General features: G+C 41.0%; 2 protein-coding genes and 1 pseudogene across 11 annotated transcripts in view; 1 reads left to right on the top strand and 2 right to left on the bottom strand.

Annotated features, from left to right (window-relative positions):
- The window catches only part of CCKAR (cholecystokinin A receptor), a gene marked incomplete at both ends in the record, with an annotated part of 9,991 nt that extends 4,540 nt beyond the window's left edge, over window positions 1-5,451 (top strand). Inside the window, 3 exons of the mRNA XM_081304802.1 lie at window positions 1,211-1,472; window positions 3,793-3,920; window positions 4,916-5,451. Of these exons, the coding sequence (XP_081160928.1) occupies window positions 1,211-1,472; window positions 3,793-3,920; window positions 4,916-5,451 (926 nt within the window). The remainder of the gene's footprint in view (window positions 1-1,210; window positions 1,473-3,792; window positions 3,921-4,915) is intronic.
- Window positions 5,452-41,509: 36,058 nt separating this feature from the next.
- On the bottom strand, window positions 41,510-257,884 carry RBPJ (recombination signal binding protein for immunoglobulin kappa J region). 9 transcript variants are annotated; one of them, XM_081302937.1, is made up of 13 exons: window positions 138,602-138,824; window positions 84,004-84,042; window positions 80,952-81,121; window positions 79,539-79,675; window positions 69,957-70,052; window positions 62,988-63,153; window positions 60,260-60,434; window positions 55,874-56,011; window positions 55,628-55,740; window positions 47,783-47,923; window positions 46,523-46,678; window positions 45,885-45,988; window positions 41,510-45,741 (listed from the first exon to the last, which is right to left on the bottom strand). In XM_081302937.1, the coding sequence occupies exons 5-13, from the start codon at window positions 70,043-70,045 to the stop codon at window positions 45,426-45,428; spliced, it is 1,398 nt and encodes a 465-aa protein (XP_081159063.1). In that variant the 5' UTR covers window positions 70,046-70,052; window positions 79,539-79,675; window positions 80,952-81,121; window positions 84,004-84,042; window positions 138,602-138,824; the 3' UTR covers window positions 41,510-45,425. The 9 variants fall into 9 exon arrangements, with proteins under 9 accessions (XP_081159063.1, XP_081159059.1, XP_081159060.1 ...); XM_081302933.1 differs by lacking the exons at window positions 79,539-79,675; window positions 80,952-81,121; window positions 138,602-138,824 and adding exons at window positions 108,534-108,720; window positions 257,759-257,884; XM_081302934.1 differs by lacking the exon at window positions 79,539-79,675.
- LOC308654251 (ribosome biogenesis regulatory protein homolog) lies at window positions 50,106-51,566 on the bottom strand (annotated as a pseudogene). The gene is made up of 2 exons: window positions 51,453-51,566; window positions 50,106-51,342 (listed from the first exon to the last, which is right to left on the bottom strand). The product of its transcript is annotated as a ribosome biogenesis regulatory protein homolog (transcript).
- Window positions 257,885-277,890: the final 20,006 nt, after the last annotated feature.

Here is a 277,890-nt window from a genome sequence, read left to right as displayed (position 1 = left end):
TCCCAGGAATCTCCAAACTGCTTTCCAAATTGGCCGCACCAATTTGCAGTCCCACCAGCAATGTACAAGTGTACCCTTTTCTCCACATCCTCACCAGCACTTGTTGTTTGACTTCATAGTGGCTGCCAATCTTACTGGAGTGAGATGGTATCTTAGGGTGGTTTTGATTTGCATTTCTCTGACTGCTAGAGATGGTGAGCATTTTTTCATGTACTTGTTGATTGATTGTATATCCTCCTCTGAGAAGTGTCTGTTCAGGTCCTTGGCCCATTTGTTGATTGGGTTATTTGTTTTCTTATTGTCTAATTTTTTGAGTTCTTGGTATACTCTGGATATTAGGGCTCTATCTGAAGTGTGAGGAGTAAAAATTTGTTCCCAGGATGTAGGCTCCCTATTTACCTCTCTTATTGTTTCTCTTGCTGAGAAAAAAACTTTTTAGTTTAAGTAAGTCCCATTTGTTGATTCTTGTTATTAACTCTTGTGCTATGGGTGTCCTATTAAGGAATTTGGAGCCCGACCCCACAATCTGTAGATCGGAGCCAACTTTTTCTTCTATCAGACGCAGAGTCTCTGATTTGATATCAAGCTCCTTGATCCATTTTGAGTTAACTTTTGTGCATGGCGAGAGAAAGGGATTCAGTTTCATTTTGTTGCATATGGATTTTACTGGATATTCTTTTCAACAAACTACATTTTAAAATGTAGGATGTTTCAGTCTTAAAAATAACATGTACTAGAGCCTTCAAAAAATTAATGCTTCTAGCTCAAATCCCAGTGACCTTTTGGGTCAGAGCCCTGAGAGTCTTGGGTTTTTAAGGTCAATTTAACCAAACAGATCATGTGTAAAATCAGAGCTTTTCTTTAGGTTTCTGTGTAGGGCGCCATATTTTTATCCCCCTGTTATTAATTAATGAGCACCCTCAGCCTAGGCAAGAGTTCAATTGCAATCAAAGCTCAATAAACTTATCTCAACATTGGCAGGGAGATGTATTTGCAAATACATTTTGTTAACTGCCTTAAATCCTTTCAGAACAAAGCTGGGAATAGATCATCTTTCTGAAATATGCATGCACAGTATTTCTTTACCCCTGGAGCATTCTCCTTTGAGATTAGACCTGTGCAGATCAGATATGCTTTTATGCTTTAGCTAAAGTGCATATAAACTTTGGATTTCAGTGCCAACATAATCAGCTTCTTTCTTCCTTCCCAGGCACCTCTGTGAGTGTTTCCACCTTTAATCTGGTGGCCATATCTCTGGAGAGATATGGTGCAATTTGTAGGCCCTTACAGTCCCGCGTTTGGCAGACGAAATCCCACGCTCTGAAGGTGATTGCTGCTACCTGGTGCCTCTCCTTTACCATCATGACTCCGTACCCCATTTATAGCAACTTGGTGCCTTTTACCAAAAATAACAACCAGACCGCAAATATGTGCCGCTTCCTACTGCCAAATGATGTTATGCAGCAGTCCTGGTAAGGAGGCACTGTGTTTATTTTTTTTTTAAATATAACTTGATACATCTGCAGCATGAAAATCTGGAATGCCTTGGCCAGAATACTTGGGGGATCAGGGTCCTGGAGACTTTTTGAGTTGCTAACCCCTAATGAGGCATTCTAACCTCATCCTAGAGTAAGAGTAAGCAAACACACAGCTGGAAAGCTCTTTTTTAAATGCCATATGTAGATTGCTTCAATCTATACTATTGAAACCCTATAGGGTAGATAATATCACTGTGCCCATTTTACAGATGAGGGAACAGAGTCCTGGAAAGGTCAAGTGGCCTAAACTCATAAACCAAATTCACATGGAGCAGAGTCTCTGTGCTTAATGACTCTGCAGTATGCTTGCAGAAGGTCTAGTGGAGGTTTAAGCCAGGTGACTCAGAAAGCTACAATTTTCTAAAGAACTGAAGATAGAACTGAGAGTGACTCCCAGATCCCGCGTGACTATTAGAGCTGCACTGTGATGCTTGCCCAGAACACTTGACCAGAGAAAGGCGAGATTCTAATACCTGTTCCTTGGCTTACTAGCTGGGTAACTCTGGGAAAGTTCACACAGTGCCCTAGGCCTCAGGGTCTTCATTTCTGCAAGGGATTAATACAATAAATCTACCGTATTGGGTGGCTCTAAGGCTCCAGTAAGAACATGAGTAGAAAAAATGTCTTTATAAAGAGGTGATACAAATACAGAGCATCATGTTTACTAATTCCAAGAATGTTTTAGAAGCCAGAAGTAGGCATTCAGAAACAGAGGCTCAAGACGGAGATCTTCTCTGCTTTCTCTGCCTTCCTCCTTCATTTTAACCGGGTAGCACACGCACCCACAAAAAGAATTATGCTACATGGGCTGGGGTGGGGCTCAGAGGTAGAGTGCTCACCTAGCATGTGTGAGGCACTGGGCTCCATCCTCAGCACCACATAAAAATAAAAAAGATATTGTGTCCACCTGTAATTTTCAAAAAAGAATTGTTACAAAGGAGAGGGATATTTCTAAGACCTGAAAGGGAATCTTATCAACATGTCCAGTTGTGATGAGAAAGGGCCCAGCCGCCGTCAGCCTCTGACAATTTGATGGCCTAATGGTGCAGCCTTGCACTTGCCAGGCTGCAGAAGTGATTTAGGGGCCGGACTCATAGAGAGGAGGCTGCGGTGCCTCTGGAAACAAATGTGTTTAGAGGAAGCAGAGTTCTACCCAGCCAGGCACTCTACCAAGCATGCCACCATGGAGAATAAACACCCAAGGAAATCTTTGAGCTGCTGGGGTGTCAGAAAGAGACAGGATGCCATATTTCATAAAACAAAAAGGAGATTTTCTATCATCCCTGTGTAGGCATATGATTATTCTCTTGCTATAAAGTCAACAAACTGTGTATTGTGATGCGTATGAGTAGTGACTCCAGCGTCGTATTGCTTGGGTTCAGATTTCAACTCTGTCACTAGCTGCGTGACTTTAGACACGTTATTTAGGTCTCAATTTCCTTTTCTCTGAAATAGGAATTAGAATAATAGTGTCTACTTCAAAGGTTATTATGGGAGTTAAATGTACTATTTTATGTAAAATGCTTAATCTGGTGTGTAGCACATATTACAAATCCTCAATGAATGTAATCTCTATTATTATGATTATTAATTTTGGTAACATATAATATATAAATCACATATTCTCATTTTTAAGCTATTAATATTTTTAATGTATTTTTTATTTATTCTTTTTAGATATACATGCCTATAGGATGTATTTTGACATATCATACATACATGGAGTATAACTTCCCATTCTTGTGGTTGTACATGATGTGGAGTATATTCATGTATGAACATAGGAAAGTAATGTCCGATCCATTCTACTCTCTTTCCTATTCCCATCCCCTTACATGTTATTGTCTTTTTTTTTTTTTTTAAGACAGGGTCTCCCTAGGTCACTTAGGCCATCCTCAAGCTTCTCTACCCTCCTGTCCCAGACGCCTGACATCTGGGATCACATGCATACATCACCAAGCCCAGATTTTCATTATTTTCTAACACGTAAACTTGTTCCAGGCACAAAATCATGCCAACCTTTTTCAATTTGACCAGTCCTTCACAAGACGTTCCATCTAAAAAAAGAAAAGAAGAAAACAACTTCTAATGACGGAACCTCCAGACATGGAATTTTCAAGGGTATTAAAGACTAGTAATGAATGTGTCTGCTCAAATAAAGATGCTCAAATAAAGATGCCCCTAGATCATCCCTTCCCATTTGAGTCTGAAGGTCCAGAGTTGCTGGTAATTGGATTTCTTTCAATTTTATTAGGCACACGTTCCTGCTGCTCATCCTCTTTCTTATTCCTGGAATTGTGATGATGGTGGCGTACGGATTAATCTCTTTGGAACTCTATCAAGGAATAAAATTTGATGCTAGCCAGAAGAAATCTGCTAAAGGTAAATATCTTTTAACTGTCTGTTTACGTCAAAAGAGCATGAAAGCGTGTTGTCTTGACTTGAGAGGACACACCAGACCCTTCACAGAGTATACTGAAGTCTCTGAAGACAATTCTTATGAAACTCTGTGTCTTAGGGCCAGGATTGGTTCCCACCCTCTATTTATTCATCTATAAGATGGGGAAATAATTCCTTTCAAAAGGGCACCAAGAGGAATAAAAAGAGATAATACACATATCACCCAACTATCAGAGAGAGCCACACGTCCCAGACTTTCCGTCCCCCTGTATTCAAGTGGACACCCTGCAATAACCAATGCTAATTATAATCCTGGCCTGTGTTTGGGTCTCTCCAAAGGCCTCAGAAGAAATCTGACAGACACTCCACAAGCCCCATCCTCTCTCCCCCCTCTCATGCTCACTCTGCAGTGACCACAAAGCCTGACCCCTTCCCCGCTCACTAAAATTGCACCAACACCTGTGTTGACATAGCCTCTGCCTTCTCACTCCACCTCCTCACTTGGCTTTTTACTACGTAGATAACTTAGTCTCTCTGACTTCTGTAGGTTTCCTTGACTCTTTCTCACCATCTCACAATAAAAACTCTCTGAAACTTAGCAAGCAAGCAGGAGCTTCCCCTAGGGACCAGGAAAGACAGGAAAATTATCTAATAATTTCTATCCTTATACTATTTTGTCCCAGGTATTATTATACATTGTGTCATTCACATATATTATTAAAATTACATTACATTTTATTTGTGTACACACACACACACACACACACACACACACACACTAGTTTTAAGTGGCTTTTCATTCCAAGGAGAGAACTAATAGGGATCAATTCTTACCCAAGGTCAGTGTAGGTCAAGGTGACCTTGATTCTTCAGTTCAGGTTTGTCTGGGCCTCCCAGATGGAGGGAGGCTGAGGCTCCATGCCCTCTGTCTGGCATGACCCTTCCTGAGCAATAAGTGATGTCCCTTGCCCTCCCAGAGAGGAAACCGAGCACGGGCAGTGGCAGCCGATTCGAGGACAGCGACGGCTGCTACCTGCAGAAGTCGCGGTCCCCGAGGAGGCTGGAGCTCCAGCAGCTGTCCACCCGCAGCGGCAGCGGCAGGCTCCACCGCGTCCGGAGCAGCAGCTCGGCCGCCAACCTGATGGCCAAGAAGCGGGTCATCCGCATGCTCATGGTCATCGTGGTCCTCTTCTTCCTGTGCTGGATGCCCATCTTCAGCGCCAACGCCTGGCGGGCCTATGACACCACCTCTGCCGAGCGCCACCTCTCAGGGACCCCCATCTCCTTCATCCTCCTGCTCTCCTACACCTCCTCCTGTGTGAACCCCATCATCTACTGCTTCATGAACAAACGGTTCCGCCTCGGCTTCATGGCCACCTTTCCCTGCTGCCCCAACCCGGGGCCCCCGGGGGCGAGAGGAGAGGTGGGAGAGGAGGAGGAAGGCAGGACCTCGGGGGCGTCCCTGTCCAGGTACTCCTACAGCCACATGAGCGCCTCTGCTGCAGCCCCCTGAGCCGGCCTGCCCTCCACTGCGCTGGGAGGAGGGGGCCAGGGAGGGGGAGGAGGAGGGAAGCGCAGCAGGCAGGCCCCATGTCCTATGGAAGCCTTCCCTGGCTGCTTTTCATCCTTCCCCCAGTTCCAGAAGGAGATGCACTGGTGGGGGTGGGGGGGCGAGGGACCTGACTTGGTTTCCAGGTAGGTCAAGGCAAGACATTCCCAGTGACATTCACCATCAGAAAGCCTCAGCAAGCCCCTGGGAGTCCCCCAGGATCAGGCTGCAAATGTAATTACCAAGCACCTGTTCAAAGTGGAGATTCCGACCCTACTGAGCTTCAGAAGGTTCTGGAACACCCAAGGTGGGTTCTTGCTTCTGGTAGTGATACTGCTATTCTCTGTTTCTTCTGCTACTGAAGAGCGGGGAAAGCTCCTTGCCCCTGGGGAGTACCCTGGGCTTTCACTACATACAGTAACCTCCACCAAGAGAAGCGAAGCAGACCTCCTCTGACCATTTTTGTAGGAAGAGAACAATATGATTTTTTTTTTTCATCTTGAAGTTAGTTAGGACAGAGGCCCATGTTGTCATCAGACGAGCAAAAAGCATGTTTTCTGAAACACAGAATTTAGAGCTCATGTTTCCACAAAGAGAAGAGAGTACAAGGAAATAGCCAGATGGAATGGGATCTTACCATATGGAATGTTGAGCAGCAGAAGGTGCATAGGATGTTTTTTCTACTTTCGTGATATAGATTGCCTAACTTCTCCTTTATGTGGTATTTAACATCATAATTTCCTTGCCTTCACTAATTTTTCATATTCATCTATACTTCCTCTTCCAGAAGGACTTTCCAGGTACAGGAGAATTGTAAGGCCAAGGGTAAAAATGTCTATAGTCAAGCCCCCAAAGCAGACTCATCCTAATTGGACTTAGTCAGCAAACAGCTTTTGAATGCCAACACTGTCTATGCTTCTAAATGCAACTTGCTAATAACCAGTTAATTGTATGTGTGTGTATACATTGGACATATAATTATGTTCTTTACATATAAGGAAACTCTTTGGTGTGTTTAAAAATAGAATTAATAATGGATGTTGGAATTCAGCTAGTATTAATCATTTAATTATCCTTCCTAGACATACCAGTTCATGTGAACTTGTTGTTGGCAAGATTAATGTTGAAACCTCTCTCCTCTAAGAAATATCAATTTAAAACAAGATGTGCATTACACACTCAGATACCAAGAAGTGCATTTCTAGAATAGTATGTACCAGTCTAGTCTACCAGCACTGCTTTGTTTTTCTTTTAAGAGTAACCTTGTCCTATTTGTTTAGATAAATTAATATGGACATCTTTTTTAAAAATGCAGACAACTTTGACAGAAGCATGTTTGCATGCTAGCATGGGAAGTAAACAAGTACACGAATTTTAAAAAAGGAAGTTCCCAGCTTCATGCCTTCAAGTATCTGAGAAGAAGTGAGCTTGTCTTTTGCTTCTTATTTCAGGGGCCATAACCAAACACTGATCCAGGCCTGATGCTCTGGGTGGTATAGGGTGAGGGATTTCAATTGTCAAAAAATAATAATAAAAAAAAATTTAAAAAGGTGGAAGGGGAGTGAAGAGAGTGACAAGAAATGATGGGTTAAAATACACTGTAGAATTTGGCAAGATGTAAGCATTGCTTTTGCTTAATAGCAGGTAGTCTAAATGGGGGTTTTCAAGCTAGAGCATTCCTTCCTCTGACCACAATCATAAAGATTTCAAGGTAAAAGTTCAACCAACTAAAATGTGTCCTGCTAAAATTGTAATGATAAAAGGCCTAAAAAATAAAAGTATCTCCAATATTTGAGTATGTCCTACACTAGCTACAATTTTCCTGTGAGAAGAATAAGTCTTCTCCTCTGGCAGTAATTAGCATATAAATGAAGATAAATTAGTAATCCCCCACTATTGGAAACCTCTGGAAGTTCCAAAGATATGTTATCCTGAAAATAAAGTTCCCAGATTTAGCTAATAAAAATGCAGATGCACAGCTAAATTCTAATAGATAAGCAATCAGTAGTTCTTAGCATGAGTATGTTCCATGCACTAAAATACATCTTGTATTTTATATAGCAACGCTACCCTGAAAACTTTGAAAAAGCATGTAAAATATATATATATAAGATTCCCAACATAAATTAATTTATTGGTAGGTCTTTCGCTTAAGGGAAGCTTTTTTGTAAAAAGAGGGAAAAAAAGCTATTAACTTTCAGAATCTGATCTTTGGAAAGGTTTGTTTTGCTGATTAAAACTTTTTTAATATAATGCTCCTCTCATACTTTGCTTACTGCCTCTATTCCTAGCTAAAGCAGTTTACTAATTTGACTTTAAACTGAATCGACCAATAGAGTTAAGAAAACAAGTACATCAGTTTTCTGGCATTTTTCCAGTGTCTTTGTCTTTCCTTCATCACCGGAGTGGTGAGTTACAGCACTGGAATGGAGAGCTGTCTCTGCTGTTTAATTAAATCGTGTGTCTCAGTGACTTCTTGTGCTCCAGTCACCGTGGTAACCTCTCCTCACATACTTTTGGGGGTAAAAAGAGCAGTGCCTGGATTTCCAGAGCTTGGTTACACATGTCCCTGTATGCTTAATAGTTTCCCCTCCGTTCAAGCAAAATGTGATCCCATGAAAGGAGTGATGAGTTGAGCCTCCGCTGTACTTCCCTCCTGTGTTTTGCCAGTAAATGCATACAGTAAGTGTTCAATAAATGTAGTGACCACTGTCACTCCTCCTGTGCTTTGGGTGGCCTCCCTTTCTGTCTGCAGCTGTGGGGAAGACTCATTTGTAGGGGTGGGAGAAGCAGAATTTCTACTAGACTTTTCCCAGTCCATATGCATCTCACCCAAGGTCCTGAAGTGGGACAGTGGGTGGGAGTTTTCCCTCCCTCTTCCCATAGCCTTGGCTGTGACCTCTCTCTCCTCCGTGGTGTGTGTGTGTAGGTAAAGGGTGAATGTAATAATCCATGATGTTACTAAGGGAGGTGTCGTTGCTGTTGATGGGGTAACAAGGGCTGGGAGCTCCTGGTGGGTAGAGTCCTTAGCTCTGATATCCCTGATCTCATTGTAAACAGACAGATGGACATTTCTACTTCATGCTCAAGAACCCAGCTCCCCCCTAGGGCAGAGGAGGGCTGTCAATGCCCACAGGCCCTGCTGGCTGTTCCTCCCATCCACTTGCACCCCTGAAGGGGCCCTTTGGGAGCCTGGGCCACCCCACTCATGCCGTGTCCACTACTTCCCTGTGGCTGGCTCTCAGCTCCAGATTGGTACTTCCCTCCCTCTTGGACTGGAAGTTTCTGACCTCTCTGACGTCCTGGCCCCCCTCAAGCGGATAGCTTCCCAGATTCCCAGGCCTGCTCCTGCAGACCAGGGCCAGCCCGGCACATGGCACCCCACCCACCAGCTCTCTGAAGCACAGCTGGGTGCAACTGCAGCTCCCCTTCTCACCCAGGAAGAGAGTTGGACAAGCTCAGATCACCCAGCACTGGGCACTGCTCATGCCCACTACAGACTCTCAGCAAGTGCTTCAGGAATGGAGGGGGATGAGTGAGTGAATGAATGAAAGAAACTGAATAGATTGTCCCCTGTGCAGCCCTTCTCAGGCCGGGCACGTGGGCAGGGCACACCTTCCCAGCCAGGGACTCCCGGGCAGTGGCAGCGGAGCTTGATTGGGGTGAAGCTGAGCAGAAGTGGCGTTCTCTTTCCTCCCAACCACACAGTATGTGACATCCAGCACATCTTGCTTGCTAGATTGGTGACCCTAAAAACTACTTCTGTGGGTAAAGAGGTAAAGTCCAGAGATCTGTGTCCCAATCTCAGTGACTGTCACTAACTGGCTGTGTGGTGACAGGCTAAGTCACATCCCCTGCCTGGGGACCCGTCTCCTCCTGTGCATATTGGGGTAGGAGGGGTTGTGGCTTCACATCTGATGCTGTGTGACTGGGAGGGGCAGAGTTTGCTGTCCTTTATCATCCCCACCCACCCCTTTAATTTCGCTGGCTTTGTATCGACTTAGTGATTAGAGCAGGTCCTTGACACCCAAGCTTACAACCGCCTCTGAGGAAGACTGTTGGGGAGAGGGGCCAAGTCCCAGAAAGGAGTCTCCAAGCTCCCGGCTCTTCTAGGTCACAGCTTCCCAGAGCGACTGGTGGAGGCTGAACCCTGGAACACCAGCCCCATTGCAGCTGAAATATGGATCAAAAATCCACTCCCCTAATAAATTTGGCCGAGGAAGGACAGGGACACCAACATTTATTGAGCCCTGGTCCATATAGGCAAGTCTCTGACAGCAATGAATGAATGTTACATGTGGATTCTTATTTAATTATGCCAACAACACATACAGGGTACCATTTTCCACATCTCGCAGGTGAAGAAACTGAGGCTCACGTGTGTGGTAACAGGTCCAAGTCAGACAGCCAGGAAGGGAGGAGGGCAGGAGAAGCCCCATTTTAACTCACCAGGCTGCTGTTGAGAAGAGGGACATTCGTTATTCTAAGTGACCAACAGATGGCTGTGTAGTGTCCTGTAGTGATTTCCAGTTCCTGGTCCTTGTGTGGTCACAATCTTAGGGAAGGAAGTCCCTGTCTTGCCCCCTCTCCTGCCTTCCCTGTGGATAGTTAGCCCTCACTCCAGCCCCTGCCTGTGGATGACCTGAAAGGTGAGTTTTTGTGCCTGTGTCCTGGATGCTCTTTCTCTGTGTTTATTTTTAGGAGGAAGATAATACACTTGACCACCTCACAGGAAAGCCAAGAGATAGGATCGGTGAACAAGCTTCCACAGCTTGGCAAATTATCAACGTTATTAAGACAGATCTGTTTTCTCAGAATTATCAGAAAGGAGACAGCGCGGGCCAACTCAGCCTGCAGTGTAGATGGCTGTTTCCCCTTCACCTGTCACCTTTCCATAGAGTCCCCCTTCAACAGGGGATCATGTTTCCTTCCCAACCTTCCTTCCAAATCAGTCAGAACAGAATGATTGCTATTCTCCCACCCTTCCTTGTACTCAAGTCTCCCCTGGTTGGGAATATTCCCCCTTATCTTCAGCACATTCTCATAAAAACTTACCATTCTCCCTGGCTCAGATCACCTGTTCGCTTCCCCATAAGTCCTCTGTGTTCCTCTATCAGAAAGGATTCCCCTCCTCCGAGCTCTCAAGCATGCCTGTGTATACTTGAGATTTCTAACACCGGCTCGTCTCTCCATCCCACTCCTTACTGCTTTCTAATGAAACCCCACTACACACAGACATCGACCATATTATGTTCAAGGGAAGAAAAAAATCTAGTTTCAAGGAATGAATCATCATGGAGCTGTGCCAGACGTGATCAGAGCCTTCCCTCCTGCGGTTATTGGTTTAAGGATTGCTTTGTGTTCCAGTTCTAGCCATGATGGCTAAGAGTAGGCTCCCTGGTTTACAAGAGAAAGAAAGCCCTAACTTATGGCAAGTTCGCTGAATTCTGTGGTGTAAATATTTCCACCATGGCCAATCTAGAGTTATCAGTGTGACATCGTCCAAACAAGGAGCTGGGAAGAGATGGGAAGAGCACACTCTTGTATGAGTGCTACCACGCAAGTAGAGGAAGCATAAACCACCAGGCACATAAATGACCACTAAATGTAGTAATTAGGAAAGGATGCATTTTGAATATTTATAACCAGGTATCCTGAAAAATGAAACAACTGACTCTTAGAAACCAATATAAGCCCACATGGGCACACTCCTGGGTTTCGCCAGTGAAGGTGAGGAACAGTCCACGTGGGGCTCCTGGGTTACTGGTCAGCATTGGTTGCTTTGTGCTTCAGTACTGAGAAACCCCCAAATTTAGCATAGAACATGGAAAATGAAGGTATTAAAAACATGTTTTATGAACAGAACCTTCATCTATAAAACATTCAGGCTAGATCAGGGGTTTGCAAATTTTTTTTTTTTTTTAAAGAGAGAGAGAGAGAGAGAGAGAGAGAGAATTTCAATATTTATTTTTCAGTTTTCGGCGGACACAACATCTTTGTTGGTATGTTGTGCTGAGGATCGAACCCAGGCCGCACGCATGCCAGGCGAGCGCGCTACCACTTGAGCCACATCTCCAGCCCTGGGTTTGCAAATTTTAACACAGAAAACCCTTTCCCGTCCTCACCCCCAAAACAACTCTATGGAATTCCAAAATGGGAAAGAAAGGAATGGGGACTTTGAGACCTTTCCCAGTGGGACCTCCTGGGATCCATAGAACACAGTTTGAAAACCAGTAATGTGAATCCACTGAGAGACCAATAATCTGTGATGCTAAGATTGCAGTCTCAGCTTTTGTTGGGACCAGCCAATGACTTCAATCCACAAGGCATTTCCAGAAATGCCAAGCCGTTGGCTCTTGGGTAGAGCAGACTACCTTCCATTATACTCTCAATTACAAACCATCATACATCATTCAGGCCCTCCTGGCGTTGCTGCGAGGCTCTCTCTGTAGGGTTTCCTGCCAGAGATGCGCTGGGCCAGAGATGCTGGCTGGGGGCCTGGGTATTGTTCTCTCCAGCAGCAGCAGGACTGCCTGCTGCACACAGAAGCCCATTGTCCCTGCTCTGGCTTGTCCCTGCCATCACCACAGCCCTCCTCCAGCCAGCAGGGGGACTGGGTTTTCCGGTCTTCCTATCTGACAAATCAAGGCCCCAGCATGCGCTCCACCCCTGCATTACAGGACCACGTATTCTTAGTTCCCAAACCTCCTGTGGAAGGGTTAACTACCCCAGACCTGAGGTCTCTCCTACCTCCTGCCATTTTGACTCCCCATTCCTGCCTGACGGAAATTTCCAGAAAGTCTCACCCCTTGGAACTTGCATGATATCAGCTCAGAGGATCAGTAGCAACCAGCAAGCCTGTCCCCAGGCACCTTGGACAGCCTGGACCTCAGTTAGGAGTTCATACAATTCACCCCTCTGTACAAAGGGAAGGAGTCCAAGGGTCTGTGGTGAGAAATACGTGGACCCCCTTCCCTGCAGGCCACAGCATTTAGCTATGGGAAGACCTGGGGCCTCCTGCCATGGCCAAAATGTGTCCCCCTAAAATTCATATGTTGAGGCTATAACCCTAATACCTCAAATGTGGCTATATTTGGACACAGAAATGACCAAGTAAAAATGAGGCCACTGGGGTGGCCCTGACACAATCTGACTGGTGTTCTTAAAAGAAGAATAGGACAGCCAGGCTGGGACTAGGGCTGCTTAAGTGTTTGCCTGGCAAATGGGAGGCCCTGGGTCAGCTCCCCAACACTGGGAGAAAAATCAATTAAAGAGGGGGACTCACAGAGGAACCACCATGCGAAGAGGTAGCCAAGATGACAGCACTCCCCAGAAGTCGACCGCTGACCCCTTGACCTTGATGTATCCCCTCTAGACTACTGGGGTGGGGGGATAAATTTCTGTTGCTTCAGCCACCCAGACTGTGCTACTTTGTGATGGCAGCCCCAGCAAATCAAAACACCACCCCTCCTGAAGGATACAGGCTGGGGGTGGGGGGACACTCTCTTCCCGAGGCCCAGAACCAGCCCCAGCCGGTCAGGGAACATGGAGGCTCAGAAGGCCTCTTCCAGCCGACCCCTGAGGCGGGGCTAAGACCGCACACCTGTTCCTGATCCCTCCTCCCTCAGCTGCCTCTGGCTTTCCCGCCTGGTCCTTAAGGACAGAGCACAGCTGCAGCCAGAAGACAGCGAGAAGAGGCAAATAAACCAGAGAAGAGGCAAATAAACCAGACAGCGGGAGGAAAACTGCTAGTGGAGGGTTTCAGCCAAGCTGAGAAATTCTCTAGGGGGGAGCCAATAGATCCCGGATCCCAAGACCTGATGCAGCAGGTGTTTTCTTGAATGCCTCCCAGGGGTGGGGTTGCCAGATCACACACAAAATGCCACTTCCATTTGAAGCTCAGATTCACGGTGAATAAATTCTCAGTATGTGCATGTCCTGTGCAATGTATTTTTACTTGCTGAGTCTGGCAGCCCTGTCTGGGGGCCATCCCTAGTGCAGTCGTGGGGCCACAGGGAAGGAGGCCTGGGAGAGAAGTAATCAAATATGACAGGCGCTGTGCTGTGGCTACACACACAGAGGGCATGACCAGCAGTCACAAAATAGATGCTGAGCCAATTTAGAAAGAAGGATAGGAGTGATCGTTCTCCATCACCTCCCCAACCCTGTGGCCTCTCTCTTGGAGTCGAGTCAAAGATCTCAGATGTTTCTGTTTCCTGGCACGGCTGCAGAGAATCACCATGAAATTGGTGGCTTCAAACAACACGGATTCATTATCTTACAGTTCTTAAAGCCAGAAATCTGACAGAGTCTCATTGGGTCCGAAACCAAAGTGACAGTAGCACGGCATTCCTTCCGGAAACTTTAGGGGAGAATCCATTTCTTACCCATTCCAGTTTCTTGAGGCTGCCCGAATTCCTTGGCTCCTGGCCTCTCCCGCCATCCTCAAGGCCAGCGGTGTGGAATCTTCAAATCTTGCTCCTCTTCCTTCCTCTCCCTTTCCCCTCCCATCTCCTTCTCTGACTCTCCTCCTTCCCTTTTATAAGGACCCTTGTGATTATAGGGTCAGCTCACCTGGATGGTGGTACCGTATTCATAAGTCCTGAAGATTAGGACAGACACATCTTTGGGATTAGCCTATCTAAGTGTTTTTCCCAGGTGAAACACTTGTCGAGGCTACTGTAGGAAAAGACAAATTTTGACCTGGGTCCACAGCTAGATATATACAAGGAGTGCAAGAAAACCAAGGCTCTGAGTGCTGGGGGTTGAGACCTAGGTCGTCATACAGGAGGGCAAAGGGAAAGAGATGGGCCTAGCAGAAGGCGCACAGACTCAAGCTGAAATACAGAGATGTACTCAGACAACACAACCCTAACCCTTTGGGGTGTGTTGTCCCAGTACATCTCTGTATTTCATGTCTTCTGCATAGTGTGCCCCCCCACTACCCAGGGGGACATTTCTAGTGCTCTAAGACTGCCCTAAATATCCCTTTCCACCAGGTCTCACTGAATTTGGACCAAGAGCACAGAGGCTCTCTGGAGATCACAGCTCTGGGGTGGCTGGGAGCCTCAAACCATCACAGCCTCAGTCTACATGCAGACACCTGGGGAGGGAGATACAGACCCTAGAGTTGTCGTGACTGAGATCACCAGGGCTGCCAGAACTAAGGACCACAGTCTGGGTGGCTTAAAGAGCAGAATGTATTGCCTTACAGTCCTGTGGGTCCAAGGAGTCACCTGGGCTGGTTCTTTCCTAGGACAGGAGGGAGAACCGGCTCCAGGCTTTGCCCCACACTCATGGTTGCGGGCCATCTCTAGTGCCCTGGGCTAGGAGCACCGTCCAGCTGCTGCTTCCGATTTACAGGGTGTTCTTCCATATGCAAGTCCTCTTCTTATAGAACACCTTAGATGAAGGCCCACCTTAATGCATTCATTAACTAATCGCACGTGTAATGATTCCATTTCCAATTAAGGTCACATTCTAAGGTTCTGAGGGATTGCAACTTCCACGTAGAGATTTTGGAGAGACATGATTCAACCCAAACTAGTGTTCAGAGACTTTGTCTCTAAATTTCATAGTTTTCTGTGAAGAGGTACAATCATCGTACCCACGAAGCATTCACGTCTCCCTCAGTGTGTGAATGACATCTGACTGCATACAAGCCCCTGGCTACTCGGCTCAGGTCAAAAAGCAGTTTCAGATGCACAGTCTCCCTCCTCGCTCCTGATTGCACTAGCTCCTACAGGTGGGTACAAACCTCATTTTATGTTGAGACCTTAAGAGACGGAGTGCCCTGCCAGCGCCACCTCACCATGGAGAGCGGAGCAGGGAGCTTCACCCTCAGTACACACACACCCATTGGCCCCTCAGAGAAAGGACAGGCGGTCAAGACCAGGTCTAGATTCACCCAGGGACTTCCCTAGCTGGAAACAAAGTCCTCTGCAGGCCGCCAGCAGATGACTGGGTCTGGACTCTTTTGGTGAAATTGTTGAGGTGCAGCAAGTGCTGCCAGTCAGGCACAGTTTCCCGGGGAACGGGCACAAGGGAAACCTGAACCTATGAGGAGGCCAGACTCCAGAGACAGATGCAGCTCCCTTCTGTGCCAGAGAAGGAAAGCAGGACTCGGGTCACATGTGAACACTATGGCTTGGCAATTGCCAGCCGGAGCTCCCAGATGCCATGTGGCCCCGCCCTTTGGAAGTGTAGGTCCTTCTAACTATATAAATAGGACTCCTGCCCAGACCAGTGTGTTTTTGCAGGGATTTCCTGGTAAAAATAAAGGAAGAGAGTGCTCTCAAACATTATTTGTGGAGGAACACAGGAAGGGTTTAGTCAAATTCAGATTCCGGGGCTCCATCCCGAGGGCCTGGAATATACATTGTTTGCAAACTCCACAGGTGGTACTTATGCATTTTCCAAATCTCTGGAAATTTCTATTCTTTAGCAGGTTTGACTACCTCTTTTCCAAAACCAAGATTATGGAGCAACAGGTCTCTAACCACAGCTCCTTGCCTGTGAGCCACTGGAAGGGCGACTGAGTCACTGGTCAAGGAATAAAAAGGTCAAGGGCAGGGAAGGGGTGCCTGCCTTCTTGTTCCATACACATTGTGGATTAGGTAAGGAATTGTGGCACTGCCAGGGAGAAAGGTGACGTGTGTTGGGGGAGGGGACACAGGTATATGATGTCACCTCACCTTCACAGCATCAGCCTCAGATTCTCTCTCTGGGGCTGAACTGAGGAGGCCCATTGGCAAAACCACCAAGAACTGCTTGACAGTGGCAGGGCTGGCTGGTGAGACCCCACACAGGCTGACCCCCCATCCTAGCTCATTTGAAGAGCAATCCTGTGGAAACAGGAGAAAAGCTGCTTGTGTTAGCACAAATACACCAGGCACCAGAGCCAGCCTACCCGTGTTTGCTCTTGGGTCCTTCCCCCTGCTGGCCGTGAGCCCCTGGGCAAATTAACCACCTCCCCGTGTCTCAGTTTTAAAATTTTGTTTCTGTGTGTGTATGTCGATAAACCCTCGCCCTACAGCCTCTGCCCCCGAGCCTCAGTTTTATCATCCATCAAATGGGAGAAGAGAGCAGTGTTCATCTCCAAAGAAATCACAAAGAACATTTTTAAGCACTTATATCAAATTCTCAAAAGCACTAAAATTGTTAACTAAGGAGACGTGGTTGGAATTGCTGCTTTTCCTCCTGGCAAGCCAATATACAGGAAAGCGGCAGGGAGTAGATGCTCAAAAAAAACTATTTGCTGGATTCCGGACTCCTGCACCCACCACCTGACCCTCACTGGTGGTTTTGCAAGGCATTGCTATGCGCCTGCCACCCCTACAGTCACTCTGCCTTTGAAAACTTCCTAACAGGCTCTTTCTGTGTCTGCCCTCAGATTGCAAGCCTTGGGGGCACAGGCAGGTCTGGTGCCCTTTGATTTTCCCCATGGTTCTTGTCACACGGTTTGTCCAAAATGTGTACCAGCCCCAGGGTCGCCTGGACAGAAGCCCAATGGGGCTGGTTCCTGCAGGACAGTGGTATCCTTTCCCCTATCCGTCCTGTCCTTTCAAGCTTTGGAAATGGGCTCACCGGGCTTTCCTTCTCTGAAACGCTGGAAACCCACTCCTTACTGCCCTAATGGCTCTCCGAATACACGTGCAGACACGTGGCGAGGGAGATACTGACTGTTGTCACAGCCAACACCCAAACGGCCCCAGCCTGCGCCCCAGCAGCTGCACCGGCCCCTGCACGAAGCAGTAAGTGCGGGAGGCCAGGCCGTGCTCCCCACCAGGCGCAGGTCTCCATGCTGCCACCCGCCGGCTCCCTGGGGCCTGGGCTGGCTAGAGGCTCGCTGCCCTTGGCTATTGTGATCAGAAACCAGCACCACCCCAGCCAGCAAAATCCTGCCTACCAATTCCTTCTTTTTAGCCGGACAAGACTAAAATCACACTTATTGACCATGAAAATAACCTCTATTTTTGAATTTCCTCTGGGCAAAATAATCTCACTGAAGTGATTCTGAAACTCCAGTTCCCGCCCGACTCCTTGTTTCTGTGGGGATCTCTCAGGTGTTCCACATGCCCTGGGCAGCCCCGGGCCCCAGTACCCAATCCAAGAATATAAAGGTCTGGAAAGGAACGTGAAATCTGATCCCTGTCAGCACAAGGAGTTGAGTAAGCAGGGCTCATGGCCTGGAGTTTGGGGGGATAGAGTTTAAGAGAGGGGAGCCCTTTACAGAGTGAAGTTCTGGTGAGGTGGGGAAATTGGGGTACAGGACTTGAAGACCCTGAGCTCCAGTTGAGATTCATGGTCATAGCTCCGTCTGGACCCAAGAAAATGGAAAGATATTAATGTGATTCCAGGCAGGTGGCGAGGCTGGTACAAACTGCCTATGTAGGAATCAGTTATTGTTCATCAAATATGCTTTCTCCCCCAGCCTCTGGGGGGAATATCCTTCCTTGCCCCATAGATACTGGACTTGGCTGTGTGACTTGCTTTAGCTAAAAGAATGACACTGGAAGTGACAATGGGCAAGTTTTAAGCCCATTCAAAAAGATGTGAAATGTTTCCACTAATGCCTCATTTGCAACTGGCCCAGGCAGGATGAGAGACATGTGGAGCAGATCTGGAGTCAACTCCAACTTGGAGCTGAGCACAGCAGGGTTCTGCCCAGATCAGCTGAACCCAAGTTGATAAATACATAAGTGAGGGAGAAATCTGTGCTCAATATATGCCATTGAGTTTTGGATGGTTTGTTACACAGCATTACTGTAGCAATAGCTGACTGATGCAGAATATTTTCCTGTTTCCCACCATTTCTCTGTGTCCCTTATGCTTTCCCCTCTGTCTTCTCCCTATCAGAACTCTTCATCCTAAGGTCTTAGGTCAAATCCTTACCTTTTAAACTAATTTTCAGTTGTAGATTTGCCTTTCCCCAAACAAATGAGCTTTCCAAGCCACTGTGTCTGCGGAAAGAATGACTTTGCTATTAGGGACTCAGGAATCGGCAAGCAGATGAGCATGGCATTGACAGGCTGGGGACATCTTTATTGAATCTCTTTATTTTGCACTTCTAGCAGCCTAGAGTGAGGCAGATTTATCCCAGCACAAGCTGATTTTTCAGGAAGCCTCAAAATTCTGCAAGAAGATGTCAGCAAAAGCTACGTGTTGGATTTCTTCTCTCCTTGCTTGGAACAGGTTGGAAGCTGATGGCAGTTCTAGCTGGGTGTATAAGGACTTTCCTCCCTGCCCTTCCCTCAAGGCTTGGCCAGATCCCCAGTCCAAATGGCAGTATGTGTTCAGGAAGATGATTAATGTTAGCAGAAGGCTCCAGAGAATCTCTCAGGGCCCTTTTGTTTATTAAATAAAAAAGCCCATGTTTAAATATAATGTCAAAGATATGACACAGACCCACATGATGCAGGACAGACTGTCGGCTTTAACCTTGAATAACTACATGCTCTTCAAGTTCTGACTCCCCGGCTTACAGCCTCTAAAGATTTTCCAGGAAGGTCCAAACTGCCCAAAGAAGAGGTCAGCCCCGGCCGACGGTGCCCATCCATTTCTATCAACTGTTCTTAATGGCAGAGGCTGTGGCTCTCATGCTGGGGGCAGGACACGGTGAGGTCAGTATGGAGCACTGCAGAAGGCCACCCCTGGGCCCCCACAGCCCTAGACTCCTCCTGCTCCTGCATCGTCCTTCACACACAGTCACCAAGAAGCCACCACGTGCTGAGGGCGGCTCCAGCAACTGGAGACACCCGAGGACCTGACATTGCCCCACTCTCCTGGCTCAGCCATCAGGGGTCCAATGACAGACCACACACAGGTGAACACATCTACAGTCGGATCAAAAGGACGAGGAAGAAAAAAAAAAAAACAGGGTGACATGATTGACTTGGATGAAAGGGGGCAGGCGATTAGGTAAGGTAGCTGAGAAGCAGGAGCAGTTTATCCTGCGACAGGTGCTGCTCAGGGTACGCTGTGGATCTTGACTCTCAGTTAATCCCCACAGCAAACCCCACAGAGTAGGCACTCTTCCCTCCTCTTTCATATATGAGGAAACTGACACTCAGAGATGTTGTGTCACACAGCTAGTAAGAAGCGAGGACTGGAAGGCAGGCCCAGGGGTTTGGCCACCATCCACTCTCCTGCCCTCAGGGATGGGGTAGGAGCCTCTCCTAGGGCAACTTGGTTGGCGCTGACCCTGAGCAACAGGCAGGGGCCATGGAAAGGACTGAGAAAGAGTGTTCTGGGAACAGGAAGATCACTGTGTTCTGGAGACAGGAGATGAGGGACCCTGGACCAGCCAGCAGCAATGGTGGCAGCCAGGCGTGGCAGGCTCAGGGTCTGTCTCCACTGTGGTGTCAGGGCTTAAAGACCCACCTTTCCTACTGAACAGGAAGCTCCGTGAAGGCCAATGCAGCTTCTTTTCTACCTACCATATGTCCCCAGTGCTTAGTAAAATGTTATTTGATGTATAAATTTCTTTACTCTCTTTGGATTAATTAATTACTTAAATAATTAACTAATGCACACTGGGCCACTGAATCCAAAAGGTTTAACCTGTTAACTGTTCATCCTTGATGAAGTTACTTAACCTCTCTGATCCTCTCTTTGATTTTATGTACAGTGGGGACGATGAAGCAATTGCAGACTGGCTGTTGGGAGGATCAAATGAGATAATGCTTGTAAAGAATCAGGATGGGTCACCACAGGATGGGCCCGACAGAAGTATCAGCACCCCAATTTTCCCCCCTACTACAGGCAAAATGAGAATCATTTCAGTGACAGGATCCCAATGCAGAATCTCCAGCTGAAAGAGACGCTAAGCCCTTGGTATTCAAAATATAGTTCAAGGACCAGACCCCCTGGCTAATTAGAAGTCAGCTCAGTCTCCACCACAGACCCGCTGAAGCAGGACTGCTGAGACGCCTGGTCATCTGTGCATGGGACAGGCACTGCTCCGATCTCCAGGGTTCAGATCATAGAGCAGATGGCTGGGATAGGTGGAGCCTGCCCCAGCCCAGGGCCCCAGGGCCTCTGTACCATCTCAGCACTTGAACCCCATCCTCTGTCTCCCTGCTGCTCAGGGCCTGGGCCTCACACTGCTGCCAGTCCATCTGCCAGTGAGTGCTGCCTGGGCTTCCATGAAACCCCTGTCACGTGTCCACCCTCCACCAATCAGCGGGAGGGAGGGTCCAGCGGCATCCTGCTAGGAGAGCCCCAGCCTGCTGGCCCCCTGATCAGGTCCCTGCTCCCTGCACGAGGGGCTGTCTCTCCTCTGCAGGCCCTCGGTTGTGCCTGAGGAACACCAACAGGGGTCTGCCCTGCACAGCGCCTCCTGAAGGCAGAAGTGTGAGCCCAGCCCACTTCTAGGCCTGCCCATGCCCGTTAGTTTACCCCGAGCGCAGGATTCAGAGAATGTGTTTCTTCACGTCTGTGATCCAACCTTCGGGAAACTAATTTTTTTTTCCTCTTAGATGATACAAAAGTCGCTTCCGTGAGGCTGGAATTGACTCTCATTCCCGGTGACTGTCCTCCTTCGGGATGGTTAGAGAATCCTGCATTCCTTACAGGAACACCTTTGCTTTGCACCTCAATGCACCTGCTTAAAAACATCACTTAGAGGGCGCTTGTCCTGGGGAATGACGAAGCGATTACGCTTAGACAGCAGCCCTGTCTGCCGTGACTGCCCTCCCTGGCACGGAGCCTATGTTAGTCTTTTGTCACTGTGACAAAATGCCCGAGATAACCAACTTAGTAAGGGAAAAGGTTTGTTTTGGCTCATGGTTTCAGTCCATAGTTGCTTTTCCCTGATGCTTTGGGTCGGTGGCTGCACAGTGCATCATGGCAGGAGCCAGTGGCAAAGGAGGCCTGTCCACTCGCTGTGGCCAGGAAACAAAGAGAGGGAACGGGAATGAGTGGGAGTCCCAACCTCCCCTTCAAAGACACATCCAGTGACCGGACTTCCTCCAGCTAGGTCATACCTCTTGAAGGTTCCCCCACCTCCCACAGGTTTCACAGGCTGGGGACTGAGACTTCACTGGGGCCATTGTGGGACAGTCGGAAAAAAAAACAACATTGCAGTGGCCAGGCGTGGTGGCGCACACCTGCAATCTCAGGGACTTGGGGGCTGAAGCAGGAGGATGGCAAGTTTAAGGCCAGCCTCAGCAGTTTAGCAAGACCTAGTCTCAAAATGAAAAATAAAAGGAACTGGGCATGTAGCCCAGTGGGCATGTACCCTGGGTTCATCACCAGCTCCAAAACCAAAACACAGAACATAGCAGTAGGCATTCAGTACATAGTTCTTACTGAATGTCATCAACTGTAGAGGTGTGGATGGACTTTAAAAAGATATTCATTATGACGAGGGTCCGTGGCCACATTTCCTTTTGTGTTTTCATCCAAAGTAGTTTGATTTCTTTTTTTAATTTTCAATTTTTTTTTTTGGTGCTGAGGATCCACATCCCCAGCCTTTTTTATTTTTTATTTTGAGACAGGGCCTTGCTGAGTTGCTGAGTCTGGCCTCAAACTTTCCCTCTTCCTTACTTAGCCTCCAGGTTGCTGGGATCCCAGGGGAGTACCACCACCCCCAGCTCCCTTTCCTGTGCTAGTCTTTACTGTGTTAGGGCTGACTTGAGGGTTTTGTTGCATTAAACACTAGGAAACCTATTTCCCAGGCTAAGTTCAAACTTGCTGCCATCTACTGGTCAACATTAAAATTATCTTTACCTGTGTATAGTGGAATTTTAACTCAACACACACACACACACACACACACACTTGCAGAAAATCATGGAAACTTTTTTTAAAAAGGATAAACACAAACTACTTTTTGGACTACTAGTATTTAGAAAGTTTAGATTATAAAATAGAGTTCAGAGAATTTCCAATCAATAAACTATGTTATAGCTTCGCTGAAAGATGTGCTGCTGTGGCTGGGTTTTATGGCAACTTCTTCATAGCCCTTGAGCAAACAGGAAGAGAAGGTCTCCCAGTGATGCAGAGGCCCAGAAGGCAGAGATCAGACAAGCCTGGCAAGTGTGGCCGCCCAGTCAGTAGGGTGTGTGTGCGTGTGGGGGTGTGTGTGTGTGCGTGCCCCATGCATGTGCATGCTATGCTTCTAAAAATACCTGCAGCTGTCACTGAGGGGTGCTGCGGAGAACTCCAGCTCCGCCCTCACTGCCCCCCACCTGCATATCAGGGAAGGTCTGGCTCTGCCCCCAAAGCAAGCTGGCAGGCACAGGGATCGAACTCCAGATTCTCCCAGACTCCTTGTGGCTCCGGAAGGGCCATCAAGAAACCGATGGTCCTGGGGTGGACCCTGATTTTCATACACGAGTGGCCCCAAAGTCTGGTTGGGGATCAGAGCACTGCTTCACAGAACCGCAGAAGCCCGCCCTAGCCCGGGCAGGTGGCTGCGCTGGTGCCCAGGCAACGGTCCCCTCCTTAAAAATAGATGTGGAGTCTCCGAGTCTGGACGTCTGTCCTTGGGAACAGGTGCGTGCGTGTGTGAGAATTAATAGGTGCCTCCTGGACAACCTCTCCTTGGCAAGGATCCCCCCTCCTCCCTGCCCACCCTGCCCGGTGAGGTGTCAGGAAGTCCCCATGGGGGCCTTGGCCGTGTGGCCAAGACCCACCTGCTCTGTGTGGCCCCAGACCCGGTGACAGACATCCTGCCCTGCCCTGGGGCCTCGCCTTTCCCTGGGAGAGGAGGGCAGTGAAGCTGTGCAGGGTCGGGAGAAAGAACCCGCAGAAAACAAAGCAGGGGTGAGAGGGAGGTAGCTGTGCTGGGGGCCTGAGGAAAGAGTGCTTAGGGCTGTCACTGGGTCTGGGTAAGTGTCCCCCAGAGGCCCATGTGTTGAAGGTTTAGTTGCTAGTCCCTGCTGCTATTGGGAGGGGGTGGAAGTTTTAGTAGGAGGAAGTTACGTCACTGGGGGCGTATCCTTGAAGGGGATATTGGGATCCTGGTCCCTTCCTCTCTCTTTTCTCATTCTGGCCATGAGGGAAGTGAGTCTTCTCTGCTTCATGCTCCCACCATGATGTGCTACCTCATCACAGGCCCCAAATCAATGGGGCCAACCAACCATGAAACTTCCAAAGTTATGAGCCAAAGAAAACCTTTCCTCTTTTTAAGTCCATCAACTCAAGTAATTTGTTACAGTAATGGAAAACCGACTATCACAGTGGCCTCTTTGACAGATGATATCTGAGCAGATCCCTGAATGAAGCAAGGAAAACAACCATGCAAAGACCCGGGGAAAAGATTTCAGGGAGAAGGAACTATTCATACAAAGGCTCAGGGGTGTGAACCTCTTAGCCTGTTCAAGGAACCAGAGGAAAGCTCTTCCCACACATGACCTCATCTTATCTCCACAAAGATCCTAAGAAGTAAGTACAATTATTATTCCCATCTTACAAATGAAGAAGCCAAGACTCAGAAAAGTTCAGTCACTGGCCCAAGGTTATCCAACTGGCAAATGGTAGAGCCAGCGAGGGGACCCAGGCAGTTTGGCCACGGAGTCCAGGATCTTAAAGAACTTATATTGACTTGATGTGATAAGAGTTAAGCGTCATGTGTCCCCGAGAGGAGTCGGTGGGACTGGCTGCACAGAGAGCAGAAGGTGGATCCCAGGATCAAACCTCTCCTGTGGATAAGGGGTGACTTCTCCTTCTGATTGTGGACAGTTATAAAGGGAAGCTTTCAGAAGAGGGCACAGCAGCGGACCAGAAAGGAAAACGAGGATCCAGAGCATGTCTATGTGGATCCCAGCAAACTTGGACTATGGGGACAGTCACACTCAGCCTATCAGCTTAAATCCCCCACCCCATGCAGACCCAGGTGCCCCAATTGCCCAGGCCCTCTGAGGGCTTCATGCAGCTCAGTGGGCATCATTAGGAGAGATGGCACCTCCCCACATCCTTGCCTCGCTCGGCTGGGGGATGAGGTGGCAGCTCATCTAGGGGTGTGTTCCTGCGGCTCCAGAGAGTGGAGAGCTGACCAGAGCGGCAGACCCCGGCTCCACAGCGCATGGAGACAGAAGCGCTCCCTCCCTAGCGTCCTGAGGGAGGGGGACCTCTAGTGGAGAGGCTGGGGCAGAGGTACCACGGGGTCTCCTCATCACATCCTGGACCCAAGGCTCCTGACAACTGGGACAGCAGGGGTCGCAGGCTGCCCTCTGCAGCACCTCGCCTGCCTGCCGGCAGGTGGCCGTCACTCTCTAAGTGGGTGTCCAATGGTTAGTGATGTGTCTATTAGGACCTTCCCTGGGCGAGACAAACAAGTCCTGGTTTGAGCCAAAGAACAGATGGTGAGGTGACCTGGCAGCAGAAGGTCTGGAGTCTGGATTTGACTCTTTACCCAGATGGACCTGGTGCTGTGATGGGGACCCAGGACTCCTCGAGTCTCCTGTCTGAGCCAGGCTCTTCCTGCCTTGGACGCCTTCGCAGGTGACACACCAGCTGCTGCAGCCAAAGTCCTGGGAATCACCCAATTGGACCAACTCATTTCACGTGACCGGCCCTGAGCCAATCGTGGTGGGAGGAAAAATGCAGTGTTCTGATTGGCTTACACCTGGGTCATCAGCTCCACCACAAACCAAGAGGATGGGCAGAGAAGGGGCAGGTCATTCCCATTATGCGTTGGGTAGGGGGTGCCCCCCACCAAAAAAAAAAAAAAAAAAAAAAAAGAGCTCATGTGATAATGCAGGAATGTCCAGTGGCGAACTGACTAGTTTATGTAAGCTATAATCAGTGGATCAATTCATTTGGTGGATTAGTAATTTGAGTGGACTTCCCGGGTGGAAACGAAGCAGGTGGCTTGGCTGGACGAGGTGGGTCACTAAGGGCGAGACCGGGAAGGTGCATCTTCCTGCCCTTCCCACTCCTCGGCTTGCAGCCTGCAGCTCTCCTGTACCAGAAATCCTTCCACCATGATATTTCCCCCCTCACCTCAAGTCCAGAGCAATGGAGCCAGCCTCTGAAACTGTGCCAAAATAAACATTTCCTCCTCTAAGTTTTTCTTGTTGGATATTTCTATCACAGTGATGAAAGTAAACTAACTTAACTCCCAGTGAAAATCTGGCGTCAGGTAAAGAAAGAGGGAGAGAGGCCAGGGAGGAAGTACAAATGATATATGCCATCCAAGATATGGCAAGGGTAATAAAAATAATAATAAGCATTTGTAGAGAGCTGTTTATGCCAGGTCCAAGTCTCAGCACTTTGCAAATGTTAATGCAGTTCTTATTATAATCCTGTGGTAGATGGTACCATCCAGCCACAACTGAGAATGAAGAAGCACAGAGAGGTCCAGCAACTTGCCCAACTTTCAGTAAAGGAAAGAAGGAAAAATATGAGTCTGAATCATTAGTCAAACCCAAGAACCCAGCTACAAATCTATGCTGTCAACTACAACATATGTCAAAATGGCAGAGGAAGTCCAAAGGGAAACAAATTAGTGGGCAGCATCTTGGAGGTGACACCCAGTGCCGAGCAAAGCCCCAACACATAGTAGGTGCTTATTCAATATTTGTCAAACGAGAGATGGATACACTGGCTTCACCCATGTTCATTTAATATCCTCAGAGGCCAAGTGCCTTATTTCTAGGAAAATGCCCTATTTTGCTTCTATCATCTTCTAGGCTGGAGGCTCATCATGGATGCTGACATTTTTATTTTCAGAGGAAAAAGAACAAGTGATAGTAACGGGAAGAAATATCCATCCTCCCTGCCTCAGGGAGAATTCTTATACTGTCACCTTCCTTAAATATTTAAGTTTCTGGGCAGCAATTCCAGAAATTACTCTTTAGGGTGACCTCTGTGACATTTCCGTTTTCACCTCCCCAGGAAGTCTTGCTTCAGAGACTATGTCTGCATGTGTCAGACACCGGGCAGTGTTGTGGGTCCCACATGCCTCAGACACCTGGCACAACCAAGTGCGTGAGGCCTCTGGACCTAGAGAACTTTGGGGACAGAGAAAGCTCCTCGGTGGCTTCCTGGAGCCAGCCCTCCCCTGGCCTGGGTGTCAGCTGGGCACCTGACGGGCACTGCTCTGCTGGGTGGTGCTCTCCCTCTTGTCAGCCCCAGCCTGGTCCTGAGCAGCGCTGCCAGAGGGCGCAACACACATACAGCATCCGTTCATCCAGCTCCCTCCCTCCCTCATCCGTCTCCTCACTGACACTTACTTGAGCACTTGCTAAGTGCTTGTCACTCTTCCAGGTGCTGGGAAATTGAAAAGGTCCTTTCAGAAGGACCAAGATTCTCCCTGTCCCCCTGCTCTCCAAACACCAGCTCATTCTTACGTGAAGCTGAGCCCCTCCCTTGATTCTAGGGATCAGGCATTAACCAAGGGATGACATGACCCGGAGGAAAGGGAGCTGGGAGGACCTAGTGAGGGAGCAGGGGCAGGCAGGGTGGCAGCAGAATGGGAGTGGCCACTGGGGGCTTGCCTTGCACAGGAGTGAGCTTTGGGCCACCCTCAGTAGAATGAGCAGGAGCTTCAGGTGACAGGGAAGAGGGGAAGAGTGTTTCAGGCAGAGGGAAAGTCTCTGGGGCTGAGAGGGAGCACAGAGAACCTGACAGAGGACAGTGCAGAGAGAAGGAGGGAGCGGAGGGGCAGAGGAGGCCCAGCCTGGCAGGCAGGACTCGCTAGGACTGCTGGAAATGTGTGTCGTTTACACTGGGACACTGCAGCCCAGGAATGGGCAGTGGTGTCTCTAGAACATCTCACTGATTTGTGTGGAAAATCAGAGCGGATGGGGAAAGCGGTTAAAAGGCAGATGGGGAAATCCATGGACAGGTGACAGAGGCAGGACAAGGTGATGGCCTTGGAAAAGGATAGTGGCAGACGGAGGCAAGAGCCATTCAGGACAAAAGTCAAGAAGAGGGCTCCGTGACCAGAGCAGATGGAGGGACACGTGTTCTTCCTCAGTCCCCTCCTGCCCGGGACAGTGTGAGACTTTGATGGACCTTACACTTCCTGGAATGTAAGGTCTTTGCCTTTATCATTTAGCTGCATGTCTAGTGCGTATATTTCTTTTACAAATGGCCAGTTTCTTGGCAAACATCAGACATAGCCCCAACTCCTAGCCTGGGGAAAAAAAAAAAAACCTAACCTATAAGTTGTTTTAAATATGGTGACAATGTTTGAGTGCCACTGCACAATTCACATTGGGAAACATTTGCAGCAGGGTCTCTGTGTCAAGCTTGCCTCACCGTCTCTCTGCCCAGCCCTCTCCTCCAGCCGTTGCTGTCACTGCTGGTTGATACACTGTGACCCGGTGGCCCTGTACTGTTCATAGCTCACTCTCTCCTGGGACTTTGCTGTTGCCACTGTGTGGGAACCTGTGGGGACCCACTCTGCCATTCTGACTTTTTTTTTTTTTTTTGCAAAACCAGAAGTGTGAGGGAGTTAACAACCCCAGGGAGTCCCTCAGCTGGGGAGGGGGATCCTCTTCTGTCCCTTGAGCGGGCCATGCCAGAGAAATTCTACAGGACTGGAAGATGGTTCCCAGTGTCCGTGGCAGTGCTCAGCTTGGTAATGCACTCTACGCGGTCTTTCTCCTTTTCCCACCATTCTCCAGCTCCCATTACTGTTTCTTAGGATCACTTCCCCAAACAAACTTTCTGCCTGCAAGCCATCGCCCCAGGCTTTGGTGACGGAGGCACAGGGAGGCTGAAACTACTGGACCCAGAAGTGGTTCTTAAAAGCAGTTAGAAAGGGGGACCCTTGATGACAGGGGACTGTCCCCAGGTCTCCTTTACCCTGGAGACTGTTGTCCTTTCCAGACTTGATACTTAGACCAGGTGTAAGTCTACTTCTCCTGCCCAAAGCATCATGGCCAGCGCCACCCCCCAGGACGTGTGTATTCATCCAGGTTCTCTAGAGGAGCAGAATCAACAGGAAGTATAATTATAAAAAGGGGACTTATGAAGTTGGTTGACGTGACGAGAAGCTGGAAAGTCCACATGGCCATCTGCAGGCTAGAGAGCTGGAAGGACCAGTCGCCACACAGTCCAAGAGGCTGATGCCCCAGAACAAGAGGGATCAATGGTGCTACCCCAGTCTGAGACCAAAGGCTTCTGGGGAATCACTGGAAGAGTCCACTTTGGAAGGGTGAAGAAGCAAGAGTCTGATATCCTCAGAGGATCTCAGCAGCAATCAAAACCCGTTCAAGAAGAACTGAGCTTGCATCTGCTGCTGCTTCCCTGTTTTTCCACATTTTATTCCATCCAAGCCACCATCCAATTGGTCAGTGCTGCCCATGTTTAGGGAGGGTCTCCATTTCAGTTGGCTATCCCACATGCCAATCATTTCTTGACATGCCCATAATTCTCTTGGTCCTTGGCATCTCTTAATCCAATCAAGTTGACAATGTGGGATGTACACTGAATCAAAGGCCACAGTGTGCTGCTGTATTCCTAAGAGCTGGAATACTCACCTAGGAACCAAAAGATGGAAGTAGGATTTCCCCTCTCCCTGTCACTCCCCAGGGACCCACCTGCAGAATTTCCATTCCTATCTCCCCAACTTGAGGCTTTTGCTCAGATCCTGAGAAGTATCACTGAGTGGTGCATCAAGAGAACAAGAGACCTCACCACTTCAGACTTTTCAAATGACAGTAGATCCGAGGCTGGAGAGAGAGAGAGAGAGAGAGAGAGAGAGAGAGAGAGAGAGAGAGAGAGAGAGAGAGAGATTCTCTCATGGGTACCTACTACAGGTGGAGGCCAATATCCAGAGACTTGGGCCCTCCTGCCTCCCATCCTACTGTCCCCGTGTGTAGGTGGACTTCCAGGCGATCATGGTTGGACAGAAGGCAGGTGTCTCTAAGGAAGGAAAAATCCAATGGGAGGCCAAGACCATAACTGAGGTTTTCTGGTCAGGTCCTGTGCCAGGGCAATGGTCACAACGGCTGGTCATCTTAGACCTGACCTTCACACAGGCCACAACCACATCTTTGACACCACCTTCAAGAACATCTGCTGTCCTTGTTTCTATTCCAGGTGTTGCAAATGCTGATTTGTTAAATATAAATACCTAGAACATATTAGGATTTTGAGAGTCCTGTCTTGGCATTCCTTCATTTAAAAAATAAATCAAAAGCCAGGTGTGGTGGTGCATGCCTGTAATCCCAGAGGCTCGGGAGGCTGAGGCACAAAGATCATGGGTTCAAAGCCAGCCTCAGCAATGATGAGACACTAAGCAACTCAGTGAGACCCTCTAAGTAAAATACAAAATGGGGTTGGAGATGTGGCTCAGTGGTCAAGTGCCCCTTAGTTTAATCTCTGCTAAAAAAAAAAAAAAAGGAAAGAAAAAGAAATCAGGAAGCAAGAGGCTTGCACGTTCAAGGCCAACCTGGGCAATTGAACAAGAACCTTGCCTTGAAACTGAAATAAAAAGAGCTAAGTTTAGGTCAGCATTTGCCCAACGTGTGTGAGACCATGGGTTCAATTACCAGCACAGCAAAAAAAAAAAAGGAAGAAAGGGTGGAGGGGATGGAGGAAGGAGGGAGGGAGGGAGAGAAGGGAAGAAGAAGAAAAGGAAAGGGAATAAATACATAAATAAGGTTTATTGGTTGTACCCTTTACAACCAGTGAATCAAATCTTATTGGGTATATGTAATTCAATGAGTTTCACAGACAGAGCTGTGTAACCATGACCACAATCAAGATGCAGAGTATTCCCCTCACCCCAGACGCTCCCTGAAACCCCTTTGTTTCCCAGGCTCTTCCCTCTCTTTGGCCCTGGCAACCCTGGCTCAGGAGTCGGTCCTGAAGTTGTCCCTCTCCAGGTGCCATGATGGGGTCCCAGCATCCACAGCCTTCTTTCCCTTAGCACAGTGCACTTGAGGACAGTCCAGCTGTGGTATGTGTCAGTACTCTGTTCTTTTATCACTGAGCAGCATCAGGTGGCGTGATGTCCTACCACAATTTGGTAGCTTCAAAGCAGAGAAATTTATTCTCTTGATTCTGGAAGCCAGAAGTTCAAAATCCGAGTGTCAGCATGTGGTGCTCTCTGCAGAGGCTCCAGGGGAAGTTCTTAGCTGCTGGTGGGTCCGGGTGTCCCTCACTTCAGCCATCTTCACATAGCCTTCTCCTCTTGTCCTCTGTGTGTCTGTTTCAAGGACATTTGCCATTGGATTCAAGATCCACCCAGATAATCCAGGATAAGCTCAAGATCCTTAGGAATGGCTGAAGACCCTCTTCCCATCAAAGGGCTCATTCAGTTATTGGATATAAGTGCAGAGGGGGTTCAGCCCATGTCATATGGATAAACTGCAGCTTGTTTATTAATGGTTGGTGGCCATTAGGCTGGTTCCCAACCTGGGGACATTATAAATATAGTGGCTCTAAACACCACTGGACTTTGCATGGGCCCATGTTTTTATTTCTCTTGGAGTGGGATTAGGAGGTCAGTTTTTCACTTTGTAACCCATAAAGGAGATGCTTCCAAGCAGAGTCCCTCCCTGCCCACCTAAGTGGCCTGCCCTACTTTCAGGCAAGCTCAGGTCCAGTGCTCCTGCCCTGCTGTCCCTGCTCCCTGCCTTCTCACTACTCCTTGATCCAGAGTTGAACATATTTACATCAATGGGCTTTTAGAGCGGAAGGTCCTGAGATGGGGACAGGGACAGAATCTCATTTCCCAGGGCCCACTTCCTTGAGCCCTAGACTTAGATGTGGCAGTTTATTTTTTTTCTGTCACAGGCCTGACTTGTGAGTCCTTGGTGGCCTTGACAAGTAACAGATGGATGGATGTCATGGGCCATATCCTGTGTCCACCACTTTGCTGGTCCAGGCAGGCTGATGGGAGATTAAAAAAAAATAATAAGTAAAAATCAAGGCACACACTCATTGAGATGCAGCTTTATAATCAACCTGTGACTTGATTATCTTGAAAGTAAATGAACAATCAATATTGCCAATCTCTGCAATTCCCCAGCAGGGACATGGAACTGCAGCTCCGCCGGACTTGTGTTTGACTACGCCAGTCCCCTCCGCCCCCCCCCTGCCTTCCCTCCGTTGGTTCAAAGGAATCTTCTGGTTAATGTCAATGTTTGCTTTTGAACTTTTATTTATTTGTTCATTATTTGCTTCTACTTGTCCTTGCCCTGTGTGAGAACAACCAGATGCAGGGCTCTCCTACTTGGGCTCCTCTGGAATTGGTGAGACCCTGCACACCTGTGTGACCATGGAACGCTGACTTATCTCCCGCTGACTGGGACACCTTCAAGCCCCCGGAGATGAAGGAGCCGAAGCCATTGCTCAGAAAAATGGCTTCCGGTGACCTCACCTGTTCCCCAAGGAGGCTGCCTCTTAGCCAGCCAGCTCTTGCTGGGGCCAATGAACCCCATGCAGTCTTCTCTCCCTGGTCCCACTATTGACTCAGGGGCTCTTTACATTCTATACCCTTGACCTTCTGTCTCTATCGCCAGCAGTAATTCAGCTTGTCACCATACTGGGTATAGTTGGAGGCTCCACTATACCTTCCAAGTTCAACCCCTCCACTGAAGAGCCCCCACCTCCCACCACCGGGGTGAAATTCTTAGATGTTTTGCAAGAACTCAAAAAGCCCTAACTGGCTTCCCTTGAGCAGAGCATCTGTAAAGCAGAGACAGAACTTCCAGTTCAATATAATATTCTCTGCTCCTGGGGGGAAGCTTCCTGAATTCTGTGAGATAATTCACAATGTAGAAGATGTTTCTGGGGGAAAGCTGAAAACAGGGAGCATTTGCCTGCTTCCAGAGAATTCAGAAGGTTGTTGAGACAGAGTGGACTCCCCTCACCTTCTCCACCGAGTGGCCGATTTCAGAGGGGTGACATTTCAGGTGGAGTCCCAAGGACAGAGTATGACTGCTTCCCACCCAGCTGCAGAGTTGCCACATGTCCAGATCCAGCCTAGCAGTGAGTGCTCACTGGATGTGAGAACTTGACGATTCCCATTTCATCTTTGTTCATTAACAACCTCAGGGAGGCCCATCTCATTCATCGTCCTCCTTTTGCCAATGAGGACACTGATGTTTGGAGAAATAAAGCAAGCGCTCAAGCCCACAGAGCTAATGTGGAGAGATGAAGCCTGAATCCGACCCCCCCCCCCCCCCGTTGGTGGGAAGTCCTTCTCATTTCCTTTCATGTGTAACAGACGCTTCTTTCCAAAAACTATCAAAGTGATTTTTACAACTCCATATTCTTGACTGACAAGACTCGTTCACTATGTTTATAGGCTCTTCCCTCTGTGTTGTGGGCCTGGTCTTGGGTGATTGCCATTACTTCTAGATGCTTCTGCCACTGCAGCATTCCAGGGTAAGCTGTTCTTCAAAAGCTTCTGAATTCAATAAGACAGGAACCTGGGTTGTTAAGGTAGATTGACACACCACCCGGAAACAACTAGTCCTCCACTTGGCAAATACTTATTGAGCACCTACCATGTGCCAGACACTGTGCTAACGTCTGCAGATACAACAGGGAGCAAAGCAAAGTCCGCAGTCTCGAGGAACTTTCATGCTGGCGGGAGAAGAGAGGAGCATCATGGAACATCAGGTGGCAACAAATGCTATGGGGAAAAGCCAAGCATGCCGCAGACACAGGGCAGATGCCCAGGCCCTGTGCTGAGAGCTGGGCCAGTGCATCTGGGCCCAGTGACCCTGGGCAGAGGGTGGACGGTGAGCTGAGGAGTAGGAAGGCAGAGGGTTAGGGGCCTGGGGAGGGCTTTGTGAGTGCCAGGGAAGTCCCTGCGTTAAGCCACAGACTCCCTCTGGCTGCTGCAGGACCAAGTATAAGAGAGCGCTCAAGGCGGTTTGGCCCACTGCAGTGGAGGGGAGGGGAGAGGTGGTCAGAGTTTGATGTGCTTTGAAGGCACCATTGATTGGCTTCACTGGGGGTTGCTGTGGGCTGTGGGATAAGGAAATGCATCCGGGTGCCTTCAGAGCTGCCTGTTCAAGACCTGGCTGTCAAAGCCTCGGTCAGTCTCCCTCCCTCTCTCAGCTTCCCTACCCCCACCCCATGTGGTGGGTGGTTCTGCTCACCACAGGCCCCAGAGTGGCAGGGCCCACTGACTGTGCCCTGAAACCTCCGATCAGAACAAACCTCTCCTTTTTAGAAGTTGATCACCACAGGTAGCTTTTTAGGGTCAGAGAAAGCTGACCAAGGTGTTCCCCTGAGAAATGGGAGGCACCATTTACCCAACTGGCTAAGGTGAGCAGCTTGGGCCAGAGGACGGCGATGAGCATCTGCTGTAGGAGGAAGTGGGGGGCCTGTGACCCTCCAGCTGCCAGGTAGCACCCACATCTACAGTTGTGGAGTTCAGGCCAGGAGTCTGGGTGGTGAGCAGGAATGTGGGAGTCATGTCCATGTGGATGGTGCTTCCATAGATGACAACAGGGTGGTGGCCACTGGTGGTGGGAGAGAGGGGCGAGGGGACTTTGTTTTTAGAATATGATACTTAACATTTTCTGTTAAGTGACTGGAACACTGGCCAAGAGTGCGTGAAGAGCAAAGCGCAGGCATGTTGGCGTCACCATGGACAAGCAGGAGGACTGGTAGGTGCCACAGCTCTGGTGACCTAGTTTTTCTTTCTCAACATTTGAAATCAATGTAAGGATCTCTTAAGAGATTGAAAGCAGCATGTTAAGGCATATGAAGTACTTTCTATTTTCAGAGTATCTGTGAAGAAAAGAAATCCACAACCCCTGGTTTGGTTAGCTGGATGCAGGGCACTTTATTATAGCGTTGCCTTGAAGTCCTGCAAGTCCTGGGGTTTTCACCCACTTCTGGACAGCAGACTGCTCCCTCTTCTTTTATTTTTTTTTCAATTTTTATTTGTTCTTTTTAGTTATATATAACAGCATAATGTATTTGGACATATCATAATACATGGAGAATAACTTTCCAATTTTGTGCTTGTACATTAATCGTTAAACTGGCCGTGAATTCATACAAAAACATAGGAAAGATATACTGATTCATTCGCTTTTCCTGTTCCCATCCCTAATCCCTTCCCTTCATTCCCCTTTGTCTAATCCAATGAACTTCAGTTTTTCCCTCCCATTGCCCCCCCCCCCAATTGTGAATTAGCCTCTTCCATACATCAGGGAGAACATTCAGCCCTTAGTTTTGGGGGATTGGCTTATTTCACTTAGCATGATAGTCTCTACTTCCATCCATTTACCTATTGAAAATGCCATAACTTCAGTCTTCATTATAGCTGAGTAATATTCCATTGTGTGCATACCACATTTTCTTTATCCATTCATCTGTTGAAGGGCATCTAGGTTGGTTCCATATTTTGGCTATTGTGAACTGATCTGCTATAAACATTATGTGGCTGAGTCACTATAGTATGCCGATTTTAAGTTCTTTGGGCATAGGCAGAGGAGTGGGATAACTAGGTTGAATGGTTGTTCCATTCCAAGTTTTCTGAGGAACCTCCATACTGCTTTCCCAAGTGGTTGCACCAATTTTCAGTCCCACCAGCAATGTATGAGTGTACCTTTTTCTCCATATCCTCATCAAAATTTTGTTGTTGCCTGTATTCTTGATAATGACCATTCTGACTGGAGTGAGATGAAATCTCAGTGTAGTTGTTAATTTGCATTTCTCTAATTGCTAGAAGTGTTTAACATTGTTTTTATATTTCTTGACTGATTGTATTTCTTCCTCTGTGAAGTGCCCATTCAGTTCCTTACCCCATTTATTGATTTATGCCCTCATTTTTAATCTTTTCATTTGACTTCCTGGATGCTGCACCTTCTGGATACTGTTTCCCAGTCTGTTGTGCCAGCCCCTCTGGCCTCCTTAACATTGGACAGTCCCAAGACAAAGTATCATATTTTAGAAACAGACTCTTTGATGCTATTGGAACATTTTCTGAGGTTTGCAGTGTGCAGCTGTGTTGTGCTGTGTGTGGTGTGCATGTGTTTTCCAACTCTCTCCACCTTGGTAGGAGGAGTGAACACCTCAGTTCTTTTCTGGCCCTTCACGTTTCTGGATTTTGCTTCTGTCACCTTGCGGCTGCAACCTGACTTGAAGAGGGCGCTTGTGTATCTCTTGGTTCCCGTCACAGTGAGGGGTAGAAGATGTGGCCTTCCAGAAACCAAGCTGTGGGCAAGTTCCTCTGCAGAGCCAGCCAGGGTGTGGGTGGCCGCCTGTGAAATCTCAGTTCAGACGCAGTTCATTTAGGTTTTTGTGATGTTAGTCTTTGAATTTGGAGAATTGTCCTGTTAGTAAGGGAACCCAATTAAAACAAGGTTTTTTGTTTTTTAAAAATATTTTTAAAATTCAAGAATTGTTCAGAGCTGGTTAACTCTTGGGTACAAGTTGCGTTCTGGATGCTAAAAGGCTCTGGGGCTCATGACACAAGGCTGTGTCACGTAGACAGGCACCTTAACAGCCCTGCAAAGAGAATCTGACTGAATCCGAAACAGGGTGATCTGGTCTGAGGCCTTCCCCAGGTTAAAGAAAAACTCCATGCTGAACTAAGGGTCAGGCGAATTTCAAGATTGTTGTTTGTTAGGTGACTTGGAAAATAATAATGTTAATTAGAAACAACTACCTTAAGAGCACAAAGAAGCTCTGTACAGTCAATCACTCCTATCTCTGGCTGGGGATCACCGGCCCTTTGCTATTCTAAGTGGGGCTCTGGGCCAGCAGCAATGGTGTCACTGGGGAACTTGTTGGAAACCAGTCACACTGGCCACTCGCTTGAGCTGTGTCCTAACACCTTCCCCTGGGGGTTCCTCTGCACTAGAGTTGCTTTAAACAGACACTGGGGTCAGGAAGGGGACTCCTCCCTTTATGGTGTCATGACTGTGGCTTTTTATCATCCACAGGTGTTCCCAAGGGTCTGTCCCACTGACTTCACCCTGAGACCTATGCTGGTTTTAACTTGGAGTCTAGTGGGCATCTCAACATTAACATACCTAAATGAGCTCTTCATTTCCTCCCCCAGTTGTACTTATTGGCAGAGGTCATTCCTTCACCAGACCAACAGACGACAATAACACTGCTGTGTGGGCTTCCTCAGCTCATCTGTGAGTTCTTGCCTCCCCTCAGAGTTCTCTAAGGAGGGGTTCCCCAACAGGAGCAAGCCTTTGGGGGATATGGGTACACCAGTCACAGCCAGCTGGGTCAGTTTTGGTGGTCTTTCCCGGATGGGCCTGTCCACTCCCTTATCTCTCCATCTGTGTGGCTCACAGTGCTCACTCTGCCCCATGAATGTTGTCCCCAGGTGGTAGTTACCTCAAGGTGGCTGAAACAGATCCAAAGACAGAAAACTGGGACAAGTGTCAATTACTCAACCATCTTCCGATTGAGGTGTGCACAGCATTCCTGATGCAAAACAATGTACTCATAAAAGATGTTTTTATATGGAACATTACTCAATAGTTCTAGAACGTGGGTTCTCACACACATGTAGCCCTACATGCTGCTAAGGTCCTTTGATAATCAGGTTTCATCTCTGGGCCTTTCTTAACTGTACATTCATATAGTATTTTGTCTCTCTCCCCTAGACGGCCCGTGATGGCTATATCGGTAGTTGGATTGACTACCTCAGCAAAGAGTTATTAATAGGACACAGATGGCAAGGCCAGGAATACTCATGGGAGGTCCTTCCACAACGTACAACAGCAGAATCCAAAAGGGAAAGAAACTGAATTGGGACTGTTCCCTTCTTTCAGCTTCATTCTTCAGGGAAGTTTCTCCTGGAGTCCTCCTCACATGGCAAAACAAGGCCAGCTGGATCTGTTTGTTCCCTGCCCAGGCACTGGCAGAACCTGGCAGGAAGTTGCTCAGTGGCCCTGAGACTACCAGCAGTAGAGTGGGGGAAGAACACAGGCCTGGTTCTGAGAGGTGATCCTGCAGAAGGGACATTTCCAGGGAAGGCTGGAGAGGTGGGCAAGGTTTTGATCATGTGCCTCCGGACCCAGTATTCTTTTCAAAAGCTGCCCAGTATATACTGCCAAAGAAATTGAGGAGCAAGAACTATTTCATATAAAGCACTTAGCACATACAAAAGGATTTATCATCGTCTGTTCCATGTGGTTCTCCACAGCAGCTGCCGACATCTGTCCTCCATTCTGGCAACCTTGGCTTCCTGTTGGGGTAATCTCTTCCTCCACAGACTGAAAATCCAGGTCTCTTACAGCAGAATCCAGAGAGCCCTGAGGTTCCTTTTTAAGTAACTTCTGAATGTACAAAAGGGACAGGCAAGTGAGCCAGGCTCACATGACCAGCTGTTCTCACCCACAAACCTGAATTCTGAGGGTGACTTAAGAAGGAATGTATCCCAGCTCCCTGAACAGGCTGCACACCAGGACTGAGTGTCAGTAACAGCTATCATGCTGAAGGTGAACATTTAATAATCTCTGGGGTACTACATGCATAACAACTGCATTACTGTTTTCTTGAAAGAACAAGCAAAAATCAGCAAAAAATCCATCACTGAGCACTAAATCCATGCTGATTCTGAAGACCCAAACCAGAGGGACCTCTGAGCCTTAAGGCAGCTGAAGCAGAAATCTGGATTTTGTGGCTAAAGTAGACATGCAGGCCCAGGCCAGAACACAGCTAAGGGCTCTTCGTGTGTCCTTATCTAATAACCGGACTTTCTTTTTTTTTTTTTAATATTTATTTTTTAGTTGGACACAATATCTTTATTTATTTTTATGTGGTGCTGAGGATCGAACCCAGGGCCTCACACAAGCTAGGTAAGCGCTCTACCGCTGAGCCACAACTCCAGCCCTGGATTTCTTTTTTCTTTCTTTCTTTTTTTAATACAAAAGCTCTTTAGGGTCTTTAATCATTTCTCAGGATGAAAAGCAACCCTGAGGCCAATGAGTCTGATAACTGGATTTTCCCCACTTAAAAATGAGCCATTAGTGGAGAATGCAGCAGAAGCTATTCATATGATAAACCAATGGCAGACTGTATTTTTTCTACTTGAGGGCAAAGTTATTATTCCATACTCTGGTCCTCTGAGTTCTGTTCTGATCTTTCTAAAGCCAATATGAGTACCAGAAACAAGGTCTCACCTGAAGCTACAATTGGCTATTGATCAATTTATGGCTGAAGATTCAGTACCTTCACTTAGGAAAGGGACAGTGTTCTGAGGTGTCCAAGATCACTCTCCCTAGTGTTGTGCAATGTTTACCTACAGACATGGCCGAGAGACTAAGAACACTAGAAGAGGTTAGCACATTATAAACAAAAAACATGGCAACAGGGCAGCACTTCTGAGTTTACAAAACATGCTTTAATCCACAATCACAGGTTATTCAGCTTCTCTAAGCCTGATTTTCTCATCTGTGAAATCTGAAGGTTGAACTATACTGGCCTCTACTAAAGTGCCTTTGGAATACACAACTGTTCAGAGTCTCTTGATAACCCTAAGTCCTCAGCTCCTTAGAGTTCTGATGGGAGAAAACTTGTGTGGCACTCAAGAGGGCAACTCTGGACCATATGGGTCCAAATCTGAAGGCTCAGCACTAAATTTCACATATAACACTAAATGGGCTCTTTAAATGTCCCTAGCTTGTCTCATCTCTAAAATTAGGCACATTATCTCATAGAGCTGTAGTGATTGAAAATGGCTATTAAACACCATATACAAGGTCACCGATATGAGTTTGCCCTCAATCTTGCTTCTTCCCTGCCCCTCAGTCCAAGTTCACTTATCATCTTAGCTAACCATTGAGAAACGCTAGTAGAACCTAAAACGAAGGAAATCCAAATATCACCAAGTAACTAGCAGATTTTTAGAAATTGCTCCATTTCACTGTCTGGAGACAGAAAGTAATTTAGATTGGTTGGGCAATGTAGCTCAGTGACTGAGTGCTTGCCTAGCGCAAGGCCCTAGGTTCCATACACAGCGTGGCCAAAGAAAAGGGGTGGGAAGCCAGGTGTGGTGGTGGCAGGCCTGTAATCCATTACTTTGAAGGCTGAGGTAGGTGGGCTGCAGGCTGAAGGGCAACAAGGCGAGACCTTATTGCAAAATAAAACTTACAGAAGTTAAGGTTAAACAGGATCATCACGGTGGGCTTTTTAATAAACCACTTTGTCATGTGATGGTAGAGAAAGTGGCTACCTGCAAGTCAGGAAGAGGCCCCTCACCAGAACCTGACTGTGCTGGCAGCTGAACTAATATATGCCTTAGTAAGAAAGTTTTCAAGAAGTATCTAAACCCTAGCTGGGCTTACAGCCTGAAGCATTACCAAACATTTAAACATCCCTACTTGTCCTAACCAGTTCTCGTCTTCTGCACTAGATTAATGTTAGGCATGGATATCTGTGCTTCCAGGTGAACACTGCACATTCCACTATCCTGCAGCTGAAGTTCTTACCAAAGACCACAATTTGCACCTTAGAAATTTATTAGACACTAGTATATTCCTAGCTCCTAAGAGCTCTGCTTGCTAGGATTACCAGTAACAGAAGCCTGACATCAGTGATAACACTGATCAACAGTCTTCAAAGTCACAATTATTCTTTCCTCCTAAAACTTTTTATTATGTAATATAAGTATCTGAACTTAAGTTGGGAAAGATTAAGGAGAACACAGAGGAGGGCAGCTTTGCACAGAGAAGTTCTAGGGAAACAGAAAAGCCATCAGCCAGCTCCGTGCCACGGCCCCTGCAGGAATGAATGAACCATGTCTTAACTCTCATATGACACAGGTGGGCTGTTTCTACACTGGCACTTGGACTATGTAGATAGTAGCAACTCTTCTCTCTCCAGCACCAGCAGAAAGGATCCAACAGGCAAAGGAGCGAGAAACAAGTGACCTGCACACTGGCCTGAACAGAATGAGGGCAGTGGAGCAGAGGAGGTGAAGAGCAGGAACTGCGCTCACGTGCCAGCAGGAGCTCGAGTGATTAACTTTACAGCAGATGCTCGCACTATACCTTGTTAGAGGTCCACCTCCCAGATCAAAGTCTTCTGCAAACCCAACACTTATAAATAAGCTATTTGCATTTAGTATGATATTTCTTGCCATTAAACCCTTATTTCTCTACACCAGAGATACTTACCTCTACTTTCAATAAACCAAAAATTAGTCATGACTTCCACGTACACAAGGATTACAGCTCTGAACTCTTTATTTAACACTCATATAGGAAAATAGGCGACCTTATCCTTAATGTCACCTTAAGATCTGGACAGGGCTTTCTTAACTTCCCACTATCTGGGCCTTGTGCTTCAGGTTCTAGCCCTGGCCTGAGTCTGAACTCCTCATTTGTTTCTAACATGCAAATTTCATCTCTCCTTTGGCTGTTTCCTAGTACTAATTCTTTTAGGGTTTCTTTTTAGTGTACCTTTTTTTTTAAGGGGGAGACTTCCTTCTGTGAGCACTCACTTTACTAGATGTAGAAACCTTGCCTTCTGCATCCTCAAAGCCAGTGACCATATTAGTGGTTCAACGACAGACAATATATTTAATATAACTTTGAAAAGACTGCTCAAAAAGTGATCATATACTATTTAAAGCAAGAATTACAATATTGTTATTAATTATAAACCAAATGACCCACACTGTCAGTAGCAACTTTTAGAGGCCTCACAACTCAAGTTCAAACTAAATTATTATTCAAGTCATTATTTTAAAAGCAAGATGTGTTTAACAAAACTCCTTACAGTCTTTCTTTGGGAAGGGAGATAAGAACTGAACTTGTTATGACTTAAACATTATAAAATTTCTTTCTTCAAATTTCTGTCTCCATGTTAAACCAAGAATACTTTGTCGCTACTTCTCGGAGTCCCACCTGCAAAGACACAAACCACTGAGTGTTCTTTGGAATACCAAACCAAATGATAACCCCATGCTGGAAAAGCAAGTTGTTGCTACTTGTGATGCTTCAAATTCACTGATATCAGCTTTTAAATGATCCTGAATGGGAGGTACATCTTGTTTCTCCATAAAAATCACCTTTCTTTAAAGTACTAGTTAAAAACATTGAAAAAGGAATTGATTTGGCACAATTATCACTTTGATGTGATGCAGAGGACAAGGTAAGATTGTAAATACACAAACTAATAGAGAATTTAATTTTATCTTTATGAAGTTTTCTGAAATCAAAGACGATAATACATGCATCAGGCACATCCAACAGAAGACTTTTACAATGGTTTACATTTCCTTTTTATTTATTCCTTGAAACTGCCCGTATTGCAGGTTTTTCATGGATGAAATATGGAACTGAGCAGATTCTTTTTTTCTACAAAATTATGGTATAAACTTGCTCAATTTTCTATCTTATTGCTAATAAACCTTACAGGCGCACAGTTTGTAAAATAAACCCTTAAGGACTGAATGTGTAGAGCATGCTGCAAGGTACAAGAAATAAGCTAAAAATGAGCGTATAAACCTACATCTGGACCAACACAGTACTGAATGCTGGCAAACATTTACCACGACACAGGGAAAAATTAATGAAGGAAATACAGTTCAGTCCTGAAAGGGTTAAATAGAAACCCTAATATATTATTGTTTCTAACCATCCATCCCATATTACAGTGCTTGAAAACAAAGTCAAAAGTCTGGCACAGAAAATTACACACATTTGTTCAGTACTCATCAGAAACACAGCTGCTTTTGAAATCAAAGTTAACTTGGTTAATAATTGAATAGCATTGTTTCAAAAAGCACCCCCGCCCCAATAGATTTTCTGGTTTACATGACTAGTTAGGTTAGTTCCCAAAAATGGCACTGGGAATTTTCTGCGAGCACACAGATGGTACCGGTTTCATTAAAAATAAGAGCAAAAAACCTAACCAGTTATGATGGCCAGTAAGTCTATGTTGTAAGAGTGACAAATATTTCACTAATTAATTCTATGTGAGGTGCAGTTAGTTGCCATGGTTTCAGAAAAGTCAGCAGCAAGTTAAATATTGTACTAGTGTTTGATTCTGAATTCATTCAAAAATATAAAGGGCATTTTACATTTAAAGTCATTAGCTTGCCTTCCGAATCTATGTGATAAATTTGATGCAACTAATAAAAATGTGCGGGGTCACAGACTCAGTTTCTATGCATATTTTGAGAAACTGCATAGAAAAACAGGAGCATAAGATTCATTTCTAAACCCAAAATTCAAAAACATCAAAACACTACTCTAACTGAAGCATTCACCACTCGAGGAGAGTCTTTATGAGGGTAAATGACCAGCATCTCTTAACAATGCCACCATTAGGGAAGGGACATATTGTACTGTAACTGGAGGACAGGGCTGACATAAACTGTGTACTGAAAATGACTCACCAGTCCACGAGAAGGATTTTAAAAAGCAGCTGACAAAAGATACTGATGAACAACAAGCTATAACAGATGTATTGTTTTACTCCTTAGTCTGTGGTATGAAATGGCATAAAATAGGGGGGAAAAATGCCAATAATAAGTACATTCTTGGACTTTAAAAAAACAGTGAAAGGGTTTTCAGTCTAATATTTCCATTATCTTATTAAAAGACACAAAAGAACAGCAATAAGAGATAAACATTAAAATAAGCATAAGTTCATTTTAATAAAGCCATGAACTTGGAAAATTATTTTGAGCTGCAAAGCTGGGTAAGGGAGTTTGTTCTTCAAAAACCATCTCATTTGTTATTGGTTAATTTAGTTTGATTTCTTAACTAGAAACCAAATTTAGAAAGTGGAAGAAACTTGTGGCCCACTAAAAGTAAAGCAGCACTGAAAACACTTCCCACTCTGAACAAAAGCACTGTATAATGACCACATCTGTGACTAGACAGAGAGAATAAACTCTACCCAGAAACAAGCAACTCTGCAAGAAAAAGCTAGTGAGCAGTTACAACAAAGAAAGATAAGGCCACAATGAGTTCTGCCATTCATCACTGAAACAGACAGACAGTGTGAGGCAGGATTCGCTCAGGAGTGAGTGAGTGAGTTGAGCAGATCTGAAGAAGAAAGGCTATATATAAAATCATGCAGCCTGGGGTGATTAAGAAGGCTTGCAGTAAGAGAAAACCGCAGTAACTTTGATTTAACCACCTCAAATGTTTTACAAATGACTTTCCCCTTGAAAACTGAGGAAAAGGCAATTTAAAGATGTCGGGAATATTATTTACAGTGGCATAGTTGAAGCAAAGGAGTGATGAAGATAACAAAGCTGAAAGAAAATGCTAAGAAATGCTTTTTTAAAAGTCTATTAATGGAAACTTTGAAAACAGCCCAGGACACCAGAAAGACACTGGAAATGCTGTAGGAAGTTACAGTTTTGCATTCATAAGGTACTTGTGGCTCCTGTTTTACGGGACAGTAAAAGCTTACCACAATCTAGAGGTAGTTTTTACTCTAAGAAGGATGATTGTATAACTAGACGGTGTCCCAGGACATTATACATGTGGTTCCTCTACTAAATGTAACCCGATGAGTCTGCTGTAATTCCAAAGAAATGGAACAAAGGCAAACCAAGATGCAGGAATGGAAGCAATATAAACTGGCAAGGTTAGCATGCAAGGCTGACACAGCCCTGAATGCAAGCAAATCTTAACTGAAAGGAAAAGAAATCTTTTCTGAGTAAGAGACATTTGTGGAGACACTCGGTATGGAGTAAGAGAAAACAGAAAAAGGCAGACAGAAAAAAGAAAAACATAAGTTACATTTGCATTTTCATAAACTTACAACTATCTGTTTCTAAGGTATGTCTTCCAGCTATTTTAGTTGATCATCTAATAAAAGCATCTTATGTTTTGAGATTACAATGATGTTCTTGCCTAGGCTACAAAAAAAAAAAAAAAAAAAGGTAATAATAAAACATTTGCTGAGATTTTCCTCATTCTACCATAGGGCACCATCTACCACTTGGTAGCAAATACTTCTCATGATATTTTTTTTTGCCATTTGCCAACAAGGTAGCAAACACCCTGCTGAATTAAATCACTGGGAACATTCTGAGTTCAAAATAAAACGTTTAACTTACACATAATACAAGTTATGTACAAGATTAGGAGGGGGTAACCTGAACAAACCCTGGAACACAGATGTGTGGATGTACGGGAAAGGGGGAGAAAACACTTCAAATACCAACATGTTCTGCGCCATTAACTCAGTAATGACTAAATGGCCACACTGAATTCCATGTAAATGTTAGAACCTCTTCGATTACCACTATAAATACATTTTTTTTAAAAAAAGGAAAATACAGAAATAACTACCAACAGTGTCTGCGAATAGAGACTAAGTTAACATACATTGCATGTATTGCAGGCAAGGCGGAGGCATTTTCTTTAAAGCTTTTGCACAGACTTCATATAATCTTTAAAAAAAAAAAAAAAGCAGGCCTTTACAAGATTTGACTTGCTGAAATCAAAACATTTCCACCTCATGAAAAGTCATAAGATTTCAGCTTAAAAAAAAGAGTTCCAGCCTTAGACCAAAAGAACCTGGAAGAGTATGTTAATTAAACAAGTGGTCAGGCTTGGAACCTGAATGTACTTTAGAGCAAAAGCTCAAAGGGGGGTGGGGAAAACAACCTATTTGGTAACAAGGTATACTATATACTGTGATATAAAAAAAGGTATGGTGAAAATGTACCTTTTACTAAAGCTTATACAAGTTCCTTGGTCCATAAAAACTATGTTAGATTTGTGCCTTCTAGTTTGCTTAATGTTTATTCCAGCCACATTATCTATTTCTTGCCCATTTAAACAAAACCAACCAACCAAACAACAGCAACAAGAACAACAAAAAACAGCTGAAAAACTTGATTTCCAACAGTCTGTACATACTGATGTTTTTCTGTTTTACTGTGGCTTCTGCATTTCAACTCAGCACTTGCAGGTAATGGGTTTTTTGATGGTATCATCTGGTATGAAGTTTTCCCAAGAAACCACAAAAGATTGTTCATTTTTTTTTCTTTCCTTTTTTTTTTCTTTTTTTGTCAACTTTTTGCCACACTCAAGTCAGTTTAAGTCCTAGCAAAAAGACGGTAGTTAGGACACCACTGTTGCTGTAGATGATGTGACACTGGTTGAATTTGTGCTGGCATTTGTGTAACTCCCCTCGCTGTTTGTGTTTGATTCGTTCGGGGGCACTTGGCTTGAATTGGCTCGAAGGATTGCTCCAGCTGCACTGCAGTGTGGCCGTGGCCCTGGTTCCGGTGTGTAGGTAAAGGTAAGGCTGGTGGAATAAATTATTCCATCATTACGGACCAAAGTTACTGGAACCTGAACTGGCTGCCGGACCCATCTCCAACCTTCTCGGAATGCAGAAATGTCTGGAACAACACAGAGCATGCTCTCTCCACATCTGAGAAGGAAAAATAAATCACTTAAAAGCACTTTTAAAAGCAGTAAAACATTTTAGAAATGAAACAACGTTGTTTAATAAAATACAATGGATGTCAGAAAATAACTCGTGTATCCCACCCCTGACAACCTCTGATGATGTACCTGTACATAGTTTCAGCTTCTACATCCCCAAACCACACTCGTAAATTTGGAGTGAAATTCTGTCCTGTGAGTTCAAGCATTGCTACGTCCCCGCCGCCATTCAACTGCAATTTACAGAAAATCATTTTTCATTAAAGTACACAAATTAGGTTCTCATTCATCTTTCAACATCTATGTTTATTTTAAAAGGCTTGATCATAAAGCTAGCTAAAAATATCCCAAGATAACATATAAGTTGATTTAAATTTCTTTGCATGCATGTTGCTCCTATTTTTCTTTTCTTCCTTTCTCTCTTTTTTTTTTTTTGATAATGGGGATTGAACCCAGGGGCACTTTTCCATCAAGCTACGTCTCCAGCCCCTTTTATTTTTTGAAACAGGTTCTTGCTAGGTTGCTGAGGCCAGCCTCAAACTTCGTGTTCCTCCTGCCTCAGTTTCCCAAGTGGCTGGGATTTCAGAGGCATATGCCACCATGCCTGACCTTATTTTCACTTTTATTGCAACAAATAATGTGTAACAAAATCCCCAGATTGCAAAATTAAAAAAAAAAAATCAGAATTACTGTGAAATAAACGATGCCAAGCTATAGCTGAAAATAGCTGCAAAAAGTTAAGTTACATTGTGACTAAGTGGTCTCACCTGAAGACTTTCTACGACAGGCACAGGGGTGACTGGGGCAAGGACAGGGCCCATTCCCTCATAAAATGTATACTCTGCCTTATCTGTGCTAATGATTGTCCAGGAAGCTCCATCATTTATCATTTCTTTATTTGGTTCTTTCGGGCATGGAGTGGCCTTATGGAGAAAGAATGTTCAGAAACTGAGTTTTATATATAATACGGCATATTAAAAACTTCCAACAACATTTGCAGAGTGTTTATAGTTTTTACAGAGTGTCATTAAACAAGGAGAACTCAAGTATATTGCTTTGTCAGCATATTTTATATATTCACATATTCATATTCATATTTATATTATATGTTCAATGGATTATTAATATGAAAACCAAACAGCCATTTTTGTTATAAAATATTTCAGTGATATATTAAATAACTAATAATACGTTTCAGTACATCCCTTAATAGTACACATTACTGGTACAATTTCATTAATACAAGATCAGTTTCTGAGATGCAAAATAGATGCTTAAAATTCTTAAGGGCCCTATAAGACACAGACACCATGGGAGCCCCTTATGTTTAGAGGACAGCTGGAAGCTGATGCATTTTCAGCAGAAGAAACCAAGATCAGGACTGGCGACCTCCTACTCCTGCCATAATACACCTAGACAGGGGACCCAGGTCACTCATTAGTGTGTGTGACCATTTCTCTGGAATGGGAGTTTACAAAGGAGATGAAACTGTAACCGTACTATTAAATCACATGCCCTTCTCATAATGTTCTTGTGAAACCTGAGTTTGATACAGCTAAAAATTAGCTTTTGAATCATGTCGTCATTACTATCTTGGGAGATCCCAATGTAAATCTGATGAAAATTTGAATCCTCTTTCAGAAAAATGTTTTCCCTATACAATGTGTGTACATGATTTCAGAAGATTCTCTAAACACATGGAAATCTATTTCTAGATATTACAAGGGGGCTCTCTGTTCCCCTAAAGCCCCTGAAACATTTTACAGTTTCAAGTTTCTTCCTGAGGTAGAATCACAGGCATGTCTGAGGACCCTTGGATCTGAGATAAATATCTGAATACAGTTTCATGTATTTGGATACAATTAAAAACAAATTAGAATTTCATGTTTCTGTAAACTGCTAATCCATTTATACATTTCATTTATTTATTGTGCTGGGGATCTAATCCAGCGCCCTTAGGTATTACGGAGTTACACCCCCAGCCCTACTTGCATATTTTAGATTTCAGCAGTAATTTTAAGACATACCTGAAACTGGATTATTCTTTCTTGAGAAAGGCACAAGTACATTCTTTCTGTATCCTTCAGGTAAAATGCACATTTATGGAGTTGTGACACAGGATCATCTGCATCCAGTAATGCTGTCTGTTTATCAACTTTCCTAATTATCTATATTTCAACAATCAAAAAATAAAAGGTCATCCACACATGAAAAGAGTTATCATTTTGTAGAGTGTCAAGAACACACAGAACATTATGCTATAAAATAATATATCACAGTTAAATGTCCTTATCTACACAGAAAAACATAAGGCTAAGAATAAAAAAAAATCCATTAAGATGGCGGGCGTGTCAGAATGTGGAAATTGTTACTCTCTTCCATGAAAATCTAAAAAAAAAAAAAAAAAAAAAAACAGAGCAGACCACTTGTTTTCTAGATAAACATTAATATACATATAAATCATCTCATGTTCTTGTGAAAAATATAGGTTCTAATGAGGCATGGCTCATGTGGGGCCTGACACTTGACATTTCTAACAAATTCCCAGGTGATGTTAATGCTTCTGGTCTGTGGACCAGCTAGTTCTGATGATATTCCCAATAATATACAAATATTACAATGATGAAGGAGAAAATCCCTAGATGGCTACTGTGGGTGTGCTAGTCAGTGCAGACATTTTATATCCATTACCCAATTGTTTACATACTTAATAGAAAGTAAACTAAACTAGTTTTTGCAAAAAATGGGCTCAGAGAGGTAAGGTAAGCTGCTCAAAATTTTATAACCCAAATAGTCCACAAAACACATATGGTTAGCTGATACTAACAGACCTTAATGACACTTAACACATAGAAGGAAATCATTAAATAAATGAAGATGAGGATAGTAAAACTGCTTTTAATTTCTTTTCCCTTTTTATTGGTCAATCCCAACAGCTATAAACTATTTCTCATTTTAAAATCAAGAGTAAAAAAATCCCTCTCTGGAGTGCATATCCCTGTCCCTCCATCTTACTGTTATTTCTTTTTTCCCTTGAGAGCAAAGGCCTCTTCTCCACTGACCCATCTCTTGTAATCTCTCCCGTCTTGTCTCAAAGATTTCATTACAACTACTCATGAAGGCCACTGAGGATTTCCAGACAGATGACCTCATGGCATTTCTCCTTCATTGTCTTACTTCACTTTCTTGGAGGCATATGGCAGCCACAGTGCTCTCACCAACCTGTAGGGTGTGCAGTGCTGAGTCCTGACTTCTCCTTTAATAATCTATACTCTATGCAATGTAGAGTTTGACTACTCTCAACTCTAAATCTCTAGGCCTATTCTCTCTCCTACATTAACTTTTATATTTAACTACCTGATCAATATACTGTTTTTTAAACAAAGGAAATATATTCTCTCACAGTTCTTGAGGCCAGAAGTCCAAGATCACCTATTCAACATTTCTATCTTATGATGTCCAATATATGCAACTAAAGTTTAACATAGCAAAAGCAGGATTTTGAATTTCCTAAACTGATCCTTTCTCAACTCAACAATTCAATAAATGACTTCTACTGCCACATCCTTATCGCTTTCTCCACACAGTAATCAGAACTATCCTTCTGGACATAGATAGGCCATCATCCTGTTTAAAAACCCTCCAGTGGCCTTCTATCATAAGAAAGTAAGATAAAGTCCTTTACCTTAGACAGAGAGGGACCCTAAAGATCTTCCCAAGCTAACTTTGCAGCTTCATTTCCTGCCCTCGCACCTGCCTCTCTTTGCTCTGGCTACACTGGTCCTCACACATTCCTGTCTTAATTTCTGCTGGACTCATTCTGTCAGGCTCAAGTGCTCCTCACCAGTTCCTTGACTCCATTAGGTCTCTGATCAAACACTGTCACTTTAGAAAGACTTCCATGAACTCTCTAAGCCCTGTCCAATCCTCCACCTCTTTATCTCACTTTTTAAAAAATTACCTTCACAACCGTTTATTTTTTTCTTCTTATTTTTATGTGGTCCTGGGGATTGAACTCAGTGCCTCATATGTGCTAGGTGAGCGCTCTACCACTGAGCTACAGCCCCAGCCCCATAGTTTCTTTAAATCGACTTAGGAAAATGTCATCTTTCCTCACCCCTCCCAGATCTGATAAGCATAAAACTTATTACAAAAATAACAAATATTGAAATATATACATTAATCTACCGTAAGTCTCTGAAATGTCACCAACTCTCCTTCACCCCGTAAACCAAAGGTAAAATGGCCAAATTATTTTTCTAATCCTTGTGTCCTCAAATATACCCTTCACAACTAGCTAAAGTCTCGTTTGTGGGAAAGGCTTTAATCTGTACAGTAGAACACTTACATACTTTCTTGAGGGGAGGACAATTTTGTCCTTTCAACCTCAAACTCAAGGAAGACAGTGGTCCTGCCCTGCAACAGTACCAAAAACTTAACATTCAGCATACAGTTCTTTCTTTACAGAACAGGTCCAAGGGTGAATGAAGCGTTACTTCCTCCTCTTTCCTCCTTGGTGCTGTCCTCCTTTTCTCTTGCCACCCACGCCAGGTGGCCCGGCATGCATCTAGCTTCCCAAACTTCCTTTCCTCTTCCCTTTCTGGCTGGGCGGGAGCCTCCAAGACCCTGCGGGTTCCCTTTCCTCTTGCCCTTCTGGCTAATTTTTCTCCTTTTGGCGGCCTCCTCCTGGTCCTCTTCTCTCATCTGCTTGCTGCTGGCTCTCATTACATCCAGCTGAAGCTTTTTGCCATTCATGACTCGAAGTAGCTCCAACCGGTTCTTTCTCTCCACTCCAAAGTCCCCCAAAAGGGGCTGAAACTTCCTCTTTTTGCCTGAACTCCAGGAAGCCAACTCCTTGGGGAGGCCAGCGCCCCATAGAGGCGGTGGTGATCTTGGCCACGTGCATAGGTGCATAGCGCGGCCCAGCTCCTCCTTACTCTGGTGTCTGGTAGGGTGCGTACCAGCCGCGCTGGGCAGCTGCATCTTGTGTGCACGGGCCAGATTACGCAGCCGGTTCAGCTTGTTCTTGGCCAGGCATTCCTTCTTGGCCTGAATCCGCTTGGCGAACTGGTCTTCTAGGGGGTTGGCGCCATTGGGAACCTCAATCAGCCATTCCTTGTTGTCATCCTCGGCGCGCTTATAGTCCTAGCGCAGCCGCCGCCACTAGCAGCTCACCTAGTCCCACACCAGATTGTTTTTCTTCTCAGAATGGATGCCCTTAAGGTGCGTGAACTGCTGCCAGCGTGTGGCTTCTCACGCGGGTAGGCACATGGTAGGCTCCAGTATCCAGGCCACCAGCGCCTCTTCCACATGCTCTGTGGGCAGCTGCCACAGCTGGTTGATGAGCAGTTGCGTATTGTCCTGTGCCAAGGCCCACAGCTCGGCTTCTGGCGTGGGGCCCACCTGCTGCAGCACTGGGCGTGTGTGTGTGTGTGTGTGTGTGTGTGTTCCAGTTGAAAGCCAGCAGGTTACCCAGGTCAAATTCCAGCTCCAGATCCTTGTGCACTGTGGTGCGTTGCTGCCTCTCTACCTCTTCCTGCTCCGCCTTTGCCAGCAGCGCCTCCACTTCTGGCTCCAGGTCGGTCCCCTAGCTCTGAGGTTAATAGTTGAAGTCACTTCTCCTCTTTATCTCATTTTAATTGGCCTTTTTATCACTACATAAATCTTTTTTAAGATATTTTCTGTCTAGCTTCCTACCAGAATGTAAGCTCCACAAGGACAGGAATTCTCCTGTTTGCTGCTGTTATTTCCAGCCTCTGGGCAGTGCCAGGCACACTTCAGAAAGTGCTCAGGACTGTGTGGAAAATGCATGCGCATATGCACCTACCTTGTAATGCTCTGTGTCCTTATAGCAACTACTCCCCGACAATTGTGAGGACTGAATTAATCAATGTGGTGTTCACAGTGCTGCTACTAATATTGTGCAATGTTACTGATTTCACTACTTCATTCATGCCTCACTGACATTCAGAGATCATCCTACTTCAGCTAAGCCATAACTGTAGACAGCTCTAATCTTTAGTTAGGGTTCCTCATGTTTACACATTTTTAGCTCTGCATTATTTTTAGTCAAAATATTTGTCATCCTACCAAAAGTAATTTTTAAGTTAAAAGGGAAACTACATTTTCAGTGATTATAGCTTCTAAGATAGTTGGAGACTAATTAAACTCAAGCACAATGTTTTAATTCAATGTTCAAGGACTACATTTAAATTTAATGAGGTTTGGATTTTAGAGAAATAACTGATTTTAAAAATGATGTAAATCTCAAGCTTCCCAGAAGTCTTGGAATTACTTAACATCTTAACCAGTTAACTCTACAACTGTAATCTGTGTGCCTGTTATTTCAATACTGGCTAGTAATAGTACCCACACTGACCACACGTGGTATGTTTTCATTTCCCTCAACAGTACTTCAGACCTAGACACTGATGAATGACTTTGTTCTCACCAATAAAGAAGCCAAAGACGGCATTAAAAATTTACCCCGATAATGTTTTTAACTATTAAGAGAAAGAAATTTTGAGAAAAAAGGGATTACAAACTTATTACAACTCAGATATGTTGTGTGGTGAATTGTACATTCATTATACATTGGGGGCTGCTTGAGTAATACGCCCTTTCCTCTAAGCAAGCTGGTTTTGTACATTTTGTTGGTGCAATCACTATATTTCAGAGACTAAGAGAATACAGCCCTCAAACAGAAGCTTATTTTATTCATTTTCCTAACACTGTACTTGCCCAGTAAACACTGGCTGATTCTATGTTATTGGGCTGCTCATCCAAATGGAGTGATGTGCATTCTAAACCTCACAAAGAGCAAAGACTACTAGTGTGACTTCAACACATCAACACCTGCTGAGAGCCATTAGCCAAGTAGGTATGATAATTTCCTTGCCTGCGTACCCCATGTTGCTTAGAGGAAGGACTCGTGGAAATGGACTTGCCTTGGACATTTGCAGTGACATTGCATGTATGCTTGAGTAAGGTGACCTTGCTCAAGGACCAGGGCGGATCCGGGTTTAGGGCGGATCAGGTTTTAGGGAGTATCCCCCTCCTTGGGTTTAGGGCGGTTCCAGGTTTAAGGCGTATCCTGCTGATTAGAGCCTGGTGGAGTACGTGAATTTTTCCCCAGAACGTGTTTGTAGAGGGCCGGTGTGAGTTCGGGAATAAAGAATTGCTGTTTGAATCTACAAAGCTGTGAGTGGCTCGTGATTTTGTGCCCAGCCAGACTGCGGCAAACACCTAAGGAATAGAACAAATCTTATATGCTCCTAACCCTGGAGTATCTGACATACTGATGAGTTTGTACAATTAAGGGGTTAATAGTTAGTTTCTAGTTAGTTGACTTGACCTGCATACACAATCTGTTTTGAAAGCACTCTAAAATACCAGGATTTTCACTAGGACACTTATTCCACCAAAATTTGGTCAGGGAAGAACAGTGTTTCCAAGCAAGGCTCTCCAATGAGGCTAACATTTTAGGAAGTATCAAGAACAACTTTCAGGGCTGAGGTTGTGGCTCAATGGTAGAGCACTCACCTTGCATGTGTAAGGGTTCAATCCTCAGCACCATATAAAAATAAATAAAACAAAGGTACTGTGTCCAACTATAACTAAAAAATAAATATTAAAAAAAATTCAGATAATAAGGTAGGATTAACAACTTCCTTCTCTTTTGGGGGAGGTACTGGGGTTTGAATCCCCAGGGAAGCTACACCAGTGAGCTATACCCCCTGTCCTTTTTATTTGTTTTATTTGTTGAGACAGGGTCTCACTAATTTGCTGAGGCTGGCCTCTAACTTGTGATAGTCCTACTTTGATGTTCTGAATCACTGGGATTACAGGCATGCAACCCCACACCTGCTGAGGATAATTTTTTTAAGAGCATATAAGAGCTAAAGAATGTTTGTATCTGTTGAAAACTGCACATCAGTAGAGATCAAACTGCATATCAAGAGGTATAGGAAGTAGTGTACTAACTAACCCCTACCTATGATTCTGAGGAAAGCAGTCAGAATTTCTCAATTATAGAATTTCTAGAAGGGCATGTATCAGTGTGTTAATGATGGTGCTGCAACTTTTTTCTAATAAATCCCTTAATTTTTTATTATAACTTTGAATATAAAAATTCAATTAATGATGACTTTCAAGCAAGGAAGACTGCTTCTACTTTGCATGAAACCTTAAGTGAAAACACTTAAGATTTGGGTCTCTCTTCTAGATGGTCCACATGTAAGCTGTTGCAAATCAGAGGTATAAGCCTCTGAACTTGAGCTCCTCTAGTATAAGCAAATGAATGTCATCTCTGGAATAGGGTAACACCCAATAAACTAGAAGAGCTGAACAATTGTTGACTTTTTTTTTGTTTGCTTCTTTCTTTTCATTTTTTATACCTGTTCTTCCCTACCTTTACAATTTTTGTTATAATTTGTTGCAACTTCAATGCTTTATAGATTAACTGTATTATAATTCAATTAATCTGTAATAAGCTAATATTTTAGCTTATTATATTGAATGGGAAATAAGTCCTCTTGTATAGCCATGAAATAGAAAAATAAAACAAAAAATAGATAAATAAATGATACATTTATTCAGATATCTGCAGACCCCATCTGCTTCTGCTGAAATCAAGCCCCAGAAAACAGAAGTCAATGAAATATAAAGCATGATAAAGAACAGTATTACTGAATATTCTTCCACTTGCCCAACACCTTCAATGTGATCTGGTACAAACTTACCTATAAATCCCTGTCACCTTAGTGTAACTGAATCATATTCTTTGAGAAAAGGAAGAGAGTTGAAAGGGACTTTTGTTTTCATTTTACTAAGAAAAATAATCTTACAGTTTCAAGATGCTCTAGCAAACAAAAAGCCCCAATTCTTATGCTTTTTCCCCCAAATACCAAATTTTATTTATTTTTAACAAATCTATATTGTTAGACAGTAAGCTAATGAAAATAAGTTTATATTTTGAAAGGAATAAGAATTTCTATGCTTTTGAAAACTTTGATCCCATAGCAGAATAAAACAGGTGCCACACACACACACACACACACACACACACACACACACAAAAAAAAAAAAAAAAAGAGTAACAGTGTATATGCATTAGTAAGGAATAAAAAAAATACTGTAACTTACAGTGCCCTCTATCGACACATTCAGATACACAACCAAAAGGAAACTGCCACAAACTTTGTTAGGAGGAGCCTAACAGGAGGTCATTAAGAATGCACTTGTAGCTGGGCATGGTGGCACATACCTGTACTCCCACTGACCCCAGAAATCGAGGCAGGAGAAATCTTAAGTCTGAGGTTACACAAAGCAACTTAATGAGGCCCTAAGCAATTTAACAAGACCCTGTTTCAAAGTGAAAAAATAAAAAGGGCTAGGGATGAAGCTCAGTAGTAAAGTACTTCTGGGTTCAGTCCCCAGCATCAAAACAAAAAACAAAACAAAACACTTGTAGTATATAGGCTAGTCTTTAAACCATTTCAGAAATAAGGTAGGATGCTGGGCAAGGTGGCAGATACCTGTAATCCCAACAGCTTGGGAGGCTGAGGCAGGAGGATCATGAGTTCAAAGCCAGCCTCACAAAAGCAAGGTGCCTAGCAACTCAGTGAGACCCTGTCTCTAAATTAAATACAAACTAGGGCTGGGGATGTGGTTCAGTGGTTGAGTGCCCCTGAGTTCAAAAGAAAAGAAAAGGAAATGATTAGGAACTATAAGAAATAGGGATAACTGACATTACCTTTTAAAATTGAAAAGCATAAAATTGAGGTATATTTTTATATCTGAATGTTAGAACTTTCCTGTTTTAAGAATTAATTTTTACTTCACACATCACTAAAGCAGAAATAAGGCCTTACCAATCTTGGGAGTGCCATGCCAGTAACTGAACATACAAGTTTGACTGTTTGTCCATAATGGATGTAACCATCTCTGACTGTGAATTCTTCTCCTTCTGATTCATCATCATCCACTACAGAGGATAGAAAAAGAGATCAAATAATCATCTTTTAGAATTTATTATCTGCATGGGAAAATGACAAAAATTAACATACCCATATAACTCATTATCAAAAGTATTTAACAATGCACATTTTAATACTCACAGAGATGAATGTAAAATGCTCCCCACTGCTGTGAACTGGCATGGAAATTACCTCCTTCTACATGCAAGTATCTGGTACTAACTGTCTGGGATCGAAGTCGATTAAACAAAGCCACCTTTGTTCCTGAGGCAATGCATACTGCAAAGGAAAAAACAACTGCTGTTTATGTGACTGGGTGGTGGGAGTGAGAGAATAAGAAGGGACTTCTGCTTGGCAAGTTATGACTATTTATTATAAATTAATAAATATATAAAATTATATTATAAAAATATAAAATATAATCTGAATCAGAATGCAGATTCTGATAACAAATATTTTAGTCTGATAAAGTACAGATAACACTGAAAAAGGTCAAGTTAACCCCTATTAATAATGTTAAGCTAAATGATATAAAATATGTTCATAGAAGTCATTTTAAAATGAGACCTGCACAGTATGCTTAATGAAAAATTATAGGAAAAATCATTTTTAAAATAATAGATTATAATACCATTTACATATTTAAACCATGTGTACCTAAATTCACTGATGAAAAAAATATCATTGAAAGAAAAAAGGCCTGTGTTCTACCCTACAGAATATAGGCATAGAAAAGCATTTGCCTCTGTGTGTTGTGATTTTAGAAAACACTGCTGTCTTCTAAAATACCTTAAATGTTGTACTGCATGAAACCTATCATAAGTAAATTTTTACTTACTTCAGATGTGTAAAACAAGTAAGTTAGGAAAGTTACTTTCCGTGTAACTTAGGAAAACATTCTGAAAGTGAAATATGTTCTCTGCCTTCAAGAAATTAATATTCAATATAAATACAGAAATTAAAGATGTTAAATAAAACTATGTAATTTGAACTGAAAATAGCCTGAATACCAGACATTATATGCCTCCTGATACAAGAGACACATGATCATCCGTGAAGTAGTCTTGCCCTTCAGCAACAACAACAAAATAACAAACTTAAATCTTATCAAGATTCTAAGATTAACCACATGCAAAATTTCTCTTCTGAACAAACTTTACAGAGTCTGCTGTGTCTCAGCATCCCCCAAAGCCCTTGTGCCAATGCAAGTAAAATGATTAGATTATAAGAACCATAATTTAATCAGTGAATTAATTCACTTGATGGATTAATAATCTGAAAGGACTGCTATTCTGAATGGTAACTCTAGGCAAGTGGGGTGTTGTTGAAAGAGGTAGGTGACTGGGAACAGCCTTTGGAGACCATATCCTGTCCCCTTGGCTCTTCCCCTCCTCTTTGCTTCCCAACTGTCCTGAGGTAAGCAGCTTTCCTGCTGCCCTTCAGCCATGGTATTCTGCCATATTTTGAGCCCAAAGCAATGGAGTTCGTTGACAATGGACTGAATCTCTGAAACCATGATCCCAAAACTTCTACTCAAAAGTTGGTCTTATGGAGTATTTTAGTCACAGTGACACAAAGCTGACTAACACAAATGGTTTGCTTAGGAGGTTGTAGCAAATTCTAAATCATGCCCCAACTCTTGATATGTGATCACCTTTGCTTGCCTTTATAGCAGGACTCCTGCTAAGGCAGTTTAGCAAAGATTCCCCTACCTTTGATGTCTCTGCTCTTTGTATTTTTCCTACCCATTGACCACCTCACTTTATTCCATGGCTATACATCCCTACTTGACTATTGTATTTCAAAATTGAATTCAGTTCTATACTTAGGTCTTTTTTCCCCTATAGCATTAGTACTGAATGAAATCTGTCTTTCACTTTAACTACTGTCCAGCTGTTTTGGGCACCAATTCACAAAAACACATTAAACTATACCTAAGGGATGAAATTAGCAAAATCTGGGATGTGGAAATCATCAATGGTTAAAATCTTTGAACAAATATACTGCAAGGCAGGGTGTATGTTAAAGAATACACAAGGACATCTCCACACAATATATATTTTAATATCCTGAAAATTTCAATTTTGATTCAAGTCAATTGAAAACTGACATTTTGGAGACTATTTTAACTTTGAACACAGACTGTATATGATGACATTTTAAAAAAGTATTTTTTCTTAGAGTTGTCTTATATATTGTTTTTATGTAATCATGATACTGTAATTATAGGAGAACATCATCTTTTACAGCCACACAGGGATATTTACAGATGACATAATGTCTGGGATTTACATCAAACTAAAATTAGAAGAGAGGAAAGTGGGTCTAGGGTTGGGGTACAGCTGAAAATAAAGTGAGATTTGGTCTGAAGTAAGATTACTATTGAAGTTAGAGGAGAACACAGGGGTTTTATCCTATTATGAAACTCTGCCTACATTAGTGTGCCTGAAATTTTCCACAATATTAAGTAAATGATGATACTAATAAGAGCTGGGTAGAATAAAATATATCCACCATAAAAGCCCATGAGTGCATAATAAAACAAAATGAAATTCAGGCAAACAAAACCAAACCACTGAAACCTCACTGTTTCTAAGAATACTACTATACAAATTAGAAAACAAGCATTTATCCTGCCTTTTATTCTACTGACTGCATTCTGAAGCAAATACTTGATATGGCAAAGTTCTATGTAGAAAAAACTTGAACAAATGCAGGTTAGGAATAAACAATTGGGGGAAAAAAAATCACCATTTGAAGCCCTTGATGAAGTAATGGCTACGATAGCCATTCGGTTACAAATGAACTTACTATAACAACTGAACTTACTATAATCAATCTAACCTGACAAAAAAGGGATAACCAGATATTATATGCTTTCTGATCAGATGAAAATGACCAGCTTGCTTGCCTATTTATTATTTACTCACGGTTCCAGACTTTATTTATTTATTTATGGTCCTGGATATTGAACCCAGGGGAGCTTTACCATTGAGCCACATCCCTAGCCCTTTTAATTTTTTTATTTTGAGACAGGGTCTCCCTAAATTGCTAAGGGCCTTGGTAAGTTGCTGAGGTTGGCCTCGAACTTGAAATTCTTCTGTCTTAGCCTCCCAAGTTGTTGAGATTATAGGTGTGCACCACCATGCCTGGCATCAACTAATTTGAAAAACTCAACTACCAGTTTATAACATGAGAGACAGAATATAATCAGCGAAATTCAGAATATGGGAAATTCCACAGGAAAAATGACCCAGTTTATTCAGCAAATAAATGTCACAGAAAAAAAAAATGAGGGTAAGATAAGAAACCATCACAGATTAAAACTTGCTGAACTTTGTTTGGATCTAGGTTTGAACAAACCAAGTGTAAAATGAAACAGCAAAACAAAAAAACAACTGAAAAAAAGACACTGAGAAGACACTGATAAATCTGTACAGAGAATGGATATTAAATGGCTTGAAAGTACTGCAGTCAACTTTGTAAGATGTAATGATGTTTTAAAACAAAATTATGTGTTAAGAGTCATTACTGCAGAAAATTTGGTTGAAAGGACAATATGTCTGAAACTTACATGAAAACATTCTAGCAGCTGGAAAAAGAAGTTTCGGTGGTGATGAAGAAGATGAAATGAAATTGGTAAAACTACTGAGGTTGGGTGAATTATTAAATCATACTTTTTTCTCCCTTTTATATAAATTTGAAAATTTCCAAAATGAAGTTAAATTTTAAAAAATTGTGCACAGGTACTGACATGTACAATTCAAATACATAGCATGTATCTTTGGTAGTCTAGGAATTTGCTGATGAGACAGCAATCTCTGCTAGAGATGTTAAAATTTTGATTAGGTTCTCAGGATGGCATTCGAAAGTTCATTCAATGTTTTTTTAAAGAGGTACTTTTGACATTCTGGGTCTTTATCATAACCAGTTAATTTATCAGTTCTTTATGGAATGAGAACTATCTTGGACACTACAGGACATTTAGCATCACTGGCCCAAGACATCACATGGAAACATCATCTCTTTCCTAGTAACTAAGAATGAAAAGAAAATAAATGTCCCATTTTCTTTAATACGTCTAGGGAGCAATAAGAAACCATCTCTGGTTCAGAACTACTTCATTAGACCAGGCGCTACCAGGTACCATCAATAACAACAACAACAAAACACCCCAATATGACAGGCAGGCCCAAAAGTACTAGTAAGGAATGAATTGGCCAGGCACAGTGGTACAAACCTGTAATTCCAGTGGCTTGGGAGGCTGAGACAGGAGGACTACAAGTTCAAAGCCTGCCTCAGCAATTTAAGGAGGCCCTTTCTCAAAATAAAAATAAAAAATGGCTGCTGGGGATGTGGTTAAGTGGTAAAGCATCCCTGGCACCCCCTCACCCCGCGCGCGCAAAAAAAGAATAAATTGGCTACTGAAAAAGCAGTGTCTTCTCAATTCCTGGTGGATAAAAAAAGTGTGTCCTATCAATTCCTGGTGAAAGTTCAGGAAAAAGAAGAAAACTCAAGTGTACATACAGTCAGCATTCTTCAATGATTGCTTCTTTTTGGAAGGTTTGGAGATGACTTTTATCCGTTTGCTCAGAAACACGCCAATGTCATCACTGTTGCCGTAGAACATCTTTACAGACAGCATGAAGTGTTTTCTCTTATCTGAATCAGATATATACAATGTTTTTGCTGTGCAATAGTTCTGTGAAAGAAAAGTAAAGTATTAATAGCATCAAAATCTTACTGGTTATATATCTAAAACAGAGGCCATGACTAGGTTTGATCAGGTTTAAATGAAATCATTCCAATGGGCAGCCAGCCCACAGGTCAACTGTAAAAATTATCAAAATTGATCTCTGAACAGAAAATACAAAATCTTCCTTATGAAGTCAATAAAATACAAAAACCGTGGCGGCATATAACGAGCTCTAGCAAGAGGTGTGACTCTTCCTAAACCAGCACTCAACAAGGACAAGCCATGTTTAGCTCAAATACCAAGAATTCGGATCCCAACCATGAAAGTGGGACCAGTTCAAGTCAGATACCCATACCGTGCTTCTGGAGCTGGAGATGAACTTGGTCCCCCACAGTGATATGGAAACTGAACATTATACAGGAAGCTGTATAACAAAGTTTTCAGCACTTTCAAAAACAGCAAGGATACTTCAAAATAATGCTACTTCAATTATATTTAACAGCTCTAACACCTTTCCTATTCCCTTGAGCCCTAAGGAGGTACATAAATTACTGACATACTTTTCCTGATAGGGTAAAATGATACTCTAAAATATATATTTTTTAAAAAACCCAAGATTATGATTAAAAAGTGCCTCAACTACCTCTGCTGTGTGTTCCTTTGAAAAAACAGGGCAAATGCCACTCATTTAGGAAACAGCCTATGAGTTCCAGGCTTTTTTTTGTCTTCAGTTTTACTAATAGGCAGCATTAATAGTACTTAACAATACTGCAGTAATTTCTGTTTCTCAATAGTGAAAGCTACAAAAGAAAATTTAATACTCCATACTCAAGTTTTTATACATTCAAAAGTTGGGAAAAATTTTTGGGAAACTGCTCTGCAGGAGGCAAAATACGACAACACTATTAATAGTAAACAAAGAAAATAAAAACAGTACTTTTCAGTCACCTAGCTCTTTTCACGCAAGACTCTCAGAAGATGACACATGTAGCTACTATGTCCATGGGTTCACAGCACTTTTAAAAATGACAGCACTAAAGGTCAAATTAAGCCCAAACAATGAAATTCTACAACACAAGGTGAGGTTTATTAAAATGGGTACCAATGCACTAAAGCAAATGGTAACAAGAAGCATAAAAATGAAAATGTTTATCTAGATAAAGGGAATTGTATTCCAATGGGAAAGCTTAAAAATGTTAAAATCATTTAATTTTGAGTGTTAACCTTAATGGATATGATCTGTATCAGGAAAGAGAAAAATAATGAAATCTAGTATAAATAGATTGGGAAACATTTAAGGAAAAAGCAAAGCAGGCTGGGGCCTCAGACCTACAAATAAAGGACTTTGTTTAGAAAAAGTACACATATGTATCTCCTTGGAAAGAAAAAAAATATAGTCTTAATTACAGTAAATGAGTCAGCAAAAATCATACCTTTATAAACAAATAATTAAAACAAATAATCAAAACTTTATAAACAAATAATTAAAAAAATCAAAGGCCATTGACAACATACTATTCATATTCCATGAGAAAAAAGGAGAAAGTCACTGACTCGCAGCAATAGCACTGATGCTATTGGTTGGTTTGTTTGGTATTACCTCCATGAAAGATACTCTGATGTTCCCAAACTAACTGAAAATCCATAATAATGTTATGAAGAAACCTGATCAATAATAACTACAATGAAACAAACAAATAAAGTAGATTTGAAAGTGGCTTGCTTTAGTACTCACTTTCTGTAAAATGACTAAAACTAAATTTGAGAATACAAATTCCCTAGCTTATATCTTCCATATCATCCTCCAGCCTCAATCCCTAGTGCCAAATACGACACAGCAAAACCAAGATGTTCAAAAAAGATGTACTAAACAAGGAAATGGCCTCTGTGCACTGAAAAACATTCACATAATCATTGAGACCAAAACCATTTTCTGAATTTTAATATTAAGGGAAAATAATAATAAATTCTAAATGACTAAATAATTATTTATCAGTACTCAGGCACTAAGTAGTTCCTACTTTCTAAAAACACAAAATACAATTAGTAAAACTAGTGGATAAATTTATTTCCCTTGAAAACTGTTTGAAGAAAAACCTCTAAAAGTTTGACTAGTGCTAACGCTTGTCTTCTTGTCTATAGCACAGCTCTGCTCTGCATTGCTGTTAGATAAAGTATAATCTTTATGATCCAGATAAAAGTTCCCCACCAAGAATTTGCCTGTATCACTGCTAAGAAGTAGTATTTTAAAAAGATTAAGAGAGTAAAACATTACTGATGATGCATTTTCATTGATAACATTCCTGACAGAAGATAAATAATTCGCTTCCTAAATTCATCAGCCTCCTAAAACTGTAGCTAGTTGCAAAAATTTTCTGCCTATCACCTTTAGATGTCAACAGCTGAGACTACAGATATGTGAAAGGAATATTTCTGGTTCTGATTTATATATACAATAAATTAGCCACTAACAACCATTAAAAAATCACTTGCATAAAAATGAATATGGAAACTACATACTGGTGCCACTTTTACAGGGAACCAACTGCCTTGACTTACCTTTCCTTCCAAGTTCAGCTGCTGCATTTCTTGGTCACTATTGCCTATTCCAATAAATGCACATGGCTGAGACTCTTGCTCAGAACAACCATCGCGTTCCATTTGTTCTTTTTTTTTCTTCCATCCACTGCCCATAAGATATACACAAGGAGGAGGACAAAAAAACCTAAAAAATAATTGGGGAGGGGGGAAAAAAACCCTCAAAACACAAAGTAATTAGATTCAAGACATTTCCTTTTCCTGAACAAATAAAACAAAAACCACATTGAAATGGTGCTGAGTGAATCCCCTAATGAAAAATTTCAGTGAAGCCTTTTGTTATGCAAATAATCACGTCCACAGGATAGAAATAAAAACTTCCATATCTGTTCAGGTTAAAATACTGAAGTCATGCATTTGGTTAGTCTATATACTTCTTAGAGCAGAAAACTTTTCATATAGCTCAAAGTTTAAACTACTTGAGTTCAACAAATCAAATAAATATACAAAACCTGACATCCCATCATAGAATCTGTGATTACTAATTGAGGTCTACTCAAACTAATATAATTAGCCAGACGCAGTGGCACATACCTGTAATCCCAATGGCTCAGGAGGCTGAGGCACTAAGCAACTCAGTGAGACCCTGTCTCTAAATAAAATACAAAAAAGGGCTGGGGATGTGGCTAAGGGGTTGAGTGCCCCTGAGTTCAATCCACAGTACGTCCCCCCACAAAGAATTATTAATACTATTATTTCTATGTATATTACATTTAACTTTATTTGCTAATTCACCTGGGAAATAGCATTTAGAGCAACACTTCAAGTATAAATTTTTAAAATATTAATAAAACTAAATAATTAAAGATTGAAAGCAAAATGAATCATTGCATGAGAGCTCTGTGAAAGCAGTGTTGTTTGTGTTCTATGTATCTTACACCTGGAACATCTTGTGCACTGTACATAACTAAGAAATAATACATACAAGAGGAATAATATACTCCTTTCTTCCAACTCAGAGACTAGTAGCAAGTTTGCTTCTCTAGTAGCCCAAAACCACCCTCACAAATTCTTCCTACCTAGAACACCTTCCTTATAATATCTCTGGCAATTAAAAAAAAAATTGTTTCAAAGCCTAGTTCAAACCCCATATTTTATATAGCTCAGGCTATGAATCCAGTCCTTATGTAGGTGCAATTCACTTTTGCTCAATTATACTTGCTGACACGTATATACATTAAAACATTTGTGTCATGTTTTTCCCACAGGCCTGAAAACTCAGAAGGGGCCACGTAATATAACTGAATGAACCAAGTGTACAATACACCAGTAGAAACTATCCTTTAATTATCCAAATAAATAGGTTTCTTCTTCTTTCTAAAAAACAAACAAAAACAGTCCTCACAGTAATTCCTACTTTTTGGATAGTTATGAGTATAGGAGAAATGTTTCTTAACTCTGTTAATTCTACTGTAAGAAAATAAGAGCTTAAAATGCAATGATACTCAGCTACTGGTGTGTGGCTCTAATTGTAAGAAAACAATAGCGAGTGGCCAACTGTGTGAATATAAACTCATTCATTGATGAATTAAGAATATGTGGGCCTGGTATTTGTTACACCTTCTGTTTGATAGGCATCTGAAATCAAATTCTGTATGAAATTCCTATTTTAAAATTTGGCAAGCAATTTACACTTATTTACACTCCATGGACCAAAAGTGGGCAGACTAAACGTAAAAACTGTTATGCACCTGTATTCATGCATACAGATGCTGTGTGCACAGACAGTAGCAGGCTGGATGTGACTTTGGACTTCCTACAGGTAAGAAGTATAACTTCTGGTTTGCTTCCCCCTGAGAATCTTCTACAATATCCAAAGAACTGACTCAACATTCAGGATGGCCACTTTTTTCAACACTATCAAAACTACTTCAGAAGTAATTTATAAAAAGTAAGCTCAGTTTATTTAATATTCATTATTTCTTCAAATTATTTATAACATCTTCAATGTATACCAGACACTGGGAAATTAGTGGTAAAATCAAACAAGCAAAATAATCAGATAAAATTCCTGTCCTCGTGGAAAGTATACTCTAAGAGACACAATAAAAAGGATTAAAATAACATGTATACTCTGTTAGTTGGTTATAAGTATCAGAGTGGGGGAAGCAGGGATAGAGTACTGGAAATACGTGAAATGTGAATCACATTTAAGGACTTGACCTTACGTCACAATCTAAAATCATGGGGATGTTTGAGAACAGTGCATTTCCACAGAATGGGGAGCAAGTGCAAAAGGCTCTGAAGTAGGAACAAGGATTGACAGTGGGGAAACAGAAAAGCAGCTGGATGGAGAAAAGGGGGATCAATAGGAGATGAGGCCAGGGGTAATGATAGACCGAGTGGGCTCTAGAAATCAAATGGAGTTAAGGAGGGAAGCCTCTGTAGGCTTCTCATATTTATCTAAACCAAAAGAAGAGTACCTTTCTCTATACACACTGAAGGCATGAATATAAAGGTCACAGCTTTGGTAGTGTGTCCAGTTTCAGGTCACTCTAAGTTTGGAGGAATGCCTAGATTAACTGAGCTAGTTTTGGAGTAGGTTCAGATTAAGTCTACATCAGGGATTGTTCTGGCTTCTAATGCTGGGAGTCACCCAATGCTTACCATGGAACAAATCCAGATACTTAGGCTAGTATGCTCTGAGGAGGCTGACAAAGCATCAATTTTGGAAACTTTCAAGTATTTTATTAAACACTAATATTAAGACTCTTTAGTAAATTGGCACACCAGCTATAAAACTTGAAGAGCTGAACTTTAAGATAGTATAGCAAATGTAGCAATCAAATCTCAAAGAGTCATCTCAAAATATATTTTTATTTCATATCTGAAAAACAGAGGGCTAAAACAATAAAAGAAGGAGTAGTCTTGTTTTTCTCAGGAGTGCTATGTCAAAATGCATGAAAATAACAAGGTATGAATTAGGCAAATAGATAAAACAAACAACAACGACAAAAAAACCTCCTGCTAGGCACAGTGATGCAGGATTATGATCCCAGTGACTTGGGGGTGGGGTGGGCGGGCTGAGGCAAGAGGATTGCATGTTCAAGGCCAGTCCCAGCCACTGAGCAAGGGCCTAAGCAACTTAGTGAGCCCCTATCTCAAAATGAAAATAAAAAGGGCTTGGGGATGTGGCTTAGTGGTTAAGCACCCCTGGGTACAATGCTCAATACCCGGCTTTACAATCATCTAATAAATCTAAGAAAAAAATGAAGACTCTTTAATGGCCTATGAGATGACCTTGTTTATATATCAATCCCTTTTCAGAAAAGCTGTGATTAGAAAACAGCAAATTGAATATAATCTTAACATTGAGAAGATTTCTATCGAGAGCTGGTAAAAATCATTTCCTAAATATCCCAACATTGCCACTTCCCCTAAAAAACAAAAACAAACAAACAACAACAACAAAAATCAGTGAATAAATCAAATTCTCATTTCCATAAACTTCAATAGTAATACAGCAGTCAATTTAAAAACATAACTGGGCACGGTGGCACACACCTATAATTTCAGAGACTAGGAAAGCTGAGGCAGAATGATTGCTAGTTTGAGGTCAGCCTCATCAACTTATTGAGGCCCTAATAAGCAACTTGGTGAGACCCTGTCTCAAAAAATATAAAAAAGGTTGGGAATGTAGCTAGTGTTAAAGTGCCTCCTCTGGCTTCAATCTCCAGTACAAAAAAATAGAGTGTGTGTGTGTGTGTGTGGGGGGGGGTGTACACACATACACAAAAAAAGGAATATAGACAAATAAATTAAAGGGAATAGGGATGAAAACAAAAGGCCATACAATTGACAGGAGAAAAAATTAAATAAATCTCTATGATAATATATGAAATTAATGATTTTTTTAAAAAAATGAACAATTGGTCAACATGAACTAAACACTCAGTGAGGAGTTTAACCAGTAAGGAGTTAGCTTGAGTTTAATAGCTGCTATAAAGATTCAATGAAACAATGTTGCCTTTCTCTTCTCATCTTTCCTAATAATTCTAAACAACTATAACAATGCTTTTCTCTGCCACTTGGTGGCGATATACACATTTTATATTTTAATTTCATAATTCAAATAATCAGAGAATGATTCAACAAGTTTTTCCTCAAATCTCAAGAAGAGATCTGGGAAACACCTCACAGAATCAAAGGTGGTTTTTAAATTCAGTCCAATATGTACAAGAAGTTTGGGCAGACAAAAATCCAAACTCCTGTCATATCTTTTGACTACCTTTGCTGAATCATTAAACTTTGATGGTTATTCAGTTCCAAGGGCCACATTCAGAACCTTTTTACATATCAGTTACTCCAATTATTGCATTTCCTATTATTATTTCAGAATCACAGTCTGTCTAGAAAGCTTTATTGTTAATTGTCTCAAAAGCCTATTAACTATTGCTAATTACTTCAGAATAAAGTTGAACGTTAATATGTCAAATGGCATATTAATATTTCCTCTTGAGAAAACAATGTTTTGGGTTTTTTTTTTTTTTTTTGGGGGGGGGTACCAGGGATTGAACTCAAAGGCACTTAACAACTGAGCCATACCACCAGCCCTTAAAAGAATTTTTTAAATTTGCAGATAAGGTCTCACGAAGTGGCTTATTGCCTCCCTAAATTGCTGAGGCTGGCCTTGAACCTGCAATCCTCCTGCTTCAGCCTCTGGAACTGCTGGGATTACAGCACACACCACTATACCCAGCAAAACAATGTTTTAAAAAGTTTTATTTTTGTCTTGGTAAGACATTCTTTACTGAAAAATTAAAACCAACTACTAACACAAACAGGATAATGGATGTGCTATGTAAATAAGTATTAGTTATTAGGCATAAAAGCTAATATCAAGAATAATTTTTAAGAACATTTTATTAGAGCATTATAGTTATGAATAGTAGTTGGGTTCATTTTGATAAATCCGTACATACACAGAATTGGATTTCAGTTCATGTTCTCCACCTTTTACTCTTTCCTCCTTCCTCCCCATTCAATTTTAAAATTTCAAATAAAAATTCCTGTCCAAATATTTGTAGTATCACTCACTGGAGTTATTTTACATGCCAAAGAGCCATGGCCAAACAGACTGTGCTCATGCCTATGCCTCAGCAACTCCTCAAAAAGACCTGAACCTGAATGGGCTAGGCGCCAAGGCAAGAGGATTACAAAAGTTCAAGGCCAGCCTCAGCAACTTACCAAGGCCTTAAGCAACTTATTTGTAAGACCCTGTTTCAAAAGGGGGTGAGGGGAAGAGCTGGCCATGTAACTCAATTATACTACAAAGTGTCCCTGGGTTCAATCCCCAGTACCAAAACAAAACAAAATACAAAAATAAACACCAAAAACGAACCTGAACCTGGATGAGCAAGAGAGCAAGCAGTGAATTAAGGACCAGTCAGACCTAATCCTCAAAAGAAGCCTCCTCAACAGAGTTGCCAGTTACCTAGCATTAACAGTTCTTTACTAGAATACTTTTAAAACATCAGGTAAATTTAGTGGGTTTTCCCCCCTCTATTGCAAGGTAATGTATGCGGAGTGGGGTGGGGGTGGGGTGGTGTACCAAGGATTGAATCCAGGGGTTCTTAACCACTGAGCTACATCCCAGCCCTTTTTAATATTTTATTTAGAGACAGGGCCATGCTGAGTTGCTTAGGGCCTCACTAAATTGCTGAGGCTGGCTTTGAATTAGTGATCCTCTGCCTCAGCCTCCTGAGCTGCAGGGATTACAGGTGTGTGCCACTGTTCCAGACTCACTCATTCCTTTTAACCCAAGTCCCAAATCTGCATCTTCATTCTTTCTCCCATCTCACTTTGGTGCCTTGAAAGTAAATCCAAAAAAATCTTTAAGATTCAAGAGACTATTGAAAAAAAATTTAGGAATCAAGTGAAAAAAATAAAATGGGTATAGCTTGGTGCTGGGGCACATGCTTACAAGTCTGAGGGCCCTGGGTTCCCTCCCTCATACCTCTTACCCCGCAAAACAACTGCATCATAAATAATGATTATTTTGGACACGAGGACATAGCTCCTGGGTAGAGCACTTGCTTAGAGGATGGGACAAAATCTTAAAGTCCAAAATTAAACACAAAAATATTGAAATTCATAATATTGTGAAAATTCTGTTAAAGATAACTTTAATTTAATTTTGGCTAATCAACTTTATAGATAATTTCTGTAGTGACAACAGTCAAGTGGTATGAGAATGAAGTTTCTTTTTGATTTTACAGTACTGGAGATGGAACCCAGGGCCTTGGGCTTGCTAGGCAAGTTGTCCATCACTGACAATATCCCAGCCCCCCTCCCTGTTTCTTTTTTGAGACAGGAGTTTTGCTATTTTGCCCAGGCTACCTCTAAACTCTAGGGCACAAGTGATCCTCCTGCTTCAACCTCCTGAACAGCTGAGACTACAGGCATAACACCTCCATGGCATGCAAGGGCAGTTACTCAACAACAACTAGAACAACCATGGGAGAGGACCTGGAGCTCTTTACAATGGCTCCATTGCTCAACAAACTAAGCTCAGCCAGTTTTAGGATCAGGAGTTTGTTTAGCCTTCTTCGTTTAAAATGGTACTTTGGGAGTTACATTTGTTCATAAATAAACTACATTTTTTTCCACCAAAAAGAAAGCTTCTTTGTGAATCAGCTAATATATCATTGAAACACTTGGGAAACAGTCAAAAAGAAAACTTGTGGATTACTTCATTTTGTAAAATCAGAGACTTAGCCAGATGATCTTCACTAAATTCTCCTGGCTTCAGTATGCCACATGTTGCTTTGGTTTTCCCCTTCAAGAGATAAATCCTTTTCCCCTCTCTTGGTACTAAGCAAAAAACCCAATAATAGAAACCATCCTCAGACATGAATATTAACCATCATTTACAAATTTATGATAACTATAATTAACTACCTACCAGGGAGGAAAAAAGGTAAATCTTACCTTTTTTCATTTCCATATGACTTCTGTGCAACTTTTGCATGAAGAATAAGTACTGTTTGATCTCCTCTCTCTTTTAAATAATTTCGCATGGCTTCCCTAAAATCAAATTACAAGTTACTACTATTACATTTTTATTAAATTTTGATAAAATATTTTATTTTTCACTTTGCTTTGTAACAAGAGGGTTGCTTGTGATACTTTTTAAACAAGCAAACTTAAAGACAGAAACAATATAGAAAAATCTGTGAATGAAACTTGAAGAACAGTACATACTATTCCTATTCAACTCTAAACTTTGTTTTTTAAAGAACAGACTTCTCCATTCTTTGGTATTTATCATGTGGAACAAACCTCAGTTACAACTTTTAGAATAACTAAAATCAACATTTACACTGGTTAAGTGGATTTAAATAATTTATAATCTTGCTCCATCCCCACCTTTCCTCCTCCAACTGTTAAAATCAATGGTTTTCATTGAATATAAAAGCCATATAAAACATTAAGTCATTCACATTTATTATTATATGACCCTAAAAAGGCAATCCCATGTAAGGACTAAGAAAAGCTTATCATTTGCATACAAATATATATAATTATGAGAAGGATATTGCTAAATGTATAAAATTTAATGAAGCCTAATTCAAATGAAAAACTGGATTAATTCTGAAAAACTACAATATTAAGTCCTTCAAGTACAAGCTATTCTGACTACACATTTATTAAGCAAATGTTCTATTAAAAGTTCAATGTCTTACATACATTTACTCACCCAATTATCTTACCAAATATTATAAAGAATTAAGCTCTACAGAGATTAAATCATACCAATTATGAATCAACAAATCCCAATTCTTGAAGTGTTTTACACATCACCAAACAAAAGCCAAGATTATTTCAAAGATATCACCAAGAAATACTGTCACCAAATTTAAATGCTATTCTATTTAGATTGCAAGGGAGGACAAATGTAAAACACAAGAGAACGTCTACATAATGAGTTATTAAATGTGAGGAATTCTAGTTTTATAGCACTTACACAAAAAGTGGCCTGGGAAAAAATCATTTAATCTCACCCAGCCTGTTTCCTCTTTGAAAACTGGAGCTCTAACACCATCTACCTAACACAGCATGGCTGTTTGGATCAAATGATATATCCTATGATAGCATTTATATTTACTGACTGAAAACAAACAACTTGTTAGTTATAAGGCACAGCAAATAATACCAGAATATAAATAAATTAAGAACTATTCTGTACACTGAAAAGGAACTCAAGGTCAAAATGGTAATGGAATATAATGATTGAAACAGTTTTGTATAAAATGCGCCACAATAAACAGATGCGCATGTAAAGGAGAGGGTGCATGATAGAAAACTATGTGTCAGGTAAAATTTCCTAGAAGAGCAGAACTCTAAAGGAAAAGTAGACACAGGAAGTGGGAGGAGAAGAAAAGAAGGCATTCTATTCACAGACTTGGAGTAGTGTGGTCCAGGCACAAACAACCTTGCACACTGGGTCCAGTGGGATACCAACTGAGGAGTAATACAACCACAACAAGGAAATGCAGTAGCAAATGTTTCTTGAGTATTTATTATGTGCAGTCCCTTAACTAAGAACTTAGCAGTATTTCATGTAATTCTCATAATTTACCAAAATGTGTTGTTAATACCACCTGGACTGCTTTCCCAAAGTTTTGCAATGACTAAGTATAGTCAGGAACTGAAATAAATTCAGGATGATTATGATTTGAGCTATAGCAGTGAATAATGCTTATGAAAGGGATAGTCAAATTATGAAAGGCCCTCAAAACTGGACGTTTATAAACTTAAATACCAAGTATAAATATCATTCAAATATCATTTCTTATCAAATGATGACAAAAGTTGTAGAAGGTAATAAAATTGTAAGAAAACTAGAGAAAAACATAAAACATTAAAAAATCTACCCCTTTGTGAATTGGGACAAGATCATAACTCAATTTTATCTGAATCTATTATTAAAAAAAAAACTTGCTGTGGAATTTGGATTTTTAATCAAGTAAAGGCAATGAGAGATCCTGCAGATTTTTAGATACGTAATTAATTTCCTGTTAGTTAATACTAGAGAAAGGACTAGAAGACAGAGATGAGACAAACATGTAAAAAAGGCTGTCACACTAAGACGATAATAGGATGTAGTAGGGGAAAAGTCAGGAAAAATAGTTAAGAACTCTTTACAGCTTTTGTTATGGGAAAAGTAGATGTATATTAATAGGTTTTGTTGACAAAGGCCTCTGGTCTTCCAAGTTGGAAGTACTCAGTACGCTGTTATGAACATACTTCTATAGGTCAAAAGAAGGGTCCATGCTGCAAAAATGGGGTTGACTGGTATGTAACTGTCAAGCAAAGCCACAAAAATAAATGAAATCTCCAAAAAGGTACAATGCAGACAGAGAAGAGTCAAGAATAAATGTATAAAAGGAAATGGAGAAGAACCAGTAATGGACTGGGGTGGTCAGCTCAGTGTAGAACATTTGCCTAACATGTGCAAGGAAGGCCCTAAATTCAATCCCTAGCTTCTCAAAAAAATAAAATAAAAGGGAGAAAGAGGAGACAGAACTGGTAGGAGATAGAACTGAGACTGGTATCTGATGCTGTAGAAGGGCCCAACTTCAAGAGAGGGGAGCAATAAAAAGGTGAGGTATTAGTAACAAGAACCTAAGTGATGCCAGCTAGGAAAGGAAATAAGGTGTGTTGCTGGCTGCAAGTATTTTACTTGTAAAATGACAGGATATTATGATATCTAATGGGTAAGAAAAGAGGCATAAATATTTGGAAACACCCACTAGGGAATGGAAAAGGAAGCTGACAATGGACAGGTAAACCACTGACGATCAATATTAAAGGAGCAGCTAATGTTGGAATCCAAAAACAATGGTGCCAACTCCCACTAACACTCCAGTGAGCCTGCTGGGTATTAGACAGGATGACAATGAAAGCACAGTCTGGAGAAAGCCAATAACCTGATAAAATTGGCACAAAAGTTGCTGGCAATAAAACTTAAAAGAAGTTGTTATTTAGTTAAAAAGAAAAATCTTTAGGTGCAAATGAATTTCCCAAATTATATCTATTTGCATTTATACTATCTATTAATCATTTAACAATTACCTGATTATATGTTTATCAGTTTTCATGTTTACTTTTCTTGTCTTCCCAAATAGACTATAAAGTCTTTAAGGGCAAGACCCATATAATATTCGAGGCAGTCACAAATTCTTTCTATAAAGATATTAATTATAATCATCAAGAATTAAAACTTCTGTACTAACAGAAGCCAACAACCTCAAGGGTGACACACTATGCATACTTCAGAAATGGGGGACGTGTTAAATAACTCTCCTATAATAACACTGAAGATCCAGAATTCAAACCTAGGCATTTTGGCTCTTGAGAACAAAATTATATTAACAAAAAAGTTTTATTGGGTATGGGGGTGCATGCCTTGTAATGCCAGCTACTCTGAAGGCTGAGGCAGGAAAATCCCAACTTGGAGGCCAGTCTGGGAAACTTAGATCTATCTCAAACAAGTTTTTAAAAGGCCAGGGGAATGGGGGGTGGGAGTTAATTCCAAGTGTGCATGAAGTCCTGGGTTTGATCCCCAAACCCACTAACAAAATAAGGATAACAAAGAACAGGGCTGGGTATGGCTTGGTGGTACAGCACAATGCCTACCACAGTGAGGAAAAAAAAGTTTTGTAGTAGTTAAGAGCACAGATTTGTTATGAAACATGACATGTCTGAATCTTAACTGTCATTTACTACCCCAGCATTTTCTCCCTTGTGAAGTAAATCGAGTTACTGTGGGGGAAAAAACTTAAAGTTAGCTCCTACACAATGACATACAGAAGTGTCAGTGTATTCCAACTATTGCCATTATTTCCTTAGAAAAGGTGCTTCAACCTCTTGTTAAAAACTACACAAGGGTATGAGGGTACGTAGAGTGGGGACTTCCACTAAAGCTTGGAGAACATACCTGGAATTGGGATTAGGGTGATGATCAGGCATCTTATCCAACTTGAAAAACAAGTTCTGAAAGTACATCAGGAAAGCTGTGTACCTCTCCATCTTCCCACTGAAGATTTATTGAGAATCTACTATATTGTGCTAGTTTCCAGCACTGGAAGTGACTATTTGTGATTAATGGAATATTAAACATTAAGAATTATGTTCACTGTCAATTAAGAGCTTGGAATTTACTTTTTGTACTTTAAGAAGCCATTTAAAAGGATGGTATACTCCATAAAAACACAAACAGCAAGGCCCATGGAATGATGGCCCATATACTTTTCATCCAAGTTGAGTAGGGTTTCTAGCTCAGCACTGTTAACATGCTGTACAAAGTAATTCTTTGCATATTACAAAATGTTTAGCAGCATCTGTAGCTTCTATCCAGCAGTAGCACCCTGCCTTGTGTTGTGACATGCAAAAATGTCACCAGATATCGTCCAATGTTGGGGCAGAGGTAGAAAGGGGTGCTGTCATCCTTTTGAGGACTACTCAAAAATATTCCAACAATAAGAAGTCATATCATTCAATGTCTTTTTAAGAAAAAATGGGGGTAATTTTAGTATTAGAAAAAACACAATGCAGGACCTAAAGAATGTTTATTAGTAGAATTGCAGGGCTGGGGATGTGGCTCAAGTGGTAGCGCGCTCGCCTGGCATGCATGCAGCCCGGGTTCGATCCTCAGCAACACATACAAACAAAGATGTTGTGTCCGCCAAGAACTAAAAATAAATATTAAAAATTTCTCTCTCTCACTCACTCTAAAAAAAAAAAAAAAAAGAATTGCAGTAGCCTCCCTCTATGTACTGTTTTCTTTTTTTTAAATGTATTCTACTTTGTAATATATGTAGCAGAAAGCAATTAAATTCATATTATACATACAGAGCACAATTTTTCATGTCTCTGGTTGTACACAAAGTAGAGTCACATGACTTTCTGTGATTTCACCCATATACCATAAACTGACTTATCTGACTCTTTAAAGAGACAGACCAAATTTACATAACCTTTATTACAGTATATTATTATAATTGTTCTAGTGATGATTGTTAATCTCTTACTGTGCCCAATTTATAAATTGAACTTTATCACAGGTATATATATATAGGAAGAAATATATATAGGATTTGCATGGGCTGGGGATGTGGCTCAAGCGGTAGCGCGCTCCCCTCGCGTGCATGCGGCCCGGGTTCGATCCTCAGCATCACATACTAACAAAGATGTTGTGTCCGCCGAGAACTAAAAAATAAATATTAAAAATTTTCTCTCTCTCTCTCTCTCTCCCTCTCTCTTAAAAAAAAAAAAAAAATAGGATTTGCTACTATCCTCAGTTTGAGGCATCCACTGGGAGTTTTAGAACTTATACCCTAAAGACAAAAGAGGACTCCTGTACTTAGTTCTTTATAAAAAAAAACATTTTTGATCCCTGGAGAGAATAAAAAAGTGAAAGGAAAGTTGTAAAACAGAATGAATAATGGCATCCTAAATTTTAAAATCTATACATGGTTGACATTTTCAATACATTTTTACAAAACTCTTCTCAAAACTGGACTTGAGGGAAGTTGAGATCTCAGAAATATCAGCTGGCCTCTTTAATCTTGTACTTCAGAATGCTGCCAAAAGGAATTCAAATTTACACATGTGCACACCAACTCCTTCCTTCCTCCTGGCAAAATCCCATAAGGAACTACCCCATTTTGTCAGATTCTGGCAGTTTCATCTTTTACATCATCTCAGATGATGCTTCTTGAATTGAGCTTCACCATAGTTATGGTGGAGTGTGCCCACTGAAGTTTTACCAAAACTAGATAAAACAAAGTTAAACCAATTCTTTCACAGCAGGACTATTTGGAATCTCAGGTGAATTTTCAAGAAGGGGATATTTATATGCTATATTTTCTGAACTATTTGATCTGACCCAAACCTCCTTGTTTTTCCCCCAAGGAAGCTTACTGAGAATTATGGCTTCCTAAAAAGCTAGTTGTGAAATTGATAATTTAGGGATAGTACCAATAGTCAACAAAGTCCTGGGACCTTTGCAATATTAAGGAAACATTAGTGTGGCTTCATTAAGAGTTTGCATCTACTGGTGTCTAAAGCCAAACAGGAGGTCTTGTTCCTAGGATGCCTGCAAATTTCATTCCAATTCCATGATAGAAGTAAATATTTTGTTTATTTATTTTTATGTGGCACTGAGGATTGAACTGAGTGCCTCACATGTGCCAGGCAAGCATTCTACCACTGAGCCACAACCCCAGCCAAAGTATTTTTAAAGTATAAAAATTACTAAAATTTTAAACAGCTTTATTGAGATTTAACTGAAATAGAGTAAAATGTACTTAAAGTGTACAATGTGCTAAGTTTTCATATTTGTGTATACACCAATGCCTCAATGAACACAAGGATATTCACAATTTCCCAAAGTTGTTCTGCTTCTTTTTAATCTCTTCTCCTGCCTCTCTCCATTCCAGAAAACCAGTGACCTGTTTTCTGCCATTATAGAATAGTTTATACTTTCTAGAATTCTATGATAATGGAATCATACAGTTTATGTACTTTTTTCCTGACTTCTTTAGAAAACTTGAGTATGATTATTTTAACATTCATCTAAGTAGCTGTTTATATCAAGAGTTCATTCTTTTATCACTGCTGAATAGCAGTTCATTGTAGAATATATTACACTTTGTTGATCCATTCACCTGTTGCTGGATATTTGGATTATGCCCATAAGGCTATCACAACTAAAGCTAACATGAACATTTGTGCTTCAATATTTTTGTATTCACGTTTTCATTTTTCTTGACTAAATATGTAAGGATGGAATGGCTGGGCCATATGGTAGGGATATGTTAAACTTCAATTTTTTTTCCAAAAATTATTATAGCGTTTTATATATCCACTACCAGTATATAAAAATAGTAGTTCCACATATGATCAATCCCTTAAATCTAAGGCATTTTAATAGGTGTAAAGTGGTTATCTCACTGCTACAGACTGAATACATCTGTGTCAAATTCTCATGTTGAAACTTAATCAGCAATGCCATCGTGTCTGGAGGTGGGGCATTTGGGAGGTAATCAGGTCATAAAGTAATCCTCATGAACAGGATTAATGCCTTCATCAGAGAGAAGTTGGTCATCTATAAATTGGGAAGCAGCCCTCCACCACATATCAAATCTTTTCACACCTGATCTTGGGCTTCACAGACTCCAGAACTATGAGAAGTAGAATTTGTGATTTATAAGCTTACCAGTTTCTGACATAAGGTTACAAAAGCCCAAGGACTAAACACTAATTGATTTTAACTTGCATTTCTTTAGAGCTTATCTGCCACAAGGTATGTGTTGTTTATAGACAATTCTTCAAATCATTTATCCCTTTCAAAAATTAGTTGATTTTCTTTTTGTTGACTTCTGAAAGCTCTTTTCATTGTCTAAGCACAAAGTCTTTATTCTTAACTTTCATGAAGTAAATGATCAATTTCTTCATTCCACAGAACACTTTTTGGCATTAATACTAAAAATCTTTGCTTGGTCAAGATCAAAGATCAAGATACTTCCACCTGTTTTCTTTTACAAACTTTAATTGGAATTCTACATTTAAGTCTATATTGAGTTAATTTTTGTATATGGTGCTATGGATGAATGGTAGTTATTTTGTGTGAAGGGGCAGCATATGGATAACAGATTATTCTAGAAACATTTATTAAAAAGACTATCAAGGGGCAGCATATGGATAACAGATTATTCTAGAAACATTTATTAAAAAGACTATCATTTATCTAACTAAATTGCCTTTGCACCTTGATTGGAAAACAAATGAGCATATATTCAAAGAACAATTTCTGGCTACTATTCTGTTACAATGATCTACATAACCATCTTTCCCTAAGACTACATTTGATTTCTGTGGCTTCATAACAACTTTTGAAATCAGGCAATGTATAAGTTCTTGCTGCTCTTTTTCAAGAATGTTTGGTTGTTCTAGATTGTTTGCATTTTCACATGAATTTTATAAACAGCCTGTCCAATAGCTGCTGGAACTCTAACTGGGACTGTGTCGAATCCATTGATCAATTCATGAAGAAAACACTTCTAACAAATACAAAGTCTTCTGTCAGAAGAACATTTACTTAGTAATTCAAGTTTTCCCAGCAATATTTAGTAATTTTCATGGCAGAGTTTTTGTACATCTTTTGTCAAGCTTTTCTCTAAGAATTACATATTGTTTGATGATACCTGATCAATTTCCAATTATTCATTACTAATATGAGGAAATCTAATTGAGGTTTTTTTTTGAGAGAGAATTTTTTTAATATTTATTTTTTAGTTTTCGGTGGACACAACATCTTTATTTTATTTTTATGTGGTGCTAAGGATCGAACCCAGCACCCTGCGCATGTCAGGCGAGCATGTTACCACTTGAGCCACATCCCCAGCCCATAATTGAGTTTTCTATGTTGATCCTGTATTCCACCACCCTGCCAAACTTGATTAATTATAGTAGCTTTTAAAAAGATGATCATAACTTCTGAAAATGAAGTTTTATTTATTTCTTTACATCTTTTTTAAATTTTTCATTTCTTTTTCTGGCCTTGTAATGATTAGAACCTCGAGTACAATGTTGAATTAAAAGTTATAAGAGAGAACTTTATTGTGTGGTCCTAATGTTAGACGGAAATACTCAGTCTTCCATTAAAAATATGGTAATAAATGTAGTTTTTCAGAGGTATCCTTTATGATTGGTTAGTAAATTCCCTTTATTTCTACCATACTATAAATTTTTATCAAGAATGATAGTTAAAAGTATTTTCTAAATCCCTTAAGATAAACACGTGATTTTCCTTCTTTGTTCTATTAACATGTTGAACTGACTTTTTCCATTTTTAAGATAAATCTCACTAGGTCTAACCATATTGTTGGATTTCATTTAAAAATTTATTAAGACTTTTTTACACCTTTCTTCACATGGAATATTAGTGCATTCTCCTCTAATGTTTTTGCTTTTAGTAATAACGCAATACTGTTCTCACAGGATGAACTGGGAAATATGTCCTGCTCTCCAGTTTTCAGGAAGACTATGTGAAGAAATAGCATAATTACTTTTCTTAAACATTTCTGCAAATTTGTCAAAAAGTTTATAAAAACAAACTCAATCTCTTTAGATTTAAGGTTATTCAGATTACCCACCTCTTCTTGAGTAAGCTCAGGTAGTTTGCTAATTTTAAGGAATTTGTGTCTTTCTTCAAAAGTTGTTGAATATATTGGCATACAGTTATTTACAATATTTGCTTGCTATCCTTTAAGTGTCTGTAGAATCTGTAGTGATGTCACCTTTCTTGTTCTTGCTCAGGCCTGTCTGTGAAAAATTCTTTCCATTTTTAGTATGTCTTAAAAAGTTTTATTTTGCCTTCAGTGGGTAGAGAACTCTCAGTCGACAGGCATTTTTCCAAACCCTTTGAGCACCTGAAAGCTCTTGCTTCACTGTCTTATCCATAGCAAAGTTTCAGATGAAAAACTTGCTATCATCCTTCTTTACCTTTGCTCTTTTGTAAATAATTTGTCTTTTGTATCTGTTGCTTTTAAGATTTTTCTCTTTATCACTGGTTTTAATCAATTTGATTCTGATGTGCTTCTGTGTAGTTTCACACTTGGGATTTACTGAGTTTCTTGGATCTGTGGTTTAAAAGTTTCTAACAATGTTTAAAAAAAAATTCAGCCATTATTTCCTCATATATCACTTGAGTCACACCCTCTCCTTCAATGATTCCAATTACATGTAAATAAGGATGCTTGAAGACAGACCACAGCTCACTCACTAATGCTTGTCCTTTTTTCCAGACTTTTCCTGTTTGCTTCACTTTAGATAGTTTTTACTGCTATGTCTTCAAGTTCACTATTCTCTCCTTCATCTACTCTGAAATTAACACCAAGTGTATTTTTTGCATCTTATAGTTGTTTTCATCTCTGGAAAATTCATTTGTGTCTCTTTTTAAAAATGTGTATCTTCCATGTCTTTATTAAACTGTTCCATCTCTCCTCTTGTTCAGAGATACCAAATAATTATAAATTGTTATTTAGTTGTTTATTATTACCGCTGGTAGGTCAAATCCAACCCACTATGTCTGCTTTAGAAATAGATCTGTAATTCATTACACAGAAACACTAATTTGTTGACCCGTTATGGCTGTTTTTGTGCTCCAGCAGAGTTGAGTTATACCAGAAGTTGTATATGACACAAAACCAAAATATTTACCATCTGACCATTTTCCTAACTCTTAATCTTAGCTTCTTCAACATATTGATCACAAGCATATAATAACTGTTTTTATGTCATCTATGTCATTGCTGGGTTGGTTTTGACTGGTTTTTCTTCCCATTTTGGATATTTTCCTGCTTCTTTGTATGATTGATGTATATATATATTTTTTGTTTTTGTTTGTTAGTGCTGCATGTTTTTTTTCATTCTTATATTCTTGAGCTCTGTTCTGGTACATAGTTACTTGAAAAGAGTTTGATCATTTCAGTCTTACTTTAAGTTTGCCACTTAGTCTGGGCCTAATTTTACACCAAAGCCAAACTCTTCTGAGTTTAGCTGATGCTCTGTGAATTATGAGATTATTTTTCCTCTCTTCATTGAAAAGAGGTACAATTCATAGCCCTAATTGAGTTTTAGGGATTGTTTCCTTTAATTCTTCTGGATGGTTTTCCCCACCGGTGGGTGATTGCTCACATACGTGTGCTGATCAATACTTAGCTGACAACTAAAAGAGAAAGAACCCTTTGCCAATCTCTGGAACTCTCTGTACTGTTCTTTCCTCTTCAGGTCTCTGCGCTGTGAACGCTAGCCATCTCAGCCTCCATGAATTCCAGCTTCACATGGACTCCCCCTCCCTACAACATGGCCTGGAACTCTCTCCAGGCTTGAAGTTGGGGCAATCATAGGGCTCACCTCATTTGTCTCCTGTTTCTTGGGAATCAATGTCCTTCCTTGCCTGTTGGTCAATATCTTGAAAACCGTTGTTTCATATATTTTGTCCATGTTTTTTGTTGTTTCAGGCTGGAGAGTAATTCCAGTTCCTGTTACACCATCTTGGCAAGAAGTAGTAGTCCTAAAAACTACTAAAATTTTCCAAAGAGGGAAAACTGCTTAAAGGGTAAATGATGGAAAATCATTATCAAGTAGATGGGACCTAACTAGATTCCTGTATGTATTTAGGAAAAGGAAAGGAAAATTTCTTTATGAAGTGTATTATCATACTGTTATTTTTACAGATATATCCATTAAAGAAACTAACTTATTCATAAAAATATATTTTATTGTTAGAAATAACTCCAACTAATCACTGCTGGTAATAAAATAAAAATCTTTATCTATTAAATTTCAAAATGCCTAAATATGTGAACACAGTAATTCTGCTTAGAAGAACTTATTCAACAGATATATAAAAACAAATAATGGAAAATTTGTGAGACAAATTATATTTTCACAGTGTACTTTACCTAGAATACTTATATAATAATGTATTTTTAAAAATGTTTTTAAATTTTATAATAACTTAAGAAATACAGAAAAGTTATAAAACTAGTACTAAGAATTCCTAGTCACCCTTCACCTAGACTTCTCAAATTTTAATATTTTACCATGTTTGCATATTGCTTTTTAAACCTTTAAGAACCTTTATAGACATATCATTTTACCCAATATACGAAAGTGTTTATTTTTTGAAAAAAGACATTCTTATAATTACAATGCAATTATCAATTACACAATACTAATATCTATTCTACAGATTTTACTTGAATTTGTCACTTATCCAATAAACCTTATCCAGGTTTATTGTGGGAGTGGGGTGTTATCAAGATAAACTGCTTGATAAACTGCTGCTCTTTGCCCTATCAGGACAGCCACTGGGTTTTGCACACAAAAAAAAATGTGTTGGAACACAGAAATTCCATTCCTAAGAACAGAGTTGACAATTCACAACAGACTCAATCTGGCCCACAAAGGCAACATGTTTATTATCTGATCTATTACAGAAACCATTTGCCTACTCCAGCTTTATAGCACAGGAAAACTTTTTTCCTAGCTCAGGATTTACTTAAATGGGGTTATGTCTCTATGGTTTCCTTTAATCCAGAGTAGTTCTTCAATCTGTGGTTTTATTGATTGATTGATTTAGCTAGCTAGCTAGGGGGGAATTAAACCCAGTGAGGCTTAAACACTGAGCCATATCCACCCTTTTTATATTTTTATTTTGAGACAGGGACTTGCAGTGTTGCTTAAGCTGGCTTTGAACTTTCGAACATCCTGTCTCAGCCTCCCAAACTGCTGGGATTACAGGCATGCACCACTATGCCCTGGCCAATCTGTGGTTTTGACCTTGAGATTTTGAAGAATGAATATAATTTATTATAGAGAATGTCCCTCCTTTTGCATCTCTCTGATGCTTCCTTTCACCTAAAGTGATACGATGTCCTCCTTGGGATGCACAGTATATCTATTTGTCCATTACTAGTGATGCTAATTTAGATCACTTACGTAAGGTGGTATCTGCTAATTTTCTGCACTGCCATTTTACTGTCCCTTTAAACTTCAAGAGAATCCACTTTGGAATTAGACATTTTGCTTTTCTTTAAATTTTAATCCAGTAGTTTAAGCATCCACTTGATGATTTCTGTCTGAAATAAAAATCACTATTGTGTCTATCAAGTAGTGATTTCCTTAATTTAATATTCCTTCTACATTTATTAGATGGTATTCTTTTATAAGGAAAAGCTATCCCCTGTTCCCTATTTATTCATTTATATAAATAATTTAAAAATATTTACATAAGTAAATAATTCTAGAATTTTAGGGACTTTAGAATATGAATAGAATTCAAGGTTTGAGGTTACCAAAACTAAAAATCCGAAACCCATAATGTTTGAAAATCTGAAACTTTTTGAGCATTATGGTGACACTCAAAAAAGTTTGGATTTTCAAATTAGAAATGCTCAAGCTGCACAGACTACTAAACTGTCACTTGATTCTACAGATTTTAATCCATTACATTATTATTTATTTGATGATGAAAATGTTCTAGATTTGGCCAACAAAAACAGCTCCTTTAAATCGTCTCCTGTGTTCTTCTGGCAGGTCCTATTCTTTTAAGTGCAACCATTTTTTAAATAGTAGCATTAATTTGGAAATAACCTAAATGGTCACCAATATGGAATATTAAATAAAGAAAGGTATGAAGACAATGGAAAACCAGGAAGCCATTAAGGAGAACTATCCAAGTAGAAGATGTATTGTGGTTACAAAGTAGGGAACAACGGTAGGATATGTTTCCAGTTCAGTGGGAAAAGAAAAAGAAAAAAGACAGACATATCTATCTCTTTATATACAATTTTCTTGAAAGATTAAAAAAAGAAATTAGTAATAATGAACACTAGGACTATGACTAGGGTTGAGTTTCTTTATTTTATAACCTCCAACCTAAAATTTTTTAGTTGTTTTTAAAATAATATTTTTAAATTTAACATATATAATAAGATGTATAGTATAAAATCAATTTATGTAATTAGAACATAGTACCAGTTTATTCTCACTAAAAACAGGCAAAACCTCATATTTTCTTTAAAATGGTGAAAAATGTTTTCCTTAAAATTCTTTAAATCATTAAATCTGTAATCAGCAAACTGTGACTGGTTATTAAACACTTCTGGATACAAGAAGTTTTGTTTATATTGTTGCCCTTGTTACATTCACCATACAATACTGAAGATTAATTCTCAAAATGGTTTCATCTTTCCTCTTTGAACTATATCCTATTATTTCTGTTTTGTTTGTTTGTTTCTTTTTGAGGGAAGCAGAGGAGAAAGTTGGGGGGATGGGAATGTATTTATGCTCTAGATACCAATATTTGAATGATTTCTAAGAGCACCTAATTATAGTTTCTAAAATGACAGGATCTCCATGCATATAAAATGTTTGAGTAGATGATTAATATAATACTTACCTAGTGAGTCGTTTAGGTGGGGGCCTCTCACCAAATTTCCTAGAAAATAAAGTAAAAAAAAAAAAAATTAAACACACTGCATGAGATACTCCATAGTAAGTTATTTTAGGTACCATGAAATTTCCTTTATGACTTCAACCTCACTGAATAACAGTGGAAAGAGAAATCATCCAGCAATCAACTGCACCAGGAAATAACAAAATACACACTTTAAAACAGTTCTTAAAACAAAAGCAGCATACCCCAAGTAGGCCTTATACACCTACTCAAGCAAGGAGAACACTGATCAGATGAGGATAATAGGTTCTGTAATTTTAAAGACATCTCAAAAAAAATAAAAAATTAAAAAAATAACTAACCAAAGATCCCCCAGTCTCTCATAATTGGCAGCACTAAGAAAAATACTCTCAGCTCAAGAGGGGATACAGCATTCACAAGTGTTTGCCATGTTTCAGGCTCTACATACTTTTACACATTACCATATTTTATCATTATAAAACAATTCTATAAGGTATATATTGGCCTCATCTTAAAGATGGGAAAACAGTTTGTCCAAAGTCACAAAGTAAATTAAGTGGTAGGCCAACTTAAGAATGAAACCCAGATTTTGACAACTGTTTTACAGTCTAATTAATTAGGCCCTATAAGAGAAATGTGCTAAATGGGTTAGCATATAGGCATTCACTTAATTGGGAGCAGGCAAGGGGAAAATCATAAGAATTCAGGATGGAATGATAACACAACACTAGAGTGAGGCTCTGGAGTAGGACTGTTTGAGTTCAAATTCGTAATTTGGCATTTACTTGCTATGTAACTGAAATTAGTTGTGATTCTACAAAACTTAAGTTTTCCTATCAATAAAAAGGACATAGTAGTGTTGAGAGAATTAAAGGTGGAAATTGATGTTCTAATTAATATATAGAAAATATACAGAACAGTTCCTGAAAAACAGTATGTGCTCAAATAACAATTTTTAAGGTTATAAATGGTTAAGGCAAAAGAACTAAATAAAGCAACTACAAAACCAATAGACAAGTACAAGAAGAGTAAACTAGTTCCTAGGTGATAATCTCTTTATTTCTTCTGAAACAGGAAAATGGGATTCTCTTTTGAAAGACAGTGATGAAACTGCATTTGAAGAGAAAGGCCAATAGATGTTTTTATCTATAAGCAAGACTGCTGTTATAAGCAGTTACTTGTTCAGAAGCACAGTTACAGGCTGTGAAGGCTTATTGACTTATATCTGTGCTATATTTGTGAAGCTCCACAAGACTATTAACTTTGATAAGTCTTAGGATTCTATTTAGTTCATTTCCTGAAGTTAAATAAATGTCACAGTGACACTGACACTGTTTATGAATTCAATATCTATAAGTGATAGGTATCTATACCTAATATTTTCATATTTTAATTAATTCTAAAACATCAAAAAGTGGCTTTAACTGAAATAGCACAAAATGAGCAAATATACATTCTTACGAGCAGAATTCTCATTAGTTTTCTTTTGATTTTTTATACTACAAAATACTCAATTTTTAAAATCAAGAAACAAAACACAACGTTTTAATGGTAACACCAGCAAGGCAAGCTAAAAAGACCATTCAAAACACTCAACTGTTGGTTGATCCATGAATCACAGCTATGGAGTTAAAAGCAAAAATCAGCACTGAATCTTTTTCTACTGGAAAGTTTTTTGAAAATCCGTAAACTGATTAATTGTACCACTACAGCATATAGGTACAATAAAACTGTCTTAGCATTAGCAGACAGATACAGAATATCTTATAAAACCCACAAAGATTATTATACATGTAGAACCATATTTCTTAGAAGCACAGTGAAGTTTGGTTGGAATCTACCTAAGGATTCAAGCGGTAAAAATTTTAGACAGATAGTGAACAAAATAAAAATCTCAATATTGCCATCATCTTTTCTACTAGCTCTAATATTCTAGCTAGAACTACTAAGGACTACTAAGAGTCACTACACTCAAAATCCAAATGTTAAATTTTATTTCTACATACTTAAAATTCTGGAAAAGTTACATTCACAAGTAAATGAAGATTAAAATAGCCAAGACCGTTTTTTAAAAATACTAATTAAATCAAGCTAACAATTACATAGCATGCTTGCACAACATCACTCCTGCATCAACAGAAAATCGGAGCAACAGAGGTACTGCTGAGACTGGAAAACAACACACAAAACCATGAATCATCTTCTACCTAGGTGCCAGTCTAAGGCCAGGAATCATAAAAATTGAAATCAAATTGCTTCTTATGTACATAATAAAGTTATCTCCAATAATTTTGTGTGCAATCCTGACCCTCTGTTTAACACACGTGACATCACATTCCTGTTTATCTCATTTAACTAATGGTTACTGTATTTAATGGAGTGTGGGAAGAATTAGAAAATGGGATGTCAAGAAGATTTCACAAAGCATGTACTAGATTCACAATGTACAACTCTGATGGGCATGATGCAACTAAATTTTGATCATTTAATAAATCCTCTTTGGCATATATATGAAAAAAATGTCAAGTTAAACTAAGATATACAGTATCTTGTACTGACCAAGACCCATCTCCATTAACTAATCTGATATATGACTAACATAAAACTCTGAGAATTATTTACTGGGAAAAAGAAGGCCTTCCCTTTTAATCACTGGTGAGTCCATAAAATTCATGATGTAATATATAGAGTATGCAACCAAAATAATCACTTCTCAGCAGAAAAATAGTAATCAACTATCAATTACTGAGACTGATTATTAGGAGATGGGCAAGTACAGTTTGCAATCTACCTTGAAAAACATCTGTGTACCTACATAATCTAAATTAACAAGTGACTAGAAATAAGCTGGGCCAAGTTTACACCACTGTATGTAAACCATCATTTTATAATAGGTATAGGCTATGTTTCACAATACAAAGGAAAAAAATGTAAGCCTATAAGTGTCCAGGGAACCTTCTTAATTTCATAAAATAATGAGTTAAACTGCTATTCAATTTCTCTTTTGATGATTATAGATTGTCAACACTGCATTTGCATGAGGTTTCTCAAATTTTCTACATTCTGCATAAATGTACTTTTAATTAAATGTAATAATCCCGATAAATATGTAAAGTGAAAAGGTTCTGATTCTAGGCCTTTCTTTTTTAAAGTAAAAAGCGAAAATCAGCTAGAGTACTGTTGATTTGTACCATGCCCCTCCCTTCTTGTTCTATGTTCACATATTTCTTCCTCAGACTGGAGTGAAAGTGAATGAAACATGTGCTTGCTTTACCCAGTATGCTCATATAATAATTTGGCTCAATAAAATTTATATCTTCAGTGTATATATGTCATCAGTATAATTTTAAATTAGCAAATTCATTTTACTTTTAATGCACTGGCTTTCCCTTCTTAGACAATAATGATCTTATAGTCCCCCAAATGAGAAGAGCTAGGGAAAATGCTAATCACAGTAGCTAAATCTAATTTTATACATCAAAAAGTGTGAGACTGGGCTGGGGATGTGGCTCAAGCGGTAACGCGCTTGCCTGGCATGCGCGGGGGCATTGGGTTCGATCCTCAGCACCACATAAAAATAAAGATGATGTGTCCACCAAAAACTAAAAAATAAATATTAAAAAAATTCTCTCTCTCTTTCTCTCTCTCTCTTAAGAAAAAAAAATAGTGTGTGATAGATTGTTTTAAGTTGCAATTTCATTAAACACGACACTTCCTACCTGATGGGTTCCCATATATCCTCTAATCTCTTAGAATTTTCAAAATATGTGGAAAACTTACACACACATTAAACTTGTATACTCGTACTTCCTTCTGTTCATGGAGGAAGTACAGCAGTGTTTCCTCCCACACAAGATACACTTCCTTCTATATTCAGTCTGTGAAGTAAGTATATGACCACAAATGTGCTGAGGACAAATATGATAAAAAATTATTAAACCTTTTCTGGCTAAAAGATATTTCACATGAGAAAACCAAGTCAAAAATCAAGAAGGGAGGGGAAACAAATAAGAAAAAAAATGTTTTAAGATACAGAACAATTTGGTAATTACACCACTATTAAGATAAAGCAAAAACCCTCATGTATTTAGAATATTGTCTAGTAACAGTAGTAGAACTTTGGTTTTGAAAATAAACAGATGGCTTGAAAAATAAGCTCAAATCATTAGGGAAACTTCTGGATTGTAGAACTTAAAGTAATTCTTTCTAGTTTCCAAATTTTCTACTTAATGCAGAAATGAGATTAAAATAAATAAGGAAGGAAACAATGTACAAAAGAAAGCATTAACTACCTAAATTCATAATTAAACCGAACTTTACATTAAACCTGTAATAAACAGTTTTTAATTTTATACAATCAAAAGCATTGCGATTTTCTGAACCATGATTTAAGAGAGGGAAATGAAGAAGCACTAAATTAGGGAAAAATCAGGAAACCCAAAATTCACACCTTCAAGGCAGTTACCACCAGTAGGAGGAATAGAAACAAAAGCAAACAGAAACAAGGACAAAGCATATAGTGCTGGAAAACTACTTAGTAACTGACTCTTAAAAAATAAATAAAAAATGTATATACACACATTAGAAAAGGGTACATGTAATGTTCTTTCCAAATCTGTTCTTCAGCAAGTATTTATTGAACATGTAGCAAGGGCCAAGTACAGGTATTTGGTATGTGCATGTATGTGTGTGTGCATGCACTCACACTCACATGGATCAGTGAACAAGAGACACATGCTCCTATGAAACTTATGTGCAATTGGGACAAATGGACAATGATTTACTACAAAAGATTTACTCATTTTCCACCCATGGACAAATACAGAATAAAACAGCTTATATTAAGTCACACAATCTCTAAACAAGACACTATATCTGTGGCTGGGAATGCAGCTTAATGGTAAAATATATGCCCAGCATGTATATGTGTAAGGCCCTGAAATTGATCCCCAGCACTGCAAAAATAAATAAACTAGGTCAGCTTTTTTCACACTTCAACTTCTAGTTGTGAACCTGCTTATACTTTAAGAACCACATTTAACAGCAATGTTGCTCCAAACTCAGGTAGGTATAGCTAGTGATCCCTTATTACTATAACAAAGATGACCAAGGCATGATGATGTATTCTCCTGAACTAACCCATTTATTAAGCATGTTTTTATTGAAATAAACACTCCCTGGGATACATTTCAAAGACATGCATGTAACTACATGTGTGCTGGCCACTTCTGCGGAGAAACTCCCAACTCTTGTATACTTTGTAGAAACATTTGAAAAGGACTATTCATTTTTGAAGTATCTTCATCCTACCTTTCCTTTTAATCAAGAAACAAAAACAAAACAAAACCCCTTCTTTTTGTAAAAATCTCCCAGCAGTTTCTATAAAGAATAGCAAAAGTGGAAAGAAAAATGAGAGCTATCAATCATCATCTCCAACTATGCTTGGCATGAGGCTTTTTATCTAAAATCTCCAATAATAGTACAGGTTAAGGTTGTCTTTCCAAATATCCATATCTAAAGAAGACTTCCAGTGGAATAAATCTGTAATAGCAAAAAGCTCTACTTATGTAGATAGCATAAGTAAATTGTGAGAATAATGACCTCCATTAATATCTTATATAAAGATCTTATATAAAAAAAATATGGCTTAAAAAGAAAATCTGTAGCCTCAAAAAGAGGTGCAATCAGATTCTGGGCAAACTACTACAATTTCACATATCACCGAATGCGGCTACCACTAGCTAGCTTAGTGATAGAATCATATGTTTAGCATGTGTGAGGCCTTGGGTTCAATTCCCAGAACTACCCCTCCAAAAGAAATGAACAGGGAGACAGATACAAGAGACTGAGAATACTATACCAAATACCTCCTAATATGATACATTAAAACATAATATTACTTTTGTGATATTACTGCCAAAAATGCAGAACCTGATTCTAAACATAAGGAACAAATCCAAATTGCGAAACAGCTTATCCAAAATTAAGGAACTGGCCCAGATAAAAGAATACTTAAGACACATAACAATTGGACAATGCAACATATGGTGCCAAAACTACTTTTGCTATAAAAGACACTATTCAGACAACTGACGAAATCTGGATAAAACCTACAGATAAAGGACCAAATCAATTTCAATTTCCCAATTTTGTAACAGTACAATGGTAATGGAAGAGAAGGTCCTTACTTTTAGAAACATTTGATGTAGAATTTAGAGAGAAAAAGATATTATGTCTACTTCTTTCTTTCAAATGGTTCGGGAAAAATAGTTCACCTGGGCACATGTAGTGTGTGTGTGTGTGTGTGTGAACAGTGACAAGGTGAAAGTTGCAAATGTTAACATTTGAGATATCTAGATGAACTCTAATATTCTAATAACTTTTTATTAAAAGTTATTCTAATAACTTTTCTATAAAATGAAATTATATCAGGAAAACAAAACAGAAAAGCTGCACCCATAGAAACACGCATCTCTTAAATCAAGATGCTGGCCTGACTCTACTTGCTATAGAACCTGATGGTGAAAAATAAATCAAAAAACATTCACATGATGTTTTTTGAGGTGGCATGTAAGATGCTCTGTGGTCAGCTTCCTGGCACAGCTTTTATGTTGCTAAGATAATTATTAAAGAATTGCTTGCTGTAGATTTAAAGTTTGATAATATCCAGTGTTAGTGGTATATAAATGAAGAAACAGAACTATCATATACCCTCAGGAGTATAAATTTATTCAGTCTTTTTGGAAGACATTTAGGCAATGTCTATTATAATTCAACATTTGCAGTCATTTGACTCAGCCATTTCAATTATAGAAATATACATAGATAATTTGTGACTGCAAAGTATGCATGAAGATGTTCAATAAAATATCATTTGTACCAACAAAAAAATTTTAAATCCATATATACAATGAATATAGTCTGCTGATTACACAGCACTTCCCATTTATGCCCACATATACAAGCAAAAAACTATTCAGGTAGCAGCATTAATTTTGAATGAGATGCACATCTTTCTTCACTTCCATGTATATTCACAACACAGATACAACCTATATACAATTATTAATGATTATGGTGGACAGCTATGAAAATTCCATTTTGCTTTAGAATGTATTACATAATTTGACAGATTTTTCCTTTACTAATTAAATTTGGCATATGAAAATAGCAAAATGAAATTGTTATTCATCTGCCAATACCCACTCAGTATCAATTCTAGAATACAAGGGACTTGAAATAAAAACAGAGAAAATAAAAACAAAGATAAGAATTCATAAAAATTGTCTTAGAAAGCAAATTTCCTGAGAGCATTCTTAAAAACATATGCCAGACTCAAAGAACCACATTTGTATCTTTACGGAAAAGCTACACTTCCACAAAAGAAATGCAATTTAAAGAACATTGAGTTTCCAATCTTGACTTCTTAGTTTTTTAAAATTTTTATTTTGGGTTGTACTAGTGATTAAACCCAGAGTTTTGCACATGCAAGACACGTAGGTTCCAATCTTGACTTTTTAGTTTTTTAAAATTTTGGGGTTGTACTAGTGATTAAACCTAGAGTTTTGCACATGCAAGACAAGTACTTTACCACTACATCTCAAGTCCTTTTTATTTTGGATCTTGCTAAGTTGTATGGGCTGGTTTCAAATTTGTGATCTTCCTGCCTTGCCTCCAGAGTAGCTGGGATCACAGGCATGCATTAATACACTGGACCCAATCTTAACTTTTGCTACTATATTCTTCAAGCACCTTAATTTTATGAACTGCCTTTTCAAATGTCACATGGTTTTATGAATTTTAGTCATGATTCTCTGATCATCACAAGTCTGCCTGCCTTCTTGTTTTGTCTTCCATCCCCTCACCCAGTACAGAAAGTGAAGATGTAGGGGCTGGGGTTATAGCTCAGCAGTAGAGCACTTGCCTGGGTTTGATCCTCAGCACCACATAAAAAAATACAATAAAGAAAGAAAAGATATTGTGTCCATCTTTAAAAAAGAAAAAAGAAAGTAAAGATGTATGGTAGAGGTAAAGCAGACCAAAAGGTGCCATGTGATGAGGCACATACAAGTTGATCACATAGCAAGTCAGGGGAGAGAGTCAAATGCTGTGATAAGCACACAGACCCAGGGCTTGCTTCAATCCAAATCCTAGCAAAGTGCAAAATAAACCACGGTGAGACCTGGAACAGAAAAGTTAATTAAATTCTCTATGCCTCAGTTTCCTCATCTGAAAACACAGGTGAAATTATTTCTACATAGTTCTTGTGAGAATTTAAAAGGTTCATACATTTAAAGTTCTGACAAGAGTGCCTCTCACCAACTAAGCACTTGATAAAACACCATTATTCTTTTAAGGTTGGATTACTGAATGACATTTACATTAACAAATACAATGAAACTGAAATGGACCCTTCAAAATAATATATTTTTATTGTGGTGTATGGTGGCACATGCCTGTAATCCCAGTGGCTCAGGAGGCTGAGGCAGGAGGATTCTGAGTTCAAAGCCAGTCTCAGCAACTTAGTGAGACCCTAAGAGCACTCAGAGAGACCATGTCTCTGAATAAAACATAAAAAAAAAGCTGGGAATGTGGCTCAGGGTGAAGGACCCCTGGGTTCAACCCTTGGTACCAAATCAAACAAATAAATAAATAAAATACAAGTAGCTGAAATTATATATCTGATAAGGGACCAATATCCAGAATACATAAAATGTTATCTACAACTCAACAACAATTTAAAAAGACTTGAATGGACATTTCTCCAAGAGGCAATATGCTCATGAAAATGTTCAACATCACTAATAAGGCAAATGAAAATCAAAACCACAATGACACCACTTTATACCTATTAGTATGGCTGTTACTATCAAAAACAACAACAAAGTAAGCAAGGTTGGTAAGGATGTGGGGGAAATGGGACTCTGTACGTTTCTGGTGAGAATGTAAAAACAGTGCAGCTACTACAAAAAACAATATGGTTCTTCAAAAAATTAAACAGAGTTATCATATGATTCATCAATTCCACTTCAAGGCACATAAACAAAAGAAATAAAAGCAGGTGTTCAAAAAGATAGTTTTACATTTATGTTTAAAGCAACTACCTTTTACCTTAGGCAAAAAGTAGAAAGAACTCAAATGTTCACTAACAAAGAATAAACAAAATGAGGTGTATACAGACAAGTGTATATTATTTAGCCCAAAAAGGAACAAAATACTGTAGCACATGCTACATCATGGATGACCCTGGAAGACATTATGGTAAGTGAAACAAGATAGACACACAGAACAAACAGTGTATTAGAGGTACCTAGGGTAATCAAATTCACAGGGACAGAAAGCAGAATGATGGCTGTCAGGGGAAGGTGTGCCTGATATTCAAAAGGTGCTCAATAAATATTTACTGAATGAACAAATGTATGGGCACATATTTCTGAAATATAACAGCTTCTATAAAACATATGACAATTAAGACACTCAACACTCAATTCTTTCCAACTCTATTATCATTCCACAACTGCTAACTAGGCATGCAAAACCAGGAATAAGATGAAGAACAAGGAGCAAGCCATCTACACCACAGGCTCTGGGGTAACCACTAATTCATCAACACAAATGAACTGTAGAGGTGCCCATGTATTGGATACCTAGCAGGGTTCTGGGTGCTCTACATACAGTATGCCTCTCAGCCGTCACCAAAAAACAGAATTCCATTCTAAAGATAAGATAGGGGAAAAGAGGAGCAAAGCTGAGTCTGACCCAAACTCACACATTTAGGAAATAAGTGGCAGACAGGGGTGTAATTCATTTGTTAACTTCAAAGTAAACTGATTTTCTCTGTGTTAACAAATATGTAGCAATCCTACAAGAAGTTAAGAACTAAAGACATGCAGCAAAAAGGGAAATAGAGAATTATTACTATGGACATGGAGTTTCAGTTGGGAACGATGAAAAAGTTCTAGAGACTGATGCTGTTGACAGCTGTACAGCAATGTGAATGTACTTAATGCTACTGGACTGTACATTTAATTTTATATTGTGGATATCTTACAAGAATAATATATATTTAGGTTTGCCTTACACTGACTTAGCATGTTACTAGGCTTGTCTTGGAGGGCCCTATATTACTGTCACCAGCGGCTCGCCAGTAACTTAGAAAAAGCAAATTAAGTAGATGCCAAAACAAACAAAAAGAATCCAAGGAATATATGTGTATATAAATGATTTTTACTACTATCAAGGCAAAGATGTAAAGGAAACAGATGGCATGATGAAGTCTGTCTTAGAACTCAAACCTCCCTAGGAAAGGCAGGCAGCTCAGTCAACATACGACAACCCTTGTATGTGGCCTGTGTCTCTCTCCACAAAGACTGCTTAGGACAGACAGAACATCTTATATGCAAAATAGAGTAATCATGAAAAACTGGCTTATACCTACAAGATGAAATCACATAATTTTCTTCCTAATACTTTCCTTCATATTTCTCATTGTCACCTCAAATTATAAATAATTTTCATTGTTTATAAAGAAAATAAAATATTTTCTTTCCATAAAATTGTTGACAGCAATTTTTGAGGTTGTCAGTGGCATTATGTAATCCTGAATTTCTGAAGGCTAGGTAGTAACTCAAAAAATTGTTCTAGGAAGAAAAATACCAGACAATTGAGGATTATTATAGTCTTCTCGGCTTTTAAAATGCTCTTTCCAACATTAATGAGACTCTTAAAAAAAAATAAGAAAACAAGAAACAGCAAAAGTAAAAGAGATATTTTTTTCCCTTCCCATGAAATGTAAGGTTGTCCATTGAGTACAACTACATGTAAAACTTCTTAATCTGTTTTCCAAGGGTTCTATTCTTGAAAATAAATGCAACTTTTAGTGTGTAGTCCATCTGTGTGGGAATGGGGTCCAGTTATTTGGTAACCACTGGCCAGGACAGGTAAATAAGCATTTGGTAGGAAGACTAATCAGATCTCTAAGAAGAGACTTCAGCAGAAAGGGCCAAGGAGATTAATGGAGAAGCAAATGAGAGAAAAAAGTAAGCTGAGTATCAGAAGGCATCTCAGAATTAGTTCTTGTCTCTAAAGAATTAACAAACTATAGAAAAATGTAATTAGCAGTTTAAAAAAATAATAATAATTTAGCCAAAGAATCTGTTTTTAAACCTGGACTCTATATTGAGTCTCAATACCCTAGAAATAAAATATTACAAATATCCAGTGAAAATTCAAACTATAATATTGGTAGATAAAGGCCAAGTAAGTATACTCTTCAGCTATCATCACATAGATGGAAATATTGGTGACGGAAAAGAAATGTTTCGCTGTAATGGTTCTATTCATCTTGATTCAGCTTCTGGATTCAGACTCAGACACAGTATTGTACAATTAGGTGGAACATGAAGAACCCATTTTTTTTTTCCCTTCATTAAAGTATACTTGAGAAATTACTGGTACTCCTCGGCCAATAACAAATTTTAAAATATCTGCTGTTGACCTTAGATTTTTTTATTGCTGATTAAGTTCAAAAATAGTTCAAAAATAGTCGAAATAGCCTGTCCTTCAGGAGACTCTTCTGAATATTAAATGTGAGAATTTAGGTAAATGTGAACAAATGGATATCAAAAAAAATATGTAATAGAATGCTCACAACATCATTAGATATGATAATCCCAAATTAGAAACAAACCAAATGTCAATGTCTGGAAAAATTATACAATCGCACAACCCAGTACTATTAATGTAACAAAATCAAACAACTTATTACTCCATTTGCAATGTTGTAGTACCAAAAGAATGCAGACTTAAAAAGTATAATATTGCAAAATTCTATTTATATGAAAATCAAAAGCAGGCAAAAATAGTCTCCAGTGTCCATCAGATTCAGTTACCATGGAGAATACAGTTACATGGAGGATACAGACACCAGAGGGGCTACGAGAAGGGCCTCTGGGGAGCTAGCCAGCAATACTCCTTCCTTATGTCATGGCTATTATGTAGTAATTACTATACTATATACTTGGAGCACACAGCAATTAAGAAGGAAAATGGTCCCTCTCCAGGTGGAGGTACAACACAACAGCAGCTAAGGAAAACAGGCATTATGGTACATACTTTATATGAACATCATACTTTCTACCCACATGCATCTTATAAGGCAGGTGTGATTATCCCTCATTAGACATAGAAGAAACTTGGCTTAGCACCTGCCTTACCCAAATTCACATACTGGCAAATTTTGTTCAAAATGTAAATAGTTTAATATTCATGATTTTCCACATAATCTGCATTAAGATAGAATTTTAACTGTAGTTCAGTTCTGGATATGAAAATGTGAAAGGGGTGACAAGTTGTGTGTGGTTTTTTTTTTTTTTGTTGTTGTTGTTGTTTTTTGAGAGGGGTATTGGGCACTGATCTCAGGGGTACTTTACCACTGAGATACATACATCCCCAGTCCTTTTCTTCTTACTATTATTTTTATTTGAGACAGGGTCTTGCTAAATTGCTGAGGGTCTCCTTAAGTTGTTGACGCTGGGCTGGCCTTGAACTTGCGATCCTCTTGTCTTGGGCTCCAAAGTTGCTGGAATTACAGGTGTGTGTAACTGTGCTCAGCTAGGACATTAATGTTAATGCTAGGATTACAAAGTATACTAAAACTTTCTATGATATAGCTTAAATTGGTTTGCTTGAAATGAGGAGGGATGGAGGGAGGTCAACCAAAAAACAATTTTAAAGAAAACTTTCATTACCTTCCCAATTTTCACCTATTGATTAAAGTTATATGAGTAAAGAACAAATCTTTCTTTGATTACTGGAAAGTGAAGAAATGTTTCCTAAATACACAGAATTCAGGAAATCTCCTGTGAGAGCCAAACCTTGACTAATGCATACATACACAAACGTATGGATGTATGTGCGCTGCTTTACCTTTGGGTGGTCCTGCATGCAGTCTAATTCTTTTATAACCATCAAAGGAGTCTCTGCCTGGCACGAGCAAAGGAAAGGTTTAAAATGAGAGTGGTGAGATCATTAAGTAGTGATTAAAAGCACAGATCATCAGTAACTTATGGTGGCACTGCACTATTACAAGAGTGAAGGTTTTGAGGATCTAAGTGAAACCAAGAGGACACTTCAATAAACCTCCCCAGATTTGCTTCCTTTTACTTACTTGCTTATAGTTGACTTTAAAAATTACAGAGACCACTCAGCTGAGCACTAGCTCATTCTACCAGATAACATCTGGCTCACTCTTCATCTGGGCCTACACAGGTGTCTGTCTGACGGGTGAACTATTTGACCTCAGAATGCCAAAGTCGCCACTCTGAGACCACACTAATGGGGTAGTTTTCTCAATTTTTGTCCTATGAAGAGCTATGAAGATGGATTATGTGTGGGTGAGCCACTGACTACTTCATCTCCCTTCACCTTTCCCCAGCCCTGTTTCATACTCTGTTGCTGCTGCTGCTTTTTTTTTTTTTTTTTTTTTTTTGGTACCAAAGATTAACTCAGGGGCACTCAACCACTGAGCCACATCCTCAGCCCTATTGTGTACTTCATTTAGAGACTGGGTCTCACTGAGTTGCTTAGGGCCTCGCCATTGCTGAGGCTGGCTCTGAACTCAGAATTCTCCTATCTCAGCCTCCCAAGTGACTGGATTATACGTGTGAGTCACTGCATCTGGTACACTCTGCTTCTTTATCCCATAAATATTCCCAAACCTTATCCTAGGGGAGAGAGATTTGAGACTTATTGTCTTGTCTCCATGCTTGGCTGCCTTGAAAATAAACTTTCTCAAGGCTTGCTTCAGTGACTGGCATATTGTGTAGCAGGCAAAATGAATCTGGTTCAATAGCATAACTGGAGGTGGCACTGAGGAAGACAAGAATAAGGCCTACAGGAAGGAAGAGACTTAACTTTCAGAGTTTGTTTCATTCATGTTATGTACTTAGTTGGTACTTTGTTGTGTTATAAATTTAAACTATGTAAACTGCAAAGCTGTTATGTTACAGAATTAATTTACTATTTTACTGTCTTAGTCAACTGCTTTAATGAAATTACTGAATTAAAAAATAGAGTAGTTTTTCTTTGGAGATTAGCTCCACTGTAGCTACTTCATTCTGAATACTCCTTCTCTCCCTGCCTTCTGCACATGCATGTTCCTTAAAGACAGTGGAGTCTCTCTTGTCTGTTACTAGCGTGCCGGACCTCTTCCCTCCTTGTTGCCTTCCACAAGCACTTCACTAACAAATGCCATTATCTATAATCCAAATTCTCTTCTCTATCTCCATTCCCTCACTCCGTAAGAAGAAACTCTCTTTATCCCTTACACCCACACCTTCCTCAGTCTTCATACAGCAGAGCAAACAAAAGAGAATACACAGGAATAGATGGATCTCCTTGTATAATTTCTCATTTAAGCCTTGCTAACAATCCTGAGTCAGCATTTTAACCTACAAGGGAAAACTGAAGCTCAGAGAATTACAAGGTAGGGCTGACCACACATTGATCATATTATGGTTGAGGACAACAAGTCCCACAGATAAATACATACAGAAGCTATACTCTGGTGCACAAACCACTCATCTTTCTTGCCTTTCCCCCAAGAGGACTTTTCCCCTTAAAACTCACTGATGATGACCATTTGTTTTTCATATTTTTTTTAAAAAAGTGTCATATAAAAACTTATTTAATGTTTCACAAAATCATTTTATTTACCTATAAACTATTTTTCAGCAAACTAAAACTGACAAATCCGGAGGATTATACATTGTAGTAATCCAAACAGAGAATATAAAGAATGCTGTAAAGTTAAATAAATTAGAAAAATCTAATTGTGTTACCAGCTCTAGGGATTAATCAAATCCAAGCTTTTTAAAGAATTAAAGTAACCTAGCAATTAAAAAAAAAAAAAGCCAAGCTTTTTCCATAATAAACTGGACACGCACCATGGTTATTTTAAGCTGTATATTTTATGCTAGCCAATTTTGTTTGTTTAACTGCAGGCACACACATTGGAGACATATGGCCACAGTAATAAATTCGTATGATTCACATTTAGGTTGACTCAAATGCATGCAATAGTAAACATCAAGTTCTCAAATACAACTCTGTACACAGTGGCGCTTACTAAGTGAATGAACAATAATAATAGCAAATCATCTGTTAAAGAAAAAGCAACAAAAAATTATTATGGAACTGTAACTCTTAAACCACATTATTTAGACCAACCATTTCTGAATTAAATAAGGATTATAAACAAACTGATAAGAAATGCCTCTGAAGTTTGTTTCTATAATGGAGAAAAAAAATTATGAATGAGCTGATATTAACTTTACAAATCTTTCAATGAGAAGAGAACGTTTCACCAAGTTCAAATAGCTAAAAATAATGATTAATTTCTCATCTTAATAAAACTATTTTCCCTATGAGAATTCCCCCCAAATACAATGTTATAAGTTACTGTCACTTGCTCAATAAAGTCATTCTTTTTTTTTTTTTTTTTTTTGGTACCAGGAATTGAACTCAGGGGCACTCAACCACTGAGCCACGTCCCCAGCCCTATTTTATTTAGAGATAGGGTCTCACTGAGTTGCTTAGTACCTTGCTGTTGCTAAGGCTGGCTTTAAACTTGGGATCCCCTTGTCTCAGCCTCCCAAGCTGCTGGGATTACAGGTGTGTGTCACGGCGCCTGGCTCAACAAAGCCATTCTTTATGAAGCATGTTGACACTTCAAAATACCGAACTTTTGAAAGATTCTATGAAGTTCCATCCAGATCTAATTGGGGCTCTCAGTATACACCTTATTAGTTCCTTCATTTAGTTTTGTTGCTTAAAACCAACTGATAGAAAAACTTGCATATATAATGTGTAGGTCTCCAGCAATTTCACCAAAGGTAATTCTTTACTGTAATAATAATCTAATATCTAATATGCCACAATGTTTAAGCCAATAATAATTTGGTTGATTAATTAGCTTCCTGTTATTTAAAAATGTTAGTAGTTTTAGGTATGAAGAGAAATATCAGATTGAAAAGACATCCTTCATTCTAAGTATAAATTAGAACTTTGGGATGAAACTCAAAATTGAAAGGGAGAAAAAAAAGTTGAAAGGAAGTTATTTTTTAATGTTCACCTTTTATCTACTGCTATAGTCTAAATATGTCCTCCAAAGTTTATGTTGGAAATTCAATCCCTAATGCATCAGTGTTCGGAGACGGGTCCTTATGGGAGTTGTTTCGATCCCAAGGGCTCTGCCTTCATAAATGGATTATCATTGTGGCAGAGGATTTGTTATAAAGTTGGGTTTAGCCCCTTCTTGCCCTCCCTTTCCTGTGCATAACCTCTTGCCCACCTTATACCTTCTGCCATGTTACAGGCAAGGACCTCACCAGATGTGGCCCCTCAATGGTAATCTTCTCAACCTCCAGAACTGTAAGATATATACTATTTTCATTCACTACCCAGTCTGTGGTATTTTGTTACAGCAGTACAAAGTGGATTAAGACAGCTGCGAATATCTTGGTTTGATTCTAGTAGTCCTCAAGAACTAACCCTGGGTGTACTGGTCTGGTCACTGTGCTCAAGAAGCTCATTTCCCTCAACTCCATAGCCCCCATTCACAATACAGTCCAGACAGGAGGCCTGGGCTGGGGTGTCTATAGGATAGGTTTTCTCTGCCTCCCTTTTGTATATACTCAGCATAAAAACACAGCCTGTGGTAAGCATCAGGAGGTCAACAAGCTCTTTATTCTGAAAACAAAATACTACTTGTCCTGGGTCAGTTCTTTTAACTTTGGACAGCCTCCTAGGATCTAAGATTTATGCTATTTTTATAGCATCCTCCTAACTGACCTTTGTTGGCCAACTCACTTTCTCACTTGGCCTGCCTGGTTCTGTGACTCAAAAGTTGACTTTATTCAATGTTCACATTATTATTCTTTTATAGTCAGAATGCAGAGGAAATTCTTTTGTTTGCTCAAGTTGCAAGTAATGAGTTGGGAGGGAGGAAAGGAAGAGAGAAGGGAGCTGTGGAGTACAAAGAGCAGATAGAGAGCAAAGGAGACAGAGAACACTGGAGCCAAGAGAGCAGTAACAAAAGACAGAGGAGAACAAGACTGCTTGAGGGAGTGTCAGAGCCACCAAGTCAAAGAGAAACAAGACAGCAATGGAGGATCTGGGTGGCCATAAAAGGGCAATTGTCCACCTCCTAACAGACCAAATCTGGTCAGTCCCAAATATGGAAATGTTTTAGTTGGAATACAGAGCCTTTCTTCTGTGAAACATGAGCACAGATCACAATCTGGCTTTCCCTATAAATAATCTCACGCTTGCACATCTACCCATGGCAAGAAAGATCTGTTCAATTATTATGTACACTATTTCCAAGTTTTGCTTCCTCAAAGCCTGCCTTTTGACCAAAAACAAAAATGAAAACCAAAAACAACAACAAAACAACCCCCACTTCAATGCTTTCATAGGTATTGCAGAGCTTCAGTGTCCATGTCAGTGAAATGGGAATACTGGAGATCTGTTGTGAAGCATGAGCTAATAAATGCAAAATGCTTGGCGTGGAACACCTCAAGCACAACATTCGTTAAATGTCAGTGTAATAACACAATTGAGACTTTTCTGTCTTCAGACCCACCACCAAACTCACAAGAATTTAGTGATAAATATATACTGAAACTAAGATCATTTCAAAATAAAATTACTTCTTTAAATATCTGGTCATTCTCTCCGTTTGTAAATTTAGAGGTTCATCAATAAGATACCTGGTCTTCTCTCCACTTGTAAATTAAGAGATGATTAATAAGAGAAAGGCTTGTTATGCCATGACAGGATAGATGTAAATCTAAAAACTTAGTGTTGCCAGGTACAGTGGGCACACATCTGTAATTTCAGCAACTTGGGAAACTGAGGCAGAAAAATTACAAGTTCCAGTCCAGCCAAACCAACTTAGTGAAGCCCTCAGCAATTTAGCAAGACCCTGTCTCAAAATAAAAAGGGATAGGATATAACTCAATGATCAAGTACCCATGGGTTCAATTCCCAGCACCAAAACAAAGCAACAAGCACCCCCCCCCCCAACCTAGGGTTATCCAAATTGTATTCATTTGACAAATATTTACTGAGAACCTGCTGTGACTATTCACTGTCCCAGGGGCCAGGGATACAGTACCAACAAAATAAACAAAATCAGTTAATGGTGGTAAAGAATAGGTTTCGGAACTAGAGCAAAGATTGAAAATTGTTTCTCTGCAGAGGAAATGTCAGCGAGTACTTCAAAGGTGAATGCTCTCAGTGGATCCTACTTATTCCAAACCCTCCTTGCTTTATATATGCACCCATGTTCCATGCCTCTGCTAGAATTTTCACTGACAGGTTAGTTTTTCCACAGATATTTCAACAACAGACAGGTTAGTTTTTCCACAGATATTTCAACAACAAAGGAGTTCTGATAAAGCTAAATTTAATGCACATTTTATTAATCTAGTTGCTTAGCTGCTACCACTAACTCTTATATATGCGTGTATACACATACACACAGAGAAACACATACTCAATCACGCTCATCACTACTATCACAGTACTGGTATCAACAAAACACAAAGGCCCTCAAAGTAAGTACTTTTTCCAAAGTGTTCTATCTTACCTCTGCATCAACAGTTCTACCCCAGGATTCCTTATAACAATTAAGGGTAGGAGGACAAAAGGAGGCAGTTGTCCTTCCTCCAAAGTAGCACATTTACAGTCATTATTTCTAAATATAATATGCTGACATACAGTTGATAAAGCAAGGCCCAAAGACCAGTGGAGAAGGTCAGCTTGATCTTACTGTGGGTTCCTCCTGGAGGGAGGGACTCACTTGCTCACTCTCTCTCACCTATGTGAGCCTAACTACACCACTAATGAAAACTGTGCTCCATGTTTAAACAGTAAGTTTGGCATTTTGAAGAAAGAACACACACACACACACACACACATCTTCCTGTTCATCTACGTGCTTTCCTTATAATGCCCAGCAGTTCCACAGTTCAAGAAAAAGTAGCTTCATTGTATTTTTCAAACAGATGTTTTCCTGATTCCCTGATTTTTCTGACATGTACTAACACAGTATATTTCACTTTTTCAATAAGGTTCATACTTGAAATGAATTATAAAGTACTCTTTGAAGAGATACCCCAGATACCACAGACATCCAAAATAGTACTGTTTTTCAAAGTAATGAGAGATGGTATCAATTAGTTTTGAGAACATATTTAATGCTAACAATAATACCCCATTTACTCAAAACATTTTTAAGTTTTGTTATCTTCAGAAGCTAAAACATCATTTTAAATATAGACTTACAGCAGCTCATCTTAATCTTTGAAAGGTGATTCTAACTTATTTTTTATAACCAAAAATCAGCTGAAATAATATTTAGTAATGAATACAGAATTCATGATATGCTCTTTCTTCTAAATCTAGATATGGAGTTGGGGTGCATCTCTAGCTACTCATATCAGGTTGGAGACAACTAAACTAGAATATAGTGTAGTTTCCTTCTCAACTATTCCCTAGAAACAAACAAAAAAGTACCAAAGAAAAAGACTATAAGCTGGTATCATGCATTTATGATAACCAGAGAAAAGGGACACAGATCTGAAGAAACAAATGCCACAAGGACACAACATGAAAACTGATAGCTCCTGACAGATGACCAAGATAAGGTAAGATATGGTGAAGCTGGAAGTGAGTGGGAAACATGATTGAGAAAAAAAATCAATGATCTTAATGATGACAAGCCAAACAGGGCTACCTACCAAAAGAGAGTAGGAAGAACTGGGTAAGACCAGGGGAGCAGTTGGGAGATGGAGAGAATTTTGGGAAGCAAAGCAACAGAATAAAGGAATTTTAATTCTTCCATACTTCACATTCAGAATCTCTTAGTGAAAGAGGACTAAGCCGCTGACCTAACACTCCATACTGTCCCTTTCTGACTCCATCTGCCTGCCTGCCCCATCCCTCCCCCCTCTCTCATTCTTTTTCCCCCTTCATACTGAGTCACTTTCTCCTGCAGCTACCTTGGATTCCAGGAACTACAATCTTGATTGATAAGCAAGGGACTGAAACTACCCCCAAGCAATTGCAAGCAGAACAGATAACCCAAGGTGAGATCCCGCCCCCCCTCCCCCCCCCCAAGAAAAATGGCCCACAACAAAACCTGGGGCAATATCTCAGGTGAGGAACCAAATCATGCCCTCAGGTGATGAGGATGTCCCAAAGCTTCACAGAACCCATCCCCATCATAGTCTGACCAAAATGATTTACTCTCAGGAGCTATACAAGCTTCTCAGCCATACAACCCACCTTTGTGCCCTTTTCTATAAAACCTCAAAGTTTCTGTCAGTTCCTTGAGACATAGTTGATCACGGGCATGTGAAAAGCTCCTTTCCTGCCCTTCATCACTGCTGTCTCTTTAATTGGCATACTGGGACAGGTGACATAGCCTGGTCTGTTTGGACCAACAGAGCTGAAGCTTCATCCAAGGGCTCTGCCACTAACAGTGTATGCCTGCACACATCTGTACAAAGACTAGCAACTACCATCAGGCAGTAACCCATGACTAGGAGGCTTTACTTCCTATATTTCAAAACACAATTTCTAAGGAGTATGTCATATCCAGTTTGGAAAAGAAACTATGTACTTTAACAAGATTTCCAAGAACTTGAAGAGAAAGATAAAACAGGCTTTTATTTTTTGCCCTCCTCTTCTGGCAAGAATTATTCCGTTTTTTCAACTCCCAAGTGTAGAAAACTAATGTACAAATTCCATTGTAATGAAACAATTTACCATAAGTCTTCATCTTCTGTTTTCTGAAGACAAAAAAAAATTGTATTTCTGACATAATCTTAAAACACATGTGCATATGATGATACTGCCCTACCTTATTTATTAAAAAATATTCACCAGATACTGTGATTATCCTCAACAGATCTATAAATAACTGCTGTTACAAGGCCACTGTATAAGCAAATGCACTAATTCAAGAAAAATAAAAGTTTAAATATTATCAAAATCCTCACACACAGAAATTCTACATTTAAACATCTGACCACCTTAAATATTTGTAATATATATCTGATTTATGCTGAATTTCTATAGCTTTATATTTATCTTCTGAATTAAAGAGTTACCTGTTAAAGGAACAAATCCTAACACATAAATTTAGTGAATTTTAAGATGTATCATCAGGTTTTTTTTCTAACTACAGCAATCATTTACATCAATACAAAGTAAGAGTAAATCACAACTAAGGAAATACTATAAATTCTTTCTTTTTCATTTTTTCCCCTTTGGTATTGAACCCAGAGGCACATTACAACTGAGCCACATCCCCAGATCTTTTTTTATTTTGAGACAAGGTCTAAACTGCTTAAGACATTGCTAAATTGCTAAGGCTGGGCTTGAATTTGTGATTCTTCTGCCTCAGCCTCCAAATTGCTGGGATTATGGCATGTGCCTGGCTGGATTATTGTAAATTCTTAATTATAAACCTTTACATGTTTACCAGGGCAAACAAACAATACACACATACTCACAAAATAATAAAACAACAAAAACATAGGTTTCATAGCTAATTAACTATTCCCTACCATCAGAAATAAGACCACTGATTTGATAATACTTGTGATGGCTATCTACAGGCTTTTGTAGCTGACATCAGTTTGGCAACATGGATTTATAAGACCTGAGTTTCACACAGCTTTCCAGTTACTCATTACAAGAACATCTGTCCAATCCAGTACCAATGCCTACCCTTGAAACAGAAGTTTTAAAAAACTATATCAGGTGATACATTCATGAAACTTTCTGTTCTATTCTGTTTCTGTAAGGGGTGAGGGGCAGAAACTTAACGAATTAATTTCAGAACGTGTATGAAAAACACTGGTCTATGAATTGATAAACACCAAAATGTATGCCAAGAGGCAGAATACAATATCACTCTACTTGATAAAATAGCCTTGGTTAATACCACTCTAAAGCTAGTATTATTTTATTCTCATTTTTTCTTCTACTCCCTATTCTCCTGTTATAACCTTTACTTCAAACAAAAAAGATTAAAGAGTGACCTTTGAAGATGATGTACAGGAAGAATATGCACACCATATTCTCTTTCACCACAGACTAAAATGTATCCTGGTCATTTCTTTTCAACAAAGCAAAACAATATAAAGCTAATAGTATTTCTGAGGAACTCTGTGCCTATAGGAGGCATACACTTACTAGAACAAAAACGTAACTAATCAATGTACACTTACTAGATAACGCATAGATTTTGTTCATTTCAACTGCTTTAAAAATTGAAGAATAAGCATTAAAAAAAAAAAAAAAAGCAATGCACTCTTTTCTACATCCAGTGCATTCACCCATTCCTATTCTGAAACATGCTTTGATGCTGGTCACAAACCACTAAAATGTTTTCTTAATCCACTAATAAATGGGATGAAACCAACAATTTGAAAAACAAAGCTTCAGAGAACACAAAAATCATCCTAGCAGAGTAATAGAACCATAGATAAATTACCAGTCTCTAGTGGCTACCTTCTTTCACTGATAAAACAAACAAACAAAACCAACCACTGGGTGCAGTGGCACACACCTGTACTGTAATCCTAGCGGCTCAGGAGTTCGAACCCAGCCTCAGAAACTTAGCAAAGCCCTAAGCAACTCGGTAAGACCCTGTCTCTAAATAAAATATAAAAAAGGAGTGGAGATGTAGCTTAGTAGTTAAGCGCCCCTGGTTTCAATCCCTGGTACCAAAAAAACCCCAAATAATGATGATTGATTTACTCTAGAAAGAGTACAGGCCAAAGTAAAAAAGAATCAGGGCAGGAAAAAAAAAAGAAAATAATGTGCATGCACACACACACAAATCCTGATTTGGCATTTAAAAATCATCACTATCACAGCTGATCTGCCATTTTGTCCCATGTGCCCAACCCTGCATAAGTATATTGCAGATTTATATAATAATATGCTTGTCTCTATATTTTTTATACATAAATTCATATTTTTTCCAGATCATTCTCACAACCTATCAAGATAACAAAGTAAGCATTAGATGTGAAGCACAGGTCAGTTGATCCCTAAGCTCTTAAACAAAAACCTATAAACTTTTAGGGTAAGAAGAGAAGTTGCCAACTCTGGCTATGCATCAAAATCCCTCTGAAGTTCAAAGGAAACAAATGGAGGACCATGTGCTAACCCAGAAGAAATTTTACACTTTAAGTAGCAAGTATTATAGAGAAATATATTTTGTAAACAATACATTAAAAACCATTATGTTCCAAAATATCTTTCTATAGGATAGACACTATTGTATGCCATTACACATAAAATGCCAAGTTGAAATGAATGACTACTTTGGCTAATTAAGCACATGACTACCTTGGAATATGATTAGATCACTATCACTAGGGATATTTTATTATAAAAGTTTTGTGTAGTTTTAATAATTAAATTCCATTAAGAATTTAACTTTTGGCCAGGCATGGTGGTGGACGCTTATAATCCAGTGGCTCAGGAAGCTGAGGCAGAAGAATCCCGAGTTCAAAGCCACTCTCAGCAACTCAGGTAGGCCCTAAGCAACTCAGCAAGACTCTGTTTCTAAATAAAACATAAAAAAGGGCTGGGGATGTGGTTCGATGGTTAAGTGTCCCTAGGTTCAATCCCAAGTTAAAAAAAAAAAAAAAGAATTTAACTGTTGACATACCAAAAGGATCTTATAGCACAAGGTAACCTGGCAAAAGTCGTGGACTCTACCAATGTATTTCTGTTCATGTTTTCTATCTATGACTTATACCTCTCTTCCAAACATAGTTTCCTTTATTAACTAATAGGTTAAGAATGCTGAATCTGATATAATATTAATAAATTCAGCATTCTCGCTAAGTTGGTTCAATTGTACCACTCTTCAAAAAAAAAGCAAAATTAGTAGCAGCCATATAGTACAAAAAATTTTTTAATATCAGTTAAGAAATAGTTTAAAACTCATTCATTTGCCTCTAAATGAAAATTCTGTGCAAAAGACAAAACTCTACTATAAATGGCCTAAATAGAACAGTTTTGTTTGGCCAAATTAGTACTCTGTCTGAAGAATTTACCCTATTCAGGCTACCATGAAATGACGGCACTGAAGAGAACTATTCTATGATGTAAACTGAAAGATAATTACAGACTAACACATGAATAATCCCTAAACTATGTGGTAAAATAAATTATAGCTTATTTCTACACTATTACTATTAAAACTGAAGGAAAATATCTACCCTCATGTCTTCCATAACCTTATCTCAAAAAGGAAAAAAAATTCAATCATAAAACTTTCAATATTTTTAACAAAAATAGCACTATAAATCTATAACCACTTGCAATCTAAATATTAAAATATGCAATAATAAGATATAGAATCTGAGCATTCATTCTACCCATGATCCTGGGGTCACTGAGAGATTTCTAAAGCATACCTTTTAATCCACGCCATGGTACTTCAAGAACATGTTAAGGTAAGTCACAGACAGCTTGGAACACTTCGGTGCACCTCAAAACACCTCAGCCAGTGTATCTTTAGCATTCTCCTTTCCTTTTGAGATCATAATGGTTCCGAAGAACTATAATGCTTCCATTTGAATGATAGTCTCATAATTTCAATGACTTAAAAACAAAAACAAAAAATAAGGACTTAAGTGTTTGTATGTTAAGCCACTAGGGCGCTGTGTTAAGCTGCCATGACTACAAAAACAAAGGGTGCTGCTAGTACCATGTAACACTGTAATTTTTAATGTGAACCCTTGTATGAATGAGAAGCACCAGGTGTTAGCCATTGTTTTAGAGGTCTTTCTAGTGAGTCCCACAAATCCCTTTACCCCAATTACTTCTTCAGTTTCTTCTCAAGGAATGAAAATAACTAAAAAACATGTCTGAAGACTTGCTAGGAACCAGGTACACTTGCAAATAACTACTACTCTATTCTTCGTTGACTGAGAACTGGAAATCACCTACACAACTGTACTAAAGGGAACTGGTTAAGTGACAGGATTTCCTTCAAACAATGTCCTGATGTAAATATTACTGAATCACTTACTGCATAGTAGTCATTAAATGGAAAAGAACCAGTTTCTAAAGCTTATTTCTAACAGAATGCATATAAATGAACAGATAGTTGACTCTAATACCACGAAATACAATTTGGTTTTCATCCCTGTTTCCTGGCATATAACTCCTAAAATCCTTGGAATCTTCAAAGTGATAAGTGTGGTTCTGTATGCTAATGAGTTTACTGAAGGCAAGCAGCCCCCTTGTAGACTCTGGATGTGGGCTGGCCACCAGAAAGATAAGGGCAGGATTAGAGGCTTGGGACTTTACCCCTTACTTACAACTTCTAGGAAGGGGAGGGGCTGAAGGTTAAGTTGATTTAACCTTAAATGACCAATGTTTTAATTAATCAGGTCTATGTAATGAAGCCTCCCTAAAAACACAAAGGGACAGCGTTCAGAGTACTTCCAGATAGGTGAACACTCAGAGGTTCCTGGAGGGTGTAGTATGCCCCATGGAACCTCTTAGCCCCTTCTCCTATACCTTGCCCTAGTTACCTCGCCACCTTTTTATTATCCTTTATAATAAACCAGTAAACGTAACTGTTACTCAGAGTCCTGTGAGCTAGTCTGGCAAATTAATGGAACTCAAAGGTGGAGTTGAAGCAGTCCTGTTTAGAGCAGTCTATCAAAAAAGAATAGAAAAAAAAACACCTGGGACTTGTGCTAGGCAGGTGGGAGGGGCAGCCTCCAGGACAAAGCCCTAGACCTTTGGGATCTGATGTTATCTCCAGGTAGATAAGTGTCAGAACTGAACTGAACTGGAGGACAGACAGATGGTATCCACTGGAGTACTGTGTTTGTCTGTTGTACTGCGTTTATCTGTTCCATGTGTGGGGGAAAACCCTACACACATTTGATTTGATCTGATCACAAGAAGTCTTCTGTGTTAATTGCTATGGAATGACAGCAGAGGAAAAATTACTTTCTACAGAATGGCTATCCATCAAGTTTTACTGCCTGACTGCTCTGGCAGGTATCTGTGTCCCTCTTTCCTGTTCACCACAACCCGCCTCTCTTACATAAAAACATTAAAATTATTCCATTATTAAGGTACAGTAAGAAGTATGTGCATCACATTTTTTCTCCCAGTACTACATATCAAACTCAGGAGCACTCTACCACTAAGTAGCACTCTCAGCCCTTTCTTTTAATTTATTAGGGTCTCACTAAGTTGCCCAGGCTGGCCTTGAACTTGTAATCTCCCTGCCTTGGCCTCCTCAACTACTGGGATTACAGGCCTTCAGCACTACACCTGGCTTTATGCATCATTTTAAATCTACTAAGAATTCACTGTTTCTGCTGCAAGTTTAATACTATCCAGTTACCAAAAAGAATACTTGAGTTATGCAAAGAAAGTCGAACTAATTAATCTTATCAATAAATACATGCATTTACTGTCATAAAGCAATGAAAATTACTTTAGGATGATCCATCAGGAAATTTTTTAAAAAGCTAAGCCATAAAGATGGCTTTCCAGAAAAAAAAAAAAGAAGATGAGAAAGTTTCTGTTAATATTCTAGGCATATGGAACAACTGGTGTAAAGGTCAATACACAAAGATGACAAAGTTTCCCAGCTAGGGCAAAGAACACATGCTAAGCAGAAAGTGAAACTATTTCCTCCTTGAAAAGACAGAGTCAACTCATGAAAAACTTTCAAGCCCAGTGTCAGGGGGAAAAAAATGATATGTTTTTAAGATTTAGATTGATTACAGATTATGGGGAATGCAGATTACAAAATGTAGACCATGCTTCAGAAAGCTAACAATGGTGGCAGAATCACGTGTGGGAAAAAAGCTGACCAAAGTAGAAATAAACTAATGAAGAAAAAGAACAAAGGACCTGGTCCAAGGAAATTCCTGTCTGCAGTTTCAGCCATCTTTTTAAACTGATAATTTCACCACATTAGTGAAATCCTCTGGCTCCTCCCTGCTCCTACTTAAAATCAGTTAATGGTGCTGTGTATGTGTGTGTGCTGTAACCTACACACAACTACCAGGTTCATGCTCCTGAAACACAGTTCCTCCCCTGCACAGGGAAAAAAAAAAAAAAAATTAACCACTGGAAAGTAGGTCAGAAAGACTTACTCATTACCTCATTTAATTTTCAGAACCCTATTTTATAGGTAAAGCAGACTGTACTTAAAGTACAACCCAAAAAATGTCTGACCCAAGAAAACATATATAGTAAAATAAAAGAATTAAGACTTAAATCTGGATCTTCAAATGGAATTTCTGCATTTCTTTTTCCTACAGCTACACTGTTGTAGAATGTAGTTGGGGGAAGGGAATGGTACTGGTGTTAACATTTGTTAATAATGTACTACATACCATGCTAAAGACTTCATGGCATTTCACTTCATCCTGATCTACCTTCCTTTTACAGATAAAGAGATTAAGGATCAGAGAGATTTAAGTCAAGTGCTCAACATCACAGTTAAGAGATGAAAGTGAGGACAAGTATCTAATTTCACAATGTTTAAATGCAAAACCCATTCACACAGCTATATCAATCTTTCTTTCAGAAGCAACTAGAAAAAAAATCAAGTCAAATACATAAATTTATTTTTCAAGCATGGCTGAAATGGAAATAATCTAATTATGTAAATTCCTCACAAAAAACCTAGTCTGTTTTGTAATTTATAACTACATAAACACTTTGTTGTCTATGTTTTAGTAAGGAACTACATGCACATTTATTAAAAGCCACCATGGAAGATCAGAATAATATTTTGAAACTTCATTTTATTTCTACAAATTAAATCCATAAAGTTATGCACTTCTCAATCTTTTAAGGTTGACCTAAATTATGGTAGTTATCAATTAAAATTTCAGTTGACAAAAGAATATGACCATAAAAGATATTTTCCTTAAAAGGGTACAATGTCTATTTTCTCAGCTACATCTTGTTCCCTGGACTGCTACAAGTCTTATCCTCAAAGGAAGAGAAATCATTTATTAACTGAGGGAGGCTGAAGGCATGCAGTCAGATTAGCAGTGATAATACACAATAGCCAATGGATAGCTCTTAACAATGTTTCAAATAATGACTAAAAGAATAATAAAAGGCACTGACAAAAATCCCCCAAATTAAGGACAGGAAGCTCCTAAGCATCTTTAAGACTTGAATGGAAACCATTCAGTAACACTGCGTTCCAAAATTAATTGCAGAAGTGATAAACTGAACTAGAATGCCAATGTTTCCTAACAAGTTAGATGAATTGAACAAGAAACCATTTGACACCATTTTTTAAATTGCTGAAACAATCTTGCAGAATTACTATACTGAGGGCTCAAAATCTGTTACCTTAAGAAACTCAAATGATCAGCATAAGTCTTTTGCATAATTCACTGTGAAAGCATAATATTCAAATAGTGGACTATAACAAAAAAAATCCATCAAAAATTGTGACACCCAACTACATCTTTTAGTTGCAAAATTAATTATTAAAAATCTTACACAAATGTGTATAAAACATTTCATCTTGTTCTTTTTATAGAAGAAACAAATACATTTCCATTCCAGATATTACAGCCTCCTTCACTATACTGTGAAGTCTAAAGAGCATAACTTGTCTTTTGTAAACCTAGTATTTCACCACCAAAGTCTGGAATACAGAAGGAATAATGACTACTAAATAAGTGAAAATGTTACCACACACTCTCAATACACAAGTGACAGCTACACATAAAGAACTGATGGCAGGCATGGATGATGTGCTCTAAAAAACAGTAGGCACATCAGTATTGGTTGAACATAACTGAAAGTAAATATTTCATATGACTCTTTCAGGAGAAATAGGAAAAAAAACACTATGAAAAGATATTAACCTACCCTTCATCCCAGAGGCAGAAAACCTATAAAAACCTAAATATAATGTATTATGTAATTATAGATAATATAATAAAAATTAACTATAAATATAACAATGAATATTTATATAAAAGCTATAGATTATGATTTCCAACATATTTGAATGCACCTGTGTCAATTTCTTTGAAACAGTCACAGAAATAAAAACTCTGGATTTTAATAGGTTAAGAATCTAAAAATAATATTTGCTAAACCCAACTTTCCATTCTTAAAGTTAATCTATTTGAGGAATTATATTGATATTGTACTAAAACTTACATGTGCAATTAACAACTTAATACTCTAAAAATGCATCATGATGATCGTACGAAGGATTGCAAAACTTTTGAAGGAAGATGATTTTAAATTAACAACTAAGACACCATTTTTTAATTATTATATTTTGATTACAGTTGGTCAGTCTGTCAGCTCCAAATCTACAGATTAGAACTAACTGTTTAGGTTTTAAAATATTTGGAAAACAAATTATGGCTGTACTTAATATATAGACAGACTTTTTCCTTTCCCTCCTCGCTCCCCCATCGTTATTTCCTAAAGAATATAGTATAATAACTATTTACATAGCATTTCTATTGTATTAGAAATTATCCAAGTAACCTAGAAATTTAAAGTATACAGTGTGTACAGATTACACAAAAACATCACACCTGAATATACAAGGGACTTGAGCATCCATAAATTTTGATATCCTAGGTAGGTCCTGAAACCTACCCCATAGGGACACTAAGGGACAACTATATTTTGTTTGGTTTGATTACTGAAATTATTATGCACAGTATTTATGAAGATGTAAGAAAAGCCCTACTGCAAACTACACCTAAAGCATTATTAGCTTTAGGAATATAATTAGAAACATGTTAACAACTTTATACTTTTATGCATTTATCCAGTGTCACATAGTAATCTGAAATGACAGTAATAAATGTATTATAATGTTCACAAGGAATGCCTACATATTTCTTTCCAATATCAGGACAATAATTAAATTATGGCACATCCATATGATGGAAGCAGTCATCAAATAATATTGAAATCAAGAATATGACGATATGCTGATTACATGTGTTTAGTTAGTTGTATAGTGTTTTTCCACATTACATATTTCTGTGCACATATATTTACATATTTTAACCAAGACAAAAAACTATAAATACATTTGTTAAGTATAAATGCATTAAGTTCCAGGCAATCAAGAACTATTTAAGATGTATATACTTCTGTACCTCTAGCCCTTATCACAGTGCCTTGACACAGGTGGCAGAATGGCAGTCAAGCTTGGTGGTTATAAGAATGAACTCTAAAAGAGAAGACTTCCTGAATCTGATTCCCTGATCTACCCCTTAAGAGTTCTGTGACTTCAGACAAGACAATTAACCTCCAGGTATTTAGTTAACTTCTGGGTACTTTATCTTCTCCTTTTGAAAAACTGGGACAAAAATAACATTCACATGATGGTAGGAAAAAATATATCAATAAATACAAAACAGAACAGTCTCTGGCATAGTGATGACCCAAAGAATTGGACAGGAAAAGAGGGGACAGGGCAGTGGCTCTTCAAATACCAAGAATAAATGACTAGACTATCTAAAATATATACAGAAATGTCAATAAGCATACAGAAATATGAAACAGGGTTTTTCAAAAACTTTGCTTACAACAACACATAACAGGTTTTGTGTATATGTGTGTATACATTATAACCCAGTACATATTTATGCAGACATAAGCTATTCAATATATGTAAATACAAGCTTTTCTATGTCATGACTTTACCTAAATACAGATCATAACCTGCTAACATGATTTTACAATTATCACTTTCTAAGTGATAAATAACTTCTTAATTTTTTTTTCTTCAATCATATTATTCTTAGCAAGGGGCAAGAAAGTTTAGCAATTAAAAAACATAAAAATCAGAAAACACTAAACAAGGCTTTAATCTGTCACACATTTCTAATTTTATTTTATTCTTTTCTGAATCTTATTCTTTAATCTTAAACCACCAGAAATTTCAGTATAAAACAGATGGTTTAAAGATATAACAGAAAATCTGGCAATTTTAAATATATACCTAGGATGACTTCCTCTTAAAGAAATTAATTTTTTGACAAGAGCAAAGACATAAAAGAGTACAAGGGCTGGGGATGTGGCTCAAGTGGTAGCGCGCTCGCCTGGCATGCGTGCGGCCCGGGTTCGATGCTCAGCACCACATACAAAAACAAAGATGTTGTGTCCGCCGAAAACTAAAAAAAAAATAAATATTAAAAAATTATTTAAAAAAAAAAAAAAACAAGGGCTGGGGATGTGGCTCAAGCGGTAGCGCGCTTGCTTGGCATGCGTGTGGCCCGGGTTCGAGCCTCAGCACCACATACAAAGATGTTGTGTCTGCCAAAAACTAAAAAATAAATATTAAAAATTCTCTCTCTCTCTCTCTCTCTTTCTCTCTCTCTCTCTCTCTCTCTCTTTCTCTCTCTCTCTCTCTCTCTCTCTAAAATAAAAGAGTACAAGTTGGGGGTTTGGTGTAATTTCAACTTAATTCTCATAAGATTTTTTCTGATCCAGCTATCTTCTACACTAATACAGTGTATGCTTCAATCACATAAGAACTATGTCTCTCTCTCAGAGTAAACCACAGTGTTTCAGACCTCTGGGCCTCTGCATATACTATTTTCCCTCCACCCCATTTCTAAACTGTAGGAGCAGTGGGTAAAGTACAGTTAACGTAACATGATAATAATTAAAAGTATAATACAAGAATAAAGGATAAAAATGAAATAGATGAATACACATGAAAAACAAAATAGGACATATTAAATGCCCATAAAACATTATTTATGCTAAGTAGGCATTTAACATGAATTTTTATATGCATAAGATATACAAAAAACTCAAAATACTGAATATTGAATTAATGAATTACACCAGATACTATCATTTATATACAGACATCTGAAATTTACCTATTTATTTATTTAGACAAGGTCTCACTACTAAGTTGCCCAGGCTGGCCTTAAAACTTTCCATTCTCCTGCCTCAGCCTTTTGAGTAGCTGGAATTATAGGCATGCACCTCTGCATCCTGCAAATACTTGAATTTTACATAAACTTTGTCCATCAATTACTTGGAAGCAAGCTGATAAGGTTTAGCTTTTTATCCTCAATTCCTGAAGCAGCTTCGGAGACATAAAGGTGAAAAATCAAGTCTTTTGTTATAATGTTGGGGTGCTTTAGGCCTAAGAAGTAGGTCTCAGAAAACAAACTCTCTCTAACCTCAGCCACCCTTCCACCTGCTCCTTCACCAAGACAAGTCATAGATGCTAGAATTTCTCTTCCCCAATGTGGTCATAGGCTGATCTTCTCCCACATTTGTCTCAGAGTTGGCTATAAAGAAGTTCTCTGACCTACTTTGGCTAATAGATCATAAGTCTTCCATTTCAGAGAGAGTGCATACCCAGGAGGAAGAAATGCTGCAAAGAGGGACCAAGAAGAATCTGAACAGTTGGGGGCATCCTTGGAGACTGACACTTCAAACCATGGGATCTGATGCTATCTTCAGAACTGAACTGGAAGATGCCAGATGGGGTCTGCTATAGAATCAATTGCTTATTTGCTTGTGGGAAGAAATCCCACAAGCTTTGGGATCGCAAAAGTAACCTATATAGTAAGTGCATAATAAGAGAAACTGAGTTTGATTTTCTACTAACTCCTACAGAGTAATTTAATATTATCATCCTATAGTCAAACACTGTAGAGGTAAAACAAAAAGGCAACTTCAGCTAAAAACATAATCAAATGTCTCTACATTTCAAACATACAGATCAGAAATAATAAATTAAATGTAACAAATAACACTTATATAGTGCTTTTCACAGGCTAAGCATCTCATTTAAATTACCAGGTACCTTCTATTAGTTCTTCTTTTAAGGTAAGATGGAGAAAAAGAAATAAATAAAGGTAAAGAGCTGTCCTAGAAAGAACAAGTCACCAAGGGTCTTCTTATGATCTGTTTTGATTTTATATTAACCTTCATAATTTTGTATTAATGCTTTTCCATTTTCCAATGCACCAACTGCTGTAAAAGTTTAAAGTGCCGCTTTTTATGTGTATATTCTAATAAGAAAGGAATACCAAGGAAAATCTTATGTTGATGTGTTCCAAACCAAAACACACTCTGCTGAGATGAAATTGTGTCAAAATATACTAATAGAAATCACAATTTCAGGCTTTAGGACTACAATTACAACTCTGCTAGATAATCACTGACTATAGAGAACTTAGAAAGTCAATGTTTTCTAGGTAACAAGAAATTTCAAAAAGAGAAACTTCCTTGTATGCTTATTCTCACGTTATTGGTCTCATTTGAACTGAAATTAGAAATGTTCTGCCATGAAGTTATCAGAATTTGAGACAGTTTCACAAGTGGTAAATAATACTACCTCAATAACAAACTCACTAATCCCTATTTTATCACTTAAGGTAAATCACTTAAGGTAAATCATCAGATGCACGGACTGTTTTATTTAATTAATTCAACAACTCAATTATTTTCAATCAGTTCTTCAACCAGATAATGTATTATACTTTGTTTCAGACACTTAATTTTGAATATATTACTTAATTTTCATAATAAATCCAACAATCATATATTCAAAATCTTAGGCTTTCTAAGTCCAATTACTTAATACTATGCTTTTGGCCATTACGGTGCCTACCACTACTAATAAGATACCCTTTTAGGCCATTTTTCCTATAGTCCAAATTCATTTAAGTTGAGTAATATAAGTGTTTCTACAGTTATTCTGGTGGCAACAAACACTATTATCCAACAACAGACCTATATAAGAATTCTATTAAACTTAATTTCATCTATTTACTCTTCATTAAACAATTAACTCTATAATCTTTAAAAATGATTAAGACTCCCCCTCACAAACAAAAAACTGAGCATAAGCAATGCAAATCTCCACAAGAGATAAATGGACTTTAAAAATGGGTCACACAGGGACTGGGGATGTGGCTCAAGCGGTAACGCGCTCGCCTGGCGTGCGTGCGGCCCGGGTTCGATCCTCAGCACCACATACAAACAAAGATGTTGTGTCCGCCGATAACTAAAAAATAAATATCAATCTCTCTCTCTCTCTCTTTAAAAAAAAAATGGGGCACACATACACAATGGAGTACAATTCTGACTTTAAAGGGAAGGAAATACCTACAAATGCTACACATGGATGAACCCTGTGAAATAAGCCAATCACAAAAAGACAAATATTGTATGATTCTACTTATATAAGGTACCTGGTATAGTGAAGTCTACAGCAAAAGAAAGAATGATGGCTACCAATATGACTCAGGAAAGAAAGCAATGGAGAGTTATTCAAAACCATGTTTCTTATTAAGAGTTGACTTGCCAAAGATTTTTTTATTTTTCATTTTTTTGTGGTACTGGGGATTGAACCCAGTACCTTGGGCATGCTAGGCAAGCATCTGACCCATGAGCTACATCCCCGCCACCAGCCTAAAATTTTTTAATCTGTCAGCTCCCCCAAATCCAGAGTCCATAAAAGCATATTGTTCATTTGCATACATGTTCATCTCACAATCATATCCCAAACCTGTTTCCTTTATCAAATGATGGCGACCCTGTAATTAACATTATCCAGGCCAACAACTATGGCAACATCTCTGACTCTTGTCTTTATTTCACAGGCCATCTAATCCAGGAACCCTGTGCCTGCGGGTCTTTATATCTGCTGTTTCTTCCAGCTGGCATGTTCTTTCCCTTTACTTACCCATACTTCCCCAAATCACTCTTTAAGATTCCTTGCTCAATAGTCACCATCTCAATGCAAACTTCCATAAATACTTTAAAGGCACAACTTTACTGATATTCCCTGTAGTAGTTCAAACTTTTTCTCTGAAAGCCCTTATCTCAATTACTATTTTATTTGTTTTTAGTCTATGTCACCCACTAAAATGTAACTTCCAAGGTGTTTTGTTCTAAGTAGTGGTTGACTTAGTGGCTTTAGAAATTGCAACACTTTCCACTGGGTTAGACTAAAAGTAATTTTCACAAGAAAATAACTACACATTTTTGGGGGGAAGGGTATGGGTTGATCTGCTTTTTCGTAATTGTATCCTAATGGCTAGAACAGAGTTGGTGCTCAAAAATATATGAATCTATGGTGAGGGCTCATTCAATCCTGCTAGATGATCATTACCTGAAGTGAAGAGGAAATGTTCCACAATGTGAAGAGTTAATAATGGTGCTCTTATGGATTTGTTTCAGCAAGTCTCATAAAATATGTGCCTAATTAGTTTTATAGATATAAACTAGTTTAGTGTCCTGAACCCTCAAAAGCAAGTGAAGGCTTTCTGCATAAAGAAAACAGGTGATGAGAGATAATATTAATAATTTAAGCGCTCTAGATAAATAGCATAAGTGTGCCTCCACTTCCTCCAAGTATTTATTCCCTCTTTACCAAGCAAAAGCAATGTTTAATCAGATAAAGCAAAACAATCAAGATGACAGAAGTAACAAAATGTCTGTTTAAAAACACAGATTCACAACTATTAAGGACCTCTTTTTACATACAAATTAGGCCCTAAAAGATTAGCATATGACAATATTAGGTCATCATACTAGCAAGATACTTAAAAACTAAGTACCTAAAACGTGTATCACTATCTCTAAAAGTTTTATGGGTTTTTTCCACCAGCAAGGTTTAAAGTCCTGATTTTCAATTCAGTACTTTGGAAAATTTCACTGAATTTAACTACATTTGTTTATATGCCTCTTTTGAGGTTTCTTATATTAATAGTGTATGATAAGAAGCCAAATACCATGAGAAAAGACTTGTTCTTTCTATCACTCTGTGTGTGTGTGTGTGTGTGTGTGTGTGTGTGTGTGTAAAGTATGACTTGGAAAAAAAAATATGGACATAAACTAAGATGAATTTCTCTTTCAGTAAATTATTATATAAATATGCATAGAAAATACTGTTGAAGATCACCAGCATGGGAAGACTCCTATTAGAAAACTTACCTAGTGTGGGAAATTTTCCATAAAGTTGATAGATAGTACAGTTGGTTTTTCTAATATACTCTACCTTTATATAGCCTTTGTTGGCTTCATAATAAAATGCAAATTTTTCTAAGAAAACATTTTTAACAGTAAATTTATTCTGCAGTTAAATATTTATTATTTTGGGGTTTTTTTGGTATTGGATATTGAACCCAGGGCACTTTACCACTGAGCTATATCTCTAGTACCCTCTCTCCTTTTTATTTGAGACAGGATCTCACTCACTGTTGCTTAGGATCTTGATAAACTGCTGAAGCTGTTATTGAACTCATGATCCTCCTGTCTCAGCCTCCCAAGCTGCTGGGATTATAGGCATGCGCTACCTTACCTGGTTTGAGTGTCTTTTATCAAACAGGCACTCTTCTAGGTGAGAGGGACAAAACACTGAATAAAAAGATAAAGCCACCAGATGTGGTGGTCCATGGCTGTATTCCCATTATTTGGGAGGCTGAGGCAGGAGGAACCCAAGTCGGTCCTGGCAACTTAGTGAGGCCTAAGCAACTTTAGTAAGACCCTGTTTCTAAATAAATACAAAAAAGGGCCAAGGATGTGGCTCAGTGGTTAAGCGCCCCTGGGTTCAATCCCTGGTACCAAAAACCAAACAAAACCCCCAAAAGACAAGTTCTCAATCTTCATGGAGGGATGTCTTTTATTTTTGTAATAAAAACATTTTATGAAAAAACAGTAAGCATTATCTACCACAAAGCATGGCTGCTTCAGCAGAAATAAGATGAGATTTCTGAGGAAAGCTTGTGAGATTCCAACCACACAAGACCTTCATTTATTCTTTCATTAGCAACCTAAGAAACTCAAGACAGAAGGCACAAAGTACTACCAGATATCACAGATAAGGTCAGTGTTATGAAACAACCCATCTTCACCAGACAGGAAAAAATAAAATCTGTCACACCTCATAAAGGTTTGCTGTTTATCAAGTGGCAAAGTACTTGAAGGTTGTGAACATTGACAAGTTACTTATTTTCTCTATAAAAAGAGCTCCCCTAAATTGATTACTTTTCATACAAAGAAGACAAGCAGATTCTTATACTATGCAGGTAATTTTTGTGTTTTGGGTGGTGCTAGGGATCAAAACCAAAGATTTTTGGATATGCTAAGAACACACTACCAGTGAGCTAAACTCCCAGCCCTATTTTTGTAAATCAAAACATTTAGAGTAAATATTAAACAGTAAATTTTCAGCTATAAAAATTATTTGATTTATATTTTAATAATGAACTTGGAACCAGTCTTTGGATGACTCCATCACAAATTATTCACCAAAATTTTAAAAATAAAAGTGTATTATACTACAATTTACCACAATTTTCTTTTTTAAAATGAAGTGGGGATATTGCTGAGAGGTAGAGCCCTTGCCTAGCATGCACAAAGCCCTGGGTTCAATTCTCCGCATAACCAAAAAAAGAAAAAGAGAGAAAGCAATTGATATTCAAACACATTGCTCTCACTGAAAATTACTTGTGAACAGAAACTGGGTTTCTACCAATGACTATTAAAAGTATCTTTATTTGCTTTATCTTTACCACAATATCTTTCAAAATTTCAAATTTACATCTATATGTATATACACAAATATACATATATATATAATTCACATACATATGTATATATACATATACACACACATATACATTTCAGTGCATTAGTACAATATTTAACTGTAATTAACACAGTCATATGTATTAGGATACATGTTAACCTTCTGCTAATAAGAGTATGCAATCAAAAATCTAGGACAGGAAGGAAGGAAAGGAGAAAAGGGAGGAGGGAAAAACAAACTGCTCTATGTGTCACAAAGCTCTTGCAGTATATGGACAGAGGCAAATCAAAAAAAGAAAGAAAGAAAGAGAAAGCAACTGATACTCAAAAACATTGCTCTTACTAAAAATTACTTGCGAAGATAAACTGGGTTTCTACCAATGACTATTAAAAGTATCTTTATTTGCATTATTTGGGGGTGGGGGAGAACCACAGGAATTAACTAGAGGCAGGGTATGTAGCTCAGTAGCAGCATTAATGAGGCCCTGTATTCTATCCCTAGCGCGCGCGCGTGCACACACACACACACACAAAACAATCTTGAGTTTCTTTCTTTTTTTTTTTTTTTTGGTACCAGGGATTGAACCCAGAGGTGTTTTACCATTGAGCTACATACAACTCCAGACTTTTTGTTTTGTTTTGTTCTGAATTTTGAGACAGGATCTCGCCAAGTTGCGTAGGGTCTTGCCAAGTTGCTAAAGCTGGCTTTGAACTTGCCTCAGAGCATACAGAGTTGTTGGGATTACAGGCATGCGCCACCTCACCCTCTTGATGTATTCTTTTCAATAAGCATCTAATAAACAAGCCAAGCCTATTCATCCTTTAAAGCTCTACTGCACCAACCACATCCTCCCACAATAAGTTCAGAGCCACTACTCTTCAAAGATGTTTCTATTTCCTTACTTCTAACTCTTCAACTTGTGCCAAACCATTTTACAACTCCAACCAGTCCATGAAAATTGCTCTTGCCAGATCTTTGATGTCTTAAATCTAATCAACATTTGGTTTTATCTAACCTGCTCTCTTTGCAGTGTCTGACACAACTGACAAGCTTCCTCCCTTCTAGAATTATGTTTCCATTTTTGTGGCACTAGACTCATTCCTTAAATGTTGATGCTTTCCAGAGGTCTGTCTCTGCTCAGGAGATCTTACTTTTATACCCAAGGTTCCAGTTACCACCCAATAGTCTTCAAGTATATTTTATAACAGGCCACATATATCTACCTCTCTCACAAGGGCCTCAAACTCAACTAAAGTTTTTGGCTAACACAAAATTCCCAACACTAACCTAACTTCAGTGCATTAGTATACTAACCTAACTCCTCTCCCATCCATTTATCTCTGTGCCATCTCAACAAATGAACTACTGTCCTGCGGGTAATATGTGTAAAGCATCCGAATTCTTTCCTTCATGGCAAAATTCTATGACTTCTATTCACTCTTGGGGTTTGCCCAAATAGCTGTATTAGAGAAATAATGCTATACCCTCTCTTCCCAATGGTAACCTGCCTTCACATATTTCAAAATGTCACTGTGTCATTTTAGGTATTATTATAATTTTAAAAACAGACTAAACATTTCTTACTACTTAAACTACAGAGTAATACAACCTACAAAATTTTTAGAATCTTAATAGATGACTCTTTTGTAAATTTCAGGAGCATAAATACATATGTAGATATCCAATTGTTTTTTTTTTTTAATTTCTAATGGAAGCAGGAAAACAGACACATTTAAAAAGGGAAAGTAGCCCATTAACAAAGTCACCACCATAGCTTCAATTAAAAAAAAAAAAAAAAGATACAATGTTGTAATTGTAAGCTTTTCAATGATTCAAAGTACTGGATGGAGGTAGTCATGTGACTATGCAGGACAAAAATGGCACATTAATGGCAGTTATTGAAAGTCAAAAAGTTGAAAAGGTAGCTAAGGAATTCCTGAGGGGACAGCTGAACAAAAGAATATCCAGGGATCAGTGAAACGAAGTATCCAACAATAAGTGATTTCCTCTCATTGGAGCAGACTGTTCCCTTGAGGCATGGTTAACTAAAGCATTTCCCAAAGTTGGAAATATGTATAGTTCACTAAGTCATTTTAATATCTACAATGTCATCTGTTACCAGGTGCAATCTTTCAAAAGTACATTGAGTTGGTGTGATTGGGAAATCAGCCAACATATACATGAACCTTAGTAGGCACTGTTAAGGACCAGTGCTAGGAAAGCCATCTGTTTGATGGAAATAATATTTCTACTTCCCTAGTGATTACAGCTACCAGTGACAACTATGAAGTCCCAAGAGAAGAAAAGAAATTCTAACTGCTTCAAAACTTTAATTAATCAGATAAACTAGCCAAGAAATTAATGTTAAATGTTACACAAAGGATCTCTAAACCCCTAATATTTTTTGGCTAATTATTCCATTGGTAGTATACATCTGCTCTTCTAAAATTTGGTTATGAATCAGAAATAACTCACTGGGTATGTTTTTATATCTAAAAGTGACTGTGGATAATAACTACAATTCACAAAAATTGTTATTTTTAATGTGCATAAAAATCCTCCTGAAAACATGATCCACACAATAAAATAACAGATGTTACTGTCACAGTTTAAATTCCTTTAACCACTAGGAAGAATGAGACTAATTTAACAAGATTTTTTAAATTTAAAGGCTGGGAGTATATCTCAGTGGCAGAGTGCTTGACTAGCATGTGTGAGGCCCTGGGTTCCATCCCCAACATTGTGAAAAATAAATAAATTAATTAAAGTAACAACCAATAAGCCTGTACATTCAACCTGTATTTTTAACATCTTCAGTATTCAACATTTTATGATCAGGAAGTATGTTAAACATTGACTTTCCAAAGAAAGTAAAATTATGATGATTTAAATATATAAAAGTAGTGAAGATATTTGCAAATATAGTATAAGATCTTCAGATATACTGATCATAATCTCAAATATTTAGTGGGTTCCCCGGTTTCTTTTTTTTCCTTTTGGCCAGGGAATCCTCATTTTTTTCATCTATTGCTACCCTACTCTTCTTGTGGGGAGCGGGATGAGGTGGGTACCGGGAATCGAACTCAGGCGCACTGGACCACTGAGTCACATCCCAGCCCTATTTTGTATTTTATTTAGAGACAGGGTCTCACTTAGTTGTTTATTAGCACCTCGCTTTTGCTGGGGCAGGCTTTGAACCTGCAATCCTCCTGCCTCAGCCTCCCAAACCGCTGGGATTACAAACATGCACCACCTTACCCTACCCTTTTTAAGATAAGATTTTTGTAAGATTCCTTGAAAATCTTCTAAATATTTTAATATAATAAAATAAAAGTAGTAGTATATTATAAACTATAAGTTTAAGTTATCAAATAAAGAAATATCAAAAATATTTTGACAGAACATATCACAGCTCCCTTTATTTTTGTAGTTCAACTCCAGATGTTATTTTTAGCATCTCAGAGTAAAACAACTTTAAATAATTACAGTTATTATTTGTCTCAATAACATATTAAAACTAATTTTATTTCTTTTCTTATGGTACCAGGGATTAAAACCAGAGGCTCTCAACCACAGAGCCACATCCCCAGTCCTATTATTATTATTTTATTTTGAGACAGTGTCTTGCTAAGCTGCTGAGGCTGGTTTTAAACTTGCTATCCTCCTTTCTCAGCCTCTGGAGCCACTGGGAATATAGGCATGATCACCATGCCCAACTTAAAACCACTTTCTTTTTAAATAAAAGTGGATACAGGCACTGTGGCCAAAAACTATTCAAATGTATAAACTAAATATATCAAACAAAAAATACTTGGCTTCAAACCACCCAACATCTATAGTTTTACACAGTAGAAGGAGGTAAAGTGTCATCCATAAAGCTATTATAAACTATTTGATGTCAGAAATCATGTCCATAAAACATCTTAAATTTACAATTTACCTTTACACTTATCCAAATAATGTGTTTGGAGGAAAAAAATCATTAAACAGTCATGTGAAAATATTCTAAATTCCCTCAAAGTTAAAAGAGGGAAAGAGCAAAAGCTAAGATTACTAGAATAAAAACACTCAGAATTGTACCACACTAATTCACTCCCCTTCAAAAAACATTCACCCATAGGGTTTCAGAAATAACAAACACAGAATTCATCCCAACTGTGACTACAATTTGTAAGCAGTCTTTCATTGCTCCATAAAGGCTCATCATTGTAAATACTCATCAGTTTTTAAGCCACATCCACAGCTGCTCTCTTAGATAGAAAAACAACAAATTTTGACATTAAAGATTTTAAAATGACATTTATGGAACAGTTTTACATAAAATAAAATTAAAAATAGTCCAGTATAACAGAAAGAATTAACGGTACCTAGACTACCAAACCATAAGAATCTTAAGTCACTCTTCATAGTAATACCTTTCATTTACATGGTGCTAGGATCATTTTCTAAGCTCCCTGCCATGCCAGAGACATCATTTATGCTTGAAAAAAATCAAAGCAGAGATAATCACCAAATTAGTAGACAATAGATGTGTTTCACAGCCACCAGTCTATATTCTTTCAACAAACCTTTCTCCCAAAATCATACTGAAATGAAGGAAAAAAAAAAAAAAAAGCTCCACACAAATCAATTCTCTACACAGTTTTACCCTCCTGCCTCAATTTATTCTCTGCCTGTACTAAGGGAGAAGTTCCTCTGCTTAGTGAGTATAGCCAGTCATGTGTTTTATGATGACTAAGAGTTAACCATGCTCAGGGGAGAGAAAAAGAAGACTGAACCCACTAGCAGCATCAAATGCTAAATTATATATCACTACAAGATACTCATACTACAAAATGGCAATAAAACTAAAATCCAGAGATATGGGTTTGACTCTTCCACCAGCTGGCAGGTGAACTTGGTTATGTTTCTGTAAAACATCACAATACTAACTTCCTTACCAGACTATGCCAATGTCTAAATGCAACAAAAGATCTCTTGAGCTACCAAACACTACATTCGGGTAACAGAATAAACTGAAAATGCATCAGGTAAATATGAATTCACACCAGGAATCTGTTAAGACCATTATAACACATCATGGTAAAAGTAGCATTTCAAATCAGAAAGAACAGAACAGAGCATTCCTCACATAAATTGGCCTATATTAATTAAACAGTATTTTCTTCTACTTGCTTGGGTTTTTAAATAGCATTTCATCTGTGACTGTGGGTATCAATAGGTATGGCTCCCTATTATTCTTTTTTTTTTTAAAAGAGAGAGTGAGAGAGGGGGAGGGAGGGAGGGAGGGAGGGGGAGAGAGAGAGAGAGAGAGAGAGAGAGAGAGAATTTTAATATTTATTTTTTAGTTATCGGCGGACACAACATCTTTGTTTGTATGTGGTGCTGAGGATCGAACCCAGGCCGCACGCATGCCAGGCAAGCGCACTACCGCTTGAGCCATATCCCCAGCCCAAGAGTTAAAATTTTTATGAAGTCAAATTTGTTATCTTCCTTTGATTCTGTGTTTTGGTTATAACCATTTCTCACCATAAGATTATGAAAGCATTTGTATGTATGTTCTTTTAGAAAGAAAAAAAATAAAAATATGTAGCAGAAAAAGAAAATTAACAATGACAATACTGCCAGAGTTTCTGACAATATTATTTTTAAAGTTAAATAGAAGCTTGGAGTGGTGGTATGCAAATGTAGTCCCAGCTACTCAGGGGACTAAGGCAAAAGAATCGAGCCCAGGAGTTCAAGACCAGCCTGAAAAGCAAGTAGTAAGACTCCAGTCTTTAAAAAACAAACAAAAAAAGTTAACTAAAAGGTAAATAATGTTACTTCAGATAATCTTTTGTGTTCAAAGACTAGTCTAATCAAATCTAACTTTGCACTTCTAGAAAACATAATTTACTTTTAAAGTAATCTAATAGAAAAGACTATAATCTTCTTTTCCTTAAAAACTTCTACCACACTTACTTATATCTGGAACTGTTTTGCCACCCAGTAATTAACTTTGAAGTGTTTGAAGTGAAAGACAAACACAAGCCCCATCAGTATAGGGTAGGGAATCAAAGGCAAAAGCAGAAGTAAAACTGTATGGATTTAAGTTAAGTTACTAAAATACCCAACCTTCAGACTTCTGTAAAAGGAGATACCATCTCCCTCAAAATGTCCTGGATGACTCATTATATATTCAACAAAATATCAGTTACCTGATCCCCTTAATACTGTTTACTAATATTTTGACATTTTTAACATGTAATAGAGTGTTAGCATTTCCATTTAAAAAAAATTGAGGAATATACTCCCAATTCTTTTCTTCTGTAATATAAAAATTTATTACTATTGTTTTCATCAGCGAAATTAATTATCTTGACCTCTCCTTCTTGCCTTTGTGTATAGGACCAAAAGAGAGACATGACAACCTTAAAGTAGACTCCAGGAATGTCACCAACAGCATGACCTTTTCGACCAAATCTAGCAATCAGAAATTCATCATTTTCCTCAATAAAGTTCAAGCAATCATCATCGGGTACAAAAGCCGTGATTTTCTTGCCATTTCTTGATCACCTGGACCCTGAAAACAAACTTCTTGATGGCAGAATTTGGCTGTTTGGCTTCAACCCCTACTTTTTCTAGCACAATTCCCTTTGCATGGGAAGCACCTCCAAAAGGGTTGGTCTTCAGGCTTGTGCCCAAATGGGCTTTCTTGTATTGTTTATCATGTCACTTCTGGTCCCTTCATTGACTATGGAGCTTCCTGGCAGTATGAAGACCTCGTCACTTGCCCATTCTGTTGATGCCGCAGGGCTGAGCGAAAGCCCAATTCTTAACAGTAATTATTCTTGCTGTAGGACTACAGTGGTTCACTTTATGTGATATTTAAATAACTTCTTAATTTCTTACGATAAACATTTCTAATTAGAAAAAAAATCAAAATGACCATATGCAGATGAGACAATAATAAGTCCTTAAGAAAAATTTCCAGGGCTGGGGAGCAGCTTAGTAGTAGTATACTCAACTAGTATACTCAAGGTCCTGAATTTGATGGATGGAAGAAGGAAGGAAGAGAAGGAAAGAATGAAGCCAAGAGATGAAAGAAAGAGAAAGAAAAGAAAAATGGACATTCCTGAGGCCCTGGGACCAATCACAGAAAAAGAAAAGAGAAAAAAAAAAAGGAAAGAAATATCCACATGTTTAAGGCCCCTGGATTTAATCCAGGCACACAGAGAGGCAGGCAGGCAAAAGAAAAATGTCCACATCAAGACAGTTACTTCCCAGAAATAACTATGAAAAACAAAAAACAAAAAACTTTGCACCTACCATGTAGATGTATGTTTAAATTCTAATGTAATTTTTAAAATACTTAATTCATTAGCTGATAATTTTCAGGAGTTACAACTAATTAACTACCTATTTAAGTAAATGACATAAATAAATCCTGTATCGCATTAAATACAGCAGGGAAAGACCAGGGCAAAGAAGGCTTACTTACCAATAATCATGAAGTAACCTTTGAAAGCTACAGCTATCCATTCAAGTTGTTTTTTTTTTTTTAAATATTATAATAGTCAATCCTCACCTCCCACTAATTCAATGCTAACCATTTAATGGCACACATTATTATAAGCTGTGAATTACAAAATAATATAACTCCCATCTTTGGAAGGCTGAAAAGGATTTAATTCATTTCCTTGACATATGTATGAGCATAGATGACAGATACAACAGATTTAATGAACTCTGTAGTCAAGGGAGTTAATATTGTCTTGATGTATACACTACAAAAATCACTGCATGTTCATCAACAAGTTCATAAGTCCATTTTACAGTATAAAATTTCAATTTGTGGCTTCTCTTCCTTGGAGATGGCCTTTCTTTTCCTCCAGAGGCTCTGGAAACAACCAACCATAATTAGTGCAAGTGGCAGAATCAAGAGGCTAGAGACACAAGAGGCAAAGACTGTCATGAGCCAAAAGTAAAGGCACCTAGCCAGTTCCTGAGTAGGAGTAATTAAACCAGAGTGGTGAGAAGGCATGAAAGGTGAGCAACGAGGGCAACTATGTTTCTAAAGAGGCCAGCCTGACCAGTTGAAAACAGAAGACAAAGATCATAAGCAGCAACAACTGGAAGAAAGTAAAGGCAGAAAGAAGTAACCCCAAGCCCAACATTTATGAAACAACAATGGCAGTAGCACTTTCCCAACCGTGCTTGGAAGCTGAAGGATTTGCATTCTTGGTCCATGCATACTGTAGGGAAAAGGGAATACAGGAAGGGGTGAGCACATAAACGTTAAAAGGCACCAAGCAGTATAAATAGAAAAGAGTAAAAAGACCAGCATATGCCTCACCTCCTGCGCCCTGCCAAAAAACAAGGAGCTGGCTTGTAAATAATCTAACCTGCCTTTGTCTATATTTAAATGTTTAGAATATATAATTAATAACGCCTTTCCTAGCTCTGAAGTTTCCTGAATCTAATGGATTTAACAATCTATATAATGTGTCACACAGGATGTCATAAAGGATACTATGCTACATGTAATTCTTCAACACACAGAATATAAATCGAGAGAAAAAAGGGCAGGGGGATTGGGAGTACAGAATCATACTTCAGTATCAGTACAGACCACACTTGATCATCTTTCATCTAAGAAACCAATTCCTAGTCTCCTCCTTTAAAGCAATCCACAAAGTGTTATCAACAAACAATACCGCCTAAAATCCAACCACCAGGCTTCATTTCAAGCACATTCAGAAATGAAGAATTTGGTCAACTTGCAAATTTCATTGAACTTCCCTTTAGCTTCTTTCTAGAGAACATATTCTAATACAGTTACATTTTTCTATTTTTTTAAGAGTTGGAGTTTTCAATCTAGTTTAGGTTTCATACAACACTTCAAAAAGTATAGTCCACAAAAGGAATAAGAGTGACCATAATCCAGGGGGCAGGTGTCAGTTTCTAAAGTAGGAAAAAAAAAAAAATCTATACTGAATGTCAGCCTTATCATTTAGACTAAGTGCCACCTAGTGGTAAGTGTTATACACTACCAAATCCATTCAGGTCATATTCATTTATCCTGCAAGTAGCATCTGGCAGATGGTAATTGCTCCATAATTATGCAAGTAAAACACTGCTCCTGTCCTTTTCACTGAGAGATTAAATACAGAGACAGGTAGATAATCAGTATAGATAAATTTATAGACAGTAGAACAATGTTAGGTGTTACAGCAGAGATATGCAAAAATAAGTATCCAATATTTATTATTAACCTAAAATACAAAATACTGTTAAATAGGTTCTCTTAAACCTGTTCACCTCGCTCAGACTTTTCCATTTCTAATTATTACATCACCCAGGTTTCAATTAGTTGGAGGTTTTTCCTACCTTCCTTGCTGCATCCCTCCTCCCATTTTCTCTTTTCAATTCCACACTTCAGAAAAGGAAAGAAGAATCTACTTATTGAACACCTACTCCTAAACTGAGCTAATAATTTTATATCCCTTATTTAATCCTAGCATCAATACTATAAAGTATTTTTTTCCATTTTCTTAGATAAGGGGAAAAGATTTAGATTAACTGACATTCTTAATTGCCACAGACAATAATATTTGGATGACAGTACACTGATTACAAATTTCCCTATATCCCCATACCACGATGCCTCAAAAAAAGCCTTTTTTTTTTTTTTTTGCCTTTCTATCCTAGGTCTATCTTTAAGACCATGTTTCTCTTATATAGTAGCCACAAATTTCAATCCATTTCCTACTGTTTACATCCAAGTTCATCTCATCTAAATCATCCAATGTCCTACCCCTTTCCTCTGCATCCCTGATTGATATTCAAATACTTAGCTTAGGACTCAAGGTCCTCCAAAAGACCTCCAAACACTTTCCAGTTTAATTTAAAATGCCAACTCTAACCATTTCTTTTTTTTTTTAATATTTATTTTTTAGTTGTAGTTGGGCACAATATCTTTATTTTATTTATTTACTTTTATGTGGTGCTGAGGATTGAACCCAGGGCCTTGCATGTGCTAGGCAAGTGCTCTACCACTGAGCCACAACCTCAGCCCCAACTCTAACCATTTCTATGAACTCCCCCACACACACACCTGACACAATCATTCACACCTGTTTCCATCATCAACACTCTACATCTGTCACGGCACTTACAATAATTTCCCTTAAATATTAATTATCCATATACTTTCCACTAAGTCATATACCAAAGCACATATTCATCTGTACAGGGCAGGCACAAAGCAGTTTTATACCTAATAAGACTATAATATATGTTGTTATTAAAACAATATATTTATTATGTATTTTATTTATTGGATTTATTACATATTATCATATATGCCACTAAAGCATGGTCATAGTCATTCCCTTGAATCTTGGGACAACCTTGAATGTTTTTGCTTACTCCAGTTGGTGTAATTAGGAACTTTGTACAGAATTATATAATATTTTTGCATGAAAAATTTTCTCACACTCAAACCAGAAATATTATTTGAAAAGGTATGCTTGCAAAATAAGGAAAGATCTTAATAGGTTTGCAGTTTTCAGAAAAAAAAAGAAAAGAAACAAATACTTTTGTTTCAATGATGCAAACTAGTCTAAAATTAGTATGTTCTATAGCATATCAGGTTATACCCAAAAATAAGTTGCTCATAATAATTAAATACCCTACACACTGGTTCTATAGTTCATACGGCAATACTGAACTTCTATAATGCTTTACCACATTTATAAAAAAGTTTTATAGAATGACAAACACTTTTGCTGGTTATATAAACTTTTTATGAGAAACTACTCTTATACTTTTATTATCATCTAATTAACAGTGTACATTAGCTCTACAACCAAGTTAAGACTTCAATACAGAAAAGAAACTTGGGGAGAGGAATTAAAAAGCAACAGTCTACTTGATTTTCTAGTGCATTTCATCTCTTATCCCTCAGGTGTGGCACTTTCATTGCAAGGCTTTTGCAACTTAGAATGCCAAAGAAGCAACTTTCTTTTTTTTTTCCCCCCTTGGTAAAGTTAAGATAGTGTAAATATTTCCAAGACAACCATGAACTTCACCAATCTGACTGAAAAGCTGTCATGCTTATTTCCATGCACTTCGTCAACAAAACAAACTTACACAAGTATTTATACACACAGGTAATTACTATAACTTACACTACCGCCGATGTATGCCCCTCCCCCATGCCCTTAAGTAAGTTTGATATGTTGGAGAAGTGCACTGGGATATCATTTCAGCCCCTGAAGCAGAAGCAGACCTAATGAGGCATAAGCAACACCATGATGCTGTGCCAGGCCTAAGAGGCCTCCAGAACTGTGATCATGGTAAGTGTCTGAGAGATGGTAGCAGCTGGGCATTCAACATTCCTACATTTTTATGGCTGTCCAAGCAGAGAAAAGAGCAGTAAGAAGTAGACCCCAAAAAGTTGGGGGTGACTCAATGACAACATCTGTGGTAAAGCAGTAATTTACCAAATATGTCTGTTTAAAATGCCAAAGCACATATTTCCAAGGTTGCGGTCCTCTGTACTAAATACACTGCTGCTTTTCTAAAACATGACCCACAAACCACAGGCTACAGTATAAAAAAGTCCATCTTGAACCCTGCCCATGAAAGGGTACCAGAAGAAACTGTTATGATAATTAAGATATCTGTATAAAGTGCTTTATGATTTATAAATCACACCTACCACACCTGTTTTATTTGACCTTTCTAACTATAACTGCACATACTTTACCTGACATAATAGTCACAATGTGCCTGGTACATAAATGCAATCTGTCCACACAACCTGAGTATTCCTCTAGATCATAAATTTCTTAAGTGATTTTATGACATGGATCCCCAAAAATGCTGTCTGTAGTGCCCTAAGGTTTATGCATCTAGAAGTACTTAAAACACTTTTTTAATTGTGAAATCTTTTGACAAATATTTGACAGTCAACCACATAAAAAGCAAAATGTGAAAGTTAAGCTTGCCTGTTTTGTACATACAATAAAATGTAGCATTCTAATAAAATTTTGCCTGGCACAGTGGTACACATCTGTAATCCCAGCTGCTGAGGAGGCTAAGGCAGGAGGATAGAGAGTTCAAAACCAGCCTTAGCAAAAGCACGGTGCTAAGCAACTCAAGTGAGACCCTGTCTCTAAATAAAAAATACAAAATAGTGATGGGGATGTAGCTTAGTGGCCGAGTGCCCCTGAGATCAATCCCTGGTAATCCCCCCACCAAAAAAAGTACTTTTCCCCAAGAGCCTTACTATAACTTTCTCAGGTGCAATGACACTATCTATGGCTGAAAATTATACCTCCAGGTATTTCAGGAATTTTTCCTTTACATAATCAAAATCAAATACAAAACACCTATAAGTAGATATATCTCAAATTCTGCCTATATAATCATATTTTCTTTGAAGTCCTATCATGTGCTGGCACTCTTCTAAGAATACATAAATGATTAAGAAAAAAAATGGTATATGCCACCAAGTAATGAACAGCATTTGAATATGATAATTACAATTTAATAAGACATTTCCAAAGAACTACACCAGTCCTTTAATAACACACAGCAGGAACACCATACCTAGTCTCTTGGATCTGTATAGAATATCCTAACCTTACTCTTGAATAATAACCTAGTAAAGACCAGTACTTTTGATAAATCCTTATGCATTAAAGTTCTGGGCCTTTATAGAACTCCAAATTCTTAAACATGAATATGAAGAAAGAGAAAAAGGCAAACAATTTAGCTGGAGAAGATGTTAACAAAATACATTCCGAGGAACCTATAAGCCATGCCAGCAAACATTTTTATATGCACTTACTATGTACCAAGAATTTTACTAAATGTTTTCATGCATTATCTAATTTAATCTTCATAACAACTCTTTAAATTAGGAATAATTATCCTGCAAGTGATGAAAGAGGTAAGGATAAGATAATCTGACAATGCTATTGAGGTTTGAAGAGGCAGAGACAAATGAAATCTGAGCAGATTAAATCCTAAATATAAGCTCAAAACTCTCCACTCTGTTGCCTCTTTTAAATGAAGGCTGCTAGGGGGAGCCATTGAAAGGTTTTTAAACTAAAGAGTGGAGTGATCAGATTTGTTCTACAGAAACAATGTTCTGCAGCCATGTGTAAGATGGAAAATGGGTGTGGATCTAGAAGCAGAAAGAGGCTGTCTATACATCTGCTATAATCCAGGTGAGATATGACAAGAGCATGAATTATGGTAGTGAAGTAAAGGTTTAATGAGACATGAAACCAAAATCCTGGCCTGGGGAACTAGATGACAATCAATCCAATATCACCACCAGAAATACAGAAGCAATAGGCTTCATTCCTTCAGTAAATATCTACAGTGTCCTCCAAACACCACTTTCCTATAACAAAGTATCAAGTCTGAAATTATAGTTCTGGTGACTAGAAAATATTGTTGAGAACAAATGACAAATATAATATATAATACTAAGACACATGCAAAATTTGTCATTACTATTAACAGGCGAAAACATTTCATGCTATCTTTTTAAAATATTACTACAGGCAGGAAAAAAAATCAACAGAAGGCATCCCATAATTTTATAATGTATTATTACATTTGAGTTTGACAGATCTTTAGTCTCTTACAAAACACAACGACCACTCTGTAATTTGTTTTGCTTGTCCACACTCTCCCTTAAGTTGGGGGAGGGGGCAGGGTATCTGTTTCATTACCCAAATTAAAATACATATTTGGGCTTTTTTTTTTTAATCCCACTATCATTGCTGTAACTTGCCAAGAATTTAGTTCATAACCTCCTACTTGACTTCCTATAAAATATGACCTACTTCACATTAGCTTATTTCAGTAACAATTCGTAGACGTTAACCACACCTTTCATCCGAGGATGCGCTGTATAAATCTTAAGGCACAGCAATCCTGTGCAGATGTGGCAAGTTATTACAATCCCCATTTTACTACAGAGTTAGGAAACTGGCCCAGGGGAAGTAAAATAACTTGGAAATAATCACAAAGCCAGATGCCAAAAATAACAACTTTTAGTCAATCCATGAGAAAATACTGCCCCTAGTTGAAATAACATGGAATTTAGTATTAGGAAGAAGCAAAATGCAAAATAATGCTTTAAAGCCAAGTCTTAAGTCTTATTTCTAAAAATGACTGAACACCAGAATTAAGATCTATAAGAACTTTCAAACAAAGTCATCTTTTCTGAATGCTTTACTCATCCAAGGTTCCAAAGAAAGATTACTTAATCAATTACATCTGCCAAGAGTGGCTTCCCCCCACAAAAAAACAATTTATCTTACCCATTTAAAAGACACTGGTAGACATCTGTTGGTAACAAGAAGTAACTTTTTAACAAACTGTTAAAAATCTAATGCCTAGAAACATATATTAGAACAGATCCGAACATACTGCAAGTGAGCCTGATATTATCTTCTAAAAATATACTCCTTGCAGTCCCATTGTAATATTCACAGATAATAATTCAAAGTTTTGATAGTCAATATTTGAAATGAAAGTTTCCCAAACATAACTTATCCTATATATTTCCATATATGTTGCTGTTTGACATAAATTAAAGGCATTGTTTTATTTGGTTATGACATAAAATTATTAACAGTATTTAGGAACTACACAACTCAAACTGTAAAAGTGACTTTATGATAACTATGTTATCATTCTTAGATGCACAAATCAGAGCAAAATACTTTCTATTATTACATAGTATTTATACTTTATTTACAGTCAGAACCAGTATGCTCATGATTTTATCTTCAAAAGATTACACACTAAGAACAAGCAGAGAGACAATAGTTATTGACAAAAATAATTCATGAACTGAGATTGCAAATTCTCACAAACACCTCAGGTATCAATCATGAAAGTATGGTTTTCCTTCAATCAGAATTCAACCTATTAATTCTAATCACTGTCTTAACAAACAACAACAACAACAAAAGCTTTCCACTGTGCCAGGATTCCTTTTAGCAGATCTTGCATATCCTCTATCAGGACCACTTTGTGTGGAACTCAGTGAATAAATCAAATGACATTCCAAAAGATTTTATCATAATGTATCTTCTAAAAGTAGTGATCAACTAGTAGAAAAAAATAATAATCCTGGTAAACCTAATACTTTTTATTCCTAGCACAAGAATAATTCAGGCCACTTATTTACAATACACCACACCCCCACAGATATAATCCCAAGCTTTTAACATTATTGTAACAATAAGAGCTGAGAACAACTTAATACTCCTTTAACATCAGGAATTGCCTTTAAGATAACCTCACTTAAAGCTATTACTTCTATGTCTTTTGAGTACATGTGATTAACATATTCCACAAAGATTCTAAAAGCAGTATTCATCAACCAGAAACTGCACTCTTCAGCGTTTAATCCCAATGATGGGACAGAAGATGCAAAAAGCACAAATTGTAAACACTAACTGCAAATTACAACGATTGTAAAATGTGAACTCTCATGATTAAGAAAAAGCAAATCATTTTTATCAAGTTTCCAAGCAGGACAACTCGCTTTATGAAGCAGGAGTTATTGGCAAAATAAACTGCACAACTAGATTCTGGAAAATGCTCAAATTGTCCACCCCAACATTCACAAGGTTTTAATACTGAAATTCGCTCAATTCCTATTTACATACCAAATGAATATCCATCATGGATATCTGAAACTATTCTCAAACATCGGTAGGATAGGGGCGGGGTGGGGGGAAGCAGAGAGCCACCTTTCGCCTACTTCTATTCGTTCTGCAATACCTGGCCACCCAGCAGCAGGTAAACCAGATGCAAAGCTACGACAGCTGACCTTGGCCAACGCCATCAGAAACACCAAGGGGCAGAGAGGCGGGGGATAACCATCAAGAGACTAGATCTTTTTCCAGGGCTACTGTTTCCAAGCACAACCACGAACCCAAAGAGATGGCAATGAAAACCGGAGTCTCCTTAACCCCCCCCCGAGGGGGGTACATATAGCGCCGAGAGAAAGGGGTGCAGAGGAGAGGAGGGGGCGGTGGAAGAAACTAAGTATCCCCAAGCATCCTTCAGACTCACAAAACAACAAGCCCTAGAGTCTGTCCGCACTTAGAAGCACCAGATGGAGTCCCCGGGGCTGAGACAGTTCAGCAGACAAACACGGTAGGCAGCGGATAAATCACACGAAGATGGGAGGGTAAGGGGGGTACTGGGAAAATAAGCCACTATATGAGGGAGACAAAGCCTCTGGGGGTGATCCAGGGCCAAAGAGAAAGGTGAGAGGGGAGACACACGAGAAAGACAAAGAAAAATAAAAACAGGAATCTGGTGCCTGGGCTGTGGCAGGTCACTGGGCCACCAAGAAGAGAGGAACACAACAAAGGGGCACAGGAGGAAGGACAGCGGAGGGAAAGAGATGGAGAAGGGATGCGGGGCGCGGCGGGGCGGACAAAGCGCCCAAGGCAGCGAAACAAAGGGCCGGGGGTAGAGAGTCGCGGGGGGACAGCGCGGAAAGACAAAGCGCCCGGGGCCCGGGGCACCGGAGGGGCGAGGAGGCGACGACCGCCGCGAGGAACAAAGCTGCGCGGGGCCCCGAGGCAGGGCCCGCGGGCGTCGGTGCGGGAGGCGCGCGGCGGGCACGGCGCCCGCGGGCCCCGCGCGCCCGGCGGCACTCACGCCCGCACCCCCCGGCCTCGCCGCCGCCGCCGCCCGCCCTCACGCGCCGGAGCCCGAGCCACGGAGGCGCAGAGCGGGCAGCGCACAGCCACACGCCGCCGAGCTCGGCACAAGCGTCGCCACTCCCGCGGCCCCCGGCGTCCAGGCGCGCCGCGGCCCTCTAACCCGCCGCCCTCCACGGGCTGCCAGACGCCTGCAACTTTCCCGGTTCCCAGCGCTCGGTTCCCCCAGACTTACCCTGTCACAACAGGCGCCATCTTCCACAAACTCTCGCCAAAACTCCAACCCTCGCGAGATTCCCCCTGACGCCTTCCCAGGTCCCTCTCCCCCGCCCCTTCCCTCTTTCCTCACTCCTTGATTCCACCCAGCCCCCGCGCTCCTTTTCCCCTAGCAGCCGCCGCGAAGAGCCAGACGCCTCGAGCCGCCCGCGGAGTAGGGGATCCTGCTCTCTGCCTTCCTTGGAAACCTACCCAAGCGATGGAGCATGCGCAGGCGGCTCCTCCTCAGGCGAGCCCTCCGTGTGGTCCATGGGGAGCGCTCCGGTTATCCGGGTTTTGGGACGCGCCCTCAGGGACGTGCGTGGAGACTGAGGAAAACCGGAGGGGATTACTACGGGGACAGGGAATGGAAGGGTCAGGAGGCGGGGCCGAGGGGTAGGGAGGAGGGGTCCTGGGAAAATGTGCCGCGTTTCACAGGCCTAGATGAAACACCTCCTCAAGTGGGTGTTTTCCTTGTGGCTTCCCGCTCACTCTGGATTCCCAGCCCTTTTCATTCATTCAGACGTTCGTTGGACATCTCCTTTATACTAATCTCAGCGATAGATGCAGGAGCTATATGACTGGGGCGCAGAAGAGTGACATACCAGGAACTACCTTCATTCATTCGACCCCCATGCAACTGGGGAGACGGGCATGATTACAAAGTGGTCCAACCCTTCCAGAGCTCTGTAGATGGGAAACTTTTGCAATTGAGCTCTGTCGCCTTCGCTCCTTCTTCTTGGGTGCAAAATGTCAGCCGGAGGCCTCTGGCAAAAGTACCCCTAACGTCCACCTCACAGACACACACCAGATTGCTGAGTAGTTATTTCCAGAAGTGAAACCTGAGCTGGAATTGAAAGCCACGCTCTGTCACCCTTGAATCAGACCTGCTTAAAGCTCCTGATGAACGGAGCAGAGAGATGAGCTGCCTGCAGTGGGAGCCTCTCTAGGAGCACATCGGAGCCTCCAGCTGCCTGTGAGCCCAGGAGTTTATGGAGATGCACAGAAGACGGATGCTCCCGTGGGCCTCACGCAGCCGAGGACACTGCATGCAGCCCGAAACTTTCTTCAGGCGGCCTAAGTCCGAAAGCCCCAGCAAACGAGGCCGGCTAGGCATTTAATGGCAAGGTGCAGGGCCGGAACCCCGCCCCTTATCCCCCCTACCTGCAGCACCTGATTTCCCCCTCCCTCGCCCTTTTCTTTCCTAGAGATTCCCAGATTGAGCACGGCCTCCAACAGGGAGCCCCAAAACCCGGAGAACTGGAATCCGCCGCCTGAAACCTGCTGAAGGCGCTGCAGGATTGGCGCGGCACGCGCAAACGACATTGCGCATGTGCCTAATGCGGGCAGTCCAGTCTCACGCTACACCGCCTTCCTACCGCCTTCCACTACTCCGCTCAGACACAACATAGGCCGTGGGAAATTTTCTAAGCCTCGCGAGAACGTTCCCCCCAGTTGCCTATGCTTTCGCTTCAAATCTCGCGGAACCCAGGCTGGACAGGTGTCTTAAGCAGCTCCAGGCGCTGTTCGTGCCGCGCGTGCCCGGGCGGCGGGCGCTGCCGGGGTGGGAAGGGAGCGGCTTGCTGCGGAGGCGGGCGAGTGGGCGCGTGGCCGGGAGCAAGGGGCGGGGGACGGAGGCCCGAGGTGTAGCGCACAAACACACACACTCCCTGGGAGGCTTGGTGGAAAAAAATGGGTGGGGGGGGGAGCCTGGAGATTAGGAATTTTACCCGGAAGCGGAGAGAGAGAGGTTATGTTCTAGGGCTGCAAGAGCCCCAGCCCAGACTCCCAGGAGGTTTCCTGTCGCCCTCCACGAACCTGGTACTTTCCTGAAACGTGTTAGACGTCGCGCCCCCAGCCTCCAGGAGCTGACAGACAGCCCCCAAGTGTCGGGTTTGAGTCATGCCTCTGAGTCACCTAGTCTGGCCACCACTTCACTTGCTTTAAAACAAGTTCATATTCCTTTAGCAAATGTTCTTCTTTAGCAGTGGATGGTTTTCTGATCTTCCTGCTGGCCGTGGTATAAATTGGGGGGGGGGGGGGGGCGCAGAAAATCTGATCCAGCACTCTCACATTGTTGCCTGGTATAAAAAGGACACTAATTTTTTCTTTCTTTCTTTCCTTCAGTTTCTTCCTAGCCTTATATAGTAATCACTATGTTCTTTTTTTGTCCCACGAATGTGGCTTAAAGTAATGGTTTTGCTTTCCTTCCCCTTTCCATGCTTTTGTTGTAGTGGTTGTAATAAACAGCCCCGTTTTAGGAATCATCTTAGTAAGTTCTTTAGTGACTATCGTTTTAAGTGCATCCCTTCTTTTTGGATAATGTCTAATGAGTTCCCGATTACATTCTCCAGTCAGCTGCTTTTCAGATTGACTTGGTGTGGTTTCCAACCAGCCTAGCCTGGCATTGTACAGGAACTAGTGCTTTGCTGATATCAGGGATCTGCAAATATAGAATTTAATTTAATTTTTATTTGGAACACTGAATCCTCTAATAGAGGCCCGAGTTCTGCTGATTATATAGTGGCAGGGAAATAAAATTTTTTAGTTGTTTTCAAGGTTTGCTGTGTATTTGTATTTGACTATTTCTTTTGATTATATACTTGGCACAGAAAGAGGAAATGTAACAACATTTAATACAATATATCATTGCAAGTTTGATTTGGAAAAGAAGAGCTCAAGAAAGGACAGTATCCTTGGACACATATTCCTTGAAACCTTCATCCAAAAAGGCATTTCAGCCATGATCTAGGACAGGCCATGATCTAATTTGGAACCAAGGCCACCTGAGAGTCCCAGAAAACTCAGAAAGCCATTGTAACCACAAATCTAATCGTAACACCTCACCTTCACCCTGAAACAGCTCCACTCACAACCTTTCCCCATCTCAATAAATGGCAACTCCTTCTGTCCACTTCAGCCAAGAATCCTGGAGACATTCTTGCTTGTCTCTCACACCTGAAATCCAATCATGCAGGAAATCATGCTGTTTGCATGTATTAATCCATTTTCTGTTACTATAACAAAATGCCTACTTGACTCTAGTAAGGAACTAATGGCAAATGTTGTCAAAATGGTAGGAACACATGGGTAACAGAGATCACTTGCATGGGGTGAGAGAAAACCAGAGACTGGAAAGGAACTAGTCTTCTTCACTTTTTCTTCTTTTTTTAAACCCAGGTGCACTTTACTACTGAGCTATATCTCCAGCCCTTTTTATTTTTTATGTTGAGACAGGGTCTCACTAAGTTTCTGAGGCTGGTCTCAAACTTGCAATCCTTCTGACTCAGCCTCCTGAGTCACTGAGATTACAGAAGCCCACCTCGCCAAGCTGTCTTCATTTTTAATAACTTTTGTTCACTCCATGAGACCAGCATTAGTTCCTTCAGAAGGCAGCACCCTAAACAACCTAAGTAATTCGCCATGGGCCATCTCACATCATCACCACAGGGACCAAGATTCTAACACATGAACCTTGAAGGAATACCCTTCATCCATATCCAAACCATAGTACTCCACCTTGAAAACATACCCACTGTCCTAACACTAGTCTAGTCTAATCCATCTCATTTCCCACCTGGTTCACCATAAGCTTCCTGTTTAGTGCTCCATTCTTCCATTCTTACCTTCCCTCAGTCTGTTCTCTGTGGGCCGTTCCGAGATAACCTCTAGAACTGTACAAAGGTCTTACCATCTCACTGTGAAGACCGCTGCAACCCGGCCTGCCATCTCACCTCTATGACCTCACCTCACTTGTTAAGCACCAACCACCCTTCTTCCTTGCGGCTCTTGGGACGCACCAGGCACACTCTCAACCCCAGGCTTTGGTTCTTTTCTCTACCCAGAATGCCATTCACTTAGACACCTTATGGCTCCCTCCTTTGGTCTTAACTCAAATGTCACCTTCTCATGAGGTCTTCCCTGACCATCCTTCACTAGAGTGGCTCTCATTGTCCTCACCCTCTTCTTTCTTCATTTTGCTCATGACATTCATCACAAAGAAACACCATAGCTCATACTCCTGTGTTATGTTCACTGTCTGCCTCCTCCCATTATAATGTATCTTTCATGAGGGCAGAGACTTTTGCCTGTCTAATTCATTATTCAAGCCTCAGCCTCTGGAACAATGCCTGGTACATGGTAAGTTTTCAGGAATAGGAGAAATAGGGTGTATCCCACTTTAGGGCATAGTAGAAATGATTCTGAAAACTCACTAGGCCTCCTGGTTCAAAACCAATATTGGGGTCACACCAACAATGACCACCCCAGTATCAGCCTACCCAGGAAGGAAAAAAAGTGTATGGAGCTTCCTAAAGAATAAAAAGAAAGAAACTAGTCTTTACTTCTGAGATCAGTAGATGAGGTTACACTTCCTTTAATAAAGAGTTTATTGTACTCTCATTTTAGAACCTCAGGAAAGAAAACACTTAGCAGGAGATGAAGAACTAGCTATTTTGATGACTTGCTAGTGGGTGTGGAAATGAATGTAATCTTTATGGAAACCACTTTGCCATATTTATCACTACCTATGAATCCTACAAGTCCGTGTTTAGAAGTTTAATCCTACAAATGCATTCACACATGTGTGAAATTACCTATGTAATGCATTATTATTGAAGGTAAAAAAAAAATACTGGTAACAACCTAAATGTCAATAAGGTATGTCTTGGGCTGAATTCAGAGCCTTGCATATAGCTCAGCAGGTGCTCTGCTGCTGAGTAGTTATTCCATCCAAGAGATGGCTTATTTTTTAAAATCACAATAAATTCATAGAATGGAATAATATGGGTCCATTCATATTCAGAGACTGCTTATAAGTTACATGAATGGATCATAAAGTTTAAAAAGCATGCAAAATAGTGATAGATACATATATGCATATTTGCTTATATGTGTCTGAAATAGTTCTGGAAGAATACATTAAAAAATAACAGTGACTACCTCCCCACAAGAGGCTCAACTGTTGGAAAATGTAGGTGAGAAGTTGGATTTTCTCACTTTCTACTTTCTACTTTCTTTTCTCTATTTTCTTGGATTCTTTGAACTCTGTACATGTGTATGTATTGCCCACTCAAAATATAAAATATAAAACATAAGAAAAGGAGGGGGAAATAGAAAAAAAGTGGAATAAATGTGAAATAAGCAAAAAAAAAAAACAGTCAAAAAGTTTTCCTTTCTTCTACTCTAGAGGAATTATTTTCTAATAAAAGTTACAGACATGGTCTGTTATCAGTGCAATTAAAAAGGCAGAACTGAATTCGTGGTCCTTTCAATCGGCATGTTTATTGTATCTACCACTTCAGGTCAGGCATCTTCAGTGTTTGACAAAGACCCTAACCCCTGGGGACTCCCTGGTTACCAAAGTGCACAGACCAGTTGCAGAATCACTCTGCTAGAACTGAGGTCTGAATTAATGGCATTAGAATACAATGGAAAAAGCGGCTAACTCTTCTTGCCTGGTAGACCCAGGAAAGCCTTTGCAGAGATGACTCTTGAGCTGACTCTAACTGGAGTGAGAGTTCAACTGACAGTAAGAGGAGGAAACTTGACAAGCACAGGAAACTGCCAGCACAGACTCAGAGGTGTGAAAGCACCCCTTACATTCAGAGGAAGCCCAGGTGGGGGGTTGGTGCATATGAAGAGGTGCAGGCATCTAAGAAGGACCTGATAGAATTGTGTCCTCAAAAGTTAACGGACATCAAAACCACCTGGGTCCCACTCTCCAAGACTCTAAATGAGTGCCAAAGAAGAGGCATGGGTAATAGGTGTGTCAGGGATTCTGATGGATATTTTGTTCATGAATTATGCTTTGAGAATCATGTTATAAAACTTGGGTATAACTTAACTCCAAGGGTTTTGTTTGTTTGTTTGTTTTAATCCAGAGAGTAATGGCATATAGGTCCTTTTTTTTTTCAACTCAATAAGTGAAATATTTAAGCAGTAAAAATGATGAATTTGGGAGACCCTGACTGTGTCTTCAGTGGGCAAGAAGCAGTTCATAGCTAGTTAGTGGGTCATTACTATTTTCTGAAACATGTGACACAGTTCAACACTGGCTCTAGTGCCACATTGCAAATGGGTTTCCAGCTGTAAGACCTTAAGCAAGTGATTTAGAGGGCAGTTTCCTCACCTGTAAAGTGAAGACAATCGTATAAATTTCATAGGGGTGCTGTGGAGATTCAAAATATTACTACATTTAAAGGACATAGGACAATACTGTAATATAATTGCTACAGTAGGATCTTGCTAAATTGCTTAGGGCTTCCCTAAGTTGGTGAACCTGGCTTTGAACTTGTGATCCTCCTACCTCAGCCTCCCAAGCCACCACAGCCAGCTGTTATTATTCATTATAACTTGCATTTATCTGGGCTGGGGTTGTGGCTCAAGTGGTAGCGCACTCGCCTGGCATGCGTGCGGCCCGGGTTCGATCCTCAGCACCACATACCAACAAAGATGTTGTGTCGGCCGAGAACTAAAAAAAAATAAAATATTAAAAATTCTCTCTCTCTCACTCTCTCTTAAAAAAAAAAAAAAACTTGCATTTATCTCATCAAAATCCTTAAGAAACATGTCAAAAGATCCTTTGCACTTCAAAAGTCAAACATATAAAGGCCAAATAGAATGATTTAATTCATGTCTTTGGTACATCCCATACAGAGTGACAATATCTTTATTATTATTTAATTTCCAACAGGCTCACATATCCAAAAAGTATGAGAAACCTGCTGTAAATGGCGATGGGAGCCTCTGAGGATATGAACATGATCCGATGGTGCATCTAAGAAAGCCTCACTAATAACTCACGTTAGAAATTAGGAGCTCTGGTGTTCACATCAGCAGCAAATATACTAAAATTGGAATGATACAGAGAAAATCAGCATGTCCCCTGTGCAAGGGTGATACACAAATTCACAAAGCATTCCATACTTTTACAACTTGAAAGAAAGAAAGATAGATAGATTAGGAGCCCTGTGCTGCACAGACGTTTCTAAACTAGTTTTCGTTCATCTTTTTCCCTCAGGTGTTCATAACATTATCTTTTTCTACTATTTGTTAGCCAAGGTTAGTAAAATACACAAGAGATTGAAAGAATGCCAACAAGGATTCCTCCAGATTGTGCAATTCTACAAGGCAAATAAGCTCTAACTCCAGGATTAAAAGAAATAATGAGAACTGAAAATGAGTCACTGAGTGGGTTTCAGGTGGACTTAAAAAACAAAAAATAAATATTCACCCTTTCCTTCCAATTGTGTTTGATTTTTTTTCCAGGATTCTTTGGCCCTGGCAATTTGATGTTTATGCAGGCCGGAGTTAAGCTTTGCTTAGCTTGCTAACATGTGCTGCAGTTCCAGAAGGTAAAACAAGAAAATGAACAGGCCGTTTACCCTAGTGATATGGAATGTGAATGGAATCATATGCACATTTGTTGAGAGGAATGTGTACAAATCTAGTAATTTGTCAGAAATTTTCATTGCAAATATAATTGAAAGAAAGTGTTTCCATGTGTGATTGATCTTTCATTCTTTTTGTAATGTGAAAAAATAAAGACAGTTATCACTAGCTACACAAATGACAACACCATGTGAATCATAAAATTCCAGTTCTCTGTTTATAATCAATAATTTTAAATTTTGATTTCCTAAACTTTCCCTACTTATTTCCTAGACTTTTTGTACTTTGTCATGTATTGTATATTGCAGCAGTGTAAAGCCAGTGTTAAATGCCTACCATTAAACAACAACAACTGGGATCTGAGTGAAAAAAACACTGGGACTAGCTCTTTTACCAAGTCCTTGGGCCTCCACCACTAACTAGCAGTTCAATTTTGAACAATCATTTGCAAATGGGTAATATAATCTCATTGCAGAAGGTCCTTTTGAGAATTAATTGAAATATTACATGAAATACTAAGCACACAATAGGTACTAAGTAAATTGTTATTTCCCTTAGGAAATTCTGCTACCTATCACTTTTCTTATCTGTTGGATAGACTAATACCACCTGCCTTAGAGCTTTGTTACATGGATAAAATTAGATAACAAAGTGGATAATTAAAAGGAATGAATTGTGTTTGAGTAAGGTATTGGTATTTTATATATGGCTGACATATTATCTTTATTTTTAAAAGGTTGATTGTGGTTATATAGCAAATCATTAGAACAGAAAAAATATCCCTGCAGTTCTTCTCTGGCCTCTTAACCTTGTACCTTGATAAAGATAGTCTTAATCACTTTTTCAAAGAAAGCCTGTCATGCAGGTTTCACTCTTTGCATCTGTATTGTTTGTGTCATAGATGGTGTAATGATAAGTATCAACGTATAGATATGACCTTTGTGGCTAGTACCCTTGTCCAAAATAGACTAAAGACTTGCCACCTCTACTCTGATACATACTAAGATATAAAACAATTTTCATGAAATAAGACTTAACTCTGTCAAAGACAGCTAACTAACCTATAACCCTTTTGAACATCATAATCAAAGTTGTACAATACCTCTTATAAAAATTGTCATTCTGTCCATTTTTAATTTTAATTAATTTAAAAATTTTTAATTGTCATGATGTCAACATGTGGAATTTGAAAAAGGAACTCTTGTGAAATTACTGCAAGAAAAAAGCTCTATAGTAATTTCTGATAAGCTATTAATAGATACTAAATATGGGCTTATTGATATGAAATAGGTATTCTTGAAAAGTTTCATCTCAATCTAAAAATGATATATTTCATTTGAAATAATGGATTAGATAAACAATTTAAATAAATTCTTATGTTAGGTAATATAACTGGTACTATCCTGGATGTAGTTTTCACTACTTAAGTGATTATTTTACTAAATTCTATCATGATTAGCAGCCTGTGGAAATTAAAGTGTTATGAATATTTTGCCAATGGAGGAAACATTTCCCAAATTCATAACTACAAATAGCCTCTCATCTAACTACTTTGAAAAGTTTTGGAAATTTATGCATGCTGCGTTTTTTTCCCTTCAAACTTTCCAAACACGTGGCCCAAATTCTACCCTCAGAATTACTTTTGACTTCAATGAGAGTTATAAACTATCATCTGGGAGAAGTATTTGGCTCCAGCTTTTCAATTCATCTAAATTTCTCCAGAAATGTTCTTCTGAAATGCAAATCTGATTTTCATCAAGCAGTTATACCTACATAGCATCATATTTTCCTTCACCAACAAACTCTAAGTATTTTATTTTTAACTAGCATAGCTATATCTGTATTTGCATGGTACTTTCCAAGTTTCCAAAATAAGAAACAACTCACAGAATCTAGGCAAAAAAAATAGAAAAAGAAAAAAGAAAGAAAAAGATAAAAGAACTGAAAAATAACTTATAAAAACAGATTATAAAAAGCATTTAGTCTTTATGCAATAGAGGCTTTTCAAGAGGTTGCATGCCATGGAGTAACTTTCTATTCAAGAAAATGCTGTGATATATAATTTGTGAAGTAACAATAAATGTGGTTGAGTTTACAGTGTTTCAAACCCTCTCTGGGATATCAATCATCTCAGTCCATCCTTAGGACAATGCTGAGGATTCCTCCCTATTTTTACAAATGAAGTGGGATTTATTTATTTATTTACATCTAGAAGTGGGACTTATGATTGACAGCAAGTTCTTTGTTTTTTGACTATAGAAATTTGAACCAATAAAGGATATTTTATGTCAAGTACTCAGAGTATCAGATAATTTTAATAAGTTATGTACAAAAGTATATATGGTAAGACATGCAGAAAAGATTCATTTTAAATAGCTGTAATATTTAAAAAATTAAAACTATATGACTTGGTAACAGTGAGTGGATGAAGATGATTAGCCCAGCCAAGATGAAAACTAATACCCATTTGGTTTTTACCTTGTCTATTATTTAAAAAAAAAAAAAAAAAACAATTCACCAAAAAGATTGTAACAGGAGAAGACCATAGACTCAATATACCTCTTTTAGATACAAAAATCCTTAACAACAGCCCTACACAAAATCCTAAACAAAAGCCTAATAAACTAGGTATAGAATGGTTCTTCTTCAACCCAATAAAGGGCCTCTATGAGACACCTACAGTCAATTGCTTATTTAAAGGTGTGACTAACAGTATAATTAAAGGTGTGACTGGTGCTTTTCCCATCAACTGCTGGAAGAGGCAAGGATGTCTACTGTCACCATTTCTATTCAACATTTTACTAATTGTTCTAACCAGGACAATTAGAGAAGGAAACTAAATAAAAGACATCAGATTGTAAAGGAGAAAGTAAAAACATCTCTTTTGCAGATAACATTAGCTTATATATAGAAAATTCTACAGGCTTCACTAAAAACAATTGCAACTAATATTCAAATTCAGCAAAGTTGTAGGATACAAGATCAAGATACAAAAGTCAATTGAATTCTATTTCTTTGCAATAAAAATACTGAAAATTATCTTCTTATTTTTTGTATTGAATGTTGAACCCAGGGTCTCATGCATGCTGAGCAATCACTCTACCACTTAGCTACGCTACTAGCCTTTTAATCTTATTTGGATATAGGGTCTCACTATAAATTGCTCAGGCTGGCCTTGAACTTGTGATTCTCCTGTCCCACCTTCCTGAGCATTTGGGGTTACAGGTGTGCACCTTGTGCCTGATGTCAAAATGAAATTTAGAAAACAATTCCATTTATAATAGCATCAAAAAGAATAAAATACTTAGGAACAAATTTTTAAAAGAACTGCAAGATTTATGCTCTGAAAACTACAAAACATTATTGAAAGAAATTTCAGAAGATCTAAATAAATGGACAGACATCCTTTGTGGATCAAAAGGTACTTTTATTTAGGTGACAGCCTCCCACAAATTGATTCACAGATTGATTCAGTAAAATTTATATGGAAATTAGAGGAAGCTCAAATAGCCAATCTTAAAAAGAAGACTGACGTTTCTTCACTTTGAATTCTCTACAAAACTGCATTAATGAAGATTGTGTGGTACTGGATTAAAGACAGACATGTAGATCAATGGAATAGATCTAAGAATCTTTAAAAAGCCCTCATATTTATGGCCATTTGATTTTTGGAAATGGTGCCAAAAGAATTCAGTGGGGAAAGAATAGTGTTTTCAACAAATGGCTCAAGAACAACTGGATAATCATATGCAGAAGAATGAAATTGGGTCCACACTTCACAACATACATAAAAACTACCTTAAAATATAGATCATGCTTAAACTTAAAAACCAAAATTATAACATTCATAGAAAAGAGCATAAGGGTATGTCTTCATGATCTTAGATTAGCAATGGGTTCTTATATATGACACAAAAAGCACAAGCAACAGAAGAAAAATAGATAACTTAATTTCATCAAAATTAAAAACTTTTGTGCTTCAAAAGACACTATCAGGAAAGTGAAAAAGGGCTAGGTACATGCTTACCTACATATACAAGGCCCTGGGTGTGATCCCCAGCATCACATACACACACACACACACACACAAAAAAAAAAAAAAAAAAAAAAAAAAAAAAAAAAAACTATGGAAAAGATAACCCACAGAAAGGAATAAAATATTTGCAAAACATATATTTGATAAAGGTCTAGTAGATAAATATATAAAGGATTCTTAAAACTGAAAAAAAAGACAAAGAGATCAATTTAAAAATGGGCAAAGGGAGCTGGAGGTGCCACTCAGAAGCAGAGGGCTTACCTGGCAGGCATGAGGCCCTGGATTCAATCCTCAGGACTGAAAATAAAATTTTTTAATTGGCAAAAGACATTTTTTTTAAAAGAAGACATTTCTTAAAAATGATGCAGCCATTTTGAAAAACACTCTGTTTTATATGACTCAGCAATTTCACTGTTAGGTATATAACCATAAAAACTGAAAACATGTGAAACATATGCCCATACAAAAATATGAACATTCAAGGCAGCATTATTCATAATAGCCAAAAATAAGAAACAATGCAAATGTCCACCAAATAATGAATGGTTAAATTCAATGTGGTATATCTAATAAAATGGAATATTATTAAGCCGTAAAAAGAAATGAAGTATTGATAGACATTACGAAACCTTGACAATATGCTAAATGAAAGAAACAAACCACAAAAAGATACTGTATTCTATCATTCAGTTTATACCTATGTTCAGAAAAGGCAAATCTATAGAAATAGTTGATTAGTGATTATACGGGGCTAATGGGTGAGTGTGTGCAAAGTAACTGCTAAAGGGCACAGGTCTTCGTTTGGAGTAATAAATATGTTCTAAAATGTGATGATGGTTGCACAATTCTGTGAATATACTATAAAACACTGAATGTGAACTTTAAATGATTGAATTACGTGGTTTGTGAAGTGTATGTCAATAAAGAACTGATCATGAACTTTAGCATCATAGATCATAGGCTGATATAAATGTCCAAGTAGGGGCAACTAAATAATAAAATGAACTCCACAGGACACTTTATTAGTTGATTCACTCTCTAACTTCATGATAAATTTGAGATTATATTTCTGACAACGATTAGATTCCTTAACGTTTTAGGAGTGAAATTATCTTATTTTAAGATAAAAATAATAGCTGGAATTATTATGCAGCAACTTAATCCAAGTGACTTCAAAGGACCTGAGTTTTTGGATCTTTCTTCACCCTGAATAGGCCTTCGACTGATCACCCCACCTCCAGGCCTGGGAATTAACACAAGGCCTAGCACATGCTAGTCAAGTGCTCTATGTTGGGTGCAGAGCAGGCTGAACTGTGTTGTCTGCAGGGCAGGCTGAACAGATGCTGGCTGCAAGATAGCCCACACACTCAAACCCCCCTCTGTCTGGTCCTTTATCACCTGTTTGTGTCAAGTCCCGCTCAAGGCTGAGCACTCAACCCCCCTTGGGCTAACAAGGCAGCTTGCAGACCCAGAGGCCCCATTAGATTTGGGCTATAAAAACTCCCTCCTGCCAGGCCCCTCTTTCTCTTGCTCTTTCTCTCTTGCTCTCTCTCTCTCTTGCTCTCTTTATCTTTCTTGTGCGCATGCTCTGTCTCTCTCTCTTGCTCTTGCTCTCTCCCTGTTCATCTCTTCTCTCTCTCTCTCTCTCTCTCTCTCTCCCCTCTCTCTCTCTCTCTCTTTCCTTCCTTCTTTTCTCTTTGTTGCACTGCTGCAATAAAGATCTTTTGGTTGCTCCGAGTGTTGTGGTCCCTTTCCTTTCATTCTAGCTCTACCACTGAGGTCCATTCCCAGCCCTTTTCACTTTATTTTGAGACAGGGTCTGACTAAATTGTCCAGGCTAGCTTCAAACTTGTGATCCTCCTTCCAGAGTCCCTGGATTATAAGCATGTGCCACCATACACCCTGACCTATTCCCATTTTAAAGGAAGTTATGGTCCAGAGAAAATAAGGAAGGAAGGAATTTCTCTGGAAGTCCAGAAGAATTAAGTAGCTTTCCTAAATTCACACAGCTACAGATTCAGCTACACTGTGTACTGCTCCGGTTTGTCTCTATAACCTGCTTGATGCTCTCCCTGTTTACCAGTATGAATTAGAGCCCAAAGGCCTCAGGCAGGGGGCACTTGAAAGACAATTAGATAAGTGTGCTAATGTTACTTGAGGACCTAAGAAATGGGACACCACTTCTAGACTACTCCAGAGAGCTGGTGATCCTGGGGCTGGGAATGGGGGAAGGAATGGAGTTGAAAACTGAACCTTTTTTTTTTTTTTAAATGTGAAAGAAAGGATGAAAAAATTGAAAGAATGCCTCAAAGTTTCTTTTCTTCCAACTCTAATGGTCCATCTATTTAACCCCCCCACCCATCCACCACCCCCCCACCCCCACCCACTCATCCACCCCCCACCCCCAGCTGAAGACAACCTGGAATTCAGAAACTTTTTCTTGCTTTCCTGACTTAGCCTTGTCCCAGAACCCATGATTACGGTATCTTTTTTAAAGCTCCAATCTCCAGTGACCACAATTCCACCAGCAAGTGTTTTCAGATTCCCACCTACCCCTTCACCTGCACCCTTCCCCCACATGCACACCTTCAAAATCATCTCTGAAAATTTAGTCCTTTTAGTTATTTGTCAAAATTATCCTTAGGGCTTATATTTTAACTTTTAACTTATGTTTCATTCCAGTCCTTTTAACCAAAACTCCTCCTAAAAATGTGATGAATTACAGAAACAACTTTATTTTAAAATTTTCTAGTATTTTTAAAATGGGTAATACAAGTACATGGAACAAAATCTGAAATTTATAGAAGGGACTATACATAGACTTGCCAGATTTGCAAATAAAAGTACAGAACACCCAGTTACATTTGAATTTCATACAAATACGCTTCTAGTATTGCCAATCTAGAATAAAATCAACCTAGTTGAGAACAACAACAAAAAAAAATTACTTGTATTTGGGAATAGTCAGATTGCAATGCAGAAAGGCACAGATTCTAACTGACTTAAATATATGCTCTGAGGTTTTGCAAAAATGGTGGCTTTAAGCCATGAGAGAGTTATTAATGAAATCATTTGTTGGTCAGGATTTTTGATTAGTGCTGACAAGAGTTAAGCTATCTTCTAAGAAAGAGATTAGGTCTGGTCTGTGTCTCTGGGTAGTTTTGGGGAAAGGGGTCGGTTGTACAGAAGGTCAGCAGAGTTTAACAATGTCTCAAAGGTCAACTAGAATCTAGTCTGGGTGTGCCTGAAGCTCATTTCAAAAGTTCCACTGCAAACAAGTCAGATCTGATTAACAGTCCATTTTAAGTGTCCTGAAACAAAGCTTCCCCGTTTGTCCCATGAAGCACTTGACATTTTTATACTAAAACTTATTTATTGCTTATCTGAAATTAAAATGTAATCTTATATTTTTCTGATGACCCTATATGTACAGAAAAATAAGACTCCCCTTGGCCATGATCTCCCCAAGAGACCCAGTTGCCCTCTCCAAATAAAATCCTAAAATCCTATTACTAGTTTTTTGAGTATCATTCCAGGAATATTTTAGAAACAACTTTTTTTTTTTTTTTTTTTTTTTTAACAGCAATCAAAGTTATCTGTCCCAGAACAAAGTAGAATCTGAAAATAAAATGATACCATGGTTCTATCTGGATTTATAAGTGTTAATGGAGGTCAAGTAATGCAGGCAATCAGATCTGTCTATAGCAAATTCATATGTTCCTTAACTTCTAAGACCATTCACAAAAGGAGGATAAAAATATTAATTTTCACCTCATCTGTTGGTAGTGAATAACAAGTAACACATGTAACACTCATTGCAAAAGGCCTGGCATGAGGTAGTCCTTGGATCAGAAGTCCCTTCCTGTTTGGATACTTTAGAGTATTAATTTGTAACTTTCTTAAGAAGTTAATTGTATAGACCTCTGCCTACAATCACAGGCCTGATAGGCTGAAGCTGTCCTAGTGTAACCTTCTAAATTTGCCATCGGATAGTTACATTGTCTCCTTATAGTTTCTACTCTGTCAAATCCTTCTATCATTCCTGATGGCTTCATTCACCCTATCCCTCTTCCACATTTTTTTTTTTTTTTTTGGTTAGGTAGATTTGCTTTACTTTACATTGTTTATTTAAACTCAAATGAATTCAATCACTCTATAAGATATTTATTTAAAATCTCATTTCAGTGTCCTCCTTTCATCTTATTGGATTTTTTTCTGACATCCATCAATTCAAAAATAAATACTTGCTGAACACTCACTATGAGCCAGGTATTGTGCTAGGCTCTGGGGAGACAGCTGAACAAGAGGCTGAGGTCACTGCCCTCAGGGGGCTTTCATTCAAAAATTCAAGTAAGGAGTCAGATAATAAAAGGGTAACAAATAAGCAAGATGTTTTAATAATGATGATCTATGTAAGAGGTTAAACAGGAGAAATAGATGTAGTGAGGGAAGGAAGCTGATTTTATGTAGGTCAACTTTTTAGAAAATTCCCTTTACTGAATAGTAAATTCCATTTTCTTAAGCTGCCCAAATGACTTTGAAGTTGCATTTCTTAAAGGAAGGTTTTCAAACAAGATGAATGGAGTACCAACAATCTATGCAATTTTAAGTTCACTTGCTAGACTCTAGCACTGTGTTGAAATAAGGGACTCAGAACTACAGAGTTGGGTATTTCTACCTTTTTTTTTGGGGGGGGGGCTTATGTGGGAACAGAAATGTGATGGGCATTGAGATTCTGGCTGCCAAATATAAAAGGACAAAGACTGATATCAATTACTAACCCCCCACCCCACTCCAACATTCACACCCTAATCTGTAAATTGGTTATTTTTAATCCCTCTTTTATTTTATTTTTCATCCCTATTTTAAAGGCAAAAAATGAGGGGCTGGGGATGTGGCTCAAGCGGTAGCGCGCTCGCCTGGCATGCGTGCGGCCCGGGTTCGATCCTCAGCACCACATACCAACAAAGATGTTGTGTCCGCCGAGAACTAAAAAATAAATATTAAAAATTCTCTCTTTCTCTCTCTCTCCTCTCTCACTCTCTCTTTAAAAAAAAAAAAATGAGTCCTAAATGTCAAATTATTTGCCCGAGGATAGCCAGGTCAGAAGCAGACAGAAGTCGGCCTGGGAATGGAGCTCAGGGGTACAGCAGGAGCTAGCACATGTGAGTCCCTGGACTCAACCCTCTGCACCACCCAAAACACAAAAGTGAATACCCCCAGACTGGAAGCCATCTTTCTACCTGAGTCTAGAGCCTTTGTACTTGTATCAGTTAGCCTACAATTTTGTGCCACTTTCACTTCTCCAATAGTCTTACTTCTTCATTAAAAGGTTTACATTAAAAAAATAAATAAATACTGCAATCAGAGTTGGGTGTGTTAAGGAAGTTTAGCGTGAATGCTTTAGCGCTGGTGAAAGTCCAATATGACTTCCACTTCATTTTGCCTGTGAGGTCACGTATCATCAAAGCTAACATTCAGAGATAATTATCAATTGTAATGGTGATTACAGAATAGTTTTAATAGTGTCTTTGCTATCTTTTCTGAGAAGCTGCTAGTCAATTGCCAGGCTAATGCAATTCCTGCTTGTGTATTGTAAACTTGTGCAATTTATATGCAGAAAACCTTTTGCTTTTGTTCCTTCCAGTGATCTGATGCATTTTCATGCTGATTCAAAGCAAAACAGCCTAGAATGCTATAAAAGTTCACAAAAATTTCTCAGAATAGCATATTAAAACTGAAACTGAAGCACATTATGAAGGTGCTAAAATCTACTCACATTCTATTATTTATGAGCAGCCAAAGAGTCGGTAGCACCTGTGCCTGCTGATCTACACTGTGTTAATAATATTAAAAGTAAGCATGAAATGTAGGGTGATTCCTCTAGATAAGGCTATTCTTTTAATCAGGTTCTGAAGAACTGATGAATTTATAGACCATTAATTAACTGAGGTATAAAATGAGAAACATATAAGATATTATCATATTAAACTTTGCTAAGAAGAATCATTTTGAAACATTCTAACTTCTTAATCACTTCTCCCTTCCCTGGCTTGACACCCAATTTTTTTTATTTGTGTGCTTTTTTTTTTTTTTTTTTTTTTTTTTGTAAGGAGTGTAAGAATGTTTTGTTGAATTATTAATTTTCTAATTAATTTTTTAAATATCATCTCTATTTTCCTTTTCAGGAGTTATTTTCTTTCAGTTTTTAGAATGGGAGAGAACCATGATGTTTCCATAGAACAAATTGCATATTTTCAAGTATTATTACAACTTTCTCTGAGCTACCTGTTCTCCTTGAAGCCTAGATTTTAAATGCCTCTAAAATAATAGGTCTTAATTCTACTTAAATTAATTTTAAGCAGTTTTCCAGAATATTCTTGAGAGCACCTTTTCAAAAAATGACTTGGTATCTCAGTATCTCCATTGGTCTTTCAGCTTCTAAAATTTGGATTTGCCTGGCTTGATGACAGAATTTTTGGCACTGCCCATTGGCCTTTCCCCATTGCCCTCCTGCCCTGATTCAGTCTCCACTTAATAATACCAAACGAATGTGCTAAAGAACAGGCTTGTCAAGTGTACTGCTTTGAACTTGAGTTTATATGAATTTATAAGACAGAATGTTTCCTCAATTTATGAGTGTAATGAACAGCTATTAGTTACTAAGAAGATCCTTTTAATACCTCATTTTCCTCTCCATGCACTGTCAAGGGTTTGGTTTCTTTCAAAGGCACTCAACAAATATGGAATTCAGCTTTGCTCGTCTTGTGCGAATCCCCTGTAGGGTTTGTGCAACAGGAACCCAAAATCCCCTCTTGAAAACACACACTGATTACTTGTGCTTCTGCTAGTTCCAAATATTACAATAGTTTCTGGATTTTTGCCACATTCCTTTCTACATGGTCATTTGGGAGACTTTGTTTATAATGTGTGTTTTGAATGAAATTTAAAAATTCCAAGAACACAGGATGTAAGACTCAACTGTGGCTTAAACTTGATTTGCATTTTTTCAAAGAGGACCTACTCAGATCCCAACAATAAAAAACAGCAAATATAAAACCAAAAAAAGATATGTTGTTGTTTTCTGTACCAGAGATCGGTGTCTGAAAGACTATAAGAGCATGAGCTATTTTCAAGGATTAGGGAAGTTGGTCAAAATGGCCTGTGAGTATTCAGCTGGTGGTTCAGGTGAATTAAAACATTAAGCTGCTTTATGAAATCAGAACAAACGTTTTCTTTAGTGAATTTGCTAATTGTGATTTTAAAATCAAAGACATAGCCTTGAATTTAAAAATAGCATCTCTCTCCCTCAAAAAGTAAAATTCAGAGAGATGAACACATATCAGCATTCTGTTTTAAGATTTAAGGCAGCATTTAAAATACAAACTTTCCACAGTCCTTTCTCCTACTAATAAATTATAGACTCCAACCCCAAGGCCCCCCTGTTCTTTATTTTAGAAATTGATGCTAAAGAACTCTCAGAGATTTTACGGAAAAATGATTTTTAAAAAACATAAGTTAGGGTTCCTTGCATTTGATTACAACATCAAAAGATTTTTAAGCATTGCAAATGATGGACTATAAACTGGTTATGTCTGGTTTTAGTTGCTTTATGTTCTGCCTCCTTAGTCTTCTGCCACTTGGGTGTATTTCACTCTCTACTATTTATAACAAAGATAACAGAAAGTGAACCCAGTAACACAACACAGCAGAGCACATGGAAGCAAAGACCAGCATCTTCTGCGGACATTCTCAGTTCACATTCTCTATAAATGGCGCATGTGCATGCGCACACACACACACACACAAAACAGTGATTTCTATGACATAACCTTTCTGGAATTCTATAAACACAGGATATCCAACATGGGTTAACCACTTGTCTAGGAAAGAAAATAAGCAGACAGTTGCCCACAGAACACATTTTACATTTGAACTTCTATGGATGCCAGGAAAGTGATTGCCTTGAGTCTCTGCCTGGATAACAGGACCTTGAAAGCACGATTGCTATTTGAGGTGGGTGTTTCTTGCTAACAGAATGCAGAGTGAATGACGGCCTCTGAATTAAGTTCTTTTACTATTGACCTTGATCTTCAGAGAGGGTGTGATACATAGCCAACGCAAATATGAGGTTTATATTAGGCACAAAGGACCTATTAGAAAAAAAGTAGGGTATAAACATTAATGGAACTAGTTAAGATAAAGCCATTTGGTATTCATTCAAAGTAAAGAATAAAAGATATTTAATTGTTCATACATGGTAGTCTCCTAAAAACTTTTATGAAATAAAGTAGCAAATAAGTGAGTAAAGGAGTGCCCAAAGTCTTGTGCTTCCCTGCTAAACTGTTTGTCTGATATTGAAATTGATGAGCATGGCCTAACACAGGTCACCATCCGCAGCTCAGGCTGAGCAGCTACAGTCAACAGTGGAGTTTGGGTTCAAGTCTACCCCAGTCACCTCCTAGGCGGAAGAAAGCCTTGTTGGCACGGGGTGAGTAGAGAATGGGACTAATAGCCTGTGCTCCTGTCATCATGGGGGAGGGCCATTGTGCTCAATGTTAGCGATTTTTCTGTTCTATAGAAGAAGTGACATCAGGAAGATCTACCGGTGATGACAGAAATTGCCAATTCAAGTAGCTCCTCGACACTCCACTTTCGACAGACCCCAGGGGAAGATCCTCAGTGAAGGAGGAAGGAGGAGTGCCTTCTCTCCCTGGGCCTTGCCAGAGTCCCTGGCTCAGGTGCTCCTATAGCACTGCTACAGGGAGGAAGCTGCTTCTCAACTACCAAGAGCAAAGAAGCACTGCAGAGGGGGAGTGAGTTTCTGAGGTTGTATAATTATGCCATTGCTCTCATTTCACCCAAATGTAACTCTATGACATCACAATCTGTAGACCCAGCAGAGGGGCTGGAAATCCCTATGAGACCCCTCCTTTCCATTCAAATGCCCTTGATTATCGGACCAGCCCTCATCATGATCTTGGAGATCCACAAGCACTGCCCTCCTCCAACCCGCAAATCAGCCTTGAGCTTGATTCATTGATGCAGCAAAGCCACAGGGAGGAGGTGACCTGCAGACAACTTGTTCTTTTTTTTACAGGACCAATTCGTCACCATCCTTTTCTGGATGACTCCTTCATTAACCTCAGCTACATGGTCTACATGTTCTAGTATGATTCCATGAATATTCCATGTTCAATGGCAGAGTTAAGGCTGAGAACAGGAAGCTTGTCACTACTGGAAAGGGCACTTCCATCTTCCAGGAGTGAGATTCTACCAACATCGAGGGGTGGAGGGGTGATGCTGGTGCTGTATGTGTTGTGGAGTCCAGGGGTGTCTTCACAACCAGAAAAAAGGACAGGGCTCATTCAAAAGGCAGAGTCAAAATCACTTCTGCCCTTTCTACCTTCTCCTGATGCTCCATATCTGTGATGGGTGTGAATCAGTGAGAAGAATAATAACTCCTTCAAGATCATTAGCAACACCTACTACACCAACTGCTTAGCCCCCCCAGGTCAAGGTCATTCATGACAACTCTGGCATCATGGAGGTGCGCAGGACCATAGTCCATATCATCACTGCTACCTGGAAGATGTCCTTTCTGGGAAATTGTGGTGTGACAACCATAGGGCTGCATCCACTGGTGCTGAAGGTCCCGGGCAAGGTCATCTGTGACCAAAATAGGAAGCTCATGGACATGGCCTTCTGTGTGCCCACCTCTAACTCATCAGTTGTTGGTCTGACCTGGAGAAAGTTTCCAAATATAACGACCTCAGGAAGTCAGTGAAGCAGGCATCAGAGGGCCCCCTGAAGGGCATCCTGGACGACCTTGAGAAGAGGTTGTCTCCTGTAACTTTAGCAGTGACGCTCATCTTCCACCTTGGATGCTGGGGCTGGCATTGCCCTCATGCAATACTTTGTCAAACTTGTTTCCTGGTATGGCAATGAGTAAGACTGCAGCAGTAGCGGGGTGGGCCCTATTGTCCACAGAACCTGCAGAGAGCTTCCTGGGCCACCCACTCAGCAAGAGCAAGAGATCCTCAGCTGGGGCTGGGAATGTGGCTCAGGCGGTAGCGCATGCGTGCGGCCCGGGTTCGATCCTCAGCACCACATACCAACAAAGATGTTGTGTCCGCCGAGAACTAAAAAATAAATATTAAAAATTCTCTCTCTCTCTCTCCTCTCTCTCTCTCTCTCTCTCTCTCTTAAAAAAAAAAAAAAAAAAAGAGATCCTCAGCTGCTGGGGAGTCTCTTCCCTGAATAAAGCCCCAGATACACTGAGAATCTCCCCTCCCCACAGTTTCCATCCCAGACCCCTTGAAGAAAGCAGGGACTTAGGGGGAGCCTTATTTTGTCACATACCTTCAACTAAGTTCACTACACTAAAAAAAAAAAGTAAGTCAAATCATACTTTTAAATCTAAAACTTACCATATGCATGTCTATCAGGTTTGTTATCCCTAAAGAATCATGTCATTATAATCAGCATTGAAAATCTTTTAACAAATGATACAGTTTTGTAGGAAACAGGCTGGAAAGCTGAGGACACTACTTTCAGATGTAAGAGGTAGGGTGTTAAAGAGAGGAGATAGGGGGCTGTGGCCAAGGTAGAAAGGAGAGTACTAATTGCTGACTTGTTCCTGAGGAGGGGGCGAGGTGGAGCAGTAGAAGGGCTCCTAACTGACCTATGAGATCCTTCAAAGTGTGGCTGCTGTCAACATCTCCAGCCTACTCTCCCACTTCCACACCCCTCTCTAGGTCTTGTGCTTTAGCTATACCCAAATATCTGTAAATATCCAATGATGCTATCTGCCACGAATTGAGCAATTCATTTCTGCGTATATATATCTGAAAGAAACAAAATCAGTATCTCAGAGAGAAATCTGCATGCCTGGTTCATGGCAGCTTTATTCACATGAGCCAAGACATGGAAACAACCTATGTCATTCAGGCATGAATGAATAAAGAAATTGTGGTGTGTGTGTGTGTGTGTGTGTGTGTGTATGTGTGTGTGTGCAATACAATATTATTCAGCCATCAAAAATAAATAAATCCTACCATCTATTGGATTGAAAACTCAAGGGCATTATACTAAGTGAAATAAATCAGAGAGAGAAAGACAAACACTGTATGATCTCGTGTGGATTCTAAAATGTTGAACTCGTACAAACGAAGAGTAGAACATGGCTACTGAGGGATAGGGGTGATGGGAGTGGTGGGGAAATGAGGAGCTAATGCTCAAAGGGAGGGACTGTCAGTTATAAAATCAATGAGTTCTGGAGACCTAATATGCAGCATGGTGGGCAACATGCCCTCAACCGCGGAGCTGCAGCCCCAGCCCAGCAGTCTTTCTAGACATCATGAAAATTAATGTTTATGATTCTGTTTGATGTGGAAAAGATTTTACTTAAAGCCTCCTGTTGAATAGGAAAGGAAATGGCACCTTAATTAAACAGATATTAACCCACAGTCCAGAATTAATATACTCATCATTTCAATAAATAGCTTCTCGGGCTAATCATTTCCTTTTCTGGATTATTTCGTAAAGATTAGCAGTCATTTTCTCTACCTTTTGCATGTATGTTAGTTTTGTTTCTCTGTAATACTTCTCAATCACATAGTATAGAAATACGTGTAATAGAGAACGGACTTTGTAAGAGAATACTCATTTGCTCTGGGCAAATATACTGTTCAAGGGAATGCTTCCTATTTTGTTTAAAATGAAGTCTTATTTCCTTTATTATCTGTCTGCTTCTTGGAAGAAAGACCACTGGTTTCAGACAGAAATAAGGGCTATTAATTTTTATGTATTTCATTTACAATTCTATTCAGAGAGAGGAGACTCATTAATACATAGAAATATTTGTAACAGCTAAACTATTACAATATCTAAATAAAAGTATACTGTCATCTGATGGCGGGGGAGAACATTTAGACAGTATTTTCAGCTAACTGGAAAGAACATAAGAGAACTCACGGGCTTGAAAGAAGGCAAGATGCTGCTGGAACTAAATTTGAGTTTTTTTATGGCAGAGCAGGACAGCTGCTAGCACCTGCCTTAGAATATTTTTTTTTCAGGCTAAAGTTATCTTATGGAAGGATCCTATGTCATGTGGTATAAAGCTTTGGTTTCAATTAGTCACTAACACAGAAGCTTGGGTATATTTGAAATTCCTTTCAGGGGCAAAAAATTAGCTAAGGCTTTGGATAGCATTTCTTTTCACACCATGCCAAAGTCGGCTGACTCTTCTGGGGCAAGAAGGCACACTGATGTCTCATTTTTAAAAAAATTTTTCTGTGGTACTGGTGATTGAACATAGGGCTTCACACATGCTAGGTATGTGGTCTATCACTGAGCTACACTCCTAACCTTATATTTATTTTTTTGAGACAGGGGTCTCAAGTTGTCTGGGTTGGCCTTGAATTTAGGGACTCCTGCCTTAGCCTCGCAAGTAACTGAAATCACAGGCATGTACCAGCCACTGTGCCTGGTGACATCTCATTCTTTTTTTTTTAATATTTTTGTAGTTGTAGATAGACACCATAACTTTATTTATTTATTTTTAGGTGGTGCTAAGGATCGAACCCAGTTGCTCACACTTGCTAGGCAAGTGCTCTACCGCTGAGCTACAATCCCAGCCCTGATGACATCTCTTTCTTAAAGTCACAGAATCATAGTATCTTGATTCAAAAAGGGACGATCTCTTCTTAGAGCTCATGCAATATAACAACTTACTTATTTTACATTTTTCTGTAATGTTATATTAGTCTTCCTTGTTCCCTTATAGCAGATATGCAGAGTCTCTCATTTAATTGACAATATAGAACATTTGTATTAGAGGTACCTGTTAGAGATATCAAGATAAATAAATAAGATTCAGCAGTTCTTTCAAGGACTGTCACTTGAGATGGCTTAGCAGACTGGTTACCCACCCATTCATGTATATGAAGTATTATTAAGTACTACTCCTTAATTTAGAACGAAAATAGAAAGTGAGGTACCTGGACCACATTTCCTCAGTTTCTTCCTTAAATGTATTCACCAAATTATAGGCAAAATGATTCCTCTGAGTTTATCTGCAGGGCTAGAATGAGAGTATCGGTCGGAGAAGTCTAATTGAAGATACTGACCACACGTTCAAATGGTGTCATCTCCACAGAGATCCATGTGATAAAGTCTCTCTTGAATTGAGTTTCAGGCAATGATAACATGTCTTGTCAGAAAGCTAAATCCCTGTCACCTATCATGTTTCTCTTTCCACCATTGCTGCCACAAAAATATGACCGAATTTATGGTCAAGTGTTATAATCTGATCGACTATGGTGTCTAGAAGTGTTTTATCCTCCTTCCTTCTTAAATATTTGGGAAACTGCCTCAAGTACTTTTAGAAATAAGCTGAAAATAACACCTTAAATTAATAAAATGGGTAGAAACAATTGTGGGGGAAGAGGAATAGCCAAAACTGCCATTGGAACTAGTTTGTGCAAAGATCTTCGTGTCAGTTTTCTCACTTGAAGGGAAGTGAAGAGTCCTTACTTGTGTTAGAAAACCTGGGCTTAATTCCCAGCTATACAACTTGCTAAGGGACCTCACAAAGTCACCTTGTTTCCATTTAATTATTTCTAAATATGAATTTGATGTTTTTGATCCATGGAGGGGCTGTGACAACCAAGTGAGAGAACAGGGGGAAATGCTTTTTGAATGGTGTCACTCTAGGATTTTTGGCTGCTATTTGCTATAATTTCCACACTTTGTGTTGGAGGGCTCACCAGCCCTAATATAACTATTAGATGTTAGCAGGAGGTTGCCATTAAGTCCACAGATTCCCGAATAAATTCACAAATTCTTTCATGCTCTTCCTTTCAAAAAGTAGAACCCAGTTCCTCTTTCCTAGAATGTGGGCTGCAATAAGCAAGGCATTTCTAGCAAATGGAAATGTGGCAGAAGTGACAAGGTGTAACCCATGAAACTAATAAATGTGTTTTAGATTCTGTCTTTCTCTTGCTCTTAGATCATTCATGGCAAGTGAAGCCAGCGGCCATGTCATGAGGATACTCAAGTAGCTCTACAGTGAGAACCACATGGGAGCTGCGGATGCCTCTTGCCAGCAGCCCTGTGAGTGCACCATCTTGGAAAAGGATCCTTCCAATTAAGCTTTCAGAACTCTGCACCTCCAGTAAACTTCTTGAAAACAAGCTTCTGAGAGACCCCAAACCAGAAACACCCAGCTAATCTGCTTCTGGATTTCTGATTCTCAGAAACCCTGAGAGAATAAATGTTTATCATTTTAAGCTCCTAAATTGAGGGGCGGGGGTGTTGCACTGCTATACTCAACCAATAAACTGTTCATATTTATCCTTGTGGATAGTAGAGAAACACTACTGATCACATATAGCAGATCATACTCTTCCCAGATGTTATTAATGGCAATTCAAGTTCCCAAATATTTTAGCATCATTAAGTAGGAAATCAACTGAGTATCATGTACAATTATCTCATTTTGCAGATGGGAAAACTGAGAAAAGTAGAGGATCAATGAGATGCCCAAGGACATTTAAATAATGGAAAATTAGGACAAGACCATTCCCTGTCCTTTTACTATTTGATGGCATCTTTTTCTTCTTTTATTTAAAAAGATCTAGTTTTTGAGGAATCTCCATACTGCTTTCCAGAGTGGTTGTACTAGTCTGCAGTTCTACCAACAACGTACAAGTGTATCTTTTCCCCACAGCATCATCAGCACTTCTTATTGTTTGTATTCTTGATCATTTCCATTCTGATTGGAGTAAGATGAAATCTTAGTGTAGTTTTGATTTGCATTTTACTGATTGCTAGAAATGTTGAACATTTTTTCATATATTTGTTGGCCACTTATGTTTCTTCTTTTGGGAAGTTTCTGTTTAGTTAGTTCCTTTGCACATTTATTGATTGAGTTACTTGGGGGGGGTTACATTTTTTTAGTTCTTTGTATATTCTGGATATTAATCCCCTATCCAAGGAGTCACTGGCCAAGATTTTCTCTCAATCTGTAGGTTTTTGCTTCACTCTTTTAATCATTTTCTTTGCTGTATGGAAGCTTTTAGCACCCCACTTATCAACTCTTAAATTTATTTCTTATACTTTAGGAGTCTTGTTAGGTATGTTGCTGTCAGAACCTATATGATGGAGTGTTGACCCTATGTTTTCTTTTAGCAGTGGCAAGATTTCTGGTCTAATTCCTAAGTCTTTGATCCATTCCTATTTGTGTTTGGTGCAGAGTAAAAGATAAGGGTCTAGTTTCATTTTTCTACATATAGCTATCCAGTTTGCCCAGCACCATTTGTTAAAGAGGCTGTCTTTTCTGCCCAATATATTTTTGGCACCTTTGTCAAATACCAGATGGCTATAGGTATGTAAATTTTTTCTCTGTGTCTTCTTTTCTGTTCCATTGATCTTCATGTCTATTTTGATGCCAATATTACTCTGAAAAGCGGTAGGGCAATTCCTCAAAAAACTAGGAATGGAATCATCATCTGACCTAGCTATCCCATTCTTTGGTATTTTCCCACCAAAATCTAAATTGGCATACTATACCAATACAGTCATCTCAACGTTCATAGCAGCAAAACCCAGAATAGCTAAATTATGGAATTAACCAAGGTGCCCATCAATAGATGAATATATTAAGAAATTGGAATATATATATATATATATTCTACTCAATCATGAAGAAGAATAAAATTATGGAAAAGAAGAATATCACATTACTTTAAATAAGCCAAATTCAGAAACTCAAAGGTCGAATGTTTACTATGTGGAAGCTAGAGTAAAATAAAGAAAAAGGAGAAGTGAAAATAGGATATGATAAAGATAAATGGAAGATCAGTAGTGTAGGAGAAGGAGATAGGCAGAGTCCAGGGATGAGGAAGGGGAGGCAATGCAGAATGAATTCTTAAAAGATGATATCATGTGTATATAAAAATATACCACCTGAAACACACACATACACACACACACACACACACACACACACACTCACCTTTAGGTATTGCTGAGAGCCATTGCCAAGTAGGAATGACGCATGGCATGACCCAGGTCATTTGCAGTGACATTGCATGTAAGGTGACCTTGCTCAAGGACCAGGGTGGATCCCGGTTTAGGGCGGATCAGGGTTTAGGGCGGTTCCAGGTTTAAGGTGTATCCTGCTGGGAATAGGGCGTATCCTGCTGCCTCTAGGCACCCGCTCCTTCCAAGGATTCAGAGAGTATTTGGGATTCAGAGCCCGGTGGAGAGCGTGGATTTTGCTCAGAACCTGTGTGTAGAGTGCCAGTGACAGTTCGAGAATAAAGAGTTGCTGTTTGAATCTGCAAGGTGTGAGTGGCTCCTGATTTTGTGCCCAGCCAGACTGCGGCAAGGTATAAGTAAAAACCACCAACCTGATACAAATAAATAGATGAGTGAAAGGAAGTCTAATAGAGTAGAGGAAGAAGAGGGGAGGGGAGACAGAATGACAGGAAAAAGGGAAACCATGAACTGAAATGGAATTTCATGCACATATGAGTCTGTCAGGATGAACCCATCTACTATGTATAACTATAAAGCTCTCATAAAAATATAAATAAATTAAGTGCTGAAACATAAAAGAAAAAAAGATCTAACATATTCTTTTATTCTTGAGCACAGGTCTCAGAATAAAGAATGGTTCAAAATCAATACTTTCTTTTAACTCTACCATGTTATCTCTTTTCTTTACTTTTTTTTTTTCTCCTGCAAATGTGCCAACCAATAGCTTGTATTTACAAAAGGGGGCCCCTGAGATGAGGAAACTCAACAAAATGAATGCATGTTAGTGTGAACACCTGCTGTTTATAAGATGCTGTATGTAATCAACGAAGATTAACAAAGCCCCAATTCCAGCCTTTAAGGTCTTCACAATCTGGTGGGGCTGGGATGTTCTAAGTTCATTTAGAACAATGAATTATGGAGTATTGGAGAACAGAGAGCTCATGTGAAAGAAAATTTATTTGGCCAAGAGCCCATGATACATATTCTGTAACCACTCTCCCAGGGTGATATCTAAAACTAATCTTCTAAATTAATATATTAGGATGAAAAAGTGTGTATTTTAAAGATTTTTAGACTAAGCTCCTCCATGTATTCTTGATAGGTAATTTTTATTCACATATTCAACAAACTGCTGCTAGGTTCTGGGCAAGCAAATAATAATTTTTGTTCAGACAAGGATGGCACATAAATGTCTGAGAAAGATAGGACTAAGGGAGTAGCAATTTGGTTGGAGGACAGTGCTGGGGACTTGTCTGGAATCTGCATCTGGCAAAATGCTACTTTGACAAAGTGGCTTTGGTGTGGGGTTCTGGGTGGATGGTAGTCATGACTGAGCTGCTACTCTGCACAGACATGATTGATAACCATGGTTTTCTTTGGCACAGAATCATACCCTTCTCTCTTCCTTCGCATTTTCCATTTTCAAATGGTGGAAAGAACCAGGTGGTAATATTTATTTGTTAAAATTTGAAGACAGTGAAAACTTGAAGCAGACACTGAAATGACAGTAGGGGCTTTAGCTATGCAGGAGACAGAGCAGCTCTTGTACTAGGAGTGGATAAAAGGGAGAGCAATGGGGATAGTAGACGCTGATTGCTGGTTTACAATGCTAATTTGGCAGGTTACTTGTTAAGCAGCAAAGATGACTGAAAGAAGGTGCCAAATGCTACTTGTCCTAGGGCATCAGGGCCCAGGTGTCAGGGCCCAGGTAGTGGTAGGAGTGGGGGTTTAGAACCTTTATATGGGACTGGGGGCTGCTATGTAGAAATAGCTTTCCAGAATCTGCCCACTAGGGCATGTATTTGAAGGAACATTTTGAAGGAACATTTAAGCCTAACTTGTTATAAGGATGGAGGACAAAAAATAGACTTTTTTCATCCCAAACAAAAGAGAGAAAAAATTAGTCTATATGGACAAGAAAATATGCTGATTAGTCAATTAGGACTTACTCTGATGTAAGTCCTAATAAGATCATTCCAATTACAGAGGTTCTTCCAATAGTCATTATCTCACACACACACACACACACACACACACACACACACAAATTGTACCAGAGAATTGAACCCAGAGGTACTTAACCACTGAGCCACACCCCCGCCCTTTTAAAAAGTTCTTTAGGACTGGGGATGTGGCTCAAGCAGTAGCGCGCTTGCCTGGCATGCATGCGGCCCGGGTTTGATCCTCAGCACCACATACAAACAAAGATGTTGTGTCCGCCGAGAATTAAAAAAATAAATAAATAATAAAAAATTCTCTCTCTCTCTCTCTCTCTAAAAAATAAATAAATAAAAAATAAAAATTTCTTCATTTTCAGACAGGCTCTAGCCAAGTTGTTCAGGGCCTCACTAAATTGCTGAGGCTGGCTTTGAACTTACTATCCTCCTGCCTCAGCCTCCTGAGTCTCTGGGATTACAGGTGTGTGCCACCACACGTGGCATCATTATTGTATTTAACCCAGTAATTTGGATATTATGTGAGAAAACGGAGACTTGTGGATTAGAGGACTTTCCAAGTATCATTTGTCTAGAACTTAAATCTTACCCAACCATTAAGAGTCCCTTATTTAAATGTATGTTGTAGGTAAAAAGAGAAAATCTGTTGCTTCTGACTCTTTTTTGCTTTAGAAAGTCCTATAAGCTATCTTTAATGAAAAAAAAAAACAACAACATAGAGTGTACATTTAAAAATCAAAGGGACAGTATTTTTCTGGTTTCAACTAAATATTTTCTTCCATCTTAATATAAAACTATCACAAGGGGCTGGGGATGTGGCTCAGGCGGTAGCGCGCTCCTCTGGCATGCGTGCGGCCCAGGTTCCATCCTCAGCACCACATACAAACAAAGATGTTGTTCCGCCGAGAACTAAAAAATAAATATTAAAAATTCTCTCTCTCCTCTCTCACTCTCTCTTTAAAAAAAAAAAAAAACTATCACAAAATAGTTCACTTGGCACAATAATTTTCTTAGATGCTTATTTGAATATAAAATGATCATTCATCTCTTCCCCATTCCCGTGCACAAGTTTATTTTGTTAACCAGATATATATATTTTTTTCAATTTCCATGTTCCCATATTTAAAACTAAATCGGAAGTTAAGTTGAAGTGGAACCTTATAGTGGCGATAGGACTTTGATGTAGTGTTGGCAGTGTATCTCCAGAGGAAATAAATCCCCAGACGCGGATGTGGTCCTTTCAAAGGGCTTATTTCTCTTGGTGACACAATCCCACTGTTCATAGCAAAATTCCTTTTTTTGATGATTCATGGGCAAGATTTTAGCAAAAAAAAAAAAAAAAAGGAGGATTTAGGATGAAGCTAATTATTTACATATTGTAGGATTTCTCAGAATTTGACAAAATAAATAAACACATACATACATACATACACGTACAGTTTGCCTGGAAATCTGTGGGGAAGGTCTTCCTAGGTTGAGAGAATTTTTTAAAATTTTTAACTTAATTTTATATTTTTAGTTGTACATGACAATAGAATGTATTTTGACAAATTATATATACACAGAGAGTAACTTATTCTATTTAGAATCCCACTCTTGTGGTTCTACATGATGCGCAGTTATCCTGGTCATACCTTCAAGTTCAAGGCTAGGAAAGTTATGTCAGATTAATTCTACTGTCTTTCCTATTCCCCTCCCACTCCCTTCCCTTCATTTTCTTTGTCTAATCCAATGCATTTGTATTATTCCTCTCCCCAATCTCCCTTGTTTTGGATTCATCCACAAATTAGAAAGAACATTCAGCCTTTGGTTCTTGGGGATTGGCTAATTTCACTTAGCAATGTATTTTTCAGTTCTATCCATTTACTACCCTTTGTTTCATTTTTAAATGTCATTATTTCATTCTTCTTTATGGCTAAGTAATATTCCACTGTATATGTATATACCACATTTTCTTTATTCATTCATCCATTGAAGGACGCCTAGGTTGTTTCTATAGCTTGGCTCTTATGAGTTGAGCTGCTATAAACATTAATGTGGCTACATCACTGTAGTATGCTGTTTTTAAGTCCTTTGGGTATAGATGGAGGAGTGGGATAGTTGGGTCAAATGGTGGTTCCATTCCAAGTTTTCTAAGGAATCTCCATACTGCTTTCCAAAGTGGTTGCACCAATTTTCAGTCCCACCGACAATGTATGAGAGTACTTTTCTTCCTACATCTCAGGTTGAGATAATTTGGAAAGAAGAAAGCACTGTATTTGAGAGCAATCTATAACTTAACTGTTGAGAGCCACAGCCAAGTCCGGATGGCGCCTGGCATTTTGCCAGAAGGAGTGGTTGGGAGGTGATGCCATCGAGCCATTGGGATGATGGTGATTAAGTTAAGCTGTGTATAATTATTAAGATAATGACTGATAGCTATAACTGGATGATGCTGGATTGGGACAAGCTGTGTATTCAGTTGTGTATATAAACCTCTGTTATCCGGCAATAAGGCGGCTCCTGCTACCTCGGGTGCTCGCTACTTTTGAGTTCTCGGGGAGTTCCAGTTGGTTCTTGTGGAGTTTCCGTGGAGTTCTAGAGAGTTCCCGTTGGGTTCTGACAATAAAGTAGTTCCTGTTTGAACCTACAAGTGGCTTGTGAGCTCCGGTTATTTGTGCCCAGCCAGACTGTGGCATTTAACTAGAAAAGGAGGGCTAAATTAGAATTAAAAAAAAGGTTTAAGAAATAACTTTATAAGATCAAGTCTAAGAACCGCCAAATTAGCAAGAGTCTTCTCTTACCCCACATCTTCAAGGATCTAATACATCTGATTAAATTGGGGATGGACTTATTGGATCAAAATTTTATCTTCTTTATTTGCCTGTTATGAAGATAAATCTACATCTTTCATTGGCTACCAACAGTGGCCCTACAGAATCTCTTTCCAACACTAAATTTATGTAACTAAAATAATAAATAAGGGAGTTTTAAAGATCATGTATTAGAGTGGGTTTAAACTTTTGTTTTTTTCAGAAAAAGCATTAGGACTTTCAAAGTGGTATCTTATAATATAACAGATTTGAAGAGATTTTTAATATAAATTGTTTTTATATGTTAACATTAAAATAATTCCTTATTATAATGTTACTCCAAGAGATTTCTCTTTAATACAAATATTTACAAATACAGACTCATAGAAGATGGTTACAGCCTCAGCATCCTATTTACTTCTATGTTTAGTTTTGGTTACTCAATAGCAGGAATTTTACTGATTTTTTTTTTCAGTGCTGAGACTTTGCACATGCTAAGCATGTTCTCTACCAAGGACACCTCCCCCCCACACACACACACACGCACCGTTATTTTAACTATTTTTAAGTGTACAATTCAGGGAATTAAGTACATTCACAAGTTGTACCACTATCACAACCATCACTACTATTCATTTCCAGAACTTTTTTTTTTTTAAGTACTAGGGATTGAACCCAGGGGTGCTCTACCACTGAGCCATATCCACAGCCCTTTTTAGTTTTTATTTTGAGATAAGGTCTTGCTAAGTTGCCTAGGTAGTTCCTGAGTAGTGAGGGTTACGGGTGTCTGACACTGCATGTAGTACCTGGCTTCAAATCATTTGCCTTTGATAATTGTTAGGCAGCTAAAAATGAAATTGGTGGGACAAAGTGCCACCAGCCATAGTTAGGTCATGGTGGGATTAGACTCTCTTAGAGCATCAGTCAACCTTTTGTCACTGTGACCAAAATACCTGACATAAACAACTTGGAGGAGGAAAGGTTTATTTTGGCTCATGGTTTCAGAGCTCTCAGTCCATGGTCAGCTGACTTCATTGCTTTGTGCCTGGGGTGAGGTGGAATGTCACGGCAGAAGGACCTGGTGAAGGAAAGCTGTTCAGCTCCTGGCATCCCAGCAGGAGGGAGGATAGATGGAGAGAAATACAAAGATAAAGAGAGGGGAAGGGTCTAGGGACAAGATATAGTCCCCAAGGGCACACCCTCAGTGACCTACTTCTTTCAACTATGCCTCACCTGCCTATGGTTTCCACGACCTCCCAGTTGGCCATTCAAATGAGTAATTCATCAAATGGATTAATCCACTGATGAGGTTAGAGCTGTCATAATCCAATCCGTTCCCCAAAGCCCTCCCTCTGAATTTTGTTGTCTGGGGACCAACCCCTCAATCTTGGTCTTTGGGGGGCACTTCTTATCCACCTCATAACACTTGGTCACTGAACAATGCTGCTTTTCTGTTCTACATTTCCATCCCAAGTAGCAATGTCTTTTCATGCTTTTAATCTCTTTTTTCTTTTTTGTGGTCCTGATGATGAAACCAAGGGCCTTGTGCATCTTAGGCAAGTATTCTACCACTGAGCTGCACCCCCAGCTCTGGTTTAGTCTCTTCAAAGACACTTTCTACTCATGCATAGAAACATTTCATCTTTCCTCTGCCTGAAAAATGCAAAGTCAAATGTGGTGGGTGAAAACCTACCGTCTCCTCTTGAGGTTTTACTGAAATTTGTCAAGGCCTGTCTAGTCTGGTCTTAGAATTATCCTTCATCAAAAGCAAATCTAAGAGATGACAAGAATTGGGGTAAACATTTCAAATATCCAAGAGAGTAATCTGGTTGACAACATTTGCTCTCTTCTCCCCAAAGTAGCTGCTTATGGCAGGCTCAGATCATCATTCCCCCTCCATCCACTTCATCCACTTTTCTGCTCAATCAGGCTTAACTCAGTGAAATTTATTAGCAACTACCAGGTACCACAGACATTTATGCCAAACAATTAGTTAACATTTATTGAAAATCTACTATGGGCCCAGAACTGTGATGGGTACTTCACATATTATGTTCTCTACACAATCCTATGGGATAGGCATTGCTATTGTGTCCACTTTAGAAAGAAGGAAATTGCTGCAAAGGGAGCTAAGATCACACAGGTGCCCAGCTAACCTGCTTCCAAGGCAGCACCTCCCTACAACCTAGTTCTATGGTGGAACTCACACATCAGGTGTAGTCCAAACTTCCTGAGGACCCCCCCCCCCATGCCACACAAGTGGAGCTCCCAAGAGGGCTCTTCGAAAAACAAACTGATCTTGTTTTCTCAAACCTGCTGGAAACTGATGAGGCTTGAGTTGGATTTGTTCTTTGTAAAGTCCCTGTCAGCATAATTATCCGGGGCTTGAAAAAGGATCAGAGGGACCCCTGGGTGCTGGCTAGCAGACTTTCTGGAAATTATTGGTTTTTATGGAGGTATGCAACTTTGATTACCTTAGCTTGATTCTATTATTTTATAGTTTTGTGGGGATAGAAGGTAAGTTGTAAAAAACTGATAACAATGCAGTTGGGTCCTGTCTCTAATGATTTCAATACATAGTGTCTTTTGTTTTGGAAATGGCATAAATTTTATCTGGTAGAGATGTAATTGATTTCTACCTAGTAGATAACCCAAAACACTACATATTTTTCTCTATGCGCTGTTAACCAATTTTCAATCTATTAGTCAATTCATATCAGCTTTCCATGTTGCCTGCATATATGTTTTTCAAATTGTCCTTTGAATTGGTTTTTTGCATTTTTTTCTGGGTCCCTCGTGAATTAAATAAAATCTTTAGCACATGTTCATTTTACATTTGTATGAGAGTCATGATTTTACCTTTTGAAAATTTTATCCACCCCAAGTGTTAAGGGGTGGATAAGAAGTGCCCTCCAAAGACCAAGATTGAGGGCCTGATCCCCAGACAACAAAATTCAGAGGTAGGGCTTTGGGGAATAGATCATTAGGTCAAAAAATTGAAGATGAATATAAAGCATAGGGATAAAATAACTAGAAAGCAAAGGCAGCCAGAGAAGGTAAAGGGTTTACCCATTTCTGGAGGTGCAGAGAGAGCAGTGGTACATGTGTGTTTAGCATGCACAAGGCCCTGGGTTCAATCACCAATACTAACAATACAAAAACAATAAAATGTCAACTTTCAATGTCTTAGACTTATCCCTTAAAGCATTCCTACTTAGTGCTGTGGCATCTCATTCATGCTATACACAGTCCTTATCACATAAAAGGTGCTCAATAAATGGCAAAGGTGCTAGTTTGAAAAATAAGACGCATGCCCAGGCATATGCATGTGCACACACACAAAAGGAATAAATGGAAACTAGGAAAAACCATGAAGACATCATGTGAAAGTAACTTGTAAGGATGACACTGATGCTGAGTTCAATTTTTAAAAGCGTGATGGGAGCCTTTGGGGAATAGAAATACATTTAAAAACACTAATCATTCCTGCAAAATCCTTCCTCTGGGCTTTTAGGGCTAGAGAGGGTCAGGAGGACATTTCTCTCAGGGAGAGGAGCTCACACGAACAAACCAAGTCTCTCGCCTCCTACTGATTGCCACCAGAGAGTTTTAAATCCTGCAAAGGAGAACGGGCTCCCTCCACCCTGCCGGGCTCCCGCCAGCACTCAGGAAGCAGGCTTCCCATGGCTTGGCCCTGGTCTTCTCGGGAACCTCCAGCTTGGCCAGGCTGGCCCTTCCCCTATACCTCCTTCAGAGTGCCTGTGTGTTCCCGTGTTCCTGTCTGGAGCACGTACAAATCTGGAGACCAAGGTGACATTAGTTTTTTCACAGATGGCCTTTTTCTGCTGACCGTGTCATTTCAGGGGACAATTTCACCAGATGAAGTAGCAACCATCCCAATATTCATCCAGCCTGACTCCAGAAAGAGCCCTGGTCCCCAGAGTTCACCTGGCGTCCCATTTCTTCCAGTCGCCTTAAAGAAGGGTTGTTTTTAAGTCCAACACTTTAACAGTAGACATTCTGTTACTATTGCCATTGTTATTTTGGTGCTGGGGACCCAACCAGGGCACTGTACATGCTAAGCACGCGCCTCTTACTGAGCTACACCCCCAGACCCAAAGTGGACGCTTAAAGTTGAGCACAGTTTTAAAGTCATCATGTCACTAAGTATTTCTTTTGAACCATAAAATCTGTGTGGTTGGGAGAGGAGATGACAATTGTGATCTGTCAAGACACCTCCTGCCTGGGTGGTTTTTCTCTGGACCACTGACTGCCACGTTACTTAACCACACCGTGAGTCACAGCATCTTCCTGGGGTTTAATTTCTTCCTCTGGAGGTCTTAGGACTTGTTCCCTTCCTACCCCACCAGGTTGCTGGGAGGTGTAAGTAGTCCTAGGATGCGAGGTCCTCACCTTTGCATTTTCTTCATGGGGAAAACAGGTACTGCAGAGACCCAGAGCCCTGTCTCCTGTCATCCTGCCAACAAGTGGCGAAGCTGAGATTTGAACCCAGGTCCTACGCATTTCAACTGAATCTGCTCAAGATGCCAAAATGTTAGAAATAACAGGGTGCAGCAAGAAATCAAACACGTGCTCAAAAGTGGGTGGGCAAGACCAACCGTTATTTCTGGCAAAAGGGTGTGCTACCCAAACCTGGCTAGCAGGTGCACTTGGGCGGCAGAGCACCTGCTTAGATCTCTAACCTACCCCAGCGCTGCCCTTCACCCTGATTGGAGGAGTTCGGGCTATCGTCTACGCGATTGGCTAATTTTAGAATTAGGGCGGGCAAAAGGGAAGGGCTACAATTGGATCCAGTTTAAGGCGGAATACTAAATTCTGAAAATGGACCCCCAGACTTTCTGTTTCTCACCCAAGTACCAACCTGGGTCCCAAATAAGTCAGGGAAGGGCAGCGCAGTGCCAAGAGCTTGGCTATAGTCAGACGCGCCAGAGTTTGTCTGACACCTTTTCTTTGATGTACAGCAAGGTAGGTGACGTTCTGTGACGTTCGGTTTCTTCATTTATGAAATATCGATGATGACATTTAACTCACCAGTTTCTTGTAACTCTTAACTGACAACCTGGCCATGCCCTTATCACACAAATACTATCTTTGCGCCTTGTAATCCTGTCCCTCCTATGTTGGAAGCAATCTCCTGGATCAAAAAAAAAAAAAAAAACAAAAAAAAAAAAAAAAACAAAAAAACTATACCTTCCCAGATCTTCTTTTGGGTTTCAAAAGAACTCCTGAAATTCATTCATTATCTAATACATACTTATTGAGCACCTACTATGTGCTGGTTTAGATGCTATGGATGTGGCAGTGACCAAAGTAGCCCAAATTCCTTACTCCCTGGAGTTTCCATTCTAGAAGTTAGGGAGCATGAGGGGCGGGCAGATGGCAGAAGATATGTAATGCATATAATGCAGGTGGACAGGATGCTAGGAAGTGACAATTTTTGCAGAGGAAACCAAAGCAGGGCAGTGGATCAGGCTACCTCAGGGGTGGGGCTGCACCTGTGGTCAGGAAAGACCTGACAGGGTAGCCTCTGAGCAAGGACCCATGGGTGACCGGGGAGTGGGTCATGAGCAAGCTCTTTCCCCCCAAACCAGAGATGACACAGCACCTCCAGGAGAGGCAGTCCGGGCCTCTGGTGATTCCGAGGGAGATGTCAGAGGCAGTACCTAGGCTGTGTTCTGCTGGACGGAAGAGGAAAGAACCTTCAGTGCATTGAGCTCTGAGTTCCAAGAGGGTGGCTGCAAGGGGCGCCAGGAAAGGCTGTGGTTACCACGGATGAGAACAAGCTGCCCACTTCCCCACGGCTCCCCGGCAGCCTAGAAGGGGAGCAGGCTGCAGCACAGATAGCTCCCAGCCCAGATCCTCTAGGCTTTTCTGCAGGAGGGTGCGAATCCCCAGGCACAAATGGACTCCCGGGTGGCTCTTCCCTGGACCAGGGCCATTTATGCTCTTTCTAAAATTCCAGAATGGCCTTGGAAATGCACACCCCTCCTGCTGCCGACCGACTTCCTTTTAGTCAGCCAGGGCTGGAAGACCTTGGTCCTTGCTCTCTGCCAAGGCCAGGAGGCTCTCTCTGCTTTGAGATGTCTTACCCTCCTGTGGGTCGCCAGTCAGCTACCCAGCCTTGGAAAACAGGGAGTTTTGGGGAAAAAAAGAGTCACTTGGATTTTATAAAGTGGTGACTACTGTGGGACTTTCTGTAATTAAACCTAAATGCCACTTTCCTCCTAAAGCTCGGGGGTGAGGTAACGGTTCTCTTGAATGTCAACTCAGGAAGTTTTACCCAAGAAAAAGGAGGTGGGGGAGCGGTGTTTGCCAAATCAGGAAATGTGAATTAACTGACAAGGAACTTAAAAAAAGAGAGAGAGACTGAGGCAACCAGAAGGGAAGTGGGAGAGAGCAAGAGGTAGTCTGCCCCATACATGAGTAAACTTGGGAAATGCAGGCCGATTTTCATTTCATGTACATTTCATTGGCTGAAACTTCCTTTTTATTGTGGATTGCTTTGAAAAACTTGGAGGAAAAGTAAAATCCCAAACTAGGCACAGTCTCTGTGAAAGGAAAACCTAAGGTATTAGCAGGGATTCCAGCCCCTGCCATGTAAACACCACCTTGGGCATGGAAACTTTGCTCCCAGAGCTGCATGAGTCCCCTAACCACAGCCTGCTGCAGGACGTATGGTTTTAAACAATGGATACATTATGTACATCAAACATGAGTCTCCTCCGCTCAGCAGCCCTCCCCTGGTATTAGACCTACCTCATGGTTGCAAACGTAGCCGGCACGCCCCAAGGACAGAGAAAAGAAAGCCCTGTTTTTAAGCAGGTGTTCAGGAACCAAGAGGAATGAATCACTTTGGAAAAAAATGAAGGCAAAATGCAGGTTTGTCTGTCACCAAATCTGCAGTGAGTTTCAGAAAATACCATTCATCTTTTTGTTCCCTCTTTCTTGTAAGAATATCCTGGTTTTATTAAGAAAAAGAAGTCAGTTTATCTACACAAGGTTTTTTTTTTTTTTTTTTTTTCCAAAGAGTTTTTGCTCTGGAACCCCACCCCCCCCCACTCTTCCTCATTTCCAGACTCAGTCCTGGTTAGGGCTGTCTTAGTCAAGAGAGATTTGAAGGGACACAGAAAGTGACCCAAGACATTGGCACTGCAGGGATCTTGAGTGTGCATGTGTCACCATGCCTGTGTTCACGCACGACTTCGTGTGGCTGCACATGTGTGGTGGCAGTGATACTGCATAGAATGAATCAAGGGACATCATAGCCTATATGTTGAAGTCTCATGGGTCTTTCCAAATTGATAAGCCTGTTTTCACACAGGAGGCCGCGATGCAGATAAAGATAAAACACACTCCCGGCTAATTGGAACTGGGTGTGATCAAGGGGGATGTGGTGCTTAGCAAGGACTGGGTCAAGTATCTGAGACACTTGTAAAAAAAATCTCAGAGGTCCCACCCCCAAAGGTTCTGACTCCATTGTCCCGTGTGGAGCTGGGAATGAGCATTTTAACCAATACCCCAGTGAGGCTAAGCACATGCTAAGCAACACCAGCTTACTCTATCGGCCCAGTTCTTCCTGTCCCCACACAATGATCACTTAACTTGTGTGTTCCTTCCTACAGAGATCCTGGATCCTTCCTGAAAATAAACGTTAGTTTTGCCCTAAGTAGTTCAACATGCCAGCTTGAACCCTTGGTTTGAGACGCCATTCTCTTCCTTCAGTGGTTGCTCACCTGGTTCTCACCCTTCAGTCCTTCTCTCCAATTTTCCTCCCTCTACCTCCTTACCTCTTCCTCCTTTTCCTTAGTTTAGTTCAAGAAGCCATTTTCTGAGCTTCCACTCAAGGTTGAGCAGCTGAGGTGATAAGCATGAGTGCTCACGCAGGGGCTGAAGTCAGGATTGGAGCCACAGATCAGACAGACCAACCGGGAGAGCTCCATGTTGGGAATACTGACCGGGACAGTGGGGACCTTCCCAGCAGGCACCTGGGAGACAGGCCCAGAGGGAAGTGTTCTCTAGAACCTGGGTTGAAGAGTGCCAAGGGTTTTCCAGGTAACTGAAATCTCTCGTCCAAGCATCCCACTTTCAATCCCACCAAACTAACTCCTCTTACACGCAGTTTTCTAATGGCCAGTGTGCTAGAATAGCCCAAGGAGCCATCACTCTGAGAAAAAGATCCAAGACATCACTGAAATGGTGACAAGAATGTCCAAGAATTGATCACAGAAGTTAGTACATGGAATGTGTTCTTAACAGATTTTCTAAATATAGATTTTCATTGTTCCATTTGCATGGAAAGGTGGATGAAGCAGAGGATTTAGAGACGTTTACCTGCAGCCACCATCCCTCCAACGGCCTGTTCCCTCCCTTTCAGCCCCTTTTGACCTTGGATAAGGCACTGGATTTTTGGTTCTCAACTTGTAAGGAAGGAGTGAAGAAGACCTCTGCTACCAGCTGTTTGACAGTGACCCTGAGATTAATGCAGTCACCTGAGCTTGCTGGGTTGTGAATAACACATGTGCCTTTACCAAGGAAGAGAGGGAAGCCGAGGAGGCACAGTTCACTTCACTGTACTCCTTGCTGGCTAATTAGAAAACAGAGTCATTAAGACTCAGGCCCAGAGAAAAAGCCCACAGCGTGAAAAGAGACCAAAGAGAATTACATCATTTCCTCTGACTCTTCCCTAAGGGCATCCTGGTATTGGAGAGAATGACTCAGGCCATAGAAATGAAGCAAAACAGACCAATTTCCAATACTGATTATTTTGGACCACAACCTTACACAGAAGAGGAGGATTTTTTTTTTTTTTTTTAAATAAAGGAGTGAGGCAAACAAAGAGCATGGTTTTCTGACTGGGCTGAAAATAAAACAGAGAGAAGCGTAAGTTAAATCATAACATGTGCTGTTCTTTTCCTTCTCTCTGTAAAAAACCAAAACAACTTACAGATACCCAATGAAGTATTGGGTAAAATCTTAGATTCCAGAACATTCTTGAAAATGTAAGTATTACTTTAGGAGCTTTTGTGTGTGTGTGTGTCTGTGTGTGTGCTTATTTATTTATAAATATTTAAATACATATATAGTGTGTATATTTCACCTTGAACAAATATTTGACACTGTTTTTTGGTTTCCAACTTGTAAGGAAGGGATAAAGAATACCTCTGCTTCTAGCTGTTTGATAGTGATACTGAGCTATATGCACCAATTCTGGCAAAATTACCAGATTCTTAAAATATATGTCCCCCCCCCCCCCCTGTCACTTCATATATTACTGGAAATTGAACCCCAGGGCCTTGTACTTGCTAGGTTCTACCACTGAGCTACATCAATAGTCCAAGAGTTTATTTTTTTAATTTACTTTTTATTATTATAAGATTATCAGATGTAATTGGGCTGATGAATTAAGCTGGAAGATCTTTTTATTATGACTTCTGCAAGTAGCTGTTCCTTTTACATTGAATCTGTAGTTTCCTGCCGCGTGAATGCCTCATTAACTCCATTCCTTTGTCTCCAGCAATAGGCTGCACATACAAATCTTTCGTTCAGTGCAGGTGATGATAGAATACTGACATTTACATACGAAAACAAGTTGATTCTTTCAGTTGATTCAGATACACTCCAAGGAACCCAGGAAAAATCCCTGGGCAGTATCCACGGCAAATTCCTAAGTTGGGAGTCTCTTGTTCCAGTCCTTGAGTCTCACTCTGGAGACTGGACTCTGGATGAGCCTCGTCCCATCTCCAAGCCCCACCCTTCAGACTCTAGAGCACACACAAGCTAAGGCAGCCCTGGGGAAAATGAGGTTCTCTTGCTTTGACAGCTTGAATGGAGAAGTTCATTAAACCTCACTGAGCCCTAGGAAGAAGAGCGCCCTCACCTCCTCTATCTTGAACTCAAGAGAAGAGACAATCAATCACCTGCTATTTGCATCATCAGAAAAATACCAGCTTGAAGGCTGTTTGGGTTTTACAAATTAATGATGTGGGAGAGAAGGAGAGAACCTCTATGGAAATTTTGCAACAAGATGATGGTTAAGAGGTTCAGATTAGGCAATGATATTTGGAAAACTTCTTTGATGATGCCCATTTTTACCTTGAGGACAATTTTATCTGGGAATTGTGTTTCCACCACTGAAATGTTTTGTTTGTTTGTTTGTTTTTCAGCAGATGCTTGATCTTGAGCTCAATGGCTCATAACTGTCCCCTCCTAAATGTCACATGTGCATTCATCCACCCAGTGATGGGGTTCAGGACAAGCTACCCTAAAGTACAGCACCTTGGCATTTGAGGAAACAGCAGAAGCAGGGCTGTCACCACCATCCCTTCCTCCTAAAGCAGCTCACAAAAACCTCAGAAGCTGTGAAGGAGGTGATAGGCCCCTCCCTTGGGTCACAGAAAGCAATCTGAACAAACAGGCCTTGTTACATTTCCCCCAGTTTATTATCCTGAGATCACATCCTTTTCCCATCTTATTTCTCTACAACTTAGGAAAGACTTAAGTAAATTTGTATGCCTTTCTCTTTCTGTATCTCTCCTTTAAAATTTTTTTAATATTGTGACAAGGTCTTGCTATGTTGCCCAGGTTGGCCCAGAACCCCTGGGCTCAGACCACCCGCTCCCACACCACTGCCCCTGTAGACCAGACCCAAGTTGCTGGGACCACAGGTGAGAACTGCTGCTTTTCTCTTTTTTAATCTATCTTTTGTTATGGGTGCCTCAGCCTTGAACCTTGGTTCGGTGAGAAAAAGATATTTTTTTCTCTCTCCACATCTGTCAAGCCATGTTCTATTTCTGGGGGGCAGACTGTGCTAAACAGCATGTTAAGTGCTGTGAGCACCACAGGGAATCTGATGTGATAGGAAAACCTGCCAGGGGAGAAAGACTTGATAAGTTGGCAAAGCATAAAACACCTTTGACAGTAGGCAGAGGACCGGGGAAGCACCGGGACCACCCTGGGGGTTAGGGGCATCTCCAAGTGAGATGGAGTAGGAAAAAATAAAGTCAAAGCTTGGTGGAAAGGAGACGAAAGGAAGAAAAAGGAGGCCAACTTTAATCAGAAATCCTGTGATCAAGTTCCTCATAACCTTTCTCCCAGCTTGTCACTCCTGAATTCTTGAGAAATCTGTAAATCTCAAAGTCACTGTAAATTCACTCACTTATGAAAATTGCCGTGTGCACTATGAATTAGCCTGTGCAATGTACTACCACAGGTATTCTCAGACTAGATTGGACAAAGGGAGACACATGTTATAAGAAATCTGTAACATTGGGTACACTGCAAACATCACTCGTTGATCAGATAGAGGAGACAAAGTTGATCTTAAAACCCTGACAATGGCCAGACCACCGTAAACCATCTTGGGATCACCAGGCTGACACCATCCCCATGCCCAACACTCAAAAGTTTCCTTTTCAAGAAGAACTGGAGACCCTAGAAATGTCTGCCCTCTCTCTGGGTCTCCCCACGATCGCCAGCTTCTGTCTCTGAGCTCAGACTGCTTTGTCTTTGTGCTGTAGGTCTGTCTGCACCTCACTGCCCAGTGAGAAGAAATTCTTTTCTGCCAAGGACATAGTCATCTTGAGTTGAGGTCCCTTCTTCTGGACCTCCACAGAGATACAGGAAGGAAACAATAAACCAAGCCTCAAGGCCATGCGCAGTGAACCACAAGGCCTGGGCTCAGCTGAGCATCAGTGCTTCTGTGTGGCTGGATTGCGGAGGAGAGGGGGACAGGGTGGTGCCCGAGCAGCCGAGCGAGCACAGGAGAATAGCGGTGCAGGAGAAGCCAGAATCCCAGACACAGACGACAAGGAGTCGGAGAACCACTGAATTTTCAAGTAAAGAAAATGAAAGGATTTGATGCACCATTTAGAAAGAGGCAAAGAGGAGAATTAGGAGGTGCTCCTGTGCCCCAGATGGCCACCAGAGAGCTATGCTGATAACCTACTCCTTGGTTCATTCTACTCCCCTATGTTGAAGCTCCTGGGGACCAGGTTATGAGCAAAAGGGCATCTTCCCTCACAGAGCAAGCAGACATTAATAGTCTACCTGTACAAACAAAGGGAAAATGAGAACCGCGTGAGATGCTGTTGTAGTAGAAACTCATTTCCCTCCAAATCTGTTGTTTGCCTCTTTGCCACACAGACAGCTGAACTACATTCCCCAGGTTCCCTTGCAGTGGGGATGGCCACGTGACTTCAGTCTAGCCAATGATAGTAGAAGTGATGGGGGTGGGAATAATCAACTGGAAGGACCCTGGGCACTTGCCTGTGCACTGACATCCTGAGCCCGGGGCCCAGGACTGTTAGGTGAACAAGGCATACTGGCTAAAAGAAGATCAAGGACAGACTGTAACTGGGTCTAGTTACCACATCAACTTAGCGTACCATAATAAATACACACACACACACACACACACACACACACACTAAAAGAAAGGCACAGGCAAAATGGAAGCACAAAATTGTGACCTGACATAATCTGAGGAAGAAAAGTCAGAAAGGTTTCATTGTGGAATGCTAAAGATATACAGACTTCACGGATGGATAGAAGGGGACAGTTCAAGATATACAATAAACAGGAGCAGAACAGGATGTGCAGCGGCAGAATTAGATCCCATGCAGGCATCTGCTCTAGGAAACCTGAGGGATGACGGTTTGGGCATAAGAGCAGATAAGAAGAAGAGGTTTGGGGGGAAGAATGTAAGGCCAGCTGTGGACGTGTGAAGCCGTGGTGCCTGAGGAGCGCACTAGAGATGTGAGACGGTTGGGAGTGGGATGTTGAAACTTAGCAGGGAGGAAATGTGTGACATACAGACCCTAGAGAGTCAGCTGCCTCTGAATAATGGTTGGAACAAGGGAAAGGAGCAGATGATGCAAGGAGATAGAGTAATATCAAAAAAGAGAAAAAGAAACAACAGGCAGAGAGTCAAGAATGAACTCCAACGGAAGGCCAACAGAAAGGAAGAATTGAGGAAGCAAAGTCTTCAAAGAAGGCTCAGGGGAAGCAATTGAAGTGGCAAAAGAAAACTGGAGGGGAAAGCTATCCCAAAAGCCAAGGCAAAGATGTTACATCTCTATTTTCAGTTTAGATTTTGATAGAAGTAGAACAATTTTTTTTCTCTTACGCCAAAAACAATTTTGCATAAGAGGAAGGATTCTGGAGTGAGACAAATTTTAGGATAATCACAAAACATTTCTAGATTAGACACTTAGAGTTCTGATTTAAACTGATTGAAAAGTTTTACAGAATGACAAGGAATTTAAACACATGCTTTATAAATTTTGGCTAAAACCATGCATTTGTGTGTGTGTGTGTGTGTGTGTGTGTGTGTGTGTGTGTGTGTGTTTTACATTGAACCCAGGGTTTCACGCATGCTAGGCCAGTGCTCTACCGCTGAGCTACACTTCTAGTCCTGTACATGATTTTTTACTCAAAGCATTGGTGTGTCACATACTTGGTCCGGATAAGAGCATTCAGCGTCTTTGGGTATTATTTGGGTCCCTGTTGCTGTTAGAATAAAGCTGAAGGTAGAAGTAACTTTAAAAGTATAGTAAAATATTCCAAGCAAGAAAAATCTAATTTGGACCCCAAGTTCCTTTCATGTGGTTTTTGCTTTTTCCCTTTGATTTTGCAAAGTTGTTGAAAACTGATTGCATTTGGAATCATTATAATGACCAAAAAAGGATCTGACCACTTCCCTCTCTTCTTCCCCTTTATCCTCATTTACTTTTCTCAGTTCTCTTACCTTTGACCAGGGGATGGAGCCTTCCTCATTTCTTCTCTACTTCCCAAAGCCCAAATTAGCTCCTCTGGTTGGCATAACACATTTTCTTAAGGAGATTATAAAAATGCTTTCCTGGCCTTTTCTTCTGCCTTTGTCCCCACCGCCCCCATCTTAAAAACTTCTCTTCCTCTTTCTGTTCCTCCATTCATCTCAGCTCATCTCCTCATGATGAATCTTTTTTCCCCCTCTCTGTCTCATCTAACTTTTTTTTTCCTACTCAGTTTCCTCATCAGCAATTTCATTTTACCTCTTCTGCCTTCAAATCATTTCTTGTTTCTTTGCTTCTACACCTTGTTCTATTTCCTGTGGCGCAGGGTCACCACAGTTAGTGTAATATTTTCCGCATTTCCCAAGTGGTGTTTCAACTTCTTCATCTCTAAGGTAAACCATGACAGTGCCTCTTTCTATGCACCCCGCCACTAGTTTTCATACCTTTTATATACAATATATTGTCTTTGGTAGTTTAGAGAATAAAATATAGGTCATTATCTCTGCTTTCAAGTTGTTTATCATAAACAAAAAGTCATGGTTTTCTTAAATAATCACAGCAGATGTGCATGCACAAATGGTTTAGGTAATGATGGAGAAATGAGGAAGGTTCAGGTGCCCAGGGAAGGATTCAAGGGCTATAAGAGGAACTGCAAACAGGGACTGAGAAAATACTTCAGCATCACTAGGATCTCAGGGAAGTATGAGGGAGCAGAAGAGTGGCATTTCAATGAAGAGCCCTGCAAACATACAAAACCCTCTGCCACTACAAAGTGTTTCTATTTTTGTTTCCTTGAAAGTCGTCACCATCAAAAAGGTGCCTTCAACAACCTCCATTGCGTAACCATTTTGAAATGTGGGGTTTGTCAAAGCTGCTGGGTGACAGCAGAATCAGCAGGTAACAGCTGCTCTTTTGTATTCTGAGTCAACTACAATTTTTGACCATAGATTTAACAAGTAAGAGAATTGGGGATCAAGAGCATAAAAATTTATGTTCCAAAGTTTAAATCCATTTTGAGTATACTACAGCTAAAAAATGGAATTATAGCCAAAGTCTACAACAAGAGAACAGTTGGCAGTGGCCCTTTGTTTTTACTTTTTACCCTAAAGATTAATATTGTTTTTTCTTAGAAAGATTAGGGCCATTAGAACATTAAAGATTTGCATTTGTGCTAGACAAACCACACAAAGTGTCCACCATTCTCATGATTCATTTTCTGAAAATAGAGGTCCATGCTTTGTTCTATCTAATTCTGCCACCTTGGCCACAGCTGAAGGACTCAGAAATGTTCTTACCCTAGAGATGGAGGGATAGGCACTTGTCTATAAACTTTGAGATGGCCTGATGTAGGAGCTTTGCACAATGGGATCACAATTTCTTGGGTCTACTCAAGCACCCAGACAAATTCTGTCTTCCTAATGCAATTTGATTGTGAACCTTCCAGAAAAGAACTTGGGTGGAAAATATAGTCAGGCAGGAGAGGAGATCCCCAGGGTAGAGGCAGAAGAGAGAATAGGTAGGAGAGAAGAATAGAAAGAAATCAATCATGGTGAGCAAGTTGAGAGACAGGAGACAAGCCGAGAAGCCAAGCCACAATCAGGAGGACAGACAGATCTGCTGTTGAATGAATGACCAGAGCTACTAGTGCAACCCGAAGAAAATGGACAATATTCCATCAGACTTGGCTGTCCAGCTACTGGGACCATTTCCTGGCCTTCCTCACTCCCCCGGTATACCTACAACAAATTCCTCTACTAACTGCCATAACACAAATATGTCTGTTTCTTCTTACAGAAAGAATTTAACTAGCAGATTATGTCTTTGTACCAAGTCACCGTGTGAAGAAAACACACCTTTTTGGATCCTGGCCATAACCTGGTGAAGTTTAACCACAACTGAGATCAAAATCAAATCTCAGATTGTCTAGGTCACTCAGACTGCAGAACCTGGGTCCAGCCTTCTCTACTTTTTGGTTCCTCTGTCTTTGAATGTCTCTATACCAGTTAGTTTTGAGATGGCAAGGGATATAGGGAAAAGATAACTCAAGGTAGCAATTTGGTATTTTTTCCAACAGTTTGATAATAGAAAAATAGAAACTAACGAGTGGAGGATATGACATAAAGAGGTAACCTAAGTATTGGGTTAAGAGTGTGCACTTGATTTTGAACATGAGCATGACTTATCTTCTCTACGACTCAAGTTTCTTTACCTAAAGAACAAGAATAATAATAGTATTTCATAGGCTAGTTCTGGAGTTTATAATAACTTACAAAATATAATAGGCTTAGAAAAGTGCCTGCAATGAAATAATATCTTTTAACATAGGTGATTCTCATTATTATTTACCCCTTAGAACTATTGTGGGTATTAAATAGGATAGTGGAATTAACATATGTGGTTTAGTACTTGACACATAAACTAAGCAAAAATTAGCAGTTTTGGAGCTTTGTGATAGAGTACTTGCTTAGTATGAGCAAGGTTCTGGGTTTGATCCCCAGCACCATGAAAAAAAAAAAAAAAAAAAGAGCAATTACTATAGTAGCAGCATAGCAACTAATACTAGAATTCCTAAAATATTTTGTCAGTGAATGGATTGATTTTATATTCCAGTCTACCATGTTCTGTGACCAGGTGAGCATTGATGATTGAAAGTGGCCAGATACCTACAGCGTCTCTTAAAGGCAGAATGTTGTGATCAGAAAAGTCTAGAGCCATCAATCAGGAGCTCAGAGATTTAGTTTCAAGATTCAGCCCATTACGTGTCCTTGGCCTGCACTAGGAAATTATATGTCCTTGGCTTGGTCATTTGATCCCACTGAGTTTCAATTTTCTCATTGTTAAGAGAACCTCAATGGGGCTGGGGATGTGGCTCAAGCGGTAGCGCGCTCGCCTGGCATGCGTGCGGCCCGGGTTCGATCCTCAGCACCACATACCAACAAAGATGTTGTGTCCGCCGAAAACTAAAAAATAAAAGTATTAAAAAAATTCTCTCTCTCTCTCTCTCTCTCTCCTCTCTCAATCTCTCTTTAAAAAAAAAAAAAGAACCTCAATGTTCTTCCAGCTCATAAATGTTCCTATTGTAAGTCTTCATGTTGTTTTAAATTTTAAAATCTTGATTTGTAGATGTGCATTTAAAAGCAAATTAAAATCTGTTCTCGCAACTAATACTGACTTCAGTTTTTCTAGACATGAAATAAATTATTCTTTTTATTTCTTGAAACTGTTTTTTCCACAGTATCGGGAATGAGGTTTAATGTAAGTTAAAGTGTATGACGTTACTACCTAATCATCATATTATTTTGTAATGTATACTTCTGGTGTATTATAAACTAAGTAGCCAAAAAAGTTAAGCAAGTATAAGACTAGTCATCTTAATTATGTATGGACTAGATATAGTAATTTAGAAACTGGTTCTGGCAATAGAAGCAGTCCTTAACTTTCTACTAGGGGATGTGTTTCAAAACCCCTGGTAAATGCCTAAAACTACAGCTAGTACTGTACCCTATATAAAAATGCAATGTTTTTTCCTGCATTCCCGGTAACATTGCCACATAATAGTGGTTAATTTGTCTTCTTATGTTATATGCATTACTGTCCTCCTTGAATTATTACTCTTGCATTTGGGGGGTCATTATTAAATAAAATAAGGATTTCTTGAACTATGAAACTACAACTGTCCACTTGATAACAGATAGCTACTAACAGGTGAGCAGCATAGACAGTATGAGTACACTGGATAAAGGAATGATTCGCATCCCAGACAAGATGGAGTGGTACAGCACAAGATTTCATCATGCTCCTCAGAATGGCTCAAAATTTAAAACTCATGAATTGTGTGTATTTCTGGAATCTTCCACTTAATATTTTCAGTCTGTGGTTGACTGTGGGTAACTGAAACCCTGGAAAGCAAAATCCCAGATAAGCAGGAACTGGTGTTGAAAATGTCATTATCAGTCTTTCTTATTATCTGCAGGGACGTTATCATATGAGGAGATTTTTATGACATTCTTGTCCTGTCAGTTGCATCTGGATTTCTCCAGAAACATCACACCAGTTAAAAATCTGTGCAGCTATTTCTTTTCCCCAGCAGCCGGAGATCCTTCTATTTCACATTTGCAAAGGCAGGGTTGGGCTGTGGCTTGGCAGTAGAGGGTGTGGTTTTGATGGGGTTGGCTAGGCAAGGGAAAATAAACACTACAACATGTGGTTGTGATGACAATTTCGTGTCTAGAGACCATCGTACATCCTGGGGAGCTCCATGTTTATGCATCAAATATCTTCCACTTATTTAGAACTATTCATGAATCCAAGAGATGCGGTAAGAAAGTAAGTAAGGGGAGGGGTGGTGAGGAGCAGGGGGAGGGTGGTGAGGAGCAGGGAGACTAATATTTTAATATGAACCATGGAAATAGAAAACAAGAAGGCCCCTTAAAGATCATCTAGGGCAGCTTGCTAATTAATTATTCATAAAGGAGATTGAGGCCCAAAGAGATTCAGTACCTGCCCCGCTACTCAATAACAAAACCAGGATTAGGACATAGGTGATTTCAGAAGCATTTTGTGACTTCTGTGCATGGTTGTCACATAGGCATTAAGAGAAAAGATACTCCTGCAACTTACATTCTAGTGCTATTGCATAAACTAGTTACTGAACATATGGCAAAAATGAAATCAGAGAATTGAGTGCCTGAAAGAGAAAAAAACACGGTGTTGAACCCAGGGTGATGGCAGGTGCATTGAGGAAAGGCTTCTCTGAGGACTTGGCTGCAGGCCACGAGAGGAAGCAACCATGCAGAGACTGTGGAACAGAGCCATCTAGGCGTGGAGACCCTAAAGTGGGAATGCATTTGGAGTGTTTGGAAAAAGCAGACCTGTGAAGCTGTAGCACAGGGAATGAGTGGCTTAGTGGTATTTATGGAGGTGACAGATGAAGATGCCCACAGATCAGATAGGGCCATATGCTCAGCAGTTGAGGACTGACTTTGAACTGGAGTTTGAAGCAGGTGGTGCTATAATTTGATTTACAGTCAGGATAGCTCAATCTGACCTATTATGCGAAAAAAATGGATTGAAAAACACTAGGGCAGGAGGGGTAAACTAGCTAGAATGTTGTCACACACAGGCGTCACTGCAGAGGAATGAGGATCAGGCTAGTGGCCATGAGGGGGAAGAAGTGACAGAGCCTAATAATCAGAGAAGGCAGAACTGGGCATGACCCCAACTTTGTGACTCAGCAGTCTTTTTTATCAATAGGTCAAAGATGGAATTTATAAGTAAAACAAAATTCCAAATCCTTTAAACATGATTATTATCATGTTTCATGTTTAAAGATATGATTAAGATAGGATCATGCATAATCTTGCTTAAGATATGATTACTATTTGTAAACTCTGGGAGACTAGAGTCTCCACCCTCGTTACACTCCAATCTTAGCATCAAAATATTCAATCACAAGATAATAAGCAGAAGCCGGAGGTTTCATAAAATGCAAAGATAAGCTTTCAGTTTATGATATGACATCAGGGTAGATTTAGCTTAATTTTGTGTATAGTTTATATGCTCACATCTACACAGATATTCCCATTTCATCAATTTTATCATCACAATGGTGTGGAGGTAAATCAACAAAATATACTCTATAAAAGTGAAGTGAAAGTTTCTAGAAATGTTTTCAATGTTGAGGATTAAAATAGCTGTTTTAGAATTTTAACTAAGAAGAAATATATGGTAAGAATTCCATTAATTAGATCATAATCTAAGAGTTTTAGTTTAGTTTTGTTTGCATTTTTGCATCCCATAATAGCCCTAGAAAAGACTGCTTTGATTATGTGTGCCATACTGGGTTACCCAGTTTAGAATATTTTCCCCAAATGTGGAAAAGGATTAAGCATGACATAAAACTCATGGAACATGCCAAGAACCTCGAGCTCAAATGTCCCTGTGACATCAGTGGCTGTCATTGAAAACCCCTAAGATGGCCCAGATGTTTTCAGTATGTCAAATATAATACACACAGCAAACATGCAAGTTTGATATTATTATCAGTCTCTAGAGAAAGTGCAGCTGAGGCTTGTACCTAGGAGAACTAAGTCAGGAAGCAAACAGCCTCCTTCTTAGGTCCTGTCTCTCTCCTGTGCCCATTTTTATTAATCACTCATTCTCTGATTCTGGAGTAGAGAAACATGCATATATGAATTTATGCTCGTGTTCCCAAACTGAAATTCCCTAACACGAATGTCAAATGTGTTGATATTTTCCCATGATTATGACCTGGTCTGAAAATTCTGTCTCAACTTGCTGTTCTCAAGTTTGAGCAATGTCTGAAACTCTAATAGGGAAGAAAGATGTATTATTGATTTAAACAAGTCTTTAAAGAATATGGCTTTAAAGTGTGTGAACACGATGAAACTAGTTATAGACTCTTTATGCTTGGAGTTCTTACATATGCAGTGACGGAAAAACTAAATTCAAAAACTAATTCAAAAATTATATCCAAACAAAACTATTAACTATTTCGTAGTTCATATCACTATAGATTTATTTATCTACCTATTTATTTATCTATTATTTATTTGTGCATGCAGTACTGGGGTTTGAACCCAGGGCCTCGTCCATGCTAGGCAAATGTTCTACAACTGAACTACACCCCTGCCCTTAAAAAAAAAAAAAAAAAATATATATATATATATATATATATATATATATATATATATATAGAGAGAGAGAGAGAGAGAGAGAGAGAGAGAGAGAGAGAGAGAGAGAGAGAGAGAGAGACAGGGTCTCGCTGAATTGCCAAGATTGGCCTCAAACTTTCGATCCTTCTGCCCTAGGTTCCTAAACATCTGGGATTGTAGGTGTGTGCCACCCTGTATGGCCACATCGTGGTTGTTTTTCTGAAAATCAGTCAAGGCTCTTGTCATGAGGATATTGGTGACTTTTCGGCTGCACAGTTTTCCTACTTGGCTTTTCTGATCGAGTTCTGCTACCACTCTTCTCAATCCCACCTGCTTAAAAACATCCCTACAGTGAACACAATGTCATTTGGTCATTTGTTTTCCCTACATTCTTTTGTGTCATCCCTGGGTCTGGCACCATTGCAATCATGAACACAGTAGTAAGTCACCAACATCAGTTGGCGGTACTTGGATAGAAGCAGATCATGCAGCTGAGCTAGGTAATGCTTGCAACCGTATTTCAGATGTCTCAAAAATGAAAAGCAAAAAATTCATTTCAGAAAGAAATCCTGTTGACCTACAAATGCATTTTATCCTAATGTTTTTACAAACTCAGCTTTGAAAAAAAAAAAAAAACCTTGCATTTACATTATACAGTGTCAGGTTTGGGGAAGATAAATTTTCTTCCCCTAGGATGTCATCCTCATACCATACTGTGGAGTACAAAGCATTTAGCTGAAAGAATAAGGTAACTGTGTCCACACTGACTTAAAAAGATGTTCACAATTTATCAAGTGACAAAAACAACATGTTAGAATTGAAAACAGGGACTCAAACAGATACTTTACACTGATGTTCATAGAAACATTATTCACAATAGCCAAAAGATAGAAACAGCCCACTTGTTCATCAATGGATGAATGGATAAACAAAATGTGGTATATACATACAGTGGAGTGTTATTCAGCCATAAAAAGGAATGAAGTTCTCATACACACTGTAACATAGATGAACCTTTAAAACATTAGGCTAAGTGAAATAAGCCAGACGAAAGGACAAATGTTATATGACTCCACTTACATGAGATACTTAGAATTTTTAAATTTGTAAAGATAGTAGAATAGAGATTACCGAGAGCTGTGGGATAAGGGAGAACCAGAGTTATTGTTTAATGAACATGAAATTTGTTTGAGATGATGAGAAGTTTCTGGAAATAGATAATGTTAATGGTTACACATTATGAATAAAATTAATGTCTCTGAATTATACACTTAAAGGTAGCTAAAATGATAAATATAATGTTGTGTGTGTGTGTATATATATATATATATATATATCACAATAAAACTATATATATATATATATATCACAATAAAACTTTTTGAAAAGAAATACTGTTATAGATGCATATGTGTATACATCTATATATGTGTATACACATGCTATACATATATATTTGTAAATGCATAGAAAATTTTCTCCATGATATGAAGGGTGTTGTTACAGATTGAATTGAGTCCTCCAGGAAAGATAGCTCAAAGATTGAACCCCCAAGACCTCAGAATGTGATTGTATTTGAAAATAGAGCTGTGTGGGTGTAGGTAGTTAATTTGAGTTCATATTGGAATAGAGTGAGCCCCCTGATGTTATATGACTTCTGTCTGTATAAAAAGATGTTCATAAGCAGACAGAAACACAGAATGCCATATGAAGACAGGGGGATGGGGTGGTGCATTTATAAGCCAAGGAATGCCAAAGTTTTACCAGGAAAGCACCAGAAGCCAGGCTGAGGCAAGGAAGGATCCCTCTTGCTATGGTTTAGATACAATGGATGCCCCAGAAGCTCCTGCATTAGCCATGTTTGGCGGTGAAATGATTAGATTTTGAGATCTGGAACCAAATCAGCCCATCCTAGTTTAAATCGACTGACTGGGTGGTAACTGTAGGCCGACGGGGCACGCCTGGAGGGATCACCAGGGCATGCCCAGGAAGAGTGCATCTTCCCTGTGGCCCGTGCTCACCTCCTCCTCTCTCTGCTCCCTGACCCCTCCATGAGCAGAGCAGCTTTCCTCTGCTGGGACCCTTGCCCACGCTGTTCCACCTCACTTGGGCCCAGAGCAAGGACTATGGATTGAAAGGTCTGAAACTGGAGCTCTAAGTAAACCACTGCCAGCCCCCAGTTGTTGGGTATTTTGGTCACAGCAATGCTAAAGCTTACTAAAACACCCCTGGGGGTTTTAGGGGGAAGCATGGCTGTGCTCACATTTGATTTCAAACTTCTATCCTCCAGAACCATGAGAGAATAAATTTCTGTTATTATAAGTCACCTAACTTTAGATATTGTGTTATTGCAGCCCTAGGAAACCAATACTGGGGACTTTATTTTGGGTACTTTTAGACATTTTATAGTGGATATAATTTAATTTTGTAGCCCCCTAAAATTCACTTACCCTCACTAGCCATCGGGGGAATGAAACTTAGAATTATATTGTAATACCATTACATGTCCCCCAGAACGGCTGAAACATAAAAGACATCTGGTGTTGGTGAGAATGCAGTACAACTGGAATCCCTATGCACTGTTAATAGGAGTGCAAGTGGGTACAAACACTTTTAAAACCAAATTTAATCTGAACAAAAAGATTCCTGTTCCATTCCTCAGTGGATATTCTCCAGAAATACTTACATATATTCCTCCAAAGACATGTGCAAATGTTCAGAACGGTATTATTATTATTCATAATAGTTCTATCCTAGAAATAGCCTAAATGCCCACCGACAATAGAATGGAAATGAATTGTGATATATTTAGTGGAATGCTTTAAAGCAATGAAAAAGCAAAGTACTCCTATATAAAACAACACGAAGGAATCCTAAAATTTGCTCAACACATTGTTGAGCAAAAGAAGTCAGATACAAAAAAATATATATTGTATGCTTTTGCTTATATGAAATTTAGAAGCAGCTAAAGCTACTCTATGATATTTTTGTGACTACCCTTGAGGGAAGATAGTGGCATATGGGGTAATAATTTTCTGAGATGTATGATTTATATACTTTTCTGCATGTGTCATTGGTTTTGATATTAGAATTTGTCCCCTTTGCTTTAGTTTTTGAGAGGCTATTACTCTTTTGTCTATTCCTTTAACAAATATTCATTGAACACTCACTGTATGCAAGGCATTGTATGAAGTAAAGGACTCCACCACTTCTTCAGGAAAATGACAGCTCATATTTTGAAAGTTTGAAAAACTGTCTAGAAACTGCCTGTCAAGGCTTCTTATTAATCTTCACATTTCTTTCCTATCAGAGCTTCATATTCCCTCATTGACTTCTGCAGAAAACTGTTTTGACATAGTTGTTACCTCCCAGCTGGTGTTTTTGGCTTTTGCCCAAGAATATCCTGCTTGTTGATCTCTGGTTTCTTGTTCTCTCCAGCTGTTCCTAATCTTTGAACTCCTAATCTGCCATTTTGGATACATCAGATTCTTCCTGGCTCCTCTCTCCCATCATTTCCTTTAAGAATCTAAGGAACGAAAAAATTATTTAAATTTATATATCTAATCTATGGGAACTTAAGACTTATTTTGCTCTTAGAGCATTATTCACTATATATTCTAAATGCAGTTATTGTTACATCTAGAAGGGACATATTTTTCTTTCCTGCTTGGTACTGACTGCAAAATTTTCAAGAACAAATACTCCTGACTTCAATAATAGGTAAATGAATATTACCACTACTCTTTAGTATTATTTGGAAAGTTATAACTATGTAATAAGACAAGAAAAGTAAATGAGAATTTTAAATATTGAAAAAGAAAAAGCATTATTATTCTTAAATCCATATGATAGTATGCCTACAAATTCCAAATGACTCAATTAAAAATATTAAAACTAATAGGAGAATTGGAAGAGTAACTGGGTATAAGATAAATGTGTAATTTATTTATCTGAGATGAATCTTGCTATGTTGCCAAGGCTGGCCTCTGCTTTTCACTATTATGGATCCCATATTTGTGAATTTACCTATTTTCTCAAATTTCTTTACCCCCAAATCAGTATTCATTGTTTTAGGGTCATTTGTACACATGCACATAGCATGAACATTTTGAGTCACCTGACATGTGGGCATGTCCCCTTGTTACCGCTGTTTACTGGTGAAGAGTCCTTGCTTCCCCAATGCTGAAGTATAACACAAGAGAAGCACACCAGGCTGGTGTAGAGTGGAAAGTGGAAGGTTTTATTAAAGGACAGCAGAAAAACTTCCTTCCGGAGGAAGAAGGGGACTCCCAAAGGCAGAATCTGTGGGAGGGGGAGGTCTTCCCTTTTTTATATCTTAGGTCTTCTTTCAATCCTCCCACATTCCTTTCCTTTGTTTCCCTCTCTCCTGCAGTGATAGAATGCTGGTGGGAAGGCCCAAAGGTGGGAGATAGGTGGATTGGAGGAGAATCTGGGCAGGAAGGGCCTGGGGTGATTTGATTAGCACCTTGCTGTTTTCTGAGAGCTGCTTCATTAACAGTTCCTTAGGATGGGTTCTGGACCTTGGGGACATTAACATTTCAATTTCCCCAGGTGCTGTTCTGGTTTCCTGGACTCCTTTCAATAATGGTCTCCGTTTTCTCTATCCTGATTTACCTAACTACACTAACTACCTATCTTTAAATCAGGCTTCACCCTGCTGAGCTAAGGCACTCTTGCCTTCTCATTTCACCTATTGTACTGCAAACAAGGGTTCTTTTCGGTCTACCAAGAACTATCGTGGGTTTTTTTTTTCTTTCATTTTTTGTGCTTTTGCTAAGATTTTGCTGTTTTAAATAGCCTCCAAAGTGTACTACTTAGATGTTGTCCAGTGTTCCTAAGTACAAGAAGACTTACAGGGAAAAGATTGGTGTTGGAAAAGTTTCAATGGGAATGATTATAGCGCTGTTGGCCATGAGTTCAACACAAGGAATCAACAATAATATGAAATGAGATGTCTTTAAAATAGAAGCACACAAAAAACTAGGATATGTGTTGATTGGTTGATGACAATGTGACAACAGGTTCACAAGAATCTAACCTTAATTTACCTAGGAGCAATAGTTCAATGTTTTCCAATTCAGTGTTGGAAGTGCCTATAGAACTTTACCACAAATAATGAGAACCAACCATTTAACATACAATGGAAAATTATTTGGACACAAAAAGGAACAAAGTACAATACATACAATAATATAGATGACTCTTGAAAATATGATAGATGAAAGAAGCCAGACAGAAAAAAACACATAGTATATAGTGCATTCAGAATAGGCAAATTCTTAGAGACAGAAAGTGATTGGTGATTGCCAGGGACCAAGGAGAATGCAAAATGGGGAAGGACTGCAAATGGATAGTTTCTTCAAGTAAAAAAAAAAATTGTTTTGGATTTCAATAGAGGTAATTGTTGCAAATCTTGGCAATACACTGAAAACCACTGGATTTGTACACATGAAGATGGTGATTCTTATGGTACATAAATTTAAATGTTATTTAATTTGAGTAAAATTAAATATTAAATATTAATCTTAATATTTGGTATTAAAATGTTTTAAAATATTAGAAATTAAATCAATATTTTAAAATGTTGATTAGAAAAATAACTGTAATTTATTCAGTCATTAAAAATAACAAAAGTAAACATTACATTTAGCATATTTTAATAAAAAATAACTATTTAAAAAAATAAAAAACATTTAGTAAGACAATAGGCATTGTTTGACATTTCGGGAAATGTCGTTCCTATCTGATTTAATCAAACACATCTGGAACTTCACCTCTCCTCTGCCTTCAATCTACTCCTACACATCTTTGGGTTGGATGTAAGGAAAATAATCTGGCCTTACACAGATTCATTTTTAGAAACAGGAGCATTTTAATAGCTTATAAGGTACTTGTGGGTATCCTTCTTTGATACTACACCAAAATTTGACAGATTACAGTTTCTTAAAACTTAGTTACCACATGAAATCTCAAATAACAACCACCTTTCACATGGACACACTCAACCCACCGGACTGTCTTGCACTTGGACTAGATCCTTTACCCACGCCTGATGTCACAGCCTCACACTTTCTCATTTGGAAGATATTAAATTACTAAGTTACACAGATCACCCAAATATCGGTGCCTTTCACACACACACACACACACACACACACACACACTGCAGAAAACAACAACCCCCAACTTGTGAATAGAACCAATCTCACTAGAAAATCTTGAGAAGTGTCAAACTCACCCCTGTGGACCCTGGCATTCCACCTTTCTCTCAAAAGCTCACTTCTGTCGTGGGTACAACTTACAGTCAGTCGTTTTTATTAAAGTGATGGGCCAGTTTAATTTTCAAGAAAGTGTTTGTCAAATGCCTCTGTATTCAGAACAACAGTTTGACAGTTGATGTCTGTCTGGGATGTGATCTGACCCTAAGTTTACATGCTGGAGGCTCGGTCCCGTGGGCTGAGGTAGTGGAACTTTAAGGGGTGGGAACTAGTAGAAGATGGTAGATCGTGGCAGTGCTGCCCTCAGAAGGAATTCATCCTTGTTTCATGGAGTGTGGATTATGTCCTGATGGTGTGGCTTGTAATGCAAAGAGGAATCCTGTCTCCTCCCACTGTCTTGCCTCCTGTCTTGCCATGTGACCTCTCCTTTGTTTTCTTGCCACCGTGATGCCATCCACCACGAGGCCTCACCTGAGCTGAGCCGAAGCTGGTGTTGTGTTCCTGAATTTCCAGAACCATGAGCTGAAAAACCAGCCTCTACCTCAGAGCAAAGCCTGTCCAAGGAAGGGGGCGTGACCCTTGTCCTTGGAAAGACCCACTGAGCACTCCTAGGCACATACCCACCCTGCCGAGTTGTTTATCTACAAATAACAGGAGACATCTGCTGCGCCAGGTGTCCCTGACTCAGTCAGGCTAGGTGGGGACCCATAGCAGCCCCCTAGCAGCCACCAATCAGCATGAGACAGGGAAATACCTGGGATGCCAGATGACCCTTCCAGTAGTTTATGGTGGTTGATAACGTGTTGGGAAACCATGTAGTTCAGGACGTACTCCCCTCATGGCCTAAACCAATCAGTTCAAACGAATCTCCCTCTTTTATTAGCCAATCACTCTTACCCAACTTGTTCCCGCCAGTGACTGTGCGAATCATATTTTAGAGTTGATGTTTGATTTTCCCGTGGTGTGTGATGATTTGCTAAGAGATGCTATGATGTATGTGAAGTCCCTGCCTTCCCCAAAGAGTGTATAGAACTGCTGCAAACCCTGGGCTTGGGGCCTCTCAGCGTCACCAGTTGCTACGTGCAACTGGAGAACCGAGCTAGCTCGCAAAAAAATACCTCTTTGCTGCTTACATCGATCTTGGTCTCTGGTGGTCTTTTGGGGGTCCCGAATTTGAGCATAACAGAGCTAAATAAATATCTTTTCCTTATAAAGCACCCATTTCTGGTATTTCGCTCTAGCAACACAAAATGGACTAAGGTAATATGGTGTTCTTCTCAAAAGTGACCAGGTAAGCTCACAATTCCAACAATTGCAGATGTACTTTTCCTCACGGAAACTGTATGCTTCGGCATGCAGCACAAGGACTTGATGTGTACTTCCCATGACATCACACAGAATGGTAAAAAGACATGTTCTTCAGTGTGGGGATTTAAGAAAATCAATAATCTTTGCTACTCCATCAAGGAATTCTTAAATGAACTTGACCAATTTTTTAAAACTGAAAAAAAATCTCATGATTATTAACACAGTTTTGCACCATTGCTTTAATTTATGCTTGGGTACCAGAAGTTTTATCTATCATCAATTTGTGCTATTGGGGCAAATGTCAAATAGTCAAAAAGACAAAACAACAAAAAAAGAGAGAAATGTGTCACAGTAGATTGGGTAGAGAGAGGTGATGGGAGGGGAGAGGAGGGGAGGGGGGGATAGGAAGAGTAGCAGAATACAACAGACACTAGTATGGCTCTATGTATAAACGTGGCTGTATAACCAGTGTGATCCTGCAATCTGTACATGTGGAAAAATAAGAATTCATACCCCATTTGAATCAAATGTATGATATGTCAAGATCATTGTAATGTTTTGAGCAACTAATAAAAAAATTTAAAAAAAATTAAAAAAAAAATAAAAAAAGACAAAACAGCATCTGGGGATTAGTATGAAGATAGTTATGACCTTGAGGACTCCTTCTCCCCATCTCAAAGGGCCTCAGAAAATCTTATGGGTCTGGAGACCACACTTTGAGACCCTCTGCACTGGACTATCCTTCTGTGAGGGCCGAGTGCAGGACCTCAACACTATGGTTCACTGCTGTATCCCAGAGACACAGGCAAGCAGGTGGACAAAGAAGGAGGACCTCAGTAAACGTTTGTTGAATAAATGTGTGAACAAATCCCACAGAGGGTCCAACTTTGTGTGCTCTGGTTAGATTACGGTCTTGTGGTATTAAGCACCACAAGAGCTTTCATGCTGGAAACAGGAATCCGTGAAATACATTCAGTATAGCTTCAATTCCTTTTTGGAAGTAGGTAGAGTACACTGTTTTTCTTTTTAAATTCTTCCTCGAGAGGAATCTAGTTCTGATACCATCTTCCTTACGTATGGGTAGAATTAAACTGCTTCTCCACCCTATGAGTTGGCCTGAAATTTCTTTCATGCTTAATTCCAAGTCAGTTCATCAAAGTAGCTGTTCTTCTGCTTACGCCTTCAAACAATGTCAGCTCTCTTTCCATGCTAAGGTCTCACTGCACTGACTTGCAGACAGATCAGATCATAAAACATGCTGGCCAACTTTCATTCAGGTGGGACAAGTGCCTAACTTGTGTAATTTTACTAGAGCTTTTTAACATCTTGTGATGCCTCAGTATGCCATATATATACATGTATATATACATATATTATAAACACACACATACTGATATAATATACATATATTATAAACATACATATTACATATCATGTATACACAGATAACCCCTTTAGTATCTATTATGTATCTATAGTTGTCCTTTGGTATCCATTGGAGATTGGCTATAAGACCTTCTCAGATACCAAAATCTACAGATATTCAAAATATAGAGACATAGAATTTGCCTATAATCTCTACACACCCTCCTGTCTACTTTAAATGATCTCTAGATCACTTATAATACCTAATACTATGTAAATGCTATATAAATAGCTGGTACACTGTGTTGTTCAAGAAATAATGACAAGAAAAAATGTCTGTAAATATTCAGCACAAATACAGTTTTTCCCCAAATATTTTTAACTATAGCTGGTTGAATCCACAGATGCAGATCCCACAGATATGGAGGACTGACTGTAAATATGTGATATATTTTTTGCCAATTGTATAATAAAATATAGATTAGTGAAACTTAATTATGCTTAAATTTTTAGATTAAGATTGATATATAATCCCAGTGGCTCAGGAGGCTGAGGCAGGAGGAACACACATTCAAAGCCAGCCTCAGCTATAGACAGGCACTAAGCAACTGAGTGAGACCCTGTCTCTAAATAAAATACAAAATAGGGCTGGAGATGTGGCTCAGGGATTGAGTGCCCCTGAGTTCAATCCCCTCACCCAAAATTGAAAATCTATATTTTCTTGCTCCTGTACCTGACTTTGTCCTAAAGGTGAGGTCCATGATAAAGAACTACCCCTAGAATTCTCCCTTCCCTGAAAGACCCTCCTTCCCTCTTCCTCATTAGTTAGATATTCTCTTATGAGATATTTGTATTAGCTTCCCATTATGATGAGGAAATACCTGCTACAATTAACTCATGAATAGGAAAGGTTTATTTTTTGCTCCTAATTAAAATTAGAGGTTCAAGCCTAGGTCAGAAGGCCTCAGTGCTTTGGGCCTGTGACAAAGCAGCATGTCTTGGCAGGAGAACATGGAAAGGTAAAGGTGGTCTTATTATGGCCAGAAAGTGAGAGACAGAGAGGGGTTGGGTAAGGGGCCAGGACCCCACATTACCATCAAGGACACATCCCCAGTGACCTTCCACTTGGCCCTACCTCCCAAGCCTCCACAACCTTCCAATAGCATCACCTTGAGGACTCAGTCTTTAAACATGGGCCTGTGGGGGACATTCATCATCCAAATTATGGCAGTGTTATAGAAAACAAAAAGCCCAGGAGCACAAATCCTAGTCACACCTTCTGTGTGAAAACTTCAAGGGGAAAATCAATAGGATAACATGAAGTGTCCAGCATTAAACCTAGAAAACTATATGGGTTCTAAGCCAGATGTTTCCGGAAGGTAAACCATCATTTGGCTTTTCAGCTTCTGGATCTATCCAAGAGCTCCCTTTGTGAGACAGAGCCCATTTCAACATGCCCTTCCCTGAGTACAGAGAGAGCGGGGTTATTTTTTCCTCATTCAATTCTGACACTGCACCTGGCATTTGGTAGATGTTCAGTAATTATAAGTCCAGATGAATTTCTTCTAATGTCTGCCTCAGATTCACCTATACTGTGTGAGAGGAGGGAGAAGTCTTTTGGAGCATAAGGGATTGGAAAGGAGAGATAGTTAAGACAGTGTATTCCAACGAACGGCAAAAAAGTAAAATCTAAGGTAAGAAAGAAGAGGAGACAACAGGAACTATGTCGTCCAATGGAAACCAGAACAGCCAGGTAAATTTGCATTTCAGATAAACAATGAACACTTTTTTAGTAGGTCCTGTGCAGTGTTTGGCGCATAGTTGTACTAAAAAGTTTCTACATAGCAGGAATTCAAATTTAACTGTGCATCCTGTATTTTTTTTTTTTTTTTTGTGTGTGTGTGTGTGTGGGGGGGGGGGTGGCGTGGAGGATCTGTATTTTTATTTGTTTAATCTGGAAACCTGAAATGTGGAAGGACAGACAAGTTTTGCTCACACTTGTCACCTGCCAACGCTCTAAGGAAGATGTGGCTGGAGTCCTAAGGGTTCAGTCACTAAACTTTTGCTGAAAGAATTTTATTTTCTTTGTGTAATAACATTCTTTTACAAGAAAAATATTGCACAATGGCAAACTTACATTTTATATCTCATTAAAAAAAATCTCTTGGCTTTGAGTGGAACCACATGGAAATAGAGAATCAAACAATGTAACTGGATTCACCACAAACACTGAAACGTTTAAGGAGACTTTCTCCATTTCCCCATAAACAAAGTTTTGCTATATCCAGGTCTCCTTCCCCACTCTCTCCCTGTTTGTCTCTGTCTCTCCTCTGGAAATATATACTGGGATCTTTGGTTGGCACTTGCATTTAGTGCAGCTCGAGGTCAATTTGGGCAAAGTTTCTAAGTCTTTCCTTGATTACATTGTGCCTAAAGCATTAACCTGTTAGCAGCCACAGCACAGATTTCTCAATGAGACTCTTGTATTGCAGACAATGTAACTATTTATTTGCTAGTCAGTACCATTGACATTTGTGCTGCTCAATGCAAAGTATTACCAATGCTTTCTTCATGTCACTGTTTCTCCTCAGTAACCAAGAAAAGCAAAACAAAGTACAAATAATTGCTTATTCAGAAAGAAATCTCAGATTGTTCCTTAAACCTGCTCTAGGCGTGGATACAGACTTTTGAGGATCTGGGAAATATGCAAAACACTTGGCTGGGATACAAAACCCGAACTGATCTGCCCTGATGGTAAAAGCAGAAACAAGAGCTCAACAATAAAAATAAATGTCTGTGTGACTGATCATGGCTCTGCTGGCTTTGGGAGGGTGGGGAAGGTCTCCAAAGTCAGACTGTTATCTGCAGAGTGCTTGCTTTGGCAGGGGAGGGTGGGGGACAGGGGTTTGCTTCCAGGGCTGCCCCTCGATTGTTGGTTGATTGATTGAGAAAGGCAAATGGGGCCGCCCCCGTCCCCGCGAAGTGTTTTCCTCAGTCTGGGCTCTCCCTGGGTGCCTGGAGTGTGGACGCTGGGTGGCTTCACCTGCTGCTTTGTTCTGACAGAGCTGGCGTCTTGCTGCAGCCGCCACGCATGGCTCCAAGCCGTTGTCCCGGCTGTACTGTGTGTGCAATCCCTGCCTCCCCCATCTGCCCGGCCACCTGCCTCCTCATCTTTAAATATCTTCCTGCCGGCCCACCACGTCTGGGAAGCTTTCTGTAGTTGTCGCCACCCACTTGCCTCCAAGCGTTGGCACCATCCTGTCTCCCAAGCCACTTGGAAAACTGACTGCATCGCATTTCTCTTGGTTGTTTGCAGGTCACAACAGAAGGCAAAGCACATGCATTCTGAGTCAGGCGAGGGTTCATTTACCGACTTTGTCACTTATCAGCTCTGTGACCTATTGCCACAGCAGTCTTGATGATACCCCAAACTGCAGAGCTCCCATTGTGTGCCAGGCATGTGCTCAACACTTAACACGCTCCGCTTTATTTTATAGTCACATTAAACCTAGGAGATACTCAATTATTCTCCTGTTTACAGGCAAGAAAGCTGAGAGTCAGTGGTTAAAGAACTTGATCAAGGTCAAAGAGATCCTTAAGGATGGAGCTAAGATTCAAATCCAAAGAGTCAAGCTGTAAATCCACACTCTTAAGGTGACCCAAACACCAGACTGGGTGACTTCATTATGAATACTCTCAACAGTTCAATGAAATGTGCAGTGTCCCCGTGGTATGGACAGAAGACTGAAGGCCCGGAAGCTGAATTTGTACATGATCATGCCTCTAGGAAGTAGGCAATACTAGGTTTGACCCCCTAAAGCCTCAATTCTTCACCTATCACCAACATTTTCCAGGTGGAAGTCAATATTTTCCAGGTGGAAGTGGAGGTGTTGTGTTCTAAGAATCTATAAAATGCTGGCAATGCTGGGTCCAATCCCATTTAATAAATGTATTTTCTTCTAATTTTATTATTAAATTATAGGACTACCTAGAGTCTTTAACACCATGCAAAATGTGCACTGAGAGTCTTCAAAAAAGGATTTACTAGGCTGCCTTTTCAAATTTATTTGACTACAAAGCTTCTTCTTCTTTTCCTTCTTTTTTTAGTTTTATTGATTTTATGTTTTTAAATACACGACAGAGGAATGCATTACAATTCTTACTACACATATAGAGTACAATTTTTCATATCTTTTTATAAAGTATGTTCATGCCAATTCATGCCTTTATACATGTACTTTTTTTGCATTATAATTCTTATTACACAAATATACCACAATTTTTCATATCTCTGTTAATATATAAAGTATGTTGATGCCAAATTCGAGTCTTCATACATGTACTTTGGATATTGATGTCCATCACATTCCACTGCCCTTGCTAATCCCCTGCCCCCTCCCTTTCCCTCCCACAATTCACAATAGCTAAACTGTGGAGCCAACCTAGATGCCCTTCAGTGGATGAATGGATAAAAAAATGTGGTATATATACACAATAGAATTTTAATCAGCATTAAAAGAGAATAAAATCATGGCATTTGCAGGCAATGGACAGTGTTGGAGAAGATAGTACTAAGTGAAGTTAGCCAATCCCAGAAAAACAAATGCCAAATGTTTTCTCTGATATAGGGAGGATGACTCATAGTGGAGTAGGGAGGGGGATCATGGGAGGATTAGATGATTTTTTTTTTTTTTGAGATCCACCTATTAACACTTTTTTGCAGTAGCATTTCCCAGAATACAAATTTGGAAAGCGTTGCACGGCCCTGTTTGAGTTGTAGTACACACAGATTAGGATATAGATAGAGGTAGATTTGCTGTTGCTATTTAGGAGTCCCAAGGTGGTGACAGGGTCTCTAGGAGCTCACCAGACTGGTGAGTTCTCCAGTCTATCAGGGCCAACCAGCTGCTCTAGGTGCCCAGGAACCCCACATACCCAGATGTTGTTAGCATCATTCGTTAATTAAATTGTGTTTGTTGTTCTACTGTTTTGCCTGAGTTCTGTGGCTTTCTGGTTCCAAAGTGAGATCAAGCATTACCTAGGGTAGCCTCTTGTTAAAATCCAATAAAATCCAACTCAGGGCAGAGTTAGCACTTCAGGACCTTTGTAAAAATAACAATCATTAGGTCAGCGTTTACTCTGTACTCCGTTTCATCTGGGTTGTTTTGGTTAATCCTTCCCACCTGGTATGGAAGTCTCTAAGAGGGCCCTGTGTGTTTACCTCCAACACTGAATTAGGGGCTGCCTTACAACCAATGGACTGTCACAGAGGGGATAGTGTGTGACTCCATAAAGCCATACAGCACAGAGTCAGTGGGGCTTCCACCTTGGTCTCTTGGATGGCTGCTTTGGGTAAAGCTGGCTGCCATTTTGCAAAGATGCTCAAGCAGCACTGCAGAGGCCCACCTGGAGAGAAGCCAGTTTGCCAGCCATAAGGGCAAGCCACTTTGGAAATGGATCTTTCAGGCCCAGTTAGACTCTCAGGCAAATGCAGACACCAGTCAGCATCTGAAAATAACCTCAGGAGAATCCCTAAAAGAGAACTCCCCAACCAGAGCTCTTCCCAAATTCCTGACCAATCAGGATAACTATTATTATTTTAAGCAACTAAGTTTTGGAGAGAAATTTTACATGCGGGATATAATACAAATTCTGCTACTATCCCCCATTTTTTGAGATGAGGAAATGGAAGCTGTAAGAGAAATTGGCTTATTTAAGGTCACAGTCAGATTTATATGACTAAGGCAGGGCGCCACAAAGGACTCCTTTCCTCACAACCCAAAATATTGCTCCCAAAGGCTGCAATGGTATCCAGATTTCTATTTCTGGTCTTATTTATTCAGTGTGGTGATGTGATAATACAGATAGTTTTGGAGCCTGTCCGTACCTTACCTCTCATGAATTTCAGTTCCTTAAGAAAGTAACATCATCTATCTGATTGTGGATGAAATGATTTAATATATCAAAAAACTCAGGCAGATTCTAGGCACTGGATTTTGGCGAGTTGCCTTCCCTTCCAATGGCTCCTTTAACCCAGGCCTCACTTTGGTGGTGAGGAAAGCAGAAGGTTAGCCCAGCCAGTAATCTGTCATTCCCACCCTGAAGGGAATTATCTCATCACAATCCAGTCCTAACTGGCAGAGGCTGAGGAGGCAGGCTTTTTGCTTGGAGAGCAAAGGACAGGAAGACATAATTTTTGAGTATGGGTTACTTTGGGAGCAGGCTGGCTTGGCGCGGTGCCCAGAGGGCTTTTGGAATAGCTAGAGGGCATCGCAAAAGAAGGCAGCAGTGGAGCTCAGCAAACGCAAGTGGCAAGGAACTTTACTTCACAGAAGTGCCTAAGGCTGGCCCTACCGAATCCCATCAGCAAAGATGACCCTCTGTGTTGAACCTTGTTGACAATGTCTGTTGCTTCGGGGTCAGCCAGGAAAAAACCCAGAAAAGAATGTAGCAATTCCCTTGGAAGATTTTATTAAAAAAAAAAGAAAATAAAACAAAATTAAAGTCAGAGACAGAGGCCTTCGACCCTAGGTACCAGTAGCTTCAGAGAGCCACAAAAAAACAAAGTTAAGTGTCTTGCTTTAGTCACATGGCCAAATAGAGACTGTTTGATTTAGGACCCAAATCTATGTTGTAATCACTATTTTTGATCCAATTGATTTGCTCTGGCTTGAAATGCACACATTCCACTCCTTCTGAGAAGTTTTTCCTTACTAACATTGCCAAAGCTTACTTATTTTTATTTTTTTTCAGCATTAATTTGTAGTTTAACATACAGTTTTTAAAAATCATTAATATTATTAGTTTTTGCAGTACTGAGAATTGAACCCAGGGATTCTCTACCACTGAGCTATGCTCCCAGACTTTTTTATTTTGAGACAGGTTCTAACTGAATTGCCCAGGTTGGCCTTGAACTTGTGATCCCAAGTAGCTGGGATTATAGGCTTATGTCACCAGGCCCTGCTAACCTGTGTTATTAAGCACATACATTATTTCAGCAAGTTTCTTGAACAGCTACTATGTGCCAAGCACTCTTCTACCTGCCGGTGGTTTGGCAATGAACAAGCTGCAAAACTGCCCTGCTTTTGAGAAGGGTTTGCTCAGAGGTAGGGGAAGGCCAGCACCATAAGATAGATATAAATAAAATTATATAATAAGCTGAAAGACGATGAAGAGAAAGAAGTAAAAGGGGAAAGGGGTCTAAAGACAAGGTTTGTTGGGGGTGGGTGAATTTATATAGAGTAGCCAGGGAAGTTTTCTTGGGACCCAGAACACCTGAGCAGAGACTGAAAGCATCAAGGAAGCACACAGTTAATTTATATATTACTAGAGAATTATTCTCTGGCTCCTTCATGCCTGTAATTTTATTATTCTTCTGTCCTGTAATAAATTGTCAAGAGTGTGTATTTCATCTTCTGCTTCCTTTGGCTGTAAATGCCTTCTGTAGAATGTTATTTGTACCACAACCTTTTAATAAATGCTTGTTGAATATTCTGGTTAAAGTCATTTTCTCACTATTGTCCTTTTTAGGCAAGAAATGATGGGGGAATGACAGAAGCACCATATTCTGTCCAATAATCCAAATTGCTTAGATTGTACAAACCAGCATTTAGCTGTACTCTCCAACATTCGGGGTTAATATTCTTTGCCTTCCATAAACATTACATCTAAAAATATTTGCAAATATCTTGGCTTCTCTTAAATTAAAAACAGGAAGCCCCTATAGTTTATTCACCTCCAAACCCCAACTGAAATCCACCATTTCTATTTTGCAATTGTAGTATTTTTGTACAATGAGCTCTGACATTTTTTGAAAATGGTTTCCTGCCTAAGCTAGAGACATCCTGTTATTCTTAATAAGAGCCCATGTCACCTAAATATTAAGGTGTCTTGAATTCATAAGGACAAAAATCATTCATGGCCTGTAACTTGTTTTTCTTTGATTTTTGCAAAAAGGGATGCTTCACGGACATGCTTTCCAATTTCCTTTTGAATAGGATTCTTGGTTCTGCTATCAAGGAGATCTTGACCTTTTTTGCTTTTAGTGCTTTCCATAGGGCATGTAACTTGTACTGATTTTATTGGCTCTGATTTTTGTTTTGAAGAGAAAAATTGAAAATGAAAAGGAGTTCTAACAATTCCAAAGATCCTCAGGATTTCAGTGAAAATGGCTTTGGGGAAAATTGAACAGAAAATCAAAGTCGGAAGACAGTGTCTGCAGCTGGGTAATGAATGAACAAGACCCCTACACAATAGACACAAGGCAATGTCTTCAAGAAACTAAAGGGACCGGGGAGTCAGTCCCTTCAGTGAACACATTTTTTTTTTCATTCAAGAATTCTGTACTTCCCATGTGGGGAAATAAAAGTCCAATCAAGTATCATAGCTCAAATTTTCATCATTTAGGATGTCAGATATATAAAAAAGGACTGTCCTGACTCTTTTCACGGTGCATAAAACACTACTTGAACAGCTGCAGAAGAAAAGGCAGATGCTCCCTCTGTGTGGGAGACCTTAGGCAAGTCATTTACCTTTCTGAACTTGACTTCTTTTGGTGGTAGTGCAGGGAAAATAATACGAAACTTAGGTGAAGTTTAGGAACAGAAATAATAGTAGCCAATGACTCCAGATTCCTGGCCCTCTTTTTAACCCTTCACATGGGTGAATTGATTTAATCCTAACCACAGCCCTATGACATAGTTGTGGTGATTTACAAATGAGAGAGCTAAGCACAGAGAGATCCAGTCATTTACTCACAGCATAGAGAGCACATACTCGCCGGCCACTCTAACACGTTTTTCTTGGTGGACATAAAAGGGTGGATATAAAACACATGGTAATTGCTCAATAAAGGATCATCATTACTGGTGGTGTTGTTATAAGGAAGAGATAACATTATTTTTTACACTTATGCAGATTCTGTCACAAATGACTCCCCTGAGGTCTCTGAGCACATTCTGATGGGAAGGAGTTCAGAATTCATAAAACAGAGACTTTAAAAACACCAGAATCAAGACAACATCTTCTTATGAATCACATATCCAAGATTTACAAATGAGGGGAACTGACTGTTCATGTCCGTCAGAAAACAACTCTGTTAAATGGAAATATCAGAACAAGCTAGTTCCTTGGCTAAATCACTTGTGGTAGTTTCCTGTAAAATAATCAACCAGTCAGCTCCACGAGGCTCTGGCCTTCCTCTTATAGTTTTGTGGCTCTTCTGGGTTTAAGGCAGAGTTAAAATATTGAACTTGTTCCCTCAATCAATAAACGGACTTTGTAAACAGGTCACATCATGGAAACAGCTGTGTCGTCTACCTTTGCATTTTTATGTTCTGAATCCGTCACTTTCACCGATGTTTATGGAGTGGCTCATGTGGTGCCTCATTAGATGCTGGCAGAGAGCCTGGGGAAGGGGCTTGTTCCAGCCGCTATCTGGGCAAGGTGCTAAAAATGACAGTCAACGAAGCACCGTGCTCCAGGCATCAAAAGACATCAGTGGAGACGTTTCATCATACTTCATTATAGAGTGCCAGAACCCAAAAGACATGCTTGCTGTCATTTTTAAAAAAAATTATGAGTATATTTTTATGGACCATTTGGATGCTCAGAGAAAAGTATAAAAATGGCAATTTGAAGGTGAAAAAAAAATAGAGAAACGACCTGACTTTTTTAATAAGGAAAAGAAAGTACGTTATTTGTTCCATCAAAAATAAAAAGCACTTAACCTAGCAAAGGAATCTATGTCATGGATCAATTTTGCCTGGGCAATAGAGGCTAGTGGCTAGAGCAGTACTCCTGTGAATGAACCTGTCAGGTTCAAACCCTGGTTCTGCTTCTCATACACTACGTGTCCATAAACACATTACTAACCTCCACGTGCCTGATTCCTCCTTTACAAAACGGGAATAAAAATAGTTTCTTGTTCATAGCATTTTGTGAGAATTTAAGCACGGAGTAAAACCCTTGATCAATGCCCACCATATGGCACAAACCCCCACAGTGCTAGAAGTTGTTATCATTATTGCTATTTATATATTTGTACACAAAAAAACACGAATTTGCCTGGAGTGTGGTACCTAATAATGTAGGAAAGCCAGTCAATCTGGCTACTTACAGCTCTGGGCTATTGCAAACAGTGCTACGGGCATGTGTAAGATGATATTTTAATCCATTTTATAGGAGGTGGCATAGCACCGTTGTCAAACATGGCTCCCACAGGCAGGCGACTTGGCTTCTTAACCTGGCTCTATCCTTTCCATTTATTACCTTATTATCTATACCATTGTTCTTTTCACATTATGATTATCTTATAACAACCCCCTTTCAGTATCGCCACTAGGGTTAATCCACTCTTTACCGAGGAGGGAAATTGAAGCCACACTGTTAGTAAGTGGCAGCAGTGAGATTCGAACCCAGGTCTAGTTACACCTAAGCCTGGGCCCTGTCTTATTCCTTCATTCTGCCTCCCAGTAAGTGGAGTAAGAATGGAAGGGTTCCCTTAACAGAGGAGTCACTGGGGACAGAGTGCAACTTCTTCAAATTGCCAGGATAAGGGGGGGCCCCACCAGGGTGTGTTGAGTCCCCAAGAGAAGGAAGAGCACACCGCAGGGAGGCCAGCAGTGGAAGTCTTCATCCACTTCTGAATCATGCAGGGTTTGGCCTCAGAGGGCAAAGCACACTGACCCCCTCACGACGAGTCCCTCCCATTTCAGTTCCCCAGCTCAACCGAAGAGGTGATTGGCTAACCACAGGCACCCGCAGAACTTTCCAGATTGAGGAAAATCTACCCAAGAGGAAAGAGAAGAGAGGCATGGGGTCTAGTGAATTTCTTTCAGGCTTCCTGCCCGATCTCTACCCTGCTGCCCGACTTGTTTTTATTTTTCCTGAGGGAGCCCATGGGTATGCTTGGCCACATCGTGGGTACTTTTTAGGAAAAACAAAACCAAGAAGAACTTTAAGACTCTGAGTCTTGCCCCATCAGCCAATAGTGTTGCATTAAGTGCTGATTCCCCCGTGGAGCCGAGTTAATGGAGGTGGGAAAAAAAGGCAGGACTAAACCAGGAGCCATTCAGACGTGGGATTCCAAACACAAAGGTAACAGAGAGTTTGTGTAGCTGGCTCTGCAGAGCCGCATCCTAGGAGCAGGTGTTCTCCATCCATGCAGCCGAGCTACTCAGAGACCCAGCACGAGGGAAAGGACCCTTCACCCTGGTCTCCGCTTCTTGCTGGCTCCAGGTTATTTTCTATGGGAAAGACAGTTCCTTGCATTCTCTCCAATTTCATTTTAAAATTTGAGTTTTATCTAGAATTTCATTGATGGGTCACATGTTGCATTCTGGGGTCTCGTTTTTCTCCTCTTGCTTTCCAAAAAAGAAGGAATCAAAAGACTTGAAAGCAAGATGCAGGTCAGAAACTAGAGGCTAGAATTGAGAACCTTGAGAAATGTGGAATTGAATACGAATTGGAAGGGGAACTGAAAGCCGTGCAAATCGTGGAGATCGGAACAAAACAACACTATTAATGGCAAATACTTGTGGCAATAAGATCTAGATAGGCCGCTCACTAGAATTCTGACCCTGGATTGATACCTTGGGTGTCTGTCTGTAGGCATGTGTGTGTGTGTGTGTGTGTGTGTGTGTATGTGTGTGTGTGGGTGTGTGTGTGTGTGCGTGCGCACGCACGTGCAATAGTGTGTTTCGTGTATATTTTAAAAGGAATAACCCAAACAGAAAGAGACAGTCTGCAAAACAGCAACTGGGGCAAATGGCAAAATGAGGAGCCATGGATAAAGTAGCCAAAACCAGCGTCTGCTACTGAAATTACAACCAGATTTGCCTCCCAAAGCTGGGAAACTCAACAAACATGCCCGGGGGGGGGGGGATTGGCTTTCACAGGCGTACCTGAGAGACAGTGTCCAGACCCCCCTTCCTGATGAAAAAAAATGGCTAAGGAGAAGAGGGGTCCCCGAAGTGCTGAGGCACTGTGTTCCCTGCAACTTGCAGGGGAAGGACAGAGAAGCCCTGAACTGTCCCCAAGGGGCCCTGGTCCAATGGCTCACTTATCCTGATGGACTGACACAGGGACATGACCTGTCCTTGAGGCCTGGAGACAAGTGGCAGTCCAGGGCACAGAGCGGGTGGGAAGGAGCATTCTCTTAGGACCCTGGGTCAGGAGGAACTTGAACCCAGCTGGAGAAGGACTAGGCGAGGGAGGGACTAGAGCAAACGTGTCTGACTTGTTGGACAGAAGTTCATGGCTGAATGCATTTGCCCATCTCAGCTGCAGATTGGAGAGGGAGTTCTCTGAATGACGTGGCTGGTGCCCATACACCCTGGGCCTGTGGTCCCAGAGGTCCCTCAGCAGCCAGAGCTCCAAATGGAAAAGAATCAATGGACGTGTTTAGACTGCACAGAGCAGGGGAGGGGTGCTACTCATTCACCTCACTTAGATCCAGTGGGGTTTCACCTTGGGCCCTTCTCATGGACCCTAATAATTAATATTATGAGGAATACTAATAACAATCAACGTCATGCTAATATTCATTTTCCCTTATGGTGTGTCCAGTTTGTTATCTCCTTTTTCTCATCGAGTCCTCCCAACATCCCTGTGCAGTAGCCATTATTATAATCCATCTATGATACGAGGGTGTTGGCCAACTAGCCAAACTGCCACAGCCAGGGCCAGGCAGAGCTGGGCTGAAACAGCCGGCGGTGCTCACTGCAGGGTCCACTTAACCAGCGCCCAAAGGACAGAAGACCCGACCTTTCAATCAGTTAAAAAATTAACCAACGCTTTGCCATAACAAAGGATACAGGAAAGGATGCAGATCAAATTCCGTGGCAACCAGTCAAGCAGTACTGAAGCATCAGAGGACCTGCCAGGGTTTCTGTCCCTCCATGCTTCACAGACATTCCCCACCCCACCATCTCGAGGCGGAGACAAATGACCAGCACACGTGAGTACCTGGGAGTCAGGCAGAAGAGCTACTCCAGGGCTTGACCTTATGGTTAGTGAGGATTCATGGGCCTCTCTCCGCCCCTGTGTTCTGAACAAGGAAAAGTGACATTTGGAGTGACACACTGGGGCCCTACTGGATCCTGGAGTGCCTTCCCCATTACCCAGGACTCATCATCAAATACATTTAAATTATGTTCAGTCTAGTTTTCTCATTAAACCAGTTCTATTCTAAGAAATGCATGCATCCTAATTCTAAGAAAATTGGATGGTTATGCCTGGTATCCATGGCAACCCTCACTTAAACAGAATGTGAAATTAACTAGACGTCTCTGAGCATGGCGTTCTAGATAAATGAGTTAGCCACAAATGGAAACTGGTTAGCACTTTTTTTTTTTCAAGAGCGTTTTGGGGATTATATGGCTATAGGGCTTTAGAAAGGATCAGATTAGGGTCTGTGTAAGCCTCACACAGGCAGATGACCATCACAGAGCTGTTCAGAACCTCACTTCAGAACTGCAGAAATTGGGTGGCTAACTCCTCTAATTACTTCCCCACCCCCAGTTTCCAGTAGAGTATTCCAGATGTTTTATTTATTTATTTTTTGCCTCAGTTACTAGCATGGCAGTTGAAAATTTACTTTCATTTTACTAGTATTTGCCATTGATTTTTTTTAAAAAATTGACATTAGTTTTAACAGCAGTTTTAGGTTTACAAAAAAATTGAGCAGAAACTAGTTTCCATATACCTCCATTCTCTCAGTTTCCCCTACAACTAAGGTTTTGCACTGGTTTAGAATATTTGTTACAACAGATGAACTAATACTGATACATTATAATGAATTAAAAGCCATAGCTTTCATTAAGGTTCACTCTTTTTTGGTACAATCTATGGTTTCTGACAAAGGTATCTACTATCAGAGTTTCACCACCCTAAAAATCCCCTGTGCTCCGATCCTGAAAACTACAAAAAGAAAAAAGACAAAAAATAAAAACTTACTCAGTATCTATAACCCACCCTGTTTCCTAACCACAAAGTAATGTAAATATGCACAGTTGAATTGTTTTCCTTCATATCAGCTACCTCCAATTTTGGTTTTGTTAAAATTTTTGTCCCAGATGAATATTAAAGATTCTTTTAACCTTTTACCTCTTACATGGGACAAATCCCTTTTTTAATGTATGAATCTTTACAGTTTCATTACCATCAGTTGTTTAGACGGCACCCCACACCTCACAGTTTTGTTTGGTTTTGTTTTCACTTCTCACTGTTTCTTGGCTACCACTCGATTTTTTTGCTCTGGCTCTGACTTTTCTAGAACTCTCTTTGGGGCTGGGTGAGCACAATTAGGTCAGATGGAACAGGAACGCGTTTGAGGTTGAAGTTCCAGTTGGAGATATTCAGGTGTCTCGCTCTAGTACTCCATGACTGTCTTTGGAAAACTGCTTTATTTTTGATTTACTGGAAGTATTTTTACTGCATATAGTTTAGCAAGTATGTGTTAAGCAACTACTACATGCTAAGGCTGCGTGCCTCAAAAGAAGTATATGTCACTTGGATTTCACCATCACAAATGTCCTGTTCTTATTGTGCAGATGGGCATAAAGGAAAAGGGGACAGGATGGTGGCGATTGGTGTTCAAAGTGACCCTCTGAGTCAGAAAACAATAGAGAACGATTCAAAATAATTAATAATATTTTCTACTAATATTAATCATGAATATTGTTGAGAGGGCCAGGCATTCTACCAAACTCTCCACATTATTGCACTTAATTATCACAATAACCCTGATGTGTACAATTACTCTCATTCATAAGGCATAGAGAAAGCAAGTAGTTACCCTGAGGTCACAGAGTTAGTTTTAGAGCATGTATTTCAACTTGAGTAATCACCTCAAATTATACCATAAGATCCTTTTTGTGTAAAGTACTGGGCTCACCCTATGGAAGAGAAAAGAGTTTCCCTGCCCTGATTTCCACACTTTCTATCTCTCTAAAAAGATTCTGATGCTGTCAGTTTCCTCTTTGAAGATGTCAGCTGACTTTACTTTCTACAGAGCCAACTACCTCGTCAACTGGAAGTCTGTGTTATTCAGCTTTCTGCCACTATGACAAAATACCTGAGATAATAACCTTAAAAAGAGGAAAGGTTTATTTTGGCTTCACAGTTTTGGATGTTTCAGTTCATGGTAGGTTAAAAAATTCTTTGGGCTTATGATAGCAGAGAATATCATGGAGAGGAGAAAGCTGTTTACCTGGGGCAGCCAGGAAGCAGAGAGAAAGACAGGAAGAGGTTGGGGTCCCAATATCCCCTTCTAGAGCACACTCCCAACGACCTAACCTCTTTTCACTAGGACCCACCTACTGGAGTTTCCACCACCTCTCAAGTGCCATGGGTGGAAGACCATGCCTTCAACCCAGAACTTTTGGGGGACATTCAAGATCCAAACTATAACAGAGTCCAGGCCTTTACCACCAGCCTAACTATCCTCCAGGACTACAGCCTCTCTGCATCTTCTCTCTCTCCACCTCTGCCTTCCCATATCAGGACTGTCTGCCCCACCCGGCCGCTCCTCCCCCTCCCCCCCCAACACTATACCCTCCTCCTCCTCCTCCTTCTCCCCCTATCCCTCCTCCTCCTCCCCCTCTTCCTCCTCCCCCTCTTCCTCCTCCTCCTCTTCCTCTCCCCTCCTCCTCCCCCTCTCCCTCCCCCTCCTCCAACACTATTCCCTCCCTTCCTCCCCCTTCTCCTCCCCCTCCTGCTTCCCCTTTCCCTCCTCCTCTTCCTCCCCCTCCTCCTCTTCCTCCTCTTCCTCCCCCTTCTCCTCCCCCCTCCTCCTCCTCTTCCTCCCCCTTCCTCCTCCCCCTCTCCCTCCTCCTCCTCCAACACTATTCCCTCCTCCCCCTCCTGCTTCCCCTCCTCCGTCCCCCTCTCCTTCCCTCCCCCTCTCCCTCCCCCTCTCCCTCCCCCTCCCTCCCCCTCTCCCTCCCCCTCCCTCCCCCTCTCCCTCCCCCTCTCCCTCCCCCTCCCTCCCCCCTCCCTCCCCCCTCCCTCCCCCCTCCCTCCCCATCTCCCTCCTCCTCTTCCTCCCCCTCCTCCAACACTATTCCTTCCGCCTCCCCCCCCACTCCTTCTTCTGTTTCTCCTCTTTCACTACATAGAAAATTTCTGCTCCTTACTTTTCAAGACCACGTTCATAGTTAACCTCCTTTGCACAGATTTCTCTTTGACTCTCAGGCAATGGTAGCCATTCCGTTGTGAGAGCACCTCCGCACTATTCATTTCTATTTCAGTCCTTGACAAGGGGGAATATCCACTACCGACAGTCCACTTGTCGGTGCTCCCTCAGGGTCGGGGAGGGTGACCTATCCGTCTCTTTATGCTCTGCCTTTCATCATGCCTGTCACATGGTACAGCCCATGCAAAGCCAGCAGGCCCCATGGTCCCCAGATCCTGGGGTGCCCCTCAACAATGCACATTCACCATCTGAAATCAACTCAAGTATTACAATTCTCAGTCTCCTGAGGAAACATTAAAGGTGTTCTATGTGCTGCAAAGTCTCTTATGGATGCTCTTCTTATGGATGTGACTTTGAGTGGTCTGCAGTGATGGCAGCTTTACGTCATCCACTGGGTCATTTGTTCATTTGCTCATTCATTATTCATTGGGAAACTACTAGGCTTTTATTTTTTTTAGAACTGTATATTTTTTTCTAAACATACTTTCTCTCTCTCTCTCTCTCTCTCTCCTACTATCACTTTTCAAATCTCAAAATTCTCTCCAGACAGCTGGTCCAAGGATCTTTCTGTCCTTTCCTCCTGGGTCTAAGCTGGTCTCTGAGGACCAGGCTAGCCTTCCTGGCCTCCTTAGTGTTCTCTGTCGGTCCACCAACAGGAATCCCTTTGATCAATCATATTCTAGAAACTGACCCAGAAAATTGGAATCCTTCCCCCTTAGAATCTTTCCAAGAGGAAGGAAAGATTATGAGTATTAATATATTAATGATGTTTGTCCTAATATAAATTTAGGAGTGCTTTTTACAAACAAACATACAAAAAGAATCAGGGCCTGGCGTTGTAGCTCAGTCGTAGAGCGTTTGCCTCCCACGTGTGAGGGCTGGGTTTGAAAAATAAATAAATAAAATAAAGGTAGGAAAAAAAAAAAAAGAATCCGGGCAAACACGCCCTGAGTTCCAGATAAGTGATGCTATAAGGTTAAGGACCAAAATATTTTGGACCCCCAATAAATGTCCTCCTAGGGACTAACCACTATGGTACAGTGAACTGAACCTGGACTTCAACTCCTAGCTCTGCCCGTTAGCACTGGCTGGGTCATCCGAAGCAAGCACCGTAGCTCTTTGAGCCCCTGGTCCCTATTCTCTAAACATGGAGATGATTATCCTAATAACAGCATCTCCCCAATGTGCTTGGAGAATCTGATGACATACGGGGCCTGGCCCTAAGGAGTGAAGGGAATGGGAAGTCAATGCGAATTCCGTGTTTCAGTTCTTTGTGTGAGAGGTAAGAGGCACCGTAACCACAGTGGAAGACCTAAATCATAACAAAGTCCCCTCAACAGAGCAAATGAGCTGTTAGGGCTGGGCTATTTGTCTTTTGTTCATTAATACACCCCAAGTGCCTGCAACAACGCCTGGCCCATTGTACGACCTCCATTGACATTTGTTAGATTTTTAAAAGTTCATGTCACAGTATGAGATAGATTTCAGTGCCTAGAAGGACTATTAGGACAGCTATTTGAGGGGGCAATCAGGCAGAATCTATGAAATTTCAAAATGCATATTTGCATCTTTGTAGGTGAAATATAAACACTCCCCCCAGGCAGTCAATGAAGTATCATCACAGCTCGTCTATCTACAATGTAGGCTGACACAGTTTAGCAGTAGCTATCATTTTCTGAGTACGCACACAGTGTGAAGTAGTGACTCAGAGCAAGAACTCTGGAGCAGAGTGCCCAGGTTTAAACCCTGGCTTTGCCAGATACCAGCCAGTGTGACCCTGATTGAGTAACAGCCTTTCAGTTTCTTTGTCTGATGGATTTGGGTGATAACAGCAGCCGCCACCTCAGAGGGCTGCTAACTGTACTTAACGGATTCATAGGCGTAAGTACTTGGGCATCAACTGCAGTACAGAGTTACGTACAGGCTCACTTTTGACTGTGGTGACTTCAAATGCTTTCCACAGACCTTGCTATGTCACTGAAGCTTAGAGATGTTAGACAACGGAGGTCAGGAGCAGCTGGTCAGCTGCAAAGCCAGACTTGAACTCTTGTCCGGGTGCCCAGTGCCTGGGGTGTCACCGTCTCATTCCCCAGGGATAATGGGCAGTACCAACATATTCTTTTGGAACTGCCAAGTGTTTTTGTCCTGGTCTGTGTTTTCCAAATGTTCTAAGGTCAAGAAAACACAAATACTCCCACCCTGAACAGGCTTATGCCAGAGTTCAGATATGGAATATTCCCCAGAGGCCTGCGTGTTAAGGGCCTAGTCACCAGCCTGGTGCTGTGGGGAGATAGCAGAGCCTTTGGAAAACGGGGTACAGTGGATGAAGACGGGCCACTAGGGCATGCCCAGGAAGGGGATATTGGTGCCCGCCTGCTCTCTACCTGCCATGAGATGAGCAGTTTCCTCAGCCGCACACTCCTGCTGTGACATACTGTGCCACCTCAGGCCCCAAGGCATCAGGGCCAAGTGACTATGAACTAAAACTTCCCAAACTGTGCATCAAAATAAACCTTTCTGCCTTTTAATTTACCTCTAGTATTTTGTCACAGCCATGGAAAGCTGACTAACACATCTTGTTTCCCCCGCAGTGAGACACCCATGGTTGGACGGCAGACAACAAAAGAGTTTTTGTTGACATAGCAGAACTGCCTTTCCCTCTACCGGGGATTTCTAACATGAGGTAATCCTACTCTTATTTTCCCTTATTATTATTATTTTTTTCTAAATTTCCTTTATCTAACACATCTCTGAAAAATGCCTTCTTGGGACAAGGTGGGCCCTCAATATATTCCTTGCTTTTCAAGCTGGAGACTGGGGCCTTCAGGAGGCTTAGCTAAGGACCTCTACTCTCTGGGGGCAGCTCCACGTGGCTCTGTGCCCTCCCTGTCCTGTCCCCATGGATATTTTTCCAGGCTCCGAATGCCCAGCTGGGTCACAACTTATTTTCCTTATAAGGGTTAATCCCAAGTGGTTATTGAAGGCCTGTGTATGCAGAGATCAGGCTGCGGGCCACAGCGGGGAGGACACAGGAGCACCAGAAACAAATGGAAGATCCAGCCCTTAGGGATTTACACTTCTGGGAGAGCCAGAGACGGCAATTGCAAAAGCGTGGTCAGAGGGCCCACCAGGCCCCATACTGACCCCACGAACGTGTCCTGGTAGCAGAGCGTATCCCTTAGTGCCCTTCTGAGAGTGGAGCGGAGGAGACGTGACTGGGATCATGCATTTTGGTACTCAGTGCGAGTCAGAGCTCCCATGGGGACTTTCCTTAGAAGGCCCAAGTCTGGGTGGACTTTCACTCTGTGGCTGGTGTCACCTACTCTGTTTTCTCTTGGTTACATCACCAGGATGTGTCCTGGCGATTTCCCCATCAGCCACAGGGAGCCTGTGTTTGCATGTAGCCACAGATGACAGCTGCTGGGCCCTGGCCCCAGCTGCTGGTGCCTGGAGTCTCACTTGAACTGAGCCCCAGACAGGGCCCGGGGCTGCTCAAGGTCACACAACTGGAAGGACGCTGAAGGGAGGCTTGAGTCTTCTCGCTCCCTGCACAGGACTCATCAATGCTGCTTCCACCAGGATGAGCCTCTGCCTTGGGATAAGGCGGAAATGCTCTGCCCTGTTTTATTTTAACCCCTTCCCAGAGCCTTTGAGCATAGAGCTACTCATCCAGGATAATTTAATGAACACACCTATGGGTCCAGAACTTCTGGGGAACTGCAGGAACCTCGGAGGCTCAAAGATCCAGGCTTTGTCACCGTGGAGAACGGAGGGGACAGATGGGATCAAGTCATGACCTGGGGACAGTCTGAACCCAGGTCTAATCCTGAAGACAGCCCCAACCACAGAGCAGACTGGCTCTGATGGGGGAATTCAGAAGTCTTGTGTCATAATGGAAGGAATTGGGTGAAAATAGCAAATACTTGGTTTTCATTTTTGTTTGGTTTTTCCAATGGGGCCAATTTTCCACCAACTTCAGGTTTTACATCGAATGCAAATGGCATTGTCAAGAGGGGAGGGAGGTTTTATTTTCAGATCAGGGGGCCTGCAGTTCTGAGTGGTGCAAGGGTGCACAGCCCTCAGTCCTGGGGCAGCTGCTTCTAGAACCTTCCAAGTTGCTGGGCATTCAGATTCCTAGAGACGGTAATTGGGCTTTTGGGGTCTGCTTACATCCTCCCAGCACTGGGATGCTGGCTAAAATAGCTCAGGCCATAAAAATACCAGAATGAAAGCACTTGAAACAACCGCATATCCACATATTCCATGCAGAGGCTATTAAAACTTCTAAATTACACCAGCGTTGCTTTTCAAGGCCACAAGAGCACACAGCTGACTGGAAAAGGAAGAGATATTTTCAGGATGAGTTCAGCACCAATCAGTGTAGGCTTTCATTTATCCTCCTAAAAAAGTCTTCTTTAAGCCTTTCAGGGTAATTTATAAAGGTTGACTCCCTTTTTAAATGGTTTTACCAGGCCACAATAAGGCATGGGCTAACATATTGTCTTTCTCACTGTGACTAGTCAATTCTCGGGTTGGGAGAGACAAAGTGCAGTAAAACTCAGTGGTTTTGAACCACCCATTCTACTCCTAATTTCTCTGCCACCCATCTAGTCCAAACCACCGCCATGTTTAGTCTGTGCTTCCAACAAGCATCCTAACTGTCACGTCCACCCCCAGTCTCTCATGTCCCTTTTCCACAGAGCACACAACTTATTTTTCTTGAATGTACACATGGTCATCCTCCATCAACAACTCTGGTAGCTTCCCACTGCCATTTTTTTTCCAGAACTTAGGGGTCTCTCAGTAGCCCAGTTTCCACTCAACCTCTCTTGCTTCATCTCATACCATTTCTAATTTGGTCTCCATCTGTCAGAAACTTGTCCTGGATGCTTTCCCTCTGTCCTTCTTCACTCTGGGAATTCACATTCACCTTAGGTCTTGATCACTATCCATGGGAAGAGGGAGGAAATCTCACATTCATTACCTATGGTTAAGTCGCTATAGCAAAATACCCAAGACTAGGTAACTTAATAAAGAAGAGAAGTTTCTTTGGTTTATGTTCCAGGAGCATGGCACTGACATCTTCTTGGCACATGGTGAGGGCCTTCTTGCTGCATTATAACATGGTGGAGGGCATCACATGGCCAGACAGAGCGAGTGTGCTAGCTCAGGTCTCTCTTCCTCTTCTATAAAGCCATCAAGAGGATCCACCCTCACAACCATATCGATTCCTAGTTAATTTCCCAAAGCCCTATCTTCAAATACCTTTAGCATGTGAATTTGGGGGCTAAGTTTCCAATACATGACCTTTGGGGAACACAGTCAAACCACAGCAGCAGCCCTGTTTTCACAGTACTCCAACGTGTCTCCTATTTTCTCAGGGGGTGTTGCAAAAATCTCAGAAATGTTCTTGAATGTTAATAAGATTAAATTCAGTTCTCTGTTAAATAGGTAGCTGAGTATTTGAAGACATATTTCAAGCAGTTAGTGAATCTATTCCCCATTTTGTAAGGACACCAGTGTCCTGGGTTAGAAGTACACACTGCTCCAGGGTGACCTTGTCTTAACTACATCTGCAATGACCCTATTTCCATATGTCATAGCATGGGATGTTAAGGATAGTGACATCAATGCATGGACTTGGGAGGACATTCAAGCCTATATCAGGGCATAGTGATTTGATTATTTATTCATTACCTACTCCAGTGGAAGGTAAGTTCTAGAGGGCACAGTTGTCTCTCTTGCTCTCGCTACTGTACCCCCTGCATAAGGGCAGTGCTTGCCAAGAAGGCTCTTGAACATCCCTTATCACACAGTGCTGAGTGTTTGCATAACTGTGAAGATATTTAAAGACCACTGGATATTACATTCATGTTAAATTTTTTTGAATAATACATTTTATTTTTATTTATTTTTTTTTATTGAGAATTTTCTTTTTAATATTTATTTTTTAGTTATCGGCGGACACAACATCTTTGTATGTGGTGCGGGTGCTGAGGATCGAACCCGGGGCGCACGCATGCCCAGCGAGCGTGCTACCGCTTGAGCCACATCCCCAGCCCTTGAATAATACATTTTAAAAGTGCAAGTCTATGGTAGGTGCAACAATATCTCAAATACAAATGAACAATCTTTATAGATGAAAGGATGACTTATTATATACATACATATTCTTTCTGGGACTCAGCTGTTCTCTGCTTTGCTTCCTAATTCCCTGGAGGGTCGCTGGCAGCCCAGACTCACTGTCTTGGGGGCCATGTTGGCCTTGAGTGGATGGTGAATCTTTAACATTGTTGAGAATCTGGTAGACATTTTGCTACAGTTTGAACAAGGTTTGAATGTGTCCCCCAAGGGTTCTCCTGTTGAAATGTCATCTCCATTATGAGGAGATGACATTAAGTGGGGGGAACTTAATCCAACTATAGTGTTTAAAGGTAGGGTGATTGGGAATGCTTAGAATCAGATAAGGTCATCAGCGTGGAGCTTCCCTCTACAATTGAATACTCATGGCTTTCTCTCTTGGGGTGGGGATGGGTGGAGATTAGAACATACATACAAGAGCTAAAACCCATCTCTTACTACAGGATGCCCTGCCCTTCCCTGGAACTCTGCCATCAAAAGGCCATTAGATGTGGGTCCTTCACCTCGGACCTTCAGAATCATAAGCCAAAATCACTTTTTTTTTTTTTGGTAAAGTTTCCTGACCTCAGGTATTTCATTACAGTCATGAAAAACAGACTAATATATTTTTTCCCAGGAAAATGAAGTAGACACATGTACATGTTTACCCCTTCCCCATGAAAGCACTTCCTGTATAATTTTAGGGAATTTACCGACATCTTGAATAAAGCTATTTCCATGGATCAAAGTAAAAATGCCTACATTATAGGATTTTACCAAAGACCCTTCTAACTCAAAAAGTTATGGGATTCTACCCAACTATGCTTTACAAAGCACTGTAGATCTATGGGGAAAGTGAAATACTTTGCTTCTAATTGCAAAGGACCCTATAAATGACTGGAAGAGAAAAAAAATTATACAATACAAAACTATATGTAGAAGTCCAAACAACCCAGATAAAGCTTACATGCAGGTTTTTGAGTTCAAAGTTCCTCTACCTGGGCTTTCCACTGGCACATTGATAAAGGAGCCAGAAATATGTGCAAGAAAAGAGAGAAAGAGAAAATAAGCTTGCTTAAGGGTTTGAAACCTATCCAATCAATAAAATTGGATTTTGCCAAAGTAAGTCTGACTGACATTTCAAATAAGTCTTATTTTTATTATGTGTGTGTGTGTGTGTGTGTGTGTGTGTGTATGTGAGTTGCTGAAGATTGAACCCAGGGCCTTGTGCAGGTGAGACAAGCACTCTACCAACTGAGCTATATCCCTAGCCCCTACCTCTTTTAAAAAAAACCTTTAATGTCATGTAGCTTCATGTAAAAATATCAACTTTTTTTATGAAATGGGAATGGTTTTGAATCAATATAATTGCTTTCTGCTGCTCCCTGCACCCAGGTGTAGTTTAGGAGCCAGTTTAATAGAACCAACTGTTAAACTCTCACTGCCCAGCTTTGAAGGAATCAGTTTTATATCTGCCTGGGCCTTTCCCTCTCCCCTCCCTCCCTCAATACACACAGCAAATAGGAATTCTCATAACCTGAGGTTTAATAACGAGGAGAGGGAAGCCCAGTGGGAGGGGAGGAACCTGGCAGTTAGAATCCTTATAAATTCAGGGAAGACTAAGTTCCCTGCCTGTTGGACTCTCAGATATGTGCTTAGAGTCAGCTTCTCCCTCTGAAATGACTGTGCCCAGGATACATCCTATAAAGGACACCCTGGGAGCCCTGAAGGAAAAGCTGAGGTAGAGGAAGGACGATTTCCTAGAAGACTGTCTGGAAGGAAAGCCCGCCCACTTCTTGCTTTAAATCCTGCAGGAGGTTGGCACGTGGGGGTCGGGTTGGCCTCACAGTGTTTTCTTAGCTCTGCAGTGACATTGTAGTGAAGAGCAAAACTCACCACCCCGATGAGGATGGCACAAGATGATGAGAGAAGAAAGGAAGGATGATGGAGGGAGGGAGGGAGGAGCAGGAGGCCAGAGATAGAATGCTCCCCGGGCTTGAGAGTATATTTCTTAGCTTCATCAATTTAAATATAAAACTTTTTCCACAACTTGAACAGCTAGGTGAATGAGGCTACATTACTAAGGATTGTATTTCAGATTATCACAACACAAATCAAAAAGAGACAAACCTGGTACAGTCTCTCTAAGAAAGCCTTTGTTGAGAAAGAAAACCAAAAAAAAAAAAAAAAAAGGCACCACATCCATTAAAGCTCATATTTTAGGAGAACAAACTAGTGTTTTGGAGCCATTTTAGTAGAATCAACTGTTAAACTTTCAGGAATTTTGCAAGCCAGGTGACATCATGCTGGTAGCTTGAAATAGGCTACAATGAGAGTATTTGTATTGTGATAGAGGCTACAATCAGAGTTCTTTTTTTTTTTTTTCTTCTTGGACTGCTGGTTGTTAAATAACTATTAGCACATTGTCTTTTTTTTTTTTTTAAAGAGAGAGTGAGAGAGGGGAGAGAGAGAGAGAGAGAGAGAATTTTTAATATTTATTTTTAGTTCTCGGCGGACACAACATCTTTGTTGGTATGTGGTGCTGAGGATCGAACCCGGGCCGCACGCATGCCAGGCGAGCGAGCTACCGCTTGAGCCACATCCCCAGCCCCAGCACATTGTCTTTATACATGAATATTTAGAGTTCTAACTGCAACAAAACAAAGAAAAAAATACCTCTTACCAATCAAGAAAGAAAAACAAATACATCTTGCCAACCAACATGGAATATGCCTAGATACTTTTGAAGAAGCACTCGAGAGCTCATCTTAAAGATTGTCCTTTAAGCAGTCAACAAATACTGAGTCCCGCCATCCCAGGGTGATGCTAAAGGGCCCATGAAGGCCTGTGATATAGATCCCCACCATTAAGCATCTTATAATTTGGGGAGACAGGATGGGTACACATGGAATACTTATGGAAGAATCTAATTACATATAATATTGTCTTGTAAAGGCTGAGTACTGCAAGAGTTCAGAGAAGAGATGGATCATAGGATGGCTAAAATTAAGCAGGAAAATCGTGCAAATTACAGTCTTCTGTTAATTCAAAGGAGTAACAGATAGACTGACTTCACCGTAATGGGACGTTTGGTTTGTGGCAAAGGGATCTTCAGACAATTCAAAAACACCCTTGGAGTGTGTCTCCCTCTTACTATGGCTATCACTCTTGAGATGTGTTATGAGCACAGAGAGATCATTGTTCTCTGTGGTAGGTGGTGACATCTCTGGCAGTGTGGCTGTTCATGTGTCCCTGGCCAGTTGATCAATGGAGCAGTCTTCTTCTCTGCCCCTGGGCCCAGAGCTAGAGCTACCGTTTGAGGAGGCTGCGAGGGCTCGAATCTGCGTTCCACCGCTTTCTAGAAGTGTAACAACATTAGGCAAGCTACCCAGCTTGCTGTACCCCCAGGACCTCAGTGTTAGATGGGAAAGTAGTGGTGTCTGTCTTGTTGGGATGTTCTGAGGATCGGAGTGGGTGACTTCACAGGAAGCACTTATATTGCTGAGTGTGCAGTCAGTGCTACAACATTTATTGCTGTTGCTATGACTCTGCTGAGCTCAGAGCCCAACCCTGCCAGGTGGGGGGCACGACCTTGGTCTTGAAGTCACTCTGGTCTTGAAGCCCTGGTTTCACCTATAGGATCATAATGATAACCACTGCCCACTTCGTGGGGCTTTTGTGAGGACTGTAGGATCTTGTCTGTGGAAGCACTTGGCAAACTGGAAAGCTGTCCTGGGTGTGAGCGGTCGGCGCAGACATGAGATGTCTGTGCTCCAAATGAGCTCCTTTGTTCCTGGCCTTGTGAGTTTTGTGCCCTTGGGGTGTGGCTGTGGTTTCTGGAACCCCATTGCTTGGTCCAGGTTCACAGTCCTAGTTTGCTTGTCTTTGCTGAGACACTGACATATGGGTTTACTCGGAGCGTCGCCTCTGTGAGATTAATTTATCGTTTATAATGTACCCCTCTCCTCACAGTAGAGTAGGAGCTCCTGAGTGCAGGGTGGCTTGTCTGTTTTATACACAGCTGTACTCTAGGTGCCCAGATGGCAGCCTGGCACGTGATAGGAAGTCAACCCACATTTCTTGTAGGATGCCCATCTTTATCCTCAGTGGATGTTGCCTCCAAACAGGAAGAGTGAACCAAGAGACATGGGAATGCATTAGTATACAGCAGGCTTCCAAAATGAACCAGTCCATCAGCTAGCACTTAGCACCATGTGTGCATGCACACCACCCAGCTAGATCCTTGGGGGGAAGGCAGATGTGGAGAAGAAGGCAGGACCTCTGTTAACACTGATTATTATTATTTTTTTTTCAAAAACAAGAAACTGCCCAAGGCAAGATCTCAACAAACCTCATTATCATCCCATCTTTGTTCCTACCCTAAACCTGACCTGCTCATCACTGACACCAGCTCCCACAAGTGGATGCTTACCTGGATCTAGAGGAGCCACGAGGAACTAGTTTACAAAGCTCCATCTGCTCACTATTTATTTGCTAAGGTTTTCCATTTCGGAATCAGACGGGAACCACAGGATCCTTTGCCTTCCCCAAGGGGCTGAGTAAAGACTGTCATTTCCACACTAAAAAGAGGAGCAGGAAGGGGAGAGTTCTGCTTGAATCCAAACCTGGAAAGAGCTAAACTGATGGATGGAATTCTGCAGATGGGGAACCCTAGGGCACAAAAGCAAGCCCTAGTCACCTGTGCCATGGAAGTCCGTGACTTTCACGAAAGGTATGAAGATTTAGGGGACTTTTACATGGATATTTTGTATAATCCTACTTTTTAAAACTACCAGCATTCAGAAAGAAAAAAAAAAAGTTTCCTTGGCTATGTTTCTTAAAGTGACTGTGAAAACCCATGAAGTAGAAAAACTAGCCAGGAATTTTTTTTTTTTTGAGGGTATGAAAGCCTCTTATTTTTATAGTTTTGAAAATCCTTGGAGTTTAACTTTGAACCTTAACCAAGAAAAATTCTATCTTATAAACAATGGCATTTGTTGATTGGATGAAGGACTAGATCAATATTGGTCTTGGCAACCCATTTGGACTGCTGTTCCAGAAATATGCTGGTTGTGGTGTTAAAAAATTATGTCAGCTCCTCACCCTGCATCTCTTTTTCTTGGAGTTTTGCCTGAGAATGAGTTTCCAAAGATACTTCCAGAAGTTAACCTAGAACCTGGCCTGCCCAGCAAAGGAAGTTACACATAAACTCTCGGAAGGCAGCTGGCCACGGTGAGTTTCTGGAAGAGTGGAGAGAGGACGTGGCCTGGGCACCTCCTGCCCCTGCAGGACACTCTCAGTCCCTCTCATTGCTCAGATTTTCACTTTGACTCTTTGCAGGGAGGGCCGAAGAAAAGGAAACAAAACCAAAATAAATCAATGTCAGTAAAAGAAAACCCTTGCTTTGAAAGAAAATAACTATATTGCAGCCAAGATGGAACTATCTAGCTAGAATGTCCAAATCTTTTCATTTTTGGGGGAGGGATGCTGGTGGTGTGGGAATGTTTATGGAGGGGGATAGAAAGGCTTTCCGTATGCATTTAGTATGCATTTAGTTTGGGTAGAAGACTCTTGGCCACATGTTTTCCTCCTATATGTATATTTACAAAGAAACTAGGCACATATGGCAACTACTTTACTCGATGCCACAGAGTTGGGTTATTTTTTCTTTGTGACTTTGATCTTTATTTTCACTTGTAAGTTTAATAACAGGAGTAATTTGGGAGTCTGCGAGTTGGTAAGGAGGACGGTAGACAACAAGAAAAGCTAAAAGAGAAATCCCACACTGACCCAGGGGCCTGGGACTGGCCACCGCATGGGGCTGCTAATCCAGCCTCCTTTGCCCTCCACGGTGGCCGTGGGGTCCTCCTGCACTTGAGGGTGAGGCCATGTCCTCCATTTTACTCTGTTGGCAGCAGAGGATGGCACAGGGAAGTGGCCACTGCAGCCTCTCCTTGCTGAAGACGGACACACTCCTGCCCACCGCCGAAGGAAGACTGAGCCAAGCGCTGTCACTGCGTGCCCCTTCGGAGGACCTGCTGGCTGACCCCATCCCTGCACTCTGGTGGCCAATGGCGGAGCCCTTGCCCTGCCTTCCAATTAACACTGCCATCAGGGACATTTCCTTCCAGCACTGTGGCCCCTGGCACTGAAGCCTGGACCTTGGCACGTCGCTTTGGAAAGGAGGCCAACTCTGTGCTGGCCAGATTCTCACAGAGCTTTTGACCAGTGTCTCCATGAATGAGTGCAGGGGGCAGGGCTCCTGTTGGCTCAACTCAGGAAGGACAGGCCAGGGCACATACTACCAGCACCACAATGAGGCTGGTGCCAACGTTCATTGAGCCCTCACTGCCTACCAGGCCGCACTCTGAACACTTTGCGTGTGGAGTTTTATTGAACCCCAACAACCGCGTTGTCAAAGCAGCACGACTGCACCCAGAACTCAGGTTGGGCATCGGCCAGCCTGCAACAGGGCTGTGATTCCTGTGGTAGTGAGTCATTCCCCCGTCATCCTGACCCACTGTGCTACCTCTTTGTAAGGAAGGCTACACTGACCGGAGTGGCCAGTGGTCCTATCCTCAGTGATGACTGAAGGGCCCATGGGCATGCTGGGGAACCACACAGGTGACAGGTTGCATCTACCTGTCCCCAGCACCAGCAGGGGCTGCTTCTGCAAACCCTTTCTTCCCTCTCCTCCTTCATTTTATTTGTTTCTGGTATAGAATCCCCAAGAAAGAAAAACTCATCTCTTCCTCCATAGTTCACCTCCCTTATAAAAGAGACAAATATTTTACCAAAATAGCAGCAAATACAAATTGTACTAAGCATGATTCTAAGCAATGAATGCGATTAATCCTTACCACAGAGCTGCAAGAGACACATGATCATTTCCAGTTTGCAGAGAAGGAAACTAAGACACAGAGGTTAAGAAAGTTGCCTGGAGCCACATAACTGGTGAGTGACCAGGCTTTGGGCACCAGTCATTTGCCTCTAAAATCTACTAAGTGTATGCTCTGCTTTCTCTCAAAGTTCTCCTTCCTTCCAGAGGAAAAGGAAGCCTTTTTTGTGTGTTTTTGAAATTCTAGTTTTCAATACAGGGAGGAGGGACAGGGTGGCTAGACTCTGTAAGTGACAGTGATCTATACTTTATACCAACATTGGACCCCTATGAGGCACACTGCTTCCCAAGGACGGCTGTGTGGGAATCTGTGAGGGCTGGGAACAAGGGCAGAGTAAAGGCAGAGGTGAAGGCAGGGGAAGAGGCTGCAGGCCACTGCCGCCTGCTGCCACCTGCTGCCACCTTCTCTGGGCCTCCACAGATAGCTGCAGCAGAGGCAGTCTAGCATCTCCCAACAGACTGAGCCTCTAGCCTGAGCAGGGTCTGTAAGGAGTGGAGAAAAGCAGTGGACAAAACAGACAAAGGTCACTTCTCTCGCTGAGCTCAACTCTGAGAGGTGAGAGATAAGACAGAGAAATCAATTCACGACAGATCAGCTGAGGGTCATGGAGAAGAATACAGCTGGGAGGTGGCAGAGAGAGACAGGGAACAGAAACACTGCTGCATCCAAGGTGGTCAGGGGAGGTCCCCTGAGAAGGTTCTGCTTGAATAAAGACATGAAGGAGGGAGGGCGTGAGCCAGGTGGAGGTTAGGAAAGAGATGATTGACACTTCAGGCAGTGAGGGCCACAGCGTGACAATACTTGTCATTCACTGTCAAGTCTGGATTTTACATTGACTGTGAGGATAAACTATTGGAAATTTGTGAGCATAGATGTGGTATAATCTGGCTCTTTCTTTAAAAGGATTACTTGGCGACTGTGTGAAGACTGGATTTAGGCATAAGGATGCAAGCCAAGCAGATAGACCCTTTATGACACAAAGATAATGGTGACTTGGGCTAGCATGGTAGCAGTGGAGGAGCTGAGAAACTAGATGGTATTTCTCAGCAAGAGACAGACATGTTTAATGTGAATCAAGTGTGGGACTTAAAAAGGGTGGAGAGGGCTGAGATGTAGCTCAGTGGTAGAGTGCATGTTTTGCACATACGTAGTCTTGGGTTTGATCCCCAGCACTATAATAAATAAATTCTTTTAAAAAAGAATTCATTAAAAATTTATAAAGGTATGAGGTAGTTAAGAATGACTTTGAGTTTTTTAGCCTTAGCAAAAGTAGTGCAATGTAATCGTCACTTGCTGAGATGAAAAAGAATGAGGATAAAACCCAACTGAGGGGAGAGGGGATCGGGTTTTGGAAATGTTAAAGTGAGACATTTTTATCAGTCAGTTGTCCATTACTATAGTGAAATACCCAAGGTTTGGCAATTTGTGAAGAAAAGCTTATTTAGCTCACAGTCCTGGAAGCTCAGGCTTGGGGGAGCATCAGCTGGCCTCTCTGAAAACTTCATGGTGGGTGCCAACCTAATGGCAGGAGTGTGTGCAGGAGGGAACAATCACATCATTATGACAGGAAGCTAGAGCAGTGGATCCAGTGAGAATGACCTTGATCCTTTCTAGAGGGACCCCCACCACCCACCAGTGACCCACAGGCCTTCCACCAGTTCCACCTCTGTGAGGTTCTATTACCTCTTGTTACTGCCACACTGGGGACCAACACATGAACGCTTGAGGGACAAACTACATTCAAACCATAGCAGTGTCTATTGAATACTTTAAGCGAAGATGTCAAGTAGGCAGTGAGCTATCGGAGTCTAGAGTTGAAGGAAGAGGCTAAACTGGAGATTACTTTTGAAATTATCAATTTGGTTGATGGCATTTAGGGCCTTGGACTAGCTGAGCTTATCTAGAGAATGAGTGAAGACAGATAAGAGGTCTAAAGAAGGAGGTGTGTGGTGCTCCGATTTTGAAGTAGACGAGGAAGAGCTAGAAAAGTCACCAAAGACCAGCTGGAGAAGGGGAGGGATGATCTGGAGAAAGGGAAAGACAAGATCTTAGGAAGAGGTTAAAATCAACTACGTTCAGGGCTGCTAAAGATCTGAATAAGATGAAGACTGAAAAATTGGCATTGAATTTTGCACCTGTTACCTCCCAGGTATCATTGAAGGGACCAATGGAGGACCATCACTTGGCCACGCCTCAAATTTCTGATCTGTATACGCCCTTAGTTTCTTGCACGACTCAGGGGACAAGCATAAACTATAAAATATTGAGGGGATTAGGCAACTCTGGGTCTTTTCAAGTGTGGGACATGAAATAGATTTAATCTTGGTTAGAATATTAAAGAAGCATCGCTTTTTTTTTGTACTCCAGAATGTCACAGAATGGTCTTCCTGTTGCACTGAGATTTGCCTCAGTGTGCCTTTTGTTCCCGGGGATTATGGATTTGGGGTTGTGCCTAGAAATGGGAGGCAGAGGTAAAGGCAGAGGAAGGGTAGGGGGCTGTACTAAAACTGTTGTTGTAAAAATGGGAAATGAGGGTAAAAAGGAAAGTGTGGTGTTTGGAGTCACCCTGATGACCTCTAGGGAAGGGATTGCATATCTTTAAAGGGGGGCCATGACAAGTTTCTGTCCAAAAGTTATCACGAAATCTCTTTAACTTTGAGCACTAGAGAGGGAATTAGGAAATACCAATTCACTTATGTCATCCAGTTAAGTAAAAGTTACACCATCCTTTTTCCATCTCCAACATCCTAATTACACCACAAGTTTGGGACCACAATTAAAACCAGGAGGACAGACCCTGCAGGCAAAACCTAGTCAACAAGTCTGAGTCATAGAATTAGAGAGGCATCAAGCATTTGGAAAGAGAACCCACCGGGCAAGGGGAGTTTTATATTATGGGCATTATTGGTAATGAGGCAACATGAATGTCCAAATCTTGGGTTTTTTTTGGGGGGGGGAAATTACTGTGGAGACTCTGAAAAGGTTCTTGAGAATAAGGATGGTAAATGGTTTTGACTGATTGATTCTTTCATTCAGTTTGGTTTTGAAATATCATCCATATGCCAAGTCAGAGAACAGGTGGAAGTGATCCCTGCCCTCACACCATTTACAGGCTAGGTACCACTGAGTAAATAGAAAGCACTCCTGGGGTAAATAATGTAAGATAAGGAAGAATGCAGACATTACAAAGTTAGAGAAGAACACCTAACCAAATTTAGGAGGTCAAGGAAGCTTCTGAGATGAAACAATGCCTAAGCTTAGACCTGAGGATGAGCTCAATAAAGTGATTTATGGGCACCTATTATTGGTGGGGGATGTTTAGGGATAGTACAATGGGTATTGGGATACACTTATTTGGGTTGAAGTCTGAGACCTGCCACTAGCTGTGGGTCTTGTTGAAGCTCATTATCTTTCAATGCCTCAGTAGCCTCATGAAATAATAATGCCACCAATTTCAAGGAGTTGTGATGATTAAATAGTCTGTAAAACATTAAATACTTCACTAGCCCTAGTTAAGAGATTGAATAAAGTGTCAACAATGTCTTTTTAATTTAAAGTTTTGTTTCATAACTGCAATTGGAAAGATTTATTTCTAAGATTTTTACTAATTTCATCCAAACCCTATCTTCCTACAATGTCTTAGGTTCTCCAATGGAGAATGCTCCCGCTGCCAGGTCTACAGGCTCTGCCCTGGACATGCAGAAGGGATGCCAGGGCCTAAAATGAGGACTGCCAAAGTCCATTTGGAACGGAAGCTGGAGGGTGGATGGAACCCTCCTCAGTTACTGAGAGCAGAATCAAATCCCAGGGCACAGGCTCAACCAAAAACCTTTCCAAAAGACAAGAGCAAGGAGGGGTGACATCGTTGAATGGTACTAGCCAGGATTTGCATTTTTGTGTGTTCTAAATTATTTTTTAAAAATTGAGATACAATCCACATACCATAAAGTCCACCCAAAGTGAACAATTCAGAGCTTTTTAGTATAGTCACAAGGTTGTGCAACCAGCATCACTTATCTAATTCCAGAACATTTTCATCACTCCGAAAAAGAAACCACTTGCCAGGCTTTTGAGAGGTGCAAGTCTGTGCCAGAGACTTTTGATGCAGAAATAAAGGATGGGTGATCAAGAAATTCATGAGCAGCATCAGACCTGAACCGGACAGCTCATTTCCAAGAAATTACTGTCTCCCTCCTTCCCATCCCATGCAGGTACACTCTAGAATTCCCATCTCTACTGACCTAGAAGAATCATACCATAGCCTCACTGTCCTGTTCTAACACGTGTGTCTATTTTATTGGTCTCCTGTTTTGGACACCTCTAATCCATAGTTAGCTTCTCCTGTTCTCAGTCTTCTCTTTCCTCTCTAGCCCCACACACAGAAGAGGGAAGGGTCATACCAGCAGGACCTTCGGGTTCCTTTTCCCCAAACCCCAGACATCCACTGTCAGGTGTTTCATAGCCTCACATGAACTTGACCAAAATGGAAATGATTAATTTCCCACCCCAAACTGCTCCTTCCCTGGGGTTCTTGGTGTCAGCAAATGGGTGAATGGAGCCACTACCCATTGAGTTATCCAGTCAGAAAATCCAGACATCATTTGTGACTCCTGTCTCCCTGTCTATCAGTGGCATCCCCAGATGGCCACTCTTGGTTCAAAGCACCCTCGCCTCTAGCCTGCTTTGCTCATTTGCTACCCATCTCCCCGTTCCCAGTATCCCGCTCCTTCCTTTTCATCCTCCACATTGCCTGAAATACAAATCGGATGATGCTTCCTCCCATCTTAAAGTCTTTCGAGTTGCTGTCAGGTTGAAGTCTGAATTCCTTACTTTGGTTCACAAGTCTCTTTCCTACTTGAGCCTTGTCTCTCCCTGCAGTCACACTCCCTTGTTGGTCAGCATGCGGGTCCTCAGGTAAGCCTCTCATGTCCCTCTCTTTTACAGGGTGTTTCCACTTTCCTGGAAAACTCTTCCCACTCTCTCCTCACTACTCCTTGGTCTCTTTTGCCCAGCAAACCCCTACTACAACTTGAGATCTTGATTTAAATGTGCTTCTCCTGGCATGTCTTTCTGGAGCCCCTCAATGTATTTCTAGGAGCATGGAGCACTTCTTCTAGACCATGGAGGGTCACACTATTTACTCCTCCATCTCCCCATGAGAGTGCTCCCCAGCATGTCCCCAGGGCCTCAGTAGTGCATGGAACATAATGAAGTGAGTGAATGAATGAAGGAAGCTTCCGGTTGTGGGCAGGCTACTAGGAAGGAGAGCTTCTTGGGACCAGCCTTCTGAAGACCTTGAGCCCTTTTTGGATGCTGCACATAGACTTCCAATGAAGCAGCTTCATATTCTAACCCTGTCTTTGGGTTCTCATAGACCCTGAGATTTTCAACAACAAAGGAATGACTCCCTAATGGCAGAATTCCCACGGGTATGAGAGATAAGCAAGAAGCAAATTTCAAGGGCAGGAACTCTTAATTTCCCTTCTCAAATTATTCCACATGGATGACTTCCTGCTTCTGAGCATAACCCTGGATACATTTCTCCTTGCTAAGAATTTCATAGGAATTGGGCATTCCATGGGTACAGAGTTCCATCTGGGAAAGATGAAAAAGTTCTAGATAGGGATGCTGGTGAGAGTTGCACAACAATTTGAATATACTCAAAGCCACAAAACTGAATACTTAAAAGTGAATAAGATGGTAAATCTTATGTATATTTTATCCCAATAAAAACTTCTAGGTTATTGATGTGGTGGTTTGTAATTAGGCAGATCTCACTTTGAACCCTAACTGGTCCTAGATGCTGGGAACCTAATAAGAAGCTACATTTTCTCTTCTGAAAAATGAGTACAGTCATTTATTCAAGAAATATCCCTTGAGCATGCATCATGAAGGAGGCAGAGCAGTATCATGATTAAGAACTGAGTGTGAATGCTGGCTTCATGGCTGTGTGCTGCAGAATGGGCATGCCAGATTTTTCTCTGTGTCTCAGTTTCATTATCTGGAAAAATAGAGGTAGTGGCTCATCCATCAGAGGGTTTCTGTGAGGGATAATTTGAGTTAGAGTGTGAAAATAGAATAGTGTTTGACACAAGAGAAGTCCCACTTTTGATTATTATTTTCTTGAGTTAGTGCATGAAAATATTAAGAATCTGGCACAAGAGCTACCTACACATATTACTTTTTATGATGTACCAAGCACCGATCTAGAAAGTGCAAGAGATACTGCAGTAAACCAAAGTTCTTGCCCTCCTGGAACAGACAATAAATAAGGGAAACAGAAAATAAATGAGTAAATGCAGGGGTTGTGAAGGCAGCCCGTGAGAGAGCACAGTGTTAGCATGTGTGAGGTCCTGACTTTGGTCCCTAGCACCACACACACACACAGACTAATAAGTAAATGTATGGTATGGAGGAAGTAGCTGATATCTCGCAAAAATTACAGAAGATAATATATGCAAAATGGCTAGTAGAGTCAGAACCTGGCTCAAAATGAGCGCTTAATAAATGAGAACCCCAACACCCCACCCCCACACTTTGCTGGAAAGAAAACCTTCAGAGGGATAAGCAGCTAGTGCAGTCCCTGCCGTCAGCAGAGGAGGCGGCAGGAACAGCCCAAGCCAGAGCCTCCAGAGGTTGGCTGCAGTTTCTGCAGCAGGTAGTTTCTTTCTTGCTACTTTAGAGGAAACATGAATCAGCCGTTGTTTGGCTTCCATTTCCTGGGAGGATGCAGGCCCAGGAAATCTGTGGTTTGAGCATCAGTTGAGAGATCAAATGAAATGGCTATTGGTGGTAGAGCATGTTGCCAGGACCACTGACAAAGTTCACTTGAGCCAAATGACTCATTTTGAGCTGGCTCCTCGGCCTTCTCTCTCCTGATCACATTCATCTCGTGAAAGGGGTAGAATTTCCTGGCCCAGGGTGACTCTGGCTTAGCTATGCTGCACGACAGAGCACATCTGGAACAGGATGGGGTGGGGGTGAAGGATCCAGCCTGGGGTCATCTGCCCTGTACAGATGATGGATCTGAGGCCTGGCTCACGGACCCCTTGTGTGTGCTGCAGCCAACAAATGGTGAAGTCCAGAAAGCTCCTTCAAGTCTCCCACTCCACATAATGCTGCTTTCTCAGCTGCTGGGCAGTTCTCACTGCAACCAGGCCTGGGGCAATCAGGCCATTAGCAGCCACCATCTTGCCAATAGCCACCTTGGGTTAAAGTCCATGTATCTGATACTACTATCCTCCAGCATAATGAAATGATCAGGACAATTGGGGAGTTTTTGCCAGGAGGGTTAACCAATTGTTAGAAAAATGAGAAAGAGAGAAAGGCAGATGTTAAGATGAGAACATTCAATTGTTTCTAATTCTTCTTCCCTTTGGGTCATGATTTCTCTTTCAAATAGTTCTTATGTACCAAGGGATCCTCCCGCACATGAATTTAAAAGTGAGGGAAGAGGGGGTCCTCCATGACAGAGGAACAATCTGCTCTTCTCCAGAATGGCAGATTCTGGCACAGGATAAAGAAGAAGGCTGTCAAGATGAGGACACAGTGGGAAGGACACCCGGGAGCTCGCAGCAAATACGGCAAAATGCCGACATCTGTTTCATCTCAGTGGTGGGTACGTGCATGTCTGTTTTGTGATTTTGAACTCATTATGTGTTTTGGAAATATTTCATACCAAAAAAGCATGGAATTTGAAGTCAGAGAATCTGAGGTCAAATCCTACCTCCATGAACAGGCCACCCAATTTCTGAACATGCTCATCTGTAAGATGCAGATAACAATTAAGCTAGGCATAGGTTGTGAGGCCCAAGATGAAGTATTTGAAGCATCTTAGGAATTGGGAGTCCTTATATAAATTCCATTTGTGATAATGACAACAGTGATGACAATAATGGGTTGGCCCCTCGTTGAAAGAGTTCAAGGGTAGGTTGACATTTAAGAAGACGGCCTCTAGGATATGAAGGAGGGCCCTGTCACATAATTTTGTAGGGAGGTTGGAGGAGTGATTGATCAATTGACATCTTTTCCAACTTTCAGATTCTGTGATGGTCTAGACAACACCTAGGCCTGGCAGAAAACAGTTGGGTAAGTGAACAAAGTTGGCAAATTGGGGCATAGGGGAGTGGTGGATATTGTGGAGAACGGAGGAGCATGCCTTATCTAGAGGGAGTGTCACCCCTCAGATGCAGCAAGAAATGGCTGGAATTTCACAGGTACATGGGCCCACCATTGCTATAAATCTACATCAATTCACAGATGTATCTACATATATATGTACACATGTACATATACATCGTCAGTAATCCAATATTTCTAGTATATTCACAGAGGTGTGCAACAACAGTCACAATAAATTTGAGAATGTTTTCATCAGCCCAAAAAAGAAACCCCAAACCCATTAGCAGTCACACCCCATTTCTCCTTCCCCAGCCCCAGGCAACCACTGATCTACTTTCTATTGCTGTAGATTTGTCAATTCTAGACATTCCCATGAAGGGAATCGTGCAACACTGGGTCTTTTGTGACCTGCTTCTTTTACTTAGTATAATGTTTTTAAGGTTCATCATGTTGCAGGATGTATCAGTAGTTCTTTTCTTTATCTTTCATGTACCGTTATACCATATTTCATATGTCTATTCATCAGTTGATGGGCATGTGGGCTGTTTCCACTCTGGGGCTGTTGAGAACAATACTATTATGGCCATTCAAAATATGTTTCTGTGTATTTGGATGTTTTTACCTCTCTTGGGTATATTCCTAGGGGCTATCCCACATTTCAGTATTTTAACAGAACTGGGACCAACAGTCTCCCTCTATGTATGTGCATGGAGAAGTACCCAATTTAAAAATCCTGACTCCAACAAAATCTTTTGAGCCAAGTACAAAGCATCCAGAAACCAGTTTTCAAAGTTTGCTATAGAAGTTATTTCTTTTATTTACAAAAGGGGGGACAGCTGAAGCAGCTGGCACTCATAAATCTCTTTGGCTTTTCAACTTTCCTAGGATTTTATTAAATCTCTGACATAAACAATCATTCACTTATTAATTATAAAAAGACAATAATTCTACATTTTTATTTACCAGGAAATTTTGAGATGACTTTATGAACCTAATAGGACAGTTAAAAATCAGTTTGGAAAGAGAACTCCTAATAGGCCCCAGAACCTGGGCTGAGCGGGGCAGTAGGAGACCTCAAGCCCAGCTCCTTGGAAGGTTCATGCACACACACTAATGTGGTTTGGAGGGTGATCAAGTTCAGGAGAACAGGTAGGTCTTGGGGCCACTAGTCACAGTTGCTCACTCAGGAAGACATGTGCTTCTAGAGTGAGCTGAGAGACCAGGGACTCCTCCCTGTGGGGAGCTGTGGTCTAAGGGGATATGCAGGTGTCCCCAATCAGAACCCTGGGTGCTGAATGCCAAAGTAACTTTGGTGGTTCAAAAGAAAAGTGCTTTAAAGTGTGGTGGTTGCAGGAGTGTTGACAAGGACCAGAAAAAAAATGTACTGGGGTGACCGCACTGCCTAGCTCCCTAGAGTCATATGACCCTGTGGCTAGATCACTAACAGGCTCTGTTTCGTAGGGCAAGTTATTTCATTTTTTTCTTCCCTTTTGGTACTGAGGATCGAACCCAGGGACACTCCATCACTGAGCTACCTCTCTGCCCTTTTTAATTTTGAGTCAGGGTCTTGCTGGCCCTGAATTTTCAGATCCTCCTGCCTTAGCCTCCTGAGTAGATTACAAGCATGTGCTACTTTGTCTGGCAAGATATTTCACCTTAATGAAGCTAGTATCTTCATCTGTCAAAAGAGATACCTGCTGTATAGGTAATTCTTTTAAAATTAAAGAAATAATTAAAATGCTTAACAAAATGGAGGTCACACTATAGGCACACTCAGTAGGTATTGTTCATTGTGATTTATCAGTTGTCTCCCTTAGTGCTTTCTCATCTGGGTTAGGAGTGTGTGTGTGTGTGTGTGTGTGTGTGTGTGTGTGTATTGGAGGGTGGCAGTTATGCACTGAGGCTGAACCTCTGGGAGTTTCTCTGACCTGAACCTGCAAATAGTGCTGCATCCAGGAGTGGGAGCAGGTAGTGCCAACTGTCCTGTGGGAAAGGCCAAGATGAAAGAGGCAGAGAAAAGAGACTGGTAGGTCAGTGCACAGCCATGAAGCGAGAGTTAGGTGACATAGGAGGGTACGACGGGCAAATAGGTTGAATGTTCTGCAGAAACACTTGCCAGTCTGTCAAGAGCTTTGCACATGGCACCAGTTCAGCTAGATGTATTCACCAGCCAAGGAAGGCGTGGGCAGAATCAGTCTGATGGAAAAGACAACAAATGTTGCCCCTGGAGAAGGAAGCAGAGGCCTGAGGAACTGGTCATGTTTTAGAGCAACGAACAGCTTGGTAGGACTGGCCTTTGCAAGATTGTGGGGAAGAGACCCAGGTGAGGCTGGGGAGGCAGCCAGGGTCCAAGATGACAGGCTCTGGCTTTCAGGTTTAGCAATCTGCTTTTTATTCTGAGAGCAATAGGGGGTCAGGGAAGGAATTTAGGAGAGAAATAGCATTGTTCGGATTTGTGGATGAAAAAGCTCCCTCTGGCTGCTGCTGTGTGAAGCTGAGGGGCTGAAGGGCAATCTGACAGCAGCAACTGCACTTATGTAAGAGTGGAGAGAAGGTGCTTACGCTGGACCCATGGTCATAGTTACATGATTTATTATAGTGGCAATTAGAAGGATGCCAATGTTCTGGAGGAAGTTAACTGGTAGAATCAGGCTCAAATCCAGTGGAAAATATTCTGGAAGGAAAAGTTTTGAAAAGTCTTTAAGTAAAAAAAATTGACACTGAAACAAAGAGGGGGAAATTCAATAAAAAGAACCACCAAAGTCAACTTCATTAAAGTAAAACTGAGAGTCTCTGTGGATCATCTTTACTTATTCCAAAACTGAAACCAGAGACACCTTCATTTTCAATACCAAGAACCTATCTGTTGCTTCTGGGTCCCTCAAATGTGTTTCCTGGCTTTGTTTAGGCAGCCTAACCTTGCAGTGGGCTTGAATAAAATGGTTTGCAAATGCTTGCCCTCTTTCGCATCAATGTCTTTTATTAGTGCTTTGTTGATTATATTCATTTCCTATTGGTGGTGCTGTAATCATTTACCATCACCTTGTGGCTTAAAACAACACAAACTTATCATTGTATGGTTTGGGAGGTCAGTAGTCCAGCTTGGGTTTTATGGAGCTAAAATCAACATGTCGGCAGGGATGTGTTTTCTTCTGAGTGCTCTAGGGGAAAATTCATTATTTTGCCTTTTCCAGCTTCTAGAGGCTTCCTGCATTCCTTGGCTCATGGCCCCTTCCTCCGTCTGCAAAGCCAGCCATTGCCTCACACTAAGCTCTGTTTCTATCATCACCACCCCCCTCCCCTCCCCACACACACTGGTAGTCCTGCCCCCCCTTTCATTTAAAATTGTAATCTTGTGATGACGTTGTGCTGACCAAGGACATTCTTGTTATCTTGCCATCTTTCATTGTGCAATGTCCCTTTTGCCCTCTATTCACAGGTTCTGGGGATTAGAACGAGGACATCTTTGGGAGGAGCACCATTCTGCCTACCACAGTGATGGTGCTTATTATGGAATGAAAGTAAAAAGAAATGGACTTCTGTGCCAGAAGGCAATGTGGGTGACGGTGAAACCCAAGCTCTGGGCCAGGCACCCTGGCCCTGCAAGCTGCTTCTCCCAGCTGCCAGCCCTGTGGCTTCCGAGTGCCTGTTTCCTCATCCAGCAAGGGACATTAATCAGACTCACCTCGTAAAGTTGCTGCGAGGACCGATTAAGTGCTTTTTTATATATATATAACATTACACAACTCTGAATAGTAACTGACACATAGTAAGGGCTCATTAAACATTGGCCATTGGGATTGATGGATGGAAATTATATAATCCTTTCTTCCCTGGTTGGATTTAATGATGAATAGCAATGTCTGGTCTTGTGCGTTGGAGGAATTTGTATGTTTGAGAAAAGTTTGTGGATGAATATCACAATATCACATTAAGTGATAAAAGGTAAACATGGAAGAGACCATACCATATGTTTCTATTTCTAAAGTTCAAGAACAGGACAAATGTATGCTCAGAATGGTGGTATGCAGAAAAGTATTTCAGGAGACTGCTATCTTTAGAAATGTTGACTTGAAAGATTAGCCTACTGCAGTGTTAGAAGAACAGACTTTGGGCTCTGTGTTTCTAGAATTCTGCAGCAGTGTAGACCAAAAATGCCTCAGGATGCTCTGTCCCAGGGTGCATGTGCCTCAAAATGCACAGGGTTGGGCTATAATAGCTAGAAAAAAAGAATTGACCTTACAGAAAAATGTAAGTGAGGGACGGAGGCCATGCGATTGGTTACAGCTTGTGTCTATCTCATTTGAACATGGTTTGATGGTTTGAACAGTTGGTCACTTGTGATTGGCTGAGAGTTGACTACTTATTTTAAGAGTAGGAGATTGTGTACATATTAAGTTAGGCTAACATTCACCATGTATGGAGAATCCTTTAGGCCATATTTGAAATATGTTCAGAAGCAGCTTTAGGCCAAACAGTTCAATATAACAGCTAGCATCTGGGAACTTGGCTCTCGGAATATTCCCCCAAGAACAGTTAACGGCTCTGGGTGGCTCATTGTGCCTAAACAACACAATTTATGTTGAATACCTACCTTGAATCTTGGAATGTGGCATGTAGAGGGGGCCTACGTGACCAGCCTCCAGTTAAAACCTTGGACATTGAATCTCTAGTGAGCTTCCCTGGGAGACAACATTTTATGCATGTTTTCACTAGAAATTTCTGGGAGAATTAAGAGGATCTTGTGCAGTTCTGTTGGGAGAAGTCCCTTGGTTGCTGGTTCCCGCTTTCCTCCAGAATTTGCCCCATGAAACTTTTTCCTTTGCTGGTTTTGCTTTGTCTCCTCTCACTGTGACAAATCATAGCCATGTGTACAGCAATGTGCTGAGTCCCGTGGTTTCTCTTAGTGATCATCAACCTAGGGCACAGTCGGTGACTATTCTGCTCTCAAAGAGAGAGCTCCAAAGATCAAAATGAGGTCTCCTGCATTAAAAGAAATTGCTTACAGACAAACAGTCTTCACTCACTGAAGGCTGGCCATGAAGTGCTTGGGTGAGGACAGTTTAAAGAGTCTCCTTCCCAAACCCTCAAGAAGAGGTTGGCAAGTTCCTGCCAATTCTCCTCTTCTCTGTCACCATTTCCTTCCTCACTAGGCCAGAAGCCTCCCCCCAATCCTAACCATATCATGGTGCATTGCTCTGTGGCTATTTACTCCCCAAGCTATATATCAGCATTATATGTGCACATTTCACAGCCTGAGGAAGAAATATCATGCCTTCTGTCACACTCCTGGCTTCATAAACAACATAATTAGTGACATAGTGTGCTATTTTATTGCAAACCAAGTAATAAGAAACAGCATTGTTATTCCGTTTTATACCTAAAGAATTAATTATATCAGATCTCCATCAATGTAAACTTGGCTGCTTTTTTGCAATCTGTTGTATATGATGCATCTCAGAATTTATTGCTCAGTGATTTTTAGAATATTCTCCAAAATGAATGTTAAGACACTTAAGCTGAAAGACAAAGTCACAGATCTAATGACAAGAAATACATGTAATTTGTCTGATTGACTTGAAAATTAGGTTATGGGATGGAACATTTTGCATCAGTTGGTTGAGCCAAATCTGTAGCTTGAAGATCCAATGACATAAAAGCATTCATGTAGTTCACTGTGAAAATTTTATGGAAATAAAAATTTTGCTTTTCTCAACTGGTTCTGAGACAGTGAAGGACAACAATTAAAATCATAGCTCCTTAAAAGTCTCCGGACTCTTCATAGATTTCACAGAATAAGACATTAATAAAACCTTTTTCAAGCTGGATGATTTCCAAAGATCTGTTTTCACTGAAATTGGAGAAAGCTCTAATCAAATGATAGAGCCTGAAGAACTGCTTTGCAGTTGGGACATACAATTCAGGGGTGCAGAGAATACTTTCTCTTCCCCCTGCTTCTTTACGTGAGAGTTTTCAGTGTTCACATCTCTGAGAAACAGGGGTAGAAATGGATCTAAACCCTATCACTTTCTGGTAGTAATTGTCATTTGTAAATATACAAACTGATGGGGGAAAATATATAAATCCATCTCATGGAAATGCATTAAAAATTATTTTCTCAGCTTGGGAGGCTGAGACAGGAGGACCTCAAGTTGAAAGCCAGCCTCAGCAACTTGACAAGGCCCTAAGCAACTTAGAAAGACCTGTCTCCAAATAAAAAGTTTTTAAAAAGTGGGGGAGGGGAGCTTGGGACTGCCTCTAGCTTTAATCTCTGGTTACCCCCCCCAAAAAAATTACTTTTAATTTAATTATCAAGTCATATGCTATGTAATCATGACATTTGGGCCAACACATATATGATAATGGTCTCATAACCTTCTGATGGGTCTGATAAATTCCTATCATGTGCAATTTTTACTGTACCTTTTCCATGCTTAAATATTTTTGTATGCATTGCATAAGCACTTACCATTGTGTTATAGTTGCCTACAATTCTCAGTAGAGAAACCTGTGGTAGGGGTTTGTGTAAGGATGATTTATGATGTTTTCATGACAAAACCACCTAATGATGCATTTCTCAGAATTATTTTATCAATGGATGTGTGACTGCGTATCAAAAGCTAAAATGTATTTATATTGTTTTTTAATCGTGCACTACTAGTAATTTTGTAATAAGTCCAGAAGAATTTTTTTCTTTTCTTTTTTTTTTTTTTGGATTTAGAGTCTTGTGTTTAGAGGAAAAAGTTTTAAACTCATATGTGTTGTACAATAAAATAGGATGATCTACAAGACTCAACACCATAAAAACATGCTAGGATAAAATTCAGAGGGGGGAAGAAAAACAGAAATAGTAGTACAAAGAGATATGAGAACACAGAATTTCTGACTATTAAAAGTGCAGTTTCTCTGATATTTTTAAAAATGGGTGATAGTGGGTGACAGATTGCTAGGATGCTACAGAAGTAAAATCCAGGGGATCCGTTGAAAGCAGTCCTGCAACTTTTCTATTTTCAAGTATCAATTTTTATAATATATTGTAAATCCTTTGCTGTCATTTGATCTTGAATAGAAACGGTAAGTTTAAGTTGAGGTAAATTAAGTACCGGTGAAGAGGTATAGTTTTGAAAATTCCTTTTCAGAGAGTTTTAGAAAAAAGAAAGAAAGAAAGAAAGAAAGAAAGAAAGAAAGAAAGAAAGAAAGAAAGAAAGCTGCTTATTTGTTTCTAAGAATGGACATTTAGTAGGTCTGTGAAAGCAAATGTCCTTGAACCCTGCACCTGACCCCTCACTCAGGTTCCACTGTGGAAGAAGAGTGGTCAGATCTGCAGGACACAATCAACCAGTATTGCCCTTCTGACTACTTTGCTTGATTCTATGTTTTGGGGGGTGGGGCAGGGGATACTGGGGATTGAACTCAGGGACACTCGACCATTGAGCCACATCCCCTGCTCTCTTTTGCATTTTATTTAGAGACAGGGTCTCACTGAGTTGCTTAGCACCTCGCTGTTGCTGAGGCTGACTTTGAACCTGAAATCCTCCTGCCTTAGCCTCCCAAGTCACTGGGATTACAAGTGTGTGCCACTGCACCCAGCTGCTTGATTCTATCAACCACTTCAAGTGAATTTATCAAACACACATACAGCATTTATAGAATGTGCCCAGGCACATTTTAATTACTTTATAAATATTAACTTCTTTAAGCCTCACAAAAACAATAGGAGGTAGGTACTGATATTATTCCCCCTAAACAGATGAGAAAATTAAGCCACAGGGAGATCCAATAACTCCCTGAGGGTCACATGGCTAATAGATGATGGAACCAGGACTCCTTTTGTGTTGATCTGTTTTGTTTTGTTTTTTGTTTTTTAAGAAGCAGAACTAAATTATCCTATTCTCTGTGCTCTGTGGATGCTGATCAGACTTCTTTTGCCCAACATGCCCTAGTAGATCAAACTTCGGTTTCTATATCCAGTACTTCCTGGCTACATAGAGTGGATTTACCTGTGGGCATCCTAAGAATCCGGTTTTGAGCTGCAGATGGAATTGAATTTCAGTGACCTGTTTATTGATGCTGGCTTTTAGAGCTCATGAGTCATCATCTAAATTTCTTATTCAGAAGCCTTGGTGGTACAGACCAAGGAAGGCTGGATAATTAGTATAGCAGGTCACTCATAAAAGGCCTCAAACCAGAAAGCATCAAACCATCCCAAGAAATTATTTTTCCTGGCCTCCTCCCGACGACCTCATAATTCCCATTTCAGATGTCTGGAGAGGCCAAATGCTCGGATGGTTTCCTCTAAAGCAAGGAGGGAAACAAATCAGACCAACAGTGGTGCAGTTGAGGAGAGAAGCCATTTTCCTGCCATCTCTTGCCACCGTCTTCCAAATGACTTCAGTACGCTTACCACCTGACCCAGCGGGTGGGTGTAAAAGAGGTGGCAAGAACTTTGAGGGTGAAAAATACCTGAAGAAGTTTGCCACTTTGCAGAAGAAAAACCACTTTAAAAATATCCCTTCTTCTTGGGAAAAGTGATCCCTCCCCCCACAAAAATGGAGCTGTCTATAAATAAGTCCTGCTTTTACAGAGAGCTTGGTATCTATTGCTATGCTTTGGGGCAAGGTGTAAATACTTTGGGGCAACTCTGGGAAGTTCCAACATCCTTAATGTTACATAGATCCATTTCAGAGCTTTGTGCCACCTGCCCCGCTGCCTTGTCCTGGACTTGGCTTCCCCACACAGACCTACCACGGGACTGACGAAAACTCTCACCTTTCACCAAGCTTCACCCTGGCTTCTGAGTCCTCCACTTGACTAGGCCTGACCTTGTGCTTCCTTCTCCATCCTCGTAGAGGAAGAATCCTGCTAAATCAGTTTAGCAAAAATCTCCCACCACAGGTGGCTGTCCACTCTCAATAGCTTGTCACTTGGGACCTGCCTTCAGCCACAATCTTGTCAAGTCAGGTTCAGCAGAAAGCCTCTGTCCTTGACGTTGCCTTCTGGCAATTTTCCATGAACTGACACCCACCCCCCTTGCTCTTTTTTTTTTTTTTTTTTTTTAAAGAGAGAGTGAGAGAGGAGAGAGAGAGAGAGAATTTTTAATATTTATTTTTTAGTTCTCGGTGGACACAACATCTTTGTTGGTATGTGGTGCTGAGGATCGAACCCGGGCCGCACGCATGCCAGGCGAGCGCGCTACTGCCTGAGCCACATCCCCAGCCCCCTTGCTCTTTGATTGTAAATCTCTCCTTTTCCTGTTGAAGCTGGAGTGGAGCCCAGTGTCTTTGCCCCCGTCTAAGACCTCTTTGCAGTGGGCCCCCTACCTATGGCCATGGCTCCCCTTGAATGAGGTCTGCTTCACCATCTCAAGAGTTGGACAGGTTTGTTTTCTTTTCCTTTTGCAGAGCTAATCATCACAGGTGGAGAATCCTGCTTCACCACCAACCACACTTAATACGGTTAGAAAAATCTCCCCAAACCCACCTCCCACCAAAGACTAAATTGCTTTCTTTGTCTCATTTTTTTGGGAGCATCGAAACACAGGACTGGAGAGAAAAACTTTGATTTGGAAGTGTTATGCAAGGTCACATGGTGCTCATGGTACTGGACAGCTGGAGCTGCCGAGGGGATAGAAAGTCACCCAGTGGGTACCTGAGCTCTGGCCCTGCCTGATTCCTGCCCCATTCAAAGGTGCTCAGTCATAAGAAACTGGGGGCTGAGGGAAGGGAAGGGAGTGAGGATTTTCCTTGTGACCTAAGGACATAGAAAGATGGATGGGGTAGCACCCTTGAGTATGGGCAGCAGAGGGGTTTGAAGTGGTCCTGGGGGTTATGAATTGGGTCCCCTTTAATTTTGTTTTGCAAGTTGCAAGTCCGGGATGGACATATGCTTTATAAATTTGCTTTGGCTATTTAGATTGTGCTTCTCTGGATGCCACCTTGTGCTGATACTGGGCCAGGCACGCAGAGCTGCAGTGATAAAGAGACTCAGGACAGAAACTGTGATAATAATTAAAATCACATTTCCCATCGATCAGATAACTTTTAGGATTTCAAGAGAGAGATGGTCACTGGTCCTGTTAGGCCGCAGCACCGAAACAACTGACGGGGTGGGTGGAAGAGAGGACATCGTATCAGCATATCTGCTGTCACATCCCCTCTGTGCTGAGAACAGCCCATTTGCCTGGGTCACGTCCAGCCCATTTCCGTATTATGCAGGTTTTGAGAATCACATGAGATCTGGGAAACTCGTGTGTTACCGTGTGTTCCACATTCTAGTTACTCAATAAATGTTTATTAAGAATTATAGATTAAAGTTTAAAGGTGGATGCATTTTTGTTGAAGTAAGGAAGCCCTAATTTGTTTTAAAATGAGTGTAACATTTTACAAATGCATGTGTCATTTTGAGCCCACATCTAAGTTAGTTCAAATGCATATAAGGAATATTTGCTCAGTCGTTTTAAAAAATTAGGCTGAACAAATGCATTTTTATGAAATGACTCTGGGTTCCAATGGGGCTGAGCTCTCCCTGACTCTCCCCACTGTCGGGATCGAATGTGTTTCCATAGTGCTCATTTGTTCATTAAAGAAGAATTTAAAGCCTTACTCCATGCCGGGCAGTATGTCCTACTTGGCAAAGGGCTAATTTCTGACTACTGGGTAGGACCCCTCGGTTTACAAAGTACTTCCACATGCATCATTTTATTTCAGCTGCACGCCGCAGGCTAAGTATATGATTTCTGCTTTTTTTTTTTTTTAATGAAAGAAGGTATAAAGTGCTTCAATGGCTTGTTTAAGGTGTCACATCTAAAAGTGTTAGAGCAGCATTTGAACTTGGGGCTTCTGACTTTCCAAGTTCTCCACCTTTTTTGCACCCCCATGTGTTCAGGGCTGAACTGTGTCCCCCATAATTCATACACTGAAGCTTTAACCCCCCCAGTTCCTCTGAATGTGGCTGTATGGGGATACAGGGCCTTTGAAGAGGAAATTAAGGTAAAATTAGGTGGTAAGGGTGGGGACCTAATCCAATGCGACTGGTGTCCTCACAAGTAGAGGAGAGTGATACACCAAGGATGTGCCAATAGGAGAAAGATCACCTGAGTATACAGAGGGAATGTGGTTACTGCGGACAACGGAGAGGGGCTTCAGGAAGAAACAACCCTGCTCTCGCCTTGATCTTAGACTTTGCCCCTAGCACTGTGAGAAAGCCAACTTCTATGATTTAAGCCAATGTCGGTGGCATTTTGTTATAGTAGCCCAAGGGAACAATAGACCGTGGTACTTATCTCATTCCAGCACTGGAAGCATCCCTGGCTCTCACGGACCATAAGGAAGGCTTAATTTCTTATCATGCGATTCAGTATAGGTTGAGCATCTCTAGCCCCCTAATCCAAATTCAGCAAAATTGAGAATTTGCTGGTGTGTTGGGGAGCTGCCCTGGGTCTTCAACAGGTCTCCATCCACACTGGTAACTGGGAAATTGGACATCTTTCTTCCAGGAGGAGCCTTAAAAGCTTTCGAGAAGAAAAGCATAGTAATTGTCTCACTTTCAACCCAAATGCAGCCAGCTGTCAAGTGGAGATGACAGCTCTCCATGACACCTCAGGGACTCCCCAGAAATGGGTCCCTGGACCAGTGGCCGCCCTTGGTTTTGTTTCTCTTCACCATCCTCTAAGTACACAGCTGCCTTCTCCGGCCCAAAGGGTGCGCTCGCCACTGGTCGCTGGAGAGTGTTGGTGCTCGAATTAGAAGCTGGGCCTCAGGGGCAGCTGGAATGATTCTTGTTGCTCCACCCTGCAGGCAGCACGTGAGGCCTGACCACAAGACGGGCGGCAGGCCCTTTAATCCTGCACCCAAGCCTTGGCTTCCAAAATCTGATCCTCCAAAATTTGAGCTTATGTAACTTATTTGTTTATTTTTAAGCCCATCCTGTCCAACTTGAGAACATTTAAGACTCGCTTTTAGAGGAAATTTGGAACCTAACATTATCATTAACTAAATCAGCAAGCAAAGGTCCTATAAAAATACCAAGCCGTCCAGCTCTGAGGAATTATATCGCCCGATTCCCAGTGGAATTACGATGTGTGTTGGTTTCTCTGAAAATTGTTCCCGGGATTTCACTTTTTTCTCTCTTAAACCATAGCTGGAGGCAAATGGCCTGAGCCACTGGGCCTGAGACTTTCTACTGGGTGACATCCCTGCCCTGAGACAGGGGCCATGAAGTCCCTATTCCAAAATTGGGTCCAGGGACTTCTCCACCAGTCTGGGGCTTCTGGAAGACACAGTGCCTCTTGCAGAGTACGGTCAAACCAAAAGTATGAGAAGACACCCATCTTTGGGTGAGACCAGATGCCATTTTATGTTATATTCTCAACACAAGGAAACAGGTGCTATGTGAAGGAGTGGTTCGCTGTTATTTCTATCAGGGAAAACACTGGAAACAATCCACATGTTCAGCGAGAGGAGAATAGTTAAATAAATTATGGCCATTTCCAATGTCTCCAATTAAAGATTCATCAAAGTCATGTAGAGTCTTTGAAGAGTCTTTCATGATGTGAGGGGTGTGTTTATGATAGGTTAAAAAAAAGTCCAACACAAGAACATGCTTGATGAATGACACCAATCCTGTTTAATGTAGGTCCTTAAGAAATGCACCTTAATATCAGGAGAGGTTATAGGTCTGTGTGATGGGATTAAGGGTTAGATTGTATCACTTTCTTTATACTTTTCAGCATTTCTTTTTTTTTAGAGAGAGAGAGAGAGAGAGAGAGAGAGAAAATTTCTTAATATTTATTTTTCAGTTTTTGGCGGACACAACATCTTTGCTTGTATGTGGTGCTGAGGATCCAACCCGGGCCACACGCATGCCAGGCGAGCGCGCTACTGCTTGAGCCACATCCCCAGCCCTGAACTTTTCAGCATTTCAAACCTTTCTACAGTAAGCATCTATTTCTTTGACTGTCAGAAAGTAAAATAAGTAGAAGGTGGATGTCTTTCTTGGTGGTGGCAGATTTGAGTTCACATTTTCCTTAGATATTGTTTTCTTTGGTCTTCGTTAACCTCAGCTCACTCCTCAAGTGAGGGGCCATGGGAAGAGGCTGGGATCTAAGATGAGACAGGTACCATGTTCCCTGGGGCGCAGACCCACAGCAACGCCCTCTTGGGACCTGCAGGCCTCTGGCGTCTATGAACTGCATGCTCTGTACAGACTCCTATGTGAAAACTCACAGAGCCACACCAACCTGAGGAGGAAAGTGGGCTAAAGGGAGCTTTGTATCTTCCAATTCACCCCAAATCAAGAAAGAGCTCTAACAGAATGGCCCTTCCTTCCTCCTGCAGCCTCTGTTCCCCTAAAATACTGACTGAAGTGCACACAGACATCTTGGCGGCCTGGCCAAGCAGCCTGGTTCAGGCCAGGCTATGGGGCTGCTCATGCCTCTCCAGCCAAGAGAGGCCAGACTTGCTCCCTGGGCCGGCCCATCCCTCCAGCCCTTGTGGGTTTCCTCTGTGGGCATAATGAGTGTAATACGACCTGAAGCTTCTTTTAGAGCAGTGTGCTGTGACCTCATCTGCCTCTGCCTGCGCAGATGAGGGAAGTGCTCCCTCCAGACGCCCGGGTGTGGTGTTGAAGGGGGCTTGGGAGTGGAGGGAGAAACTCACTTCACCTTAAGAGTGTTTGCAGGAGTGGAGGGGTCTTTTAGCTACCAAGCACAGCCACGATTCCTTTCAATTACACCCACCAACTGTTTCCTGAGCAATTATCCACATTATAAGCTAGGCATCCAAGAAATCCCCACACTCCTTGGAGAAGGCCTCAGTTTCCTCCACAAACATCCCATCTATCCCAAGTTTGAATTCTTGTGTGGTGGTATAGAACCAGCATTGGTCTCAAAATCAGTGGATCTGGTGGGAAAACTCCCATCTCTACTTTGCCACCCACAAACACTATAGCTTCAGGCAGGTTGCAAAAAAGTCCTCTTTTCCCCACCTGTAACATAGGCATGATAAAGCCAGCTTCGTGAGTCATTCTTGTGTATGGTTGCTGGATTTAGAAAATAAAACATGCAGATGCCCAGTTAAGTTGGAAGGCTCTAGAAACAACAAATAATTTTTTTAATGTAAGTATATCCCATGTAATATTTAGGACATATTTATACTAGAAATTTATTTGTTGTTTCTTTAATTTCTAATTTAAAGGGACAGCCTGCATTTGATCTGGAAACCCTGTTCTGGAGGCTGAAATAAAGGGTTTTAATCGGAAACCCTGCCCTGGGCTCCCTGATGACACTTTTCTCAGCAACTTCTGCTATCACAGTGAGTCCCCAAGGCGGTCAGTACCTTCCCCTTCCATGCCAGAAGGAAGAAGGACTCCGACCAGGTTAGTGGGGACAAATCAGGATGCTGAAGTAGAGGTAGACATTTCCATGGCAGTAATCAGGGAGCAGACTTTGTTGGTTCATTGTTAAACCTCTGCTTAAAGATTGTCTTTAAAGATCTTAGCAAATACTGTCCCCTGGTGCTTTCAATGCACCATGTTGGATGTATTCAAGCCTGCCAGTGTAGATGACACCGCAGGGTCCACAGGAGTCCAGAGGGGCACACAACCCCAGGGAAGCTCCATCTTGGTGTGAGCATTGGGCTGCCTTCAAAGGTCAGTGGTCACGAGTATTAGACACAGGGACTTTCCTGAAGGTGATTTCTACAAAAAATGGGTAAAGGTCAGTATGTGCCCCAGAGACCATACTGCAAGGTATGGGGAACCCCGGGTGAGATCCAATGCAGGTTTGTCTTTCTGTACCTTTTGGTTTTTTGGCTCCCTTTGAATATCTGCTCCCTACTGCCTCCCAGAACTCACATCCCCTCCCACTAAAACTCCCCCAGCTCATGGGGTGGGGTGGGACAGGTGGCGGGTGGCTGTCTGGCCTCTGTGTGCATCAAAGCTGATCAGGCGCCCTCAGGACCTCAGGGTGTAATTTTCCTCTTGTGAATGTGAATTCCAGGCCAGGAGCGCAGCTGTCGTCGGCTTCAGTCGGCTTCAGGGGATTTTTTTTCCACCAGAACTGAAATCAGCGCCAGGAAAGCGTGGGTCTGCAGAAGGCATCTCTGGGCTGTTCCAATGCGCTTTCTCTGTCGTTCAGGCATAAGAAGATGGTGCCTTTCGGCAGAGCCAAAGAGCAAAGTCTTGAATTTCTTTGCAGCAAGAAAGGCATGCTGCATGTCCTGATCTCTGCCATTTCCCCCCATCCCTTTCCCACCTGCCTATTATTCACTAAATAATTTTAAGTGATTTTCTAGTTTAATATCATTTATTCATTTCAGCTATATCTATAAAATCTAGCATGTGACAGGCTCTAAAATATATTTGCCCATATGTGAAGATAAATCTATTTGAATTTAAAAATGCTCATCTTGTATCCTTCAAAACCAACGCTCACAAACACAGCTCTACTGCTTGAAGCTCTCTGAAGAGATTCCCTCCTGGGTTCCCTTGAACCCTGAAGGGGCTTACTCCTCCATCCTCCAGCTCCACAAAGCACACATTTTCCTTGGCCCCCTTGTACAGATAAGGAAACGGACTTAGGAGAAGTGAAGGTCATATTACTAGAATATGAAAGCCAGGTTGAAACCCTAGCAGTAGGAGTTCAGAGCCCCTGCAGCTATCTCTCGACAACCTTTTGGGAAAAAACCACACAGGTATGGCTACTGTTCTTGCCAGGAAAAAAAAAAAAAAAGAAAAATCTTAAGAGATGAGCCTGTTAAAACACGAGTTCATTCAGTACTAAAAGGCAAGCCTGTCCTTCCTCAGACTTGGAACGCGATGCATACAGTTCCCAACTTGCGGAGGCTGGGTTCTAAAAGTTCATCTAGAAGCATTTTCCCAGTTCCTCCCCCTGTGCTGCTCTGCTCACCCCTCTCCTGGGAGGCTTGCTCACCACGTTCTCTCTTAGTCACTTACAGCTCTCTCCTTCCTCGGGCTCCAGGCTGCTCAAGGGCAAGGACCTTGCCTCCTTTACTGTGATGTCCCCAGCACTCACCACAGTGGCCAGTCCACAGAGCCCCAGAGCATACCAGGCGCAGCGCTGAATTACAAGTCGTGAGTTTGGAACTAATGTTACCATTGCTTTGCGTTACCATCACTTTGGAGTGGAAATGTTATGTTTCCAACAAACCCACAGTGTTTATTTAACCCAGCTCATATCCTACCCCGGATACTAACCTGTTATCTGGAGCTGTGAGTGGAACAGCAGTAGGTGCATGGAAAGAGGAATCTTCCTCCTCTTTCTTGAGTGTGGGGTTAGATCTTGGTGACATTTTACATAGGTCAGAGTTCATCTTGGACTCCTGCCAAACCACCTCCATCTATGAACACTGCTGCCTCCAAGCCTCAGACTCAAACCCCACTGTGGCTCCTCACCCCATCTTGTCCCCAAATAATCTACTTGCCCCTGCTCATCAGTTAAAATTCCTGTTTTCTGGGTATAGTTGAGCTCGGTTGACTTTAAGGATGAAAATAACTGAATGGAAGTAGTCCTTGTTAATTTGCTAGTGATTGCCCCAAATCCCCACCGCCTGCCCCCAGCCTCCTAGGACAGGTATATGACTCCTCATGGCAGTGGTTAAGACTGTGAGCTTCCGAGACAGATCCTGCCTTGAATCCTGGTCCTACCGCTAAGTTATGTGGCTTAGGTAGAATGGTGTGACATCTCTGTACCTATAAAATAGGAATAGTTGTAATTATAAAGAGCGAGAGAGCGCACTTTTATAATACTTAGTGTCACATCACATATCAGGCACAGTTGTAAGGACTTTTTAGTTATTGATTCACCTGTCTTCACATGAGGCAAATATTCTTATTGGCTCTTATTGAGGAAGGTGACATTGCAAAAGAGATTTCTAATGGTAAATTGAAATTAATTTATTTATTCCCTGCCTTCCTTTCTCCAAATATTCTTTGAAGTAAGAATGCTACCTTGATAAAAAAAATTTCTGGCAGTGTGGATGGGGGAGGACAACCATTCTTGGGAGGAGATTTTCAGGGCCAAAGGGTAGGGGCTGCTCCCACATCACCCATGGCTGAAAATTTGCCCTGGGCGTCCATTCCCTTGTGTAGGTCCTGTTTCCACAGCTTCTCCCCTCCCTCTCTCTGCCTCTGAATGTGCAGAATCTGCAAGTGGTCCAAGTTTTCCTTTCTCTCTCTCTCTCTCTCTCTCTCTCTCTCTCTCTCTCTCTCTTTCATCCCATTCTTTCTTTTTTAATTTTTTTTGCACAGCCCGTGGCAGCTGCAGGGTGGTGGGGGCTGAGGCTGGCGGATGGTGGCAGCTGTTTGTATGTATGAGACCTTGGTCGTCTTTCTTTGTGAGTCAGGAGCTGTCTGTACGTATCGCCAGCGACCACCTGGCAAGACATTTAGTTCCATCTATGTTGTTTAAATGCTTGCTGCGTGATGTCATCTGTGAGAAGGATAGGAGGAGGAACTTCAAGAGGATGTGCCTAGCCCCTCACTGTCCTCTGGTTCTCCACTGAAACCTTCTGGGGGTGATTTATCCTCCTGCTTAGCACTGCACTTCAGATTTGCTCCCCAGTCCTTTCTGCTTACCCACTGCAAAGGTCTTAAAGCTCCTGGGGCCCACACTGGCCTTGACAGTGTAGCAGAGAGGCAGAGCGCACCAGTGGTAGAAGGCAGGTGGCGGGCTGGCCGTGGGGGTTCTTGTGATGGGGTAACTTCGTTTCCCTGGGCCTCAGTTTCCTCTTCTGTCAAGCTTAGGGGGATGGAATGCCTCTGCCCCTCTTGAGCATCAGGGCCCCGATTCTCAGATAAACTCCCTGGGGCAGATGGCTGTTGACACTTTCTAGAGTTACCTCATGGTGGACAGTCCATGGTGACTATTTTAAGTTTGCTGCCTCTTCCTTAAAATTGGGAATTTTCCCCTTATGCTAATTATACAGTTTTTGGTGCAATTTGAGATTCTGTGGTTGTTCTTGGGACTTCTAAAAATATGGATAGAATTCTACTCCCTATTTCTATTGCAGTGATACCTTATATATTGTAAAGTGTCTATATTTTAACCTACATTGTTAATTTTTAAAGGCTTACTAGCAATTTTATATATGTGTATATATATATGTATATTATATGTATATGTATATTATATGTATATGTATATTAAACTCAAGTGTGCTTAACCACTGAGCTACATCCCCAGCCCTTTTTATTTATTTTTTTTATTTTGAAACACAGTCTCACTAGGTTGCTTAGAGCCTCACTAAGTTTCTTTTCTTTTCTTTTTTTTTTTTTTTGAGGGGAGAGAGAGAGAGAGAGAATTTTTTAATATTTATTATTTTTTAGTTCTCGGCAGACACAACATCTTTGTTGGTATGTGATGCTGAGGATCGAACCCGGGCCACACGCATGGCAGGCGAGCGCGCTACCGCTTGAGCCACATCTCCAACCCCCGCCTCACTAAGTTTCTGAGGCTGGCTTCAAAACTGTGATCTTCCTACCTCAGCCTCCCAAGCTGTTGGGATTACGGGCATGTGCCACCATGCCTGGCTGATATTCTATTTTCATATAATATTCATATTTAAGCACTATTCCAGATGAACCTGGACATAAAAACAGAAAGGGAAATGATGCTCACTTTTACATGTGCAGAAATTCCGCACAAATGAGCCTCAATGCCTTCAAGGATATCTCACAGTTACACAGTGGAGGAGTCACGGCCCTTTGATCCAAATCCTAGTTCTCAAGCCACGAGATCAAGTGTTTACAGAAACCACCAGCACTATAGCTCAGCAACAGCCACCCCTGACTCAGTTTCTGTTTCATGCTGGGCACCTGACTAGGTGCTCTGTGTACAGTGTCTCTATCCCTTGAAGCAACCATGCAAGGAAAACATCATCTTCAGGTTAGTGATGGGAAAAATGGAGTTTCAGATAAATGAAGCATTATGGATTCGCTTGCTGGAAGCAGCTGCAAGAAGACCTGAGCTGATTTTTTTTGACGGTGCTGCCTCTTGCTTAAATATGCACCACCCCAAACTAGAGCAGATGTGTCTCATCATCAGGAGCTATTAGGGTCTCATGAATTCTTGTTCCATGAAAGTACAGTCAACAGAATTACTGGTTGGTTGAGTCACGTTCAGTCAACCCACACCTCGCTCACTGCTCACAAATTTTCCTGTCGTGCACCATTCTGTCTCATTTTTTTCCCTAGATTTTATTTTCATTCTTTCAAAAATATTTTTTGTCTTTTTTTTTCTGGGCCCTTAAAATATCTCTGCTTCAATTTTAAGAGATGCACATTTAAAGTGAATTTGGTTTTCTTAGAATGCCATACAAGAATGGATCCTCTCACTTACCTTCCCCTTCCCTGGTCCAGCTCGGGTATCCCAGTATCATTTTGCATTCATCCAGAGTCCATTTTTTCTGGATCACTTTGCATAGCTAACCCTTGCTTGGTTTGTATCTGTATCATTCCTTTCTTATCCTTAGTGCCCTAACCCCATCCTCTAACCCCTGCTCTCATGGCTAAAGCTCAGAGCTTGGAAGCCACTAAAGTTGTTTTCTAAATATCCAGTATACAGTAGGTGCTCAGTAGTTGTATAGTGAGGTAGGCATGCATGAATGAATGAGTGCATATGAGTGGATATTACTAGCGCCCAATAGCTTATGGTTTTGAGGATAGTAGTTATATCGGAGGCTCTTCTCTGTCTCCCACAAAGCCCAGCATTATGCTTCCAGAAAGAACCCTGCTTTCAAATAAACAGCCAACTTGATCACTGTCACCAACCTACAGGTGTATTTCTGGAGGAACTTATTAAAAAGAGCATCTGAAACCTTAACTACTCCCAGGGTACCATAGATGTCTTGGATTCCACGTTTTTCTCTGCGAGGCTCAGTAAAGGAAAGTGGGGAGTTAGAAGAACCCACAGGGAGGTGAACAGGCTCAGGGAGGAGCGGTGTTGTTGGCTTAAGGAACTGAGCAGAGCACCGTGCTCATGGAGGGGGCAGCTCGGCCCTCGCAGGCTGGGCTTGGCCTTCCCCTGAGTCAGAACACTCCTGTGCAGAAGTTTAAATGGCCGAGGAGATGACGAACTGGCCGCCCTTTGGGGTGGCAGTGACAAAAGGCATATTCACAAGTCATGAACAAAATCAGGTTAGATATTCTGGGCACCGCGACATGAGCACTTTCTTAAAGGAGCCACTCACCTCAACACTGCTGGATGGAGCAGCCCAATCATCTTGAAGAGAACCTCTCAGTGCCAGCTCTTCTGGGGGACTCAGCCTTAGATGGAGAATCTCTTCCCCTGGAGTCTGCTGGCCACTCTGCCTGGCAGCAAAGGAAGTGAAAATGTCCAAACAAAGAGGAAGAGAGTCAACGTTCTCTCTCCGGGTAGAACTGCAGACACAAGCCCTTTTGCCCCCCTTGTGGGTTGGAGGGTTCGGAAGTGCTTTGATTACGGAGAGTATCTATAAGGAGAAACAAAAATTAAGCTTTCTTCCTTCTTGTTTTTCCTCGGAATATCCTGAAATCTGAGGTCTGATAGTTTTCTTAGTTTTCTGTTTTGCTTTGTTTTTTTTTTTTTTTTTTAAATAAAAGCAGCCTAGGAAGCAAATCACCAAGAGAAAAGGCAGATAAAGCATCCTATAGCTACTTCAGGGTAATTTGGTTTTCTTTCACGGTTAGTGGCTGCCTTGATATTCTTGACTTCAGCTATTTCTGTTGAATTGGAACCACTGAGTGACTATCTGATTTCCTCAACCCTAGATGAAGCCTTCATCATCATTTGGGTGAGATGCTCAGTCTTGTAGCTCTGGTCGCTGGGGGACAGTGAGGTGTGGCAGTCCCACTAACCCATGACATCATATCTAGGAATATAACATCCTATCTGCTATGGTGTCACCCTCCCAGACTTAACCTCTTGCCCAGAGTTTGCACCCAGGTGCCACATAGCTGTGCCCTTCCTAGTCCCTCTTCATCTAGATGCTTGTCAGCTCGATGGGGTACTGCATCTGGGGTGGGGCCTGGAGGCCGTGCTGGCTTTGGATGGATGTGGACTGGACTGCAGCCTCCATCCAAAGGCCAGGCATCCTGCAATGGCTACTGCTCCATTGAGAGTATGGCTGTTGGCCCGTGCTCTGGAGCCTGATTGTGCAAGGTGGCCTAGTCCTGACACTTAATAACAGTGGGACTTGGGCAGGTTACCTAGTCTGTCCGTGTCTCAATTTGTTCGTCTATAAAATGCAGGATAATAGGGGCAGCTTTCCTTAGATGATGGTTAAGATTAAATAGACACATATGTGAAGTGTCTATCTATCCAGCACAGATCTAGGCACTTCACAGGCCTCTAAGTGCCCTCGTCTTTCAAGGGATGCAAATTCCTTTTCTGCTTAAATCACTATGCCAATTAGCTATTGCATGGATTCTACCACCCTAAACTCAGTGACATGAAGCATAACCATTTATGTAGCTGTGAGTGTCATCAACGGGGCTCGGCTCACCTGGGTTCATCCAGGCATCTGCAGTTGGGGGTGAGGTTGGCGGGGACTAGCTGGTCTGGGATGACCTCATCCCAAATAAGCTGGAATGGCTCCTTTCTGGTCCATGTGGTCTATATCCTCCAGCAGGTGAATCCAAGCATCATATAGTGCTCAAAAAAGTAGGGGCAGAATTCTGAGGGAAAAACAAAGAAGGGTGCAAGATGGCATGAGGCCCGGACTCAGAACTGGCACTATGTCACTTCTGTCCATTCTGTTTGTCAAAATAAGTCATAAACCCAGCCGAGATTCAATAGCTAGAGAAATGGGCTCTACCTCTGGTGCCCTGAGTGGAGATATAGGAAGAGCAGAAACTGGAAACCTTCTTGCCTGTTACACAGTCATCTAGAGCTGATGCTGAAAGTCCAACTGGTACTACGTGGCCAGTGGCAGATGAGGGAAGGAGGGGTGGAGGAGACCCATTCCCCGACACCTGACGGGAGGACCAGGGCAGATCTGTCTGATGGGCTGCCTTGGTTCTGAGAGCCAAGCCTGGTTGGAGGAAGATGCACATGAAGGCTGGGAAATGCCATTAGCTCTGCTCAGCTTCCCTTGAGGTTGGAGGTGATGCACGATTCACCCCATGCTTTCGACTTCTGCTGCAGAAATCAGCCTTGCTCTAGATGGCAGCTTCTCCATCAACCTTGTGCCCAGAGCAAGAGGGAAATGTCTCCCCTTGGACTTGTACAATATCTAAGCTTATGAGGCTCTGGGATTTGGGTGTTGCTGGTTGACTGCATGACTAACTCTCCTATGCCTAATACGGTCAGTACCTCAAGAGGCACTAATCCTGGGAGACAAAACATAAAATAAGTTTTGTGGGTAAAAATATTGGGACAATGCGAAATTACTGACTGTCTTTGGTGTTTGCTCTTTGTCACTTTGGTGACACTGAGTTTCAGCTGGGCACTTGGGTGCCTCCCTGGAGATTGCCTGTCCTAGCTTCCCTTGTATCTGGTTATGCCTCTGTGTTAATCAGCTTTCCGTGACTGTAACAAATGCCTGAGGACATAAACTTATAAAGAGAAAAGGTTAATTTGGCTCATGGTTTGAAGAGTTTCAGTCTCTTTTCAGGTGGATGCATTGTTTTTAGGCCTCTGGATGGTAGTGACAGGGGCAAATGGCAGAGCAGAACCATTTGCCTCTGCCTGGGCAGTAAAAGAGAGAAAGGTTAGACCAAGGTCCCACAATCCCATTTAAGGGCATGGCCCCCAGTGACCCAAGACTTCTTTGTAGGCTCTGCATCTTAAAAGTTCTGCATTATCATTTATAGAGTCACTTTGGGGAATAAGTCTTTAGTACATGGCCTTTAGAGGACATTCCAGATCCAAACTATAGCAGTCCATATTATTGATTTCTGGCCAATGGGACAGGGCACAGAGATGTAGGTAGTTTCCATGTTATCTCCTTTAAAGGAAAGCTTTTGCACTGGATTATTCCAGCTTCTCCTGCTTGAGAAATGGTTCCTGCTGGTGCCATCTTGGAAGACATGTGCTGAGGATGGAAGAACCATTTGCAGCCTTGTATTGCTCATCTCTGAATCAATGTAGGAAAGAGAAATTAATTTCTATCCTATGTTAGCCACTGTGTTTTAGGGTCTCTTTTTTATAGCAGGGAGGGCGTACCCCAACTAAGACCACACTCTGTTTTCTTTTTGATCATTCATGGGACACTAGAAAGGAAACTTTTGGTTCTAAGGTATCCTGTGGTAAAGCAAGCAGCTCAACTCTTATTTGCAAAGAATCCCTCTTTGGTGGAACATTTACACAATCTCTCTCTCTCTCTCTCTCTCTCTCTCTCTCTCTCTCTCTGGGAAACGTTTCTTGCAGAGACAGCCCTAAGGTAAATTTGCTCTTTGGGAGGTGCTGAAATAGATTTGTCTTGGTGACTGGTGAAGGCTTGCACAGGGCCTCTTCTAATGACTCTTAATAAGTGGCAAGTTGCCATCCACCTCCTTCCCTGACTTAGCTGCCATAGCTTTCTTCTTGGATAAGAAGCCAGGTGATAAGTGTAATAAGAATTGTAATGCATTCTGCTGTCATTTATTTTAAAAAAATCAATAAAAATAAAATAAAATAAGTCACAGTGTCACAGTGGCAAAGCATCGAAGAAGACCCATCACCAAAAAAAAAAAAAAAAAAAAAAAAAAAAAAAAAAAAAAAAAAGAAGCCAGATGATAGAAGAAGCAGGAGCCTGGGCTTGGTTCAAGACTTGGGACCTTATGTATCATCTTTCATGTCTCCACATCTCTTCCCATTTGTAGAATGAGGAGGTTTCATGTATACACACTAGCACGGGAATGTCTGGCTCCCCCCTCTGTTCCTCTTTGCCTTCCGTGCAATTTTCAGGGCCTCATGGAGTTCTTCTAACAAAGTCCACCCTTGGGTTTCTTTGAAACTCAAAAGAAAGCAAAGATCAGCTAGACAAATATTTTCCCTTGTGTTACCTGAGAGACTAAATTGAAAAAGAGACCAAGAAAGGTTAAGTGAGTCTTCTTAATAGTCACAGGGAAAATAAGTACATCCCTTCTGGGCTGTAGGATTTTAAAGAAAGGACGTGACTTAGTTCCTCATCTTCCAAGGATCTGATGTCTTTAGGCAAGTGGGGAAGAATCAGATCTGCTTGTGGGTTTTCCTGGTAGAGTCCAGATGACACATGATTCTAGAATTCAAGTTAATTAGAAATCATTCCAAGTCTCCTGTGTTGGCAGAACTCTCTTAGTTGTCAAGTCTGCAAATCAAGGGGGGAAAGTAGACAGAAAATTGAGCAGGTAGACTCATATTTGAGACTCCCTGAGAGTAAGGTCAGTACCTTCTCTTCAGTCCCTCCTCCTCTGCAAAGACCAGCATGGTACCCTAGGCACAAGCAGGTTTCAAGCACACTCACTAACTGCTTGTTTCTTGTCTGGAGGGCAAAATTTTTCATAGGGTAATTTTACTCACCACGAATTTGGGGGGAACAAATAACAGAAACTAACTCTAGCTAGCTCATGGGTAAGTGCATAGAGAACAGGGATTTATTGTAAACACTGCATCCCTCAATAGGATCACCCAATATAGATTTTGTGCATCAATTAACTTTTGTGCGGAAAAGAAAAATCATCCCAAAACTGGTTTTCAGCAACAACTGGTTTACTTGCTCATGATTCTGTGGGTTAGCAATTTGGGCTGGGCTTACCTGCATGGTTCATCTGTGGTTTCACTTGGGATATTTTTATGGTAGCTATTTGGCAACTCATCTGAGGCTCATGGTCCAAAACTATTTCACTTACACATCTGGAAATGGGTGTTTGTTACCAGCTAGGAAAGCCTTTTGTTCCTCCATGTGACCTCTTATCTTCAAGTGCACTTCTTTACATGGTAGTCCCAAAGAAGCAGGAGAGGGAAGGACCAACCTGTCTCTGCTTATATTACATTTGCTATTGTCCTATCGAAAGGGCATAACACAACCGAGCCTAGAGCCAAGGAGGTGAGAAATAGACTCTCTTACTCTCTGAATGGGATACGAGGAAAAATCACATTACAATGAAGAATACATACAGAGATTGCAGCAATTTTTTGTCCCTATTTTTTTTGCAATCAAATCCACCTTATTTTGGCATCTATCTCCGCATATTCCTTAGGCCATAATTAAATGTTAAATTCTTAATTTTTCTTGATAAGTAAATAGACCACTTAGAGTAATAAAATTTATCTGTGAGAAGATTTGATTTTAATCACAAATTCTAACTCTATTTTTTCTGAGTAAATGCAAAGTGTAGGGATAATAAAAGAAATTGAATAAGTCCTTTTTATATTTGAGACTCTATCCAATTGGTTTTTGAAATGCAATTCTTGCCCAGCTGACATTTATAATATCAGATTAGGAACTTGACTTTTGATTCTGTGTTCGTCAGCTTTCCTGTCTGAGCTAATCAAATTATAAAGACTTAGGAAGGTTTATTTTGGCTCACGGTTTCAGTCCATGACTATTGGCCCTGTTGCTTTTGGGCCTGAGGGTGAAGCCTCATGTCATGGAGGGAGTGCATGAGAGATCAAAGCCACTCACCTTGTGACCAAGTAAAAGAGAACAAAAGGAAGAGGTTGGGTCATATGGTCACCTTCAAGGTCACACTCCCATGACTTAATGACCTCCCACTAGTACCCCTCTCTTAAAGGTTCCACCACCCCTCAAACAACATGCTGGGGCCCAGACTTTGCATGGACCTCTGGGGAGATCCTGAAGATTCAAACTACAACTGACTGTTAACAACAACAGTAGTCATTTGTTTGCACCTAGTGTGCACCGTCTTTTTGTACACCATCTCTGATTCTTGCAGCACTCTGTGAAGGAGGAATTACTATTCTCATTTTAAAGTCGAGGAACTTCGGTCCACAGGTTATGTGTCCTGCCTTTATTGCTAGGTGTGAATAGACATCCCCCAGTGGTCTATGTGTTAAAGGCTTGATCGTCAGGGTGGTGCTATTGTGAGGTGGTGGGACAAATGGTGGGTCCTTAGGTCATTGGGGAATGTGCGTGCCCTTGGAAAGGATTATGAGACCCCAGCACATTGCTCTTCCTCTTTTTCCTCCTGGCCATGAAGCAGGCAGCTCTGTTCCACCATGTTCCCTGCCATTGCTGTTTGGCACATCCAACAGAGGCCTAAAAGCAATGGGTCCATCTGATCATGGGATGAAACCTATAAAACTGAGCCAAAATAACCCTTCTCTCTTTATAAGTTAATTATCTCAGTTATTTTGTTATAGTGACAGATAGCTGACTAACACAGAAAATAGGCACTAGGTTTTTTTCTATTTAGCTCTCATTCTTGCAATACTCTAGGAGAAAGGAACCATTATTTCCATTTTGCAGTTAAGAAACTTTAGCCCACAGGGAGCTTCCTGCCTCCATGATACAAGTTGTAAGAGACAGGATTTGAACCTGTTCTGTGTGACTCCTTGGGCTCTGTCACTGTCCTCTTGACCTCTCAGTAATGCTTGTTTGTCTCCAGAGGAGATAGGTCTCAAGTGGATGCAATGTTGAAGGAACCACATCATGTTTTCTTTTCCAGTTGGTCAATTTTGTGAATAAAGAGAAAATACACCAGGGATCAAAGCTGGGAAGGCTCTGAGTTCCTCCACCTCCTTGGCCCAGGGGGTTGGTCAGGAATTTGGGCAGTTCACATTACTCTCGTGGTCTTGTGGTGCATTGGTACCACACAACAGTCTCATGGTGGTTGGCACTTTCATTTTCCACTTTCTCAAGCTCCACATCCTTCCTAAGTGAACAAGGAGACGGCCTGGGCCGGTGAGTGAGAGCTTAGGATATGGAGAAGGGGTAGTCAGGGTTCAAGTTCTGGATCTGTTCCTCAGGAGATATAGGCACTGCAGGGTCCTCTCATGGTTTCAATGTGTCCTCCTAAAGTTAATCCTCACATAATTCATAAGTTAATGGTATTGAAAGGTGGGACTTTGGGAGGTAATTAGGATTTGGAGAGGTCATGAGGGTGGGGTCCCATGTTGGCATTAGTGGATCTATGGGAAGTGCAAGAGGGACCCGGGGTGGCAGGCTTGTGATACCCTCTGCCATGTTGTCATGCAGCAAGAAAGTCCCAACCAGGTGACCAGCAGAGAAACTCAGCCAGACTACATGTTCTTAGACTTCCCAGCCTCCAGAACCATGAGCCAAATAAATTCCTATCCTTTACAAATTATCTGGTTTCATGATTTTCTGTTACAGCAACAGAAAATAGACTAAGATAGTCATTATTTCAAAAATAGGGGTAGGAACCATATATACAAGTTGTAGGCTCATTGAGAGACTTAATTAAGATGCTATATGTCAAGAACTCACATAGTTCATGCACTGGTGAAGCCCTCATTTAATATTAGGGGTGAGCTATCCCACATACCAACCATGGGATCTCATAGTTTACCAGCTAGTCAGTAGAGGCTGGGTCATGCTGCTGTAACAACAACGTGAATGCATATGCAGCTTATGAGGCAGAGGTTCCTTTAAGTCTGGCTTCTCCAACTTTCTCAGGGATTCAGGGAAGCCTCTGTCTGGTGACAGATGAAAATGGTGACAGTCTCTGGTGACAGATGAAAAACACAGATGGCAAACCACAAGTTGGAAGACATGTGTCAACTCTGTCTACATCGCATTGGCCAACACAAGTCATATAACCACTCCTGAGTTCAATAGTGCAGGGGTGGATAATATTCCTACAGGGTGGAGCTTTGAAAGGAAGAAAATAGTAATACTTTATCAAGTAATTTCCCAGTTATTTATCCTGAACCCTACCTCTCTGTAAAGTTTCTGGCATATAGTAGCATTTTTTAAATAAAAATATTATCGTATTTCTCTCAAGTGCTTTTGGAGCCCCTTCTGCTCCCAGTTTGGCTTCAAGAAGTGTCAGAAGGAGAAAGCCCAATTGTGCCTTATTTAGCTCAACATCTGGAGAAACTCAGCCATACTACATATTTGTTCCTAATCACCGAATTGCTCACTAAATTGGCCGCCAAGCCATCTTTTCCAGACAGGAGAAGAGGAAAAACTTGTTTGCAAAGAAAAAGAGAAGGTTCCTCTTGGCCGGGCTGAGGCCTCCTTTGGAGATTGGCCATAGCCTAAATGAAGAGTACTGAATTCCAGGGCACTCATGGGGTGGAGTGCAAGGAGAGGGCCTTGGGTGTCAGAAGGCTGTCGTTGGTTGGCGGTATGACCTCAGACAAATGGCTTCACCTTTCTGAAACTCAGTTTCTTCATCTGCAAATGGCTGGTGAAGGTGGAGGTCCAGGTGGGGATAGTAACTATGTCACCCAAAGCAAAGATGACAGTCAAATTAGATGATGCGACCCGTTTTACAAACTATACAAACCCTTCCACAAAGGTTTCACAAAGCAGTTACATGGAACAATAGGCTAGTCTACGGAATAGATCTGATTGTAACATTAATTTGGTAACAAATATGGAAGAGATTGTTCTTAGTCCTAGGAGATCCCCAAAGGGTCACAAAGAAGGGAACTGTATCATTTCAGTGTTTAATTTGCTGGCAATCATTTTGTGCAAATAATTTAGCATTAGTCATGGCTAGCTAACTTTTTTTTTTCTCTAGAAAATTAGATGAAGCATACAAACATAAAGATGCAGTGTGGCTGCCTGGTTAAAAAAAAAAAAAAAAGCCTCCAATGTTCTGAGCCTCGAGACCAAAGGCCAGGTGGGCCCCTGCTCTGTTGCCCGAGGGCCATTTGGTATCATTTCCGTATTTTCTTCAGTATTGCTCAACTTCCACTCTCTCCATCATCAAAAAGTATTTTTAGTCCCTTTCATTACAGGAAATCTTTGGCATTGTTCTCAGGGCAGCTCAGATGGGGGAACACAAGTTTTCCATTGTCAGTGGTCTGTTCATCGGGATCTGCTAACACATCTTCACGACTTAAGGCTTTGGTCTGATGCGCCATTTCACATGGGATCATTGGAGGGGACCAGAGAAAGGTACAATGAGCTCTTCACTAGAGTGCCAGGCCCAGGGGTGGCTTCCCAGGAACTCTTTCCTCGATCCCCAAGATTGAGGCCCTCGGCCCTTCCTACGTGTTCCTGTGTCCAGTATTGTCCTTGTCCCCATGATTTGCACCACAAACAATCGTGTACGGCTAGGTCTGTGCCAGGCACTGTTTTAAATGCTTTAAATATGTTGATTCATGAGACGGTCATAGCAATCCTTGGAAGCAGGGTTTTTGAATCTACTTTTTCAGATGACAGATGGGTGACACGGAGAGGTTGGACATCTTCCCTAAGGTGGCACAGCTTGGGCTGTTGTAAGGGACTGAATGAGTTAACGTCTGAAAGGTGCTTCACACAGTGCCTGATGCGTGGAGAGCCCTCTATAAGTGTTTGTTCAGGGAATATGGAGGGTCCGGGACACAGCCATAGCACTAAGGGGCAGGAGGTGTTGGCACCAATTGGGGGTGAGAAGGCCTGGCTCACCCATAGTAGCATCTTGGCCAGGTTGTTTGCTTCTCTAGGATCTGTGTGTAGAATGCATATTATGACTGAGTAGACCTTTCCCAGGTTCACACATTGCTGGTTGCATAACATGTGAAAGAAATGCAGCCCTAGGGATATGGCAAGAGAATTTTACCTTTGATATCCACAATGTCTCTGGGGCGGAGGTCCGTTCATATGTGCTCTGAAAGGGGTTTCCCATAGAATTCAGAAACCCATCTGATCAACAGAGACATGGGTTTCTCCAGGACCTCATAAATTAGTAGCATAGATCAAGGGCATACAGAGCTGAGTTATGGTGTGGGAAAATTCTTAAATGCTAACTGCAGTCTCATTTGAGGGCTGGAATATAAACTTATGGCACGGCTGATGCTGGAGGAATTGATGAGGTGGGAAAAGTGGGAAGGGACAGGCAGCCCCTACAAAGGCAAAGGCGGACTCCCCAGTCACGGATCTCTTGGATGTGACCTGGGGTATTCCTGTGACAGGTGCAGCTAGTCCTTCTACCGTCATCTCACTTGACCAGAGTCAGGACAGAGATGAACGCCTTCCTCCCTTCCTCAGAGCCAAAGAGGACCTCTGACAGGTCAAGTGACTTGACCATTCTCTCAGCTTCGAAGTTGGGGAGTGATTTGAACTTTGAATTCTGAGACTTGTTAAAAGACAAACTTTTTTCCAGATTTAATTTTCCAGATCCTAATTGGCTTTGCAATTCTGGAATCAAGCAGCATTTCTGACCAAGATGGTCCAGAATATCCTGCCCCACAACATGGGCAGGTCACACTCATAGTCACAGATTTAAAAAAGGGACTCATGGAAAATGGAAGTGAGGTTCAGAGTCAGCCTTGCACACGGTCCGAACAGTTGGCTGCCTGTAATAATTGGCTGAGCCTCGGCTGCTTCTTGCAAGAGAAGCTTATGTGTACACGTCCAGTTAGGGTACAGCTCACTGTGTACAGAGAAACTGGAGCCCACGTGTTGAACACGTGTGCAGGCAGCTTTAGACCAAATTAATTCACTGTCACAGGGTCTAACCCAGGCTCCTCCTCTTCTCTCCACCGACTCATGTGATGTGAACTTTTCCATTTCCTTCCTGACTTTGGAAAAACGGCTTCTCACTTCCTTCTTAAACCTGACTTGACTAATAGCCTTCCCGAAGCACTTCCACGGTGGGGCCAGTGAGGGGCATGTGTCCCCTCTTCCTGTGTCACTAGGTCATCACGTAGAGAAGGTACTCAGAAGCCGATGGGCCCCAGGATCTTCAGTCTCTAGCCTGACCACCAGGAACAGCTGCGTTTCCACGTTCTGACCAAGTCCTCTGCCTGCTTCTCCTCTGGATCAGAGTGTACCCGGCCCTGTTCCTGAAAACACTTCTAGATGGCTCTGACCCCACCCTCTAAGAGACCTCACCCCGTCCCCTGGGCTGAATCTTCCCCTGTGCTTGACTTAGGCTCTTGAAGTCTGTCCTGGATCCTGCCTCCTTCCCTCTGGGCACGATGTCCCCTGCTGATGTCACCAGGCCCCTGTTTTAGACACTACCTGAATGTTGCTGCTATGCCCTCCCATCTCCCCAACGCTGGCTGTCTCCAGGGCTCCCCACTCAGAGCCCGCTGCCCCTGGTGCCTAATGAGCTTCCACAAGAGTATTCCCAACTGCCCATTTCCTCCATCCTGGGGAAAGGCACTAGGACTCAGTCAGTCCTCAAGTCAAAATCTAGGTTGTTCTCTGAGATTCTCCTCTGTCTCCACTAAATCCCATGGTGAACCCATCAAGAAGTTCCACCGACGACTTCCAAGGACTCCTCCTCTCCATGTCCTGCACCCCAGTGGTTCTGAGTGTTAGCCAGCCTGTATCAGAGTCGCCGGGTGACCGGTTAAAAACAAAATTGCTGGGCCTCACCCTCAGTTTCAGATTCAGTAACTGCAGGGTGGCGCCTGAAATTTGCATTTCTAATGAAGTTCCCAGAAGGTGTGATGTGCCCAGTCTTGCTCTGAGAATCCCAAGCCTGGCGATCTATTAGGGCCAATCAAGTCTCCCCTTCCCTGGGGCTTGAATTACTGCAATAGCCTGATTGGGATCCTTGTTTTCACTCTCACTTCATTTCATGGATTTTTATGGTGTTTTCTAACTTCCTTGCTCTTTTAAGAAATATCTTCCTTATATATTTTGGGAAATTCCAACTTTGGTAGGTTTTTTTTTTTTTTTTTTTTTAACTTCCTGAAGTTAGAATCTAGAAAATGCAAATTCCCAGCTTTCTTTGTAACTAAGATGTAGGCTGGAGACCCAGCTCTGTCACAGGGTATGTGTGGGAGAAGGGGACTCAGTGGTGAAGGGCTTGGAGGGAGGTCAGTCTGTGTGAAGTCCTTTTTGGGGCACCAGATGAGGCAGTGGGCTTTGGGCTGGCCAAAGGAGATCCCACATACTTGAGATTGGATTGACCAATGGAGGAGGGGTTCTTCCTGTGGCTTAATGGATTATCCCTGGTTCCTTGATCTTGATTTTTTTTTTTTTTTGAATCTTCAAAATATCTATGAGCTGTCTAATATCCTTTTAAGAAAAGTTTCTCTCTGCTCAGCCAGTCAAAGTCATCTTTGTTATTGAAATCTGAGTGGCACATCCTTTTGAATCCCTTCTCTGCAGTAGTTCACACACTGACCTGATTCAGCCACGTTAATACAACCTCCCTCCTTGCCCTCATTCACAATGCCCTTCAGGCCCGGACCTCTGCTTCCTGTTCTCACCTCACCAGATAGCTCTGCCTCCTTGTCCACCTGACAGAATCATTTCATTTTCTTAAACATCCAAGCTTGTGTCTACCTCAGGGCCTTTGCATCTGCTGTTGCATTGCCCGGATGATGCTCCCTTTGGATCAGCACACAACTGACCTTTTGTTAGCCATCAAGAACTCAGATTGTTCAATTTAGACATCTCTGTGGGGAACTCTTTCCTGAACTATACAATCTTAACATGGCCAACATATGATAGAAATTTTGTCTTCTGCTGAGCACTAATCACTACTTGATAATTTTTCTTATGAATTAATTTGTTTATTGTGCTTTCTGCACTCCCCCTTTACCATCTAAAGAAGATAAACTCCATAAGAGCATGGCTGTCACTCCCTGTCTGTCTTTTCATGTTCTTAATAGTATGTCACAAAGCACCAAGTTTTTAAGTTTGAGGAGGTCAAGTTGATGTGTTTGACCTTTTACAGATCATCCTGTGGCATCGTAACTGTGAAATTTTTGCCAATTCAAGGTCTTGAAGCTTTTCTTTTATGTTGTCTTCTAAACATTTTGCTTCTTCTACCCCTTACATCTCAGTCTGTGACTCTGAGCTAAATTTTGTGCATAGTGTGAGGCATAGACTAAGATCATCTTTTGCATGAAGATCCCCAGCTACCAGAGCACTTTTGTTTAGAAAGTTATTCTTTCCCCATTGAATTGTGTTGGCACTTTTATTGAAGCTCAATCGACCATAAATACAAGAATAAATATAAGGATTTTTCTGGACCCTCGATTCCGTTTCATTGATCCAGGTCTGCTTAATGATTTGGGTTTGTATTACTTATCTCTTTAGTCCTTCTGGAACTTGGAGGGCCCCAGAGGAGCTTCTCCCCGCCCCCCAACCGCCTATGAACGCTCCAGCATTGTTTATTGAATAGCCCTTCTCTTCTTTGTTAATTTTTAACATTTATGAATGGCTAAAAACATTTCTTATAAAAACTTCCTCCCTGTTACTCTGACTCATCCCATCTCTCCCTGTCCAGCATTTTAAAAGTCCCCACTACCATATTGTTTATGTAAATGACAAAAATTGTCCCTGCCTCCAAAGAGCTTATATTGGCAAGGTGAAGAGGACATTGACTCCTTAGAACAATAAACAGAGGATGGATATTTGCATTGGACCTCAAAAAGGGCCAGTGCGTTTGTGGAGTAGTGCAAGCGCAGGGGCTCTCTGGGAGTTTCAAGTTGACTCTGGGTGGAGCGGTGGCCGCTAATCTTCAGGTTGCCCAGCTCCTGCCCCGATTGCTCCTACCTGTTGGTCTGACCCTTACTCTGATTGTGAGGTTTTTAAACCCCAAATGACTATGAAGTTCTGCAGAAGGCTTCGCCCACTCCAGCAGAGTGTAAAAGTTCATTGTCCTCAGTGAAGCCACCCGGGTCACAGTGGTGACGCCTATAGGACAGCCAAAGCCTGGAGGAGCAGGCTACACGCAGGTGATTCAGGGAAGGTGCTATTGGCCTCTCCCGCCCTCTGGGAGCCCCAGGGAAACCAGGAAACTGAAACGAAACTCAGAAAAATGTCAGCTGCTGCATTTCGTCTCAAAGTTGGGGGGGGGGGGAGAGAGAGAGAGAGAGATATGCTAGGGCAAGGGCGGGAGGGAGCTCGTTTGTTCATTTTCTGTTGCTAATTTCAGAGTGGGCAAATTTCAGTGAAAAGAGTTTTATTTCGGCTCACAGATATGGAGGTGCAAGGCCAAGGGGCTACATCTAGTGGTGGCTTTCTTGCTGGCAGGGTCCCTAGGAAGTGCAGGGGGTGACATTGCAGGAGACAGGGTGTGTGTGTGTGTGTGTGTGTGTGTGTGTGTGTGTGTTTGCACATGCATGCACATGCACACAGGAGTTTTCCATTCTCTCCTTCTTCTCAGCCATCAGGATTCAATCCCCCAGGGGTTTAACTGATCCTAATCACCTCCCAAGACCCCACCTCTAAACCCTAAAGTCAAGCTGTTTCCCTCCTCTCAATACCTCATAACAGGGACTAACTCGCACCACGTGGAGCCTTGGGGGACACTCCAACCATGGCAGGAGCCTTGGTAAAAAGAATCCAAAACTTTAGTTGCCTGAAACTCAGAACTGTGTTGCAAAGAACTCAGTTCTGTTTGCAAACAACGGTGATCTGTATTAGACTAAGGACACAGGGAAGAGTTAGGGAATCACAGGGCAGGAGACTGGGACCAGTTTCAACTGCTGCATCATCAGGCTGCCCTAGTTTTTTCACCAGGCTGTACATTAGAAGTGTATCTTACCTGGGGCTAGGTCAGAGGCAACAACAGCCCATCCAAACAAAACAGACTAAGAACTTGAGGTCCCTATTTCTTAAGTCATTAGAAACTGGGCTGTTGGCAGTATGTTAGTTTGTTTGTCATTAATATAAGAAAAAACCTGGGACAGTTTGCCTTATAAAGCAAAGAGGTTTACTTCTTTCATAGTTTTGGAGCCGAATGTTCAAGACAGGTTGCCCCATTGGTTCAGCCTCTGGTGAGGGCAGAATGGCGATGGCATCATGGTGTGAGCATATGTGGAGTGAGAGATCACAGGAAGCTGGAGAGTGATTCATGGGCCAGGCTTGCTCATAACAACTTGCTTCCTTGGGAACTAACTCAGGGTCCTAACTACTTAGTCCCTTCTTAGGGCAGTGCCACCAGTGATCTAAGGACCTCCCATTAGCCTGCCTCTTAAAGGCCCGACCACCTTTCACATTGCCACTCTGTGGATCTGGCTTCTACTACGTGGACCTTGGGGGACACACATAAACCATATTTAGACCACAGGAGTGGTGGGACCCCAAAATGAATTTGCTTTTCACACCAGTTGTGACCATCCTTTTCTGGGATTTAGAAGTTGGGGGGATATAGAATAAATAAAATAATCTCTTTTCTCCCCCTCTTGCTCCCTGCTCCTCTATAAAGAAAGGAGCACAGGGCTGGGGTTGTAGCTCAGTGGAGAGTGCTTGCCTTGCAAGTGTGAGGCACTGGGTTCGATTCTCAGCACCACATACAAATAAATAAAATAAACGTCCTTTAACAACTAAAAAATATTTTTTAAAAAGAATCTTGTACAAATAAATCATTGGCAATTTTACCTAAATTGTGAGTTTCCTTTTGCAACTAGCTTATACCTATTATGGACGGGGTTTTATTAAATGTTCAAACTGTATGAAAACTATAGATACCTTGCACACTAACAACTTTTTAAATTTTCTATGTACTGTTTTATAATCTTTAGAAACTTAATGCATGATAAAAAGCTTATTCTTGGGCTGTGGCTATGGCTCAGTGGTAGAGCTCTTGCCTGGCATGTGTGAGGCCCTGGGTTCAATCCTCAGCATCACATAAAAATAGATAAATAAATCAAGGTATTTTTAAAAAAATATATTCATGATTTCTTAAAAGCTTATTCTTTCATTAAACTTCTTACGATAATAGTGGCATTTAAATCATTTTAACGGCAAACTAACTTTTTAATGTGAAATATTAGGGGCTATCTATTGCTATATAACAAACCACCTTACCTTTAGTGGCTTCTAAAAATAACAATTGTTTGGTTGTTCTTTTTTTTAATATTTATTTATTTATTTAGTTTTCGGCGGACACAACATCTTTGTATGTGGTGCTGAGGATCGAACCCGGGACACACACATGCCAGGCGAGCGCGCTACCTATTGAGCCACATCCCCAGCCCTGTTTGGTTATTCTTGATGCTCAGCAGAGAAAATTCACATGGGCTATGGCGGGTCTTCTGGGGCTGGAGGAATCATTTCCATGGTGGCTTCACTACAAGTCACAGGGGCCCTGGAAATCATTCACTGCAACCACTTTGGCTTTTATTCCTTTTGTTCTGCTCAGATGGGAAGCCACTGGAGGGTTTGAGCTCAGGGGGGACACGCTATAACTCACACGCTGACAATATTGGCTACTGGGTGGAGAATACATTGAGAGGCAGGAGAGGTGTCCAAGATGGTGGAGGGAGACCAGTTAGCCCAGGGAGGGCATGGGGGACGCCTCGGCAGCAGGGGAGATGAGGAGGTGTGCTTGGATTTGACTTGACATTCATCTATGGCATAATTACCTTATATAGGGTTTATTTTGGGGTGGAATTTGAGATAGTCGTCGACTAGACACATTTCTCGAATGCCTATTCTTTGTTCTGAGTTTCACAGTGCAGGAAATGCACTGGACAGACAAGAACGAGCTGTCAGTTTGACCTAAACAGCTAGCTCAGATCACATCCGAGCGCCTGCTAGTGAAGATCCTGGCCGTGTCCTCCCAGGAGATGGGAGGTTTGTGAACACTTTACAACTTAGATTCTGTGGTGATCAAGCATGCTCTTCCCCAACCAGGAGCCTCCTCCTGCATGCTTGCCTCCTAGTATATCCATGCTCAGCAAATCTACAGTTAAAAATCCTTTGGAGCCTCCGCCTTCCCCTCCCCAGACACCCAGTGGAGGCTCAGTGGGTGCAGGGTGAGGTGGTCTGCACCCCATCAGTCCCCGCTCTGGCTGGACCGACGTGGAGTGAGATTCCTAAGAATAGCTCAGTTCTTGGCGTCCGGCTCTGGCACAGCGTCCTGGGCTGCACTGGGCTTTTTCTCTCTCTTCTTCTCCCTTCTGGGAGCCCCAGCGTTCTGCAGCTGTTCCATCCGCCGGCTGTCCCGGCTGCCAGATGAGCAGAACAAAAGATGCGACTTGGTGACTGCTCACATCTGCACGGCCTAAAAGCAAACAGAACAGAGGCCCTTAGCAACGGGGCTCTCCAGCCCAGGGCAGGGGAAATGTACCCTGCAGGGGGAAGTTTCCCTTCTGAGAGCTGCTGAGCCCCTTCGCCTGGCAGGGAGCGTTGTGAAACAGAACATTAAACTTTGATGAATTGCAAAGCCTCTGAGGTTTCAGCTGCGAGTCGTCAGAGATGCTCTGATCTACATAAACACGCTGCCCGCGAACCCTGGCACCGCTCCGGGCCTTATTTGGATGGTGTTTTGAGACAGGGCTTCGAGGCACCAAGACAGGCTATGGGTTCCTCGTGAGCTGGGTGGCGGGAGACTCCTGGGGTTCCTGCACTCGGGTCTGTGCCTCTGCCTGGCTTCCTGAGTCCTCCACTCTCCGCTGCCTCCCCAGGCCCTTAGAAGGGTGACAGGAAACCTTTGAGTGCCACCTGGCACTGTCCTCGTCTTGCCTTCTCTGTCCTGAGGGCTTTCAGTCCAGGGCCTGGCACTGGGTTAGGCAGCCCAGAGCTGGGCTGGCGACTTCAAGTGCGAGTGGACTGTTCACCCAGGGCTGGCCACGCTCTCCCTAGGCCTTATCCTCACACTGAGGTTTCACGGCACCCTGGGAAGTAGGGGGGATGCCTGGCCTTGGCTTACAGACCAGGTGACTGAGGCCCAAGGCAGTGAGCTGTCCCGGTCACACACAGCCAGGCTCGGCCCACGCCGTCTGATTTGTCTGACCCTGGAGCCTGGATCTTCACCGGGCCTGGATCTTATTTATGGAACAGAAAGAAGAACTGTTCTTCTCCTTCCTCTGTGACCACCCTCTTCTGCCATCCCAACTGCTGTGGGGACATCCATTTCTTTCTGTGGCTCTATTTCTGGCTCCAGGGGTGGCACTTGACCCCCGACCTAGCTGATCAACCTGCTGGTGACGATCACACCATCAAGTCAGGCCAATCATGGGCAACAGGATTGGTTAGGGGCTCTCGTTGGAGCCTCTAGGGAAGCAGTCTCCCCCTCTCTCCCCCTCCTGTCACTCCGTGAGCCTGGGAGGCTGTCGCACCTGCTGCTGTTGGCAGCCACTTTGAGGCTGTGACCGGAGATCAAGTCCGAGAATGGAATCAACACAGGAAGGAGGGCCAAGCTGGGAGAGAGGGACACCAGAGCCTGACCTCATCGCTTGGGCATCTGAACCAAGCCATGGGCTCTTCAGTTACGTGAGCTCATAAAAATCTCCTTTTTGCTGATGTCAGTATGAGGCCAGGTTTATTGTTACTTGGAACCAAAAGAATCCTAGTGGATGCCTTCAGCCTACAGTAAATTTGTGGTCCCTGTCACAGTCGGTGGTGTCACCTGGCAATGAAGGAGGACTCTGTGTCCATGCTGGAGAGGGCTGAAGTAGCTGGAGAATGTGACTCAAGGCCATGGAAATGGTAGTAGCATGTGCTTGTGTGACATCGACCAAGTACTGTTTCAAGGGCTTGTATCCATAGTAGCTCATTTAAGTTGCGGTCGTCTCCCTCTTGTTTACCGATGGCACTCAGGCACAGACATGTTGGAGAACGCAGGCAAGATGGCTCAGCTCCTCAAGTGAGGGGTCGTGGTGCTGGTTCCCCTTGTCGCTGTGCCGGCAGGTCCTGGGCATTCTCTCAGCATCCGTCCCACTGTCCCTCACCACCTAGTGAGGAGGGTCAGCAAGACACAGGAACATTCTAGAAGAATATGGAGCTCCTAGAAATTATCTTCCTTAACTTTATAAAACGAAAATACAGAAGCACTGGTGGCCATCCCGGGGCCTGTGGCTGGGGGGATCCTGAACTCAACAGCGGGAGGCAGAGACCCCCTCCTCGTGGCTTTCCTTCTGACTTACTGGTCCACCCACATCCAGGAGAGAAGCGGAACACAGAGGCTGCTGGGGTCCCTTCAGGGCAGCCTCTGGCTCTGTTTGCCTCTGTCTGCTTGCCCAGGCCTGGTGTTGGTCCCCTGGGACTCCCCCGAGGCCCGACTGGCCCTGCCCAGATGGCAGCTTCTCTGCAGCTGGCTCACCCACAGGAAGGTGCTGGCCCAGCCCCGAGGGATTCGGCTTCTCTGAGCTGCAGGCTGTCTCTCTGCTCTCTCCCCAGCTGGGAGCAGGGCACCTGCTGCTGAGAAAGAAGGGTGAGCACTGGGCCTCTGCTTTGCTCCCTGCCTCAGCCCCCCAGAGACTCCCAGCTCCTTTGATCCCTGGTAACCAAGGGGTCTCTTTATTCTAAGCTCCACCGTGTGCTAGGCCTAGGCACCGGGCTCACCATTTTCCACGCACTGATTCGTCAAAACAACCTTACAAGGGAGAAGTTATCACTATTCCCCTTTCCCAAATGAGGAAACGGAGCCTGCAAGAGGTTCTCAGAGGGCAACAACTGGAATTGTTGGAGCTCAGCTTGACTCCTGCTCCTCGTGGTCATGCCCTCCGGTGGGGTCACCTCTCTAGCTCCCTGCTGCTGTAAGGGGTCCCAGGTGCTGGTTGCTGCCCGAGTTGCCCCTGCACTGTCCAGCTCCGTGATACCCTGGCTCTGTTGACAGTTACTCCATTGTCCCCCCAGCCACCTTCCTTCCTCCTTGTGTGCTCAGAGCAGTCTCAGGGGGTCCTCCTTCTCACCAGCTCTGGAGTGGAACAGCAGGGAACCACTAAGGCTTCTCAACTCCCACACCAGGAGAGTTTGGGTTCTCATACCGGCTCCCTCAGGCCTCCCCATCTCATTCTTGGGGTAGGAGGACAGGGGCTGAGGACACGCTGCTCTCCTGATATCTGCAGAATGGCTCCCGGACTCCCCAGTGGGTCTGTACCCAAGATGTCCCCTGTCCCCAGCCCTGGGGCTCATTCTGAACGTGCGCTATGGGAAAGCTCAGGATCCCAGAGCAGTGATCTGTTCCTGGCTGTGTTTGCCGGAGACTAGTACACCAGCCAAATCTTGATTATCTGCAGCACAAGGGGGAGGAGAGACCACTGACATCTCCAAATAACCCTGCAACTTATTTTGGCCAGCAGCTCTGAGCTCCCCTGCTGGACTTCTCTCCACAGCAGCTACCAAGAACTCAAATCTGCAGTCTCAGCTTTCACGGTCTGTCTCTCTGCTCTCTTTCCTCTTCTCTCCTCTGCTCTTTTCCCTGTGAGAGAGGCCTGGAGCACTAGACAAGGTGAGGCAAGAGCTGCAGGAAGACTGATAACAGTCTACTCTGTTGTAAATAAGAAAATCCATCATAAATGGGCTGAAGCATTTTATTTGCTCCTAGAACCTAAAGCCCAGTGATTGTGATGACATCAGGTAAGGATTGCTCCAGATCTCTGAAGTCG

This window comes from Spermophilus citellus, assembly GCF_964194105.1.
Source record: "Spermophilus citellus genome assembly, chromosome: 8".
NCBI lineage: Eukaryota > Metazoa > Chordata > Mammalia > Rodentia > Sciuridae > Spermophilus > Spermophilus citellus.
Note: the sequence above shows the minus strand (reverse complement) of the source record. Positions and strands in the feature narration are given on the sequence as shown.

What these genes read in the sequence shown, in the direction of transcription:
- RBPJ (XM_081302930.1), bottom strand. Translation starts at nt 138,893, where the DNA reads ATGGACCACACGGAGGGCTCGCCTGAGGAGGAGCCGCCTGCGCATGCT. An exon ending in AGCTGAACTTGGAAGGAAAG is followed by an intron (nt 60,435 to 62,987) that starts GTAAGTCAAGGC and finishes TTTCTTTCACAG; the next exon opens with AACTATTGCACAGCAAAAAC. An exon ending in GCATGGCACTCCCAAGATTG is followed by an intron (nt 47,924 to 55,627) that starts GTAAGGCCTTAT and finishes GTTGAAATATAG; the next exon opens with ATAATTAGGAAAGTTGATAA.